At 41.5% G+C, this 288,358-nt stretch overlaps 1 pseudogene; it reads left to right on the top strand.

The window, feature by feature from the left end:
* Positions 1–77,520: 77,520 nt before the first annotated feature.
* LOC121459268 lies at positions 77,521–239,593 on the top strand (annotated as a pseudogene).
* The last annotated feature ends 48,765 nt before the right edge of the window (positions 239,594–288,358 follow it).

Raw genomic sequence — 288,358 nt, 5'->3', positions numbered from 1 at the left:
TTGTCCAAAATTTCTTTCAGGTCATTTTTATTAGGGGTCATTGTTATAGGATGAGCAGCTTTTCAGGGAAACATTCTCTCTTGGTTCCTCATTTTATTCTATTTCTGTGCTGAGATTTGTGAGTCTGAAATTTGTTTTGGCTTTTTTTTAGCTTGAATTTTCTTTCTTTTTGCTCAAGTCCCCTTTCTTCTTTCAATGAAGGTGCTAACAGTATTCAGGAGGGCAATAAGACATGGTGGAGTTGAACTGCTATTTTCCTCTGTTGGTCTCGTATTTAAGGATTCAGGTTCTGTACCACATTTTTCTCTTTATGTTAGCTCTTGTCTGGTGCCTTGGGCTGCTTGGGCCAGATGCCTGGAGCAAGGTTTCCCTAACTATGGACGGGTCCTGGAGCTCTGGGCCAAAAAAAACAGCTGGAGGGTCCCGGGTAGACAGCCAGAAGGATTTTTGGTCCTCTTGGCTAGAGGATGCCTGGAAAGCAGCTAGTAGGGCTTTGGCTGTAAAAGATGTTATTGAATATTTAGTTATTTTTGTATTCATGTGGAAAATCAGGCACATTTATGTGACAGTATGCCTGGATTCTCATTTATTCTCTTGATATCTATCTTCCTAACAGGCAACAGTTCAGTATTGATTATCCTAACTATACAATAAGTCCTTATTTAAAAACATGGTTTTATTTTATTGCATTTTATTCTTACTTTTCCAAATTATTTTAATTTAGTTCCTTTACCTTTCCATAAATGATTAATACAATACTTTCTATGCCTACCAAGAGCCCTGTTTATTTATTTGAGAACAACCAATCTCTTTTCCTTACCCTGTATTCACATAACAGGATTATTTCTCCATTTGTTTAGGAATCTGTTTCTCAAGGCTTCTTAAGTTGTCAGTAGCAAATCCTACTCATGTTGATTGGATTATACCTACACATTGTTTTTACTTTCAAACAATTTAAATGTTGTTTTACTTCAATTTTTTTTCTTTTTTAGAGACAGGGTTTTTCTGTATAATAGCCCTGGCTATTCTGGAACTCACTTTGTAGACCAGGCTGACCTTGAATTCACAGAGATCCTCAGCTTCTGCCTTCCAGTTGCTGGGATTAAAGGTGTGCACCACCATTACCCAAGTTACTTTAAATTTTATTACTCATGCATCCATTGTTAGCTTATAAAAAGTTAGTGTGTGTGTGTGTGTGTGTGTGTGTGTGTGTGTTGAAATTTTAGAGCTTATTCATTGACTCTCAGAGGGTTTTTTGTATCTATTTTATTTCCCTGGGCTTTTCTATTAAGACGATCACAATATCTATAAATAGTAATATTCTTTGGTCATTGTTGTTGCACTCTCTGGCACTCATTAATTTTTTTTCCTTACTTTTCTCCATAATGCCTAGTATTCTATTGAATAAGAACAGTAAAAGTTGACATCTTTTTCATTTGTTATCTTAGAAAAAGAGCTCATCACTAAACATCTCAACAGTTGCTGTGGATATTTTAGAGATTTTTCTATCAGTAGAAGGAGTTCTTTTACTTTTGTTTCTCTGTGAGTTCTATAATACATTGATATCAGTTTTTGTTAAGTAATTTTTTCAGTGATTTAAGTATGTGATTTTTTCCCTTTTTTTAGACTAAGCATGATACATTACATTAAGAATCAAATGTTAACTCCAATTGCATATTCTTAAACAAACTTGTCTTAGTTATGCATAATATAATTAGTATATAACAATTCAATAATGTTAATAGGTTCATGTTACATAATGCATACAATATTGAATTATATTCATATTTTGTTAACAACTTTAACATCCATGTTTTGGAGTACACAGCTCTTTTGTTTTTAGTTTTGTGCTGATTTTGTATGAATTTGGTTTGGGGGTAACTTTGGTTTAGAAAATTACTTGTTAAATGTTTCTTCCTTCCTGTTAGCTAGAAGAGATTATGTCCAATCCATATTCTTTAATCTTTCTGTAAATTCTCCAGGAATTGCTGAGAGTAGAAGTTTATCTTAGAGAATTCGAGCAAATGAAACCTCAAACCCCTTCTTTCCTACATAAAAGCTCCAGGATGTTTGGGAAAGAGTACATTCCCCTTGGAGACTGCACTCTCAGGCTGCTACCCATGTTTGTAACTTAATCTATGCCCAGTCCTTCATAGATTTCCTCTCTTCTATCAGTACATCAAGTGTCCCAGGTAATCCCCACTATCTGAGTCATGCAGAGGCTAGAATCAGCCAGTAGCCTGAGGCAACCTTTTCCTCTGAATGTCTAAACTCTTCTGAGTCCTTGATTTTGAAGAGTTTGAGACTGAGCTCTCAATCTCTCTCTCATTTTGTTTGATTTGGTTCAACTTGTCATCCATAATGAGTTTAGCTACTAGGAAACCTTTCTCTTCATATTTGCCATTCATAATTTCACTCTTTAAAGAAAGAAAATTCCTAAAGAGATAATGCTCAACTTCTTATAAACAATGAAGATTGAAAGAAAGATGAAAAATGTTTCCGTTTATGAAAGTAGACAGAAACACATCCACTGTGAAGCTCAAATTTCTCTGAATGGTGTCAATAGCTAACAGAATGTTTTACAAAATTATTGTACTAGTTCATCACAACTTATATTGTTTGCCACCCATGGGGCATATGTGTACCAGGATGGCTATGAATGTGGCTCAACAAAGTTTTAGATGACAATGTCATTTTGCAGTGTCAAAAGGATGGATGCTCTTGGTAGAGCTTTCACAACTTCAAGAATAATTACACATCTCTTTTCTAGGGCTTGTTTAATACATTTGGGCCTGCCATTCATATGTTTAATTATTGTGCACTCCAGAAGACATAGAACTAGTATCTATCAATGATAAGTAATAAAAGAATCTCTCAAATACATTTCTTGTGCACTCTTATGGCTATTAGGTCTTGGTACCTAGAAAAATTTGCCACGGAAATACTGAGTAGAGTTAAGCAATTAGACGCTGCCCAAAGGTTTTAACTTACTATTGAGCAGATGCCATTATTTGGTCATCTTTACTTACATCAGGGACCAACTTTATTTACCAGAAACTCCATGGGTTAGTGTTGCCTCTACCTACCAATAACCTTTTAACGGCCCAGATCTACTTTCTATTCCTTTTTGGAGAGCAAATCCTGCATGATTTGTTTAAGTATGGGCAAATAATGCTTTTGAATCTTTTTATTGAAAACCGAGCCTCTGTGTGTGTGTGTGTGTGTGTGTGTGTGTGTGTGTGTCTGCCAGTCTGTCTTCCACTCTCCTTCCTCCTACCTTTACTTCTCTTAGCTATACCTTCCTTCCTTGCAGTGTTTCCCACTCACGCACTGCTACATGCTTCTAGAATCCCTCCAACTGCTTTCATACCAACTCTCTCATCACACTGCCTTGTTGCTTTCTAAGTTGTCATTATCTGCTCTTGCTTTTGTTCTGCTCCAGTTTACCCAGAGTAAACCCTTGTCACTAAGTCTGTGATACCAACTCAAAATTTCTGAGTGCATCTGTTCTTCCCAGTTGTTTTTTTTTTTCCAGCCCTGTGCTAACACACTAGTAACTGGCCACAGGTGGCTACCAGGTCCTAGAAATGTATTAAGTGAAGCCAATGATCTCAAACTTCATTGGCACTGATGCCTTTATTTATTCAGGTTAAAACAGAACTGAAATTTAGTCTGGCTACTAGAAAGTGACTCCCTAAAGTAGCTGAGTGTGTGAATCTACCCTTTAAATGTAAGGTTTTATTTATTTAAGTACTTTTATTTTTTTAAAAAAAGCAGGCTATTTTTTCATTTTACATACATAATTCCAGTTTCCATTCCCTGCCCTCCTCCCATTCTCTCTACTCTCCCCCTTACTTCACCCTTCCATCCACTCCCCAGAGAAGATAAGGCATATTGCTTTGAGGCAGGACCAAGGCCCTCCCTACTATATCTAGGCTGAACAAGGTATTCCTCCAAAGAGAATGGGTTCCAAAACATCAGTACTAGCAGTAGAGATAAAACCTGGTGTCACTGTCAGTGGTCCCATAGTCTGTCCCACCCATACAACTGTCACCCACAATATGTGGGTCTAGTTTGGTCCTATACTGGCTCCTTCCCTTGTATGGCTAGAGTTGGTGAGTTCCCATTAGCTCAGATAAGTTGTTTCAATAAGTGTCCCCATCATGGTCTTGACCTCTTCGCTCATATTCTCACTCCTCCCACTCTTTGACTGCACTTTGGGAGCTCATCCCAGTGCTTCACTGAGGGTCTCTGCCTCTGTTTCCACCAGTTGCTGGATGAAGGTTCTATGGTGACATTTAACATAGTCATCAATCTGATTACAGGGCAAGGCCAGTTTGGACACCCTCTCCAGTATTGCTTAGGGTCTTAGTTGGGGTCATCCTGTGGATTCCTGGGAATTTCTCTAGAGCCAGGTTTCTTGCTAGCCCCATAATGGCTCCCTCAATTAAGGTATCTCTTTCCTTGTTCCCCATCTCTATCCTTCCCTTATCTTGAGTATCCAGTTCCCTTAAGTTCTCTTCCCCCCTTCCCTTCTCCCGTCCTCCTCTCCTTCTGCCTTCCCTTCTCCCCATACCCCCAAGTTTTCAATTTTCTGAAGAGATTATGTCTATTTCCACTTCCTAGAGGATCTGTATATGTTTCTCTTAGGGTTCACCTTGTTACTTAGTTTCCCTAGAATCATGAACTATAGGCTCAATATCCTTTGTTTATAGTTAGTATCTACTTATGAGTGAGGACAAACCATATTCATCTTTTTGGGTCTGGGTTACCTCAATCCGGATGGTATTTTCTGGTTCCATCCATTTGCATGCAAGTTTCAAGGTGTCATTGATTTTTCATTTTTATAGCTGAATAGTACTTTAATGTGTAAATGTGCCACATTTTCTTTATCCATTCTTCGGTTGAGGGGCATCTAGATTGTTTCCAGGTTCTGGCTACTACACATAATGCTACATAGTTGAACAAATATTCTTGTAGTATGATTGAGCATCCTTTGAGTATATACCCAAAAGTGGTATTACTGGGTCTTGAGGTAGGTTGATTCACAATTTTCTGAGAAACTACCATACTGATTTCCAGAGTGACTGTACAAGTTTGCATTCCCACCAACAATGGATGAGTGGTCCTCTTACTCTGTATCTTCTCCATCATAGGCTATTATTGGTGTTTTTGATATTAGCCATTCTGACTGATGTAAGATGGTATCTCAGAACCATTTTGATTTGCATTTCCCTGATGGATAAGGATGGAGAACATTTCCTTAAGTGTTTTTTGGCCATTTGAGATTCTTCTGTTGAGAATTATCTGTTTAGTTCTGTACCCCATTTTTTAATTGGATTATTTGGAATTTTGATGTCTATTTTCTTGAGTTCTTTATATATTTTGGAGATCAGTTCTCTGTCTGATGTGGGGTTGGTGAAGAACTTTTCCCAATCAGTAGGCTGCCTTTTTGTCTTATTGACTGTGCCCTTTGCTTTACAGAAGCTTCTCAGTTTCATGAGGTCACAATTATTTATTGTTGCCCTCAGTGTCTGTGCTCCTGGGGTTACATTTGGGAAGAAATCTCCTGTGCCCATGCATTGAAGGCTACTTCCCACTTTCTCTTCTAAGTGTAAGTTTTATGGCCTCTAGAGCATGATTCAAACATATGCCTGATGAGAATTCACCATCTAATTCTGATAAGACCCATACATGAGAATTCACCATCTAATTCTGTAAGACCCATACATGAGAATTCACCATCTAATTCTGATAAGACCCATACATGAGAATTCACCATCTAATTCTGATAAGACCCATACATGAGAATTCACCATCTAATTCTGATAAGACCCATACATGAGAATTCACCATCTAATTCTGTAAGACCCATACATGAGAATTCACCATCTAATTCTAATAAGACCCATACATAAACTGCAAACTGGATTTTGAAGACTTGGTGAAGAAAAGTAACACAATTGTTATCAATAGCTTTTTCAGGCTGTTTAGATCAGTGCACACCTGTCATAACTAGTACTTGTAGGCTTGAGGTAGATTCTTCTCCCTCACAGCAAGACCCCGTCTCAAAAACAAATAAATACAATGGCATATGGAAAATGAAAACTTCTATATGGGTTAATTTAACATATATTAAATGGCAGTCTTGATGTGCTCAGTTCAATAAAATACATCACTGTATTGCTCCATCTATTTCTTGTGACTTCTAAAATGTTTTAAATGGCATACAAGGGTCACCAGATATTTCTGCAGACCATCCTCTACCTGCCAGCCCTCTGTGACATGCTGCCAGGCTCTTGTCCTCGATCCGTGGGGTAAGGTGCTATAAGAAAGTCGAGTTTCACAACTCAAGGCCTCTAATGCAAAGCCATAACTCCCATCCACATGCAATGGAGACTCTGTTTTGGTAGACTGTTCTGTTATCTTCTTTACCTCCCAAGCCTTTCTTAATTTGCCCTCTTTAAACAAACAATAAAAGATAGATAGATAGATAGATAGATAGATAGATAGATAAAAAGAAAGAAAGAAAGAAAACTGGAACTGGTCAAATAGTCCTTTTAATTTAAGGATCTGCCCAGTAATGATCCCAAAAGAGCACCTGTGTCCTGGCCAGATGGCTTCTTGCCTTGAGCCATCTTCCTACCACCTAAGATATCTAGGATTCTTCCTAAGGAAACAATTTGAATAATAAATAAATAATAACGCTATTTAAAAGTGCTACTAAAGTTTTCATAAAGGGACAAAAAATAGAAAAATTCAAGCAATCAGCTCAACAGAAACCAACTCCCACACATGGGAGTACAGATTGAGTCCAGAAGCACTTGTCTCTGCGATGGGAAAAGAAATACAGCAAGACATTGTGAAACTCAATTAGATAACAGTGGAATGACACAATCTAAGAGGACTCTTCTAGCTCGGGCATTGCAATTACAGGCGTCAGCCTCTTGGAAAGTACTTGTCTTGGCCATACTGTCTCCCGAATTCTGTTCTGATTTCAGAAAAATATTGTAGATTTTTTTTAAAAAAATGAAATTAGGATGTAAATGTTAGCTCAAATTACACTTTTGTTGTCTTTCTACTTTCTTGATCTTAATGGTCTGGGCCTGTGGAGCTGTGATGTTCTCTCTCTCTGTCTGTCTGTCTCTGTCTCTCTCTCTCTTTCTCTCTCTCCTTCCTCTGCACATTCAGGTACCTTATTTAGCAATTCTAATTTCATTTAGATATTCAGCAATACAGTCTTTCCCGAACTAATAGCCTGTCCATTCTACCCAGTAGGCTATTTAAAACATTTGTTTAAAAGTCTTTGCAATGAACAATTCAACATCTGTGTCCCTTGACAACACAGCTGCACTCCCTTGCCCCACTCGGAGCTTATTTTTGCAATTTGCTGGTGCTTATTACCATACATATTTTTTTCTATCTTAAAACCAAGACCATGGTGATCTCATTCTAAATTTTACCAGGAACCAGTGTAACCTTCTCAACTTGCTGACTACAGTATTTCATACTTCTTTATGGGAAATTTTCCACAACTAGTCAGAGATACCTAATGGTGTCTCTGCTGCATAATGTTAGCTAGTGTTGGAAGACAAACGGTTTCTAAAACTCTTCAGTTGCTATGATCTTCTCCAAATAATAGTGATTTGGACCTCTTCTCTGGTTTTCCCTCTGAGAAGTGTTTTAGTAATAACTCTAAGAAGAGAAGAAGCCAGCATACAAATGGGTCTCCATCCTAGATGCTGTTCCAAGTGCACACTAGGGTCAGATCATCCTGGTTTTCACATCAGTTCTGAGCAAAAGGAAGTGAAATAAACTTCTGCTTTAGGGACTTGGACATCACCAACTTGTTTTTGGTTTTGTTTTTAGATCACAGATATTTATAGCTTGTTTTTACCATTTTGCCAAACCCAAGTACTCTTAAAACTAAGTTCAACTTGGTTTTTATGTAAAGGTGAAGCAGTGACTGTTGTTTGAGACAAAGATGGACCTGGAAATCTTAAGATAGGAATTTTTGCCAGAATCATAAACATCTGATAGAAATAATGGCTTTTTTATTTGTTTAAAAATTAAACTACCCACTAGACTACTTAAGTATTAATAAAAGTGATTTTGGAAGGATCGTGACTCTTTTCAGATAAACATCTAAAATTTTTTAAAGATTTTGGTCCAAAATTATTCAGCTTCAGAGTGAGGTTCTGACCTGATGAACCCTGGATTTCCTGTGCAGCTTCATCTTCATCTCCTGTTTACTTCCTGCATGGATTCTGCAAGGAATGCACCGTGCCTGTCTAGCATGCCTCTCATAGTCTGCATGGATTCTGCAAGGGATGCACCGTGACTGTCTAGCATGTCTCTCCTCTTGTTGCTCTCCATTCTCAATTCCTAGGGGGAAATGAAATAGCCCCAAATACTTTTAATCTGGAGATCTAGGGTTATTCAAATCCAAGTTGTGGTGTGTGCTTGTGTGTATGTGTGAACATATATGTGTATATTATATGGATCAATTAATATGTTAATATATTTCCCCAAAGTTTACATTTATTATTGACACACATATAGCTATGGCATATTTTTCAAGTGATAAATATGTAATGTTTTAATGTTTAATGGATTATTACTATACATATTAGTGAGTTTATAAATTTAAATGGGTGAGCCTTATATATAGTTTATGAAACATTATTACTAGATTTATTTATTTTCTGTAAAATACATCATATTTCGGGAAAAATAATGGGCAGATTTTTGCCCAGCTATTCTTATAGTTTTGTTAACAATACTTATCATGCAGGCTTTTACTATTCTCTGGTTGCCTATGTCAGAACTAGCTCTCAGAGCTTTCCAACTCAGAAAACACTCTGAATTTTGCCCATCACATGCGTGGCTGAATTTCTTCATTATAGAAGCCAGATGTCATAGCTAAAAACAAGAGCTGGCTATGAAAGAGTCAGAAAACACATGATCCCGATAACCAACTTAAAAAACAAAAAGGCATCATTCTCAGAAGTAGCAAAATGACTAGGGTATATGGCAGGAGAGGTACTGAATGTAGTTTTCATAGCGCTCTGTGGATCATGGAAAGTGAAGTGCTGAGACCTCCAACATTCTGGTGACATGCTTGTGTATAGCTTATGCATATGTTAATTCAAGTGTCACACTGCATAAGTATATGTGTATATATGTATATATATACATAATATATACACATAATATATACATACACACATATTTTTATGTATATATCAGTTATTATCAGTGACCACAGGTATGTGTGAAGCTTATGACCAGAAAACAGAGCTTCTGTGGTCTCAGCAATTTTAATTAGGCCCATATCAAGTAGTCGGTTGCACTTTTAGCTATGTGGGTTCCTTTGTCTACTTTTTTTTTTAACTTGAAGGAGAAAAACAAGCATTCCTCAACCCTTCTGAAGGTTTTTTTCTTTTTAATTTTTTATTGTTTGAGAATTTTATACATGCATATAACATTCTTTATCAAATTCTTTCTTCTAATCCCCCCCCTTCTATCTACTGCTTTCCCTTCCTACTTCATGCGGTCATGTTTTCAAACTCACTGAGGTCTCGGTGCAGCCTATCTGTGTGACTTAGAGCAGTCTATCAGTTCTTCTGCTCAATGAGCTCCTGTTACGTGCCTGCCACATGTGTGAACCACCCAAGAGTATCCACCTGTGACTTGACTCCTAGAACAGTAGGCTCTGCCTCGTAAAGACAGGACGTGCAGCTGCCTGAGATAAAAATACTGGTCGTGGATAATCCCTCAGGGAGCAATGCTGAAGACACTTGACTCGGGATGAAGGAAGACCATTCCAACACAAATCAGCCATGATGTGACCAAAGTCTAGATCAAGACCTCAGGAAAGAGAATTTCAGAGGGAAGGCTGAATGTTTAGGTAAAAGTCAGGCAATGGGGCTTCATGGGAAAAGAATCAAGAGCCGAAATTTAAGTTAAAATGGAAATATCAACTGCAGTCTTTGACGTACATGTGAGGCGCCAGAGTGTGGCTTCATCATCTCCAGTTGTAACCTCATTTCCTATGTATTCAGTGTCCTCTTCCTGCCTCTGTGAGCATCACACACACACACACACACACACACACACACACACACACACACACACAGTGTATATATATCCATGTTGTCAAATGCCAATACATAAAAATAAATGTTTTAAAAATTACAACGTGAAAAGACTGGTAGAGGAAGGTCATGAGTGTCAAACTGTGCATTAGTAAGTGTAGAGGGATGACATGAAGAATAAGTGCAGAATAATAATTAAAAACAGAAGGGATACAAACTAGACATTGTACACTGGTTTCCAGAGTCTGAGACTGTTCTGGGTCTCTGCCTCGTGGTAGGGGCTGAAGACAGGGTGTATGCATAGCAACCCAATACTTTGGCAGCAAGGTAAACAGCATTGAGGTATTTATAGAGAGAACACATGGTAAATTAAAGGAAAGATAAATATCAAGGCCTCGATCTGATATAGCTTTGATATTGCATCTCTGATTAACACAGACTTAAAACTATGCTTAAAACTGCGGGCACAATCTCCTCAGTGACAGGTCCCAGTTAGTTTGTCAAAATCACCCCAGGTGCACGTTTGTCTACCATGTTTTGAATGATATGGTGCAATGCCACTCTAAGGAGAGCCTCATAGTGCACTTATTGGTGATCCTTGTGGTAGAAGGAAAACCAACATAGTCACTAATTACAAGACAAATATTGTCGGTGATATCCTTGTCATCTCAGTTTATGACAACAGACATGGGGGACATACAGAAGTCAGGAAGGCCAGCAGCAGCAGCACTCACTCACTGATTATGGAGAAAAATATCATTTCTCTTGACTTCAGCAGAAAGACAGTGTTGCGGGAGCTCCTTCTGCTCCTTCAGTCAATAGCCGCTGAGATACCAGCCCATTGGGGCATGGTCTCTCTCCCTTTAAAAAAGCAGCCACTTCCCTCTGTGCTCTCTCTGGCTTCCGGCTCTGCTTCTAGCGAGTAGGCTCCATTCCTGATTGCTTAGAGGGCTGTTGTCTGGGACGGTGATCTGTAAGTTTTTCCCCTTTAAATAAATAGCTTCTCTATTGGTCATAATTCCAAACTGGTGTGGGATTGTTTGTGACTTTAAATAAATAGCTTCTCTATTGGCCATAATTCCAAACTGGTGTGGGATTGTTTGTGATTTACGCCCTCAAGACAGTATAATCTAGAGGTTCAAATTCTCCTAAGTTAAATTGCTCCACAACCATCTATTTCAGGTCAAATTCTTTGACTCCATAGTTTTAGTTGGAAGTTTTTTGAGTATTCCAATCCATACTTTTATATCTATAAAACCTGAGAGAGCTGCTGGGAAGAAGGACGAGTTGGAGTATACATGCAGGAGTCTTAGCATGTCACTTGTGACAGGCATGCATGTAAGCTTCTGTCTGAAGATGGGGTAAATCAGGGTTTGCAGGCCTTTCCTGTTCCCTGTGCAGGACAGGAAAAGAGGAGACAAAGACTTGGAACCCACTGACATGCACGTTCTATGGAACAGCATAAATCTCAATGCAGGCTTTGGAACCTGGAAGGTGACCAGAGGCTGCTCCTCTCCTTACTTATCTCTTTCACCATGGTGGTTTTCTGTTTCACTTCATGAGGTAAGTGTGAGAAATGAGGTAAAAAATACATGAGTCTTCTAACTACCAAAAAAAAAAAATATTCTTTGAATTTCCAAAGCAGTTGATTTTGTTGGAGTGTGTTCGAGTTTGTTTGCATGATCAGATTCTGGTCTTTATTTACTCTGTTCAGCATGGTCAATCTCTCCTAATGCAAACTAATCAGCTCTAAGTCCACATTTTTACCAAATGAAACATGTCTGCCCTAGGTATGAGTATGGTTTTAAGTATCTAATTTCGTGTGTGTGTGTGTGTGTGTGTGTGTGTGTGTGTAAGTGCTCACATAAGCACAATGTATTGGGTATGTGAGGTGTGATAAGTGTGATGCATATGATGTGTGTGATATGTATGGCATGTGATATATATTTATTTATGTGATATATTATGTGATATAAATATATATATATTTATATGTGATATATGTATCTCTTTGTGTGCAATTTGTTTGTGTAGTGAAGGTATGTGCTGTGGAATAATTCTGTACACGGTGAAAATGTGTTGCTCTCATTGTTAATAAAAAGCTGACTGGCCAATAGCCAGGCAAGAAGTGTAGGTGGGACAACCAAACTAAGGATGCTAAGGGAGGAAGGGGAGGGAGTCACAGGTGTCTGGGAGGTCGCAAGCAGAAGCTGGGAAAAGCAAGATGGAGGTGCCGTAGTGAGCAAAGGTACCAAGTCACATGGAAAAGGATAGATAAGAAATATGGGTTAAATTAAAATGTAAGAGTTAGCTAGTAATAAGTTTGATCTATTGACTAAGTATTTACAATTAATATTAAGTCTCTCTGATGGTTGTTTGGGAAGCAGCTGCTGAAACACAGAAAATCTTTAGTTACAGGTGTGCACACGCCACAGTCTGCAGACAGAGGGCAGCGTTCAGGAGTCGGTTCTCCCCTTCCACCATGGGTTCTGTAAATTGAAGGCAGGTCGTGTCATCAGACTTTTTCAGCAACCACCTTTACCCAACTGAACCATCTTGCTAGTCCCAGTCCTAATATCCGAGACATAAAGGAGTAACTCTGACTGGGCAAGCAGAAGGTATGGAAGTCCATGTGTGTGTATGACAGAACCCACTTGGAGACAATGATGGGACTTAAAAATCATTTGTAAAATTTTAAGGGTAATTTTTTAATATTTTTTCTTATAACTAATATCAAAGAGTTTGCAGAGGAATCATGGTTAATTATTCTATAAGATCTCCATAGAAGCAAACATGGTAATATTTATACCCTAAGACTACTTCCATTTGTAAAAATAAAGTATTTTCACTGCAGACACAAAGGAGCTAGGTAAAGTACAGCAATAGCTTCCCCTTAGGCCCTGTTTCCTGCGGTTTTGCTATCTGTAGGCAAAAAACCCAAGAAACAAGCTGTAGGTTGTAACTGTGTACTGTTGTGTGTGCTGGGGGACAGTCTGACGTGTTCCGTGATGTTTGTCTGGGAAAGGGAAGCCTTCCTCAGAGTGGGGGGGTCTGTGTGCTACTTCCTGCTAGTGACCTCATAGACATTGGTTGTTAGACTGGCTTCTACGACTTTGCAGTGTCCCTGCACCCTATATGATTCCAGTGGTCAGATCTACCAGAGAGAAGCTATAGAATGCTATCTTAAAGTGAAAAGGGCAAAAAAACTTTCTCAACTTCCTAAGGAAAAAAAAAACTGTTTTCTGAGGGTGAAAAGATCTACAGAAAAAATAAATTTGGTCTAGGAAATTAAGAAGAGGAAAAAAGTGTTTGGTACTCTCTCTGGGGTGCCTTGAAATGTGACCAAAATGACCGCTGGTGCACTAAATTCTTAGTTGTAGAGGGAAAGGTGTTAAGTTTGTGCATATATATGTATAAAAAAGTCAAAAGCTTTGGTACCATATGTGGTTTCCAGCATCCAGTAGGGGCTCTTGAAATGTGCCCACTACAAACAAGACTACTGTATCCATATAGTTTCTGAGGATGCTTGTGTTTTTAAAGAAAAAAAGATTTTATTATTATTGTCACTATTCTGAGAAATACTATTATTAATATTATTAATAGAAGAGATATTTTATATACAAAGGGAAAAGGGGGCATTTAAGGCAGGACTACCAGCTAATGATCTTTATTTAGCTTGCACAATGTCTGGCAAGATTGATCAAAAGCCAGGTTTGGATTACATGGAGAGAGATCTTGACACTGGACAAGTATTACATGGAAAGTTTGAAGTGGCAACTTTAATAAGACAAAGACTTCAAAATACAGACTGTGATTTTTGCCGTTGGCAACATAGGCTGGAAGCTAGAAAACAAAATAGCATGCCAGTTTTCTCTGATGTTATGTAAGTGGGTTAGTTTGTGAGATTAAACAAAATTCAGTTGCATGCTTGGAGTTAAAAGCAATGATGCGTCAGCTGGTTGAGGCGCAAACCTTTAATCCCTGCACTCAGGAGGCAGAGACAGGTGGATCTCTGTTAGTTTGAGGCCAGCCTGGTCTACAAGAGCTAATTCCAGAACAGGCTCCAAAGCTACAGAGAAACCCTGTCTCAAAAAAACAAAACAAAACAAAAAAAAGCAATAATGTGTATTATACATGGAATACTTTAAAACTTGAAAATATTAAAAGAGATACAGACAAAGTAAAAGGAGTAAAAGGGCTTTCCATTTAAATATTAGGAGGGACTAGAGAAATATCTCAGTATTAAGAGCACTGAATGCTCTTCCAGAGGATGGGGAATTGATTCCCAGCACCCACATGACAGCCTACTAGATAACCAACTGTAACTCCAGTCCTAGGAAATCTGATGTCCTCTTCTGGTCTCTGGGGGGTATCAGGCATTCATGTAGTGCACAGAAATATGTGTAGGCAAAAGACCCAGTCACATATAACTAACTAACTAAACCAGTAAATAAATAAATAAATAAAGCTGAATGAATGAATGAATGAATGAATGAGATTTTTAAGCTTGCTCTGTTATGCCCAGCTCTACTCCACACTCCAAGGAGACTGAGTGCAATCCGATGACCTGCCTGTCAAGGGAGCCCAGGGGAAAGTTGGCTTGAGACCTTGTTCAGATTCTAAGGCAGGCAGAACTGGAAAAATTAAACAAATATTTTAATAGGCCCGATATTTAAGAACAAAATTATACCTATTGCAAAGTTTTTTAAAAGTAAAAGTGAATGTTTATACCCAAAAGAGAAGTTATTGTAGATTACACAATTACTCAGGACATTGTAATTTTTGTTTTCTTGTTCTAAGATCATCGAATAAAACATTAATGATCTACAGGAAAAACAATACACCCTCCAGCTGGACAAGACAGTTTCACTCTATTATGAGATAATTGGATTTCTATGACTTTCTTTTTTAATCTGTTAAGTGACTGAACCAAAGAAAGCACACTTCACAGGAAGCTAAAATGATCACTTCTTCAGAACATCATGTGACCTCCCTGTAGGCTGTTGCTGTCCATTGCATGTGTCAATCAACCTCTCTTGCTTAGAAAGATGTACTGAAAGGACCAAGTAATGATCCCCTTGCATGTGCAGCATCTCCAAGAAAATAATAATTATCCTAAGAGTGTCTTTAAAAGGATAAATGATTCTGTGTTTGGAACACAGGGATCTGAAGATTTTTGGATGAATTGTTCTTCCTCATTCAGAAATAGGAACAGACTATAGAGGAGTGCAATGTCAAATAATTTTTATTGGTCAGGAATATCTTGCCAGTGTGGTGATCCTAACTTGTATTATTGTGGGCAACAATTTCCATAAATTTTCTGATGCCTTCTATTGAAACTCTCAGTAAGCATGTGTAGCTGTGTAGATCTCAGGATCTTGGAATAGCCAGAACCTGGAAACAACCTAGATGCCCTTCAATGGAAGAATGGATGAAGGAAGTGTGGAATATATACATATTAGAGTACTACTCAGTGGTAAAAAACAATGACATCTTGAATTTTTCATGCAAATGGATGGAAATAGAAAACACTATCCTAAGTGAGATAACCCAGACCCAAAAAGATGAACATGGGATGTACTCACTCATAATTGGTTTCTAGCCATAAATAAAGGACATTGAGCTTATAATTCATGATCCTAGAGAAGCTAAATAAATAGGTGAACCCACAGAAAGACATACAGTTATCCTCCTGGATATTGGAAGTAGACAAGATTGCCGGGCAAAAATTGGGAACTTGGGGGTGGGGTGGGATGTGGGTAAGGGGAAATGGGGAGAGAAAAGTGAGAAGGGGAGGATGGGGAGAACTTGGGGGAATGGGATGGTTGGGATAAAGGAAGTGTGGATATGGGAGCAGGGAAGTATATATCTTAATTAAGGGAGCCATTTTAGGGTTGGCAAGAGTCTTGATTCTAGAGAGATTCCCAGGTGTCCAGGGAGATGTCCCCAGCTAGTTCCTTGGGCAGCTGAGGAGAGGGAACCTGAACTTGCCCTATCCTATAGCCATACTGATGAATATCTTGCATATCACCATAGAACCTTCATCTGGCGATGGATGGAGATAGAGACAGATACCCAAATTGGAGCACCGGACTGAGCTCCCAAGGTCCAAATGAGGAGCAGAAGGAGGGAGAACACGAGTAAGGAAGTCAGGACCGTGAGGGGTGCACCCACCCACTGAGACAGGGGGCTGATGTGTTGGGATCTCACCAAGGCCAGCTGGACTGTGACTGAAAAAGCATGGGATAAAATCGGACTCTCTGAACATGGCGAACAACGAGGGCTGATGAGAAGCCAAGGACAATGGCACTGGGTTTTGATCCTACTGCATGTACTGGCTTTGTGGGAGCCTAGCCTGTTTGGATGCTCACCTTGCTAGACCTGGATGGAGGGAGGAGGACCTTGGACTTCCCACAGGGCAGGGAACCCTGACTGCTCTTTGGACTGGAGAAGAAGGGGGAGAGAAGTGGGGAGAGGGGGAGGGAAATGGGAGGCAGGAAGGAGACAGAATTTTTTTCAATAAGAATGAACACATAAATAAATACAAAGGATAATGCCATTATTTGATGAGAGCTGTTGATGCTCAAATAAGTGCAGTGACATTGATGATCTGTGGTGTCACTTTCTTGGCAGCTGCAGCACCAGCTCTCTTGACCCTCAAGGTATTGGGGTATGTATCTATGAAAGCTCATGATATAGAAACTTTTAAGAAAAGAGGGGTGAACATTTACTTCTAGCCCCACAAATACTCCAATAGTTAATTCAATTTCATCCCAGTTCAAAGACTCTGGCTATGGTGTTCACAGTGCCAGTGTCTTGCATACCAGTGGGCTGAAGGGATATTCTTGTATTCATAGGCAGATCCCCCAGTGAAATTCTAGATGCAGTGACATTTTGACTGTGGATTTCTGTACCAAGAAACTAACTGTGACTATCTACAGTAGAGAAAGAGGGAGCCACTAATCTCATAAACTTCTGCACACAATCCCTAAGAAATCCAATTTATTGTGTTGTTAGACAGAAATATAAAGCTGTACTCTTATATGATTACAAACACAAAATATTGGCAGAGAGAGGGATGGGGAGAGAGCAAATTCTTACACAGTCTGCCAAAGTCTTCGGGTCTAACAGATGGCGGTGTGGTGGTGTGAAATAAAACAGCCCTCACACGGAGTGGTACTATTAGGAGATGTGACCTTTTTGGAGTAGGTGTGGTCTTGACAGAGGAAGGGTGTCACTGTGGAGGTGGGCTTGGAGGTCTTCTATGCTCAAGCTATACAAATGTCACATTTTCTTCTGCTTCCCATGGATCAAGATGTAGAACTTTCAGCTCCTTCTCCATCACCATGTCTGCCTGCACACCACCATGTCCCACCATGATGATAATGGACTAAATGTCTGAAACTGTAAGCTAGCACCAATTAAATGCTTTCCTTTGTAGGAGTTGCTGTAGTCATGGTGTCTTTTCACAGCAATAGTAACCCTAACTGAGACAACCATTGATTCTGCTGCCCTTCTAGCTCTCTATTATAATAATAACAAACATGTAAAGTCACAGAGAAAATGGCCTAAGGCACTCATACAACCACAAATTAGTAGATTCAACACTTGCTTAGAGTTAGGCTCACTGTTAAACTCAGTGACACTGAACTGAGACTCTCAACAGCAAGAAAAGTGAAAAATAGAACTAAGGTAGACCAGACCTCTGCTGTCCCTCCAAAGGGTGTCCCTAGTGCAGAGTTACAGGGAAGAAAAGAAGACAGGAAGGGGGTAGGTGGGAGGAACAGAAGAAAGGAGGGAAGGAATGAAGGAAGAAGGGGAGAAAGAGCTCCAGGAACAGAAAACACGCAATTGAAATAGAGCTCCATATTTTGAAGCAATTGGAAATGAAACAATTGATGTATATGCTGTGAACCATTGGTTAATGAATAAAGCTGCTTTGGTCTACTGGAAAGGCAGAATAGAGCTAGGCAGGAAAACTAAACTGACTGCTGGGGAAAAGAAGGCAGAGTAAGAGAGACACCATATAGTCGCCGAAGGAGAAAGCTGCAAGCTGCTAGCCAGAACCTTACTAGTAAACCACAAGCCTCATGGTAAAATACAAAATAATGGAAATGAATTAATGTAAGATATAAGAGCTAGCTAGCAATATGCTTAAGTGATTGGCAAAGCAGTTTTGTAATCAATGCAGTTTTGGGGTGATTATTCAGGTCTGGGTGTCTGGGAAATGAACAAGCAGTCTCTGCCAACAAACAGTTCACCCCTTCCCCCCAAAACATGAATTCTTAAAATAAAGATTGAAAAAAAATCATTGACTTTTCACTCTATGACAACATACATTCTAGATAAACATCAGTGTATATTGGAAACCACCAGCAGGCAAATCTGCATGGATTCAGGCAACACCAAGGCTCACATTACAACTGAGGAGCTCATTAAACCAAAATTGTCATGTCCTGTGCCTTTACAGGAGTTACTGAATACAACAAGAACACCAATGGAAGTGTTTAATTTTAACTGTAAGAATAAGTGTCTTGACTGATTATAATCATAGCACTTAACTGTCTTAGGATGTTATATAGTTGTTATGACTGTTTTGGCCCAATGAACAATAAATTAAAACTTAATTAAGTCTTTGTCACTTTTAATGGCTTGCCAAAAGGAAGCTCACAAGTTCCTCAGTAAAAGTAATAAATGTGGTTCAATGTAAATTAAAACAGAGACTTCAGTGAGTGGGAGGTGTGTGAACTTGCTGCTTCTTCTCTAGCTAACCCGATTTGAACTCTTAATACACCTTCAGAGAATAAATTTTGCCTCAATGTAGATAAGCAATTTTAAATTCCTGTTACCGTCTACTATGGATTCCCATAACTCATTCCCATACTGACTGCATTTGCCACTCAAAGTTGCATAAATGATATAGAAAAGTGCTTCCTTTGGCCCACTACCCCAGAAGTTGTGGAGTATGGCACATGATCAGCATAGATTAAGCTAGGGTCTCCTGGTGGATGACATCACCATGGCAAGGTGTTTGAAAGAGGGAGAGATGCTGTGGGAAGACTGGAAATAGGAAACATGAGAGGGGCCAGAATGGCTGTGTTCATAGCAATCTCTCTTGGAGGAGCTCCTGACCCTAATCTCTTAAAAAGCCTTAATCTCTTCAAAAGATCATACTCACATAACTTTATTGCCTCTCAATTGGCCTCATGGCTTAAAGGTGCATCTTAAAGGTACCACCATATTACTCCCATTGCCACATAGGGGCTCAAACTTTCAGTGCTCAAACTTCTAGGTGACAACCTGTATCTAAACCACAGAACCATCCAATAATCAAACCAAACTACTTTCTGCTAACTACTAAGTTGACATGTCTGCCTCCAGATTTTCACAGAACCATCCAATAATCAAACCAAACTACTTTCTGCTAACTACTAAGTTGACATATCTGCCTCCAGATCTTCCAATTACTGTCTGATTTTTACCTCCAAAAGCTTACAGTTCATACCCAACCATCTATTCATGAGCCCACAGCCTGCCTTCTAAGTAGTCTTGGCCTACAGGATCTTATCCATGCTCTCCTTTTCCCAGAAGCACAGGTATTATTTTATACTAATGACATATTCCTTTGAGTTGATCACTCATTAAGGACAAGTCACTCAAGGTCCTTTAAAACCACAGTGGGCAAGGCCCACCAGCTCCAGTGAACTCTTTCCTCATATTTTATACATTTATATAAACCCATTTACTCTTTAACCTGCAAAGACAGATCTTGATTGGGGTACCCGGAAAAGGAGAGCCTGAAACTATCTTGTTGTAAGAGACAATTTTATTAGTGTCCTTGGGGACTCTCCCATGCAGACCTTAACAAGCTTGTCTTATGCTTTCTGGACTCTGCCCATATGGTGCCTGTAGGATTGCAACCTAGGAGAACATCCTTAGCTGCATGTCATGCATCATCAAGGGTGGCCTTGAGCTGGTGACTCTTCAAATTCAGTTGCCCATCCTTGTAGAATATTATGTCTTGACAGCGTTCAGCTGTTGAAATTTGATTACTAGCTTGATGATATTTGGAAGGGCAGCCTTTGGGTGATGATTATGTTGTAGGAGTGGTGCCATCCCAAATGACATTTGTATTCTTGTGAAAGGAACCCCAACAAGCTCCCTTTTCCCTTTGTTGTACAAGGACACAGTGAAGGCACAGCTTTCTAAGTGCTAGAATTTGAATCTACCCCACCACAATCCTAAACCTAAATTTCCACCTAGAGGGACTGTGAGAAGAAAATTTGTGTGTCTAAGTCATCTGGCTAAGGTAATTTTGTGTGTGTGTGTGTGTGTGTGTGTGTGTGTGTGTGAGAGAGAGAGAGAGAGAGAGAGAGAGAGAGAGAGAGAGAGAGAGAGAATTTATGTTTCTAAGCCCTCTGATTAAGGTGATGGAGTGTGTGTGTATGGTTTCCATGTATTAGATAAAATTGATACATTATCTTTCTTCTGATCCAAGGCCCTCTCTTTTTCATCATCTCCTGTATGTTTTAATGTATTTAAAAAACACTTCAAAATAAATATTAGCTCAAAATAGATGTGGATTTCAGAGTGCTGGGTGTTTGAGTTGAAGGAATAGTACTCCATAGTTTCCTGCATTTTGTTGGTTCCCTGTACTTTATGCTGTTTGGGAGATAAGCCCTTGCTTGAGGAAGTACATCCTGGGGTCAGGCTTTGAAGTTTCAAAGTCTCATACCTTTCCCAGTTCATTCTTCCTACTTCCTGTATGAAGCTCAAGATGTGAGGCATCACCTTCTGCTCCACCTGCCACTTCTACTGCTTTGTGCCAGACCTCCCTGCATTGCAAAATTTATATCCCTCCAGAACAGTAAGCGCCAATAAATCTTTACTTCCACATGTTTCCTTGATCCTGGTGTCTTATCACAGCAATAGGAAAGTAACTGATGTAATTGGTGAGCCCCATGTGTCTGGTCTTTATTGTGCAGTGTCTGGAATGATCCATCTCACTGATGATTCCCCAGTGTATCTTTACATCCGTTTCTCCTGAGTTGATTGGATTTTACACAGAGGCTACTACTTATAGACTACCCTGGACATTACTGGAAAATAAACAGATGCCAGAATCCTATGATGTCGACATATGATGCTTGGAATGGCTCCTCATTGTTCTTGAGGGCTTGTGAGCTTGTGGGTTATGCCCTAAGCTCATTCTTCTTGCTGGGACATGCTGATCCTGAGCTTGACCATGTGACATGGTTTGGCCAATACCCAGAGGACCTGAGGCAATTCTATGATTTGCTGCCTGTTTTTACAAAAGGAACATGTCGCTCAGAGAGCTGCTGTTTCAAGTGGTTGAGAGACAAGCAAAAACCCAGACCCATAATGAAGTGCAAAGACTCTCATGGGTGAGAACAAGTACTGTTGACCAGCTTGCTCTAAGTAAGAAAGAACTTGCTGTCTCCAGAAAGTAGTGGTTATTACATGACAATAACTTGGCCACAGATGACCAAAATTGTGCCTTTAAAACTGCTTCTGTTGTTTTAGGGAAGATCAAGAGTAAATGATATAGTCAACACGTTGTCTTCATCTTCTCTCATGAAATACTAGCTTTTCTGGTAATAATAAAAGCTGCAGCTTTTCTGTAGCCAATACTATATATGTTCCTTTGTCATGATTTCAAATATTTATTTTTATTATTTTTAATTAAGTATGTGTGTTTGTCTGTCTATGTGTCTCTGTATGTGTGTGCAGAAGTGAACATCAGAGTCCCAGGAGCTAGAGTTATAGGCAGCTGGGAACTGAACTCAGGACCTCTAGTAGAGCAACAAGGGCCATTACTGCTGAACCATCCTGCAACCGCCATTATCAACATTTAGGTATGGAGCCACCATTTCTTTGTAGAGTGTACCATACTTTCAACTTCCTGACACATCAGTTGTGGGCATCCTCACTCATTTTTTTTTTATTTCTATGTGGGTTTTATTTGCCCAAAGTAATTAACTCAAAGTCTATAAACATACTATCTAAAACCAAAACACCAATTTTTGAAATTCTCATTTTTTAAAGTTATTATAGTTATGTACAAAATTATAGCGTAGTCTAAATATTTCCTTGTTGATCATTAATTCTGTGTCTGAAGACTGTTCAGGTGGTCAGAATGGAGCCAGGGTGCCCCTCCCAGACTCACTATATAAGAGAAACTACTTCTCACTCACACGGCTGGCTGTGTTTTATGTAATCATTTACTCGCACATTTAATCTTGATACACACAGAGACTCTTGCACCTGATTTTGTTTTGTATTTGTTTGTTAGCTGTAAGATGAAATGTTATATGTGTAGTTGATTCAAACTTGTTTGAGGAATACTGATTTCTTGTCTTTAATATTTCTTTCTTTTTAGGGTAAACGTTTTTGCCACAACAGTCTATGAAAATTATCTATATTATTGAGTGAATGTCACCAAATATGTTGGTAACTATTTATTGCACATGATTTCTGTCTGCTTATTTTGACCATTCATGAAGCAGATTAGCTTGACTGCAGATGAAATCTGTCTTTTCCTACATTTCCTCCCACTAAAAAGGGCATCCCCCACACTGTGCTTATATCTTAATGTTTCTGTTCTCTGTTTAAAGATAGATATATTTATTTATTTATTATGTATATAAGTGTTTTTGCTGAATATATACAAATGCACCATGTGTGGGCCTAGTGCTCCAGAAGTCAAAAGAAGGCATTTGATCCTCTGAAACTAGAGTCATAGATGATTATGAGCCACCATGTGGGTGCTGGTGATGGAACCTGGGTTTTCCACAAGAGCAACAAGTGTTTTTAATTGCTATGCCATTATCTCCAGCCCCCTTTTGCTCCTTTTACATTTAAATAATGAATCAGTAATAATTCTTTGATATAAGGTATGGGATACTAATCCATCCAAGGCTTCACTCAAAAATGTTCATTATTTTTATGTATATGGTATGACCCTTCTTATGTTCCAAAAATGTTTTCGCATACATGAACAGATTTATTTAATAACAAACAGTTTTATTTAATGTTATCTTTTACATTTCTTCTTACTCTTTGTACAACTTTAGCACCTCACTGAAAATCTTTCATAGTGCTAGAAGGTATAAGGCATACTACTGGAGAAGACAATAACAATCAATATTATATCCATATGTGATCCCCGTGAGCTACAGAATGGTCAGCCTGGGAAGAGATGGCAGCTGGTACAATAGTGGCACAGATGTCATGAGAGAAACCAAGCACTTTCTGTTTGGATTTGAAGCCTGCTCCACAAGCTGGAATCCACAACTAGCACTGTTATCAGGGCTAAGAACCTGCCACTAGACAGGGCTTAGGCCTTACAGGAGAACTTTCTACTATTACTATGCTAAATTGATGTGATATTAAATTGACTCCTAATGACTTAATACCAACAGTGAATCTCTCAAACCTCTTCAAAGAAGATCCTTTTTGCAGTAGATGGTGATTAACATAGCACTTTTCTTAAATTCTTGTGTTTATAGTTTTCAACTGAAAAAAAATTTAAGTTCTTTAATGATAATAGATGACCTAAATTCTTTAATTTTAATTTTTTTTTAATTTTTTGTTTTTCAAGACAGAGTTTCTCAGTAGCTGTGGAATCAGTCCTGAAACTAGCTCTGAGAACCAAGCTAGCATAGAACTCACAGAGATCTGCCTGCCTCTGCCTCCGGAGTGCTGAGATTAAGGCGTGAACCACCACTGCCTGGCTGACTATTTAATTTGTATAGTTTCAGTACCACCTCAGATTTTGTTTATTAGTGGGGTTATTTTGCATTCCCCCTGGGATCTCTGTTTGTAGTGTAGGTAGTCCAGAACCAGAAGGGCCAAGCCGAGGCAGAACTGAGCCACCTTTTGCATGTGGGTGCCCCATTCTTTTTCCTCCCCTGGTCATATGGAGGATTCATTGCCTTTCCCTTGGATGCTGAGTCATAACTGTCAGTTCCTTGATCACCCATGGGACTTCTCCTTCTTTACCTTTTCTTTGAGCTCCTCTGGGCTCTCAATATCTAATGAGATTCTTCTCTCCGAGATGGTAGCCAACACTTCTGACCTTTTATTTACACATGGTCTTTGATAGTCTTGACCAGGGACCGGCATACCTATTTAAGACAGATGTCCCCTGTCTCCTCTTCAGAATAATCAACACTTTGAGGCTCCTCTAATCAGACTATAAGACTTAGTAATCTACCCCACTTGTAAGTTGTCCAAAGAGTCTCTGAGTTTGCCTTCCTTAAATCAAAGCAAAACACACACACACACACACACACACACACACACACACACACACCTTCTTTTTCTTTGCAAACAAAATGTATGCATCTATCTATTACAGAAGTTACTGGAAGAAGAAGTAGTCACTACCCTCATATTTCCCAGAACTTTTGCTATAGTATGCTCTTCTCTTTTGGATTTCACCCAGGTGTGCTGTGTTGCCTACCCTAGTCTGGTCTTGACTGGCTCTGACTGAGTGCTTCCAAGTTCTAGAATGGTAAGATGGGGATCTAGGCTCTCACTCAAATCTACTTGATTCCATTATCAGGGCATGTCTGCTATGCCGCTTGGCCTCATTTTTTCCAAGTCTCACAGAGGACTTTTTAAACATTTTTCAAGTGTGTAGTTGTTTTGTCAGCATGTATGTCTAGATACTACATGAGTACATTGCCCACAGAGGTTGGAAAAGGGCATCGGATCCCCTGGGATTGGAATTGCAGATAATTGTTAGTCTTCATGTGGGTGCTGGAAATTGAACCTGGGCTCTGGGGAAGAGCATCCAGTGCTCGGAACCTCAGAACCATCTCTCCAGCTTCTCATAGAGGATTTCGAAAGCTTTCTTCTCATAACATCTAGAAAGACATTAAAGACAGACATTATAAAAAAAATGTAGTATAAAAAATGTGTCTTTCTGACTTTGGAGAGTCCACTTCATCTTCTGAGCCTCAGTTTCCCTCCCTTCAAGATGGGATTTAGCAATTGCAACTTTGCAAAAAAAACAAGCAGAGCTGATGAAGATCAAAACACCCAGAAGAAAATGGAAATGCCCTGCTATCCAAAAGGCATTTGTGCAGCTGGATATCTAGGAACCATTTCATAAAATCCAGAAAGGCCTCAGGGAAATGCTAATAGCACACACCCTTCCCCAACCTCTGGGCCTATGTGTTGAAGTGTAGCCGTACAGAGTGACCTGTGCTTCCTAATTGTCTGTTGGTCCTATTAAACAGCACTGTACAATAACTTCATAAACATGGACCCATCCTTGATCAGTTTGGCTCTTGGTTTTGTTTCTTCTCTTCGGGATAGCTCATTCTCAGCCGCTCCCCATGCCCTCTGCTACTTTCCCGAGTTCTCTTTGTTCCGACTTTGGAATTTCACATTGCAAATATGTTGTCTTTCACAACAGACAATTGAGACGCATGCTGTTAAAAAGTAAATGTTTGGGAAGAACTCACTTGAGAAAATGGGCAGAGAGATTTGCGAATAGCATGAGGTTACACATTCGCCTAGAAAGGAGGAAGGGCAGGCCTGGGACACTGCAAGGGACATGGGAGGCAGCAGATGAAGCTTTGCCTCCCATGCAAGTTTCCATGACCTCTCCACACCCAATGGGGAGTGAAAAGCTTGCTTATCTGGGCTCCTTAGCTAAATAAAGATGACATAAGTGGAGTTGCACAGGGAGGCTGACATCCACCCAAGCACATTAGCTCATGTGACTTCAAAGTCTTTTCTCCCTGCCCTCAGGTCCCACCCAGATGCCACTTTGTCCAAGTCCCAGGATCTGCCACATTTATTTCCCTTCCTCATTCTACACTCCTTAGAGGAGTCGCGCCGGGTGCTGCCTGACGCTGGGAGTTGAAAGAAAGGACACACAGTGATTTATGAGTGTTGACTCTAGAACTTCGGGGTTGCAAATAGGCCATTGCAGGAAGTGGAGCCAGATTCTAGCAGAGCAGAATAATGACTTCCACAGATTCTCAGTAAAACCCCAGGCACACCGTAACCTGCCAGTACCTCACATTATCCTGACTCTTCTGAATACTTTGGTGCTGTAGCCACATATCCACTTTCTCCTCTCATCCAAGCTGTGGATGCTTAAATTCTGATGATGTTTGTTTTCATATCTCTCCATCCCTGTCTGCATCATTAGGCCCTCCAGTTTTTGCCCATAGTCCAGTGATCAACTCCCTATCTCAATCCTCCACAGAGTTATGTTTTCTTATGAGCCTTAGTCCCCATTGTCCAAGGCATGGACTCAGAGCAAGTATTTTCTCTCTCCACTAACCTTAAACCTTCTCTCTGGAGGTATCTGGTCCTTCACACAGGACAGGTGACTCCAGGTACCATTTCAGGAAGAAGGACTGAGATTTAAAAACACAGATCTTCTGGGTGTTGTAGTGCATTTTCATCCTGGTACTTGGGAAGCAAGTCAGGCCGATCATTGTGAATCCAGGGGCAGCCTGCTCTACATAGTAAATTTTAAGCTAGCCAGGGCTACATAATGGGTCACTGTTTCAAATGGGGAAAAAAAGACAGAATAGAAACAAAAACCAAACCCACAGATGTGATCCCATTTCCCTTCAAGAGTACTGTAAAGATTGGTTTAGCCCACCTATAAGACTAGAATTCTAGAATAGAGGAGCAGAAAGTAACTTGTGAGGATTTGTTCCTGCCACCCTACCTATAGTGGGCAGTGAAACTGGCCACATCAAGGCTGTGTCCACCTGGTCTTCCCATTTGAATTAGTACACACATGGAATAGAGCAGAGGATACAGTTCATAACTTAGAAAGAAACACTGGTGTAGAACTAGGCCTCCTTTGTTGTGGGAGGCCACTTGTTCATTCCTGGATGTCCAGACTTGAAATTAAATCACTGCTTGGCCTATTAGCTCTAGCTTCTTATTGGCTAGCTTTTACATTTTAACTTAACCCATTTCTATTAATCTGTGTATTGCCACATGGCTGTGGCTTACCAGCAAGTTTCCTACTTGTCTGTTCCCAGTGGCAGCTACATGGCACCTCACTGACTCTGCCTTTTTCCTCCCAGCATTCAGTTTAGTTTTCCCCACCTACATCTATTCTGCCCTGTCAGGCACAAGACAGCGCCTTTATTCATTAAGCAATAAAAGCAACACATATACAGAAGGACTTCCTACACCACTCCTCTCTTTCTCTTTCTAGCCTATCATGGCTATTATTCAATGTCAACTTAACCGGATTTAGAATCACACTGAGTACTAATAAAGGCATTTACAGAGAGGCTTAAGTCGGAACCAAAAAGACACCATGATTGTAGGAGTTCCTATATTCAATACTGAGAAAGTGGGCCATGCTTAAAACTCCAGCTCTCTCTGCTTCCCAACTGCAAATATAATGTGACTAGCCACCTCATGTCCCTGCCCCTCCGCCCTCACCACCAGCATGGTCTGTGCCCTCAAACTGTGAGGGAAAATAAGCTTTCTTCTTTAAGCTGTTTTGGGTAAGTATTTCTCACACCAATGGGAAAGGTAACTAATACAAAATATTGATGCCAAGGAGTAGGATTACTATTGGTGTGGTAAACCTCACAATGTGGAATTTTTTTAGAAGTACTTTATATTAACAATATGGAAAGATTTGGAGTTACCAGCAGAGAATCCCTGGAACACTATAAACATAAACTAATAGGCAATTCTGGTGGGAGTTTGGAAGATAGAAAGGTTAAGAAAAGAATGGACAGTGAAGGGCAGGCTCATGAGGTTTTAGAGGTGAACAAAGACTTTTGGGAATGGGATAAAAGTAATTCATGCCACATCCTGGAAAGGAATCCAGCTACATTCTGCCTATGTACTGAAAGTCTGAAGGAGGACTTTTCTAAAAATATTTTACTAATTTGTTTGGTGGAAACTAGTTCATGACAGAATTGCATTCAGGTTGTGGCATGGTTGCTGTTCACTGTTTTTACCCAGATTTATAGTGATCAAAAGCAGCAAATAGAAGAAAAATCATAAAAAAAGCTGACTTTGGAACAGGTCATGAGTCAGTTTAAAACTGTGGACAAGGAGAGAATAGACAAAGCATATTTGTTAAAGAGATTAACGCTTAATTATTAAGGACAAATTTTGCAGTCTACACTGGGATGATAGAAAAGGTAAGTAACTAACCACTGAAGCCTCTAGGTTAGAAAAATGCAAGTCCACAAAAAAGGCAGAGACACCCAAAGGGCTTTTTACTCAGAAAGAACTGCTTAGGCAAGTATTTTTTCAGACTCAGCTGCCCAGACACAGAGAGGCTGCTGCAACTGCTGCAAAAGGGGGCTGTGGAATATCTTGAGGTAGCAGTAGAGGTTAGCAGCATGATTCATGTGGTACTAGTTTCTCAGGTTTGTGTAATGCAAGGATGGAGGGCTATAAAAACTTGCAAAAAAAGGTTCCAGAAGTTCACTGAAGGCATGCATGACAGAGTCAGATTCCTAAAGGAAGCCATGAGAGGCCATTGTAGGAAGTTATAAACGTGAAACTGAGGGCACAATGGCCAACAGCAGAATGTTGGAGGTGCCAGACTTTGAGAGATCTGATGAGGAAAGTTACAGACACAGAACAAAGCTGCCCCAAGGTCGGGGAACAGGATTGCTGTTTCTAGAAAACAGCACAGGGAACATAAATAAGACTGTGGCTCTTCTCTCTAACTTGGCTGCAAAGAGCTGGGCTTCCTTCATGCCTAGATTCTTTTTCCAGTAAAAGTAATGCTGCACAATAGGAATTTGGGTAAGGAATGACCAATATGAAAGAGAATTGGAGAACCTGAACAATGAAGATAAAAATGTAAAAGTTATTTTAAATACTTCCCCAAATAAACAACAGCAAAATTGCCATAGTCCCAAGGTAGAAGAGCAAAGAGATAATAAAGAAATGCATTTATGGTATTTTCCAAGTTATTGTTCTTAGAGATTATAAAGACACACTTGATTTGAGAGCTGGGAAACTGGCTATATTATTTTGTTATTGTTGCTCTTGCTTTAAATAGCTTTTTTCCATTTATTTTACATACCAACCAGTTTTCCCTCCCTCCTTCCCTTCTGTCACCCCCCTCTTCCCATTTACCTCCACATCCCCATCCATTTAGAATGAGGAAGGCCTCCCATGGACTTGCACAAAGCATGACTCATCAAGTTGAGGCAGGACCAAGCTTCTCCCCTTACTTTGAGGCAGGGCCAGGTAATCCAGCATGGGGAATAGGTTACCAGAAGTCAGCTAAACACCAGGGAGAAATCCTGTTCTCACTGTGAGAAGCCTTGTCACACACATGCAGAAAGCCTAGGTAAGTCACGTTCAGGCTCCCTGACTGTTGGTTAGGAGTCCATGAGCTCCCTCTAGCTCAGGTCAGCTTTCTCTGTGGGTTCCCTCATCATGACTCCCCTCTCTTCTGCAAGACTCTCAGAGCTCAGCACAATGATTACCTGTGGATCATCGGTTACTGGAGAAAGTATCTCTGATGGTAATTAGGGAAGTCACCAATCTGCTTACAGTAGATGACCAGTTTAAGCATCCTCTCCACCACTGCTAGGAGTCTTAGTTGGGGTCATTCTTGTGGGCTTTTTTTTTGGGGGGGGGGTTCCTGGCACCTTATTTTCTCTATCCCCAAAATGCCCTCATCAAGACATCTTTTGTTATTCTCCCCTTTCATCCTGCCCCCACATGTTCCCCACACCTAGCCAGCCCAACCTGGTCTCTCGAGTTCCCATACCACAATCCTTGATGTAGGATTCTCCTCTGTATGCTGTGGAAACTTCTTCAGTCAATGGTCTTTGGGCCACTTTGGGTATGGTCGTGGGTACTATATATGCAGAGGTGGGGCGTGGGCAGTTCTGTTGGCTGCTTGATTTGGTTCCTGTTCCCTACTCATGCAGAGGACTACTGATCTGTGAGTATACCCCTAAATAAAGAGACCTTTATTATACTTCATTTTGAGTTAGTGTGGAATACTTTATTATAATTGACTATATCTGGTACCCAATTGGGGCAGCTACATCCACATAAAATCTGAGAGAGCTTAAAAAATAACTGTGTATATGTACTTTTGTTCTTGTTTAAGGTATTATGTTTGTGTAGCTCATTTAAAAATGTAATGTATAGTTAAGAAACACAGATTAATAATCCTTTATAATGTATTCATGTTAGTTAGGTTTTCTAGAAGTACAGAGATATATTTCAGATGGATAGATATTCTTTAAATCCTTCAAAGACTTACAGAATATAGCATTTAAAATATTTTAAGAACTTAGACTTTTCTTGACAGTGAGACATGTCTGCTTCTGGCAGCATCAATTACTTCAAGAGGATGATGGGCATTGAAGCCTGAGGCCCCTTATAGAGTTTGCTAGCCATTTGAGCAAGAAACTGCTCTTGCCTGGGTTGCTTGATAATATGCTGTATAAACCAGACATACAAGCCCCACAGAAAAATGACTGCTAAAGTTGCCTAAAGAAGGTGAGACCATCCTTCAGAGTTCCTGCTTCATGAAATAGTCTGCCAAACATTCTGTAAGACACAGAAAATATATTCAGGAAGTGGTCTCCTATGCCAATACACTAAAGGCTGCTTCCCACTTTCTCTTGTATCAAGATTGGTGTAACTGGGTTTATGTTGAGATCTTTGATTCACTTGGATTTGAGTTTTGTGCTTTGGGGGTAGATATAGATTTATTTGCACTCTTCTACATGTTGACATTCAGTTATGCCAGCACTATTTGTTAAAGGTGCTTTTTTTTCATTGTATTATTTTGACTTCTTTATCAAAAAACAGGTGTTCATAACCATGTGGATTTATGTCAGGATCTTCGATTCGATTCCATTGACCCACATGGCTCGTTTTATCTGGCTATACTCTTATTGGGCCTAATGGAGCATTGCAGATTCCTTGGCCTTCCTGAGTAAGAATTTGTGTTCCTGACAGATGATGACAAGTTTCCATCCTGTCAGTATGTCTCCATGACTTTTGTATGCAAATGCTCTGTAGGATGTGCTGTGGACACAACCAGACCACCCTCTGCTTTCTGTCTATGCAGGGCATGGTACCTCCAAGTCACAAGAGTAAGGTTTTCTAGGGCTTCCTCCTCTTACTTGTTTGAGAGGATTCAGTTTCATAAAATGTTTCTCTGTCTCACTTGAGGGTATCACATATGTATTCCTTCTGTTTTCTGCCATAGATGAGTTTTACTAATGAATTTGTAAATATTAAAACATTTATATCCATAAATACTAAACCTTATTGTGGGGATGAAGAAAATGCTCAGCAGTTAAGAACGCTTGTTCTTGCAGAGGGCCTGAGCTTTACTCCCAGCACCCACATGGTGGCTTACAACTATCTGCCCTCTCTGACCACCACAGGCATCAGGTACATATGTTGTACACAGATATACCTTCAGATAAAATACTCATACACATAAATAAGTAATAAATAAAAAGCAAATAAATAATCTTTTAAACATGCTCTTTTCTTTTAACTTTTACAGACATTCTAGGTGGTGTTTTAATGTTCACTTATATTATTTTCTTTTATATATTTTACTGTCAAGATTTATGTCCTTTCTCTTCCTTTTTCCTTTCCTAGACAGAGTCTCATTGTATAATCTTGGCTTCTAATGTAGACCAGGCTGGCCTTGAACTACAGAAATCTGCATGCCTCTGATGCCCTAGTGTTGGGATTAAAGGTGTGCACCACAACACAATACTTTTAAGAAACCAAAAATTGCCTCTTTCCTGTGTATTTATTCTCTATGCATCAGCAAATGATTAATGAACAATTGCGATATTTCAAATCCTGCCTTAAGGCAAGACAGCAGAAGCTGACTTTTGTCTTATAAGATTAACCTGGATTCTGTAATTATAATAAACCTTCTCTGGGTCAGGACAAGTCAGAAGGATTCTTAAGAAGTGTCTACCTAACCTGGATGGTGACATGCCCTTGGGCTAAAGGGGGATATGAGAATCAAATATGAGCACACTCTGAATGGTTGCCAGTGCGATTTCTGTTGGCTATGAAATGAGGTCTGAGAGAAATTTCTCATACACTTAGTTGGCAATAATAGTCTCACCATTCCCAAGAACTGCAGCAATGGAACACTTGCATAAAAGAATAGTTTGTGCTTTGGGATTTCATAAGTGAGATATCAATAACACACTGCAAGGAAGCCATCAAGGGCAGTTGGGTGTCAAAAGATGTTCTCCAAGGGGAAAGATTTGGGATTGACCTATAAGCAGGGGATAATGAACAGAGTTGATAATTATCAGCAGAGATATTGGCCCTCAGTCACCATGGGATGATTCCAGGACCCCTTCAAGAAATCAAAATCCAGAGATCCTTGAGATACTTGTACAAAATTGTATGACATTTGCATATTACATAACAGATATTGTGCATGTATTTTATACCGGCTCTATGTTATAGTACCTAATACTCTGTGACTGTTGTAATAGTGTTGATTTTTATAGTAATGATCAATAAGATCATCTGTGCATATTCAGTACAGAATCAATATTTTTCTGAGAACTTCTGACCCTCAACTGATTACAATCACAGACGTGTAACATGTGGGTATGAGCGTTTGCTGTATTTAGACACACTCAGTTCCATACAGTTACTACGGCCACCAAGTGTGTTAGTTACCATACAAAACACATGACCACAGAGACCCATAGAAAAAATGGATTGTGATGCCAAAGGGTTTAGAGTCCACCATGGTAGGAAGGCATGGCAGCAAGCAGCAGACAAGGTGGCAAAGGCTGGAAGAGGAGAGAGATCATATGTTTAACAGCACACACAAATCAGAGAGGTCAAACTGAAAGCAGGAGAGGCTATCCTATCTCAGAGCCCACCCCGTAGTGACATAACTCCTCCAGCAAATCTGCACCACCTGGCCCTTCCCAAACAGTGTCAGACACTGGAAGCTAATATTCAAATAGCTGAACCTATGGAGGACATTTCTCAATTAAACCATGACACCAAGGAATTGTTAACGGGAAGGCAGACAGTCACCAGCCCTGATTGTTCTTTCTAGTTCATAGGACAAAGTTCAAAAGGTGCCATCTAAGGGACCCTACTCCCAAGCTGCAAGTCAGTAAGGATGAAAAGGAAAGAATCTGGAAAGCACATGAAGGGGCTTTCATGGAGCAATGGCTGCTTCCGTCTCTGCTGTCCTCTGCAGGTGCTATCAGATGTGCTTATGAGAATTCACTATATTTGCCTTGAACTTCAGCTCTTTCCTGTCTCCCATTGTCCTCACCCCTTTTATTGAAGTTGAATAATATCCTTTTAGTTTGCTAATTGATTGTCTAGACTGCTTCTTCATCTCAACACTTAGTTTTCTTCAGTGAACAATTTTTCTTCTGATTTTCTAGGATTTCAAAGAATTCTGGTTGTTTTTTTTTCAATGTAAATGTCTGTTTACCATAGGGTTATATTTTGATTTTTTTAAAAAAAAAAAACATTATGCTGTTTAAAATCTTAATCACTGGTAAGAACAAAGGGACTGAGCAGTTAAGAATGCTTATTGCTATTCCAGAGATTTGAGTTTGTTTCCAGTATTTATGTGGGGCATCTCAGAATTGTCTAATGCACCCAATACCCTTTACAGGTCTCCCGGGTCATCTGCACATGTGTTGCATATAGACACACATATAAATAAGGGTTAACATCTTTAGAACTCTTCACTACTGAAAATGCTTCTTCAGAGCATTTTGTGGGTCATCAGTTGTAGGCCGAGTATTGTCGTAGTTGTTATTTGTTATTCGTGCCTTGCTCTTCATTAGTGTCCCTGCGTGTGTTCTAAGACTTTATTTTTTGATGAGAAGTTCCTAAACTTGAGAAGAATATTCTACTTTTCTCACTTGAGAGGAACAATGAGACTGTCTGAGTACTTTTGTCACTGAGTCTGCATCTGATGTCCCCCAGGTTGAGATGAGATATGTTGATGGCTGGGTTAGGTTGCATATTTTCCTATTTACAGATTATAAATTTGGACCCCTTCCCACTTTCTAATCAGAGCTTTAAAAAGAGCCATGAAGAGCTTAAGTTTTCTCTCTTTTTATTAAGCTGTCAGGTCAAGTTCATATGTTCTGGTGTCACTGGGAGCTCAGTTTTTATTGACCCCTCAGAAGCACATATGAAACCAGTTTTCTTCTTGGGATGACTCAAATCCTTTCTGGGTTAGCTCGGGTTCACCTGGATTTTGGTGTTTTTCTTGTCATTTCTATTGGTTGGGGAATTGCCATCTTCCTTCGGGGCCTGCTTATCCACCAGCTCATCTTTTGGCACCGTTAGCGTGTTGGCAGAACTCTGTCAAGGGAGTGGAATCACTGCCAATGTTCCCCTGGGGGCTGAGAGAGTAATAGAGTGGCCACCTTCCTGGGGGAGATCCTGTTTCCTTCCTCTCATTTGCTTCAAGCTGATGCTTCCAGTTTCTGAAAGTTCTGACCACCACACTGGGCACAACAGAATATGACCCAATTGTTTGCTGGGAATCTGCTCCCAGTTGACAGGAAGGTCCCACTTGACTGCACAGAGAGACCACTAGCCCCACCCTCCTGTCCAGAGAGATAGCTGTAAGAGTTAGTATTCTAGAGCTCTAATAAAACATCATGACTGAGACAACTTGAAGAAAGAAGATCTTATTTACGCTTATGAAGTCTGTCTAAAAGATAAGAATTCACCACCATCTCATCAGGAAAGCGTGGCAGGAGGCAAGCATGGTGGCTAGACCAGCAAGCTGAGCGTTCTCACTGACCTGGAAACCCTAAGAAAAGGAAGCTACTGGAAGTGCCATGGCATGGGTTTCTAAACTCTCAAAGCCTGTCTCTAGCAACATCCTTCCTCCAACTAGGCTGCACCTCCTAAACCTCTCCCAAATAACACCACCAAATAAGGATTGAATATTCAAACGCATCAGGGCTATTCTCATTTGACCACCATGACATTGTAGGGGGTTCTGAAGACCACAGTGCAGAAGGATAAGAGAGACCAAGATGAGTGAATGCATGGGGGGGGGGGATAGATTGGCTCCAGGCCAAAGTCCAATTAGAGAGGTCAGAGATGGTAAAGATAATCCAAGACATAAGACCTAAGGTCAACCAATGCCTCAACATCAGGATCACTACAATTTCAGTTATGGCACAGATACACAAAAGAACTTACATCACAAGACAGCTAGGAGATAGAAGCAGTGGGTCCACAGTTGAGAGTTCACTCGCCTGGGACTAAGCAAGACAATGCCAAGACAGCAGTACCTCCCCCCCCCCATTATCCCATCATCTGACCAGGAGGAGGCCTTGTGGTGGCCCAGCACTCAATGATGAAGGAAAGACTGGAGCCAAAGACCTTTGGTTTGATTTAGTCTGCCAGCCAGCTAGAATCAGCAGCAGCATCTAGGCAGCATGAGATTTTTTTCTTTAAAAAATAAAAAATGATCTAAAAAAAAAATTGTTTGGAGGATTAACCGTTTTTTGGTTTTTTTTAAAGATTTGTAGCTCTCAAAGTGCTTTTAAATGACTTTAAATTTAGCCAAGGTGTGATTTTAAAGAACATTTTAAGTTAGGAAGCTTGAATTTTTCAAAATAAAAACACTTAAACAACACTGTAAGCATCTGTCAGAAAAGGAGATCATCTGACTATCTAGAGAAAAGCAACACACAGGGGTGTGCATACACGGGCCGTGTATGGATGGTGTGCTCAAGCGATGGAGGCTGAATTCAGAAGGGAAGGCACGAAAATGCTTAGCAAGAGGAGACAGCATTGAGGTCAGGTAATATGGGGTTAATGCTCTCTTCCTGGAAGCTAAGACAAGCAGGGGGCTATGCCAATGACTGTCCCTGGGAATCTGTATGATGGAAGATGCGTCAGGCTGGCTGTGTGGGAAGCAAGACAGATTTAATTGAAGACATGTGCAAACCATCACATCTGCTTAGTCTTATACCAATGTTTTCCTAGGCATCCTCCAAACTAAACACACTAGAAAGATCCGAACCACTCTGAAATCTATATTCAGTGCCTACCAGAGTCTAGCAATTTTCCTTTAAAATGTCCGTCATACCCATCACACATATCCTGCTCATGAAAAAAAAATTAAAAAAAGAAAGGAATTGTTCTTCTAGCCAACAACAATAATACCATCTTCTGATGCTTCTGTCAGCGCCTTGGCTTCACTGGAGTTGAAGGAAAATACATGATTGTCCTGAAAGTGAGCGGGAGCAGCAGAGATGGTGAACCAGAGGCAGCACCTGTGTCCACGTCCACCAGCTCATGGTGACATCTGAGCTCAGCTGAAATAATACAGCTACAAGGGAGGTGTCTGGAGATGGGTGGCCTTCCGGTGACCTCTCTGGGGCAACAACTGTGTGTTTTGTGGCCCAACCGAGGAGACGAGCGGTGTGTACTTTATAAACTCCTAAAATCACTATGTTAATAAGGAGGAACGGACAAAAATTTCATCAAATTTCAATTAGTTTATTTAGCTCACATTTCCTGGATCACACTCAGCAATCAATAGTAGGAGTAGGGAAAGCAAGCAGGCTTGGCCTGCCCAACCAAAATATCAGCTCGAGTAGCAAGGACGCAATAGTGAATCATGTGGTACCTACTAAGGGATGAATCAGGTCTACTTGGAACACAGAAGAAAGAAAAGATGACTGTGGAGATGGGCCCCCAAGGGCTGCAGGGGAAAGACATAGCCTAGGATTATGTCTTGAAGATGATGTGGAGTTTTCCAGGAGATTATGGGCATTGCACACACAAAAGGAGGATAGAGACAATACAAAACTGGAAAGAGAGGGATGGGCTCTTAAGGATCTTATATATCAGCTAAATACTCAACCGAGTACTTCGACTAACAGAAAGTCATTCTCACAGGTTTGGAGGAAGCAATCTGTCAGCAGGGCTGTTCTTTCCATGATTCTGCAGGACCTTCCCCAGACCCCGTCCTTCAGTCCTGGTGGCTGCTGACACTCCGGATAAGCCACACTCTGGTCTCTGCTTTCTTTATCACCTGGTGTTCTCTGCATGTGCCACGGTCTGCCTTTCCTGCTCCTCCATTTCCAGGCCCATGTGTCTGGCCATTGGCTGTACTGCTCTTCATCCTGCACTTCAGCTTCCTATCATAGACTTTGCTCCCTCCCTCCTGGACCTGAGTTAGCTGGTGAAGGCCCAGCGCCAGTGCCCGGGGATGAAAACATGCCACCCTCATTAAAAACTAAACAGTTTTCAGTGCAACAAATGCTTAATAAAAGAGAAAATGAAAGCTAAATCAGACTTAAGACCTAAAAATGCTGGTGTTGGACTTCAAAGTAACCACCATGGGGCCCGATCACCAGCCAAGAAACCCCAACTGTATATGTGGGGACAATGAATGGAAATAGTCCAGGCCCTATTTCGATTTTCCTGTTTCTGAATATTGTCACCAGTTTACAGTGTTATTCCTTATTAATTGTCTGGGGAAAGTTACTATTTGTCATTAATGTGTACTTTAACAATCCCCAGGATTACTGTGTAAGTGAAGAAGAATGAACAACTTTCTCATTGGAAACTACAGATTCCTGCAGCTATGTGGTTAGCAGAACTGTTTCTGTAAGGGGAAAAAGGGAAAAAAAAACCTTTCCATATTTTGAGTACCTTGACAGGCATTCTGGGGAATCACTGTGTATGCAATGAGCTTAGTTCTTCCTTTGCCTGGGCCAGAATGTTGCTCGCGAAGCTTTGGTAGCTCTCGTGGAGTACACAAGGCTGATTATCAATGCTTTGTCAAAAATGCAAACTGGTACAGCCCCTTTGGATATCAGTATGACGATTTCTCAGAAAATAAGGAAACAACCTTCCTCAAGACCCAGCAATACCACTTTTGGGTATATATCCAAAGGATGCTCAATCTTAACACAAGGACATGTGCTCAACTATGTTCATGGCAGCATTGTCATAGCAAGAACCTGGAAACAACCTAAATGCCCCTCGACCAAAGAATGGATAAAGAAAATGTGGTACATTTACATAATGGAGTACTACACAGCAGAAAAAATAATGCCATCTTGAAATTTGCATGCCAATGGATGGATCAAAACACATCATATTGAGTGAGGTAACTCAGACCCAGAAAGACAAATATCATATGTACTCCCTCATAAGAGGCTTTTAGACATAAAGCAAAGAAAACCAGCCTACAAATCACAATCCCAGAGAACCTAGACAACAATGATGACCCTAAGAGAGACATACATACATGGATCTAATCTACGTGGAAAATTGAAAAATACAAGATCTCGTGAATAAAATGGGAGCATGGGGACCATGGGAGAGGGTTGAAGGGGAGGGGAGAGAAAGGGAGAAGAGCAGAAGAAAATGTATAGCTCAATAAAATCAATTAAAAAAATTAAAAAACAGAGTGTCCTGCAGTGAAGAAACTGGGGTCCTGACCTGTGACTCTTGGACACAGGACAGGTAGGACACTTTGTAAGTCTCAGTTTTGATGCAAGTTGGAAATTGAAATAAAATATCTTATTTGTATACTTCTTTTCAAACAAGAAGCTCTGAAAACAATGACAGACAAGTAATGTCCTTTCCTAGTTACATTTCATCCCACTTTATTGTATTTTATCTTTTTATTTGTATAATCATCCTCCCTGAAAGCCTTACAGTTTCTTATCTAGTCAAAGTAATTTTAAGATTCATATTAGGAGCAATGCAGCTATGAGTCAATAAATGATTAAAACATAAAACATTTGAAATAATTATTTTAAGTAGGAAATGATTATGAGATTCTTTTTCCAGGCTGATTTTGGCCACTGCTTCTCCAAGGAGACAGTTTTTTGGGATTTCTTTTCCTTAAAAATATTCTTTTCGGATTTCCTAAGTGTATAGAAGGAAACACGAAAATATCTTCTCCCCATTTCCCCGCTTCACCTACCGTGGAATCTCTCCCAAATATCCCCCTCCAAATAAATCGTATCACTTTACAAATCCTTGAAATAAATAAAAAACATCACACACCCAAGTTCTCCAAATCCAACGTCTATACATCCAGAACAGGTATTTGGAACCTGTTCTGGAACTTCAAGGTAAGCTCAATTCTTTCAATAGTGAATTCATCCCAGGTACCATCCGTCACCAAAACTGATTTGTTTAGTTTGTGTTTATCAATGTACTAAAACCTTACGGTGTGCTCTATAAATATGAATATTATTACATGTTAACCAGAAAACTTAAAGATGCCTAAGAAGGTGGAAATGATAACTAGACATTGATTGTTTAAATTAAGGCTGGGTACCACATACATTTGTATAATTACAGTAATAATATCAAATGGTTGAAGAACATTACTGATTGAATCAAGGGTCCTGTGAAGTGCTGCGGACTACTCAGGTCTCGAAGGGAGACTCGGGAAAGCCACCGAGATGAGCTGAAAGATTAGAGATGGATACAGAGTGGAGGCACAGGATACAGGTTACTGACTGCTCTTTTGCTCCTGGCAGCCCAGACCTGAATAATCACAAAGAAACTGTATTAATTACAGCACTGTTTGGCATATTAGCTCAGACTTCTTATTAGCTAATTCTTACATCTTATCTTAACCCATTTTTATTAATCTATGTGTCACCATGAGGCTGTGGCCTACCAGTAAGGTCTGACATCTTTCTCCTTGGGCAGTTACATGGTGTCTCTTTGACTCCGCCTACTCTCTTTATATATCTCTTCCAGCCTGGGTATATTCTGCCCTGCCATTTTTATGTGGATGTAGTTGCCCCATTTGTAAGCAGAGACTGCTTGTTCATTTCCGGGCCACCCAGACCTGAATAATCACACAGAAATTATATAAACATTACAATACTGTTTGGCCAATGGCTCAGGCATATTTCTAATAATTCTTATGTCTTAAATTAACACATTTCTATTAATCTATGTATCACCATGAGACTGTGGCCTTCTGGTAAGATTCTGGCCAGCATCTTTCTCTTTCAGCAGCTACATGAAATCTCTTTGGCTCTGTCTACTCTCTCTCTATATCTTTTCCAGCCTGGCTATATTCTGCCCTCCCATAGGCCAAAGCAGCTTTATTTAATAACCAATAAAATCAAACTATATGTAGGACATACCACATCATGAATGCATACATATGAGTGTACATATGTAAGTATCTATTGATTAGGTTGGATGTTGGTAAGATCCGTATCTATTTATTACTTCTAAAAACTAAGTCACTTCTGCTGTTAAATAGTTTTGCTTAACTGTAAAGCAGGACAGTGTTACAGCACATGTTGTCTGGGGAGCAGATACAGTACTTGAATTGTAATATACTCTGCCACAGGGTCGCAATCACAAAAACATTTCACCTTGCCCACTCCTAGTGACAACTGGATCCAGTCCTAAATTATCCACTGGTTGTGTCCCTTTTTTGTGTTTTATTAGAATTCTGTCTATAAGAAATTTCCTTGTTAGTAGCAGAAACTGCCTTCAATGGCACCCTGGCCACCAGCCCAGGCAACCTCATATTGGTCTTCCCTAGGTTTCTCTCCCATGATGTCATCTATGGCCTAGAGATTTGCTATTATGGTTAACTTAGACTGTCTTCCCTAAGTCCTAGCATGCCAGAATGAACAAAAGGAGCCGTATTATTTTTCTCTTTGGCCTGAAAGTACACAACTTAAGAAAATGGGTTGGACTCTGAGGTTTCTGACACAAAATTCCATCGAGCAGAGGTCAGGACTGTACCCACCTTGTAGCTCATGCAGTTGCCAAAAGCATTATTCACCTCGTTTTGGGTTCCAACGGCATTCAAACATAGGCTAGAAGGAGTTTCAACAAGTTAGAACTTCACAGCTTGGGCGATGTTGAAACACGTTCTTTTTCAAAAGCTAAGTTCATATTTTCTTGCCCAGAAGGGAAAGAGAAAAGAAAAAAAAAGAAAGAAAACAGCAAAAAGCAAACAAACAAAATATCCCCAAACCAAAACCTAGAGCATGGACTCAGCTTTCTAATTATCACGATCGGTGTGGATTTGCACAGGAATACAGTGTCGCCAGGCACGTTCTCGCCTGCATATGAAACATTGAACCTTCTGGAGTCAGGGTATTATTCATGCATCATACAACTCCTTAAACATCTTACAAGCTTATGCAGCATCCAGCGGGTTGCAGTTGAGTCAGTCAATGTTAGCCTGACTTGTTACCATGGCTAGATTAGGTCATGGGTTTGGCCTGCTAACTGTTTTTGAGGAATGCTTTGTAAGATTACACCAGGGTCTCTGAAGAGCATGGGCAGCCTTTTATACAGGAGAGAAAGATGCCTACAGCCCCAGGCTGGCTTTCCTAGTGGATTACACAGAACAAACTGAAACAGTCTAGAAACAAGAGCCGCAAAATGGGTTTCTTCCCAACACTTGCTGGAAAAGCCTTTTCCTTTCTATGTTCCACGTTCTACAGAGAACATGGCTGTCCACTCTCACCTCCAAAAGGAGACTTTAGGGACTGGAGTGCAATGGGGAGTCTTTTCTCCCCCTTGAAAGTTCTTGGAGCATAAACAGAGAACATCCCTCAGCCTAAAACCATGAGCATGTCTAACATAGAGCAGAAATCATCACAAACCTACCAAAAGCATGAGGCAACAAATCAAGCGTTATTTTACATCCTTTTGAGAAGGCATTTGCACATAACACTCCTATCTAGTCCAGACTGACAGTGCTGCTTACTCACGGCAGTCCCTTACGTACCTTACAATTACTTAATGCATGATGTAGCTCCCATTTGAAAGTGATGGCTAGGAGAGCAATGGCTGAGTTAACTAACTCACTTTAGCCACGTCATCACACGTATGCATATTCAAACACCATGTTGTACACTGGCTGTGTATATTTATATCAATTAGAATTAGGTCTTAATAAGATTGGAGGGTTTTGTTCCATTTGGGTCAAAAACAGGTTTCAGAGAAGAACACACACACACATCCTGAAATTCTATTATGCTTAGCAATACTGTGCTAGTTTATTTCAATTAGAATTGCAGTAGGATTGTTTCTCATTGTTTTCTAATAAATATTAATGACTTTATATCTTATTTTGTGGGTTAATGAATTTACTTGGAAATTGTCTACAGGGATGTATGCATCTAATTTTCTTAATAAATTTATTCTGTAATGGTAATAATACAATTTCTCAATAAGTTTGTTCTGTAATTATCACATTACTCCTATTGTGGATTATATATAGTATATATTTTGACAGAGACAATGGATAAAATGTGTAGCTATTAAGAAGACATTTGCTGTCCACAGAAAAGTTATAGAAACTGCTATTAAAACTCCCTGTGTTTGGTCCTGTCCTTTATCTCCAGTTTTCAGTCATCACATAAGCCTACAACCAGATGACGTCTATAAGTCAAGACAATAAGTCTACATTTTCCTGCTCTCTTAGGGTAAGCAGTACACAAAGACAATTCTAAGTCCTACCGATGTGAAAAATATAGGCAGTGTGGGGAAACAGAATGAATTGGCACTCCTCTCTTCCTCTAGTGAAAAGCAGAGGCAAGCAGGGAGTGCGGTAAAAGCAGCAGAAGCTGTACTAGTTAGTGTCACACGGGTGGATCTGAGTGAACTTGAATGTCTCCCACATTTGTCTGCAGTGAGGGATAGCTATTCAGTGTCCACTTGGCTGTTGTGGTGGTGTTAAATCCTCAACAGAAGCTGCACACACACACGTGTGTGTGTACTTATAAACACACACACACATACTTACACACACATGAACACACACTTACACACATGCACACACATGTATGCTTACACACACAAATGCACACATACTGAAATTAATAAATTATTTTACATGGCTAAGGTAATTCTTTCTAGCACCACAGAAGTGGTTCTGAGTGCCCTGTGTGGTGGTGAGGCAGAACCAATGCAAGTTGTGGAATGTGGTGAACTTGAGAAACCAGCCCAATTTACCTGAGTTCCTAAAACCATACTCGATGACTGAAGGAAAAAGTTGGAGGCAGCTACAGGGATATTCATCCACTAGAAGAAAATGCTTTATTTGATGTGCATGAGGGGGGATCAGATGACAGTGAGAGCAAGTTTCCCTCAACCAGGGTCATGAAAATATGATAAAGTTATGTTGTGTATTATAATCTCAGAATAACCACTAATAAACTCTTCAAAGTGCTTTACTCAGCGCATTATAAATTAGTTCAAATAAGATTCTGATATATGGATAAAACACCAAGAGGAAAGGAAGGAAAGGAGAAAGGAATGAAAAACTAAAAAATGGATGAGAAGCCGATGACTTAGTAATTTGTGCTCTTGTTTATTAATAAATGTGTACAGAACATTTGACATGGCTGTGATTTTTCCCGAATGACACAAGGCACAACATTAACATTGGGACAGTCTTTTTATTTTCTTCCCCACTGGAGTTTATGAGATAAACTACTTTGTGATGCTGTATGTCATGTGATTTACCATCCCATGTTATCCCAGTAGAATGCATGAAACATAATCAAAAGAGCTCTACACAGGCCTTGAGGAATTAGTAATTAAATGTACAGTAATGGCCAAAGAGGAAAGCCACAATTAAACTACCAAAATAAATGAACAGAGTTTTAAAAATGAAGGCATGTACCTCATATTTTTCAAAATAAGTAGCTTTTAAATGGCTAAATTAGAAAAGAAGGCTAAAATTTATGGTATAAATTTCTTTCTTAAAATGAAAATGTGAAGTAATGAATCACAAAATAAATAGAAGATAGGGATGGTCATTAAAAGTAGAAAAATAATACCAGGAAAACAATCTCTTATTGCCTAATCAGGCATATCTGAATTTGCTGCTCTATGTATCTTACTTGATGGATAACAAGTAATATAATTAAATAATATAATTGAAACATTTTTCTTTGATAGGAATAATAATATGAACAAAGTGGATGTACTTTTAGGCAGGCGGATGGAGACTGGGGGCATTAATCATTCTATATAGAATGGAAAATGAGACATAACAACAGACCATATGACCCTGAAATTATGTTATTACTATTAATTGTATGAGAATTGCTATATTATTGTGGAAACCAATCAATGCAGCAACTTAAATGAAATGAACACACATTTTGAAAGGTTCAATATCCAAAGAAGAATAAATGAAATCCAAGTAGCCCTGTATCTGTTAATGAAATCAAATATCTTCTGAAGCCTGTCTCAAATCCTGATCCAGTCTGAGTGGTCTCAGCCAAGAATTCTGTCAAATGTTTAAGAAAGAATAAATACTGTCAGGCACAAACTTTGAGAGCAGAAAAGGAACACTTTGCAACTAAATTTCAAGTGACTAGTGTTACTTGATAGCAAAAACAAGCACGATCCCATGATTTTGAAATGTATTTCTAATTATAGTTCTGTGGAGGTGGGCATAAAATCCTTTAAAATATAATCAATAGAATCCAGCAACCTATAAAACAAAAACACAGTATGATAAAAAAGGGTCAACTTAGAAATACAGGCATGATCATCTTGAAATTTCAAAACAGTTAACAGGCCTTTCCTATGAGGAGAGACAGGGATATAAGGAGACTCATATATTTTTCCGCCTTCCTCCACAGGTTACATCAGTGCAGTGCAATGTCACAGTAAGGAACATGACCTTGGTGTAATGTGTATACCATTCTTATTATCTTCAAGCCTAGAAATTAGCAGTTGACACAGAAAACCCATTTCTTCCTTTTCTGAGTTTTGATGTGAAAAAAGAAATCTGTAAGAATGTCTGGATGAAGATCAGCTGGTGTCATATCCTGCAATATTCAAGAAGTTACTAGTCATTTTACATATATCTCTTCATAGTGTCACACATCAATGTGTTTGTTAAAGAAAGGGAGTATAATCCACATTTTCAAAATCTATCACTTAATTTCCACAAAAATAAATAGTAATCCACTAAACAAAGATGTTTCTATTCTTGACTTATCTCTTAAAATCCTAGTGTGGAAAAGGCCATTTTATATGTGCAGTGGTCACCTGTGTGGCAGCATGTTTGTCTTCATCCAGATACACAAAAATTGCTGCTTCCTGTACTGTCCAGCTCAACAAAAATCCTAACATCATTCTCGAGACAGAGATAGGCACTTATTTATGGGCTTTTTATTAAGTTCTCATGGGAAGGCTGCGAGTCAAAAGCAAGATCATAAAAATGAGCTCATCACTCTTAAGAAGCAGATAACTCACTCAGATAAGACCTTCAATGTCTGTGCCTTCACTTTAAACTCAATTTGAACTGTGCCTGACCCCTGGGAGGCTTGGTCCCCACCCTGCCAGGCTTTCTCTTCTCTGTCCTCATACTTCCTGATAGGAACCAAGATGTCAACATGTCAGCATCTCTCTATCTTAAAACTGTATCCTTCACTGTCTCTTAAGCAAGATACAAACACAAAGAGAAGTCCTAACATACAGATGATTTCTATCAGTATTTTCTGAGATTTCACCTGAATCCCCACTCACTGAGTTTAAAGGTTTGTGCATTGAATATCTTTGAGTGTTTGGAGAAAAAGGATAAACCTTGGTGATATCATCTTGCTCTCAGTGAACAAGTTCCGGAAGACAACTGATATGCCTGCATATGATACACAGGGTTTCAGTAATACAGCCTTCACCTGTCCTTCCTGCCACATCGTGAGTAGGCCCTCCACCTCTGTGTAATAATATCAACCACATAAGTCCCCAGATAATAGCATCTCCTCAGAAACTGGCTTTTTCTAGTTTCAACTACTTTAGACACATGCTAAGAAAAAAAAAGGGGGGGTGTCCAGTTATGATTAAGAGAGGACACTACTGTGTAAGCCAGATCTGATGAGCGTGGGAGTCCACCCAGTGTTAAGATCTTCCCTTCTCATGTCCAAAGGCTCCACAGAGCAGGCTGGCCTCATGACTTATCCATGATGAGCCCTTCTCAGGAAATCTGTCAGTCATGTCTGGGGTTTTTGCAAAAAGCTTCAGCACTGTAGTTCTAAGTCCCAAAGATTCCTCGCAGAGTTTTGGGTGCATGGAGTCAAGTGTCTATACATGGAAGTCAAGAGAGCATGAATACAGATGTCTACAATGAAGAGAGGTCTCTGGGTGGAGCCAAGGGAGCGATGATCCATGGCCAGTTAGGATTCCATATTTGCTATTTAGAAACAATGGGAAATGAATACCAGATTTCCATAGTAAGTTTATCTGTGCACTATTCCTGTGTCTTCTGGTCACCTTTGCTAAATGGCAAACACCCACAGTATGCATTTTACATCCCATAGTATGAACTCTGTTAAAGTTAATTGTGCTGAAGTCAAACGTTCCCTTTCATTTGTAGTTACATTTCTGGAAAACAATGAATAGCTCTAAAATACGATGTCTGACTGGATATGCAATTTGTCTGCCCTAGGTAGCAGTACAAGGAAATGAACATAAGTAAGTGAACATAACTGAACATAAGAGGTAGGTAGAGAAAAAGAAACAGTGATATTGCCCTTCGGTGTGTACTCCCTAGCGCTGTTTTCCCTGGGTTTTCCAGTGGGAGTGAGACGGTATGTGCACTCCCTGGCTTCCTGCTCTGGAAAGCAGTCTTCAGAGCATCAGCCTTTGGCCATCAATTAACCAACTCCAAATGCACAGACTTCAGCACAAGCATCCAATACAAAACCTCTCTGGCAAAATGTAGAAACCTCGTGTTACTAGATCCCAACAAAGATGTCCTTCTCTCTGGAAGAGTCACTTATTTACTTGGCTCTTCTTTCACCCATAACCTTTCATTCCTTCTCTCTCTATGCACCAGCTTACCTTTCTAAAAAGGAAACAATGCTTAAATGTACTTCAAGAGCTCCTCACCTAAACAACAGTCCTTCACCTTCTAATCTTGCCTTGCCTTGTACTTTTTGTCAAGTTGGTTATTTGATCCATCACAGATAGATTTCAGTAGGTATATAGATATGTCTACTGAAAAACAACTTGAGAAAAGCAATAATAATTTCACATGCTTTCTCTTGGTTTCCAACAGCTTTCCTCGCAGTGAATTATATAAGAAACTGCTCCAATATGGAACATGCAAGTGGTTTGAGTATGGAAGAGAAGGAAACATGTAGGGCAGCCTGTCAGGACTTTGCTGAGGGTGCGGCAATCAGAGGCTCAGCACCTGAATGTGGTTATCTGGGTCGAGGGAGGTGATGTGCTTGTTGGCCAATCCCTACCTTTCTTGGCTGTCTAATGAGACAAGAATGTAGAGTATCGTCATGGAGCATTCCGAATCACTTCCTTATTGGTGATTAATCATTTGTCACAGCCTTCTTTGGTTTAATAAAGACTGGCACATTCATCACCATACACCTTGGGAAATGACAAATGCAGTTAAACTGCCTTCATAGCTGCTAACTTTGTGTATTTCTTTTTATTGTCATGTGTTTATTTTTCCCTCTGAATGAATTATGAGATCACAGAATGAGCATCATCTTGTCAGATGTAGCTATGTTTTCTGTAATCTCTTGAAAAATATTTTAATTGATTCCATCCATAGAATGTAAGAAATGCCTATTGGTATTGTGCAACAAAAGAGTGTCTCTATTTGTAGCTTCTAAGTAACATCTGCTACATAAAGCTATTAAAATCAGCTGCATATTTAGATTAAAGACAGAAATAGGTAGGAATATAATACAAACATATGTAGGTAAATGTATAAACAAATTCTTCCACATCTGAGGGAAAAATTAAAGCAGTTAAAGCTTAAGTAAGCAAAATAATTTTTAATGAAATTGTAGGGATTCAGTAATGAGACACAATATAAGCCAATGATGAAATCAGTCCACTTCTATCTTGGGCTTGAATGTCATTTTATAGTAAAGACAAATTAGGTTCATTCCTGTTTATGACTAAATCTATTTCTCAAGGATTGGGGTTATGCCCTACCCATAACCTTAACTAGAAGTGGTTCTGTCCTGTCTGTTCCAGGAAATGGAAACCATGCCTTTGTTTCCAAAGGTTGTTATGACTACCTGTTGTTATGACTACCATATTATGACCACCTTGCTATGCTGCTCCTGTAGCCCTGCTTATTTGTCTATCAAATGCCCCATTTGGAAATCTCCTATTCATGAACCATTAAAACCTTTATCTTACCCATGTCCAGTGCTTATGTCTTCAATTTCAACTTAGGGAGAGACAATCTGTGTACATGAATAAAAAAGCTTGCTTTAGTTAATTTCTTGCTTTAATTAACTTGACCATGATGATTTGTGTTGGTGATCTCTTTCCTCACATCTGTGGGACTAACATCAACGCAAAACACAAATCTCACCCCAAAGAAAGCAGAAATAGCTTATTCTGGAGCCAAATACAAGTGACCATGGCCTGGGAACACAAATGACTCTTATCCTTTGGGCTGGTGAAAACTAAGATTCTGTTACTACATTCCAACATGTTTTTATCTGCTAGTCAGGGGATATTTATTCTGATACAGAGAGGGGCAAAGAATGGCTTTTTAGTGGGCTAAAGCTAGCCCAAGAGAATTGCAATTAGGCTTTGAACCTGAATCGCCCCAACTTCTCACATGACTGATATTCTAATCAGTCAGTTGACCTTGGCAGATTCGGTTTCTTTTTAAGAGTTCTTATTCATATTTACCAAATTCTAGTCATTTGGCTTGTAGATGAAGGAAACAGAACCAGAAAAACAAAGAGAACTGCTTACCTTTGTGCCTGTAAATATAGTTGGCAGGAAGTTTAGAAACGTCTATTTTTAGACTCCTTGTTTAGTGTGAGTTGTATCTTTCAGTTTTTAATCTCTGTGCCTTACATCCATAGGGCATCCATTCTTATTGAAATAATTATCTTCCTTGTTTATATAAATGCTTTCTTCTATAAGAGAAAGGTGTGTGAATTTGTACCTATTATTTGTAACAAGAAATGCTTGCCGCAATGTCATGTTGACTTTGTTTCCTTTGTAGAAGCAGCATAAGCAGACATGACTTTTCCCACAATTCCAGTGGGGCAACTGTCTCAAACTGAGGAATCCAGGATGTGTTCACTTTGCCAGTGTTATAAATCATTATCTGAATGGAATCTAAGGAATGTGTGAAACCCTACAGCTGAGCAAATGAAGGGTAAGTATTTAAATGCTGGACTGCACATGATATGAGTTTTCCTGGGTACAGGTGGAGACAGAATGGTTCCAGAATTTTGATGGCCTTACCAAGTCCTTTCCTTTCATGCACCCTTGGCATCCTAGTTCCAGTGTTAGTGGTTGGCACACTTCAAACAGGAGTCTACTTGCTTGTTTATGGAAATCATCTTGATTATTCTATATTCCATCTTAATTATTATCATGTTCTGGGAATACAGCTCTCTGTTCCCACCTTTGAACATCAGGGTACATGAGCTCTGATGACTGTATTGGATATCTGTTTCTCATCCTACTAAGGATATTGCCAAGATAGTATGTGGTTTCAGTTATTAGATCTGGGCTTCGTCCATTGGACACACTCAGTAAAGTGTGGCTTTACTCTTAGTAAAATAAAATCTATTATTCTTACTCTTCCTGCCACTGTTGAGGAAAAGGTCTGCCATTTCTTCTTACTGGTGACTTCTTACTCTCTTCACAGCCTATACCAATAGATGCTTTTTAAAATGCAAGCAACTTAGATTCTGTTAGGTCTCAAAGAAACCTGAGAAAACAGATAACTGATAAGTGTTTATTAATATATCAAAATGGATGCTGGCCAGCTCTTCCAGCATCCCTTAGTACCTTTAGCTCCTCCCAGCACTCCTTATCCTGTTCCTATCCTAAATATATCCCTTCCAGGGGCTTTCACTCCCCTTCTCCCAGCAAGATCCCTATATAACTAAGCCATTTTGGCTATGCCAGTTTCTTGGTCTCCCTGTCTGGGTTGCCTTTCTTGGTCAGCAGCTCCTCTCTTGCTCTCTTTCCCCGTTTCTCCTCTCCTGGTCCAGTTTAGTCTGTTGACCGTGTTCACCCTGTACTCTTCAAAACCCAGAAGGGAGCTCCCTTCCAAGGGACTTGGACACTCTGAATCAAACTGATGATTTGATTCTCCTCAGGTATTGACAGATCATTAGTTTCTGCTGCTGGCTTTTATCACCCACCATATTTGATTCCAACCTTAAGATTAAAGAAAAAACACAAAAATGATTATTATGTAGCAGCTGTAAATCACTGGCAAGGGGTGTGTGAAGGAAGGGCTGTTGGCTATTCTCTGGTATATTCTCAACATTTAGGTGTTGAGAAACTGCTACTATTATTTTAAGAATGCCAGAGCTACCAGAAGTCTGAAGAGAGAGGTTAAGACAGGGTTATCATCATCTCAAGGCTCCAAGATCAGAAGAGGGTATCTCTGGATGCATGCCTCAGGCAAGTCCCTTAGGAAGCTTCAGAAGACTCCTTAGTAATGAAACATGTTGTGTTTTAGAAACTAGGAGTGAGAGCTGCTGAACAAGACTTCCCTGAGGCCTTAGTCATCAGAGACAGAAAAGGAAAGCCTTTGTGCAGTGGCATTTCATTAGTATTTTAATAACTAAAGCTTGCCTGAAGATCGGAGAGTAAAACAGCCCCACTGGTCAGCCTTACAGACCAGGCAGTGGTGACACACACCTTTATTCCCAGCAGCCATACTAGTTTGTCATAGATGCTAGGCAGTAGTGTTACATGCCTTTTAATCCAAGCCCTAGAGATGATTATAAGACGGGAGGAGGCAGTTCTCAGACAGAGTCTCCTTCTCAGGATTCCTGGAGGCAGGACTGCCATTTTAGATTGAAGTTGAAGTAAGAGCCAGTGGTTGACTGTTTTGCTTTTCTAATTGAATCCCAATATCTGTCTTTGGGTTTTTTATTAATCGTGCTACCATTTTGTCCATAGGAGTAACAACATTAATGAACGTGGACAATTGTACAGACCTTTCCAGCATTTTGTGAAAGCTCACCCATCAGTTTACTTGATGTCCAAGTGAGTCCCTTTCTTCAGGATGATTCTTCTTATTTTCCAATGGGGAAGTGATGGAAAAGCTCACACGACTTTCTCCGTACATAGTCAGCAGGGCTAGCAACTTAATGTCCCGGGACTGGAACATAGTGGAAACATGGAGGTCCTTGTTCATCAGTTGTTAGGACTGTGTCAGCAGACGCTGGACTGAGCTGGGATCCGGGTGATGGTCAGCTTCATATATGAGAAGCCAATCCCAATGCTTTAGTCTCTGCATAGCAGCCCACTGATTTTTCTCAGCTCTGGCCAAATCAGGGTGCAAAAGTGATATTTGGACTTAAATGTTCTGTGCCAATAGAGAAACTACAAATACTTGAGGCTCCCACAGCCAGTTGCTGCTAGGTGTACCTGGATTCTCTACACAATAGAAGGTGCAGGCTTACCCTGGGTTTATGAATCATTTTATGTTTGTTATTCAAAGGGCTGTATGCACACTGTGCCACGGACACCTGAATGTCACTGTTTGCTTAAGAAAAGCATAGCCTGCTCTTTTGTAGACACCTTCTATTTTCCCCTTCTGCTTCCTTACAGAGTTCACACCAACTTCCTCTTTATAAAAATGGGGAATTTACCAAATATGGTTTTGAAGGTCAAGCATGTGCTTATCACTCTGCAAATGAAATAAAATTGGAAATGGCTGAAATGTTTCAGTGTCCTGCAACTTGCCTGCTGAGGTCACAAGGCTAGCATTCCACCCAAATTCCATCCTAAATAGTTCAGATAGAGGAAGATAACTTAAGCCCATCCGTTCCTCAGTGTGATGGGGGCCTAATTCATTTCTAAGCATTTCGCATATAATATTAGTCTTGGTTCCAAAATAAAACCTTCCCTGAACAGCAGTGAGTCACGTAGTGGACTTTTGTTTCCCTAATTTTAGTTTGTCCATGTTTCTAAAGTCAAACAGGCATGTTTTCAGGCTTGGCTTTGATGACAAACTCAACTTTCAAGTGGTTATGAGCCCTGAATACACATGAGAATTGATCCCACCTTAGCTGTGTGTTCTGCAGCCCCACCCTACCTACAACTCATGCACTGGACATGTGGATCTTGTCTCGGGAAGAGTAGCTTCTACTAGTGTTCTTTTTGAGCCTGACATAATGGTCATTTCATGTGGTTAATTGGAGCTCTCCTCCTGTGTGTGAGTGGACTTGTGCCTGTCTCCCCAACCTCTTCCTATCGCTCCTCCTTCCATCAGCCTGCCCCATTCATCAATTATTTGTCTGTGTTTTATATGTCAATATCTAATAATAAGAAATTCTCTCTAATATAATGTGAGGGCTCACTGGGTTAGCATGAGGAGTGGAACTGCATGAGGCTGACCATAAACTCTATGGCTGAGAGGTCAGGAGTGAGCACAGGCTTCCAGTGGAGGAGAAAATGACTTGGACAAAGATGGATGGGCTCAGGGGAAAGTCCCAGGAAACCAGGGCTCAAGATGAGAATTCGAGGATGAATGGAGGTGTACAGAAGTATGGAGTGACTGAGAAATGGCGTGTGCGCGCGCACACACACAGAGCCAGGCAAACTGTGCCCACTGAGTTAGAAGAGGCAAGGGGGTCAGACAGCACCAAGCCTGTGTGTTCTTTCGAGGCTTTTAGACTTGACATTGAGTGATGGAGGAAGGTCATTGGTTAAATAAAAAGAAACTGCTTGGCTCTCATTGGTTAGAGATAGGTGGGAGGAGTAAACAGAACAGAACGCTGGGAGAAAGAGGAAGTGAGCTCAGACTCCACAGCTCTCCTCTCGGGAACAGACGCCTGAGAGAGACGCCATGCCCCGCTCCTGGGCAGACACATGCCACGAAGCAAGCCGCCAGGTTAGACATGCTGAACCTTTCCCGGTAAGACTGATGCTCACCGATTATTAGAGATGGGTTGATCGGGATAACAGAATTAGCCAGTAAGGGCTAGGGCTAAAGGGCCAAGCAGTGTTTAAATGAATACAGTTTGTGTGTTGTTATTACGGGGCATAAGCTAGCCGAGCAGGCGGCTAGGGTGCCAGAGATGCAGCCCCGCCGCCCAAATTACTACATATGGCACCCACGTGGACAACTGCTTCCACATTAAGCCTGAGACAGCTTGGGAAGTAATTCTAGAACAAAATGAAAGCATTGTGCCTGGTTTCTTGGTAGCAGCAATTTCTCGGGTCTACTCTGCTTGCCAGAGGCAAGCAAGCGCCTCATCTAAGAGAGGCTTCCTGACTCAGCTTTAGCTGCAAAGCCTGCAGCTCATTAAGAGGTCCTGCCACGAAACACTTAAACGGTGTTGACGAAAAGCTGAACGCATGCTTTTCGGTTTTCAGCCGTAGCAGGAAAAAAGCTGCGCCATTTAAAAATGCCGGCTTTCTGGGCTGTCCTGCCAGGGCAAACTCTGACTGTTTGAGGCAGGAGGGCCGGCTACCGTGAGAGGACTTGAGTGTTGTCTGTTGTAGCTCGCTGGCTGGCAGGGACCTTGAAATGCCATACAGTTGTGGCAGTAACAGTTTCCGCCACGAGGCTGGAAAGCTAAGGAATGGACTGGATCTAGCTGGCAAAGCCATGCCTTTAATCCTACTGATATTGCTTGGTAAATTAAAGACTCGTGTGGTCAGAAAAAGAGAGATATACAGTAAAGAGAGATTCAAAGACAAAGAAAATTTCTAAATGGTTTGAAGTGTGTTAAAAATATATGCAGACTAAAAGTTGAAGTTCTTTTTTTTTTTCTTTTTTGGTTTTTTCGAGACAGGGTTTCTCTGTGGTTTTGGAGCCTGTCCTGGAACTTGCTCTTGTAGACCAGGCTGGTCTCGAACTCACAGAGATCCGCCTGTCTCTGCCTCCCGAGTGCTGGGATTACAGGCGTGCGCCACCACCACCCGGCAAAGTTGAAGTTCTTAAAGTAAAAAACAAAAAAAGGAAGAGAGTTGTTGTGTGTGGTAGCACATGCCTTTAATCCCAGTGCCTAGAAGGCAGAGACAAACAGATCTCTGTGAGTTCAAGGTGTAGTAGTGTACACCTTTAATCCCGAATGCCTGGGAGGCAGAGACAGGCGGATCTCTGAGAGTTCAAAGACAGCCTGGTCTACAGAGTTACTTCAGGTCAAAGATACAGAGAACCTGTCTCAAAAAGCAAAAAGTTAAAAGTAAAAATAAACAAAATAGAGGTTAAAACAAAGCTGTACAAAGATAGAAAATACACAGAGAATCTTGATACTGTATGCTATTATGCTCTCTTTAAATTATTTGAATGCTGAGGAAGGAGCAACAGCTGCTAAAAGATATTTATTTATAAATACTGCTGAACTAATCCAACATAGATATTTTGAATTTGGATCAAAGGATATGATACTTTGGAAAGGAGTTTCTTATTTTGTTTTCACAGAGGATGAGATGCTGTTCATTTCTTCTATTCCGATTTGGTATGATGGACCACGCCCTCCTGAAGGGTTGTTGTGAACATCTTCAGAAAATTGCTTCGCTCAACTGCCAACTGAGATGAAACTAGCACACAGGTTATACCATGAAAGACCTAATTAATGACGCCCCCATTCAGCAGGTAGCAGTTGGGAGAGAAATAACTGTGCCCATATTCCCAAAAAATGTTTATAAATGTTCTTTTACATTTGAAGGGGGATATGATATAGATATGAATAATTTGCATTAGTATAGATTTTGCTTTATTGATAGAGATTTAAGGTAAATCTTGTTATATGTATATGTATTTCTGATCTTTATTAAGGTATTGGGATTGTGTAGTTGATTTAAAAATGTAATGTATATAGGTAGTTAATAGATAATCATAATAGTCAAGTTTGTAGTCATGTTAGTTAATATTTTCTAGATATATAGAGATATATTTTAGATAGACATTCTTCATGTCTTTCAAAAATTACAGAATAGGACATTTAATATTTTAATAACTGAGGACTTTTCATGACAATGAGACACTCTGCTCCTGGCAGCACCAATGTACTTCAAGAGGAAGATGGGCATCGAAGAGGCTCGTTATGGAGTTTGATAGCCATTTGGGCAAGAAACTGCTCTTGCCTGGACTATTGCATTAACTGGACACAGAGAACCCACAGAGAGAGGACTACTGAATTTGCCTAAGGTGAGATGATCTTTCGGGGTTTCTGATTCATGAAAGAGTCTGCGAGACATTCTGCAGGACACAACAGATAGTGACTGAACTGACTTTGAATTTTCCTGCTTTATGGAAATGTCTGCTGGATAGCATGGGCCTGAAGGCTGAAGATGGATGCCCCAACGGTACAGAGGAACTTTGGGTGACTGTCCAGGCAGCGAGATGTCTCTGTCATTTCTAGAGTTTTAAAGGTTGCTTTTTTCTTGTTTGCTTAGGTAGTATTGTATCTTTCTGGAGTCTTTGATGGAGTTAAGAATAATTAGTTATAGTTATAGTTTTCCTTAGTTATGATAAAGACTATTGTAACTTTTACTTGATAACTGTTTTGTTATATGTAATTTTGTTATGTTAAAGTTAAAGCCTTTTTTTTTTTTGTTTAAACCGAAAAAGGGGAAATGATGGAGGAAGGTCATTGGTTAAATAAAAAGAAACTGCTTGGCTCTCATTGGTTAGAGATAGGTGGGAGGAGTAAACAGAACAGAACGCTGGGAGGAAGAGGAAGTGAGCTCAGACTCCACAGCTCTCCTCTCGGGAGCAGACGCCTGAGAGAGATGCCATGCCCCGCTCCTGGGCAGACACACGCCATGAAGCAAGCCGCCAGGTTAGACATGCTGAACCTTTCCCGGTAAGACTGATGCTCACCGATTATTAGAGATGGGTTGATCGGGATAACAGAATTAGCCAGTAAGGGCTAGGGCTAAAGGGCCAAGCAGTGTTTAAATGAATACAGTTTGTGTGTTGTTATTACGGGGCATAAGCTAGCCGAGCAGGTGGCTGGGGTGCCAGGGATGCAGCCCCGCAGCCCAAATTACTACAATTGAGCATCTCTAGTGTGCTTACACAACATGAAAACGGAAGATCAACACTGAATTCTATAAACAATCTTTTGCAGGCAGAACAGAAGTGAGTTTGTCCAATAGGGTTACCAATGGAAAAGAGATATCAATATTCGAACACAGCCCTGATGCGAGGGGGTAGGGCTAGAAGCAAGGTGTACACTGAGAGAAGAGAGAGATCTGCAGAAACTGGATTCTGCTAGGAGATCGGAAATGGAAGTGTCAAGAGGCTGTATAGTTTCTGGCCCAGTCCATAGAATTAAACATGATTTATTTCACCAAAGTGAGGAAAAGAGGTGAAGTGGTGAATATTGTTTCATGGGTTGATTATAAGATCCCTGCTGATATGTAGTTTATAGTACAAATAATAAAAACCCAGGGACAGATATTGGTGTTTAAACTGAAGATCAGAAAAGCAAAACAGCCAACCACTAGAGAGACCCTTTACCTCTACGACATCTTCAGACCGGAAGGGTGAGATCCCATCTCCACGAATCCTCCCACTCCACACTTCAGTGAGTTCCTGTCTCTTCACCTTTATTCTCCTCTCTCCACCCAGCCATATCACTCCTGTCTCCACATCCCTAGTGTTGGGATTAAAGGTGTGTGACTCGCAAACACTGGGATTAAAGGTATGAGCTACCACCACCTGCATCTGTCTGCCTCTGTCTCCTGGGTTTAAAGGTATGTGCCCCCACTGCCTAGCATCTAGTGGCTTAGCTTTGTATTCTGACCCTCAGGCAAGCTTTATTTATTAAAATACAAATAAAATATCACTGCAGTAGTTAGAACTATCATGTCAACAGAAAATTGGAGGTGAGTCTAGAGATCAAAAGAAGAGAAACCATATATCCTGAGATAATTTACAGTGCATACATGTTACCCCAGAAGTATGGGGGTGACTGCAGAAACTGTGGGCATGAAATGAGATGATCAATACATGTAGTATTCATTCAGTGCCTTGGCCAACACTGAGTGTTACACACACATGCTCAACACAGTTACTCTTCGTTATGGAACCAATAGAATTTTTTTTTTCTTAAATCAGGGCAACTTTGGTACATGGAGGCTAAGCCACCTGCTCACTGCTCCTCACCAGGCAGTCTCCTATGTAAGACTAGCAACCTAGCCTGGAATCTGCATTTCCATTCCCTCAAGGAAGTATGAGGTTGCTTGCCTTGTGGGGGCTGTTCAACTAATATGTATGGAGCACATGAAGAAATGAATGAGCTTAAAGAAGAAATGAGACCCTCCCCTGAAAACCCAGCTCTGGAACACGCAAAGTAAAGGACATCGTGACAGTCTCTGATCAGAGTGACTTAGCCTCCCCTTCAGGATGTCTCATCTTTCAATAAATGTTGAAGTACCTCTGCTATGACTGAGATGACTGAAACAGCAGGCCATGATCAGATGAAGCCTGCCACCTTGCTGGTGATTGGTAGGCTCTTTTGCCAGATTTCCATCACTATCACAAATACCCTAGGCATTTTATGTCCGTTTATAGAAAGAAAAGGTTCTTTTGGCCCACAGGCTTGGAGGTGTTAGCCCATGAGGTTTGGCTCACAGTAGGATATTGGGCTAAGGAGACTGAGGTGAGAGGACCCAGGCACAATCACAGAGGTAAAGTAGGAGGTGAATCTGGGGTAGGAGGACCAAGCCCATGGATTCTCACAGAAGAAAGCTGACTCTGAGATCAAGACCTAACAGCACAGTGGCCTTGTTGTTCCTGGCTCTTGTTTTTATACTCTCTAGAGTGGAGCCCAATACATCCGTCCTTAAGAGCTGAGGTCTGATTCAGACTTCCCTGTGTCCTTACCCCTGAGTTTGTTTGCAGATTGTTTGCTGTTGTTTTTCACCAGGCAGTAGAAGCTATAGGACTATTATGGGTAGTGCCAAAGGTCCTTGCACCCTCAGCATTATTCATGGAGAAAGATCTAGATTAATTATAAGCCACAGCAGAGGGGCTGAGTGCAAGAGTCAAGGGAATAGTGTCAGAGGACAAGTTGGAAATCAGCTTTTGCCAGAACCTCACGGCCAGGACCTAGCAATGGGAAGAAGGCAGGTGACATTTTCTGTTGACATGTATTTTAGGTGATCTTAGGTGTTCACACATGACCCTTTCTTTGCTTCAAAAATTACTGGTTTTGTTTTGTTGTGGTTTTGTTCTCTTTTTGTTTTGTTTTTGGTGCCTAAGAAACCTTTACCTTTGCTTTCATGACTTGACTTGAAGAACTAGAACACTGACTAGGAATTTACTAGACTGACTTAGAGGCTGGGGTCCAGCTAGTCAAACAGTGAGTGTCTACCATTGGAAGCTCCAGTAATTCAGTAATTGTTCAGTCGATAAGGCTGGGTGTCTCAGCTGGTCATCAGTGTACCCGGAATCCTGAAGAAGTAGGTTCTAATGCCAGTGAAGGAATGCACTTGCCAGCAAGAGTAGGAGAGGTGGATAAAGTAAGAGAATGCATCCTTCTTCCACATCCTTACATAGACTGCCACCAGAGGGTGTGGCCCAGGTTAAAACTGCATCTTCCCACCACAAGAGATAAAGATTAAAGTGTGTCTCTTTCCACCTCAAAAGATGCAGATTAAAAATGTGTCTTCACACTACAAATGATTTAATTAAGAAAATATCCCTCCACAGGTGTGCCCAACTATGTCGGTTTTAGTAAATTTTCAATGTAGTCAAGTTAACAACCACAGAAGGCAAGGTAATAAAGAAAGGACAGACAGACAAACACAGATGGGGTAAATCTGAGATCAGGTGGGCTTCTCTAACTTCTACCCCACACCCTGGAACCTCAGCGTATTTATTATATACAGTACATGAATGAGGAGATTAATGAGTCTTGGTGGGAGGCCTCCATAGGTGAGCAATCTTAGGCGGTAAGTATCCAGAAGGAAGCTAGTCTTTGCATACACTATCAATCATAATTCATAAACACTTACACTTGGACTCCAGAGGACAGCTCTGCCACCCATCTTCCACCTGGCTCTTATAGATAATGGATTGCCCCCATGGCCATGCCCATGTCAAATAGACATTCCCTCAGGACTGCACTCGCGCACGGCTGCCTGCACGCCCTACAAGCTAATGTATGTGAATATTGTACAAATAGTTGTTTCGCCTCCATTTTCATAGATGATAGATTTCAGAAGACACCACTGCTGAAGCCAATTTGTTCTCGAAGTAAATAAGAACCAGCCATAAAACTATTCTGTCAAGCTGTCCCCTTTAAATTCTTCCTGGGAGCACATGCACAGGTATTTTCATAATGGCAGTGAGGTTGAGAGGCTATTGCCATGGCTGCCACCCCTGGGACTTGGAACATGTGCCGATGACTAGAGAGGGACTACACATGAAGAAAGCAATTGTCAGTTTCTTCAAAGCCATTAAAGAGTGCTGAGGATGGTGGCACAATCTTGAATCCCAGCACTAGGGAGGCAGAGGCGGGCAGATTTCTGTGAGTTCAAGTATACATAGTGCATACATACATAGTATGTCCCAGGAGAGCTTGGATTATACAATTAGATCCTAGAGAAAGAGAGAAAGAGAGAGAGGGAGGGAAGGAGGGAAGGGAGGAGGGAGGATGGGAAGAAGGAAACAAAAAGAAGGTTCCATCTTTGGAGCCCCCACCAAAAAAAATTTATTAATTTAACATCAGAGAATGTCTGGGCTGCAAAAAGCCAAGGGTGAGAGCAATACAACTTGATACTTGCCAAAGAAACAGGGAAACTGTGTTTCATTTCAAGTCACCGGATTGGATCAACATTCATTTTCCTGGCCCAGCCCCCTCCCTGCTTTTGAATTCTACCTTGAATGCTCATTCTTCTGTGGCTTTCCTCCTGCGAAGATTAAATGTTAAATTAGTGTATTTTCACTTGCTGATTTAGGATTATTCTGCTAATTTTCACTGTCATGGATCTAAATGATTATTAAAAGTGGGTTTATGTAATCAGTGCTATACGTCTACAAAGTATTATTGTTCAATATCTTGAGAGAACTTGTTCTGGAGAGGTCACCATGAGTAAGGAAGACACAGGCAAAACAAGACTGCAGGACTTCAGCATAGCCCCAAGGAAGAGGGCTAAGGAAAAAGCAGCCAAACCACCAGACTATCCCAAGCAAGGAACTCAGCGCCTCCCAGGATAAGCAGTGCCCATCTGGAAGTAGGAGACTGTTACAAGAAAGTATTTTAAGTGTTCTGAGAATGTAGTTGAGGTCACAAGCTTTGGCTACAACAAACAACATGAAGGATTTAAGGACTAGAAAGCAGCTGATCTACAGGGCCCAGGAAATAAAATGTCCATAATTACTAGTAACTGTTAACTAACTCTAATTCCATCTCATTTTCCCTTGATACAACACACATGTTTACTCTAAACCTAGGGGAAAGAACAGGGAGGCACAGGAAGAGGAGGACAGGGTGAGAGTCTAGAAATAAGGCCTGGAAGCTGGTGAAGGGGCACTCCCAGTGTGAGCCTGGTCTATACACACTGCAGCCAGTTCCCAGGCTGCCTGCTGAGGCGCAGATGGAGGACGGTGCAGAATTTACAAGGCCATTCAGAAGTTCTCAGAACTCCACAACCAGGAAGTTCCAGCACAAGGGCCTGATCCACTGTCTTTAACTGTTCACATTGCGTTATTTTCTGATGGTTTCCTGGAAGAACGGATACCATTTCTTAGGAAAGGACTGTAGGAATTTTGCTTGCCTTCAGCTCTGCCCAAGCAGGACATAGTGAGACAAGCTGCACCACCAGCATTGTCCAGGGATGGAAGAGAAAGAAGGCATGCAGAAGTGCAGGCACCCCTGAAACTGAATCTTGGGGACCTAGTTGCTCAGCGACAGGTTGTCCTAGGAGCTTAAGAGACTTGAGCCCCACAAGCCAATGTTTGCATCAATTTCCACATTCACTCAACCGAATTGAAGTCATGATTCAGGGTAAATGAATCCCATTGGTCCTACAACAACAACAACAACACAGGAAGGCGAGGATTGTGTGGGAGGCTAGATAAGCCCTGAAAGCTGTGGAAGCTCAGCAGTTAAGAACACTTGCTATTTGATTCCCAGCATCCCCATGACAGCTCACAGCTGCCTTAACTTCAGCTCCGAAGGGATGACACCCTCTTCTGACCTCCACAGGCACCTGTACTTCTGTGTACATGGGCTTGCGCATGCATGTGCATGTGTACACACAAATACACACATACAGAACACACACACAGGAAGAGAGAGAGAGAGAGAGAGAGAGAGAGAGAGAGAGAGAGAGAGATCTTAAAAGCAATTCAAACTCAGTCCACTAGGGGCTTTCCCTCTTTTCCATAGCAATGCTAATGTAGAGTCCAGGACTGGGATTCAGGAAGCCTGTTGGTCACAGCTGAAAGATAAAGGCTGAAAATTCATCCTAAGTGAGATTTGTGTGAGATTAAAGAAATTTTGACAGCTCCTTGTGCCAGAGGGGTACTTTAAGTCTAATTCAAGTCTGGGTCGCTGCAATAACATTCAACTGGTGGAAACAGAAAACTTTGAATTAGAGAAACATTGTCCCAGAATGTACACTTTCCTGACATGTGGAGTAGCTGTGAGTGCCAGAACAGCTAGGGTTTGAAACAGCTAAGTGCATAAAGTAGTTGGGTCTATGAGACCCAAAGAGTCTGACTCCAACAGATTCCACAGTGGGTACAGCTCAGAAAGCTGCCCATGAGGTATGACTGACTGCTACATCAAGTGTGAAAAGGTAAAGTGAATGGTGGGGCATGTATCCCCGGATGGCCACACCCTGTGCTGTCCTTCTGATTCAGTGACGACTACAGGAACCAGAGGATCTGGAAATCTCATACACTTTTGGCTAAATTAGAGCACTGTTTGTTTGCTGATGATCTGTCTGTATGGCCCTGTGGTCCTGTAGATGTTGATTCAAGACTAGGGACTTTTCCACTACGTAGGAAGATAAGATTCAGAAAAGTCCTGTTATGATGTGGATCCTGAATGCCTTTGAAGGCTTATGTTCCAGCCTAAGGCACTATTGAGAGCCCAGACACCTTTTTATCTCATTCTTTGCAACCTGGCTGCCATAAAATTAACAGGCCTCCCATGCCATACACCAGCTGTACTGGATTAGCTGCCCGTACTGGATTAACTGCCCGTATGGTCTCAGCTGTATACATTACAAAAGCAATGGTTCTATTTCCACAATAGAGTTTGATCCCTATTCCATTCTAAGGGAATCAATGTTAAGACCCATAACAAAACCCAAAGTTTGGCACAATGAAACAGAAAATATATACATATTCTGATGTGTGCTACTCAAGAGGCTGGACACGGCTGGATTTCAGTGTTCCACTGTTTTGTACTGGAATATTTGGTGAACTTTCTGAACCTTCTGTCTCTGGTAACCTGGGAGATCTTAAGGGCCTGGGAACCAAAGGGTGCTGGTTGATGTTGTTTATGGTGAGGCATTCAAAAAAAAGGAGATAAGAGTTGAGAAACAAATTGGCTGAAGGAATCAGAAAGGCCACACATTTCAGGCCCTCACAAGAGATAAGGAGAGCAATATCTCACCCCAAGGTCACCACTAATGTGAAGAAATGTTTTCTAAGTGCATTTCAGCCTTAGTATTGTAGCAAGAATCTAATGAATGCTATGCCTGTTATACCCAGCGTGAAAAAACTGAATGGATATCCATAAGAAAAATATAATTTAAAATGTAGTATTCAAGAATACGATATTTTGATTTTGTGCAATTGTTCAAGAAAAAGGTTCTAAATGCAGTTTTCTCTTAAGTCTAATAACTTCAGTTTAAGTTGTCAGAGAGCTGAAGGAAGATTAGCAATGACATTTGGTAACTTTGAAGCCTATCTCTCCAAGCAGTGAGTGGGTACAGCTTTAACATTAAAAGTCACAAAGGGAAAGGTCATGTGAATTATCTGGGACTAGTCTACTACCAGAAGCACAACACTTAAGGGAATCTTATCTATACAGGCATAAAGTGATATACAACCCCATTTTCGATGAGGGGGCAACTTAGAGCAGGGGATGCTCTCAGATTTCTGTGGTCCAGAAGGCAACACTAAGCATGGGTGATATAAGTAGAAGGAAGTTCTCCACACAGAAGAGCCAATTGCAAGAAAGTAAAGTGACCAAAGAGGCTCTGACAAGATATAAGGCCCAGAGAACGTCTCAGTTGTTTTTCTACTGCTGTGAAGAGACACCATGGCCAAGGCAACTTATACAACAAAGTATTTGTTTGGAGTTTATAGTTTCTGAGAGTTAAAGTATGTCATGCTGCAGAGCATGGAAGCACATAGGCAGGCAGGAATGGTGACGGAGCACTATGAAGCAGAGAGAGAGAACTGGGAATGGCATGGGCTTTGGAAGCCTCAAAATCAGCCCCCAGTGGCAAACCTCCTCCACAAGACCACACATTCCAATCCTCCCTAAACAGTTCCACCAACTGGGGAATAAAGGATTCAAACATATGGACCACTGGAGGCCATTCTTATCCAAACAACCACAGAGGATATATTCAGAACATTTTTTGGATACCAGGTAATAAGATTTCAAAACGTATACCCAGGGGAAATCCAGACTGCTCCTTTCCAGAATATCTCTGTGTGGCTTCCTTTCTTCTCTTCCACATAGGTTTACATTGAGCTTATTCCATCACTGTGATGTAGAAATGCATGGTAAGAACGTAGGAGAATTTGTCTTTTTCGTTCTCCTTCCATCTTCCATTTTCTCCAAGCAATCTTGTACCTTGAGTGCTATGTATTTTAGACAGGATTTGATTTAACTTGGAGGGAGAATGAATGTGGTTTTTTGGAATTATATATGTAGATGCGTTGGTGTCCCTTCCAGCTACACACCTAGGTTAGCATCTCCCATCTCATCTCTCCACAAAGGTAAACACATCGTGGCCCTATGTATTACTTTGATAAATGTACTTTTATAGGAAATGGTATGGATCATTATGGGTGGTAATATTTAAAAGCTGCTGTGTGTGTATGCATGTGTGTGTATGTATGTATGTATGTGTGTGTGTATAATTGATGAGTTATTTTTTCCTCTGATATGGCAGCCAGCTACTGTCCAAACAGTGAAGACTTTGCTGTTAAAATCTCAGAATACACAGGGCATGGATCAGAATGCTCAACTAACTTGAAATAGATGTGCAGTTTGTGGGAAAGCAAAACTGAGCTTCGTTGTTTCGATTTCTCCAGACTGGGGTCTGTTTGTTTCTGTAGCAACATTCATCCTTTCCAGGCTAGTAAAGTGCCTCTGTGGGGAAAGCAGCCTTGTGGGTTTTAAGGAAAACAAATGCACTTATGGTATTTAAATCAGGCAGAGTTTTGAAAATTGCAACTTAATGTTGCTCTTTTACTTTTATTAGATACTTATACACAAAATAACCTTAGAATAATTATTCCTTTGTCATTCCAAAGGAAGTGCCCCCTTGCATGTTAGGAAAGGACTTTTGCTTTCATCTACTTTTCACTCCGCGCATCATCTAGACAGTGTCCACCAAAGATGGATGAACGTAGTACTGCGCACGAACAACAGGCCGCTCTGGAGTGACAAGGGCTTTCATATAACAACAGGAGACTGATTAACTCAGGAAAGCCTGCACAACCTGCAAATGACACATATCAGCAACATACTCATCTTCACCTGAATGAACAAGAATCGTTAAAGCCAGCAGCAGAGACGGAGAGATGAGGAGTGAGAAACCCAGTCTTGGTCATCTTCCTAGAGAGAGTATCTTCTGTGCTCCCATTTGGTACTATTTACAATACTTAAAAAAAAATAATTCCTTGACTACACCTTGCGTGAACAAATCTCTTGGAAGAAGGACTCTGCACATCTTCCTGGCCTCCTTCACATCACTGAATCGTCTCTCGGCTAGATCCATCTAGCGACAAGAGGTGGCTAGAGTGGCAATGGCAACAGCAGCCCTAGCAGCAGTGGTAATGTATCAGTAGGGAATGTCCTGAGTTGGGATAGGAACAATAACAGCAGGAGCAGCAACATCGGCAGCACTGATGGGATTGAAGGGCAGGGAAGAGCGGCCATGACAACAGTGGTTGCAGCAACAGTGTCAGGGCAGGAGGTGTCTCTATTAGCAGCATCAGGAACAGTGGCTGTGTTATCAGAATGGGGCAATGGTAGTAAGAGTAGCAGCAGTCACATCATTTGCAATAACATTAGTATCATAATTATCACCAATATAGGATATGGAGTATTTTCTCTGAAGTTGTCAAATGCAAATGAACTAGACATTGTTGGTGTGTTTATTACCTGTATATATTGTATATAGTTATTGTACTTATTGTATATAGTTTTCTTATATTAGTTATAGCCTTATTTTATTTTAGACAAAAAAAGGAAATGTAGTGGCATTTCAATTTTATTCTAATAAATAAAATTTGCCTGAGGATCAGAAAAGTAAAGCAGCCACAGTGGCCAACCTTACAGACCAGAAAGCAATGACAGCAATGACACACACCCTTAATCCCAGTAGCCGCAATGACACACACTTTTAATCCCAGTAGCCACGCTAGTTTGCCATATCCCCACGAACTGATGGCAAGCATTCATAACCCACCAAATGACCCAAAACAATCTGTCCTACCTCTTGGGAATGTCGGTGTTGTGTTCTCTAGACTGTTCCCTGTTATCTGAGGGCAATGATATCCCCAGAGGACACTGATAAAATTGAGATAATGGTCAAGTAATGAGAAAACTAGCTATATCATTTGATGTTCAGCTTTTGTGTAATAGGAAAGCACAAGCCTTATCTAAAGTCCCAGATAGAATAGTCCGTGAGGCTGGAGCATCTTAACAAACAGCCTTGAAGTTGTTCTGAAAGCAGAACTCTGAAGAAACTGAAATGAGGCATTCTCAAAGAGTGGATCACCAATTTTCATTGGTGTCTGGTCCTCTTGCTCTTAAAACACATAAACTTTCAAAGGTAACATTCATATCTACCTTAACACAAGTATGGACTGTATGCTGTACACATGCCAGCCAAAAATGATTTTTCATCTTATGTTTGAGCAGGTAAAAGACATCTGTCAACTTTATCAGTTTGTTTAGACTCTATAACTAAACTTCTGTCCAATACCTTATGAAAGGATGGCATGTAATAAGTCATTAAGACTCTGTAGCCAGCAAGATTAATCATGACTCATACAGTCTCAGGGCTGTTCCCCTGTCAAGGGATCAGCACATATGTCACCTGTCATGGAGTTTTTCTGATTTATTTCATTAGGTCTTTAGCCAAGGTTTTCACAGGGTCTCCCCCAATCAAATTTGATCTCTATTAATTTGAAAGGAATTCACAGCCTTTTATTTTCTGTGGAAAGAAAAGCATGACTTTTCCCTCAACATACTACATTTACTGAATTCCACTCTGAAGCCAAGACATCCCTAAAGAATCTAGACTGGTTGAATTCAGCAGTAACTTCCACAATCCAGTGTCTCTCAATGACTGTCATTTGCTCATCAGCATTCAAATATTCGAAGTCAACAGAGCTCCATAAAGGATTCAGACTCCCTGTGTATTTTCCATCTTTATGTGGCTTATTCTAAATATTACTTCACTCTTTCTTTAAAGGCTTTACTTATTTATTTTTAAACTATTTATTTTTCCCACTACTGTCTATCCCCATTTTCTGAAGCATGATCAATAAAAACTCAGTGACTGATATTGGGGTTCAACCTGAAGACCAGACAAGCAAACAACCAGCCAATGGCTCTTACCACTACCTCAGTTTGAAATGGTGATCCTGCCTCCATGAATCTCAAAATATTTGATATTGTTATAGATTTTTGTATGTTGATAAAAATGTAATGTTATTTTTTGTTATATTGTATATGTTTCTTCTCTTGATTAAGGTATTGTACCTATGCAACTCATTTAAAAATGTAATGTAAAATTCTAGTCCTTGATAACTATTGTTACAAACTGTTTAGGATAATTAAAAATGAAGGTTAGTAGTTAGTCATCCAAAATAATCAAACTCCTAGTCATATTAGGTATATTTAGGTATATTTTCAAGTTTAAATAGGTATAGTTGAATAGATAGTTAATCTTCAAATACTTCAGAGATCTACAGAATATGACATTTAAAATATTTAATAACATATGGCTTTTCATGACAGAAAGATGCATCTCATCCTGGCCGTACCAATCTACTTCATAAAAGGATAATGAGCATCAAAGAACCTTCATATGGAGTTTGCATAATTGTGGCAAAGCTAGCCATTTGGACAAGAAACTACCCTTACCTTGACTGCTGACAGTATACTGTACAAACTGGACCAGCAGGACACAAAGGAAAAAAAACTACACAATTTTTCCAAGATAAGATTGGACAATCCTTCATTGCTTCACCAAGATAGGACAGATGATAGAATATTTTTTCTGAATTTTCCAAATGCAAATGGACTGGATATTGTTAATGAAATTCTTACTTGGTAACTGGTCTTATTGTATATAGTCTTACTATCTTAAAGCTAAAACTCTCCTTTATATTTAGAAGAAAGGAAAAATGTGTGTAATATTTGTTTAAATATGCTAAGATGTTTTGCATTTGTTTAACTATGTAAAGATGTGTTATATTTCTTTAACTATGTAAAGGTATATTGCTGTTTTTCCTTGCCTACCTAAGGCACCTGATTAGTCTAATAAAAATGAATGGCCAATAGCAAAGGAGGAGGTATAGGTGGGACTTCTGGGCAGGAAGAGTAAGTAGTAGTAGGAGTTTAGGTTTGAGGAAGAAAGAAAAGAAGATGCTAAGGAAACTCCAGGGACCAGACAGACAGACATAAATAAAGCAGGAAACTAAGGCATTCATAATGAAAGAAATGTAAAAAGCCTTGAGGCAAAAGCAGATTAAATTAAAAGAACTAGAGAAACACACCTAAGTTAAGGCCAAACATTCATAATTAATAAGTCATTTCCATATCTTTATTTGGGAGCTGGTTGGCAGCCCAAAGAAAATTCCAACTACAACCTTCAAAGTTATGCCCCAGACACCTATTTCCCCCATCAAGATGCAAATTTCTAAAATATTCTCTATCCCTAAAAGTAGTACCGCCAGCTGAACCAAGCATTCAATGTGGGAGCCAATGGGAGACATTTCACATTGCAAACAGAGTTGCTACAGTAACTGCTGTAACAGCAGCAGCAATACTAAGACAGTACTCAGCAGTGGTGGTATGAGTATTAACAGAACCACAAAAGCAGCAGTAATAGCAATTTGATGCATCTGAACCATGACATGGGATGATCTTCTGTATATATGTTGCTTTTATTGGTTGATGAATAAAGTTGTTTCAGCCAGTGGCTTAGCAGAGTAAAGTCAGGTGGGAAATCTGAACAGAGATATATAGAGATAGTAGGTGGAGTCAGGGAGATGCCACGTAGCTGCCAAAGGAGAAGGACACCTGCCTGAACCATACCAGTAGGCCACAACCTCAGGGCAATATACAGATTAATAGAAATGAGTTAGTTTGCCGAGCGGTGGTGGCGCACGCCTTTAATCCCAGCGCTTGGGAGGCAGAGGCAGGCGGATCTTTGTGAGTTTGAGACCAGCCTGGTCTACAAGAGCTAGTTCCAGGACAGGCTCCAAAACCACAGAGAAACCCTGTCTCGAAAAACCATAAAAAAAAAAAATACGAGTTAGTTTAAGTTGTAAGAGCTAGCTAGAAATATGACTAAGCTATTGGCCAAACAGTGTTGTAATTAATAGTTCATATGTGAGTATTCGGGTTCTACATGGCCAGGAACAAGGAAGCAGTATCTGTTTACAGAACCATGCGGTCACCAACATGATGTTCCCATACTGGCAAGTATGGCATGTTATAAGCACTTCAGTATTTTCCATGAATGAAGTCATTCTATTTTCATAAAAATGAGAGGACCTAGTATTCTACTACCATGACCATTTTGCAGAAGAGATACCACAGCTTACAAAGACTAAGCCCAGTGATCCAGAATTCTACTGTTTAGGCACGATCAGCTGAAATCCAAGAGAAGTTCCTGGAACTCATAGCATCCTGCCTCTGAAAGACACCGTAGGAAAGAAAAGCTCTAACACTGGCAACAAGAAACACCTTCCAGACCATTTCCAGGGACTTCCTACAAAGCCTCAGGTCTGATGGCAGGGCTTACCAGAGCAGGGACTTTTCCCAGAAGTCCAAGGTCACTCTATTGTGGTAGTTTTATGTTCAAGGACTGTGGTCCTCAAGGTGTACAGTACTAAGGAATCCGGGCTAGTGCAGTTCCCAAAGCATGATAGCATCCTCTGGAGCGCTTGATGGAGATCAGAGAGCAGGATGCCGTCTGGATTTGTGAGTCTTAGATGTTGAGCAAGTCTGGTAAGGGGCATTTCTGAGTTTCAGGGCATGCCTACACTACTGATCAGAAACACTGAGAACCACATCTCAGTTCTCCATAGATCAGGGGCTGACCCCCCTCCCCCATGGTATGACGTTCATGTTTCTTTACAGGAGACTGATGAGCTGGTTTGCCATGAGGGTGATATTCCCAGAGTTCAGATGCTCCTTGGCAGGTATACACCATGGCATGTGATGGGCCCTGTGAAAATGTGTCAGGGGCTCTAATGAGTCACTTTTGTTTGTTCTGAGTATCAGGAAGGAGGACATGGGGTTCTCTGTAAGATCCATGCATAAGGTATGTCCCCCCGTCCCTGCTTGTACACACGGACCATGTCAGGTTATTTGAACATGATTGAGAAACACTTAATTGAAAACAAAAGCTACCACACTGTCTCATGACCTTGACCTACCTTTACAACTGTGTCCCCCCTCTTCAATTCCTGACATTCCTTTGTTCTATAACAACACAGTAGCTAGCACTGATTGGGCCTTTACTCTGTCATAGTTGTCTCTTTCCTGTCAGCACAGAACAGCCCTCCCAGTCTCTGTCTTGGTCAATAGCCAGCAGCTCCAGAACATTGCGTTCAGTGTCCTCTCTGAGTTCTTACCCCACCACGTCCCTGTTTGCATGGCTGCATCCCTCAGGGGGTTGTGTGTTCCTGGAAATAGAAACTGGGTCATATTCTCTGAATCTTTAGCACAAAAGACAACACAAGTTGTCTTTCTATAAACATTTATTGAATTAATATTTTCCATATTTCTAATCTTTAAAAACAACAAACTCATGATCAATTGCTCTAAGCGTGGAGGGTTTCGGTTCTCCCCAATTGGCATGTGTTTTCCAGCCGTCAATCAAGACTGGTAGGAGGTTCGTCTTGGCTGTATTGGCAAGCAAGGAGGCCATTTCACATCTGATCTGAGGAATGCATGCTTCTGACATGCTTGTGGAGTCTAATCACTTCCTCTGGGAGCTTTCCCTCTTAGCTGTGCTGGTTCAAAGGAAGCACGACTAGGCCAAGGATTGACTGTACTATAGCAGCCGTCGCTGCTCTGCCGGAAGAGTGACTTACGGCTGCACAAGATGTGCTCGCATTGATTACTATCTCTGCAGAAGTACAGCTGCACACAAGTTAACAATGATGTTTCAAAGGTCTGGAAACAAAAACTAGAGTGAGTTTGAGTTACCGCTTCAAGGAACTGGCGTACTTTTCTCGCTGAAATCTAATGATTCCACAGCCAGGCTTGTTACTTTAAGCCTAGACTCTATTGTGAGCAAGTGACAGCATCTTCTAAGGCACACCAGAAGGCATAACTAATATAGCCTTTTTGAAATGGTTTCTGTAACCATGGTGCCTAAATAAAGCCCACAGTAGCAAGAAGGCCACGGCAGCTGGCTCAGATCTGTAGCTGTGAATGATAAGGAGGTGGAATGGAATCACGAAAGCTGCACACTATGGCTGTGACCATGAAGACACTAAGTTAGCCATGCTTCTCAGAAGACAGGGACCACACTTTCTAATGCCATTCTACGTTGTCCTTGTTCACTGCTATGTCGGAGTTAACTGTGATCCCTGAGATTTTGAGGGGACTCCACGTGTTGGCAGAACAGATGGGATGCGCACTACCTTTTGTATGAACCTCCAAGTATCCTCTAGGATCCCGTTCTCCCAGCCTCAACAGGCAGTTCACACATTACCATGGAATGCTGGTGCACACAGGCCTCCATCCACTAACACAGGCTGCTTGTCTCCATAAGCACCTAGACAACTGGGGTCTGTAGAAGGTACAGATGAGATATCTCTGTAGGCTCATCGGTCAGTTACGGCTGAGCCCACCTCTTTCTTTCACCATCTATACCTAATATCATCAGGATCTATTTTTAAATAATGCTTTTATTCTTCAAAATTTTCATATAGTTATACAATTTGTATCAACCATATCCATCACTTCTACCTCCCTCCAATTCCCTTGAGGTCCTGATTCATTCTTCCTCCCAACTTCCTGTCCTCTTTTTATTTACTTTTGGTTAATAACACTTTGAGTGTAATTAGTGCTAGTCATATGCACAAGCATGCAAGGCCATCAACTAGAGTGTGGGCAACCCACCAGCAACCACGTCATCAAAACAGAGGTACTCTTCTTCTCTCAGGAGCCATTAACTGCCAATAGCTTTTCTTACAGGGATGGAGCCTCAGGACCTTTCCCCATTCATGCGATAATTTTGACTGCTTGATCTTCTGCAGGTTTTGGGCCCACAAGAGCAGCTGTTGTGTGCAACTGCTCTATTATGTCATGAAGTCCGTATCCCATGACTCTTCTCGCCATTCTCCCAGATTTTGCATTCCTTCTGCATAGTTAGTTCCCTGATCCTTAAAAGGGGGACAGTAGATAGAACTAAGCACTCAGAGTTGCTGATACCCAGGAAATGAGAGCACACATATGCACACATGAGTATACACACACACAAACAGAGAGAGAGAGAGAGAGAGAGAGAGAGAGAGAGAGAGAGGGAGAGAGAGAGAGAGAGACAGAGAGAGAGAGAGAGAGAGAGAGAGAGAGAGAGAGAGAGACTTTGAGCCAGGTGCAAAGAATAAATGATATACATGCCTCCCTGGTTGGAAGGCCTCTGTCTTTCCTCCCACACGGTGTATCAGGGCATCCCCATTCACAAATTCCTCCACATGGTGCCTGACTCTTTATAGATTGGCACCTCCCCCTAGATGATGAGGTATTTATAGGCAGAATGTATGTCTTGTTTAACTTTTTTTTAGCTGCACTAATTAGGGCATTGTCTATCATACAGGAAGTTGGCAAATAGTCCCTAAGAGTGCAAAGGAAGGCACTCCAATAGCAGGGTGTTTCTGCCAAAGGCTGCATTACTTTGTGATGGTTCCTAGGCTTCTTCAGTCATCCTGGTTTGGAGTCACTGGAAATCGAGACATCTAGGGCTCTTGAATCTGTGGATCAGGGACCCTAATCTGCTCATGCTACAAAATTTGGGGACATTTTTTATTTAGTATGCATACTTTGTTACTCATTACATTAGGGAAATGTTTTCTTTGTTTGTGTTGAGACAAGGTTTCCTTTAGAAGCCCATGTCTAGTCTGTAACTCACTCTGCAGACCAGGTTGGCCTCAAACTTGGAGAAATCCACCTGCCTCTGCCTCCTGAGTTCTAGCATTAAAGGAGTCACCACTGCCTAGCACAATAGAGAATTCTTGAATGTTCCTGTTTTCCACTCACTCCTGCCCTTCTACTCTTCAAGACATTAATACTAAATAGACTTCTCCCCCATGATCGTATCTGCTACACATAACTTTTACATGTTTTCCATGTATGCAATATTTTGTATACATAAGATAGTATCTGGAATATCCCTCATTGCCCATATGTTGAAGGTTTGATCTACATAGTTCAACCTTTAGAAGTTGGGGCCTACATAGAAAGAGACAGATCCCTAGGGATGTTCTCCTGAAGATGTAATCAGAATCCTGGCACTTTCCCGTCTTCCTTTGCTTCCCTGCCACTTGGAGGTGAGCAACTTCTACTTACTCTGCACCCTTATCTTGATCTACTGTGCTGTGATAGGCCGATGGGCAGCAAGAACAAGTAACCAAGACATTTCTGACACCATGAGCCAAAGTTAACTTTTCGCTCTTTAAGTTGGTCATTTAAGACACTTTGGTATAGCAATAGAAAGCTGACTTGCACAATGTATAGAATTATGTATTTAATATGTATACAAGATAAAGTTGTATAACACAAAAATATGACACATATTTATAACAAAGCACATACACATATTTACACGTATATATAGTCACACAGTTATACTTTGCACACATATCAACATGTACATCTAGTAAGTAAATACTAGATGCATATGTACATATATAAATATACTTATATTTATATATGTATATTACAGATTTACATTCAGATGAAGAGTTTATATCAACTTTGAAAAGTTGCAATAAATAACAGATTCAGAAGTGTCTAAATTGCTAGACACTTTTGTAAAAACTCCATGATGATATCATGTTAATCTTCACTCTAAGAATGCAACTCACATAAAGACATATATTTTTCTATATTGACCTCAGCCACAGCTTTCTTTTCTATAAAAAGATGTATACCTCACTAATCTTGGAAAAGTGATATCACTATGAAAACTAATAGAATGTTCATCATTATCAAATTGACTAAATAATAATAAATATTTTTTCTATTGCTAAGTCCATATTCAATAAGATATCTACTTGTGTCTTTGTTCCTAACTTCTGTCTTGACTTCTTTTCTGCCAGGTCTGGTTGGGATTTATGTAAAAACAGTGATACCTTTACACAATAGTGGTGTCTTTGCTGAAATTGTCTGACCCATGTTCTAGTGATGTTGCAATCAGCCAGGAGGCTCCTGCAAGGAATGAGACTTGGCAATAAAAAGGAACACAGTGTTGAAATACACCCCATCTTTGACAGGACTCCTGGTACCATTGAATTTTTATCTACCATTTCCAAATGGTGTGATAAAGGTAGGACAGCCTGGTTCCTGGTGGCCAGGATTGGAGTGTGGGGTGAAGCCTCTCTTGAAATATGAAATGTTACAGTGGAGTGATTTTGATTTTGCAAATCCTGTTTTTGGTAATAATTTCTCAAAGATATTGATATGATAAAATGGCATATATCTCCCCCCCAAGCATTCATGTGTACACAGATGAGTGCACACATGACTGGCAAAACTCTGCAGAATCTGTGCTGTACCAGGCTTGATTTCAAGCACTGGCTCTTTACCACAGATGTATAAGATGGAGATGCTGAGGGTGTACTTACCATCACTTTTGCACCTCTTTCCAGAAACATTCTGTGTTTCTGTTACTATTTCCAACAGCCTTGTTACTCCATATTGGATATGGGTCAACAGCATGAAGGGTGTGTTACTGCACAGCCTTCACTATAATGACTCTGAGAAAAACAGAAAGATGAACACTCCTTGCACAGCAACCTCACTTATTTGGATGCCTAGGAAGTACCATTATTTGATTGACCCAAGGTGTCATTAGACATATAAAGAGGTGGCGGCTGAACTTCCTCCTTGATACCCCAGGGGAAAACTGTGTGCTCAGCAGGTGGGTGCTTAGAATCTTATATTCAACAAGGAAAGGCAAAGGACATCCATTTCTTCCTGTTGCTCAACCTGTTGGGATTAAAGCCCTTAATTAGTTAGACCAAAATGGTTCCATGTTTTAAAGACTTATAGAAGATCCCCATTGTCTCAGTGTGTGGGTGTACCCCTCACGGTCCTGAGTTCCTTGCCCGTGCTCCCTCTCCTTCTGCTCCTGATTTGGACCTTGAGATTTCTGTCCGGTGCTCCAATGTGGGTCTCTGTCTCTGTCTCCTTTCATCGCCTGATGAAGGTTAATATTCAGGAGGATGTCTATATGTTTGTCTTTCACCAAGTGGTCTGAAAAAGCATGGGATAAAACCGGACTTGCTGAACATAGCGGACAATGAGGACTATTGAGAACTCAAGAACAATGGCAATGGGTTTTTGACCCTACTGCACGTACTGGCTTTGTGGGAGCCTAGGCAGTTTGGATGCTCACCTTACTTGACCTGGATGGAGGTGGGCGGTCCTTGGACTTCCCACAGGTCAGGGAACCCTGATTGCTCTTAGAGCTGATGAGGGAGGGGGACTTGATCAGGGGAGGGGGAGGGAAATGGGAGGCGGTGGCGGGGAGGAGGCAGAAATCCTTAATAAATAAATAAATTTAAAAAAAAAGTAAAGACTTATAGAAGGACGGATTATGGCCAATCTGTCCTTTCTGAAGCTTAGTGTGGCAGGATTGTGATCTATATGTCAGGCACCATCCTCCTCACTGCTAGTGAATTCTAATGTGAGTCAAAGGCAAGACTCAGGTTCCTTAAAGTCTGCGCCTATCCTGTCAGAGCAGTAGACAGAAACTCAAAACACCCAGGAACAGGAAGATTGTCATTTTACATTTGCATGGTGTTTGGAACTAGATTTGACAGGATGGCTTAGATCTTGAAGTCAAAGGAAAAGTTTTCAGTGTCTTTTTCCCTATTTCCAGCTTGGATAACAGTGGTGCTGTTTTCCAAGGGGAAAGAATGCTTATTTAGGGGGAAGTTTAAGAATTTCACTGTGGGCTCTTTTTAAGACTTAATGTTCAGCAATTCAAAGGCATGCCCATCAGTAACTACAGCATAGCCCTTCATACACCGAGCCTCGTGTGTATCTTGATGACTCCATAGTTACACCACCCTTCATTCACTGGTCCTCTTGGTCATCCACAGTCAGTATCCACAGAGGAAATACAGGAGTGCAGCCTAGAGCCTGGAGCAGCTCCCAATGTGACTTCAAACGCATGTCCCCTTTCTTCTCATGACAGCCCTGGGAGTTAGACAGCAGACTCTTCACTTTCCAAATGTGGAAATGGAGCTGCAAACAAGGCTTCTTGCTAATTTCTATTCAACTGCCAAGTGCGCCAACATCAAAGCTAAGTACTAGCCTTGCTACCTCTGCCCCACAAGGGTAATAATTCCTGTGGGAACTGATCTCCTGTTTCCAAGTTCTGGCCCACTTTCAAGAGCCCCTGTGGTGGCTATTCAGATGTCGGTCTTTGGGCCTGATGAGCTCAGGAAAAATCAAGGAACACAGCCACACTAGGAAACCATTAGTGGGAATTGTGGACTAAATGATATTATCATGTGACAAAAATAGAAGGTGTTTATAAACTGTAAAGTGCCATCGAATATAAGGGAATGATTATTTCAAATTTCCAAGAGGGATGGAAACATTCTTTGAGAAAAGACATTTAATATTCTCAAATTGTCAACTTGACCTTTCTTTCAAATAATAAAAAAAAAAAGCTTTTATTTTCTTCTCTTCAAAGGAAAAATCACATGACCTTTCCATAAAAGCTCTGTAACATCTGAGTTGACAACTGTAAGTCATGTCCAGGACAGCTCTGGCCATGCTCTCGGCTGGTGCTGGGTGGATGCCAGAGGAAGTTAGGACAAATGAACATGTCCACACCAGCCCCTGAACATCATCTTCTGGATACTCAGAGCCTTTCAAAGAAACCATCACAATGTTGCACTGGGAGTGTAGGGCCTTTTGTATCTCAGTGATGTGGGCACGGGAGGAGGCTCCACAGCTGGCAATGGCATTGCAAGCAGGTGCTTTGCTTTATTCTGAAATGGAAGAACAATGGTACCTAGAGTTTGAGGCCATTGAAAGACATCTCTAGTTGTCTCCCTGGGGTGTCTTTGCATTGACCTACAGTAGGTCGTTTGTGCTGGGCTGACAATGGCCAAGGAGTTTTATAAGTTACTCCTCTTCTGTGGGGGGCTGTTACGGGAGGTCCTCCCACTCCTCCAACCTATCGCCGCTGAGATACCAGCCCATTGGGGGCCCAGGTCACAACAGACTGAGAAGGTGATTCTTGGAGGCTTCCAGGAGCTCCAGGAGAGAAAGAAGGAGATGTCTCTGTCTACACCAGTTTTCTGTAAAATTTAGAGAAGGCAAGGAATAGGAAGAAACCATCACACTTGACAGCAAGGAATGAACCCAGAGGAAATAATGGGAGTTTATAGGAATAGCTGCCCTGCCATCATAAAGTTTTCCCCCTCTCTACCTTTTTTTTTCAGCTCCACAGAGCAACACTTTTGACACCGGCACTGTGCAGAGAAAGCTACTTAGATAGAACAAGAGCTTGGTCCCCATAGGAAGTTGCCACTGGCGAGGCTAACGAGCCTCAGGCTAGTTCCACCATTAGTTATAACCCCACATTGCTGCTTTCCACACTGGCTCTCCACTATTCTGTCTTGGAAACAGGTAGGCTTGTCGGAGGATTCTCAAGTCTGCAAGAACAGGCCTGGATTCCCACCAACCTGGGCCACCCACCCTTCTCTTTGATTTTATAAAATGTAGCTCTAAGCAGGGTAAGCAGCACAGTCTTTCCAAAAAGGATTCAAATTCAGTCATCTGTGAGAGCCTTACCGGAGATGATGGACATTTCTGCTTTGAAAGACCCAGAGAAAGTGATGCATCTTTTTCAGCCTGAGAATAAGGCTGTGCCAGATGAACTGGACGGTAACCATGTGGTGTCTTCAAAGGAAAACAATGTGGTTAGTGAAATCTACACTCACAAGCATCTATACTGAATCATAATCAAGAAAATTACTTGCTTTCCCCCATTTGCTGATAATTTAGCTTTATGGAAGCTACAACTGACCACGGATACTTCTCAGTCATGTGAGGGCTTCCTAAGGTTGTGTTTGTTTGTTTCTTATGTTACACTCATTTTTCTTGTGAGCCAAATCCACTCATGTTTCAGTGAAACCCAGTCCATATGTTTCTAATTTATTTACACTTACTGTAATCCATCAAAGTGTTATTTAATAAGTTATTTAATGTCCAAAGAGCCTTCGTCACAAGAAGCTGTGTGTGTGTGTATTTCTTTCATCTTGTGGTTCAGGAAGCTTTGCTTTCAAACAAGGTTCTAAGTTTGGAAAAATGTGACCTTCCACTCCAATTCTGCCTGTAAATTGGGCTAAGAGGGGTGAACTTGAGCAATTCTTTGGTGAATCTAGCCAGTTTTTCTAAAAGAGGGGCATAAGGTCAACCCAGTGCCTCCCTACTCTGTAATGGGAGCGAGGAGACGGACTTGTTTAGGGGAGAAAAGACAATAACCTATGCTCTTATTTAAGAATCTCTGGTAAATATCAAGCAAATATTGAGTGACAGGCATTTGTGCAGACATTGACTTGTGAATATAATCAAAATACATAATCCAATTGCTAAGAAAGCTGTTTTATGTGCCTCTGTGCACATATGTGTTCTGCACATGAGTTCTGGTCCATGTGCACAATAAGGTATACACATGCACATCTGTGTACCCATGTATATCTTTATGTGTGTTCATATGTTTGTGCATGTACCTCAGGGTGTGCCTATATCTGTATGTACATCTGTGCACTTGTGCATGTGTGTATGTGTGTTTGTCTTGATTGTTTCTTGGCTCTTGACTAAGATCAAGTTTGTCTATGGTGTCCACACATGCGTATCAGTGTCTATGTGGCTGTGTTACAATCCATAGTCTATGTTCTGGATAAACAGAGTAATGGATTTCGGAGCAAAGCCCCAGCACTGTTTTTGCAGGTGCCTGCCAGGACCTCCAGCTGATTTTACCAATGCCTCCCTCTTCAAGCCCTGCACGGCTTCCTCTGGCCTGTGCTTGTAGCTCTTTCGAGTGAGAGTGGACTCTTCTTTGGAAGCAGAAACTCCTCGCTGCCATTCAGCAAGTCACCAGGAAGCAATTCCACACAATCACCTTTTTTGAAAAAAATGCACGGCCCACAGGGAAGACATTTTCACAAAGTGCCCCACACAGTTCCACTGTGACTTTCTTGGGCCACAATCCAGAACGAACAAGAAACCCCCGGCTTCTGGAGACTCCAGCTTGTACAGTCCAGTCTTAGAGTTTTATGCACGCTGTGTACTAATCCAATAAACATTTGTGGAGAGTCTGGGTTGTTGACCAGGTAGCAAAGTATATAAAAATAAAATGATCTGTTTTTTCCTGTAACTGAAGAGGGTTTATTCCTATAAAAAGCACAGTTTTGAAGAAGAAATGTTCCTACCAACCAATACAGAAAGTTCTGAGCAATTTTATACTCATTTTGTTTAGGCTTGATAACAACTCTTTGAAGCAATGCTGGGACCTGAAGTCCAGCCAGGCTAAATAGCTTGCCCCAAATCATGTAGATGTTTCCAAGAAAAGCCAAAAATTAGTCCCAGATCCCTTGCTCTGTGCTATCTCACTACTTGCAAATTTCATGAGATTACAGAGCAAAGGCAAATTAGAAGGGCCTCAGTTAGAGCTGTCAACTCCCAAAGTCCTTTGGGCCATCAAAAAGTGTCTGGAGCACAAGAAGTTCTTCCTCAAGCCTAAGCTATGGGACCATTCAGTGCTACGACTTTGCTCCTGCAGGCAGCTATGTTAACTTTGGGTAGGGCCAGGGAGCAGCCTGTCCAGTAAGCCTGACCTGGACCAGTCAAGCCTAGTGTTGGAGCCTGACTTGGCCAGGTAGAGTAACAGGGGACTCGCTATTCCCAGTAGTCAGGTTTTTGCAGCCATGGCAGATGTGTCTTTACATTTTGAGGGACATTCTCAGTCTTCTTCACAATGATGGCACTCACTTGTCTTCCCACCAACAGCATAGGTTCTACATTTTCACATCCTAGTTTTCAGAAAATAATAGGTACAGGAAAATATGACTATACATTGGAGTTCTTTATATACACAAACAGAAGGACATACATATATACATTAACATATATGCAGTAGGAATATGAAACTATATATGCATATATAAGCACTCTCTATATCATACATTTCTACCCTTTACAATGCCAATATATTGTTCAAGCCACAGAAAATCTTTATTAGCCAGCTGACAACTACACCAGGTGTTTGGGTCACAAATTGCAGTTCAGAGCCTTACTCATGTGAGCTTTTAAACACACAAACCGTATCTTGGGCTGACACACATCAGTTAGCAAAAGCAGTTAGACAGAAGCAGAACTACAGAACCAAAGGCAAGGTTAGTACATGTAGGACTTTCCTAGAACTGTGGACTTTGACAGATTAGGTCTTTGTTCTTGATTTGGCTAGTGTTGCTGCCTACATGCTGGGATTCAAGGCCTGAATGGTACTTCCATCACGGCAGCAGTGGTGCTAAGGTCTGGGGGCCTTTACAGGCATCTCTTCAAATGCTAACTTCCTTTCAAATAATGTCACAGATTCGGTAACTGTATTATGGTCTCTATGTGTACACACTTACTATGTAGGTACATACATATGTATACATATACATTCATAGCCACACACATGTTTCTGTATATATATATATATATGTTTGTATATATGTATGTGGACACACATATATGTATGTATACATATATAAATATATGTGCATGTATATATGTGTGTACAGAGAGAAAGAGAGCAGTAAGGATAATCAGTTCTATGGCAATTATAGAAGATGGTTTCCTAACAGAGTGATTATATTAATTCACTCAAACTGATAATTTTAAGTACTCATTTTCCATATAGACAAATATTCCCAAAATGGGAACAAATTCCAAAATTTAAAAAGTTAAGTGTTCTACAACAATACTCTTCAGAGCATTTTCTATTCCTACTTTTGAATGCATAAAGGATTGGGGCAGATCTTTTAAATTCTAGACCTTGTGGGACCTTGATCCAAACCAAAGAAATATGGCAAGATTCCAGGTGATGCTGTTTGGAGCAGAGATCAAACTGAGCTTGGAGGAGAGGTATATTCGTTTTCTTTCTGTTGCTGGGATAAACGGCATGGCCAAAAGCAGGAAAGGATTTCTTTCATCTCCCAGGTCACAGTCCATCACTGAGAAAAGTCAGAGACTGCAGTCAGGGAAGGACCCTGGAGACAGGAACTGAAACAGAGACCACAGAGTAGCAATACTTACAGCCTTGCTCCTCAAGACTTGTTCAGCCTGCTTTTTATACAACCAAGGTCCACCTGCCAAGAGTGATATCACCTCAAATGCCCTGGGCTCTCCCACATCCATCACCAACCAATCAAGAAAATGCCCCCAGAGTTGCCCAAGGGCCAATCCGATGGAAGCATTTTCTCAACTGAGCTACTCTTTTCCCTGATGATTCCAGCCTTTGCCAAGTTGACCAAAACCAAATAGAACAATAGGCCAATCAGCTTTTCAGCCCATTCAGTTCTCCAGGAGCCTGGGAACAGGTGTGGCCTCTCAGGTGTAGGAGGAATTGTGTGATAGTCCAGAGGTCATGAACTGTAAACAAGGACAGCAGATTAATCTATTGAATCGAGATACCAGGTGCTGTTGTTTAACATTCTTTGACTGATCGATAAAAAGCTAGTCTCCTGAAGATTTATGTTGAAGTGTTTTTTGCACTATGATTGCAAAGGTTCATCCCACAGGAAGGCCTTTGTGAATTAGTTTTAGGGATATCTAGAAGGATGTGCCTAGTCTATGTTCCAATGGAAAGAATAAATAAATAACTTACAACCTTAGTAGAAATGAAAGAAAGAGATAAACATCCCATTTATTTTCTAAAGATTGTTCAAAATTCCCTAATTGTAATGAAAATCTTAAACATTGATCCAAAATGATAGGTCAGGTATTACTTGCATTAATGATGGTTTTCTAGGTGGGTTGTCTGAACATCAGTTATTGGTTTTCTAATATAAACAAACAAAACAACTTTAAACAGTCTAGGGCAGATGTGAACCAGATGTATAAAGAGGCAGAAACTTTGCTGAATGAGCCAATGCTTTGCTCTAGAAGAGGGTTCCCATGGCGGTTGAGAAGTATGGTGCCCTAGAACTCACTCGGCCATTTCCTTGTTTATTCAAAACCCTAAGATCTTACCCTGTCTCTCTTCTCTTGGTGAGAAATCTATTCCCCAAAGTTAAGAGGAGGTAGCAAGAGTGGGAACGGATTGTCCTAATATTCACCTGGGAGACGCCATCAGCATAGAGAACTACACAATTCACATTCATGGAAATGGAACTGGGCATCACTGTGCTCAGTGAGGACTAGGGAATGCAGTCTAGGAGGTAGCTGCAGAGACATCCTCCTAAAATTGTTTTCTCTTATTTTTCAGATTATAACATGATTACATGATTTCCTCTTTCCCTTTCTTCCCTCCAAACCCTTCCCACATACCCATCCTTTCTCGCTTTCAAATTCATGGCCTGGCTTAATAGGACTCCAAGATGCTAAGAGTAGTGTCAATGTGATATTGAGTCTCGAGTCCCCTCACACAAAAATTCTTCCACTACCTATGTTGTCTGCTGAAAGCTACACATTCTCTTCTCTAAGTTATCAGTTGCAATACCCCATGCAGGGCACTCGGTGGGAACCAGGGAAATCATGGACACACTTATTATATATACCACTGTAGTAAACTGGTCTTCTCAACTATGAGGTTAATTACCTTTTAACAAGTCACACCGGGGGCTGCAGAGACAGCTCAGCAGTTAAGAGCACTTGTTCTTACAGAGGATCCTGGTTCTGTTTCCAGTACTGATGTGGTAGCTCACAGCCATCCGTAACTCCAGTTCCATGGTGTATGATGCCTTCTTCTGACCTCGTCATGGAACAGGCATGCACGTGTACACATACATATATGCAGGCAAAAGAAACATGCACACAAAATGAAATAAATATAAAACTATAAACAAACTAATCAATCAATAAAAGTCACAAAGCAAGACCGTTCAGTAGCATAAGCCTGACGAAGGGCTCCTGGGAAGCTCAGGGTCCAGAGACACGCCGCCGTTCTTAGACTAGAGCCATCACAAAACCTCAGAATACGAAGAAGAAAAACTGCAACATCGGGGCTGAATGGATGACACGGAAGAGTGAGAGAGCAGTTCCCCAGTAAACTTGTCCACAGCAGCAAGCAGTTGTTGGTTCCTAGCTCTGTTGTCATGGCCGCTTCACTTCCCTCGTAGACTACTTTTCCAAACTCGGGCTTGCCAAGTAGCTCAAATCAAGCAAGTTACAAAATAATGTTTTCTGTGAACAAGAATACACTATTATTTTCTGTGTATTGGACTTTTGTGGAGGTCTCTCAATGGTCCTGGGACTTGAGCAGAGTGGTTGGAATCCCTCTGTCTTGTGTCATTTACTTCTGACTAAACCCATTGTCTTTCTAAATGTCATTAACTAGATCAACACCCTGCCTTTTGCTCTGGAGGATTCTGAAGTTTCATTCTGCTGTCTCTCGCACGTGGTGACGGCTTTGTTTAACATAGAAGAGAGTGTGGTATTTGAATTCAAAGAGACTTGTCTTCCCTTACTTACAGCCACCTCTCATGGGAAGTGGAGTGGCTTGCTTTTGTTTATGCCCTCATTTGTGTTCCCTGTCGACTCACTGGCCCCTTCTAGTCTATGCTCGAACAAGCCTTCATGTGTGAATCTGTCTACTGGTTCACCAAACTGAGTTAAAACACAAGAGCCCTCAGCTGCACAGCTGCCAGAAGTGTGTGTCTTTCAAGCGCACATCACTTTGTGAAACAGGTCCAATGCCCTTAATTATTTATTGACTCCTTTGGGGTGGTTGATGGTTTCTCTTTTATCAGTAAATATTGCTTCCTTAAATCCTGGAAGTTTGGCTGTTTAATATCCACTTTTTGCTGCAGGGTCTGAGTCCTGACATGAGGGAGCAACTTTGGTATCCAGCTCAGGCCCCACATTTCCGATAAGAGGCTCTGCTCACTGCACTCCACGCTTACCTCTGTCTTTCGTTTTCCCAGAAAGCAGGCCCAGGTGTGTTTCACAGACCAGCTACGAGAGGACCACTGCTCTGAGCCTTTTCAACTCCTTCTCATCCAAATCACCTGATGGACGCCTGCACATCGCTCCTGTCACAGTTTGTTTCCATCTTTTGGGGAGAGATTCAATTTCTCCCAAGGTGTGAAGTCCATCAGGGCCTTGCATGCACCCCTGTGATGAGGAAACCAGGTGTTACTGGATCGCTGAGTCCTCCTGAATCAGCTTCCATGTTATACTGAGACCCTGCTGTGCAGTTTCTCCTATTTATTCAGCCTCCTACTCACCTCGCATTCACTGTCAAGTTCATTTTATTCTATTTCATCATGAAACACAGAGAAGGAGAGAGAGAGAAAGACAGAGAGGAACACATATAATATCTACATCTTACTCCATTCCATCCTTCTTTGATATATAGCACAGACTAAATATCTACATGGAACAAAAATATATATGTCATGGTTCCGAAGACTGAATGGCTAATGTCAAAGTTCCAGTGGGCTCTATTGTCCAGTGATGTGTGCACCCTGTTTGAAGATGTCACCTGATGCCACATACTCTGGAGGGAAGAAAGCTGAGTCCTCATAGAGCACAAGACAAAGAGGATGAACTCCCTCTGCCAAGCCCTTTAGTAAGGACACCTATTCCCATCATAAAGTGTTCCTAACCTAAAAGCCCCCTTAAGGCGCCATATCTATTTTATGACACAATTCTTTATTGATTCTTTGGGAATTTTACATCTTGCATTTCAATCCTATAAACCTCCCAGGCCCTCTATATCCACCCCTCACCCTTGTAGGGTCCCTCAAAAAAGACCTCCCCCTAAATTAATTAAAAATAAAACAAAATAACACAAACCACCTTGCTTCTCTGCGAGTGAGACCTGAGTGTTGGCTGTCATGTCCTTGTGAGGCTGTTAGGCAATCTGTGAAACCCATTCCTGGTGACAGGTAGTACCAGATTCCTTAGGAAAAGTGAGAGTATGCAGAATGGAACCCTCAGCACTGCGGAGAATCACGTGACAATTCATGTTCCCATCCCCTAGGAGATAAGCTCAGAACCATTCACATCATCCAAATATTAGCAATGCCATCACTAGATCTCCACCAAAGATTTCCGCAGATATCCTGATGTTCCTCCTCAAGCTGTCGTTCCACAGGACCAGTCCCTTCACATGCTCCAGCAGGACCTGGATGGGGTAAATGTGAGGATGGGCCAGCACAAGGCCCAGGATGTGGGAATGGGTGGGAACTGAGATGGTTGATCTGGACCACTGGGACCAGCCCCCTCAGGTAAGGGGCTGGTTCTTCTTGACCCATGCCACTGGAGCCAGCTCTCCCACTCCTGGAGTGAGGTGGGACCAGCTCTATGGCTGCAGTGTCCAGTGAAGGGTGGGGCCAGATCTCCCAGAGCCAATGAGGGAGTGGTGACTCAGCCAATCCTCGGATTTCAACAGGCGTGGTTCCGATGATTCCTTGTGGTAACAGGGGCCATGGACAACAACACAGACCACAGCTGCAGCAGGACCACTTGGCATATTAATCTCTATAAAGACATCCTCCCACTGTTAATGGTTTCCTGCTTAATTTTTTGTGGTGTCGTTTGATGTACTTTGTTTTCAATTTGATACACTTAAGATGGTATTTTTCATTATGATATTTTTATCTTGTGGACAAAGTTTTTCTTTGAAGTCATGAAAAAAATTTCCCTACATATTACTCATGGATTAAATCTTTATATGTGGAAGGAAAGACTTTGAGACATTTAGGAGATGTGTTTTTATTTTTGAATCAGTATGACCTATTCTAGCGATGGTGTTTCTTGCTCACTTCAATAACGCCAAGCCTTCTCTCTCAGGATGGAATCTCTGTTTCTTGTGGATTTTACGGACCTATGTGTAATTTTGGATTCTCTATTCTGCTTTGAGTGGCTCTTTTTTCATTTTTGCCATTGTATTATAGAAAACAACTCCCTACCCCTTGTTGTTATTTAGAACCCCATTTAAAGCCTGAATACCTTATCTAGTCATACAAAACACCTTAAGGATTTGAGAGGAGTCACCACGAATCTACAAATGTCTCCTTTTCTCCATCACTAAATTTTCATAAGACTATGCACCCCTTTGCTTTCATTAATACTACTTTACTTTCTTTCATAATATTTTAATTTTATCCATATACTTTGTACTGGTATTTACTGAATATTCTTATGAATTTTAGACTATTATAATCTTAAGTAAGACTCTAACATAATTTAACAGTCACATTTTAAATTCATTCTATTAGTCTTGCTGGTGTTGAAAAATGGTTTTCTCCCATATCATTTTCAAACCACAAAAAGTCTTTGGACTTTTATAGGAAGCTACATTGCAATAACCCCAGCTTGCTCAAGACATGATACTTTTTGGATTCATCGCTGAATCTGGAATTCTAATGTTCTGTTTAGAGTTTTTGACTGTATGTTCTACCTACTTAAGCTATTTGCAAACTTTATTCATCTTTAAAACATCAAAACTTTGCACAAAGCAAGTGGATTCCAGACATTTCTATTCCATACGCTTTGGTTTCACAGTTTCAAAAGAAAGCAAATGCAATGTTTTGGTCAACAAATTTTAGTGTGAGTTAAACTATATATTCTCATATACTTGAAGTACAATACAGTAGTGAAGCTTTCTCAATAACCTAAACATCCCAGAATATTTAAGGGTTGGTCTGTTTCACGAGAGATTTCTCTCTGAAGACCATTCTCAGCTGTCTTGTTTTGTTTGAGATCCATTTAAGACAGAAAACTCTTCTTCCCCCACCTTGTAAAAAAAAAAGAAGAAGAAAAGAAAAAAATACTAGTGTGGAACTGTTTTGCTTCAACTCTAAAGTTTGATGTCATTTTTTTATTGTTTTTATTAAGCTATATATTTTTCATTCCCCTCTCTTCCTGCTCCCTCCCTTTCTACCACTTCTCATGATCCCCACGCTCCCAATTTACTTAGATCTTATCTTTTTCTACTTCCCATATAGATTAGATCCATGTATGTCTCTCTTAGGGCCCTCATTGTTGTCTAGGTTCTCTGGGATTGTGAATTGTAGGCTGGTTTTCCTTTGCTTTATGTCTAAAAGCCACTTATGAGTGAGTACATATGATATTTGTCTTTCTGGATCTAGTTTATCTCAATCAATAAGATGTTTTCTAGATCCATCCATATGCCTACAATAAACACAAGACAGCTAAAACAATCCTGTATAAAAAAGAAACTTCTGTAGGCTTCACAATCCCTGACTTAAAACACTACTACAGAGCTACAGTAGTGAAAACAGCCTTGCATTTGCATAAGAACAGACAGGAGGACTAACAGAACTTTATCCAAGATTGGGAAGTCAATCCACACACTACGGAACACCTGAATTTTTCTTTTTTCTTTTTTTTTCTTTCGTTTTTTATTTTATTGAGCTATACATTTTTCTCTGCTCCCCTCATTGACTCTCCCATCCCCTTCAACCTCTCCCATGGTCCCTGTGCTCTCAATTTACTCAGGAGATCTTGTCTTTTTCTACTTTCCATGTAGATTAGACCCATGTATGTCTTTATTAGAGTCCTCATTGTTCTCTAGGTTCTCTGGGATTGTGAATTGTAGGCTGATTTTTTTTGTTTTATATTTAAAAACCACTTATGAGTGAGTACATATGATAATTGTCTTTCTGGGTCTGAGTTACCCCACTCCATCCATTTGCCTGCAAACTTCAAGATGTCATAATTTTTTTCTGTTGTGTAGTACTCCATTGAGTAAATGTACCATATTTTCCTTATCCATTCTTCAGTTGAGAGGTATTTAGGTTGTTTCCAAGTTCTGGTTACGACAAACAAAGCTGCTATAGACATAGTTAAGCACATGTCCTTGTGGCACAATTGAGTATCTTTTGGATATATACCCAAAAGTGGTATTGCTGGGTCTTGAGAAAGGTTGTTTCCTAATTTTCTGAGAAATTGCCATAATAATATCCAAAGGGGCTTTACCAGATTTCACTCCCATCAGCAATGCAGGAGTGTTCCCTTTACCCCACATCCTCTCCAGCATAAGTTGTCATCAGTGTTTTTGATCTTGGCCATTCTTACAGGTGTAAGATGGAATCTCAGAGTTGTTTTGATTTGCATTTCTCTCATGACTAAGAATGTTGAACATTTCCTTAAGTGTCTTTCAGCCATTTTAGATTCCGCTGTTGAGAGTTCTCTGTTTAGGTCTAGACTCCATTTCTTTATTGGACTATTTGTTCTTTTGATGACCAATTTCTTGAGTTCTTTGTATATTTTGGAGATCAGTCCTCTGTCTGATGTAGGGTTGGTGAAGATCTTTTTCAATTCTGTATGATGCTGTTTTGTCTTGTTGACCATGTCCTTTGCTTTACAGAAGCTTTTCAGTTTCAGAAGGTCCCATTTATTAATTGTTTCTCTCAGTGTCTGTGCTACTGAGGTTATATTTAGGTTGTGGTCTCCTGTGCCAATGTGGTCAAGTGTACTTTCCAATTTCTCTTCTATGAGTTCAGTGTGGCTATCTTTATGTTGAGGTCTTTGATCCATTTGGACTTGAGTTTTGTGCATGAAACACATGATTTTTGACAAAAATCAAAATATATAAAATGGACAAATGCATATTCAACAAATGGTGTGGCATAACTGGATATCAACATGCAGAAGAATGAAAATAGATCCATCTCTCTCGCCATGCACAAAACTCAAGTCCAAATAGATCAAAGACCTCAACATAAAACCACCCACACTGAACCTCATAGAAGAGAAAGTGGGAAGTACACTTGAACATGTTGACACAAGAAGCAGTTTCCTAAATATAACCCCAGTAGCACAGACACTGAGAGCAACAATTAATAAACGGGACCTCCTGAAACTGGGAAGCTTCTGTAAAGCAAAGGCCACAGGCAACAAGCCAAAATGGCAACCTACAGAGTGGAAAAGGATCTTCACCAACCCCACATCAGACAGAGGGCTAATCTTTAAAATCTACAAAGAACTCAAGAAATTTATCATCAAAAGAAAAAATAATCCAATAAAAATGGGTTAGAGACCTAAACAGAGATATCTCAACAAATAAATCTAAAATAGCTGAAAGACACTTAAGGAAATGCTCAGCATCCTTAGTCATCAGAGAAATGCAAATCAAAACAACTATGAGATTCCATCTTACAACTGTCAGAATGGTCAAGATCAAAAACACTGATTGATGACAGCTTATGCTGAAGAGGATGTGGGGTAAAGGGAACACTCCTCCATTGCTGGTGACAAAGAAAACTGGTACAGTAATTTTGGAATCAGTATGGCAATTTCTCAGAAAATTAGGAAACAACCTTCCTCAAGACTCAGCACTACCACTTTTAAGTATATACCAAGCAACTTCTACAACTCACAAATACCTTCAGTAATGTAGCAGGATACAAGATTAACTCAAAAAAAAAAAAAGCAGTAGCCCTCCTATATACATATGATAAATGGGCTGAGAAAGAAATCAGAGAAACATCACCCTTCACAATAGCCACAAATAAGATAAAATATCTTGGAATAGCTCTAACCAAACAAGTAGAAGACCTGTATGACAAGAACTTTAAATCTTTGAAGAAAGAAATTAAAGATGACGCCAGAAAATGGAAAGATCTCCCACACTCTTGGGTAGGAAGAATTAACATAGAAAAAATGGCAATCTTAACAAAAGCAATCTACAGACACAATGCAATGCCCATCAAAACCCCAGCACAATTCTTCAGAGACCTTGAAAGCACAATACTCAACTTCATATGGAAAAGCAAAACCCCAGCAGCTTTATACTTTGGCCTATCTTTTCTCTCAGCATATTGAATACATTTCCCAGTCTTCTGTGTTCTGTTGGGTGTGGGAGGAACTCTGCTGCTGATATGAATTGAGTTTGTTCATATTGTTCTCCTCTTCCTCTCTGTCTTGCTTTGTTCCTTACATATTCTGTCTTACTTATTCTGTCTTTCATTAAAAACATTGAATAACTTCTTACTAAATCATGATTATTTTTTCAGTCATATTTTTTTAATTTTTTTGTTCATTTTGGTTTGTTGATATAGGGTTTCTCTGTGTAAGAGCCCTGACTGTCCTGGAACTCACTCTGTAGACCAGTCTGGCCTTGAACTCACAGGGGTACAACTGTCCCTGCCTCTTGAGTGCTGGAATTAAAGGCATGTGTCACCACCACCAGGCTTTCATATCTTTTTAAATTAAAAAATAATTCTTTTTTTTATTGAGAAAAGGAGAAAAAAAAACAAACAAGTTTCCACCTCCTCCCAGCCTCCCATTTCCCTCCCCCTCCTCCCACCCTACGCCCCCTCCTCCCACCCTTCTCCCCCTCCCCCCACTCCTTTCCCCCTCCCTCTCCAGTCCACAATATATTCTTATCTTAAACGTTATTAGTTCTTGATATATTTTAATCTGCTGTTCTAAGTTTTCAGCCCCTAATATCAATAACTTTCATTTCATTTCTACAAGTTTTGGTCTTTTTCTCTTTATTTGGCTTGACATTCATTCAGATAATTCAAAGCTCACTAATGCTTCTTTTAAATTACTGAACGGACTTTGTAAGACTTCTGTGTCAGATATTCCAATACCAGGATGCTTTGAACATCTGGCTCCTCTTTTTCTTTTCTAGACACTGAAGCTTATTCGTGGCTTCTTGCTGCCTCATATCCTATGAAGCCTTTCTTTTTGGTTTGTGAGTTCATTTTTCCCTCTTGCTGTTGGAATTTTATTGCTGGCAATTGTTCTGGTCTTTTACCTCTCTTCCTCTCTTGGACATTTTCTCGGGCTCCGACTTGTCACCAGGCTTTGGATGACTGCCAGGTCACTTCTCAGCTTGGGATTTTGTTTGTTTGTTTGAGGAAGATAGTATAGCATCATGTCCAAAGCACAGCAAGGGCAGGGTTCACAGCACCAATTCTCAGGGAAGTCTTGTTTATTTTTTTTTCCTAACGAAAGGCTGGGCTGGGAACATCCACTAGCTTCACCCCACCTTCGGCAGTGGCTCTCTGTCCCGTGGGCCGACTCTGACCTTCTGAGTGACCCAGACTTAGTTCACAGGAGGGTGTCTTCTCCCACATCCTCCCTGCACTGGTCTTGTCCCCGCTGTCTGACTCATGATTACATATACTTCTTAACAACTATCTTGAATTGGTTTTTGGAAGATTTTTGTCTTTGTGTGCAATTTTCCCTGGGAATTTTAAAGAAAACACGAGGGAACCTCCTTGACATATAAGATGGGAAAGATGCAGGAGAAATTACAATTCATTTTAATTAACTATGAATTAACAGTATATTTGGATAGTCTCCGTATCTTAGCTTTCAGATGGGATAGGCACATTATAGGGGCATGGAAGTTCTTGCCAGACTATTGGGTTCCTCATTGCTCAGCTCTTGGGCCCCCACTCTCCTCATTTGGTGACATCAGGGAAGGATTTCTCTGAGTAAACGTTCTCACATCTACTGATGTTGGAGGGCTGCTCTTTCTTTTGTTTTATTTGGTGTGTGAGGTCCTTCTGTCTGTGTGTTGTTTTTATTGGTTAATGAATAAAGAACTGCTTTTAGCCTATGGCAGGGAAGAACAGAACTAGGCAGGAAAAACTGGACTGAATGCTGGGAGAAGGATGGCAGAGAGAGAGGGAGACACTATGGAGCTGCAAAAACTTTGCTGGTAGACCATGACATCATGGTGATATACAGATTAAAAGAAATGGTTTAAATTAAGATGTAAAAATTACAAAGGGCCAAGCAGTGTTTTAATTAATACACTTTTGTGTGATTATTTCGATTCTGGGCGGCCAGGATGAACAAGCAGCTCACTCTAACATTTATTGTTATTTTCTTCTTTTCTGGTGTAATTTCCAGAGTAAAATGAACACATAAACATATACTCACAGTACAGCTTGGGAGAAACACAGCTCTGCTGAAAGGCGCCTCTGGAATGGAGCTGATTGTGGGCACTTCCTCAAACCCTCCAGGGGAGGCAGAACACTGAATTCAGGGCTCTTCAGCAGCACCCTCAGGAGAACTTCCTCTCACTCTGCTTTGACATGGGGAAGCGATGTCCCAAAGGGCCCATTTTCTCCTGTGCCCCTTAATGTGCTTACTCCATCTCAAAGCTTGGACCCAGAGACATCAGAAAATACTGCTCATCCATAATCACTTAAAAGAAACTGCACGTTCTCCTGCATTTTCCCCATCTTATATGTCAATGAGGTTAACTCACATTTTCTTTAAAAATTCCCATGCAAAACTGCACACAAAGACAAAGTCTTCCAAAATCAACTTCAAAGCTTGGCTGGGAGAGTGAGAAGTGTGTTTTTGCACACTGGCTGTGCAGCTTGCTCTCGGACGTGCACTTCAGGAAGTTATGCAGTGCCTGTGTACTCAAACCCTAGAAAAAGAGACTGCAAGCATTGTGTTCCAGAGTAGGCAAAGTTCTTTAGCCTAAAAAGCTCATTTCAAACAAACATCTTTATCATACATTTCACCATGTTTTAAAAAAAGCACTAAATCATTTAGAATGTTTAAAATGAGATAAGCCCCAACACACACATGCAATACACCACAAACGCACACACATTCATATATAATATATATATATTATATATATCACACACAAGCACATTCACAACCTTCAATATATACATATATACCACAAACACACACACACACCTTCATATATATCCATATACACTACAAACACACACTCACATATATACACTACAAACAAACACACCTTTACAGATACACCATAAGCACAAACACACACATATATACATATACACTACAAACACACACAATGCACATATACATTCATAAGTGTATATACACTATATACACTCATGTTCGCACACACATACACACACACACTTACGCACACTTCCACACCACATAATGAGGCAGAGAAAGAAGATGCAGCTACTCTTCTTCCTTACTCCTCATTTCCTCTGTCAGATGAAGAGAGAAGTCCTCAAATTGAAACTGTTTCAAATGTTCTTGGAATTATAAACTTAGAAGCATATTGGTAAGACTTAGGGAGGAATGCCCCCCCCCCCAGGTGGATCAAGACTCCCTCTTTCTCTGCTCTTCACAGCTACTCCCCAGCTCCCACCGCTGAGCTGACCCGCTAGGCAGACAACCTGGTGTCAACCAAGTAGGCCAATTTCACCTGATTCTATAACACAGATAATACAGATATCTGCTTTAGTGTCTGCACTGTGGAAGCTCTTGTTTCACACAGGATAAAGGTATCAAGTAAAGAGACCAAAGTCACGATCCCAGAGAGTGCTTGGGTTTGTATCCTGAACAATGGCCACAGAAGAAAGTCAAGTGACTCATGATATTTATTCCACAAAATAAAAGCTTTCAACTTCATTACTATGTTGTTAATACAGTATGTTCAGGCTCCCCCTAAAGCACTGAGATGTTCAGATGCCATCTTGAAGCATAGATACTGGAAGGAAAGGCATCACTGTAATGTATATGAAGGGACATGAGAAAAACAACTGGGCCCGAATGGAGTGTGTGGTTGCTGGATCATAACAGCACAATAGAGACAAGTGTTTCCCATGCTGTTAAATGGTTCTTTACTCATAAAACCCAACAGGTGTTTCCCAAGGCATCTCGGTACAACTGGTCCAACACAATGCAAATAAGGCTTTACGTGCTATGTGATAGCCCCAGACGTCAAGATGGGCTAGATATTCACTTTCAAGAGCAACACGTGTTAATTAAATATTCAAGGCTGCAACGCTGTGCTGCTTCTGGAAGATCTTGCTTAAGCACACCATTTTCCTCAGATTGCAATAGTGTTTCAATCCACAGGCACTCTGGCCAAAGTCAGAAGCAGACAACAGGTGGTGGTTGATCTTGGTCACAGTATCAGCACCGTGGCAGGCCATTGGAATCTCTTCTCTGAGGGCACAGCTTTTTAACAAAGAGAATGTCCAGAGCATTACCACGGCCTGCAGCTGTCTCAAACATGAACTGTCCATTGCATCGTCTCACTGTCTGAACAAGAGGATTGAGGAAAGTGGCCTTGGAAAGCTGTGAGACTGAGGCAGTGTGACGGCTGAGCCAGTGAACTGCTGCTGAGTGTATGGAATGAGACTTGAAGAACGAGTCTTAATGCAGATCTGACAATTAAAGTCTCTCTCTCTCTCTCTCTCTCTCTCTCCCTTTCTCATGAATACATGCATGCATGCACTCATACACACACACATAAGCACACATACACATAGCAGGAGAACTTGGTAATTAGCAGGCTACAACATAGAAGCCATTTTCTTCCTTCCCTGTAGAGCCCTTGCTCTGTTCTAGGGTCTGAGACTCTTGGTATCTGCATTTCTCCCTTAATATCTTCTTATTTGGCTTTGATTAAGGGGCTGAGGGATTTGAGAACAACCTCAGCGTCTTTATGTCTCCATCTTATGTAACCTTCCTGGCAAGCTGGCTCAATCTGGCCTTTCCAGGTTGGAGTTCTCTTCTCACCTCTGTGACAACATCCTGTTTTCTCATGGCAACACTTTGGATAAAGTGTTCCATATACCTTTTATAGACATCTGCTGTATATTTTTGTTTCTGAATGGTGCTGATGTGTATCTTTCAGGTTTCTCCAGAGAAACAGAACAATAGGATGGAGCTGTATACACACACACACACCCCACACATATATGTATATAGACAGCTGGTCCTCTTCTCCCATGGATTTTATATTTGTGGATTCCACAAACAATAGATCAAAAATGCTTGTAAAACATGTTTCTATACTAAACAGGCACATAATTTTTTCTTGTTCCTATTCAATGCACAATACTCTATGACAACCACTTACCCAACACATTGTGGTAGTCATTCCAAGTCAGTTAGAGCTGATTTATAGTGTATTGGCTATCTCCAAAGAATCTGCAAACATAGCAGTACTTCACACAAGGACCCAAGCATCTGTGCAGAGGATTACCCATAGAGGGAGGTCTTGGAAACAGATGGAGAATACTGAGAGACAACTCTATATGAACAGGGAAAAATAAATTGATTGACTTTGTAGGGTCGGCTCATAGGACTTTGGGTGATAGCAAGTCTGAAATCTATGGTTCTGGTCAGCAAGAAGGAAACAGGGGCAGGATATCTTGAAAACTGAGACAGAGTTGCTACTTCTCCAGAAAAGCTTGGGTTTTGCTCTGCAAAACTGCAATTGAATAGATGACATGTGTAGACATTGTGGTGGGTCCTCTCCCAACTTGGAGTCAAATGAAGATGAATGAGACTGTTAATAACATCCATTCATTCTATTTACTGAACCTTATGGACTAAAGTTTGTTTCTCCGTAAAGTTGATACATAATATTAATCCTTGTGGAATGGATGCTCCATACTATCCCAGGTACATGGTAGCTACTCAAGAAAGGTATATTATACAAATTGGCCAAGTTTTGTAGATGTTATTGTCCCCATGCTCAAGCCACATTTTTTTTTTGTCAATGCTGGTGTCTTTAACACGGCTTGTGTTTGAGCTACCCAGAAAGGCAGATCCTAACTTTCCCAGAAAATCTGAACCTAGGAGAGTTGGTACCCCAAGAGGCCTGGATGCCTACATCCAGACATTTTGGCATATGCCGTAAATGAGCTCTGAGCTGCAGCAGGACAGCTACATGGAAAGTCTATAACAGCGGAGATCTTGGTGCTCATGGTAACTTTTGATGGCTGTGGCCTGTCCCTGGCTCTCCTGTGCTTTCAGCAAGTGAGTCTGTGGTGGGATTAGGCTACTTCAAAGAACATGATATTGCCAGCTTAGAATACATGGTTCCTCGGATGCATCTCTCCTGCCACCCCAGCCTACTACTGAGCTGTTTTGCTTGCACATATGCAGTGAGGCATGAGGCACTTGCTGTCTCGTGTTTCCAGCAGACTCATGGTCATGTACGTCTTCCTCCCAGCACAGCACCCTCGTGTCAGTCAGCGATTCTGGACTGTGGTGGTCTGGACTTGAATTCAGATCCTTTCTCAAGCTGCCTTATTTTGGAGACATGGGACCTCCTCTTCCCAGTCTGAATAGAAAAAAATGACTCTTGAACCTGACTAGGATCCTTTCTCAGCCTCCAGGCCAAAGTTTCAGTGGATACTTCAGGTACAGAAACCCACCGGAGGCTAGCACTCAGTTGCAGAGCAAACACAGGTCTTAAGTTCCTGGACTAAAGCATCAAGACCTTCCCTTCTCCTTCCTTAGACGTATTTGGCCACACAGGAGTTATTGCTGTGGAGTCTTCTCTCCTGAATAAAGGAGAACAGGTGTTGTGAAGCCTGAGAGGGAACAACGCTGCCTTCCAGCTGGTCCACACAGGTTTCCGTCTTGTCAAATCTGGCCTTAGCAAGCTCCACTCCATACATACACAGCACCATAGTCTCTAGAGACTCTTGTTTTGTGGGCTGGCCCTACCCCATGATTTGCTCTTATATGTAACTAGAAGTAGTTATCTGTTGCCTCCAAGTACAGAAGAAATAGAGGATAGATAAATAAAATGAAGACACTACTTAGATCAGGCTCAAGATTTAACCCTGTAAATGGAGGGAAACTTCTGATTTTCTGCTGGTCTTTCATTCTTACATTCAAATGTATTAGTCTTTTCAAGTTAAGCTCGATAGATAGATAGATAGATAGATAGATAGATAGATAGATAGATAGATAGATAGATATAGTTAGGGCTAATTAGGTAGATAGATATGCAAATATCTAAAGTGTATAGTATAAAATGCTTCATTGTAGAATATTCTTATAACTATAAATGCCAATTCCCATATAACATGGAAAAATAAGTCAACTCACTTTTACATCACAAGTAAACATTGGAAGGAACTGTTGCTTACTGTGTCTAAATGGAAGGGCTTGTCGATCCTGGGAGAAGAAGAAGGAAGCCAAATATAAATGCTTGGTAGTAGATGAGCTGTGATTGAGAGGAGGTGATTAAGGTCACTTCTGGATAGTCCTAGAGGGATGGTCTTTAGGAAGTAATATTGTGATTAATGCATTGCCTGAAGATGTCTGAGCACCTGTGTAAACTGAAGCCAAGGGGAGACAACCGGCTATCAAAGCAAAAGTGACCCAAAAGCTCCTGATTCACCATCAGCTGAGGTCTCAGCAGAGATCCTAGGATATTTTTATCAAAGTCAGAGTAGAAGAAGGTAGAAGCCTGGCTTCTTCCCCTTTGCCAATTGTGTTTGTCTTAGTTAGGGTTTCTATTGTTGCACAGAAACACCATGACCAAAAAGCAAGTTGGGAAGAAAGGACTTATTGACTTACACATCCACTTTGCTGTTCACCACTGAAGGGAGTCATGACAGGAACTGAAGCAGGGCAGGATCTTGGAGGCAGAAAGCTGATGCAGAGGCCGCAGAAGGGAAGCTGTTTACTGGCTTGCCTTTCCTGGCTTGCTCAGTCCACGTTTTTATAGAACCCAGGACCGGCAGTCCAGGGAGGGCGCCCCCTACTGGGTCCTCCCACATTGATCACTAAATGAGAAAATACCTTGCAGCTGGACCGCAAGGAGGCATTTCCTCAGCTGAGGCTCCTTCCTCTGATGACTCTATAGCTTGTGTCAAGATGTCACACAAAACCAGCCAGTACAGTGTTGACGTGTGTCAGGTAAATCTTGCAGCTTTCAAATGGAGGCTACAGCAAAGCACCCACAAAAGACATGAAAGGACAAGGGTATTGTGGTGGCTAGCTTTGATTGTTAACTTGATACAATCTGCGATCAAACTGGGCAAAAGAATTTCAATGAGGCATTTTTGATTGGCATGTAGGCATATCTGCGGGAGACTGTCTTAAGTCAATTCATGTTCAAAGTCACAGCCCAGTGTGGGTGGCACCAATCCCTAGGCAATAAATCCTAGATTGTACAATAATGGGAAAATGCACAGTAGAATCAGCAAGCAAATGAGCATAGGTACATTCATTTCTTGACTGTGGATGTGATGCGGTCAGCTCTTTGAAGTTCCTGGCTTGACTTCCCATCAATGACAGACTGCAAGCTGGAACTGTAGTTGAAATAAGCCCTTTCTTGCCTTCGCTGTCCTTTGTCAGGATATTAGGTCACAGCCTTGGAAACAAAACTAGAACAAAAATTGGTACTGAGGAAGTGGAGTAATTGCTAAAACGTAAGTTGACTTGTGGCTTTAAGCCTACAGGAAGTAATTTGTTAGAGATGTGGGGAAGCATTTGACACTTTTAGATTAGAAAATCTACTGCATGTGGTGGATAGAGCTTAGTGGACCATTACTTGGAGCCTTCAAAGACAGTAATACAGAGAGAAATGTGGACAGTTGAGGCCCACCTCGTAAGATTTTTAGATAGGAACAGGGACTCTTATAGGAACATGCACTATTCATATGATATTTCAACTAAAATGTGTGCGCTTGTCAGCCTGGGGCTGTAGAAGCAGCTGTGGTTGTCAAGTGGATCATTACTACTGAAATGAAATCTCCCATGATGCATTGGGGCAGCTGGAAATTGTTTGCTGAGGCCAGCATACAAGAGCTGATACATGGAACATCCATGCTGCCCTGACAAGTTGAAGCACCTTGTTTACATACTCTGAAGCATCTCTTCAGTAGGTAGTATGTCCACCTGTATGATAATCAGACATGTTCTTTCTCCCCACCTTCAGGCAGGATGAGCCAATTTGGTGCTTGGGTGTTGCGTGTGGACAGAGCCACTTCTCTCTGTGTGCTACATTCATGGGAGTTAAAGAATAACAGTTGCCATTACCTGGGCAACTCTCACACTGGGCATGAATCTTAGGCACATGACTGAACCACACAGTTGATGGGCTGTTGCAAAATATGCCTTTTACTTTGTAATGAAGATCACCATTGTGTCATGTCAATCTTAGATGTGCGTGTAAAGATCTGAATGTGTGTGTGTGAAGGTTTATATAAGCACTCTTCCATGCAACAGAAGGGCAACATTCTTTTTTTTTTTTTTTTTTTTTTTTTTGGTTTTTCGAGACAGGGTTTCTCTGTGGCTTTGGAGCCTGTCCTGGAACTAGCTCTTGTAGACCAGGCTGGTGTCTCGAACTCACAGAGATCCGCCTGCCTCTTCCTCCTGAGTGCTGGGATTAAAGGCATGCGCCACCACCGCCCGGCTAAGGGCAACATTCTTGACACTGAAGGAAGTGCACACTGTTAGGGATAAACGAATAAAATCACAGGAAACAAAAGATACAGAAACATGTATATACACAGGTAAACTATGTTTCCTGTGTCTGGTGGATCCTCGTCTATGGGGGTGGTACTGGAAAGTACATGATTGCTCCCTTTGGAAAATGAAATATTTTTATCAGATGGAGGTATGAAGAAAGTGAAGAGAGCAGTGTGCCATGAATCTGCCCCTTGTAAGCACAGAGCAGAAAGACTCCAGCCTGAGGAAGATAAGGGAACCATGCGCACTGCAGGGTCTCTAGGAAGCCCTATGGTCTGCAGCATGTAATGCCCCTTTCCTAGGGTGATATGAGCATATTTCCTATTTTAACATCATCCTACAAGGCTTTAGTTTGCAATTTATTAGCCTTTAATTTTAATCCAAATCCCTTATCTCCATGGTGTCTCTTGATTAGGAGTTTCTTAGATCTCTTATTGATCCTTCTCTGAATATGGTCAGTTTGTGGTACATTAAACCTTGTGCATCAGCACAATTATTTTTTCTATAGATTTCCATTTGTAATAAAATTGTATGGTTAATGATGCACACGCTGTCCAAGAAAAGAAGTGCAATGATAACTAAGTACATTGAAGAGATGCTGGGCCTCCATCACGTGCACCTGACCCAAAAGACCAAGTTTGCTCTTGCTAGATCATCACTGTACACAAATGTGTGGAAAGCATCACAATTTAAAATAAAAACAATAATAGCTTTTTTCTTAGGAGTTAACCTTCCAATATTTTTTTTTTTCATTTCAAGCTCCTTGAGTTGTATCTATGTGTACTGAGATGAGCATTCCTTATTTGGAAATTCTGTCTCTGGACATACTTCCTGAAGGTTCATGAGGCTATTCAGAAATCCCATGACCAGCCATGCCCTAAAGGGGCTGATGCCTTCGTGACTTTCTCGAGGCCAGTGGCTTCCCAGCTAGTTTGTCTCACCCCCCAGCACATGCATAGTTTGCTCCTGAGCTCAGGGCTCCAGGAGCAATGAGTGGTAGAGTTAGCTTCAAAGTTGTAATCAGGACTTTTAGAAAGAAAAACACAATAGACATGTCAAGTGAAGTTCTGATGTGAAAATTGCTGTAATTATTAGGGATAACTGAATTTGAATTGGCAAGTCCTCAAGAATAGCTCATTCTTGGCTCGGTTTCTCCCCTGCCTTGAATCTGAGACTCTCGGGAGTGCAGAATGGCAAGTCTACACGTCGGAGGCAGGGGCATTTTTTGTTCATTTGTTTGTTTGTTTTAGAGTGAAGGCATCATCCAAGCTGTTAGCACAGAAGAGAAGACATTTAGGATTACAACTAATGAGACATGGATACAGCTTGGTTTGTGTTATGTACAGTAGGAGATATCTGGGCTTGATGTCCTTCCTGCTCACCTTCTTTTCCATGATTACAGAGCATTGCTCTCCTCAGTGGTGCCTGGGACCTTGTGACACAGTTATAGTTATAGTTAAGTTATAGCTGCACTATAACTTTTTGTTTCTTTGCTAACAGAATTAAAATGAATGGAGCCTTCCTCCATGCTCTGCGTTCTATCTTCTGCACACCCCTCTTGACTTTGTCAGGGGAACATTCATGGACACCATTCTGCAACCCCCCATACTGTTCATAAACACTATTAAGAATGGGGACGCCAAGCCCACTATGGTATGCAGAGATTTCTATTGAAGAGATGAAAGAAGGAATGAGAAAAATCTGAAAAGGGAGATAGAAAGTTCTGGAAAGGGGCAGATGCTCCAGGGAAAGTGTTCAGGCTGCTGGACATGAGAGAGAAGCACACCCTAAAAAGAATGAGGAGCTTGCATCAGCAGAAGTTGTGGAGACCCAGTTCTCTACAAATGGACAGACACGTTTGTAAATATTGGATCCCAGTCTAATCAACGCTCGCTTCAGCGTGTATTTTATCACGCAAAGTTAAGTGACTGTTCTGGAGTCTGTTAAAGACAACTATCACTCTTGATTCTTATGACCACAGTAGAAAATGAAGAAGAAACACAGAATGCACAATCAACAATTCGACGCCAGAAACAGTGAACTTCACTATGTGTAAAATTCAAACTCCACTACTGAAAGGAAGGGAAAAAGAAACTGAGAAAAGTAAAGAAAATCTGACTTGGGTTTGCTGTGGAGAGGACATAGGCATCATCTGGTGCTTCTAAAAGGACCCAAGAGGAGGATCAGCAAACACGCCAACTGCTGGCTTACTTGCTAATTCCATATGTGTATTTGGTTTATTTATTTGTATCGATTCTATGTGGATTTCACATCATATACCCCTTTCCCACTTATCTCCCCATCCCCTCATATCTTTCCCTGCCCTTGCAACCCTCCCCAAAACAAAACAAAATTTAAAAGAAAGCCCCCAAACCAAACCAAACAACCAAACAAACAATACAATACAGTAACTACCTAATAAATAAATAGGAGAAGACTCTTAAAAGAAGCATACAGTATGGGAGAGCACAGAAGGCTCTTCCAAACAGTTGACTTGCTCAGGCAGAGTGAGCCTCAGGCCATCAGGCAAATAAAGAGCCAAGGCAGTTTTCCTTAAAGAAGCCACGGGTTCCAGCATGTTCTCTAATGGGCCATATCTTGGCTCTGGCCAATGGGAGAGCTACTGGTTTCTAAGAAGGTGAGAGAAGGTCAGTGGAAGGCAACTGATCTGAGACCTCCCTATCTTACTGCCTTAGAAGGACCTCCGGTGTTCCTCTAGGTCTTCCAACGCTGTGTCTTAAATGGCAGAGCCTCCTTGGTGGATCTGAATAGGCTGACCCATCCTATATACTCTAGAAACTTCTCTTGAGAGCCTACATGGAAAACACTGAACAGAAGTTACTGGAAGAGTCCAGGTACGCGATCCCAAAGGGACAGGTCTGGAAGCCTCTCTCCCTGAACCAAAAATGCCATGAGATGTGAGATGCCAAGAGATTTCACTGAAAGGGAGCTGACCGCGTCCAGAGGGAAGTCTGCCCACCCATGGCCTAGATGAAAGTGCACATATGCTTTAGAGCAGAGCTTCTCCAGTGGTGATGGAGACCCTCTGAGGGTCCAACAACCCTTTCATTCCATTTACATCATGGGTTCATACTTTTTCAAGATATTTACATCATCATTCGTGACAGTAGCAAAATTACAATTGTGAAATAATAACAAAACTAATTTTGTGGCTGGGGGTCTTCACAACATGAGGAACTGTATTAAAGAGCTGCAGCATTAGGAAAGTTGAGAATCACTGCTTTAGAGCCACTGGTCTCTGGTCTGGTTAGCCATGCTGTGGTCACAGGTCAAGAAACAATTTGTGCTTTCCTTTCACCAATTAACAAGTTAAGATGGAGCGCTGTAACAGAAAGGAGTACTCGGATCAACCCAGTTGGAATACAAACTCCATTTTTTGACTTTCGGCTCAAAATCGAATCGAGGCCTTACTTCAGCATCTAAACTGTGAAGACCATGATGTGATCCAAGCCCTCTCAACGAGGACTCACAGCTGGGGGCAGTGATTGCACCATACTGACTTGAGGCCAACCGTGGACTCCAGAGGGGTGTACACCGAGGGCAGGCAGACCAGTAGCTTTCCTCAGGTCAGGGAAGATGGCCTTTGTCACCATGTCTGCTGAGACCACAGCTAAAGTGCCAGCAAGTTGTGCTAAGGCAAGATGAGCACACAGCTAGGAATAGCTCCTAGCTAATGCCTGGCTCTGGGCAGGGGAAGGAAAAGCACTGTGGAATACACCCAAATGGAGTGCTAAAGGTTAAATGCAAAATACTTTTGCTGTTTTTTAAAGCATTTAATGGACATTAACTAAGGATTTCAATTGCATTTTAATAAATAAAGACTGCCTGAAGAGCTGAGAGGAAAACTGTCATGCTGGTCAGCCTTACAGACCAGCCTTTAATCCCAGTAGCCATAATGACATGCATCGTTAATCCCAGTAGCCACACTAGTTGCTATAGAAATTGGGTGATGCAGGCCTTTAATCCCAGTGGTGCATGCCCTTAATCCCAGGCCTAGAGAGGAAAATAAGATGGGGGGAGGGGGTCAGGGAGGGGGACAGCTGGAAAGACAGCTCTCAGACACAGTCTCATTCTCAGATTTCTGGAGGCAGGATCGCCATTTCTGACTGAGGTTGAGGTAAGAGCCAGTGGCTGGCTGTTTTGCTTTTCGGATCTTCAGGTGGAACCCCGATTTCGGACCCTGAGGTTTTATTAATCGTACATCAAAGGAACAAATAGGAACCACATACAAGGGCTCGGCTTTAATGAGCCTTGGCCTCTGAAAGGAAGGGAGAAAATGAAAAGGATAAACAAATGTGTTGTATTATTATTTGAGAATTGGCAAGACCCAGAGGTCAAGAGACACTGACATTGATAAGTTTGTCACTCACAGTAACAAGATAGTGCCACGTGGGAGGCACCAGGGCCTATCAGAAGGCAGGGAGACCTCAGGAAAACATTAACAGGGGGCCATTGCTGTTCTTCTGTAGAAAAGAATGGGTGAGGCAGGGGTAACAAATTTGGGCATTGCTAGTTTTGGTAAATAGAGATTCTTTGAGGATATATTGTATTGTCTGGCACCAGGCCACAGGTGGTTAGGGTGGCTGAGAGTGGCCGAGTCACAGAGGAGGTAAGGGGCATGGCCTGGTAGGTCCCCACCTGAAAAGGACCATTCAAGACAAATCTTTTACTGTCTCTAGAACTGGCTACCACCAGGTAGAATGGTCTTAGAAGTTAATGAAGCCCATGGCAGTAACACTGTCTGAACGTCTTCTGGCCAGACAAGAGAACCAGCGTCGAAATGGCTGCTTGGTTGGGAGGCGGCCCCAGAACTGTGGAGGAATGTGCAAACTTGAGCTGTCAGTAGTAAGGAGGGGAGCAGGAACTTTAAAATTGGGCATGGGGTTTGAAGGAAGACTGTGGGGCCTGCTGGATGTCTGGGGGTGTGAGGAAAAGTTAGTACAGGAAACTAAATAATAAGGACAGATCAAGGAGAGGCGGTGCGCACCCGCCTGCTTCCCTGAGAACTGGGATAATGATCAATAAAGTATCGTTCTGACCCACAGGGAGTGCACGGGTGACTGGCCTGCTTACGTCAGGGCTGCGGGGCTGCGTGCTGGTTCTCAGGATTGAGACTTCAGGGTGACATCAGGATTCGTACAATGAGCCGGAAAAGACGTGCAAGGCAGGAAGTGGCAGGGCTGTGAGTAAACTGTCGAGTTATTCTGAGGTCTTGCTTACATTTCCCCCCTGAAAAGGCCTGTTCCCAGGAACACACCAGTACTCTGGCAAAGATGCCAGGATTGGCTGCAGAGCCATAAATGCATTTTACTCTGTCCCTGAGCCCAAGACATGCAGGAAGACCTTTCTCCCACAGAAGCCTCTTGTGCCAACAGACCAACCTTTGAGCTAGGTCGTCAGAGTTGTGAGAAGCAGCAGGCTTCAGGCAAAGGTAATTTGTGGGTTTCCCTTCAATGACACCCCACATTGTGAGCAACCTAAAAGGCCACTGAATAAGGCAGATGCTCCTTGGCGCTCCATGGAGTTCAAGGCCTAAGACTATGTTTCTGAGCACACTGCTGTCATGTACTAGAGCCACTATGCGTGACAGGACTGACAGGCAGGGCCACTCAGTGTGGAAAAGGAAGAGGAGGGGCTGACCTCTTGCCTCCTCATTCTCTGCCACGCTAGATAAACCACATTCTAGCCCAAAGCGATTGTTTCTGAACTGACTCTTTACTATGAAAAAAACCAAGGCCAGGGCTCAGATGAGGAAAAAACCAACAACAAGCCCCAAACTACTCCTCTTTGCTACAGGGCCTGGGCCCAAAAGGATCTATGGCAGGAGGAAGAGATGCTGGCATTTCAATGTTTATGTGAGTGACTTGTTAATGCGCACATCTAAATGCACAAAGTCCACATAAATGTCATTGTATGTCATCCACTATGTGCACAAACAATAAATTCAAAGGATCTGCCAAAAGTATGCATGAAGTACATGATACAAGTTTATTTGTGTGGGAAGAGAGATTTATGATGTAAGTGGTGTGCATGTGTGTAGTGTGTAACATGCCTGCTATTTGGGAGTGATATCTCTATACACATCTGTTTTGTGGGTAGAGAACAAAACTTACTGTGTGTGGAATTTGTGGATGGGGCATTTAATATGTGGCGTATGGAGTTTGTAGTGCATAGTGTCTGTGGGTGTGGCATGTGCTGTCAAAGGTGCAATGTGGTGTGTCAGGCTTGTGGCTGTGGGTGTGGTATGTGTGTGGTGGGTATTGCGTGGTGCGTGGGGTTTGCTGGTGGGTATTGTGCTTGTCGTGTGTAGTATCTGTGGTGTGGGACCTGTTGATGTGTTAGCTAGTGTCTGATGTGTGAATTTTGTTCCCAGTGTCTCAGCCTCAGGATCTCAGAACAACATCACCAGAAGGCCTGGTTCAGTGAGCTCCCTCATCCTGAAGTCCTGCTGTTCCTGACTATGGACTCTGTAATCTCCTGCCCTCACCCATGTTCCTACCTTCTTCCCACTCCTTAGCTGTGGGCCAACACGGGTCACAGTGACTTCCTGGAGACCCCTGTGCTGTCCACAATGGACTAGATTAGAAAGGTCACCCCTTGACAGTGACCTGCAGCCATGCAGGAACCTCTTGGCTGCCTCATGGATGTCTGCAGCCAGACCAGTCTAAAATCTGGGACCACAGCCAGTGTTAAAGACTCGGGGACTTTTTGAATCAATGAGATTTTTTCCTCCCCTTACGCTGTAGAAAAAGCTTCTCTTCTGCTTTTTGTGTGACCTCAACATCCAAGACACCCACAAATTACATATCCCTGCCTCCAAATAGTGCCTAAAGCTTTGACTTCCTCCTCACCTTCGTCTCAATGTGCATCATTGTGTTCTTCAAAAAAAAAACAAATAAACAGCAAAACAGCTCTAAAGAGCCCTTAGAGCTTTATGAAAATACAAAAACAAAGTTAACAAACACAGTAACAAAGACTCTCACACTAGCTAGGACCTCAAATGACAATAGCAGGAAACTAGCCAATCACTCACTTCACAGCTCTGGAAGGAGGGTCAGGGTACCTGCTCAGAGACACACATCTTCCCTGTAAGCCCAAGGCCCTAACTAAGGCTGTGAAACACTGCGAAAAACACGGTGTGCCCTGCCTTTGCTTCTTCCTGAGTGTATCCATCACGGCTGCTCCCATCCTCTGCTTACTTAAGATCCAGCTTCTTCAGCCTCCCAACACGAACCAGATACATGTGACCTTCTAGGGAGCTACAAGTCTTCAGCATTAGACGGGAAAGGCTGAGACACCCAGCAGCAGTTACAGGATTATGTTTCAGGCATTCAGACTACCATGTTCCTGAACCCAGTCTATGAACTATGAATGAACTGGATCACAGGAGCCCTCTGGACACAAATGGCCCTCTCTGAGTTGAAGTGTCTGAACTGTCTAAGAAGGTATTATCCCTCCAATTCAAATGAAAAACACAGGAAAACATACAAACAAACAAACAAACAAACAAAAAAACCAGATCAACTTTGGGGTCAGCACAACTTAAAAGACATACTCCTCATGTTGGAGGTAGCTTTGAGGATGAATACATTTAGGATGGCCTCAGAACCTGTGTGGAGGCCTGATCACTACTGGACTGTAACTTAGCACTACCTAGTGTGCCCTCAGGGCAAAAGCTACAGATTTGAATGTTCCTAAAATTCAGTGTTTTCTTCATTCACATTGCAGAATGCAAAGGAAGGGGAAGTTAATAAGCAGTGTAGCTAGAAGACTGTTTTCCTAGAACTGTCTGTCATCTCTGGCTCCAGGGTATTTGGATAAAGGAAGGTCAGTGTTCCTGCCTCATCCCATGTGTGATTTGTGAAGCTGAGAAGGTGTGTGGAGCACATATGGCCACCAGAAGCAACACTGTTGTACCCATGAGGCCCAAGTGGCAGAGAGAAAGGCTGCTCCAGGTGGACTCAACCCTGGCTTGGTGACTTGTCCTGTGGTACATGAGGAGCTTCTGCCTCTCCAGGAACCTTCCCCAAGTGTGGCAACATAGCCCAAAGTCCCCAGTGGCATTCCAGGGACAGAGGAGGCAAAGCATGGGCCATCTGTCCTTCAAGACAGAAAGATCTCCACCAGTACCTGTCTCCAGAGTGGACACATTTCTATAAAGTAAGGAATCTCACTACTTAATCCCCTGTCAACTCCAGTGAGTGTTGTCCATATACTTCTGGGTTTGGAACCTTTCACTGGAAAGCGGACAACTTACCAGGAACCACACTCTTAAAGTTGGACTCTCACTCCCTCAGAAGCCATCAGCAGTCAATAGCTCCTGAGTTAGGGGCAGGGACTCATGAACCCCTCCCCCTCTGCTCTACAATGCTGACTGGCTTAACCTTGTGCAGGTATTGCACAGTCAACCATAGTGGTGCTGAGTTCATGAGTATAGTAGTCCTAATAAGTCCAAAAGACAGTGTTTCACTTCAGTTCTCCCCAACCTCTGGCTCTTACAATCTTTCTTCCTCCTCTTCCTCAATGGCTCCTGAGTCATAGAAATAAATAGCTTTTAAAAATAAAGCAAAGTCTTTAAAGATAAAGTAAAAGTAATATAAAAAGCTACTTAAAGATGGAAAATACACAGAAGTCTGGATTATGCAAACTATTCTGTTTTCTTTGAACTTTTTGGCTGTGAATGAACTTATTACTAAGAGACATTTCATTGTATGGACTGCCAAGCTAAGCCAACATGTAATATTTTAAAGGTATCTTGACTTCAAAATTTGAGTCTAAGGATATGTTACATTGAAAAATAGGTTCTGCTTTTGTTACTGCATAGGATGGGAACCTATGGATCCCATCAAGGCTAATGTAGTTTGATGGAACAAGACCCCCTGAAAGGTCTCTATAGACCCTAAAAATACTTTGCTCAACAAACATGAGGAAGCAGTATGGAGAAAACAGTGCCAAATTTCCAAAATTTTTGTTTATAAGGTGTATTTTCTTTCTAAAAGGATGATTATAAATGGTTTAATGGGCACAGTCAATTTCTAAAAAAAAATTGGGGGATATGATAACGAGATAAATACTTTGCAATTGTATGGACTTCAGTTTATTGATACAAATTTAAGGTCAATTTTGTTACACTGTGTTTATGTATTTCTGTTCTTGTTTAAGGTATTGTGTTTGTGAAGCTCATTAAAAATGTAATGTATAATTAAAAAGTATAGATTATTTGATAATCACTTATAATAGTCAAACTTATAGTCATGTTGGTTAGGTTTTCTAGATATGCAGAGATTTATTTCAGTTAGATAAATAATCTTCAGTACTTCAAATACCTAAAGAATATGACATTTAAAAGGTTTTAAGAACTTAGACTTTCTTGATAGAGAGACATGTCTGCTCCTGGCAGCACCAAGTGCTTCGGAGAAGTTGATAGGCATTGAAGCAACTCATTATGGAATTTGCCTTCAATTGGACAAGGCTAGCCACTTGGACAAGAAACTGTTCTTGCTTGGACTGCTTGAAGGTATGATGTATAAACTGGGCATGCAGGACCCACAGAAAAATGACTGCTGAACTTGTCTAAAGAAGGTGGAGATGGTCCTTCAGGGTTCCTGCTCAATGAAAGACTCTATTAGACATTCTGCAGGGCACAGAAGAAAGTGACTGACAAACTGCCAATACAGGTGAACCAGTCTTTCAAATTTCCTGCTCCATGGAAAAGTCTGCCAGATACTAATGGCTTGTAGGCTGAAGACAGATAGATGTTCCAATGTTACAGGAAAACTTCGGGCGACTGTCCAGGCAGCAAGATAGCTCTGTCATTTCTAAAGTTTTAGAAGTTGATTATAATGCACTTCCTTTTTACTTCTAGAATATTATATCCTTCTGGGATCTTTGATGGGGTTGAAGACAGATAGTTATAGTTTTCCTTAGTTATGATAAAAGATAAATTAGATATGAATCTTTAGACTCACAAAGAAATATTGCAACTGAAATTCTTGCTTGATACCTCTTTTGTTATATGTAATTTTACTATGTTAAAGTTAAAAACTTTCCCTTTTATTTAGACAGAAAAGGGGAGATAATGTGGGATTCCCCTCTGTATGCTGTGAATATGCTTTGTTACCATTGGTTAATGAAGAAGTTTCTTTGACCTGTGGCAGAGCAGAATATGGCAAGGCAGGAAGCAGTTCCTTCAGAATACAGCACAGCGCCGCCTCTTCAATCACACCATGTGCCCTGCTCTTAGTGCAGTCGTGAGTCTCAGAGGCAAAGGACACTGGATCCTGAGGAGAAACAGTGTTGTGTAAAATGGAAACCGACTCAGGTGAAGTCCCCATTCCTCCTCATTCAATGCAGGACTAACTCTCTGAGGTAGAAGGCCACAGACTAACACCACTGGGGAAGACAGGTGTCTATCCCTGGGTGCTGCTAGAACTGGAGAAATTTCATCAGGAAAGAAAAAAGGAAGAAAGGGAGAGGAGGGAGGGAGGGAGGGAGCAAGGGAAGGAGGGAGGGAAAGAGGGATGGAAGAAAGGAAGGAAGGAAGGAAGGAAGGAAGGAAGACAAAACCCCAAAACAAAAGCCACGAATCAGAATCTAGGAATCTACGGACTTAGAGCTTCTGACTTGACTAATGTCTCCACACATATCCCACCACACGTTAGAAATCCCTATTACTTCCCTGTCCATGCCCTATGAATGTTAGCTGCATGGGTGAGCATCTGCCTTACCGTCATAGCTGAGCTCATTGCAGCAGTTCATGCAATTGGTGTTCAGAAGCCTCAGCTCACACATGTCAGAAGAGGCCTCCCTCATGGTACTCCTAAGTGGTTTTAAGGATATTTAAATGAAAGACGTGCAAGTCACAATCAAGGCAGAAAGCACCACCAATTGTCAATATTACACAGAAAATGAGGATCTTGTATGTAAGGCAAAATTAAGGAAATATCATATTAAGAAAGCAAGAAAGAAAACATTAGCCATGAATGCCCACAACTTGACTGGTCCTTAGATAATCTTCTAGAGGCCACAGATTTGAATGGGTTGGATTTCAAGCTAAAGATGTTGAAAATCTATTCAGTGACATTATAGCAGGGATTTCCAAAATCCATTAAAAGATAGGGATGCATAGTTATTGGAGACATGTGGAATTATTAAAGGGCTGGAAAGAGAATACCTACATTGAATAAAGTTAAAATGCTAAAACTACATAATGGTAAATAATATCGAAAATACAAAAATAAAACCCTGCCAACTTATATATAAAACCAAAATTATCCAAATAGCAATGAGACTTCTCAACAGAAACCATGAAAGCCACAAAATCATGGGGTAATACACTCAGAGCTCTGAGAACAAGTAAGTGTCAATCAAGATTAGTATATATACTGCAAAGCTATCTTTAAAATTTGAAACTGAGAAACAAAGACCTTATACAAAAACATATACAAACTTACACAGCTTGTGACTAGTAGGACAGAACTGCAGAATGCACTTTGGTTCCACACGCAGATGATGAAGAAGAAAGGCAGTCATAAATATGAGGGATCAAGAGGCATGTGTTTCATTAGAGTGATACATAAATGGGAAACAGGAAAGAGGCAAGCATGCTCAGCTCAGTAATCCTGCAATCTCCCAAGAGAAATATCAGAACAAACAATAAGTAGCAAAACTAATCAGGGCTGTTAACAACATATCCCAGCAATCAGCAGTATCGCTCAATAACCCCAAATGTAGATAGTCTAAACTCTTAATTAAAAGGCAAGGACTGGGAAATTGCATCAAAACAAAAAGACCCAGCTCTTTGTTGTCTCAAAGCAGTAAAGACACACAGTGTGGAGTTATAGGATGGAGGATGAATTGTGTGCCAAGAAAGCTAAAGCAGAATGCAAGCAGGAGTAACAATTCTTTTGCTGATAAATCAGACTTAAGCCAAAAATAAGGAGAACAGATAAAGAAGGCACTACCTGCCAATAAAAGCAAACAATATACAAACAACATATGACAATAGAAAGCATTTATGGACCAAACACTGATAGACCAAATTCAATAAAGCCCATCAGACATACCGGGACAGATAGGTCCCAGCACGATACTGAGTGACTTCCTTAGTCTCCACATTCCTGGTGGGACCCAGAGAAATTCTGACAAACCCACTATGGAATCAGATATATGAGACACAGTTTCCGAAACCGTCATTTTTACTATACTTCTGTGAGGACCCACAGCCCAGGATAATGTTAGGGACCAATGAAATATGACCATTTTCTTTACTTATGTTCAAAGTCCTGCAAAAACCAACTGGGACTCTAAATATCAATCACCTTGAAAGGTAAGAGACCTATGAACCATGACTATATCACTTACCCATCTCCATGACCCTGTGAATACCCACAGGTACTCTGACTGGCCACATGTGAGGAAAGAGACCCATAACCACAAGTGAGCAATCAAGCCCTGGGCTGTATAGATGAAGTGATGAACTTCAAACAAACTAATACCAATGTTCCTTACATTATCCTACAAAATAGCAAACAGAAATACACTACTAAAATCATCTTATAATTCCACTATTGCTAATACTAGGCTATTTTCAGTACTGTAGCTCTGTAGTAGAGTTTGAAGTCAGGGATTGTGATGCCCCCAGAAGTTCCTTTATTGCACAAGATCGTTTTGGCTAACCTGGGTTTTTTGCTTTTCCATATGAAGTTGAATATTGTTCTTTCAAGGTCTTTAAAGAAATTTGCTGGGTATTTTGATGGGCATTGCGTTGAATCTGTAGATTGCTTATGGTAAGATTGTCATTTTTACTATGCTAATTCTACCTAACCAAGACCTTGGAAGATCTTTCCATGTTCTGATGTCTTCTTCAATTTCTTTCTTTAAAGACTTAAAGTTATTACCATACAGGTCTTCCACTTGTTTGGTTAGAGTTACTCTGAGATATTTTGTGCTATGTGTTGCTATTGTGAAGGGTAATGTTTCTCTGATTTCTTTCTCAACCCATTTATCATCTGTATAAAGGAGGGCTACTGATATTTTTATTAATCTTGTATCCTGCTACACTACTGAAAGTATTTATGAGTTGTAGAAGTTCCTCAGTAGAATTTTGGGGGGTAATTTATGTAAACTATCATATCATATGCAAATAGTGAGAGTTTGACTTCTTCCTTTCCAATTTGTATCTCCTTGATCTCCTTTTGTTGTCTTATGGTTCTAGATAGAACCTCAAGTACTGTATTGAGTAGATATGGAGAGAGTGGACAACATTGTCTTGTTCCTTACTTCAGTGGGATCATTTTGAGTTTCTCTCTATTTAGTTTGATGTTGGCTGTTGGCTTTATGTATATTGCCTTTACTATTTTTAGGTATTTTTCTTGTATCCCTGCTCTCTCCAAAATCTTAATCATGAAGGGATGTTGTATTTTGTTGAGGCGTTTTCAGAATTTAATGAGATGATCATACTTTTTTTTTTCCAGTTTGTTTGTATGGTGAATTACATTGACAGATTTTTGTATGTTGAATCATCCCTGCATCTTTGGGATGAAGACTACTTGGTCATGGTGGATGATTTTTTTGATATGTTCTTGGATTTAGCTTGCCAGTATTTTATTGAGTATTTTTCATCAACGTTCATGAATGAGATTGGTCTGTAATTCTCTTATTTAGTAATGTCTTTGTGTGGTTTTATTATCAGGATAATTGTAACCTCATAAAAAGAATTTGTCAATGTTTCTTCTGTTTCTATTGTGTGGAACAATTTGAGGAGTATTGATGTTAGTTCTTCTTTGAAAATCTTGTAAAATTCTGCGCTGAGACCATCTGGTCCTGCCTTTTTTATGGTTGGGAGACTTTTGATGACTATTTCTATTTCTTAGCACTTTTAGGTCTATTTAATTTGCTTATCTTGTTTTGATTTAATTTTGGGAAGTGATATTTATCCAGAAAATTATCCATTTCCTTTAAGTTTTCCAATCTTGTGGAGTACAGGTTTTTGAAGTATGATTTGATGATTCTCAGAATACATTTTCAAAACTCAAAAATATTAAACACAACAAATAATTCATGAATTGGGGCCAGTAAACTGGACAGTTCTCAAAGGAAGAGGAAATGATCAAAAAATGTCAAGAGAGTTCAGCACCTTTAGCCATCCAAGAAATGCAAATCAAATCTGTATTAAATTTCATCTCACTCAAGATACAATGACTAACACCAAGAAAATACCACCAAATGCTGGCAAAGATGTGAGAAACAAACATACGGTGTTAGATGGAAGGCAATCCAGTGCCCTTAGAAAACTCACTATAGAAGTTCCTCAAAAATACAAAAATAGAACTACCCTATGACTCAGCCCTACCACAGCTAAATATATTCCCTCAAAGAATCTATGGGCATTTATAGCTGAGCTACCTGAACACACATGTTTATTACAACACTTCTTACAATAGACAAAATAATCAAGAATGCTCATCAAAAGACAAACAAAAACTATTTAGTATATATGTACACACACAATAGTTGAGTGCTATTTAGCTGAATATATAACAGATTATAACTATGACAACTGGAGATCATAGTGAGAAATGAAATAAGTCAGACTCACAAATGCTATGTGTTGTGTCAAATGTGGAAACAATTAGGCATAAAAAACAGACTTGAAAGCTGAAAAGACTGTCTGGAATGAGTGAGGTGGGAGGAGGAGGGCAACAGAAGAAGAAATTGGGTGAGAAGGAGATCACAATGCCTCATATGCAGATATGAGAATAGTATACAAATATGAGAATACAGCCAATCATTTGATACTATACATAGATATCACTGATCTTTAAAACTGATGACACAAAGAAAAACTTACATTTCTGTTAGGAAACTAACCATACAATTAATTGACTAAGAAACTTTTCTCTAGCTAATTCTATATTTTTCCCCAGGAAGAAGCAGTTGCCCTCTGTTTAGGTATGTTAACAGCGAGTGGGGTAGAAAGGAACCCTGTAGGAAATGCTGGAGTCCCTTTGAGCTATGAACAAAGCATGACCATTCTCACACAGCTCAGCGACATGGAGTGGACCCCCACCCACCACACTGCTGAAGGTGTTAGGACTTTGGAGGAGAAGGCAGGAACTTGTGTAGAGAGAGGAAAAGCTGCCATCGACACTCTAAGAGGATTGGTGGGTAAAAGGCACTGCCCAGCAGCCAGTGCAGTAGGTAAAGCTATACTGAGCCCAGCCATGCCCATTCTCTAATGCCCTAGGCATTTGTTTTGGTGCCAGCAGACCACAGTGGTCCAAATTCAAGCCAGACTTGCCAGCTCCCAGGTGCCTCTCTTGAATTGCAGGCTAATTTCACTTTGCAGCTCTTACTGGAAACACCAGTTTTGACAATAACAAAAACAAAAGCGCAGGGTTCACTCAAGCTTTTGTTCTGTGGAGTTCATGACTACCCCAGAAGTTTACCTCAGAGGCAAGGTCATTACTGATATGAAATTGAGAGGCACAAATTTGAGGAAAACAGAGCATTTAGCCATTACCCCACTGAAGCATTATTTACACAGACATGGGCAGCCCTCCGGTGAATACACTGTGTGTGGAAAACAAGAGTGCAATTTCAATGTCCCAGGAGTCACACGAAACCAAGTATGTTTTAGGGTCAGAGAAAAGCCGCTCTCTAGGAAGTCAACATTATGAAGCAGGGCAGAAGTCAATGGCAGCAGGAAGGCTGTCAGAGCTCTTGTTTTCTCCAGTTCTTTCCTCTTAGAAGGTAGAAGCACCTCAGGAATTAAGGTGTTTGTGTACTTCAAAGGGGGAAGGGCAAAAACCCTGAGAAGGTGTATACACTTGGGCCGGCTCATGCTTCAGCATAGAGATGGAATACCACGAGAAATTATTTTGGGGGGTTGACTCCTGAGCTACACGTTCAGGAAGTGAAGACGGTGCCCAGCCTTACAGTAGTTTAAGTTAGAAGGTATCACTGTCTAACAATGAGGAAGGCATTACTCTGCCCTCACATTTGCAATTGATGATGGCTTCAGCTCAATAAGATTGAAATAGTTAATGTCAAGAAACAGATCAGTCATAGGCTGTCACTAATTTTAGTAGATATTGACTAGATAGGTCGATAGTATGGTTTACAAAATGCCAGATATCAAAAGTTGAAAAAATTGCTTTGCTTCACACACTGAATATGAAGTTAATTGTCACTGAGTGTGTGAGTTATACAGCCCTAGTCCTTCTCATGGAGGGTGTCACCCCCTATAAAAATTCCAAGAGCTTCAAAGACTGAGCAGGCAATATTGAGGGATATATATGTATATACATATATGCATACAAGAATGGTGGATAAGGGAGGCCCTAAATCTGAAGGAAAGTGGGGGGCAGTATATAGAAAGAAAGAAAAGGGAGAGATCTAATTATATTATAATCTCAAAATTTTTTTTTAAAAAACTAAAAAAAAATTTAAAGCTCTGTCATTCCAAGATGACAGATTTTTATCCTCACCGTCAGAGGTAAGCTGTGGTCACTACTATTTTGAGAAGCCTTCTTTAGGGCTGAGACACACGGGTGAGTGTCTATGACCCATGTTGTATAGGTGATCATGGGGCCCCATCAGCTGAACAGCATGCCCACTAACTTTCATTGTAGCTGCAGTTTATCTGTATGACTTGCAACACAAAGATTTGCTTACCCTTCATCTCTAATGACTGTTTCTACGTTCACCTTCTCAAGGAACCTTGAACATCTACTGTAAATGCTATAGGTCATTAGAGGTACCTCTCTTCCTACCCAGTAGCTCAGGAAGCCATTTCCCCAGGTCAAAGACACCCAGAAGGCAGGTTCCAGTCACAAACCCAGAGCATGCCACACTGCAGCTCCTCTTTCAGAACTAAGATAGGCTCAAGGGAGGCACCCATTCAGCCCGTTTGTCTCCTGGGCGCTGGCTCTGTCTTGTATTCCAAACGCAGCTGAGTTGCAGTACAATGGTGAGTGGGGGTGACATCCTTTCCTTTGACTGATTTTCTGTGTTGCTTTCATTTTCCCAGGGGTGGGATGAAGTATTCTTTGGTTTTGCAATATATGTGAAACAATCTTAGACCAGAAAAGGAATGGGTTTCTATGTGATCATGAAGAATGTCTGGCTAATGAAGGGGACACTGTGATTGCTAATGTTACATCCAACTTAACTGTGCTATGATACACTGAAACCTTTTTCAAATGTATGTGGGGGTGTGTCTATGAGAGTGTGTCTGAATGAAGTCAATGTTTGTATCAGTAGATTACTGCTAGGCAGCCATTTCCACTGAAATGGAAACAAACTCGGCAAGCTGGTGAAATTTATAAGGCCCAGGAAGATGGCACAATTTACAAGACACTCATAACTCAGTTTAAAAGACTTCAAAGCCCCTTTCCCAATGTTATACCACTGAGCAATTGCCAGAGGAGAGGATACTCTATGGTGGAGTTGCCTGCAATCTGAGCAGGAAACTGCAGGAATGTGGCTTTTATGGGTTGTTTTGGTAAAAACAGATGCCTCTGAACCACCTATGCCCCTGCAAGCAATTCTTCAGCCATACTTCTGTTAATAACCCCGATAAACTGGGCAGCTGACAAACCTAAACTTTTGTGTGCTTCTTTGATTTGCTGTTGATGCCCTAACTGGAGTAAACAGACACTTTCTTACTTATTCACATCTCCCAGGAAGAGTCATATAACACACAGAAAACCCAGCAGGGCCTGAATGGACCACAGAAGGGCTGGAGAGGAAGGGTTGTATGATCCTTCCAATGGGTAATAAGACATGGGACTGGGACTTGTTTGTCTAAGGCTAGAGCATCATTGGGGATAATCCCAGGATGGTGTCTTTCTCTATGTGGTCTCCTTAATGAATGAGCCCACCATCTGAGCATGGAAATGCTCCCCTCATGACTGATGGGCTATAAACTAGACTGCAATCCCGTAATGTGGTATGGAAGGGCAGCATTGGAAGCAGGATGCAGCAGCCACTGGAGCACCTTTGCTGGGGTCAGTAAGGTATGGAACTGAGGTATTTACTCCCAGAGTGATTTTTTCCCATGTAAGGAAGTAATTGCATAGGACTGACAGACACCATTCTGTGCATCTGCCTCTGATCCCCGGGAAAGTAAAGGGAAGGAAGGATGAGGTGAAGGCTTTGCTTTCTGTTTCTTTCAGGGCATGGTGGAGAGGAGAAATTTGATCTCTTCCCAAAACGGTTCCCAGAAATCCAAAACTCTAATATACTCTGATAATTTCAGGATACTCTACATGTGAACAGCTTGACTTGGAGAATGAAGCTATGGGACATGGGAACAGATGATGATAAGACTGAATACTGTATAAACAGGAAACTAAGGATGTAACTAAAACCCCATTCCATGTTTCCTTATGACAAAGGCTGCAGAATCGGAGGCATTATGGGAATCACATTAGTGGGCCATATGAGCAATGAAACTACTAGCATTATCAGCCATGAAAGAGGTGGTTTGATCCCCAGTTCACTGGTCCAGATAGCACTGTGTTAACAGGACACATAAGAGATTAATATAGTAGGAATCTTGGGCTATTATATGGCTATGACTTTTACAAAGTAGAAGAGACTCAGGGAGATCTGAGTGATTTGGAATGGCATATAAATCAAGTTTTAAGGTGATAGAAACTAGATTTCAGTGCTGGGGAGACCAAGGCAAGTGAATCCCTGAGACATACTGCCCTTCTTAGCAAGTCCCAACCCACTCCCAGCCATCAAGGTGGATTTGCATGAAACTGTAGAGGCAGAAGCGTCACAATGCAATGGTGGCACTGAACCTTCCAAGGCACAGGAAGAAGCCATGGTCATATGGATGTGTTTCTGAAAAGTCCAAAGGTTTCTTTTATGGTGATAAGAATATAGCATCCGTGTGTTTTGTCTGAAGGGCACAGACCTTTAGAAAATGCATATAGCTATGAGGATGTTTTGTGTTGTATATACATCCTAATAGGCAAGGTGAGAAATACCATATTTCAAAAATGTCTGATTGTCCCAGTGAGGGAATATGCAGCCATGGTCCTTGGATAGCCAAGTAAGCTGGAAACATGAGTGTTCACTGCTTCATGCAATTTAAGAAGAATTTTGGCTGCTAGGACCCAGATAGGCCACCCACCCATGGATCTTCCCCTCACTCTTTTGGCACACCCTCTGACACCATCCCCAATTCCTTCTCCTCTCCTCAGCTCCATATACCAGCCCACAAACCAGGCAAAGACTCCCTGCTTGACCAGAACTTACCCTGTAAACCAGAAGTCCAGCCCCAATGCGGGTGGAGACTTTCTGCTCAGCCACAGGCCATACCAGTCAAAAGATCAGAGAGGAAACAGAAACCAAGGAACACCACCCAACAAAGAAAAACTCAGAAGTTGGCACCTAGACCTATAATCACCCAAAATCCAGATAGGTGCCTAGATACTATCATAAGAACACAATCAGCGACAACCAAGGCAATATGTCACCACTAGAGTTCAGCTACCCTGCTATATCACATCTGAATACCCCAACAGAACTGAAACACAGAAAAAAGACACTATAATGACAACATGGCAATTCTACCAGACCTTTTTTTTTCTTTTTCTTTTTTTTTTTTTTGAGACAGGGTTTCTCTGTGTAGCCTTGGATGCCCTGGAACTTGCCAGCAGATCAGGCCAGGGTGGCATGGTGACTCTGAGGGTACGGTAGTGACATATGCACATTGGTAGTAACAGACAACTCTCCAGTTGGACTCGAGACCTATCTGCTCAACAAGAGGGAAACCATTACTGGCCTCAGAAACTGAGATAACTACTTAGAGGTAGTGAAGTCATAGTTATTGGAGGAGAATCTATAACCACTAATTTACTAAACAAGCATCATCCGCAACAACAGTCTACAAACATCTCTCCTTATGTCCACAGATAAGTGTAATTCTCACTACTTATCTTCTTTTCAACAGAGAGCACTGCAGAAAACCACAGCCTGTCAAAACGCAGAATTTTGGAGCCCAGTTTTTTGCTTCATCTTCTTAAGATTTTATCTTCTGTCCTCTCTTTCATTCTGTTCCCATAGATTTTTTTATTTTTACCAGAATTTTAATTGAATAATTTCTACAGGCTTATGTGTGTAACAGAGGGAGAGACATGGGGGAGAATGACTAAAACCTTCTGGTGGATTATTTTTCCACACAGTGATATATGGACTATAATATTAATGTAAGTTTTAATTGTTTCTACTTCCTCAGATTAATCATGCCTGAAATAAAGCAAAAGCTTCTTTTTTTTATCTAATACTATTTTTAGACAGTCACTCTTTATTATTATTTTTATTGAGTTTTCAATATTACTTTCTTTTGGATTTCTTCCTATTTGATCAGATTGCATCAATTACAATATTTTCACAACAAAAAAAGGAAAAAAGAAAAAGACATTAAAACAAAGTTTATGGAAATGATGAATAGTCTTAAAGAGGAAAAAATCCCTTAAAGAAATCAAGGAAAAGGCAAACAAAAAATTAGAGGAAATGAATAAATGCCTTTAAAAGAGCCAAGAAAAAACAAACAGCTGAAGAAAACAAACAAAATTCTTCAGCTCTCAAATGGAAATAGAAGCAATAAAGAAAATACAAATTGAGGGAATTGTGGAAATAAAAAAAAATCTATGTAAGTAACTACAGAGGCAAGCTTCAACAGAACACAAGAGGTGGTAGAAAGAATCTCAGACATTAAAGATATGATAGAAGAAATATGCACACTTGTGAAAGAAAATGTAAAATCTGAAAAATTCCTGGTGCAAACCATCCAGGAAATCTGGGATGCCAAGAAAAGACCAAGTCTAAAAACAACAGGAATAGAAGGAGAAATATCCCAGCTCAAAAACCTAGGAAATATTTTCCAAAAATTATCATAGAAGAAAATTTTCCTAACTTAAAGAAGAAGATGCTTATAAAGGTACAAAAATCATAAAGAACACCAGATAGACCAGAAAATAAAGTTCCCTTCCCACATACTAACTAAAACACTAAGTGTACAGAACTAAGAAAGAATTTTAAAAGCTGCAAAGAGAAAGAGTGAGTAATATATAGAGATCTATTAGAATTACACCAAACTTCCCAATGGAGACTCTAAAAGCCAGGCAGACCTAGACAGACCTCCTCTAGACCCTAAGAGACCACAGTGGCCGATCCAAACTATCCATCTTTCAATCACCACAAATGGAGAAAACAAGATATTCCATGACAAAGTCAAATTTAAACAACACATATCTACCTACTGTCCTGCAGAAGGCACTGGAGGAAAACTCCAACCCAAGGAGATTAACTACAGCCACGAAAACACAGGAAATAATCTCACACCAGAAAAATTAAAAGGAGGGAAGTACACACACGAACACACACACATGCACTCACACATGCATGTACATACCACCACCACCACCACCATTACTAACAACAAAATAGCAGAAATTAACAATCATTGGTCATCAATATCTCTCAATATCAATTGTCTCAATTCCTCAATGAAAAGTCACAGACTAACAGATGGATATAAAACAGAACCCATCTTTCTGTTGCATACAAGCAACATACCTCAACATCAAAGATAGACAATATCTCAGTTTAGGGGCTTGGAAGAAGATTTCCCAAGCAAATATATCTATTCTAACATCTAACAAAATAGACTTCAAACCAGATTGGAAAGAACACTATAGACTCATCAAAGGAAAATTCCAACAAGATAACATTTCAGTTCTTAACATCTATTCCCCAAATGCGAGGGCACCCACATTTGTATAAAAAAAAAAAAAAAAAAGAAGAAGAAGGAAGAGGAAGAGGAGGGAAAGAAGGAAGGAAGGAAGGCAAAACAAAAAAAAATACTAAAGCTTATATCACACATTGATAGTAGGAGACTTCAGTACTCCACTCTTACCAACTGAAAGTCATCCAGACAAAAACTAAAACAGAGAATACTGGAGCTAATCGATATTATAAATCAAATGGACTTAACAGATATCTATGGAACATTTCACCCAAACACAAAAGAATATACCTTCTTATCAGAACTTCACATGACCTTCTACAAAATTGACACCGTACTTAGCCACAAAGCAAGTCTCAACAGATAGAAGAAAATTGAAATAATTCCCTGCATCCCATCAATGGATTAGAGATGGATTTCAACAACAACAGAAAGCCTGCAAATTCATGGAAACTAAGTTACTATGCTGAATGGAAACTCAGTCAAGTCAGAAATAAAAAAGAAATTAAAGATTTTCTGGAATTTAATGAAAATGAATATACAATATACCCAAACTTATAGGACACGTGAATGGGGCACTAAAAGGAAAGTTCACAGCACTAAACTCCTACATTAAAAAAAAAAAATCTTGGAGCGATCTCATCCTAGCAACTCAATAGAACTCCTGAAAGTTCCAGAATAAAAAGAAGTAAGTATACCCAAAAGGAGTAGAGAGCAGAAAGTAATCAAACTGAGGGCTAAAGTCAATAAAATAGAAGTAAGGAGAAAAATACAAAGAATCAATGAAACAAAGAAAAGGTTCTTTGAGAAAATCAACAAAATAGACAAACCCAAATCCAAACGTATAAAAGACACAAAGAAATATTCAAACTAACAAAATCAGAAGGGAAAGGGAGCACATAACAACAGACACTAAAGTAATCCAAAAAGTCATTGTCATATTTTAAAAACCTGTACTCCATAAAAGAAGAAAATCAAAAAGAAATGTACATTTTTTGGGGGTTGATACCATTTACCAAGGTTAAATGTAAAAGTACAATGAAGTATTACTCAGCAGTTAAAATAAAAGAAAGATGTCATGAAATTTGCAGGGAAATGTTTGGAATGAGGAAAATTCATCCTGAGTGAAGTAACCCAGAGCAAGAAAGAAAAACATGCTATGTGCTCACTCATAAGTGGATATTAGCTGTAAAGTAAAGGATAATCTTGCTACAATCCACAGAACTAGAGAGGCTAGGTAACAAGAAGGGATCTGGGGCAGCACATGAATCTCCCGAGGAAGGGGAAATAGAATAGATTTTGAGGGTAGACTGGTTGTGGGTGAGGATGGGCATAGGAGGGATTAGATGGGAGTGATGAAGGGCAAGATTACTGGAATAAAGGGACTTATAGGAAGACTTAAAGGATGATGTGGAAACCTAGTGCAGTGGAAACTCCCTGGAATCTAGGAGAGTGACCCTAGAGAGGACTTCTAGTGATGGAGGATACGGACCCTGAACATCCATCTTCTGTGACTAAGCAAGGTTCTAGGTGTGGAACTGTCACACCAATCCAGACACACAACCTTCGACCTACAGTCTATCCTGCCTGTGAGATATGATGGGACAATGGTGGAGCAGAACTTGTGGGAGTGGCCAACCAATGACTGGTCTGATTTGGAACCCACACCATGAGAGGGAGCCCATGCCTGACACTACCTGGATGACCTCGACACAGGGGAGGCTGGATAAGCCAGAGGCCTAGGGAAGAACCAAACATGATTGACTAATTTTTTAAATCAATGAAATGATCCCTACTGATGTTCTTCTATATTCATAGATCAATGCCTATCCCAGTTGTCATCAGAGAAACTCCCTCAGGGCAATTGATGGGAACAGATGCAAAGACCCATAACCAAACATTAGATGGAGAGACAGCCAAGGTTGGAGTCTCCATTTGGTCCCTCCCCTCGGGGAACCCTGTAGAAAAGGTGAAGTAGTGGGGGGTCATGGGGGCTTACAGAGTCTGAAGAGGCAACTGAAGAACCTGCATGGGTCTGTGCTAGGTCCTCTGCATATATGTTATGTTCTTTGCTTGGTGTTTTAGGGGGACTCCTGATAATGGGAGTGTCTCTGACTCTTTTGTGTGCTCTTGGGGTCCTTTCCTTCTACTGGCTTGCCTCGCACAGATTTGATATGTTGGTTTGTGCCCGGTCTTATCACATCATGTTGTGCTGGGTTTGGTTGATCTCCCTAAAAGGCCTACTCTTTTCTGGAAGGTGTGTGTGTGTGTGTGTGTGTGTGTGTGTGTGTGTGTCTGACGGAGGGGGCTAGGAGTGGAGCAATGGAAATCTGCTTTCAGAATGTATTGTATGAGAGAAGAATAAATAAACATTTAAAAAGACACATAATGCAAAGATTTTTTAAAAGGATGATTCAATTGCATGATAGATTTTTAATATAACAAAGATTCTCCATTGAACTTTAATAGGTCTGCAAATAAAATTATAAAAGAAGGTATTCTAGGGCTAAGCACCTGCTGCGACATCATGAGGACTAAAGTTCACGTCCTAGAGCCCATGGCCTGCAAATTCTTGTGACTTTGGTTCTGCGGTATTCAACAATCTTTTCTGCCTTTCTACATGGACACAAGTGCAAATATCTACACAGGTACACACATGTGCACACACATAAAAAATTAAACATATTTTTGAAAGAAAGAAAAGACATTCCAGTATTGTATCAAAAAGCAAATTTTGATACAAATGTTCTTAAGTCTACCATTTGTGATGTTTGTCATTTTGTTAAAATTGCAGTTTGTCAGGATACAATCTACAGCCCAGGAGAAGCTAAGTAATAAGAAGAACCCTAATAGAGATGCATGGATTGCCCTGGAAGGGTAAATAGATGAGATCTCCTGGGTAGATTGGGGGCAGAGGACAGGGCAGAGGGGAGGCCTTGTGAACACAAGGCACTGGAATGGTTGAGCTGGGGGAGTGACAGAGAGGGAGAGCAATGAAAGAAAGCTATCTTGATAAAGAGGGCCATTATAGGATTAGGTAGAAACCTGGTACTAGGGAAATTCTCAGGAATCCACAAGAATGACTCCAGTTAAGACCCATAGTAAGTGGAGCGGATGCCTCAACCAGCCTTCTCCTATAACCAGACTGGCAACTACACTAATTGTCATCATAGAACTTTGATACAGAAACTGATAGAAGCAGATGCAGAGATCCACAGTTAAGCACTGGACTGAGCTCCAGGAGTCCAGTCAAAGAGAGGGAGGGATTATTTGAGCAAGGGGATAGGGGCTAAGATCATGACAGAGAACCGCACAGAGAGAGCTGACCCAAGCTCCTGAGAGTTCATGGACTCCAGACCAACAACCAGGAAGCCTGTATGGGACCAACATAGGCCTTCTACTTGTGGGTTAGAGTTGTGTGGTTTGGTCTGTTTATGGGTCTCCTTGCAGTGGAACCAAGATCAGTCCCTGGTGCATGAGCTAGCTTTTTGGAACCCATTCCCTATGGTGGGATTCCTTGCTCAGTCTTGATGTAGGGGGAGGAGCTTGGTCCTGTGTCAGCTTGATATACTATGTTTGTTGACTTCCTATGGAAGGCCTTACCATTTATTTATTTATTTATTTATTTTTGAGGAGTAGATGGAAGCAGAGCTAGAAAGGAAGTGGGAGAGGGAACAGGAGGAGAGGAGTGAGGGGAAACTGCGGGTGATATGTAAAATGAATAAAAGGTCTAAAATTAAAAAAAAATTAAAAACTGTAGTTTGTGGCATCATTTTCTTTATTATTATAAAATACTGACTTTTACATTGATCTTTATGTTTGTCATTTTATAGTCTTTTCCTTTTTTTTTCTTGTTGTTCAAGACACGGTTTCTCTGTGTAACAGCCCTAGCTGTCCTAGAGCCTGCTCTGTAGACCAGGCTGGCCTCGAACTCATAGGGACCCACCTGCCTCTGCCTTCTGAGTTCTGGGATTCGTGTTCATCACCACCACCTGGTTTATAGTCTTTTCTTTATGAGTGACTCCAAACTGAGAAAGCTTCAGACTCTCATTGGCCTCTGTTCTCAATCCATCTCTCTCTAGATAGGAAATGGAACAGTTATGCAAACTATATTGGACACCAATACGTGATGTAATGTGATATCATTCAGCCATCAAAAGGAAGGGACTACCATCACTTGGCACAATACATATGAATGTTAAACATTTACTAAATAAATAAAACAGATGGAGAAAAACAAATGCTGTTTGCTTCCACTTATATGTTGGATCTTAAAAAAAGAAGAAAAGTTAAAGCAGAGAGTGCTGGAGGACAGGAAATGGGGAGGGAGACACTGGTGCGTTGATAAGATGAGCAAATAAAGGTGACTTAGTGGACATCGAGGGACAATTCGTCAGACTGGTTTCTATTTATGTAAAGATACAGTGATGAAGTAGCCATCAAATACCCATTAACACACCACAGACACACAGAATCATAGAGGCGACAGAGTTATGCATTGAGGTAGGCTGCTGGATGTCCCAGGGTCCAAGCCACAGCATTTGTAGGCCATTGCTACTGGATTGTGAACCCTGGTCCTCATGATATTTCAGTGTAATTATAAACCATATTAACTCATGATGTGTTTTAAAATGTAAACATGACTTGGCTGGTTATACTGTGTTTGATACATAGCAAATTAATATGAGTGACGATCTACTTTTCTAGAGTATTAATTATCTCTGGCATATGTTAAATTCTCTTTAGATTTTAGTTGACTGAGATTTGGCCTTCACTGCGCCAACTTCTCTTCTTTAGCACTAAGGTACCTCTTGATGGCTCTGCTCTCTTTCCCACAAAAGAGGTGGAACTGAATTGAAATAAAGGGTTTTTTTCTTTGAGTATTAAAAATCATAAGTCTTTTCAATATTGTTAACAGTAAAACTTGTCTAACCAAACTTGCAAGATGTCGCCTCCAGCAAACGCTCCAAATGTCTCCTGGCATAACACCCTCAACTGACAGAGGACTGACTTCTCGCTGAGGGAGGAGGGAGAATGGCTGGGGTCTCCCAGAGAGGGCTGCTAAGCTCTCAGGAGCTAGCCTGTTCTCACATCTGCCTTTCCTCCCTGCAATCCTCTCCTGGACGTGACCCTCACAACTTTTTTAAAACAATATCTGGTCTGGCAAACATGCTCATCATTATGGTAATTACAGAGGAAACCAAACAAATCATCCCCTTATTTGGCATACCTCAAACAAAGATAGCGTCATCGCTTTGCCAGAACACCCATTAGATCATGCGACTCCAACCAGCTTCTCAGATCAAGTTGGCAAAGTCAAATATTTACTTACTTTCCCATCCAACCCTTTTACTCCCACCCTGTTTACGGGCTTGGTGGTGCAGTGGCTCCAACAATTTAATGGGAAGACTAAATGGAGGGTGACCTAGCTTTCTTTTGCCTTTGGGATTACAAATGTCCAAAGTTAAATAAGTTAAAAATCTCCCTGACTTTGCTCCAGTAATCCCCAGCACTTCCAAAGTGATCCTCCCATGACAGGTAATTCAAATGGCAACTTCAAATTTCTTTATTCAAAATTATAATGTCATGGACCTTCTAGAAGGTTCTGGAGAATGGGGGTTCAGGTGGGAGAGAGACTCTTTCAGGGTCATTGCAAAGCAGAGACAGAGACCACAAGCTAATTTATTCTGCAGTGTACCCATCTGTGAGTGCTCCCTGCCTGGTTCCTCCTGGGCATTGTATCTCTGGACCAATTCCTATTCCCTGACCTCTGCTCCCTAATGGAGACCATCCACGGAGCCCCAAAGTCCTGAGACTGCCCAGCCTGGTATGCAACCCAGCTTCCAGGTGGACACAAACCCAATTAGCTGCAGAAAGACTCATGTCCACTGATGCACAGGAGAGCAACACTGTCTTTTCTCAAGGCTCCTTTTCTAATTATGAGCATGGAGAAGCAGGACGGCTGAGTAGTGCTGAATCAGCAGCTCGTACCCTGAAGCCCGTAAAGGACCTATCAAGTCAGCATCTAGCACCTTGGTATTAGAGCTGCAGGGAGCCTGTGTGGGTTCAGTCCTTGCTAGAAAATTCTACAGGTTCTCACAGTCCCACCTGCTGAAAGGAAATCTCTCTCCCGCAGTTGTTTCTGAAAGACTTCCAGACGTCCTTCCCATGGTCCCTGGACCATGTGTTATAGGGACACATCTCCTGCCATTTGCTCTGTTATGAGCACACTATTCCCTAAAGCTCACTGGAGCCCACACTGGGTGATTCAGGACAGGAATGGGAGTCAGTTTCAAGGCTCCCCTCGCCGCAGAGCCGTGGCATCTTCAGCTGGAAGCTCATCCATACTGAACTTCAACGTTGAGCTCTTTCACAAGTGGTGAGGTTTTGTCTGGGAAAATCCCAAGCAGTATGAGAAGGAAGAGGTAAGCGGAGTCTGTTTCGCCATGGGTCCTGTGGTTTTCTCTATATCTGCCTTTGATTTACTCAGTGATTCGAAAAGATACCTTAAGCCTCGCTGCTGTGGGTCCATTCTGTCTTCCTCTCTCTCACCTGCCAGGTACTCACTCACTTCCTCCTTCCTCAGCAGAAAACTGGAGGTTTCGCTGACAAACCATTAAGAGGTATGGGTTGCTGCATGCCATTTCAGTCAGCTCTACCACAGCAAGGCTGTGAGAATGATGTTTGAAACTGTCTTTGAATTGTAGCTAGCCATTCCAAGAAAAATACGCGTATGCAAAATAAATGCCGGCGGGGTAGATTTTATCCAGTAACGACTGCTGAGAATTAACGGCTCTAAATGAAATCACCAAACAGGGTGAAGGGCAAAGAAAGTGCGTGCACAGCAGATCAATCCTTTCTTTGGGTCTCGGTTGACACACAACAGCGGCATGTATTTGCAGCTCAGCATGCCGCGGTTTGGAGACAGGTATTCACTACGGAATGGTCTCATGGGGATAATTAGTCGTCTGTCATTTCCTACACATCTTAATTTTATAAGAACGTTAGAAATTCTCTCCACTGGCTATTTTGAAATCCCAAGTCATGATAATTATTTTTAACTATTTGTCACCGTACAATATAATCTTGGCTATGGGATAGTTGTAGGTCCTGGGTCAGCACTATGCTAGAGAGTCTTTGTCTTTCTTCTGTAGAATTTAGAACTTAACAGGGCAGAGTCTGAGGAAATGCCCATTGCAAAGCCTCTCAGCAGATGAACTTACCCACAGATAGCATCTGGAAGTAGCTGGGCTAGAAATAAGTGAGAGGAACTGGGGGCTGGGGAATGGAATGAGCCACTGAGCTCACGTAGGAACAAACATCTGGGGCTCAGAGAAGCGCTGGCTGTGGGATTTTCTAGACCACTTCCTTGTCAGGAGTTGGAGTAAACTGTCACGTGCTGAAGCTAGTGAGGGCCATAAGAGGTCCTGCACACGGTCATCAGTACCACGACTACTGAGGCTGGAAGCAAAAAAGAGAGAACCCTGACACAGTGAGCGCATCCTCAAAGATGTTATCCCAAAGAAAACTCCACACTGGTACCTTCTGGAGCAGGAAGTGCCTCCCACAGGTCACGTTACTCAAGTGGAAAGCCCACTGTTGACCATTAACAAAGAACACAAGACCATGGCGAGTACACAGAGCACTGGACACACCTTAGAAAACACACATGGGGCTACAGAAATGAAAGATGACTGCATGGCACATTGGTCATCTTGATGGAGCTCAGCCGAGGGCCCTTCATGTGGGACAGGAGAAACAAGCACAAGGGAAGCTGTGTCGTGTTGAGGGTCAGGGGCACAACAATGTCTCATTCAGAAACATGTGCAAATGAGATGGACAGTTTCACACCATGAAAATAACTAGGATGGAGTCTCGGACAGTGGCCAGCTATGTGGGAGAGTCACCGCAAGGGCTTCATAGACACCACCAGCCCTCAGGAACAACACTAGTCTTTGAACTGTGCATATAGGCTGCACCCTCCAATTTAGTCTAACGACGGTTGTTACTGCGGTGCTGGGGACAGAATCCAGGGCTCTGCTGTGCTACACAGGCCCTCTCCCACTGCTCCATACCCCTGTCAACACATTCTTCCCTGCAACATACCAAAACCAGGAAGGGGATAATTGCTCCCCACCACAGGCACCCAGGAGCACTTCCTAGGATGTTAAGAAATTAGGAGGCTCTATGTCCTTAGTACTGGGTACTCCATTTTTAAACAAGCTCTGAAAAGAGAAAGAAATATTGGATTTTAAAATGAAAATGTCTGAGAGTGAGCAAGGTGGAGACTCATGGCCCTCCTTTATATCACAGATGCGGCTGCTCAAGCTGGAAAATGCCTCCCTCCCCCACCTTCCAGGCAGCACTGGAAGTCTTGGGATTGCAGTCCTTGCTGTGAAGAGTCAGGTACTATAAGTAAACCTGAATCTAGAGTAGATTTTCTGTTGTTCTTGGGATCAGACTTAGGACACCAAATTTTAGCCCAGATCTTTATTTCTCTGTTTCTATCTTTGTCTCTATGTCTCTGTCTCTCTCTCTCTCACCACCAGCCCATATCTTTCTCTCTCCGTCCTCACAATCTCATTAAGTTGCCCAGGCTGGCCTGGAATTCACTCTAGGCCAGACAGGCCTCAACCTTCTGGTTTTTTTATCTCTGATTTGAAGGATTCCTGTCCTATGCCATTAAAACCTCCATGGATGCCTCAGGTGTTTCTTTGATTCCATCTCGTTCTAAAGATCACATTCTGCCCCATTATTCAAAATGGGTACAGCCATCCTTCCACGATGACATACTCAGTGCTCATAAACCCCAGGAGAGGTGAATTTTTGCAAACACAAAACAACAAACCAGCTTCAAACATTTTATTGTCCGTAAGTTGAGCGGAGTAAAGTCCTCAGCCTATCTGATCAGTAACGTCCTTGATATTTGCCCTGACTGAAAGTCACATATCTTTCTGTTTGGCCCAGATTTGGCCACCGCATCCAACATTCTCTCTGTCACCTACCTCCGTGTTGGAGAAGAAAAAAACATGCAGTTGCTAAAGTTTGCTTTGTGCCTTCAAACCATATCTCCATGATACTCAGATTAAAAGAGAAAAGACAAAGGTGAAAAATTCACCCTGTGTGGCTTGTGAAAAAGAACTGCCTGGGACAAAACTTCCCAAAGTAACCTGGGACAGATCAGCAAATGCCAGCTGGATTAATCGGTCCCTACTGTTGACTGCTCTTCATCTAATTCTCAGAAGCCACCCATGGCCTTCATTGCTTTTTCCTCAGATTGCAAAAATCAGGACAATGGATTGGATTTGTCCTTACAAAGTTGAATGCTAAAGGCAGCCCTCTTAAAGGCTCCAACTCTTGGTTCCATAAACAGCCACCCTTCCATGGGGACATGAGTCTGCCTATAGTTGTGACCCCAGCGAGACCAAGAAACTGGCATTTGGAGACCCCTTACCCTGACTTAGGAGGCCCGGGTCACAAGGTTGCCAGGATGGCCAGTTTGAGTTTCAGATAGGTAACAAGTAAGGTGAGTCTCCCTGTGGCAAAGTATGTTACATTAGGAATACTTTGCTGAGTATGTCTAATTTAACTGAATCTCAAATTTTATTAGATATCTGTTTCAGCTTGCTGATTCTGATACAGCAAACTGTATCATCCACAGTTATTGCTAAGATTAGCAGAATACATTTCTGGCCACATTTGGTTTGTTGTTTGAGAACCTCATCCATGCATATAATGTGTTTTGATCGAATTCCCCACCCCCTTTAATATCTCTTCTATTACTAACACTAACTTCCTATCCTAACTTCATGATTTTTATTTTTGTAACATCTATCAGGATTAATCCATGGAGGTAAGTGGATCTCAAGACCCTGTACCTGGACATCGCCATCAACCTTTATAGGCTACAACAAGACAAATAGCTCTAGATCAGTGTAGCCACTATGCATTGCATTTCTTTCTGGAGAGTAATGACCTCTCTTTTCATACATCTTGGCAGTTTTTCCCTTTGGTCCTGTACCCAACAGAACTTCAGATGCAGGAATCGGCCACTTAAATCACCTTAATTTGAAACACTAAACACAGGTTCTACTAAATCTAGAATAAAAGAACAAACTTAGAAGAACTACAGCAGAAAGTCTAGAATCCATCTTCAGCTGTAGGAATTAACTTTATTACTTTGTTAAAATTACTCTTTAAGTTTTCATATTTTCACCAATAACTTCATGTGAACATCTCTCTTCCTCTCTCCTGACACTGACTTTTTATTAAAAAATTCAGAACTTCTGTGAGAAAATATGTGGCTCCACAGATGTAAGGTACATTTCCAAAGCAAGAGCTTTGGAAAAAGGGATATTAATAATGAGTTCTACCCCATTTATTCTGCAATCGAGAGCCTTGTTAGGTCCTTCTCATAATAGTTTTCATTTATATGATGCTTTGGCCATTTTTAGTATGCACACAAATTGATTAAAATCATTGCCTTAAAATTATGATTGCTGTCACCTTGCAAAATTATAAATGGCATGTACCTATTCTTCAAAGAATAGCCACATGAGGGATTCTCCTGTGGTGACATTATACCATTTTGAGGAAGCAACATGAATAACTTAATAATTTTTAAAAGGTATCTTTTGTTGCCATACTCCTTCTGGGTCATTATCAAATATCCAGACTGCAGGCTACTGAGGCACACTAATGTTTTTCCTGTACTTCCAGTCTGTCCATGATCTTGGAGTGTCTCCAGCTATTTAGGCATACAAATATTATGAGATGTTTTTGTTTATATCATTGCCTGTTTTCTATACTCCCTATGTGGTTGGTAGAGAACAGTGTGTTACAAGAGAGGTAATGTGTCTATTAGTGCCAGTATGGGCTCAGGGTCGGGGTTCTGTTTGTTTTCCATTCTTAGCTTCTGTGGTCATTAATTTGTTTAACTTAGCAGGATCTAAAATCACCTAGGAGATAAATCTTGAGGCACTCTTGTGAGAAATTGAAATTGTCTGGCTTGGTACACACCTGTGAGGAATTACCTTGATGAGGTTCACTGAGCTAGGAAGACCCACTTTAATTGTAAGCAGATTCCTTTTAAGTTCTGGAGCCCAGACTGAATAAAAAGAAAGTGAGTTGAGAAATTCCAATCCCATTGAAAACTACACACACACACACATATAGACACACAGGCACAACTGGGAAGTGTGGCTAATTCACTGGAAACAGAAATAAATGGATAGGAACTTCCCCTTATGACGGCCATGTGTGGAGTTAATAGCTACATATCAACTATTTCAAATATTTGCAAAAAAAAAAAAAAACCTACAGGAGACTATTAACCAACTCATAATGGAAATCAGGAGAATTGCATAGGAACTCGTGACAGTAGGATTAAAGGGATATTCTGAAAGCACACAAAGTAAAATTCATGAGCTCAAAAGTTCAATAACAAAAATCCGACAGCATATTTGAATGGCCACATGAACACACACACACACACAGGAATAAGCAAACAGAGCTCTGTGGGAAAACCACGGATTCTCTTACCAGACAAACTACCATTCTGATCATTGTGCTGTTTTCCAGAACACATTTACCTCATAATCTGAAGGACTAAGTGCAACTTCAGGTTCTCCCCAGTATTTCGCTGGAGTCTAAAGACAGAAGTACTATCAGATGCTCTCCATTCATTTAATCGGAGCCCTTCAGTGAGGGAAACAGATCAAAATACTGCCTTCAAAATGCCGAAGAAGACAAGTCACTAACATGCAAATGCATTGCTGCCAGTCTGCAAGAACAATGGCTATGAATGAGACTCTCACAGTCTCTGCTCTGGATTATTTCTTGCCTAGCAACTCAACTCCACCAAACATAGGGCAGATGCAAACCAGAACTGCTAAGAGATGAGCACCTCACTGTGATCAGAACTCTTAGAAAGAAGACCAAGGGACTGGAAACTGACAGGTCACTGAATCCCGGCAATCTGTCAACTCTCATCCCAATGCAAAAATTACAAATGCATGCCACCGTGCCTAGTCTTATGTGAATGTTGAAATTCAAACTCATGTTCTCATGCCTGTGTGGCAGGCATACTGAACCACTGCCACAGTCCCTGGTCATGATCTTAATAGACAGAGTCCATTAGCATTTAGAATAGATAGATTCACAGCTAAACCTACCACTGACATCAATCACATCTGCTTGTGGGACGCTAAATTCTTTGTTTTTAAGTTGGGTGCAAAGCAAGGGTTGCTATTCAGCATGACACAGAAAACCCTCCTGAGTGTGACAAGAAAGCAAATGATAATAAAGCACACACATATTATGATGGCAAGAGATCTCCATTACTTGGAGATTTTTCATAAAAGATACCCAAAGAATCAACTACAATCTTGGAATTAATAATAAGCAATGTTAATAAGATCTTAGGATTCAAAAGTCAGTGCTTTACAATGATTATTGTAAATAATAAAGATTAAAACATCTGCACAATCTGGAAACATAACAAAAACTTATGAAAGAAGAAAATCAAAGTATCGGAAGGACTTTTCCATGTTAGATAGGAAGACTCACATTGAGATGTCAGTTCTTCCCATTTGGTCTATAGACTCAGGGCAGATCCTGTCAAAATCCAAAAGAAAAAAAAGTGAATACATACATGTACATTTGTGTGTAAAAAAAGATTCCAAAGCTAATACTATAGAAAGGAAAATGCCTAGAGTAGCCATTATATTCCCGAGGTACAAAACAAGAAGCCTGACATTCCTGTTCTTTGAGACCAACACCAGAATAACAGTAAATAAAACAGGGTGGTGTTGGACAAAGGTGAATAAAAGATTAACAGAACCAAATAGAAAGTCTGAAAAGAACCTCCTTACCCCCACACCAGGACAGCAGATCTTTAATAAAAGAGAAAAGGGCATCTTTTCAGCAGTTCTAGAAAAACTGCCATTCACTGATAGAGCATAAATCTCAATGTGTGCTTTATACCTTTAGCAACTTCTTAAGAACACATTTAAAATGATAATAATTTTAGAATGCAATGTAGGAAAAAACAGGTAACGATGTTTTGAGACAAGTTTGATTAAACACAGTACCTAAAGCATTGAAAGACCCTACAGACCCCCTCCTCAAAACCCGCAGCTAGCATGCTCCCGGGGGAATGTCCTGTTTGCTTAAAAAAAAAAAATTCTCCGGATCAGCAGCCAGCCTGCTCTCGTAAGAACATCCCATGTGCTTGAGAGAGCAGGATGTCTATGAGATAGGAAGACTGCAAGGCAGGTTATCGATAAGATAGGACATCAACAAAGCAGGTTGACTGCAAAACAGGATCCATGCTGAGAGAGGAAACCATTCATGCCCCCCGCCTCATTCTGATAACCACTTTTGCTTCTGTAAACTTGCTTTTTGCTCTTCCCTATAAAAAGCCCGCTCTCCAGTTGGCAGGCGCGCAAGTCTTCCAAGATATTTTGCCGCCTGCAGGTACCTGTGTCTACTCAATAAACCTCTTGCTAATTGCATCCTGTATTTTGGTCTCGGAGTGTCCTGGTTCTGGGGTCTTCATCATCGGAGGAAAGGTCCTCTCTGAGGGTCTTTCAGCATGATGTCTGAAAGAAAAAAAATGGAAAAAATGGATAAGCTTATCTAAATTAAAAGTAAAAAAAATCTCAGCATTGATGTTGTCAAGGCAAGGAAAAGAAGAGCTACACACTAAGGAGTAAGTATCTCAAAAGATGGGTATGAAGGCACAAAGCGTACACCTCAACTCTTCTTTTCCCATAAAAATCAGCTTTAAGTTCTCTTTTTAAGAATATATTTTATTTATTCCTTGACACTTTCACATGAGTACACAGCAAATCATCATCACATCCATCATTAAGCCGCCTTCTTCTGCCCCAAGACACCCCTAAGACATCCCTGTCGCACCTTTATGTTGTCTTCTCCCTGCCTAATTCATTCATCCCAGAGTCTAATTACTGTTTCCCGTTAGAGTGCCAGCTGACCTACTGGCTTCATCTTGTACAGGTGTTATGTAGGTAACCTCAACGTCAGTTAGGTCATGAGTAATGCAATTTACTAAGCATTCAGCACACTTATTCTCCACATTCTGACCGGTGATGAGTCTCTGCATTAACTACTGACCACAGAGCTCTTAAATCTTAATGGTGAGGAGACAACCCAATAAAAAAGGGAAAATATATGACCAGGCATGTTAACCAAGAGAGTTTTACTAACAGCAATTATGCTTATGAAAAAATGCCCAGAATCATATGTCATTAGAAAGATGCACTGGTAGAATGAGCTGCAAGTTATGTTTATCATGAGGAAACTGTACTCACTAATTAGAATGACAAAATTGCCAACAGAGACTTGCTGCTAGTGAAGCCACTATAAAGGGTGATGTGAAAGTTTCTCACAATCTGCTAAGACCAGCTTGGGGGCAAGACGGAAATCTTGCTGGTGAGAAAGAGTCCAGCATAAAGTATGAAGTATATACTATGAAGTATATGATTCTGACTCTATCACAATTTGTAGAGGAACTACCATGGGCTCAGTAAATGATCCGTGGTTGCCCTGTGCAAGGAGGAAGTTGAATAAGCAGAGAGCGGATTTTATTTTAAATGACACTGCTGTGCCAAATTCATGCTATGAAACACTGGTCATACCTTTCAGTCCTTTGTAAGAGAAAGACCAAGCGCTATGTAAATTGTGCACTGTAGCTAACCAAGGGGCACCAACGGTGGTGTACAGATTGAGGAAACCTCCTACATTAAAAGCGATGGTTAATTTTAGGTCAGTCTGAGAGAGGTACCTGCTGGCCAGGCGCTGGTGGAACTTTATTCTGTCTAGGTCCCTGGAGGTATTTCTAGACCAAAACATCTGTATTGAGAGACTAGATAACGCATTATGACCTCCCTCATTTGCTCCACTGACGCCCTAAATAGAAGGAACAGAAAACACCTCCTGTTTTCCAGCTCATGAGCTGGGCACTGGTGTTTACCCTGTCTTAGGGCTTGAATCTGCTGGATTCAAACCAGAGCACTTCATCTACACTACTTTGTCTCCAGGACTTCAGCTGAATATTTTGGTATGTTTCAGCCTCCACAAACATGTGAGCTAATGTATCATCACAAATCCATGTCTCCCTCTATCTCTTCAATTCTCTCCTTCATTTCTCTTTCTTTTCTTCTATTTCTTTCCTTATACACATGCACACACACAAATTTACTTTCCTGAGAACCCCTGACTACTTCATAAACGTAAACTATAGATAGAGAAACTTTCCATAGAGGACGGAGGTTTCTTTGGGGGGGAACCCTGAGCTTTCTGCACAAATTATCTTTAAATATAGAATGTACATTCTTAACTCTAGAGAGAATCTTAGCATTTTCAAATATAGTAGCAATAAATAAATAGCAACTGTAAGAAAAATTATAATGATGTTGATATCTACCACTTACAAAGCTTTTGATATAGAAAAATAACGTTTAAATGTGAAAACGGACAAAACATATGTATTTATCTGTATGTATAACTTAGAGCAATGGGCTAAGGTAATATGGATGGCTTGCTATTAAGATACATGGAAGTAATTCTTAAACTAAGACAGAAAATAATTTATGGATAAGCATGAGATAAGAACCCCATTTTATTTTCCTCAGGTTAACTGTAAGTTCCTTTCTGCCTTAAGAATTATTTCTAGTTGAGTTTGAGGCCACCCTGGTCTACAGTGTGAGTTCCAGAACAGCCAGGACTTCACAGAGAAACCCTGTCTCAAAAAAAAAAAAAAAAGAAAAGAAAAAGAAAACAAAAACCAGGAAGTGAGGGCCAAACTTAAACCTCTAAAGCCCTGTTCTCGAACCACACCGAAAGAAGGGAGAACCTAAGGAAGCTGTGTGCCTGCCCCTAGCTGCACTAAAGTTTGGCTAAGCATTTGCTCCACTTAGAAATAGTTCTTGCTGGAAGTCCGTCACCCAGAGGCCCGCTATCCCAACAGCTGGACAACAGCAAAGATTCCCAACATTCAGATACTGTTTGCCTCCATGTTTTCTGTTACCACTATGTGTTTAATTTGGTCTGGACGCAAACTGATCCTGAATCCATCAGCAATAAATGGCCAAGGAGGAAATTCCCGGCCTTGTGAATGCTAGGCTTGTGCTGTGCGAGTGTGAGCATTCCATGGCTACTGACACAGGTGGCCTGCAAGTGGTTCTGTCACCCTGCAAGCCTTCTACTTGCATGGAGCTGGAAATGCTACAAACGTCTGTATTCCTGTTTTGTATGTGCTTAGAATAGAGTGGGAGCTTAGAATGGAGCAGGAGATGAAGATCAAAGGCTTGATATAAGATGCAGTTTTGAGGAAAACAGCCTTTAAGCTGAGAAAGGAAGGGCACAACCTAGCACTTACTGCTGAAAGAGCTCCCAGATGTGGCTGATGCTCAGAGAATCATTGAGGCCAGAGCAACTTGCCCAGGAGTGTCAGAGGCCAGAGAGCGCCTTGAGTAGCTATGGATCACCGCCACCACCACCACCACTACCACCACCACAGAAAGTGACAACAGCAGCTGCTTCCAGCAGTGGCTCCCAGAAGCTAACATAGGAAATTCCTCTGGGAAAGAACACCTGTGTCCCAGCCAGCATCCACTGCCATTCATGATATAAGATACCCCCGTTACAACAACTGCAACCTCAGCCCTGCCCACATCTAGAGAAGAGATCACTAGAGACTCTGCTCTGCCTGCACCTGAAGGAGTGTTCAACAGAGTTACAGCGCCCAACTACACCAAGTGGAGGTAGAGGGATTCCCTGAACCACAGGTTCCACCTATAGCTATTAGAGGAAGAGATGGGGAGAGGCGGTGGTGGCACACGCCTTTAATCCCAGCACTCGGGAGGCAGAGGCAGGTGGATCTCTGTGAGTTCGAGACCAGCCTGGTCTACAAGAGCTAGTTCCAGGACAGGCTCCAAAACAACAGAGAAACCCTGTCTCGAAACCCCCCCCCCAAAAAAATGAAAAAGGTAAGAATGCACTCAACATCCTTAAGAGCAACACGGCACTGCCAGAAACTAGTGGCTCCACAACAGGAAGACCTGAACAGCCAACGCCCAACGTAGATGAAAAGAAGAAATGACCTTAAATAACTTTATGAAGATGAGTGAGAACCTTAAGGAAGAAACGAAAAATTCCCTTAAAGAAGTGGAGGAGAGAACAAGCAAAAAAAATGGAAAAAAGCAACAAATCCCTTAGAGAAAACCAAGAAAAAGCATGTTGATATCTAGTTATGACAGCACCATTTGTTAAATATGCTTTCTTTTTTCCATTTTATATTTTTTGCTTCTTTGTCAAAAATCAGGTGCTTGTAGGTGTGTAGGTTAATATCTGGGTCTTTGATTCAGTTCCATTGGTTTGTTTTTATGCCAATGCCAGGCTGTTCTCAGTACTGTAGCTCTGTAGTAGAGTTTTAAGTCAGAGATTGTGATACCTCCAGAAGTTCCTTTTTGGACAGGATTGTTTGGCTATCTTCGGTTTTTTTTGCTTTTCCATATGAAATTGAGGATGGCTCTTTCAAGGACTGTGAAGAATTTTGCTGGGGTTTTAATGGGCATTGTATTGACTCTGGAGATTTCTTTTGGTAGATTCTACCTACCCAAGAGCTTGGGAGATCTTTCCATTTTCTGGTTTCTTCTTCAATTTCTTTCTTCAAAGATTTAAATTTCTTGGCATACATATCTTCCACTTGTTTGGTTAGAGTTATGTTCACAATCCCACATCAGACATAAGACTGATCTCCAAAATATACAAAGAACTCAAGAAATTGGTCATCAAAACAACAAATAAAAAAAAATGGAGCACAGACCTAAACAGAAAACTCTCAACAGAGGAATCTAAAATGGCTGAAAGACACTTAAGGAAATGCTCAACATCCTTACCCATCACAGAAATGCAAATCAAAACAACTCTGAGATTCTATCTTACACCTGTAAGAATGGCCAAGAACAAAAACACTAATGACAACTTATGCTGCAAAGGATGTAGGGTAAAGGGAAAACTCCTGCATTGCTGGTGGGAGTGAAAGCTGGTACAGCCCCTTTGGATATCAGTATGGCTATTTCTCAGAAAATTAGGAAACAACCTTCCTCAAGACCCAGCAGTATCACTTTTGGGTATATATGCAAAGGATGATCAATTGTACCACAAGGATATGTGCTCAACTATGTTCATAGCAGCATTATTTGTCATAGCCAAAACCTGGAAACAACCTAAATGCCCCTCGACCGAAGAATGGTTAAGAAAAGTGTGGTATATTTACACAATGGAGTACTACACAGCAGAAAAATATTAATGACATCTTGAAATTTGGATGAAATTTGGCAAATGGATGTATCTAGAAAACATCATATTGAGTGAGGTAACCCAGACCCAGAAAAACAAATATCATATGTACTCCCTCATAAGTGGCTTTTAGAGCAAAGAAAACCAGCCTACAAATCACAATCCCAGAGAATCTAGACAACATTAAAGACCCTAAGAGAGACATACATGGATCTAATCTACATGGGAAGTAGAAAAAGACAAGATCTCCTGAGTAAATTGGGAGCATAGGGACCAGTTCATAAGAGTGAACTGAAGTCGAGGAGAAAGGAAGGGAAGCAGAGAAAATGTATAGCTCAATAAAATCAATTTTAAAAAAATCTTTCAATCACCATATGTGGGGAAAAAACAGGATATTCCATGAGAAAACAATACCTATCTATAAATCCAGCCCTACAGAAAGTATTAGAAGAAAAAATCCAAACCGTGAAAGTCAACTAATTAACAAAAACACAGTCAATAGATGATCTCAGAATAGCAAATCCCAAAGAAGGAAAACACACATGCAATGCCACCAACAACAACAAAAACAAAAATAACTAGTAATCAGTGGTCATTAATATCACTTAATAGCAATGGACTCAATTTGTCTATAAAAAGACACAGGCTAACAGATTGGATACAAGAAGAGAATTCATTCTTCTGCAGTGTACAAGAATTCTCAAAGACAGACATTACCTCAAAGTAAAGGGTTGGGAAAATTTTTTCTAATCAAGTAAACCTAAGAAACAAGCTGGTATAGTTATGCTAATATCTAATAAAATAGGCTTCAAACGAAAATCTACCAAAAGAAATAAAGAAGGTCATTTCAAATTCATCATAGGAAAAATCCATCAAGAGGAAAACTCAATACTGAACATCTATGCCCCAAATACAAGAGCACCCATATTTGTAAAAGAAATATTACTAAAGCTTAAATCACACATTAAGCCACACACTAATAGTGGGAGACTCCAGCACCCTACTCTCACCACTGGACAGAAATACCAGACAGAAACTTAACGGAGAAATAAGGAACAGATATGACTCAAATGGACGTGACAGACATCTACAGAACATTCCATCCAAACAGAAAGGAACATACTTTCTTCTTAGCACCTTATGGAACCTTCTCAAAAACTGATCACATACTTGACAACAAAGAAAACCACAACAGATACAAAAAGATTGGAATAACCCTGTGTATTTTATTGGATAACCACAACTTAAAGTCAGAATTCAATAGCAACACTAATTGCAGAAAGCACACAAACACATGGAAACTGAACAATGCTCAACTGAATCACCACTGGGTCAAAGAAGAAATAAAGAAAGAAACTAAAGACTTCCTAAAATTCAATGAAAATGACGACAAAACACACCCAAACTTATGGAACACAATGAAAGCAGTGTTGAGAGGAAAGTTCATAGCACTAAATGCCTACAAAAAGAAGCTGGAAAATTCCCACACTAGTGAATTAATAGAACACCTGAAAGCTCTAGAACAAAAAGAAACAAACTCACCCAGAAGAAGTAGATGGGAAGAAAAAATCAAATTGAAGGCTGAAATCAACAAAATAGAAACAAAGAAAACAATACAAAGAATCAAAGAGACAAAAAGTTGGTTCTTCCAGAAAATCAACAAGATTGACAAACCTTTATCCAAACTAACCAAAAGGCAGAAAGAGAATGTACAAATTAACAAAATCAGAAATGAAAAAGGGGGCATAACAACATAACAACAGACACTGAAGAAATCCAGAGAATCATCAGGTCATACTTCAAGGAACTATACTCTACAAAATTGAAAAATTTAAAGTAAGTCAACAATCTTCTGGATAGTATGTGGTAAGTAGTACCACATACTAAAATTATGTTGTTATGTTATTTTAACCTATAGTCCTATAATTTTGGCAGATCTTCCCATGGAAGAGCCTTCATTGTGAACAATGGAATCATCCCAAACATATTATAAATACAGGTTGACAACTTTGGACTTACTGAAAACTCTATATGTATAAAAGAACATTTATGCATCCATTTCAGCAACCTTCATTAAAAATTAATATGGTGGTTCTGTTTCATATCATTATACGAGTCAAACTTCTTGTTCACCTAGGAATTTCACTTATTTTGGTATATTATCATTGATTTTACATTGCAAAAAATTGTGGAAATAGAATTACCCTGGAGTGCTAATTAAATAGATTGGTAAGGAAGGTGTTTCCAGGTATGATATGTAAGAAGAGAAATGAATGGAGAGAACATCAGGGCTGCCTTGAGGGAAAAGGTATAAATCAGAGTAAGATGGAGACCAGCGATGAAAGAAACAGCCAAGGACCTAGAAAAAGCACCCTACTGGAACATGAACATCAAAAGGAATTGTTCCCAGTGGCCGGGACTGCGACAGAGGTTCCTTCATGACCTCATATATAATGAACCTTAAGTAAGGGTTCACACAGATGTATAAAAGAAGCAAACTAATTTTATATTGTAGTAAAGTGATGAATAGTGCAGACTGAAGAGAGACACTGTCAAGACGATGGTGGATCACAGGAGTGAGAGTCCTCCAGGACCCCAGGCTACAGCCTGGGTATCTTGTCATTGGGCCTCAGGAAAGGGGAATCTCGCTTTGAAGAGAAATAGTTTGGGTGATTCTCCATGTTGATAGATGGGGCTACATAATCATCTCTCTACTGTGTGCATCCCTTTCTGTGATATCTCTGACTTTTCTCACTAGCCCATCCAATTGCACACAGCGACAGCATGGAAGTAGCCTCAACTCTACTAGAAGACACAGAGCATGTGTCCCAACCAGTTCAGGCAAGATAAACTCTTTTATTTTTATACCTGAATATGTTGAGGATATACTTGAAGAGATGCTGTCTAAATTTGATAGTTACTAGAGGTAGGGGGAACTCATACCATTGTTCAGAGATAGAAATAATTATATCCTGATGCAGGTGTTTGGGCAGAGAGGGTTCTGAAGTGGCTAGGTACACTGTTTGAGGCAGGGTATATGCATAGTACAGGAAGCTGAAGGATCTTGGCTGCCAAGTGCATTATTACAAACAGGAAGAAGAAGGAGGAGGAGGAGGAGGAGGAGGAAGAGGAGGAGGAGAAGAAGAACAAGAAGAAGAAGAGGAGGAGGAGGAGGAGGAGGAGGAGGAGGAGGAGGAGGAGAAGAAGAAGAAGAAGAAGAAGAAGAAGAAGAAGAAGAAGAAGAAGAAGAAGAACTGCGCATATAACCCCAAACCAGGATGCTAAAATATCTTTTAAAATTACTTACGTCAGAATAAGCTTGAAATATATGCATTATGGAATTATCAGAGGAATAAAGAAGAGCATGTTTCATTAGAAAAAATAGATACTGAACTATAAAACTTGACTGTGAGATTTGAAAGAAGAAACAGCAGATTACAGGAAGTTTAGGATGAAAATTATAACAAAAAATCAGAAATTAGAAAAAATGCAAGACACAATAAGCTCTTGGGAAAGCACTGCAAGACATACATAAAAAAAAACAAGGAAAAAATGCCAATTTAAAGTAACAAAGAAAAAGAATGTGGAAATAAAGACTGGGTGAGATCAGTGAAAATTCCCTCCTCAAATACTGAAGAATAGAATTTAGACAAAATAGAAACAAGCTTTTGCTTAATTTTAGAAAGTTATCAAAGATGAGCAAATTTTGAATTTGTAACAACCTAAGTCCTTGCTAATAAATAAATGCTGGAATTTTTGGTAAGACTTCTTTCCTGTTCGGTAACGTATAAGGTCTCAAGTAACTCAAGAAAGTGCTATCTTACGATTATCATTTTTCCAAATACATTGCTTGTGCTCTCCCTCCTCTAGCAGAAATATTAAGAAAGGTATCCATGCCCAGGAAAGGAGGTGCAAATGTGCCCAGAAAGACGGAAGCTGAACTGAAACAAAAAATAATCGTGAACTATCACAAATCCACTTTCCACTGAAAGTAGAGACTTTCCAAGTTGGATTTAAGACTGTATTATGGGAATCAAAGCCAAGTCCGAAATGGTCCCTAAGACAGCCCACCAAATTCAATGATGCCCTCCAGCAATCAGCCGCTCAACCTATCCACCATGGTGGAAGCCACAGCTCTCCTCAGTCAGGCTGCATGACAGATGACTGCAACTTGGGCACTCTTCACATAATCATCTCCCTGTGGGGACTTTGCCCCTACAGCTGAGATCTCTTTGGTGTCCATGTGATAAAACTGTTCTCTAGAGTCTCTACAAGCTTTAGAGGATGCTGTCTTGTTCAGGGATGGAAGGACAGCTGGCATGTGGGGAAGAGTGAGAAGATGAAAATCACCCCACCGAACAGGCTTCCTAGGGGGATAATTACAGAAAGACATCTCTCTGCCTCTATTATCCTTTCTAGATTTGATAATTCTATGTGCCTGAATGTTTGCCTGCAGCCATGTATTACACCATGCTCATGCCGGCTACCAGCAGAGTTCAGAAGAAGATCCCCTGGAATTAAAGCTACTGGTGGTTGTGAACCACTGTGTGAGTTCTGGGAATTGAATACAAGCCCTCTGCAAGAGCAGCACACACTCTGAACTGCTGAGCCATCCATCTCTAGAAGCCCAGAAACCACTGCTCTACTAGAAAATATAGTATATTCTAAGGGGCATACAGATATTCACACATAAAAGGATTGCACATCAATAGGATTTGCACATAAACAGAAACTTAATAGCTTTATAGACAGAGATATTGAAAAAGAACATTCTAGAAATGTGGGGCAAAATGATAATTCATTTGGTATACTGGGTGACAAGAAAGGGACTCACTCCTTTATTTTAGTGCTGTATATCTGCAGGTGTTCTTAGTGGGCATGGACTGCCAGGTGGGTGTTCTAGATGGTCAAGGATGGCTAGGAAATCAGGACAGGTACCAAGATTTCCAAAACCTTTAACGTTCTTATCCTGGATGCAGAAACCTACAAAGGGGCTGACCTCCTGGGTCAGGAAGAAGGTAAAGGCTGTTTAGCACTGCCTCCATTCTTCCCAGAGCAAGGCTGTTCTCTGTCCATGGCTGTCAGCCACCTTCAAGACATAAGTGAACCCTCTCCCCAGTATGGAGTCAGCAAGCATAACCTTAAAATAATTTCATCAGCAAGTGGCTCTGGCAGATCATGAGTCTCGGGACTCATCAGAATCTCTGTAGGCGCCATCAGGTGTGAGGGTGTCCAAGGGTTTTCTTGGGTCACATGAATTCCACAGATGTGTCTGCTAAAATGCTGCTCTGTCTTGGATATCAGGAATTGTGTCCAATGGGACAAGGTGCACCACAGTGTGCTTTGTGGTCCAAGTCTGTTTTCCTTCCTCAAGCTGCAATTTGATGACATCATTTTGTTAAAACTAAATTTGCCTGAGTAAAATGAAGACGTAATCGTCGACATTCAACTTCAATCGTGATGACTAATCAAGAATTGCTGGTAGAACTTCCAGCCAGTTATATTCACATGAACACAGGCACATGCATGCTCTTCCTTGCTTCCTCTCTTCTCTATCATACAATGTGTTACTGTTAGTAATAGGCAGGGGTTTTTACTATAATGAGCAATGAGTTTGCTACCTAGAGGAAAATATGCTAAATTTCATTATCTGTGTCTCAGAGATAGGCAAGGACAGTCTCTCTGGAGTGCCTGGCTACGTGCTCACTGTGGGTTCCCTTCATTTCCTCACCTCTTGGGGTTGTTCATGGGTCAAGACAGCACAGGGATGATGAGGAAGAAACATGGACCCCACTGCTTCCTGAAGAACTGCCCTGCCTCTTCTACAGTTTACATGAACTCTGGAGCTTGGATCATGGACCAAAGAGAGAAGAATTATATGTTGGACAGCTCTGCATTTTCTTACAATGTTGTATTTATTTCGTTAGGGAGAGCTCATTTTCTTAAGCAACTTCAACTGAGCATCAAGAACAACCTAACCCTTAGGTTCTTCTCCTCCAGGCTTTTGCGTTGGGAAGCTCAAAGTTTCATAGTATTTTTGTTTAGTCTCAAAGACTTTGCATTTTGTATACCAATTTTAGAGGAAAATTACAGTCCACGTTGGTTGACGCTTAATTTGTACCAGGCCTGTGTCTCTAACCCTCCCACCAATTTCTGGAGCTTGGGGATGGGATTATCATCAGCACCAGTACAGATATGGAAACACACACCTAGCAAGTTCTCTAAGGCTATACTGCCAGTAAGGGACATCTACTTCTGATGGTCCTGTCGGCTACCCTTCCTCTGCTCCATTGCAGTCAAGTAACTCTTATATTTAAATTTCTTATGTACATATCTACTAAAATTAATGCACAAAGTAATTGCTAGCAAAAATTAAAATCCCAATTTCTGCAACTTAGACCCTGCTGTGTCTCCATCTCATAACTCACCAGCAGAGACAACAGTCCTACAATGAGGTTGAGCAGAGACCAGGCGATTAGCAGGTAAGTAATCTCTGGGCCAGCAATCATAGTATAGCCTGGGTCCTGCGAGTGAGGCCAACCACAAAGGAAGAAATGGTGAGATTTACAGTGTGTGCAAATCACTTCAGTTACTTATATTTGTGGCCCCAAAATGGCAGTAAGTTGGTCTAACTCATCATCACACTGAGCAAGTGATGGTGAGCTGAGTCTGAGTTGGTCCAAGGCAGTCTTAGTTATATAGAGGGTTGTTGTGCCCTGGGGAGAGGACATGGTAGGTGCCTTAGGACAGGGTAGGCGCCTTCTCTTAGAAGCAAAGACATACTCAAGAATTCTCCCTTCCCAGTCCCATCCAAAGAAGGGGCCTTCATACACACACCACCTCTTCTGGAGGATGTTGCTGGGGAAGCTAATTGTCAGCAACTACTACAGCAGGGGGATTCTATTTACATACCAGTGAGCACTGAACTGAAGATGCCTCTTTGACTTGATAAAACCAGCTCTGGTTGGTTCCCACAGACTTTTCTGTAGATGTGCCCCAGGCTAAGATTTATATTGTTTTATCACTGAGAAAGATAAGAAAACTGACTGGGGGGGGAGGGGGGGGAGCTTGTTCAAATTTTCACTTTGCAGGTGACATCAAAAGAAAGAGCAAGATTAATTCCTATCAAAGTGTGAATTGCCTTAGGAAACAAGGCTCCCTGGGGAGTGAGGATGCCCACAGTGCCCTGCAAAATACAGACAAGAGTTGTGCATTGATAATTCACAATTGTGAAGAATTACAAAGCAAGCAAACAAGCAAGAGGATTGTGTTCCTAAATAAAACATTTGTTGAGGGTGGAATGCAACTGGCTGTATACAAGCCCAGCCCTTGAGGAGCTTGGTGATTAGCTGTGGTTGTAAACAGAGGGGGCTGTTCAGTGATCTGAAACTGGGAGCTTTATCTTGCTTGCTAGTCACTGATGTTGACTGACCCAAGCAAGCAGCCATCAACTTTCATTAAAAGACTTGGTATTTTCAGTATAGCATCTTAAGCCTGTCTGCATGACTTTTGCTTTGCCAGATGTCTATAGCATTAAGGCTTAGCATCAGATCCTAATGATGTTCACATTTATCACAAGATGTATCACTTTTATCACAAGATACATCACTTTTATCATAAGATGACATGAATGAGTTCTTCAACGTACCAAAGTTTGTTGTATATAATATGCCCCAATATTGAGATAATAGTTAAGCTAAATCTGTTTCTGGTGTGTCTTTTATTATTTATGGGTATACATGTGTGTCTGTGTATGAATACTCTGTGTGTGTGTCGTATGCTGTATGCATGTGTGCGTGCGTACGTGTGTGTGTGTATGTGTGTGTGTGTGTGTGTGTGTGTGTGTGTGTGTTGTAGGGAGGGGCAGACAGGTTAGGGTGCTGTGTTAAATCCCCTGGAACTAGGATTACAGATCTGGGAACTGAACTCAAATCTTCTGGGAGAGCAGCAAGGGATCTTAGCTACTGGACTATCTCTTGGCTCTTAAGCGAAATTCTCAAGGAAGTTTTTAAAGGGGACTGTTTGTCAAAGAATGAGTGGAAAATAATTCCAGCAAGGAGAGGGCTCATTCCTGAGACGGAAACTGTCCATGGGCTTTCATAATGCCAGTCTTAGGACCCATAGAGTCCAAACCCCAGCATTCTGTCTGACTTCACTTTCCATGATGATACTTGCAAAAATCTACTACCACATATTAGACATCCCCATTAATTACAACTTTGTCACTGAATTTAGGTGCAGACTAAGAAACTTCCTAGGTGTTAGGAATATTTCTAAAACGAGCCTTTCCACCAACGCAAATAATCCCAATCAGACCAAATTAAAGGATATCCAGGTTTAATTGGACACCTATGCTCTCATATTGCCGGGGAGGAAGTATGGAAAGCCAACACGACCACCGAAGAGGAAGAGGGAAGACTTCATGTTTATTTTCTGGGGAGCAGTTTAAATAGCCCGTGGGACTGATCTTGACCTTTCCTAGGGGGAGAAGTCAAGCTTTAATGGGAGGGGGCTTCCAAAGATAGAGGCTGGGGGCTGGAATTACATTCCAGACTCTTTGTATAAGGGGTGACAGGAAGCTGAGGTGAAACTTATGACCAACATTTTAAGCTCTCTTTAGATAAAGGGGTGTTGACTCAAGTCTGGCTACTTCCTGTGACGGCATGTGGCAACATGGTGAAGGGGAGAGCTGGGTGTTGGTGGGTTCATACTCAGGAACAGGTGTGGCTAGAGAATCATCCTGTTTACTGCCATCCTGGAGATGCCAGGTATCTGTTTCTTGAGGGAGATGAGAAGGCAGACTAGGAGAAAAAAAATATTGTAGGAGGAGGGCCCGCTTGTTTTTCCTGGCCACCCAGAACAGAAATAATCACACAAGAACTATATTAATTAAATCACTGCTTAACCCATTAGCTCTACCTTCTTATTGGCCAACTCTTACATTTTAATTTTACCCATTTATATTAATCTGTGTATCACCATGTGGCAGTGGCTTACTAGCAAAGATTCGACATGTCTGACTCTAGCAGTGGCTCCATAGTGTCTCATCTCTGCCTTCCCTCTCCCAGCATTCACTCCAGTTTTCCCCACCTACTTAAGTTCTGCCCTATCAACAGGCCAAGGCAGTTTCTTTATTCATTAACCAATAAAAACAACACATAGACATACCAAGATATTGTTATTACCCATCTTGTTTGTATCACCAAAGATGAGTGTGCCAGGATGAGGAGCAGATAGGCCCTTCATTGTTGCATCTTGGAAAACTGGAGGGTGGAAGGTCCTGATGCTGGACAGACCAAGTGTCCTGAGTAGGTGCCTGCTTGAGCCTGGAGAGATGGTACCAGCATGGGTGTCGCAAGAGCTTGGCAGCCAAGGGGGTGGTGAGGATTACCATGTGAGGTCCTTTCCATTGAGGTTTAAAAGACCTAGGAGCTAGATCTTTGAGGAGTACTCTGCCCCCTAGGAAGAGTGGGGCAGGTTTAGGGGCATTAATGTCCACTAGTATGGGGGCAGGGAGAAGGGACCTCAGAAGGGAGAGATAGGGTAGGTACCCCACCAGTGGAGGAATTTGGACTGGGAGGTGATGGTTGAGGAGAAAGGGGCTGCCATAAAGGAGCTTGAAAGGGATCAAGCCCAAAGGATAACATGGGATGGCTCTGAGACTAGTAAAGGCAATGGGGATAAGGGAGGAACAAGATAATCTGAGTTCAATGAAGAGCTTGATTAGCTGTTGTTTGATGAGTCCATTGGCCCTTTCCACCTTTCCTGAGGATTGTGGATGGTAGGGGATGTAAAATTTGCAGGAGATGTTGAAAGCTTCTGACACAAGCTCCATGACCCTGGAAGTGAAGGCTGGCTTATTGTGTGTCTGAATGGTCCATGGGACATCAAACTGAAGAATGATGTGGTCCAGGAGTAGCTGAGCTACCACATCTGCCATTTCCCTGGAGGCTGGAAATGCTCCTATCCATCCTGTAAAAGTGTTCACAAGTGTTAAGAGATAACGGAGTTTTTTTATCAGTAGGCATATGGGTGAAATCAACCTGCCAATCTTCACCCTGTTGGTGTCCACAAAGCTGATGTAGAGACTGATGTATGTGAAGATCCACCTGTGCATTAGACTGGGCATGCATCTGGCAGAGGAGTGAACCTGTGAAATACAATCTTGGAGATGGGTAGGGTCAAAGAGGGGCTCCAAAGCTTTGGGGCCTATGTGTAAGGTCTGGTGGATGTCTGAAATAATTGACAGTGCCTGGTCTTGAGGAAAGATGAGATGGTTATTTAAATAGAACCATCCAACCTTTGTTCTTGTGGCCCCCTTGTTTATGAGCTCGTCCCTATCTTTTGATTGGTAACAGGACTGATAGGAGGGAGTCAAGAACAAAATATGTCCTGTGGAATCAGAGGAGCTGGAGGCCAGCCCCTGGGCCACTGACCACATTAGAAGCAGCCTGCCTGCGAGGCTGACTTAGGCTAAGCTTCAGTGGGACAGGACCCCGTGGTTGACTTCCCTTGTTCCCCTTCTGTGGGTCGCGGTGGCATCAGGGCAGCTGCTAGGGCTTGAGCTTAGAGTGTTGCCACCTGTTGCAGCCTCATCTGTCAGGAAAACTCAGCTGCTTCTTCTCGGGCATTAAAAACTTTAAAGGTGGCTGGGACCGGGACCAAATCTGAATCGGGAGGGCAACCAGGAGGGTGGTAGTTCCTTTGTCTCAATAGCCTGCCTGCAGCAAGCAAGGTAGGCCCTTTGTTTACGAGCTACCCAAGCAGCACCGAGATCCGATCTGGGCACCAGGAGAGCCATCACTGGGGAGTGACATCACTGGGAAGGTACATCAGTGGGCAAGGAGACCTGATCCTATAAAAGAAGATCCATAGGGGACCATTTGGAGGAAGAGATGGGTAGGCGCTAATGCAAGAATTCACCCAACAATCTGAAAAACAACATGAAACCACCAGAACCCAGCGACCTCACAACAGGAGGACATGAACACCTTAATCAAGAAGAAGTAGAAAAAATTGGCTTTATGAAAGTGATAGAGGCCCTTAAACAGCATGTAAAAAACATGCTTATAGAAATGGATGAGAAGTATAACAAAGTTTGAAGAATTGAATAAATAAGTAAATGATACCCTAGGAAACCAAGGAAAAACAATCAAGCAGATAATGGAAACAGTTCAAGACTTGAAAACTGAAATGGAGGCAAAGAAGAAAACACAAACAGAGGGCCAGCTGGACATGGAAAATCTAGGTAAACGAATCGAGACTACAGAAACAAGCATAACAAGCAGAATACAAGAGATAGAAGAAAGAATCTCAGATTCTGAAGATAACATAGAGAAAATAAATGCACTGATCAAAGAAAACAGCAAGTCCAACAAACTCTCATCACAAAACATTCAGGAAATATGGGACACAATAAAAAGACCAAACCTAAGAATAATTGGAGTAGAAGAAGGAGAAGAAGTGCAGCTCAACAGTCCAGAAAATATATTTAATAAAATTATAGAAGAAAACTTTCCCAACCTAAAGAAAGATGTACCTATGAAGGTTCAAGAAGCATACAGAACACCGAATAGGCTGGATCAAAACAAAAACATCACCTCGCCATATAATAATCAAAACACAAAGCATACAGAATAAAGAAAGAATATTAAGAGCCGCAAAGGAAAAAGGCCAAGTTACTTATAAAGGTAAACCTATCAGACTTACACCTGACTTCTCTATGGAAACCATGAAAGCCAGAAGATCCTGGATAGATGTACTGCAAAAACTAAGAGACCGTGGATGCAAGCCCAGACTACTATACCCAGCCAAGCTTTCGTTCACTATAAATGGAGAAAACAAAAATTTCCAGGATAAAAACAAATTTAAACAATACGTAGCCACAAATCCAGCCTTACAGAAAGTAATAGAAGGAAAATCACTAACCAAGGAGTCCAACAATGACCACAACAACTCAGACATCTAGAGACCCTTCACCAGAGCAACTCAAAGAAGGGAAACACACAAACTCTACTACTAAAAAAGTGACCGGAGTTAACAACCACTGGTCATTAATATCACTTAATGTCAATGGGTTCAACTCACCTATAAAAAGGCACAGGCTAAAAGATTGGATACGAAAACAGGATCCAACATTCTGCTGTTTACAAGAAACACACCTCAACCACAAAGACAGGTACCTACTCAGAGTAAAGGGCTGGGAAAAGGCTTATCAAGCAAATGGACCTAAGAAACAAGCAGGTGTGGCCATACTAATTTCTAACAAATTTGACTTCAAACTTAAATTAATCAGAAGAGATGGAGAGGGACATTTTATACTCATAACAGGAACAATTCATCAGGATGAAGTCTCAATCCTGAATATCGATGCCCCTAATATCAAAGCACCCATGTACGTAAAAGAAACATTACTAAAACTCAAGGCAGCCATCAAACCGCACACCCTAATAGTAGGAGACTTCAACACTCCTCTCTCACCAATGGACAGGTCAATCAGACAGAAACCTAACAGAGAAATTAGAGAATTAATGGAGGTAATGAATCAATTGGACTTAACAGACATCTATAGAATATTCCACCCAAATAGGAAAGAATATACTTTCTTCTCTGCAGCTCATGGAACCTTCTCGAAAATTGACCACATACTAGGTAACAAAGCAAACTTCCACAGTTACAAAAAAATATTAGTAACCACATGTGTCTTATCAGATCACCATGGATTAAAGTTAGAATTCAACTACAATGCTACCCCCAGAAAGCCTACAAACTCATAGAGACTGAACAGTCAACTACTGAACCATACCTGGATTAAGGAAGAAATAAAGAAAGAAATTAAAGTCTTTCTTGAATTCAATGAAAATAAAGAAACAACATACTCAAACTTATGGGACACTATGAAAGCAGTCCTAAGAGGAAAGTTCATAGCACTAAGTGCCCACTTAAAGAAAACAGAGAAAGCACATATTGAAGACTTAACAGCCCACCTGAAAGCTCTAGAAAAAAAAAAGAAGCAGACTCACCTAGGAGGAGTAGAAGACTGGAAATAATCAAACTGAGGGCTGAAATCAACAAAATAGAAACACAGAAAACAATCCAAAGAATCAATAAAACAAAAAGCTGGTTCCTGGAGAAAATCAACCAGATTGATAAAGCCCTATCCAAACTAATCAAACGGCAGAGAGAGAATATGCAAATTAATAAGATCAGAAATGAAAAGGGGGACATAACCACAGACACAGAGGAAATTCAGAGAATCATTAGATCTTACTACAAAAGCCTGTATGCCACAAAACTGGAAAATGTAAAAGAAATGGACACTTTTTTAGGTAAATACTATATACCAAAGTTAAACCAGGACCAGGTGAACAATCTAAATAGACCAGTTAGTCACGAAGAATTAGAATCTATTATCAAAATCCTCCCTACCAAATAAAGCCCAGGACCAGATGGTTTCAATGCGGAATTCTACCAGAACTTCCAAGAAGACCTAATACCTATACTCCTTAATGTATTTCACAGTATAGAAACAGACGAGTCATTACCAAATTCCTTTTATGAAGCTACAGTTACTCTGATACCAAAGCCACACAAAGACTCAACCAGGAAAGAAAATTACAGGCCAATCTCACTCATAAACATCGATGCAAAAATCCTCAACGAAATACTGGCAAACCGAATCCAAGAACACATTAAAAAAATTATCCATTATGATCAAGTAGGCTTCATCCCAGAGATGGAGGGCTGGTTCAACATACGAAAATCTATCAATGTAATCCATCATATAAATAAACTGAAAGAAACAAACCATATGACCATTTCATTAGGTTCTGAAAAAGCATTTGACAAAATTCAACATCCCTTTATAATAAATGTATTGGAGAGATTAGGGATACAAGGGTCATATCTAAATATAATAAAAGCTATATACAGCAAGCCAACAGCTAACATCAAATTAAACGGAGAGAAACTCAAAGCCATCCCACTAAATTCAGGAACACGACAAGGCTGTCCACTCTCACCATACCTCTACAATATAGTGCTTGAAGATGTAGCAATAGCAATAAGACAACATAATGGGATCAAGAGGATTTGAATTGGAAAGGAAGAAGTTAAACTTTCATTATTTGCAGATGATATGATAGTGTACATACGCGACCCCCAAAACTCCACCAAAGAACTTATACAGCTGATAAACACCTTTAGTAATGTGGCAGGATACAAGATCAACTCCAAAAAATCAGTCGCCCTCTTAAACACAAAGGATATGGAAGCAGAGAGGGAAATCAGAGAAACTTCACCTTTCACAATAGCCACAAACAACATAAAATATCTTGGGGTAACTCTAACCAAGGAAGTGAAAGATCTATTTGACAAGAACTTTAAGTCATTGAAGAAAGAAATTGAAGAGGATACCAGAAAATGGAAGGACCTCCCTTGCTCTTGGATTGGGAGGATCAACATAGTAAAAATTGCAATTCTACCAAAGGCAATTTATAGATTCAATGCAATCCCCATCAAAATCCCATCAAAATTCTTCACAGATCTGGAGAGGACAATAATCAACTTTATATGGAAAAACAAAAAACCCAGGATAGCCAAAACAATCCTATACAATAAAGGATCTTCTGAAGGCATTACCATCCCTGACTTCAAACTCTATTACAGAACTACAGTAATGAAAACAGTGTGGTACTGGCATAAAAACAGAGAAGTCGACCAATGGAATCGTATAGAAGACCTGGATTTTAACCCACAAACCTATGAACACCTCATTTTCGATAAAGGAGCTAACAGTATACAATGGAAGAAAGAAAGCATCTTCAACAAATGGTGCTGGCACAACTGGATGTCAACCTGTAGAAGAATGAAAATAGACCCATATCTATCACCATGCACAAAACTCAAGTCCAAATGGATTAAAGACCTCAATATCAGTCTGAACACACTGAACCTGATAAAAGAGAAAGTGGGAAGTACCCTACAACAGATGGGCACAGGCGATCGCTTCCTACGTATAACCCCAGCAGCACAGACATTAAGGGCAACATTGAATAAATGGGACCTACTAAAACTAAGAAGCTTCTGTAAAACAAAGGACACTGTCACTAGGACAAAAAGGCAACCTACTGACTGGGAGAAGATCTTCACCAACCCTGCAACAGACAAAGGTCTGGTCTCCAAAATATATAGAGAACTCAAGAAACTAGACTTTAAAATGCTAATTAACCCAATTAAAAAATGGGGCACTGAACTGAACAGAGAATTCTCAACAGAAGAAGTTCAAATGGCCAAAAGATACTTAAGATCATGCTCAACCTCCTTAGCAATCAGGGAAATGCAAATCAAAACAACTTTGAGATATCATCTTACACCTGTCAGAATGGCTAAAGTCAAAAACACCAAGGATAGCCTTTGCTGGAGAGGCTGTGGAGGAAGGGGTACCCTCATCCATTGCTGGTGGGAATGCAATCTTGTGTAACCACTTTGGAAATCAGTGTTTCAATTTCTCAGGAAATTCGGGATCAACCTACCCCTGGACCCAGCCATACCACTCTTGGGAATATACCCAAGAGATGCCCTATCATATGACAAAAGCATTTGTTCAACTATGTTCATAGCAGTATTATTTGTAATAGCCAGAACCTAGAAACAACCTACATGCCCTTCAATGGAAGAATGGATGAAGAAAGTGTGGAATATATACACATTAGAGTACTACGCTGCGGTAAAAAACAATGACTTCTCGAATTTTGCATGCAAATGGATGGAAATAGAAAACACTATCCTGTTGAGGTAAGCCAGACCCAAAAAGATGAACATGGGATGTACTCACTCATAATTGGTTTCTAGCTATAAATAAGGGTCACAGAGTCTACAATTGGTGAACCTAAAGAAGCTAAATAAGAAGGTGAACCCAAGGAAAAACATATAGTTATCCTCTTGGCTATGGGAAGTAGACAAAACTGCCAGGGAGAAAATTGGGATCTTGGGTGTGGAGTGGGAGGAGGGTAAGGGGAGATGGGGGGAGAAAAGTGAGAAGGGGAGGAGGGGGGAACTTGGGGAAACAGGAGGATTGGGATAAAGGAAGGTTGGATAGGAAAGCAGGGAAGCACAATTCTTAGTTAAGGGAGCCACCTTAGGGTTGACAAGAGACTTGAACCTAGAGTGGCTCCCAGGGGCCCAAGGTAATGTCCCCAGTTAGTTCCTTGGGCAGTTGAAGAGAGGGAACCTGAAATGACCCTATCCTATAGCAATATTGACGAATATCTTGTATATCACCATAGAACCTTCACCTGGTGATAGATGGAGATAGAGACAGAGACCCACACTGGAGCACTGGACTGAGCTCCCAAGGTCCCAATGAGGAGCAGAAGGAGGGAGAAGATGAGCAAGGAAGTCAGGACCACGAGGGGTGCACCCACCCACTGAGACAGTGCAGCTGATCTAGTGGGAGCTCACCAAGGCCAGCTGGACTGTGACTGAAAAAGCATGGGATAAAACCGGACTCTCTGAACATGGCGCACAATGAGGGCTGATGAGAAGCCAAGGGCAATGGCATGGGGTTTTGATCCTACTACATGTTCTGGCTTTGTGGGAGCCTAGCCAATTTGGATGTTCACCTTCCTTGACATGGACGGAGGGGGGAGGACCTTGGACTTTCCACAGGGCAGGGAACCCTGACTGCTGTTTGGACTGGAGAGGAAGGGGGAGAGGAGTGGGGGGAGGGAGAGAAGGGTGGGAGGAGGGGGAGGGAAATGGGAGGCTGGGAGGAGGCGGAAACTATTTTTCTTTTTTTTCCTTTTCTCAATTAAAAAAAAAAAACTTTAAAGGCCATTTTTACCAATTCCTGTATGGGGGTTTGGGGACCTTCCTCTGCCCTTTTTAACTTTTTTTTTAATATCTGGTGTTGATTGAGAAATAAAATGTGTAGCCAGGACCATGGGTCCTGCTGGGGAGGCTGGGTCCAGTCTAGTATATTGAACCATGGTCTCTTAAAATAAGTTTTAAAAAATGGCTGGGTTTTTATCAGCTAGCTGTGTGATCTCTCCAAGTTTGACAAAATTAACTACTATTTCTGAGACCATCTCCATACCCTGAAGGAGGCAACAAACCATGATGTCCCGCCTCTGTCAGCCATTCTGGCCAGGTTGATAATCCCAGTATGGTTCTGTGGCTGGCACAGCTACTTCCCCCACTGGGACTGTAACAACTATTAGGTAAGTTTGATCTGCAGACTCTCTAGCTGCTGCCTGAATTCTACTTCACTCTTCGGGAATGAGAGTGGAACCCTGGATAACATAGAAATCGTGCCAGTTTAGATCGTAGGCCTGGGACAGATAGAGAAACTCCTTAATATAAACAGAAGGATTACAGGGAAGGAACCCAATGGCTTTTCTTTTTGAGAGCAATCTGGAAGGGAGAAGGGAACATGGACTTTAATAATGCCATTGGCTACTGCTACCTCCTAGAGAGGGCAGAGAAGGGCAGGGTTATGGTGAGATCTGGTATGGGGGAAGACAGGGAAAGATTGGAAAGGGTTAGTCCAGTGTGTAGAGGGGGTCCAAGAAGTGGGTTGAAGCATGGGGGGTAGAAAGATGCAATAGGAGGGAGGGGAGGAGGAGGAAGGTGGGTGGGGAGAAAGTTGACCTTGAATTTCTGGTTTGGCTGGGGAGAGAGTAGATAGGGGTGGGTAAAGGGAGGAATGTGGAGAATGTTGTTTTCCAGAGGGGGTTGGGTAGCAAGGGTTCAAGGGAGTGGGGGAGGGGCCCGTGCCTCTGGATGCCTGGTCATTGGATCCCAAGTTCCAGATAGCTGGGAATCTAGAGGCACCGTGACCTTAGTGACTAAAACCTGTGCTGCAAGACACTGGCTATTGAGGGAGGGGTGAGAGCATAGTGTCCAGAAACCATGGCCATTTGAGAATCCTGTCCATTTATCGCCAAGGCGGCAACAATTTCTAGGTTCTAGAGGATAGAAAACTCAAGAGTTCCCTCTGGTGGCCATCACATCCCATTGTCAAGGTCATATTGAGGCCAAATCTTAGTGCTTAGAGAAACTAGACATTTGGGACAGATTGTATCTGACAGTCCCAATTTATAAGGATTTTATAGAAGGCAGCCAAGGGGCGATAACAGATCTGGTTTCTAATTGCAGGAACCCAATTGTAAGCCTATGTCCAATTGTGGGGCTCAAGTCTATCACAGTGTATCCACTAGTTCAACCTTTGAGCCAAAAACAGTGTTGTGAAGAGTGAGTGGTAGGCATCCCGGGCCATGCAATTTCACCTCAGCTAAGCCTGGCTCAGCTGCTTTTATTGGACTTTTGCGGTGTGATCGCAACTTCAATGGAAAGCCCAAAAATCAACAAAAGTAAACACGAATGGGTCCCCCAAACCCTAGTAGCATAAGCAAAAAAAAAAAAAAAAAAAAAAAAAAAAAAAAAAAGTCTATTTAGCCTGGCAGAAGACACACACAATAAGGGTGTTTTCTAACATGTGTCTTTGAGACCGTGGGAAAAAACTGTCTCCCAGCGGGACCTCCAAAATGTTAGGAATATTCCGAAAGATGAGCCTCCCGTCAATGCAAATAATCCCAATCAGACCAAATTAAAAGATATCCGGGTTTAATTAGATGCCTGTTCTCTTGGGTGGCCCAAGGGAGGGGGAACAGAAAGCCGACACAACCACCAAAGAGGAAGAGGGAAGACCAGAGTCAAGGTTTGATGGATTCAGAGGAAGAAACTTCCAAAGATTGAGACCAGAGGCTAGGATTACACTAGAAACATAGGACATTGAACCTATTGATAAAGTCTAAGAGTCTTTATCAAGCTTGTTTTCCCCATCAGTTAAGGAAATAAAAGGCACGAAATAGCTCAAGTACCACAGGTGGCAGGGGAGAAATCCCAAACAGCTTCAGACAGCATCAGCCCTTGGAGAAAAGCATTTATCAGGAGTGAGGAAGCACATGCATGCAGAAGATACACAGAACAAAAGCCCTTTGTGAAGCAGCAGGGGGGACTCTGAAAGCTGAAGAATCCAGGCTCTTCTCAAGGCTTGGCACTTTTAATTTCAGGTTGCTCAGTTTGAAGAGCAATAGGATTGTTGATTGGCCAGCAACTGTCCTGTACCATATCCTGATCTGGCCTTGAGCTTGTCAAGCCAGTCCATCAGCAAGGGGCCTGCTGATGTGAGACTAATGCCTACCATGACCTTTGTTTTAAGCTGCCAGGTTTTTGTCTCAAGTCTGGAGAATGAGGAAGAAGCCTGCCAGCTTGCAAGTTTGCCACCTTTAGTATCTAGCCAGGGAGTCTGCCTAGCTCTCAGTCTCTTATTCTCTCTCAGCAGTCTTCCTAACTGCTGTTATCATCTTGTGAGCTCCAACTGCTCTTGGCTGCTTCAACTGAGGAAGGATTGATAAGGGGTGGTGCAACAGTAAAAAGAGCTTGGGTCTAAGAAGCCAGTATAAAAGTGTAAAACCTAGCCAAAGGCAATGATGAGAGCATAAGACAGCCATTTAATGATAGTGTGTATCTTTGAAGTTTGTCATACGAGTGAAATAACATCCATAACATATAAAAAGTGAGACTGTTAATAGTTTTACAATTCTTACAGAGTGCCATTATAAAACTAATTGGGGCAGTTTTTTCCTTATTAGAGGAAGAGAAAAGGCAAGAAAACCATCTAAAGAATCCTTGGTTGGTTTTGTCATAGGTATCAATGAGATTGATAATTTCTCTGATATCACTGTCTACTGTAAAGTATACATCATGGAGGAGGCCATTTTTCTGGTTTAAGACTTCAAAGAGCAATCATCTGCCACCGAGTTTCTTTTACTATAACCTCATGACAAGACAAGGTTAATGAGGAACATCCTTTGACATCATGGTTGACATATTTAATATTATAGTTGGTTAGACTGTAGAAGCCAGACATGATAAGCTAAATAGAAACAGACCACCCAAAGGAAGTTCTTTACTTCCAACCATTATCACCTGCCAGAGTAGGACTCAATGGAGGCCTGAGTCTCAGTAGTTATCCTGAGCCAATACATGGTTGCAGGAAGAACCACAAACTGAGATTACCTGAGTACCATCCAAAGGAAATTGTAGTGATGCGGCGAGCAGGCCTGCTTTTCATCCCGCCCGGCTCCCACATGGCTAGCTTAGCTCGAAATAACAACACACAAACTGTATTCATTTAAACACTACCTGGCCCATTAGCTCTATTCTCTTACTGGCTAACTCTCACATCTTGATTATCCCATTTCTATTAATGTGTGTAGCACCACGAGGTGGTGGCTTACCGGGAAAGATTCAGCTTGTCTGACCTGGCGGCTGGCTCCATGGCGTCTGCCTCACTTCCCTTCTTCCCAGCATTCTGTTCCTTTTTGGAACCATTTGCAGCATCTACATTAATCTGATCCATTTTGTTTTAGTGATCATGGAGTCAGACAGGTCTGATGCAAAAGTCATTAAGTTCTCAATCCTCCACCTGAAGAAAGAATGAAAAGAAGAAAGGGAGGACAACTTTCTCTCCAAATTTATTTTCAGAATCAAGTGTAATTTAAAATACAAGTAAACATCTTAGGGTTCCCACTGTAAAGTCTCTCGCAAGGTTTTAGATATTCTTTCTTCCCTATCAGTTTCTTTGACCTGGTTGATTTAATCCTAAATATACAAAATGATATTTCTTCTGTTGTCTCAGGAGAATGAAGATGATTCAGTATATTGAAGAGAATATACCAGGGTCACACTTCTTGGGACTTTTTATGGGGTAAATTATGTCCATCATGGCTTTATTTGCAGTTAGTACTGAGTCTCAGTGAAAGAAACAAAATTAATATTATTCATGGAGAACCTTCAGGGAGGGGCTCCCTACCCTCTGAGAGACATACATGTAGATTTTTATAGAAAAGATCCAGGGACATGCTAGAAAAATACAAAAGTTTTTTACTTCAGCAATACAGATGAAGAGAATACTTACAAGGTATCTTTGAAAAGATATGAGAATCAAAACTCTCACATGGAACTTATAAGACATTGAGATATGAATGATTTCAACTCTACTTCTTATCCCTTACTAGGACCCACCATGGAATGGAAACTGAGAGAGCTCGTGCTGGTTCCACAGGCATTCATCCAGGGGAGCAAAGAAGCCCGGCTGATCAGGTACCAGAAAGGTGAACTTCTGTTGAGGGGAGAAAGGGTAAAGGAATGAAGCAAAAATCCTTTATCCGGAACTAGCACATTTGTTATTGCGAGGAGGGATGCTATTCATTTTGTTTCTCATTTCTGTCTCCTCCGTCCTCAGAAGGTTTGGCTCTAAGGTTACAACATCCTGGAGCAGGCTATCAGTTTTTCAGGCCTCGGGGTTATACTGCTTTTTCCCCCACATAACCGCAATTGCTTGAAAGTCTGGTGAGCTTTGGCAGGCAGCCAGCAGTCAGCAACTGAGTAAAAATTTTCTAAGAAATGTATCCTCTGTGCTTGCTGCTTGCTGGTTCTAAGAGCTCTGAGGCCAAGGTTATATATAAAATAACAACTCTCAAGCTCCTCCTGGACCTTGGTGGCAACTTCTTATCCTCAGACGTGGCACGGGAATAATTCTGGGTGAAGAAATTAGGCTGCTGATTCTATCCATGAACTATTAGTTGAACCTAGGGCCACATGACTTCCATACTGCTGCAGATTTGAGTCTTCCACTGCCGGTAGCAATGTTCAAGGCCACGTTCGTGGGTTTATTTTATGTTCTGTTATGTATTGATATGTCCTGATCATTCTTTCCTATTAGTCTCCAATTCTTGAGGAAACTCAAATTATTCATGGACAGACAAAGGTTCAAAGTGACTAAACAATGGCATATGAATGATGTGACTTTAACTCTGAGTCTGAGTTGTTAAAAATTAAGTGTTCCCACAGCGTGCCTTCAGCAACTCGGCACCAGCAGCTTGTGGATTGCCATTGTGCAGCATGAGCACCCTTCATAAGGCCCCTCTGGACATAATGGCACATGTTCTCTTTCTTGTTCTCTCTGTCTCCTGGTTTCTCTCTCTCTCTCTCCCTCTCCCTCTCCCTCATCCCCACTCCAAGATGGCTTTTGCTCCCCTCCCAATAAACCTCTTACATGTTATCTGTTGCCTGGTGTGGTCTATGGTCTATGCAGCCCATACCTTGGCCTAGACCCACCAAGACACTCCGCTGCTAAGTTTTAACCTTAGTCCAGCAGCATAGTCCTAACGAGAGTCCCCTTTTAAGTTAAATGTCTGCATACTGAAGTGGTTTCCTAGAAAGCAGGAGTCTATGCAGAGTTAATAGGAACTTATCCCAATGCCTTGCTTTTGTCTGCACAAAGCCCATCATTTGACAGGATTCTCTGTGGACTAAGCTTCCAAGGTACAGGAAACATCTCATTGTCTGGCGACTATATTGAGAAATATGAAGAACTTAGCGTTTTGTCATTTGTTTTTAGGTTTTGTTTTCTTTATAAGTAGTCCACGTTGGTCTCACAATACTGAACTGGATTCATGCCCCACACGAGTCCCCTGAGTAACTGGACTGTTTGAGTGTGGCTCTGTACCCAGCTATGATTTATTCTTAATATCCCTTCCTAATTCTTTACCTCTCATTGAATCTCCAGTTTTTATTTTGTTCATTCTGAAGGTTATGTATTGGACTAACAGAATCTAGGAATCGATTTCAGATCAACAGTTTTTTTTTTTTTCTTTCTCTTTTTGTTTCTGCTCTTCGTGACAGGGTTTCTCTGTGTATCTTTGGTGCCTGTCTTGGAACTAGCTCTTGTAGGCCTGGCTGGCCTTGAACTCACAGAGATCGGCCTAACTCTGTACTGGGATTAAAGGTGTGTGCCACCACTGCCAGCTCAGAGCAACAGTTTTAAGTACACACAACAAAACACACAACACTATTAAATTAATGGGAAAATATCTGCCATTTAGTTGAGGAAGAGTCACAGATATTTTTTTTAAGAATTGAAATGCTTAAACTTCACTTAGAAATTAGTGAGAGTTTTGATGCCCTTTTTCCACATCTCATTTTAGAGCCATAAAACCTTCTTGTCCAAGGAATTATTCTTACCAGCTCTGAGCTGGAAGTCCCCGATTAGCAACAGAAAGGTCAAATATTAAGAAGAAAGCAAAGTCACCAAAAGGTTCATTCTGCCCTGCTGTTGACAAATCTGCTCATTTTGCTCCCATCTGGGCTTTGACAACCATTGCAAGGAACAGAAAGAGCAGACTCGACAGAGAGAAATCAGAGCTAACTTGTCATAAGAAGGCCCACTAAGGTGCAGCGTTGATCAAAAGGAAGTGGTGCTCAGGGGAGCATTTTCTCAAAGGGTTAGAAGAACCACTGGCTATTTGAATTTCAATGTCTTATTCTAAGAAGCCTCACTGTGGGTTGGAAAGGGCAAAACTGCCTCCCAGAAAGAGATATTATTTTTACCAAGCCCATCAGCAAATTTCTCGAGCATTTTTTTTTTCAGGATTCTCTATCCTCTCTGGAAATGGGTGTGACCAACATCATGAGGAAAAGATAGAATGATTTCATTCTTCAGAAGTGGGAGTCTTTGCTCTCTCTTCAAAGAACCCAAATCCCTAGCAGGAGAACCTGACTTTAGATACAGGGGCCATAATTTTACTGGTAAGCAGTTATGTGGGCACAAGTGACTAAACCCACAGAAGCAAGTGTGTGTGTGTGTGTGTGTGTGTGTGTGTGTGTGTGTGTGTATAGGCCTATAAAAACAATAATAGATATATTATTGGATAGTGAGATGGTAGTAGATCCTAGTGAGATACTATTACACATATTTCAGCATAGATATGTACATTTTGCACTAGTAGCCTATTTCTTAATATCTGGCCTATTCTCCCCCTCTCAGTTACCATAGACTGTCTACATCCCAGGAATCTCCACACTCTGTGTTTGTCATCCATGACCTGAGTCAGCATGGAAACGTGGATCCTGAGAGCGCAGGACCCAGACCTCATACTTAGTTTCTTGGCTGACTGGGCCTAGGGCCACCTGTTCTTCCTCCTTAGATTTTCTCAGTGTCATCAGCCACCTGCTGTTTGGGAGTATCTGAAGCATGGACTCTTCTGATTGGTGGGAGCTTCAGGTCACCACGCCTCTAGAAGATGTCTTTTAATAATTTCTTCAGAAAATATGTCCCTTTCAACCATTAGTTGTCTGAGAACCTGGGCTCCGGAAGCTCTATTAAGGCTAGGCCACCTGTCCATGGCATGATAATTAAAGAGAAACATAATAGGGAAAAGCCAAGAAAGACTATGTATCCAATGTGACTTAGTTATGAGAAGGAACAAAGAGACTGACGGATAGCTCAAATCCACCTTCACATGAAGTTTAGACTTAAAAGGAAGGCTAGAGATATGCATAACTAACTAGTTCCAACCACGGTGTGATTCTACCCATCACTGACCCGTGACTGATTCCCTCGGGCAGTGGTTCTCAACCTTCCTGATGCTGTGGCTGCAGAGATGGCTTAGCAGCTAAGAGCGCAGGCTGCTCCCCCAGAGGTCTTGAATCCAATTCCCAGCAACAACATGGTAGCTCTCTAACTCTGTGATCCTTTAAAACAACTCCTCAAGTTATGGGACCCCCAACCATAAAATTATTTTCATTGCTACTTCATAACTGCCATTTTGCTGCTGTTATGAATCATAATGTAAATATTTTTGGAGATAGAGGCTTGCCAAAGGGGCCATGACTTGCGGGTTGGGAACCGCTGTCCTAGATGGTGGTCTCAGTTGTCAGAACCACATTAAATCTCTTCCTGGGAGATGATTTCCTTTTGCCTAGCAACAAGTTCGGTCCTTTTCTTCTAATTCCTAGAGAAATTACAATGTCTTGGGCCCACTGTCTAAATAGTCTGAGAGACAAGAGGCACAAGCAGTCTCTTTAGAATGTCTGTATTCCTGCCAAGATGGTAACAGCCACAGGTACAGGGGAAGGAAGTTCTTTACACCCAATAAAAAGAAAGAGATCAGAAATTTTACATTTAAAAATATCCCTTACTCTACACGTCCACATGCTGTCTTAGTTTTGATACCTAATTTTACTCAATATTTGCCTTATGACTACTCAGCCTCTCTTTAAAATATTAAGGATAGCCTACCAACTCATTAAACATCCCCCCCCCCCCCATTTTCCTCTCTTTGCTTTCTTTGAATTCTCTGGATGCTTTATTAAACTAATATTTTGTTTTCATAAATTATTATAATATTTGCTTTCAGATAAGACTCACTCTATGAACTAAAACATAATATAGTTATGTAGGTGCAGATGAATTTAGTGATTTAACTCTTGAATAAAAATAATTGAAACCAGTTCTGGTTTTGTCCAGGTCAAAAGTGCTCAGGTGATAGTAGGATCTCTGTAGAAAGACTGTTATCACATTGGCATGTTTGGACATATCTTTGTTGCTCTTCTCTTTGACCAAGAAGGTATTGCTTATAGAGAAGAATAGCATTTGGTGTATTGTTGGGCCTAGATAGAGGTCTTGGGACAGAGGGTAAATTATTGATCCATTCAACTATTCCTTACATAAACTCCTATACCACGCTTGTTCACATCCATGAAATGCTGTATTACATAACAAATGAAAGCTCCTTTCGACGTGTCCCTAAGACACAGAGGTTAAAGACATGGACATTATGTGGTCACGGGAACAAAAAGGAAAGTCTCCACTTAGCTGGACCTCATGACTGAACTTGAGGCACCTGTATTGCTCTTGTTACTGATCATATCACTTCTCATTTCTCTTAAGTTTTCTCTAACCTGGCTAGAAAAATGTGCCATAAGTCAATACGGAGTTTGCAATAGGTGTGCGATTTTTTGATTAATTGAGACTTTTCTGATTCCAGAGCCATCAAAATGAGATAAAAATCCTAGAAGAAGAAGGTGGACTAGGCAAACAGAGCCTGTAATAATTTCATCCACCCAAGGCTAAGATGCATAGTTCTTGTTTGTATGAAATACATTTAGTGAGACATATCAAAACAATAAGTGGCTAGCATTTAAAGGGTTTGCAGCCAAAAGTAAAAGGCTACTTCACTCATGTGCCATTCTTACGTTTCATATGAATGCTAGCAATTTGCAATATAAATATGAACATAGGGTTATATGTTAAACATGTTTTTACATAAACGTGATTTTACTACTATGTCATTTCCTTTTGTACGTAATGTACCTTGAACTCATTTCCATAATATTATAGATTCTTTGATACATTTTAGCGTTGTATTTAAGCATATGGATGATTCTTTTTTTATGTAACCTAGCCCTTGTTGATTGACATTTAGCTTATTTTCAGTTTAACATTCATTCCTTTAATTGTATGATCTTTGTTATTTTCACTTTTATGTTAATAATCTCTGTGTCTCTTTCCCTGGCCATGTTTCACGTGTTCCTAGATTCATGTATTTGAGAGCAGTGCTGAGGACTCTTCTGGTACCAAACATGTCCCAGCCTGGGCATTGCAGAAAACCTTCACCAATGTGTGTTTCTACACTGGTGGACTTCAGCAAACCAAACCAGGAAAAACAACTGTAACTGGTCTTCTCAGGGGGGATTCAGAAAGAAGACATTTCACTGGTGGTGATCTCTTGCTTAGACAAAGAAGGTGTTTGAGAAAAATGTAGAAAATGCGAAGAAGACTCTAATAAAGAGACGACTCCTGCCACACACACACACACACACACACACACACACACACACACACACACCAAAATAAGTAATTAATAAAATGTTTAAAAATTAGAACTTTATTTTGAGACAGGATCTTGACAAGTTGCCATGTCCAGCCTGTCAGTGCAATTTCCATGCCCCAGCCTCCCAGGGAGCTGGGATGATAGATGCATGTCACAAATCCCCATTACGTTATTCTTCTAGAAGATACTCTGAAGGGATTCAATTCTTAATTCCCCTGTTGAAATTGCATGGCAGTCCAACTGATTTTGTGTATTGACTTTGTATCCTGAAGCTTTGCTCGGCTCATGTACAACTAACTAACTATTTTTAGTGGGTTCCCCATAAGATATCATATCCTCTCCAAAACCAAATAATTTTTTCTCTTGCAAAATGTCTGCATTTTGATTTTCTTGCCCGAGTGACTGGCTACGTATTCCAGTCAGGTACTGACTAGAAGAGCTGAGCAGATTTCCTTTTGTTCTCTTTTTGATCTCAAGGGAAGCATCCAGTTCATATCACAAGTGGATTTTAGCTATGAATTCCTTTTACAATGCTGTTATCTGGTTAAAGAGTTTCAGTTCTGCCCACAAATAAGTGGTCTTACTCTCTTAAAAGACTGGTGAATTTTAGATAAAAGCCTTTCCTTGTCTATTGAGGTGATGTGATTTTTGTCCTACCCTTACAGTGTTCTGCAGTAACTCACATATTAACGAGGAAAGTCTTCTTATGGCACACAATCCTTTCTGTGCAATCCTTTATTTTGTTAAGGATGTTTGTGACTATGTCCATAACATATTGATTTGTAAGATTCCTTGTAGGATGTCTTGTTGTTCTGTATTGGTTTGAGTCAATAGTGGGGTCATATTTGCCCCTTCTGCTGAGAAGGGCATTACTACTCCTCATCTATTTTGTGTATATATGTAGACTTGTGTTTGTGTGTGTGCATGTACATGTGTGCACAGGCACACATGTGTATATATGGAGGACATAAATCCATGTCAGGTATCTTTCTACAGCTGTCTTCCATCTTATTTTGTGAGACAGAATCTCTTATTGTATCTGCTCACCTACTCAACTAGCAAGCCCCAGACATTCCCTTGTCTCCACCTCTGCAGTGCTTGGATTATAATGTACATTGCTAGCTGACTTTCATGTGGGAATAGGGATTAAATTCAGATCTACATGCTTGTGTGCAGAGTACTTTATTGACTGAGCCATCATCCTAACTCTTTTAATGTAGAATCACCAACCCAATAATATATAGCTATAGATATTCAGAATCAATCCACAAAAGCATATATACATATTTTTCATATGTTTACCCACATACACACATCTAAATCATGGTAATTTTTAGCTCACAAAAGCCAATTTTTCTTGACTGATATAAATACAGCTGCACTAAAGCAATCTGATTTTTCAACATTTTCTGAAAGAATGTAGTGAGAAACAGAAGCTGGGCGATCCCTATAGAACTGAAGATAGAGATAATTTGAAACTAGTGGTCTCACTGGAATTGTGTCCTTTGTAACATCCTGGAGGAAACACAGAAAATCCAGTTGAGAATAATGATTCTGAGAAAAAGTAGAGAGCATTCACAAGGAAGGGATCTCCACTTAAAATTATCAAGGGGATTTCTCCTGCCATCAGTCCTGTAAAGACCAATTTTATAAAGCTGTTATTGGATTAAGTGCTGCCATAGCAAATATAGACACTGATTCTAGGTATTTAACTAATTTTGCAATTTTAAGTATAAAAATTGATGATTGGAAAAACGGTGCTTCTGAGGAAATACGGTGAGGGGACAAAATGGACGGTACTCTGGTTCTCCCTGAAAGGCTGGGTGCATAGCTATGAAATCAGAACCTTAGGAGAGAGAGAAGCAGGAACAGGGTGGTAATACACAGCTAAACCCACTGTAGAGCAGTCAAGTGTTGCTGAGTCAGCGATGCTGTTGTATGTAAGGCTGGGAGGCTGGGGAAACCGGAATCAAGCACATGCGCTTGGCCAATGAGGAGCTTCGGAGGCTTATGTGGTGTAAGTCTAAATCTAACCTACCTAGACTTGCCTATCTGTATGGACGTAAGTAGTGAGGGAAATGGCTCTACGGTCTAGACCAAGCACCAGTTCCAAGGATCTAACTGCATTTCCTTTATCAAATCCATCTGGGAGATCCCTGAAGTACCTTCATCCTTTCTCCTGCAGCTTGACATCAGTTCCCTGTTCTCTTTCTGTCTAAACAGCCCATGAATGGGATTGACCACCAGGAACAAAACACAGCCAATTCCCACTATAGCAAACAATAAGTTACAGGGACATTTTGAAGCAGCAGGCTTCGTGCACGTGTGATGAAATTGGCGCCACCATTCTGGGCAAGCCCAGGTATAAATGTACGCAGGAACACAGTATAAAAATGCTTCTGGTGGAGCCAGCCCTGTGAGAAAGTTGCTGAGCTCACCGGCAGACCGCTTAGTGCAAAACTTTGAGAAACACCATTATTTTAAAGAATGCTGAAGTAAAATAAGCCAGAAAAGGACAAGTGGCTTTTGTCATGACAATTTCCACAATGACATTCAGCCAGAACCTGCTATGGGCCGGCCTCACACAGAATACCGGGGGCATAAAGATCATCCACAGAGGAGACGAGGTCTGGGGTGTCTTCATCATCCTGATAATTTATCCCCTGAAGGTGGGCTTTTTACTCCGCTGGGTTTGTGAGGCTATGTCAGACTCTGTGGGACCTTAGCTTTTGACATTGGAATTCTTCTCCCTGCTGTGGGTTTATTTCGAGGGAATTTCAGGTAAGTCATGTCTCTTCACAATGACTTCAGAGTCGAGTCATGAAAGCGCACACAGAGCCAGTATGGATCTACAATGTATTTTCTATTTCCACAGTGTGACTTTGGAATCCCAGAGCTAGAATGGAAAGGCGGCATTCCTCATTCTTCACTTGTTTATGTAAAAAAAAAAAAACACCAAACTTTAAAGATAAGATGTCTCCATTTTCCTATTTAGCTAAAGTAAAAATATGTTAAGCTCACCAGGCACTGTAGCACGTGCCTTTAATGCCAGCCCTTGGGAGACAGGCAGCTAGACTTCTAGCTAGTTCTGGGCCTATCGCAGCAACATGGTGAGACCTTATTTCAAAAGCAAAACCAGACAGAATACACTGCAACAACCAAAAGCAAATAGCGAGAAAAAAAGGCATACCAGGAAATTTAAGGCTTCCAGGAAGGAAGCTGAGACTGTTAATAGTTTTTATGAATGTTGCCCTTACCTTTCCCATTTAAATGTGAAGTCACATTTCCCATGAAAACGTGAAGTCATACTCTGTTTCTCCTGAACATCTGGAAATGCAGCATCTCCACATCCTGCTGTGAGGCCAACAGTCAGTATCGAAGTGCTATTGCTTACTATGTCTCTGATATATTGAGCTGGGAAATTTATACATGTATCATGAAGGACCCTGGGACGAAGCACGCAACCCACCCGATCTTAGAGACCTGAGAGACTACTGAGCCACAGCACTATTGTGCTTCAGCCTGTTAACGAAAGTGTGGCTTTCCAGGCAAGTCACACTGAAACCATGTCTTTCTAGTCACACTGAAGGGACACCTGTCATACCATTTACTGTTCGCTTCGGTTTCTTTTTGTAAGAATTACACAGCCTGTACCTGTCTCCCTTTAAGACCTAACTCAGACCTGTGGTTTCATGATGAAACTTTTTCTAACTTGAAGGCGGTGAGACTGCAATCCAATCCAGCGTATGGGAGGGAACAATGAATGGTGAGCTGATAGACATCTTTCCTGAGCCTGTTTGTCTCACCCCATGTTCCCTCCTGATGCTTCGAGCTCCAGTCTTTCCTTGCTTCCTTCCTCTAGGAAGAGCTTTTGTAGTCTGTGTTTCCAGGTCTGTCTGTGAACACAGAGCTCCTGGACTTTCTTCTTATCAGAGGCTGGTAGCATTTCTCTTTCCTTCCTGAAGAACTCTGCTGGCATGAGCTGCAGCGGTTTTCACTCACGGACTGAGGGATGCTTCGTTCTGTTTCTTCCTCCTTTTCAGTGGAGCGTCTCACATCCTGCCAATTGGTCTTCCCTGGCAGGTAACCTGTCTACCCTTCAATTGTTGCTTTTGTCTGGTGTGTGTGTGTGTGTGTGTGTGTGTGTGTGTGTGTGTAGTATTACAATTTGAATTATAACATACCTAGTATGTGTGTGTGTGTGGGGGGGGTTTACTTAACATTTTTTGGATTTGCAAAATCTGGACACTTTTTAGTTATTAATTAGGTTATCCCAAAGTCTCACAGCCGCACCCTCTGTTTCCTCTCCTTTCTCCACGTTAGTTGTAAGAAGATTTGCCTCAAATCCCTAAGGTTCTTTCTTTCTATTTTCTCTGTTGTTTGACAGAATTCAAATTGTTTGTCTTCAATCCACTTAATTTCTCCTTTTCATCTCTCATTTACTGTTGGACTCATTCAGTGGCAGCTACTCCCCCCACCCCCATTCCTTGTTATTTCATTTCTCACGTATCTAATTTCATTTGGTTCTTTTTTCACATGATTGCTTTTCTGGTTGATCATTTCTTTTTCGGCATTTGTTACTCAAAGGTTTTCATAAATTTTTTTTGTAGCTACTTTAAAGCATTTGTTGGACAGCTTTTACAACTACAACATACTGAGTTTATCACCCCTCAAATCTACAATCTATGTACCTTCAATGAGGAATGTTAAAAAAAGTTTGAATACTGAACACAATACATAGGAATGTTTATATATTCAGCTGAAGGACATATAAAAAACCAGACAGATAAAATTATCAATTTTTAAAACTCAAAGTAGCAAAAAAATTAATCTGATGGATTAAATGAATAATCTACACACACAAAAAAAATGTGTACCTAACTGTCCATGGAAGCTTCTGTCCCACGTGGTCCCACAGCCATTCAGTCCCAAATAAATACACAGACGCTTATATTAATTATAACTGTTTGACCTATTGTTCAGGTTTATTACTATCTATCTCTTGCAACCTAAATTATCCCATAATCTTGTCTCTGTTTAGTCACATGGCTTGGTACCTTTGGTTACGGCATTCTCATCTTGCTTCCTCTGTTTCTGGATGACAGTCAAGTCTCTCTGCCTTTCCTCTTCCCTGAATTCTCCTAATCTGGTCGCCCTGCCTATACTTCCTGCCTGGCTACCGGCCAATCAGCATTTTATTAAACTAAAATGAGGGACAAATCACTACAGTTTGCAAGAGCTTTATCCCAAGACCTTCTTGCAGCATTTTCTGAGGAAGAGGATAGGCAATGGCCGGAGGTTGACAGACTGAACTGTCCCAGAAGCAGAGCAATAAGTGCATTGTGGAAACACTGCTGCTGGCCAGCAAATCTGAGCGAGGGTTACTGCATGCAGGAGGTAAAAAAATCACTCTAAACAATGATGCACAGCTTGCAACCAAGAGCAGGAAACAGGCTGAAGCTCACAACTCAGCCCAAGGGAAAAAGGGAAGGGTGTTTTCAAGGACTCTGTGCGTTTCTCTCTTCATCCTGAAGCATGGTTTAAGGCATCATGAATGTTTGTTCCTGGATAATTTTGAAAACCATAATCTATGCTCCTGAAGTCATCAGTAACATCTAAGAAAGAACAGCAGGCAAATACGGGTCAGGGCAAACCCAACAGAACAAAGCAAGGGAGTACGAACATTGCAGCCCCTCGGGAATTCTGTTAGCCTTGCTGTGGTCTCAGTGTGGCCTCAAGAACATCACACTAACCACTGGCCTCTGGCTCCCTCGGGGTTGAGAATTCCAAACAGATATGTGGATCATCACAGCTTGTAGATAGACCTTTGAACTGGTAACTTTGCTTTTCCTTTTGTCATGTTAACTGAGAGATCTCAAAGCTTGTTGACTAGTTTATGGGTCAAGTTTAATGATACCCCTGAGCTCATTCAAATCCTGGTGATGAATAATGAGATACAGTGGACCCAATGCACACGGGTGGCATCCATGTTTGAGACAATGCATCAAAATCCATGTGTTCCTTCCTCTTCCCATGCCTGACCTAGAAAAGAGAAGAGCACCACCCTGGGCAAAAGCCATTGGGTTTTACTGAGTATAAAAAGCTGTGAACTGAGTCTAGATCTGGAGCCAACAAGTGTGTGATAGCAAAATGTTTTCCGTGAGCCTGGGAGTCAGGGCCTTAGCAACATGCCAAAGGCAATGAAGCTGGTCTCCCGAGGCCAGAGCTAAGTACTCTTATGCAACTTTACTCTTCTCACGCTTTCATCCAGCTCCCCAAAAGGACCTCAGTAAAAGTCGGTCACTCTGGAGCATTCTTCCCTAAAGAGGACAGGAAGTCAAGGTGGCCATCTTTTGACCCAGGGAAAAACTTTTCTCCTTGCAAGTAGCTATTCAAATAGGGTGGGCTTCCGGCAACTATCAAAACTGGGGATGCAGGGCTTGCCAAAGATTCTGTCAACCAAAGTTTTTGTTGTGTTTTGTTTCCTTCCTGGTTAGGTCAAGGTCAAGGTGACTTAGTGTTAACAACTGTGGCTTTCTGCAATCCCACCTTCCCCAATTGCACACCATTTGAGAGAAACAGTTCCCGAAAGATCTAAACCACATTGTGAGTCCTCATGCCAAGTGCAAAACAACATTCCCCAGGTTTCACTGAAACTAGGAACCCATCCTGTCCTTATCTTTGTCTTGTAAATATCATTAGAGTCCTCCTAAATTCCCAGCGTAGAGTTCGTCTCAAAGAGCGTCTAGCTGGACTCAGGCTATTTGTATACAATTTTGTATGGTTTCCGTGGAGTCACTGAATAAAACTCAGATTGTTGTGGTTTTAAGGATTAAATGTCAAATCTGCCTTTCTGAATTTGCGTGTAAAATGTATGCTTGCATGACGTTCTTTCCTGCTTGAGAAAGCTTTGAATTTCCACACCCAGCCTTGGATTTGGAAAGCTAGCATTTCTCTCAATAATGACAGTACTAATCATATGGGATTGGAAGTACTGTGCTGGCCTTATATACAAGGAAGAGGAAAATCAAAGAGCTTGGAGTTAGAAGAATGTGGTCTCCTACTCCCCTCAGACTCTAAGCAAAGGAAACCGAGGAGTGCAGCTTGCCCAAAACCCCAGTGGTTCTCTTTGATGTCTTCACAACCTCACCTAGTCCAGCTCCCAACCTCTGCTGTAGGTTTCCCAGCCTCCCGCTCAGGGCCCCTGTCTTGGGGCTTCTGCCTGCTTTTGCCTTCTGAGCCGCATTTGTTCCAAAAGATTTTAGAGTCTCTCTCAAATGTCTTCTGCAGTGTCAACTTAAGGACCCCTCTAGCCACAAGGAACACAAAAGCATCTGCTGTCCCTCCATGGTAGACTGCTTCTCTTTAAGCCAAAGTACCTTGAAGTACATTTTTTTTCATTCAAAGAAATTGTCTGCCTCTCTCTGTCCATTGTCAACTGTCTAACGTACAGCAATCGCTCCATAAATGCTGTACAAGTGCCGCACACATGAGTGTGACAGAATTGCCAGCATTGAGGATTCTGAATCTGAGTGTCATCATCTCTCACACCAGCACTGGGAGTTTACTGGAATTCCCACCCAAATCCGAATACATAATGGCTTACCTAAGAGTTATGCAGATGACCTGAGCTAATCACATGGAGGAATCTTGGGTCTTGGATGGGATGCAACCATCAGGGTCCTTTACTTCTTTATGGATAAATCTGTCCGTCTTAATGAAAAACTCAAATCTGGCAGTGAAAGAGGGAGACATACTTCTTCGGGAAAACGGTATTTTTAATCTGGTTGATCCATGGTCACCCAAACTTGAAGCCTCTGTCTGCATGACAACTTCCACCTTGACTTCCTACCCAGTGGCTTCTGCAGTGTGTCTGAGTCACACCTGGGCTGTGGCCAGAACCTGCCACTGTGTTTACACCTGTGCAAACTGCCTCTCTTTCTAGCTGAAGGGCACACAGGTTCTACTGGTTTTCCATCTGCTTTCTGCCCAGTGCTACCCTAAGACATCTTCACCATCCCTGCCATTTTCACAATGTGAGTCTCTCATGGCCCTTCTTGGCTCACAGTGATGCGCTTGGCGACGCCCCTGGCTGCTTGAGTGACCCTGAAATGCCCTTTCTCTCACAGTGCTCTCATGCTAAGAGACAGAAAAGTGCCTGCAGACTTGTTATCTCCAGAGTTCTCAGATAACCACTCTTAAGCCATTCTACTGCAAGTTTTCTCATCTTAAATCTTAGCTATGACATAATACTTTGTTCATGATTTACCGGAAGGGGAGAAGGTATCACAGAATGATGAGAAGGGCTGGCAATAAAGTTCAAACGTCTCAGCGTAACCGTTTCTTTGATTTTCCAATTTGACCAGAGCAGCCTTCCTTCCGGGTGAGCTTTCCCACGCACACAGCGCCCACTCCCTACACACCGCACAATGTGAACTGCCTACTCCCACAACAGGTTGTTCTCAGTTTACACCCGACATTTACTCGGTACTAGTCAGGTGCTTGCGCTTAGCTGAGGATGCGCCTGGAGATACGGCCAAGTGCTTGGTCCCTGGACCTGACCTCACGCAGGATGAAGGGGCTCCATCTGGTGCCCCAGGGGGTTATGTCCATGACCCCTCAGCACTCATCACACACTTCAGCCATGGCGCGTGCTCTATTAAGAGCTAGAGACCTGTGTTTCCATTTCCTCAAATCCATGCTTTACCCAAGTCCTGACCCCAAATTATACTTAGAAGTATTCTCCTAAGGATTGCAGCTGCTAGAGGATTGGTAACGTATTCCAAACAGAATTATTATTATGTTTTAGATATATTGACTTTGGCTTAAGTAGTCAAATGTTTCAGAGAGTGCATATCTCCCTCAGTGGGCAGAAGTAGAGGAAAGAAGGGGCAGGGCTTGGGCCCCTACTGAGTGGGTATTATAGACAGCCTGAGCCCAGAGATTAGGAAGGTCAGTTCTACCACCAAGGAACACAGGCCTTTTTTAGTGAGAAAGATGAATGAATTGCTCATGGCACAAAGGAAGTCATACCTTGTAGTGGAGGCAGTGACAGGGGGTTAGGTAGCCTGCTATCAACTTCATTGATAACAAGTAGACCAATCAGGAGAGAGACAGGAGAAGAGGAGTGTGAGGGCAGGGGTCTGCCTGCAGAGCTGGCTGGTCCTCTGGCTGCACTCGCCTGCAGCCTGGTACAATGTGTGGGACACAGTGTGGCATATATTGTTGCTACATGGCTGGGCTTTGAAACACAAACTCCAGCTCTACAGAAGGAGTCTATCAGGGGGAACTGTGGGGGACCTGGGCAGCAGGGGAAAGTTGAGCAGTATTCCTGAAGGTTGTGGCTGAGGGTGCTGTGGGAACTATCCCTTCACGTCAAAATCTTCAGGGCTGCAGCGGAGTCAGGCTGCTGAACTGCTGTGTACCATCCTTTAGCCATGGAGAAGTTTCAGAAAGATTACTCTCCAATGGAGTCTTGGTCTTTATTCAGGGTCTTGAAGAACAGAAAGACACCCAGGAGCAATATATCAATAAAAGTTCATGGGTCCCTCCTACTCCCTAGAACATGCCCCAGAATATGGCCACCTACCTGCTGTGTCTCTGTGAGGTAGCTCTCTCAGAAGGCCCAAAGCCTCAGAATTATGCTATCCAGAAAGTCGATATAAGTTTTCCTCCCATATTGATGAGATCCACTTGGAGATCCACAGTGAAGAGGGTTGGCTACTGCAGAATAATGGACATAAATACATCTGACAGTGTTGCAGTCCTGGGAGGAAGGCAAAGGCATGAATGGAAAGCCGTCATTTGATGTCAGTCTGGGCCTTTATCACGCAAGCAAGTTATCTAGAGGAGGCTTCACTCAGCCGGATGCCATACCATCCTTGTTGAGCTGAAGTTGTCTGCAGTATGTCCCAGGAGCTCACAGAAGATCGTGGAAAAGACTGGAGCCGAATGCGGAGCCCTGGGTTAGAAGCAAAGTTTTGCTCACACGTACTGTCTGCAAATGTCTATTCCTCGGCTCACCCCACAGCAAGCAGTTCTCAGGAGACTTCTTTCCTGAACCGGCCACTGGGTCCTGGGGCTACCTAAGTGGAGAAGACATGCCTGTGTCTCTGGGAGCTCCTGGAACACTCAAAGATACCAGAAACGAGGGGAAAGGCTATCCAGTTCCCTCAGCTCCACGACTGTTTCTCCTCTGCTCCACAGCAGCCTGGCCCACAGCTGAGCAGCCAGACAGCTGCGTCTCTGAGACCTCAGACAGCAGCATGTTTTCCCGTGATTCCCTCCTGAGCACCAGTCTAACCCAGACTCCCTGCTTCTTAACAGAGAGGCTCTAGCCTGTCGGTCTTCCTCTGTCCTGTCCCTTGTTTTGGGTACTCCTTTACTTTCAAATCTGTAGAAAAAGTGGACTCTCTCTTGCCCGCTTGGGAAAATCCACCATCTTAAGTATCTGATGAGCTGTCTACCAGTCCAGTACTAATTTGTACTCTTGAATAGAGAATAAACTTACTGTGGCTGCTCTCGATTTTGAGAAGCATCCGAGTCTGCCATTTTCCTCGGTCTATCCTAATCTGCCTTCCCAATAGATGCGGATGTGTGTCATTTCTGCACCTCCCCCAGTCCACGCTCATCAGCTACCGTCATGCTTTCTCCTCCTCTACAGCTCAGTGAGGTAGAATTGATAAATAAAAAAATGTTTACATTTAAACAGTGATTATTTGATAATATACATACACCGTAAAATGATTTTCACAATCAAGTCAATTTAGATATACATGACAACATATGTGTGTTTGGATATGGTGAATACACTAAGATACGTTCTTAGCAAATTTCAAGTATATGAAGTAACCACTGTCACCATGATGCACAGGAGACCTCAAGAACTTGCCCATTTTATAACTTAAATATTATACTTTCGTTGACTATTTTTCCATTTCCCATACCCCTTTTTCTTCTCTCTCCTCCTATGAGGATGATGTTTATGTTCTACATGTTAGAAGAATCATTTAACTGTTTGACGCTCCATGCCTGGCTGATTTAGTTTAGCATATATCTTTCTGGCTTATTTAGCCACATTATTGAACATGGCAGAAGAACAGTATTCCTAGGACTGAGTGCGTATGTGTGTGCTGTGTGTGCGCTTGAGTGCTGACATACACCCTGCTCATTAGTGCACCACTTTGAATGTCCACTTACTCACTCACCACAGTCACTAAGGTCACAGGTTCCTAAGGCCAATATGGAGTCTCAGCTTAAGATGAAAGTCGTTCATCATAATACTCTACAACGTATCCTTATACCCATAGATGACTGTTGCTCTCATCTCTTCATTGAAGAAGCTTCTCTTACAACAAACAGAAAACCATGACTGGGCATGGCTGGTACCCCCATAATCAATGGATTCCCCCATAATCTAGTGAACACATCTGCATTGTAGAACACTGTAGAAGACTGAAGGACCCAGAGGACCACAAAGAGAATGTGTCTCCTAGAAATGCCTAAACAGGACCTGAACAATGACACCATCACGAGACTTGTTAAGGCAGAAAATGGAAAAATCACCAGAGATTCCCCCCTCTAGACAAAGAACAAATAATGACCACTGAGGGGGAGTTAGCCCTTTCTGGGGATGGACTTTTTGTTGTTATTGTTGTTTTTTGTTTTTTTGACACAGGATTTCTCTGTAGCTTTGGAGCTTGTCCTGGAACTAATTCTTGTAGACCAATCTGGCATCGAACTCACAAAGATCTGCCTGCCTCTGCCTCCCAAGTGCTGGGATTAAAAGTGTGTACCATCACCACCTGGTGAGAAGGACTTTCTAATTGACTATCCAATGCAAAATAGTTAGCCATGAAATCATGAACACATAAACAGCAAAACAGACTCAGAAGGTTGTATTTAGCTATTTGTACATCTCTCTTTGTCTTTCTCTCTATCCCTTCCTCGTGTGTGTGTGTGTGTGTATGTATGTATGTGTGAGAGAGAAACAATAGCAATTAAAGAAAAGAAGTCATCACTTTGAGAAGGAGTGAAGGGAAGATGTGGGATGAGGGAGTAATGGGAAGGGGGAAAAGAAATAATTATTTATATTTTAATTAAAACATATTTTTACAATTAAATTAAGAAGTAAATATCTAAAAAATAAAAGTCATCCACTGGAGAGAGATATGCATATGAGTAAAGGGCATTGCCTACAGTGGACTTTGTGCCAAAGAGAAATCTTGCATGCCAGTGTGAACTGAGGAGAAATCCTGAATGCCAGTGTGAACTGAGGAGAAATACTGAATGCCAGTGTGAACTGAGGAGAAATCCTGAATGCCAGTGTGAACTGAGAAGTCCTGATGCCCCCTTCTTCTGGAGAGGCAGCTTCTGCCTCTCTCTCTTCTCTCCTCCTCTTCTCCTCCCCCCTTCACTTTCTCTTCCCCTCCATAACCCACTAAATAAACTCTATACCCCATCTCTCTCTGCATGGTGTATCTATTTGTCTCTCAGTGCTGTGGTCTCCTACCTGTTGCTGCTGCTGCCGTCAAGACCCTGGGTGACCTACTGCTGCCCCTTGTGGGATCAGTCCCCTACCATATCTTTATAAATGATAACAGAAACTCTGCCTTAGGAAGAGGACAATGGATGGTACTACAATTTAAAAATAATACTCCCAAGTTAGAGTTCTGGGCTAGGTATACAGATCGATAGGGAGTCCTTTACTATAGTTAGAAAGACTCTAATATCAGGCAGGGCCTGGGCTCATATCCCCCATTTTTCTACATCACACATTTTCTCTAGATTTCAGTCTTCTCACATAAAATATGGACTGCTTGGAATGTTTACAAATTTAAATATGGCATTAAATAAAAAAATAACAGAAAGAATAGAATGAGGATAAGGCACAACCCTGAGGCTGGCACTGTGACTTCCTTGCATGTTTGTGATGTGTTTCTGACTTTTCAGTTCAGATGAGAGGACCATGGATGACAAGGTTTGATGGTCAACATTGTGTGCTAGAGGACTAAACTGAGGTGGAAATCAAGATCACTGTCCAGATCAATGGGGACAGTTGAAAGCTGTAATGGCACTAAGGGGGGCAAGGAGGCCAACTTTGGATAGCTGTTCTTGGCCTCCCAGGCCCTGCCCTGATGCCTTCTGATGGGATTTGTGCAATAACCCTGACAAGCCAGGGAGGAGGAGGAGGACCTGGCGCTCTTCTCCCCCTCCCTCCTTCGTCTTGGACTAGTCAATGGAGACTGTGGCGGGAACATGAAAAGGAATTGCAACAATTCTTCCTCTTTTGAAGTTTTGTTTTTCTTTCCCTCCTTTGAAACATCGTTTTGTGTCCAGCTGTTCCACGAGTTTGTGCTCGCAGTAGGACCTTGAATCAACCCCACAGCCTCTCACTCTGAGGCTGATGGAGGTGATTTGGGAGGCAATGACTTTAGTTTTCTCACCATGAAAGGCAATGCTGATATAAAGCTTGTTCTCGGTTGTTACAAGGAACAAATTAAATACCTACGGAACTCATTACTCAGGTTATGATCTCAGCACTATTTCCTAAATTCTACTTTCTTTCCTGCATGTGGCTGATGCCATAATCTAACTTCACACTTCCTAGGGAACAGATGGACAATAACCACTTCTTCAAGGGCGAGAACGACACCAAAGAAACATACACAAACAACACAAACAAAGGAAGACGCTCCCTCATTAAGACACCCACTAGATGGAAAGGTTAAGTCAGCATATAGGACATGAATAAGAAGACTGTGCAAAGTCAGCCAAATGACAGGACTGTAAAACATGGAGTAGAAGACCCGTGTCACTCCTGAAAGCGACATCCTCAGAAGCAGCTGCAGTGTGTGCCGGGAGGAAAGATGGCGAGCACCGGAAGATCAGGTTTAGGAAGCCTTCACCGAGTTAAATCAAACTGCACTAATATAAAACAGTAACAGAAAACTCAAACTTAGAGGAAGTCTGCTCTTCAGTTACTACTTTCACTTCAGCCAGAAGTCAGGGTCAATCACTGTCCCACAAGCTGGACAGGGTGACCTTACGGTCCAGAAGAGCAGGGACACGGATCTCAGGTTCTCACTTCAGGAGGCCTTACACCTCAACTCCTCTCAGGACAAACAGTTGTAGCACACAAAACCTGGCACAGCCAGCGCCAACACTGCTTGTACTAGATCCTTCATTTTCAGAAGACCTACTGGTTTCGATGTAATCATCAAAGGCAAATAGGAAAAAAAAAAACCCTAATATTATTTCATAGTTTAAGGGGAAATTAAGGGACATCTGGAATTAACTTGGAGTGGGAAAGATGCTGACCTCATGGACAAAGCAGAGGAAGAATGCAATAGCAGGCAGAGCTGAGCACTGGGGAGGGACCGAGGACACAGGCACTAAGGCTTCCTCTGAAAAACCAAACCTTTCTTCTTGCTATGCTCATGACATGCTCAGATACACTTTAATTCCAGAGGGAAATGGGCTGGTATGAAAGTTAAGAATTAGTTGACTAGGCCTGGAGCCTTGGTTTTCACTAAAACAAAGTATTTGGAGAGGGAAAAAAAGTGACTTCATTTGTGGCCCTACATTCAAAGGTGGTAGGTAAAATACAAGATGCCAGATATCAAACAAGCATCAAATTATGTGTCAGCATAATGAAATAATAATATATAAAACCAGAACACTCTTAATTAACTAAAAAATTGTTTGAATTTAAAATACAGATACATCACTTTCTGTCTTCCTCCCTCCAAGCCCTTCCATGTACAATCCCAATTGCTTTCTCTCTCATGACCTTTTTGCTCAGTTGTTGATACATGCATACATATATATTCTCATGCATTGATTAGGACACACATACACACACACACATACACACTTATGATGGGCATTCACACTCGCAGATCTTCCTGAGAAAGCCCTTAATAGACCTTGCTCTGTCATCCATCTCTAGCAAGCAAACCAGCCGTGCTGGTGCAATGTTGGTAGGTTTTATTATTGAAATTTCTTGTTTTATTTCATTTTATATTATGGCAGAAATTGATCCAAATCAAATGTTCAAGACAATGGGACTATGAAGCTATACCAACATGATCCTTATTTTTTTTTAATTTATTTGTTTATTATTTAAGATTTCTGCCTCCTCCCCGCCACCGCCTCCCATTTCCCTCCCCCTCCCCCAATCAACTCCCCCTCTCTCATCAGCCCGAAGAGCAGATCGGGTTCCAAGGACCACCCACCTCCTTCCAGGTGTAGTTAGTTCATTTTTCTCCTCATTTTGATTGGCTGTGGTTTTCTGCAATGGTCGTATAAGACATCTGTAGCCTAGGTGATACAAGTTCAATTAGGTGTCTTGTATATGTCTTTGAATAACTGGAATCCTTGTTTGAGGTTCTCATATTTAACAATAGTGATAGAAATACTGACACATGTAGATGAACTTTTCTTTTGGACCACCAACTCACAAAAATCACACGGGGACTTATTAGTCACGATGAAAACTCAGCCAAAAGTTTATTTCTAGCTGGCTTCTCTAACTTAAATTAATGTATTCCTATTAATTTCCATAGTTCCACAAGGCTCATGGCTTGCTATCTCATCTCCTGCATGTCTTACTTGCTCTCTACCTCTTAGTGACTCCCTTACGACTCTGCCCTTCTTCCTAGCAGTCTCTCTGTCCCAAAAGTCCTGCCTAGCTACTGGTTGTTCAGCTTTTTATTAAACCAATCCGAGTGACACATGCTCACAGTGCATAAAAAGATCATTCCACAACAGACACATCTGTGTATGGTCTAATAGATAGCAGAGGGACTGACTTCTAGAACATACTCCAGATAGTAACTATGAACATGTCTGTGTTTTAATTTAAGAATAAGGGTCATGCTGGTACACCTTCATAGTCCCATTGCCTTGCACATCTGATTTGGATTGATTTCTGCTATAATATAAAAAGAAATAAAAATGAAAAATTTCAATAATAAAACCTACCAACAGGGACCTAGTTTATAAGTATTCATACCCCTGAATGAAGGCAGATTCCTCTATATTGGCCCTGCTGCACCAGCATGGCTGGTTTGCTTGCTAGAGACGGACGACAGAGCAAGCTCTATCAAGGGCTTCCTCAGGAAGATCTGCAAGTGTGAATGCCCCTCATAGCTAGCCACACACCAAAATGAAGAGTCCGCAGGTCTGACAGTGGCTATCTTAGGGTGTGCTTCCCTCCAGACACTGGGCTCAGACATATTTGCCCTCAGGATGCCTTTTATTGAAAGATGACATTTTAGTGGAATTGCATGTGATGGACTGAGTGCCATGTCCTCCAGGCTCATCAGTCTAAACACACGTGGTTGGAAGGTGCCTGCCCCTTAAAGGCTAAATCACACTCTACTGTATGTGCATGCTCTAGTACAGGGTTTCTGCTGTGTGTCTATTGCTTTCCTGTTTGTTTGCTTGGAAACAATCTCCCTATGTTGATTGTAATGATCTCAAACTTGAGATTCTCCTGACTCAGCCTCCAGAGCGCTGGGATTATAGTCATGTACCAGCCTGTATATAGATCGTTATCTCTAATCTATCCACCTACAGATGGGCATATCTTGGCTATTGTTAAGTAATATTGTACACACATTTGTAGATAATCTCACGGTCCTGATTTCAATATGCTGGACAGATCATACTGAAGCTCAGTGGGCATGCTGAAGTCAGTTCATTCTAGAAGCCAGGCACACAACACAGTGCCATGAGCTTGTGATGCAGTATGCTATGCTTAAAACATAAGAAGGGGTCTCGTGTTGAGTGTTTTGCTGCAATAATAAACAAACAAACAAAAGATTACAGAGAGAGGTGCTGCCTTCATTGTGGTGATAGTATCACAAAGAGACACATCAGAATAAAACCAATAATTATATACTATTTCATTAAATTGCATCAAAAAATTTTGCTTAAAAAATCTTAAGCTATTCAAAAGCATTTAATTTAGGATGTTTGCCTTAAATAACAGTGCCTCTTTATCTAAGCTGACTCCTCAGGTGGCAGGAAGGAGGGGATGTTCTTATGGCTTATTTCCCAAAATGTCCTTGGGAAAGGCAGATTCCTGGCATGGTATCTGATGCTGACGGTTTTGTTTTGTTTTTTCTGTGTGCTGATTTCTGGTAGCTGATTACCACAATGAATAAGCCTCAAAGCTTCCTCTGGATGAGGTGTGTACATGCTTCAAACAGAACAGAAAAGACAGAGAGGAGGGACTAATAAATGAAATTACATGAATTTGCACAAATATGAAAATACATCATCATGAATGATAGAACTTAGCCCATGATCGTGTCAAGTTTTGCCCTACATTTTGGAGGGCAAAATTCATTATTTGCTAGAAACCAGGAAGAGAAATGGCATTAAAGTCTAGTCATATCATCTGTATAATCTGAACTTTCAAGTTTAATGACAACAAACACAGTCCAGGAAGAGAAATGTACTTATTCCAGGACGTGTGGGCAGTTGTTAAAAAGCTCACCTTGGAATCAATTCCCTGAACCTCAGACCTGGGCAATCCCAACCTTTGGCTTTTCCTTGCTGAGATCCAGCTTACCCAGCATTATTTCCCTATAGGCATAGCTCTCAGGGTGAAGAGAGAAAACGCTATGGATCACATCAGCCAGATTGTCCTGTTGGGTTTGTTCTGGTTTCAGCTCAATCATGCAGTTCTTATATGTGGCTTCTTCTCATCTCTACTGGGAAAAAAATCAAAATCATAGTAGATGTGATATAGAGCTAACTGAATATTCCTAGCATTTCCCTTCAGTGCTAGAAACTAGAAGAGCGAATCTTTGGGGATGACAGTCCCAAAACATCATCAATTTTCTCTTCTCCCCGATTAATAAACAACCAAGTTAAAACTGCAAGGACTACATTTGAATTTATTCAAAAGCAGCTTACCTTTCTTTCATGATTTTGCCTTCCCTTCCCAGAATCACCACGCCCCTTCTGTGATGTTGAGGGTGTGGCTGGTGTGCAGTGGGAAGGAGGGAAATGTTCACACATGGCTGCTATCAGTTGTGTAAAGTCTCACTCTCACTGGTGAGATCTGAGCGTATATCAGCTCTTGGCTGACCACGGTCAGACGTTCACAAAGAATGATAGGAGACGGGTGGAAGGGGATCAAGCTTTGTAGCTTGTGCCTAAAAGAATAGACCCGAAAAACCTGTCAGCCGTCTCTGAGGCTCCCCGCGCCAGGCACATTCATGAAATTTAATTCACCTGCAATTCTTCCAAAGTGATGATAACCAGTATTATACTCCCTGCCCCCGCTTGTATGCAAGCCATTCCACACTGAACTTTTGTGTCTGGCCCCACTGTAGCTCTCCAAGTTCACATATCCGACTTCCCTGTTGGAAGTCTTTCCTGAAGCCTTGCCAAGGACAACGAGTCCCGAACTGAGTCCATAGTCTCTCTTCCCCATCCTAACCGGATCCCCTCCATCCCACCAAACTTAAACCATTCCAGGCCGACCTAAGAAGAATGAGCCACAGCCTCCAGCAGAAGTTGGCTCCATTTGAGGGCACCCAGTACCTCCTTTCAAACTCCTGACCCCCTGTCCCAAGAAGCTACACTTACAAGCCACATGGCCCTGCTCCAAAGAACCAAACGTCACACAGAATTCAAGAACTCTGTTGCTTGCTTAATAATGGACATATAATAATTTTCCACCAAGCAGCATTTGGGTTGTCTCCCAGTTTTCCTTTTACAGTTAGCGTTGCATTTCACATTCGTGCTGCTATGAGCATGGAATTTAATGAAGGGTGTTTCTATTTGCCCTTTACTAAAGACCACCTTCCTCTGTTCCCTCATCTTGTCCCTCATGCCTCTATGGGACACTGACTGCTACACCCACTGCCCGATTAGATGATGCATAAATTCTAAGCCCGACAGAACTGGTTTAGAAGGAATTCTAAGAGTTTCAGTACAATTGATCTGCACTGACAGATGAAGGCAGATATCTGACTAACCAACACCAGTTGCTCCAAGGGAATATCTCGATAGTGTCCTGGCTAGAGGACGCCATCAAAGTAAGGTTCTGCTTCCCAGGATAACTATTCCAAACTGGAACTATTAAGAGATGAGACATTGCCAGGAACTCAGCATTTCTTTTTCTTTTCCATCTGTTTTATGTATATCATGACTGTATATATCCGTGAGGGAGAAAGAAAAGACAAATATTTGGGCCTTCAAATTACAGTGAGCTTGGAAGTAATTTTGGTGGGTGTATGCAACTTAAACCCCTCAGCCTCACAACGTACATAGACCACTGTTCATAGTGGGAATCCCCCCAAGCATGAAAAACTTTTATTTATCTTTAAATTGTGATCAATATTCATATTTGAAGTGGTTTTCTGGCCTTTCTTGATGATAATTTGTGTTGTGAGTTAAAATGGTACTGAAGTTTGGATATTACAATATATCTTAGTCACGGCATTGCTCAATAGCTAGACTTTTTTAAAATGAATGACAAAATTCTCATTTATTAGTATTTTTATTAGTCTATTATATACCTAAGCATATACTGCTGAAGTTCACCTGTGGCAGAAGTAGCCTTTATAATTAGCATTGAACAAAGAAGAAAACATTTAGCAATGGAATCTTCAAATGTACCAAGCATGTTGCAAAGGATTTGATTATTTTCAGTTTTTTTCCCCTCCTAACTTTTTAGCAGCAAAATAAATGTGGATGAACTTCAGAAGCCTGAGGCAACATCGATTGTTTCACAAGAAAATCTGTGTGCACAGCATTCCCCTGGGCCACACCATGTGTAAATAATAACACACAGCTATGTTTAGGCATTGAAATGCTTCCATGTGTAACAGTGCTGGGGGGCTTCCTCTGAAAGTGGAACACTGGGCATGGCATCTTTTCCTCCCCAAAACTGTTCCAGGTGCCAGGGACAGAGTTTTAAAGTTAAATCATTGAACATGTGCAAGAAAAAAAAAATCTTGTTGAGAAAGACAAAACTTTGAGATGAATTTTCTGTCTTCTTCAGATAGACTTTTCTAGGATTCAGGCCCTACCCTTGCTTGGCAATGGGCTTGCAAAGGCAACACAAGCCAAATAAATGCATGAAGGTATTTCCCTGAGGCCTCCAGAAAAGCCTTTCTTTGTTTTCCATCCCTTTAGCCCTGCTGCCTTCCATTAGTCCTGCTCCTGCTCCTCTCTCTCTTCTCACTCCCCCTTTCCTCTTTTTTCTTTCTGCCTTTCCTTCTTCTTCTTTCTTACCCTCCCCTCTTTCTATCCCCATCATTCTGTCTTTCTGTGTGTCAGCTCTATGTGTTTGTATAAAATCATTAGTTCTCTCTCTCTCTCTCTCTCTCTCTCTCTTTCTCTGTGTGTGTGTGTGTGCGTGTGCGTCTGTTCCTCTCTCTCTGCCTCTACTGTTAAACAAAGTTGTGAGACTAAATATAAAAATGAAAGATGTCTTAACATATATAAAATTAGAATTCTGACCTACAGTCTTTGACAGCCAGCCCTGGAAGTTGGTCCGTTCTCTGCAGCATCCTGTATAGGATGCCTGTCAGTCTTGTAGGAAGTGAGAACCATATTTCCAACAACCCATGCAATAAGAAAAGTATTCCTGGATAGCTCAGTAGTTAATAGCCCTGGCAGGTTCAGAGGACTGGGGCGTGGTTCCCAGCACCCAAATGTTAGGTCCTTACTGTCTGTAATTCCAGCTTCAGAAGTTTCAACACATTCACACATGCAGGCAAAACACTAATGCACATAAAACACAAATAAATACAGATAATTAAAAGAAAAAGAGTGTGGTGGCACATGCCTTTAATCTCAGCACTCAGGAGGCAGAGGCAGACAGATCTCTGTGAGTTCAAGGCCAGCCTGGTCTACATAAAACAAACAGCATTTTTACACAGAGAAGTATTCCTTTATATAAAATAATTTAAAAATTAAAAAAAATAAAAATAAACTGGCCCCAAATAACCAGGTTTCCATTAGTAACTAATACCTCCCCTAACTTAAGTCCCTGACTCTAATTTAGAACCAGAAAGAACCAAATAGGCACTTGTAAGGAATTCATTTCCTGAATGCAGGAGCTCTGGCTTCCTAAGGTCTAGCCCCCGCTGGCCTCTAGTACCTGAAGCTCCTTCAGGGGATGGACTCCCTTGGGAGTCCCAGGTTCTTTAGTGAAGGAGGCAAACCCATTGCTGAGTCAGGCATGCATAGAGATGAAAATGTTTTGCCTGCTCTCCTCTTCAATCTCCCTTTACTCCCACTAAATAAAGTAGCTGGCCTCTCCAGTCAGGGCTTTAGAGTGGCCCGGAGAGAATCTAAATGGAGTTCTGACTGGGGGGAACCTGGATTTGTCTACTTCACGTCCTGACTGGTAGTCTCAAATGTACTGTCGTCAGTTAAGCTCATCTGCCTTTTGATCTTCTCACAACTACTTCTCAAAGACTCCTGATGGATAAGATACTTTCAATTGGACTTTGAGCTAACTCAGAGCGCGGGAGGACTGCGAGAGTAGGGAATACCCAACAATGTGAGACAAGAAAGTAAAGTATTAAAGCTCCGGGTCGTGAACCAGACAGTACCAACACGCTACAGAATGCAGCGGCAAAACTTTCAAGTGTGAACTACACCACTCTAGGCAAACAGGCAACGGTTAGGCACCTACTAGTTAAAAGATGGGTCCTGGGATTCAAGGCAGGGAAGCAGGACAGTCGTGGAGATGGAGCTCATTCGAAATATATGCATGCAGGGCAGGATGCTTCTACTAATAACACGGCTGGGGCAACCCTCAATGCCATCCTCAGGGTGGGTTAACTTACAGTCTTTGCTGGAACAGGCTGCCATGGCTGTCTGAAAGCACCAAGGTGCAACCAGAATAAAACTTCAAAGGAAGACGGAGATGGAAGCAGGCTTTGGGGCTGATAGGTCCCCAGGAAAGAGGTGTGTTGGAGGTCAGAAGGACTAGAACTTGAGGAGCAGCTAAGAAGAGACCTGAGACAACCAACTGAGCCTTACTAAAAACTTGTTCATTACACCACCCTCCAGACGACCAGACAATCCGGCTCTCAGAAGATAAAGTTCAGAAATAACCTGCAGTTTCCTTTCTGTTGCTATGGTAAAAAATCACTATGAGCAAGAGCCGCTTTGGAGGAAAGGGTTTATTTGACTTAGACTTCCAAGTCATAGTCTTTCACCGAGTGCAGTCTGGACAGAAACTCAAGAAGGGACCTGAGCAGAAACAATGGAGGAATGTTACTTCCTGGCTCAGCCACAGGCTCCTATTTTACGAGCTTTCATATGTAATCCATGATGGCCTGTTAGGTATGGCACTACCCACAATGGGTTGGGTCCTCCTGAGCCAATTAATCACGACAATCCCCACAGATGTACCCCAGGCCAAACTGATCCAGGCCATTCCTCAGATAAGGCTTTTCTTCTCAGGTGACCCTAGGTTGTGTCAAGTTGACGGTCAAAACTAGGTAGGACACATCTTAACTCCAGACTTTTTCCTCTTCAGTATCCTGTAATAGATATTGTAAAAAAAAAAAAAAAAAAGTCTGGTGAAGCTAATTCCAGCGGACAAATAGCAACAACTTGTTACTAAGAAACAGAGCTTTCCAGAGTCAAAAGAAAGGGTAGACAAGATTTCCAGAGGACTAGAAGGAAATAGTCAGCCTTTTAATGACACAAGCTTCCAAGCCTCAGATCACCTCCAGTCTAGTACCATTGTCCACCCAATGAACAAGAGTCTGGCTGCTATGTCATAGTTCAGGAGGCCTCTGGATAGTGGACACAGGGGTGATCTTGCAGGTGTGTAAGTCACAGCTTAGTGGAGATTCTCAGAGCCAGGTGAACTGGGAGACCAGGTTTTCCCAAGGCACCAACTCTGGACCTGGAACCTGGTAGCTGTTAATAACCATAGGTTTATTATTTTTTCATGTTCTGTTAGGTGCAGGCAGTACTGACACTCCAACCTGGTCCCTCAATACTAACTCACACTGGGTTTCTCAGGGTGGATTTTACAATGAGAGGTTTGGGACTGGTGAGATACAGTACAGGACCAAAGTCTATGGTGTCTATGGATGTAGTAACTAGAGGAAACTTCAGGATGGTCCATTAGTCTGGAAAAAAACATGGGTGGGTATTTTTAGCATTAATCATGCATGCTGCAAGGCCCTTTTGTGAGAGCGGCTCCCTATTCTAAGAGTCTCATTCATACCTTCCCATGAACATGACCGGCAGTGTGCAGTCATTTTTGCTTGGATATTCTCCAAAGACTGAGGTAAAGGACAGTTATAAAAAATCTCACAACACATTAGGAGGGAAAATTTCTGAACACTAATGGAAAATATGTCTTGATCTTAAATAAGAGCTGTTCTTTTATCTTTTAGAAACAGTATTAGACAGATGTAAGTGCCGAAACCACTGAAGTCATTTTGTTTGTTTGTTTGTTTGTTGTTCCCAGCCACACTGAAGCCAACAAAGAGAAAGTCAGTTGTTAGTGCTCAAAAGGCAGACATAGCCATTGGACTGAGGAAGCTACCCTAGACTTGGGAAATCCACTATAGGAATCAACGAGGTTCACCACCATCAACACAGTTTGCTTAGGATCTCCTAGTCCTTCCAACTCGGATCTTCAAAAATTTCAGAGTCAAGCATTTTGTCATTCCATGTTCTCTTGGTAGGTCTTACATCCTCTGAAGAGCATTTCATTGATTCATTTATGTTCTACACATTGTGGAGCAATGAAGCACAGACCGTTGCATTTGATTACTAGGTCAGGTGACAGTGTTTGTTTGGAGATACAAATAAATTTGTAGAATGTTTTAAGCTGTAATGAGATGATATTAGGGGATAATTACTTGATCATCTAAGTATGACTTGCTGGTATTTTTTCTAATACAATGATCCCACTTATGACTCAAGCACACAGGGCCATATGGGGTTAATGGATGAAAGACAGTAGTGAGCAGGCATTAACCATCTGCACTTTTGCCTTACACCCCAGGCACTGCTGAGATTTCGTTCATAGTGAGGCTCAGAGCAACTTTAAGGATCTAAGGTCAGACAAACCACAGGAAGTGCAAGATTACACTTGGGTCATCTCGGCGTTACCAAAAAATGTCGTTTCCTTTAAAGCCAGCATAATGCTCGTATTATTTGTCCTTAAGTAAAATTTGACTACAACATGGGGAAAAAAATCTCTGACACTCTGAAGGAAGAGAATTCAGAAGATATTTATGAATAGAGATGCTGCCATGAATTATATATCTCAGTATTTTAGATAAAAAGGTCAGTTTTCAACTCTAATGTTCCTTTCCCAATAGTCTGATCATTCCCTTTTGTGACACAAAAATGTCCCCTTGTTGCCCTCATTGCTTTCTGGCTATCATACAGTGAAGTGTTAGTGACCACTATTTTTGTGACATGAGACATTTCTACTTTTAGAAGACAGTGAAAGAAGCTGGATACCAAGGAGAGCAGTACTCTGCCCATCACCAAAGAGGTCAACATAACAAAGACATCCAAACTGAAATGTATACCATTGACTCAATAGTGGTGCTGACACCTCCCACTCATCATCAGTAGCTGTTGGCTAGCTAGATGGCATGTCCCTTGCATAGATACTTAAGAGGCTAAGGCATGAGGATCCTTTGAGCCCCGGAATTCCAGATCAGGTAGACCGCATAGGAAGCCCTGTCTCAAAGAAAACACACCTTTAAAATAATAAATGTATTTGAGAAGAGTTTCAGACTTGCAGGAACCTTTGAGAAGATTGTTCACAACTTTTAGATTCACCTCTAAGCACAGTTTTCTCTACCATGCATGTCTTGTATTTAAATGACACTTTTATTGCAATTAATAAGTTGATATGGATGTACTATTGTGTGCTAAAGTTGCTACTGAATTCCTTGGTTTTTACCTAATATCTTCTTTCTGATCCACCATCTCATACAAGGTCCTGAGTTATCTATCATAATAATGCTTGTTTAGGCTCCTTTTGGCTCTGACAATATCTCAAACTCTTTATTTTGATAACCTTCAAACCTTCACATCAAAGGGACACACTGGGCAATTACGTCACATGAGAAACTTCTGACAATATTCATGTGATATCTTTATCATATTGGAACTAAGGTATTGAGTTTTGAGGAAGGAGGCCATAGAGATAAATTTCCACCCCCATCATGATGAATCAAGCACGCAGTCTCTACCTGAGGGTTGTTCCTGTCCTTGATCACCTGGACGATACGGTGTTTTCAGATTTCTTCCTCACGAAAAGTTACTTTTTGATTTTCTCTTGGCAAAGTCATTAAGTCAGCCCTCATTTAAAATGTGAGGATTTATGCTTCTCTTTCTTGGTGGTGATATCCATATATAATGTATAATGTCTATAAATTACACACGGTTCTTTATGGAAGAATAGTTTCTTTTCCTCTGCTAGTCACCTTTCTGCCCATTATGGCAAAGACCAGAGGTAATGAATTATGAGGAAGAAAGATGTATGCTGACTCTTGGTTTAAAGGTTTCAGCTTATGGTCAATCTCCTGTAACTTTCAAATTTTGGGAAGCCATGGTACAGAGCAGTGGTTTTCAACTTTCCCAATGGTACAGCTCTTTAATACAGTTCCTCATGCCATGGTGACCTCCAATCATAAAATTATTTTGTTGCTACTTCATAACTGTAATTTTGCTGCTGTTATGAATCATAATGTAAATATCTGATATGGAGACTATCTGATATGTGAGTCTCTACTTGCACCACAGAATAGCAACCAAACATTTGACACATGGGCCTATGAAGAAATTTAGTATCCTAACAAAAATGTCCTCTGTAAATATCTCTCTTAGACTTAGTTCTTGAAGAAGTTATTATTAATTCATTTGTGTTTATTTTTATAATTGGAGTTATAAAATACTACATTTTTGTGGCCAAATTGCTCCAAGTTTGGTCAGTTGGAAGTTCCTTTGCCAACTTCTGTGCCCATCTATCACGCTGCTGTTGACGGGGAATATGTTTTTGTTAGTCTGCTTTTGATAGCTTCCTCACTTCCTGGCACTACAGACTGCTCCAGAATCACCGTCTCTATTTCCTGTCTGAGTTCCAGCATTCCAGAATTCAGAATCCAAGATCAAATTTAAGGCTCCAGGTGTGCTTCTTGCTGCTATAACCTTATCACTTCCAGACATTCACATCTGAGAGATTGAAAAAAAATGCCTATGTATAGATTACTGTGTACATGTATAGATATGTGTGTATTTATAGTTATTTCTATATGTAAATACCTGTATCTAGCCAGGCATGTGTTTAAACCAGAACAAGGATTATTCGAGCTACATCTGCTTAGAGTCTGTACATTGTCTTCTAAGTCCATTTGTCTGCCACAGGCAGCATCCGCCTCCTCACTGCTTGGTTCCAGGCCACATGTACAAGAGTTCCAGAAGCAGCAGCTCTAACATGGACTTAATACTAGTTCTCTCAGGGTTTGTGAATGGTTTTGTTTTTCCATGTGGGGAAAGATGCCATTTATGTACAAAGTGTGTTAGGACAGCAGCCCTTCTCACACAAGCACACACTTACACGTTTATTCAAGGCCATTGAGTGACACTGCAGGTCATTAGATGACTGTCTTTCCACGTGTTTACTTGGTGGTTGTACATGTTCATTGGTGAGGTTCGCTTTCAGATCTCTGCCCAATTTTTAAAATTATTTTTGTTTTTCTATTATTGAATTTTACGACTGTTAATACATTTTCTTTATAATTCTTTGACAGTATGTGTGTACACCCACAAGTGTTTATGTGTGTAGATGCTACTATACACATGTAAAAGTCAGAAGACAGCTTAAAGAAGCTGATTCCCTCCATTCACCGTGTGAGTTCTAGATTTAAACTTAGATCATCAGGTTTGGTGGTGCATGCCTTTACCTTCTGAGCAGCTCACAAGCCCTTATTTACTGTCCTATTATCCAACATGGTTTATTTTTATTTTATCAACAGTGTATTTTTTTAGAGATAGAATTTCATTTTTACCTAAGTTGCTGAAATCAATCAAACTGATACTTCTTTTGGGTTCAATTATTGATTTCATTTCTTTAACAGATACTGGCATATTTACGCTATCTATTTCTGTAAGTGAATTTTGGAGTTTGTGCCTTTGGTCTATTTCATGTAAAATCTCACAATTATGCTTCTTTATGATACCTGTGATGTCTATAAGAACAGGAGTGATGACTTTCTTTTTCATTTTCCTGATGGTAATTTGGGTTTTCTAGGCTAGTTGGACTACACGGCTAACCATTCTCATAATCATTTCTAAGAATTCTGATTTCCAGTTTCCCTAATTGATAAACTCTCTTTAGCTTCACTGACTTGAGCTGACTTTCCTTATTTATCTCCTTCTCCTTGTCTTAGGTTGGAATTGCTGTTATTCACTTAGTTTCCAAGATTAGAGCATTAGTCATAGCTCTTTCTTCTTTTCTAATATGGTTTAATTTATGATTCATAAGCTGTAAGTACTCAGCTTCTAGTCATTGCATTTGCCGCATTCAACCAATGTGGATAAGTTGTATTTTTACTTTCAGCTAGTTCAAAACATGTTTGCTTGTTGAGATTTTTTTTGACTCAAGTCATTTGGCGACAAGCATTTCACTCTCTAAGTATTTGCTTGTTTCTAGTCACCTTCATGGAATGGGTTCCTAGTTAGTTTCATTGGGATCTAAGGATCTGCCTGTTGATCTCTGCCTTCCATGTTGTAAAGGTTTGCTAATGCTCCAGAGCATTTCTGTTTAAGGATCATGTCACATGATGAGATTAATAAAACAGGAGTTAGCTGTTGTTACATGAAGTTTTCTAGCAAATGTCCAAACTGACTCTGTTCCTACAGTTTATGGCCATAAGGACCTTTCAAACATTGACATCAATTTTTGTGTCACATAGTCTGACATCAATTCCAAAGGTGAAGATTTAGTTAACTAACCATAAATATTTTGTTTTTAATATAATGCAATATTTTCATAATATAAACTTAAAGATATATATATATGTATATATGCTGAGAATTTTCTAGCCTTTGAAGAATATATCCATTTATAATACTGTCACAACCTCTTTGTCACTAGTCATTGTCCTTGTTCTGAAGGGAATGGAAGGAAACACCCTATAGTCTTATGACCAAATTTCAGCTTTGTTTGCTCAAGTCCCTAGGATACACTATCACTAGTCTTCTTTACTTTGGATTTTTCTTGCCTTGCATGAAATAGAAAAGCAGGACTCCCGAGAAAGCCTCTTTTACAGTGCTTCTTCTGGAGCTCAATTCTGCCTTACAGTCGCTTGTTGTAGGAGACCACATGTTTGTTACCAGCAGCTCAGCCCCAAAATAACCACACAGAAACTGTATTAATTAAATCATTGCTTGGACTCTTAGCTCTAGCTTCTTATTGGCTAGCTCTTGCATCTTAATTTAACCTATTTCTATTCATCTGTATATCACCACATTTCTGTGGTTTACCAGCAAGGTTCTGTCTGGCATCTGTCTCTGGCAAGGCTACATGGCATCTCTCTGACTCCACCTTCTTTCTCCTAGCATTCAGTTTAGTTTTCCCTGCCTAGCTCTGTTCTACCCTCAAAGCAGGTTCTTTATTCATTAACCAATAAAAGCAACACATATACAGATGGACTTCCCACACCAGTCATGTGCTGGCCTATTTCATAGGTATGTCACCAGGACTCTGTCAGGTGTGTGTGTACATGTGAGTGTGGAGGTGTGTGGGTGTGTGAGTGTGTGGGTGTGATTTTGTTGCCTCTGCACCATAGAAGCAGTGGGATTCTTAAAGAAAACCATGAGAGTGTGAGGGAACACTAAGACTGTGCCTCCAGGATTTTTTGACTCTAGAACCACAGTACCACCAACCTCCAAGAAACAGTTGATGGCACCATTTACAGTCTGTGGGCCTGGGTATTTCCAGGTTAACTGGTTCTGGGCGTGACTCTCTCTTCACCTGTCTCTGCAGAGTTCAAAGCCACAATGCAGCCTAGGGCCAAGATCATTGATTCCACACTACTGACTTTCCTTCTTTCGTGTCTTTCCCCGTGGGTAAGGCGAGGGGATAGAACTTGTAGGTTCTCTGTACATTGGGGCTTGTCACCCCTTAATCACTTCATTTGACCATTCTTGCTCTTTATTGCAGGAGTTGTTACTGAACTCTTGAGTCTCTCCATAGCATTGTGCATTCAGTGGACAGCTGTCAACTCGACTTCCTCCTGAGTGGGACAGAGAGCACTGTAGACTGAACTTAACCAAGCGAGCCATAAAACACTAAGAATTAAATAGTTTGCTTTATGCTGCATATGGTTTCTTTTCAAGATCCAATTCTAATATAAAAATAAAATCTGAAGTATGCTGTATTTCAACTGAATTGAAAGCTACTACATTATTAGATATTCTCAGCATTAAAGCCACATTAACTGCTCTTAACTGAATGAATATTAAGGCCGCTCTTTTCAAAAAAATTTATTAATTTTCCGTAGCTGATGTCATCACACAACAATAACAGGTACAAGGGAGAAATCAATTTGGAGGGAGATTTAAAATTGTTTTCCATAGTTTGGGTTTTTTTCCCATAGGAGAATAAGCAACAGTTAGGTGAGAAAAAAATGCAAATAAAAAGCCAAACTAAACCCCATGATTACCAAGTCGAACAGAGTTGTGTGAAGAAAGGTGAAAGTGCACATAACTGCACAATCTGAGGCCACAACCATGTGTTATCCCAACCAGTCCAGAGACCCTGAGCATGAATCCCACAGAGAAAATGCCTGCCACAGTCTTAACCCCTCAACACATACTTCAAATTGTTGACTATAAAGGAAGCAACAATAAATAATAATAAATTTAGCTCAGGAAGTGCGACCAGCCTCCACACAAAGGCATGGTTGGCTCTTAGAAGTTTTCTTGTTCTCCCTGAATTTAAGCCCCTGACATACAGCACAAAAAGGCCAAGTTGGGGCAGTGGCGGTGGGGGGGTGGGGGTTGTACCCATGGGATACAACAACTCAGTCACAAAACACACGGTGACATGCCCGTGTGGCTGGAGGAGGCCACCAGCCCTAAGTGAAGAGCTACAGGCCATTAGGCAATTAATGATGGCTGAGGGAGAAAAAAATCAATCTTCTCCAGGGAGAAGCCCCCTACATGGTTATCCAGTGGTTAGCCAAGTGCTCCATCTTAAAAACAAATACACATAAGTAACACTAAGTGGATGCAGCAAGCTGTATTTGTACATTTATTTACATACACCTATACATATGTATCATGTATGAGAGAGAGTGTATTTATGAATTTGAGGAGGCACTGAACAAATACATTGATTATATTAAATTTTTGAAATTAATTTCATCTTTAAAAAGAAACAACTACTTTGTTTGCAAACTTCTTTGTAACTCCTAAAACATGACTCACAGTTGAAAATGTCTACAGTATAAATTTTAAGTAGCAAAAGAACATCACATAGAGAAAAACTGGCTTTTAATAGGGTGATAAACTTCGGGGGAGAATGAGAATTAACACAGTGTTTGGCAATCACCACTAAATTTAGAAGTAAACCTTTCCTAAGACCGAGGAACTCCACTTCCAGTAGGCATGTGCCCAAGAGAAACAACACATCACATCTGCACCAAGAGACACGTAAACGAATGTTAATTAAAGTGCTATTTGTAAGAGCCCAACCTCAGAAACAACCCAGATGTCTACAACATTTACAGGCAGTGAGTGCATTGTGGCGTACTCAGACAAAGGGAGAGTCCCCGGCACTGAATGAGGGAACAAACTGCTTGGATGTGGGATAATTTAGATGGGACTCATCAGCACAATATTAAATAAAAGAACACACACATAAAATAACACATCCTTTGTTATTCAAGTGGAATAAAGTTCCATATAAGCAAAACTGAGCTTCAGGGATGGGATCATCAAGGGGAGGAGTCACCGAGGCTCCCGAAGGATTTGATCCCAAACGCGAGTCAGGGCTGGTTTTGTGTGATGCGCTATTGATCTATACAATCAGGGTCAGTTGAATGGGGGGGGGGGTGTTTTACTTTTCATTTTCCCTGTCTGGGCTTCACTTCACAATAACAAAAAGTCTTTTTTTTTTTTGTGGTTTCTTTTATGAAAACTAAAGTAAATAGTTTGGAGGAAGGTGGCAAGGAAAAGCCACAAAATTAAAGATGTTGGGTACCGAAATGGGGACAGGGGCACAGATGACAGGGCTAGGCATGCTAAGAGATGGTACACTCATTGCTGGGGTTTATAAGCCTTATGGGAAAAGCAGAAGAAAGATGGAAAAGGTTTTGACACAGTGCTATGGGGCTGCTTAGAAACAGGTTCCTGGGGGCTTTGAACACACTGTAGATGTGGCAGAAAACAACGTCCTATGACAGAAAGCCAATCATAGCAGCAGGCTTGCTCACCTCTCTCTGAAGGATGCCTTCCATCAAAACTGTGGCCAAAGGACCAAGAGTACCCTGGGATGAAATCCCAAGAGGCCAACCTCTTAGGGTCCCACACTCAGCTGTGCAGGAACACCACACACAGAAGAATCCCGGTCCTTGCCTACAGCTTTCCTGGAACTCAGGGGCCCAGGCTTCCAGAGTTCCTGCTGCCTATCTGTCTGTCAGCAGCCATCCTGCTTCTGTTACTAGTGTGTGAGCTTCTGTGTCTCCCCTGGCTCAGCCAAGGAGGCATCCAGGTGCCGCACAGATATATAGGGTTCGCTCACCAATAACATGTGATGTATGTGAGATTAAATAAAGCAGCGGCTGCAAAGACAGGATGCGATGGAAGTGACTCAAAATCTCATTCTGAAAAAGCAGAGTATGTGCGGCTTTCCGCACCGAGCAGGGCAGCGACGACCTGCCAAAGTGAGGCTGAAGCAGAGACCTTCTCTAAAACCAATGAACAAAATACGTATAAATGCCACAAAGCTTCCATGTGTAAGGTAATCGTAAACCAATGGGAAACCAGGCAAGTTTCTGCTTAGACAGCCCTCATCTTTTCGCGTTATTTTCAACCATGTGTTTACATGGAATGTCATAGGTCATGGATGTGATCAGAGGTAGGCTGGGAGTAAAGGAGGCGTTTAAGTTTTATTATTATTTAATAGACAATATTTGTCCCTATTTCTGGGCTGTTGGGTACTTTGTATAATTCACTACACACATCTAGTGTGTGATGAGAAAAGGAGTGATTGGCATCTCCGTAGCCTGAAATACTGCCATTTTTGTCATTATTTTGAATGATAAAAGTTGGTTTCCACTGAAGATGCCTTACTGTGCAGAGCATCAGAAGGCCCCTGCTGTTGTAGGCGCCTGCTGTCCTCCCTCTCTGTCCTCCTTCCTTTGCCCCCTCTTCTAGTGACCTGCATATTACTCTCTTCTATGTAAATCACTGTCATCCTTTATATCCAAAGAGGGCCGCATGAGCATCTATGTCGCGTCTTTTGCTTGTTACACTTAGCATACTCTCCTCTAGTTTCACCCAGGTTGCCATAACTGGCAAATAATACTCCATTGTGTACACATATCACATTTTTATTATATTTATTCAACACCTTGGTTGAATCCATAGTTTCATTATTGTGAAACAGTCTTATACTCAACTAAGCGTGAAGACCTCTAATTTCAGTTCTTTCAGATCTGTACCTGTGGTAGGTTTTCTGGTACCTTTATTTGTTTCAATTGTGTTGAACCTCCAGACCCTTTCCATGTGTTCCACGTTCACCATGGTGCCAACAGTGTGTGAGAACTACAGTGGAACATGTTCATTATATTTGTGTGTGTGTGTGTGTGTGTGTGTGTGTGTCTGTGTGTCTGTGTCTGTGTGTCTGTGTGTGTGTCTGTGTGTCTGTGTGTGTGTTTGTGTGTCTGTGTGTGTGTCTGTGTGTCCGTGTATGTACAGGTGCAGGACTGCACATGCCATGAGTGTGCCAGTGTCTGTGGAAGTCAGAAAATATTGTCAGATCCCTGAAAGCTGCACTCCCAGGTGGTTGAGTGGCCTGAAATGGGTGCTGGGAATGGAATTTGCGCCAGTACTCTTAACATCTGAGTCAGCTCATGGCCATGTCCCAAACCACCATGAACATTTCTTTCTCTTTTTCTTAAGTTTTTATGGCATGCATTTTGCTTATGTTTTTTTTTTCTCCAAACTCCTCACAGAGCCCTCCCATCTCTCTGCTCACCCTGCAACTCTGGGTTCTCTCTCTCTTTTCCTCTCCCTCCCTCTCTCCTTATCCATCTCCTTCTCTCTTACTCTCCCTTTCTCTCCAAAAACAAAAAGCAAAAGAAAAAAAACCCACAAATATGAAAATTAAAACAAAAAAACAAAAGATGAATAAGACAAAAAAAAATCTCCCAAAACAAAGCAAAATGAAACCAAAGGTCCAAAAAATATCAGAGTTCATTTGTATTGGTCAGCATCTCCTGGGTGAGTTCACTTGTATTTGTCAGCTTCTTCTGGGGGAAGTTCACTTGTATTAGCCAGCTTCTCTTGGGTGAGTTCACTTATATTGATCAGCTTCTCCTGGGCGAGTTCACTTGTATTGGTCAGCTAGTCCTGGACATGCAGCCTGCACTGATGTGTGCTTGGTAGATCCAGTGATACTTGGTTGTAGAAAAATAATTTTTCTTAAGGATATTGGTTGTTATGTTATCTAGAAATGGAAGTACCTTCTGAGACTGCAAAAGCCATGGGCAGCATGTGCGCTTCACAGTCCACACTAGGTCTGGCACACCACCACAAACACCAAGAGACCTTTGTCTTGTTGGAAAAAAAATAGTGAGATTTTCAAGGCTCCAGAAGCGGCCTTTGCTTTCAACTGCTTTAGCATGAAGTCTATCATTTAGTTTAGAAAAATCACACTTTCCCTGTGACAAACAGGAAGAGAGGGAATAATACTAACAAATACTCTTGTTCTGAGGTGTGTGTGTGTGTGTGTGTGTGTGTGTGTGAGAGAGAGAGAGAGAGAGAGAGAGAGAGAGAGAGAGAGAGAGAGCATGTGTGTGTATGGTATGATTATGCTTATGTGTGAATGTGGTGTAAGTGTGTGCATATGTGTGAGCAATGTGTGTGGTGTGAGTTTATGTATTGAGCATATGTGTGTGTGTGTGGTATGAGTGTGTGTTTGTATGAGTGTGGTGTGACAGTATGTGCATATGTGTGAGCATGTATGTGTGAGCATTGAGTGTGTTGTAGAATGAGTGTGTGTGGTGTGAATATATGTATGTGAGTGTATGTGTGAATTTATGTATGTGAGCAAAAGTGTGTGAGTGTGGCTGAATGTGTAAGTGTATGTGTATGAGCATGTGTGTGTGTATGGCATGAGTGTGTGTTGAAATAGATCACTTGTTTGTTTCCCAGCTGCCTGGCAGCTCAGCCCCAAAATAATCATACAGAAACCATATTATTTAAATCACTGCTTGGCCCATTAGCTCTAGTTTCTTACTTGCTAACTCTTACATCTCCATTAATGGAGATGCTAACCCATCTCCATTAACTGGTGCATCACCATGAGGTCGTGCCCTACCAGCAAAGTTTCAGCATGTCTGTGTCCAGTGGCTCCATGGCTTCTCCCTGACTCCGTCTCCTTTCCTTCAGCATTCAGTTTAGTTTTTCCTGCCTATCTACCCTATCAGGCCAAACCAGCTTCTTGATTAACCAATGGTATTCACAGCATACAGAGGGAAATCCCACATCATATGTGTGAGATGTAAGTGTGATTATGTCAGTGAGGTATGGTATGGTATGAGTGTGTGTGTATGTGTGTGTTAGGAAGTCTCCTCTCAGCAAAGGGTGATAAAAGATCTGAAATTCTGCCGGCTTTATGTTCACTGGTTCTAACACATACATGTTTGACAGAAATCACATGGAGAGTTATACATTAAGTTTTTAAATATATGCTTCCTTTTGTCATTAGATTAACAAAAAACAGCAACAGATACCCTCTAATTATCTCTTTTCTTTTTAACTCATTCAGGCACAGCACAACAAAACTAACAAAAATGAAGAGAGAAATGCAGTTCAGCAGACACTTGAGCTGATGATTTGTTCACACTTCTCTCGGTCCTGGTACTCTTCCTGCAACAGGAAAGGTTTTACCCCTGCCTGATGCTGCGTTTCGACACTAGCAGTGCCTTGGAAGCACCCACAGCATCCTGTGCTCAATGCTGTGTCTTGAAGGCACACAAAGCTGTGCTGTCATCGCTCTGCCCCACAACCACTCAGGCCTGCGTTGTTAATGAGCTGCTTACACACACTGTCCCGGTCTTATTTTTTCCTTTTTCCACTGAAGAGGAAGAATCGATTTAAAGCAAATAAAATAGAACAATTTGTCCTGTCTGTGTTAAGTACTGGGCATCTGCCTGTGCAGGCACCCAGCCCTACCACGGAGCATCCTTTATTTTCTGTAAGCAACAACTGGACATTATTAAGTGGGGATGTTTACGACAGGGCAAGAAGTCTCGTAATTTTCATCTCTCTTTGTGCTGCCCTTTTTGATGGTCCTTGGCAACTCTCTTCTCAAAGTCTGGGTATTATGTTTTCCCCTGAAGTTGCTCATAGTTTTCTCAGAGGTTATTTTTAATGTGTCAAGCCAAAGCCATCTCCAGAAATCAGTGGATTCAAGAAATATAATTTCACACATCATTTGTTCACCTCAGATGAACTAATTTTATCGAATTGTGAAGATCTGATTGTACCTCTAGCTCGATTCGAAGGGCAATGAATATCGGCAAAGAACTGGAGATGTGTTAAGCCCTGAAAATCTACGATCTCATCTGGGAACCTGTAGAAAATGTGATCATCCATACAACAAGAACAGCAAAAAGAGGAAGGATCTCTGGATGTCTGGGTGTGAGGCTGTTGGGATTGCAAAGATATGTGACATCTTTGTGTGAAATGTTCAGTCCTGATGATAGACAGCATGAATTTCTGAATGTTGACAATGCAACATAGGGCTACACAGAAAGAAAGGAAGAAAGAAGGACAGAAAGAGAGAGGAAAGAAAGAGACAGAAAGAAAGAAAGAAAGAAAGAGAGAGAGAGAGAGAGGAAAGAAAGAGGGTAGAGAGATGGGGAAAGAGGGAAGAAGAAAGAAATAAAATGTAAACTTAGTGAGTCATTTTCAATTCTTCTTTGGAATGACAAAAATGTATTAGAGTGGTAGATTTCAGCTTTAGTATAAATATGGAATAGATTTGCATTTTGTAGTTGTGCAGTGAGACCCTGAGCTCAGGAAAGGCATGCCAAGTACCTGAATAGAAATAACAAGGTGGTCATGAGAAACTAAATGGAGTGGACAGCAAACTTAGGACCTGGTCTTTGTGGATATGAACTCAGGGAGGCAGGAGGAGGGCCTAGCACGTAAATTAAGATGCCTGAGCAGATTCACTGTTGCAGGGCTGACCCTGGGAAATGCACAGTGCCATAACCCCAGGAGAGACTCACCCCAGTGCAGCAATTGAGCTATATGGTGAAGAGTTTCAGCCAAGACACAGATCTTAATCTCCAATACCAATCCTGCTGCCATGCCAAGTTTGGAAGAATCAAAGTTAATAGCCTGAAGTGCTTTACAGGCATGCAGGGCATGGCTCTTCCTGTCACTCATCTTCTCCTATGCCTATGCCCTGCCCTGTGCTGTAGGTACCACTGGCCAGGCCCATCCTCTGAGGAACTTCTCTGATGAGCCTCAGATATCAAAGGACTGAAACCAGACCTGGTTCAGATGTAAAACTCCAGGCAATAAGGTGCACACATGCACCAAGTTCTCCCTCCCCCAGCCTTGTTTATTATATAAGGACCCGTAGGACTTAGCTGTCTGCCAATAAAGGAAAGAACCAAGCCCTGAAATATCTACCATATGAGATAAAAAGTCCCTCCCAAGTAGACCAGCAGGCAAAACAGTTTTTGTTCTTTCCAAAGACAGACCTACAAATCTTTGTGCTCTCTTAATGTTATTATCTCATAAATAGTTGATTCCATCAATGGTTTCTGCGTTACACTGTGTGTAAGACAGGATGGGATAAAACTCAGTTTACCCTCAGAACTTTTGAGAATAATTAAGAAAATTTATTGTCATTTTATTTCTTTTCCCTTTTCCTTGTACACTAAAGTTATTATTTTGGAGTGTGTGTGTGTGTGTGTGTGTGTGTGTGTTTTCAAGGTACTAAAAGGTCTGATTAAAGCACTGCATTGTCTTATAAATTAAGAAAATCTTAAAGCCTGTTAAAACGCCATTTTAAGTCTATAAAATCTTACAATGTTACTTGTTTATATAAAACAACATTCACTGGAGTCATAAAACCAGAGTTTCATGAAAGCTGCGAAACTTAGCATTGGCCACATAGATTTGACAAGGATTTCCTTCTAAAACATGCCTGTGGGGAAACGTAAATGTTTTCCATTTAAAATGATAATTAAGGCTAAGATACAAAAATGTAAAATAAAATAAAAAGACAGAAATGTTTTGTGCTAATTGAATATCTCTGAATAATGTACATTTAAAATCTTTTTAGTGGAAGAATTACTATCGGTATGTTTTCTCAGATAACCCCACAGAACGAAGTCACATGTGGAAATGGGGAGCCCTAGACAGCCTGTCTATTTTACTTAAAAGTTTCAACCAGCAGAAAGTAGGCACATACTGGCCCTGGGCTTGCATCCCAGGTTCAAAGGTTGTGAGCAACCAGATATTTCTTTCCCACTAAAGAAAAAGCAACCACAGAGTGTTGTTGCCAAACTGAAGATGCTTAAAAAGGATAACGGACAGTTTTCTATGGGTCCCTTTCTGAGTCAGCTGAAGTTATTAAGTAGGACAGCAAGAATGGCATCCACGCTAACGGACAGGACCTGTGACGAGCTAGAGCAGGAGTCAGAAACAAGTGGGGTGACAGGTACCCAAAGAAAAAGAGAACCCTCCGTGTGCAGTCAACAATGAATGAGGAGAGTAGGAGAAGAGAAGTGTGTCCATCTCTGGGAGTCAGAAATGGGTAACTGAGGAGTATTGGGTGTGTAACACGGAGGGCCTGATTTGTTAGGGTTTCTGTCCTGCCCAGTACCCCACAGCTGGCAAGGTCCCAAAGAAAATCACACAAAGAAAATCACATGGAGAGTCTACATTAGGTTATAAACTGATTGGCCCATTAGTTCACTCTTTATATTAGCTCTTATAACATATATTACCCTATTATCTTTAACTATGTTAGCCACATGGCTCAGTACCTTTCTCATCCGGGTCTGTTACATCTTGCTTCTCGGTGGTCTGGGCAGGAATGGGAGGAATGGGCTGCCTTCTTTCTAGAATTTTCCTGTTCTCATAGCCCTGCCTCTACTACTTCCTGTCTGGTTGGCCCGCCTATACTTCCTGCCTGGCCAATCAGCGTTTATTTAAAACATGATTGACAGAATACAGACAATTCTCCTGCACCATGGGTGGGCACCTATTCAGCTGTGCCAGAACTGATGAGACGGAGCAGACGCCATAACAGATCATTTGGTCTTCTCTCAGAGATCAGGCCTCAGTTTTGGTTTCCTGAGACTGAGTAAGCAGCTTCTGAGGGAGCCATGAACAATCAATCTCCAACACCTTCTACCAAAGACATGGAGGCCTAGTACATGACACACGAAGCCAGGCCAGACCTGAGCCACAGTCAGGCCTGCCCCTAAAAGGAAAAACTGTAACCTTAACCAGCCCTTGCTAGCCCTAGCCAATCAGAATGTACTAATATGGCTGCCACTTGCTTAAGCCAGTCATAGCTAAAATGAGCTAACTGCTCTAGAAACTCCCCTTAGCTGTGCTTAAAAGAAGCCTACAGCTTCTCTGGGGGTCATTTCCATTCTGCCTTTATGTGGGATGGATGGCTCCAGCATGCTGGAATAATAAACACTCTTACTGATTGCATACCTGGCACGGTGGTCTTTTGTGGAACCTCTCCAGGACCCTAACAAGAGCCAACCAAAGCAGAGGTTAGTATGGATGTTTCCCTATTGCAAGGGTCCCATTGTAAGTATCAGAGCACTAGTGCAGCAAAGAAGGTATTTGTGCAGAGTCATGGCTAGATATTTGCATTAGACACAAAAGATGTCAGGAATGGGTCTACTCAGGTGATGGGAATAGCCTCTTCTAAGAAGTGTGCTAGAGAAATGAAACAACCATCATTGTGAAGAACCAGTGTTGCATGTACCATTGTTGCCTAAGCAGAACTAGAAAGCTGTGATTGGCTTGTGGGTCAACATCTCAGAGGACCAGCAGAAATAAGTGACCATCCATTACTTGGAACATTCTAGCATACGATGTCATCAGTTAAGTGGTGTTAAGAGTAGCATGCCTATAAAGTACTTTAAAATATTTGCTCACAATAGCAATGAGAAATAATGAGTGCATTGAATAAAAATCATGTCTGGTACAGACTATGAGAACCCAAGAAGACAGTGAGTGACAACCAACAGGTCCACAGAGCAGGTCCAGAGCAGAGAATCACAGTCCAGTAGGGTGAAGAGGCCATCCTCAAATATGGACAGTCTAGATTTTGAGCCTAAAACAGGCTGTGGAAGGAACTCACCCTGGGAGATAGTATGATCTATGGTGGTAGTGCTAAAATAGGATTCCAGGGATATTGGCAATGGCTGTGGTCCAGGCACTAGAGTTCTATCAAAATCTAAAGGGTATCCTTATGAAGCCAGCTCTAGAGTTCTACCCATGTACCTGTTCAGGAGTACACACACTCAGTGGGAGAACCAAGGAAGGCTAGTCATGCTTGGCCAGTGGGCTAGTCAGGCTTTGTCATGTTTTGTTAAGGACGATCCTGGGTGAAGTGGCCATTCTTTAAGGGGACCCCTATGTTCAGAGCATGAAAGAAGTGAGACACCTCTCCTTTGCAGGATTTGTACCCATGAGAAGACATATTAGTTACAAAAAAAAAAAAAGAGGTTTGATTGAGTAACCAAGCAGAGTCAAAGAGAGGGGAATTGGAATTAGTTGCTATTGGTGTGAGAAGCAAGACAATTAAGCTTAAGACTCACACTTTGAGGTTGAAGTAGAACATGCCTCCATATATATGGTATATTCCGGAATAAAAAAGTTCATTGCCTATGTGTTCATAGGTGTTCATTTCCTGCTTTGTCCACGAGGAGAAACATGGGAAGAAGATGCTCTCAATAGCAGTGAACACAAGCAGCATTTAGATTTTAGCTTCTAACTACTACTTCCACTCAACATAGACTGGTGATCCTGGAAAGCTGGTCTGGTCCAGGGAAAGTGAGATAAAAATAAGCCTGAGGCTGATGCTGTACCGAGGAGGAGACAGTGTTTAAGCATTGAAAATCACCATGAGATTGAGCTGAGAGCGTTGCCATTTTGAAACAGAGACAGTTGAGATTAAGATAATGGCGCTAATAATGGTAGTAGTGACTCAATGAGCAGACTAGAGAGCCATACATTTATACAAGTGGAAACAAGGGAGTGAACAGAGGAACTGAGTGTTCATTGAGGGATACTTGCACAAGTGCAAAGGAAACTTGCCTCCGCTCCCCTATTGGGCCCCCCAAAATTCTTGTCAGTCATAAAGAGAAATTGGCTGAAAACCTGACATATGCAAATTTAACAAAGTTAACCTCACCAGTATAGCAAGACTGATACAAGGACCCACAGGCCACCTGACGTGAAGAGAAGGCAGTATCAAGTTTTAGTCAGCTCTACCAACAAAACGCAAGCTGAATCAGGTCTTAAAGAATGCCCTCAAGTGACAGGCTACAAAGTAACATGCTGTAATCTTCAAATCTGTAAAGGTGACAGAGAGCAAAGACAAAGGGATAAGCAGACTCTGGTTCTGGGTTCCACATGCAGGGGCAAGTGGTCAAAACACAGTTGGGATGCGATCATTACGAGAGATGCAATGTGTGACGTCAGTTTTATCATTTTGACAGTGCTGTTCCCCATACATGCAAGAAAGTTAACTTTTGTAGAAAGCATGTGCTATGGCATTTTGAGTGTCAGTCACTTATTTTGTAGGAAATACACACTCAAGTGGTGAGAAACTTGTTTTTTTACATGGTTTAGGAAAAAATTACTTTGCATGGTTTTGCAATATTTATGTAATTTTGAGATGGTTTCAAAACAAGGAAATTCAGATGGATTGAAAGTGACAAAAAGCCAGGACTAAAAGAACACATACTGTCATACTATATTTAACTGGAGTTCTAGAAAAGGCAAGGCTCTTCCATGGTAATACAAAGCAGATCACTGGTGCTGGTGGGGCCACTGCAAACAGTGGCCTCGGAAGGGACAGGAGGAAATTCCAGCTGGGTGGAGATGTTCTGATTAAGTGTAGATTTAAGGCCTAGATACTTTTCAAAATTGTACAGATAAAAATATGATAAAAAGAAAACATAGCATGAGCATAGCTTTTCATTAAAATATTTTAATGTTTAAATTATGTGCAAGCAGTTTCAACACTGATTAAATTAAGAGATTTCCAGACCCACTACTGTACGGTGCAGTAGAATTCACTTAAGAAATAAAGGTCCACAGGGGCTGGAGAGACAACCAGTGCCTAAGCCCACCGGCTGCTCTTTGAGAGGATCCAGTTACAGTTCCCAAAACCACATGGTGGCTCACCAGCAGCTGTAAACTCTAGTTTGGGGGATCTGTTGCCCTCTTCTAGCTTCCATAGGCACAAGATACACACACGGCGCACAGTCACACATGCAGTCCAAAACACCCACATGCATTTTAAAAAATAAATAATAAAGGCACAGGCTAAGTGAAATATATAGATGTGTGTCATGAGTGTTGTGAACATACAGGGTGAAGTAGGCTGATATTACTAGGGATAAATAAGGAAGACATAAAATACTAAAAAGAGTTAGTTGGTCATGAATGTGCAGATATTGTAAAATATGTGTACCTGACAGCGTGGCCTGGAAACGTGCGCCACCCAAAGGAAACACAAACGAATCCACAATTCTAGTTATAATTCTAACACTTTCAGTAAATGGACAAAAATCAATGTAGTGAGAGAGTAAACGGGAGCCTACGACAGAAGAATACAGAAGAAATGCGCAAGCCAATGCCCAGCTTGCACCAGCTGCCACTTAGAGCAGCAGGGCAGATGCCATCAGAGGGCAGAGCACTCATACTTGTACACAAGGGCCACCAAGACAGCCCTTACTCTGAGCCACAAACTGGATGTTTACAACAAAGCAGTCTGAAATAGGTCTAGATTATTTTAAGGATAAATAGAAATGAATAATGGAATATTTCAGAAAATCATATTATAACCCACAACTAGGAGAAATTAAGGGGAAACCAGAGCAATGAGTTCTGTCCATGGGTTGGAGGCTAGGTTTTCACACCAGCCTTTCCAATTGATATCTAGACTTATTACATTTTTGAATATTATCTATCCCAGGAAAGATTGGGGGAAAGTAATGAATTCATGACAAAATTTATTGGAAGTCTTAAAGAAACTAAAGTTTGAAAGAATAAAGAGAAAAACTCATTCCACTTTGTTCAGTTTATTGTGTTTCAAATGGGTTGGGGCACTCCTGTGTCTTACAAATGATAGAAACCATGGTTTTGGGGTGTTGGAGAAAGGAGGGACGCAAATAATTAGAACTCCTAGCGAAACAGTGGGGTAGATTTTTAACAGAATGGGAGAGGCTTCTTGGAGCAAGTACAATAGGGGCAAACAGTGTCAGAAACGCCCAATGCTTAAAAACTGAGCCATCATCTGGAAAAACAAATCAGCTGGTGAAAGCACTGACCTCAGACCTTACCTTCAGCTTCAGTATTGTCTGAGAACAGATCTGAGGCCTCAGCGTTAAACCTGAAACTACAAAGCGCTTAGAAAGTGTGGGTTAGACTAAGATTTTAAGATACGAGATGAAGATTACAATGAACAGAATGAAAATATTGACTTCAAGCGCAGTGTGTTACACGCGCACACACCTCGACTCCATAGCCAGCCTCGTAAGTAAACACCACCAGCAAAACTTGCTTCCAGGTTTTATCTGAGCTGTGCACTGCAAGTGTCAGGGATAAGGGATCCACCAGCAAAACCCTTCTTCCATGTTCTAGCTGAACTGTGCACTGGGAATGTCAGGGATAAGGGATCCAGCAGACACAGCTTAGCCATCCTTTCTTGTCAAGGTTCTCACCTTTATCTAAATGTGGCTGTAAAACTAGCAGGCCATACGGTGAGGAGGCCTGGTGTGCACTGCCCTCTCCTTTTCTGCTCAAGCCTGGGTGAGAATTTGGAGAAAGCAGAGATGTAACCAGTGGATGAAACAGGACCAATCAGGATGATGTGTCCTCACGCCCGCGCCTCCTCGACAGGGAACTCAGAGCACACACTACGGAGACCACCACTTAGAAAGGTTTCTGGGTGTTAATGTGCAGTAATAAAAAGGGACCCCAAACTACACCTGTGACATATGGGCATTCATGACCTAAGAGCTTTCATGACCAGCCTGCAGACTCTTCGGAGTCACAAGCGTACCAAAATAAAGATACCTGAACACTGAGCGCTCATCAGCAGCTGTCAGGAGCTGTTGCTGAACAGCAAACCTCATCTCTGTTCTGCTGAACCCCGAGATTGATTGGTCAAAATTAAGTCTTGAAAGAATCATTAAAAGGATTTTTCCCCTACTGACAGAGTTTCTGGACAGCTAAGGGTGTTGGTGAGGGACAAGTTATGGCTACACAGGCGCAGCCAAACACACGAATTAACAGTAGAGGTGATGATGATGAAGTGGTCCAGCATGTGAGGCTCGCAGGCTGTGTTTGGTTGGTCACTTGCAGCTTGGGATATGGCTAAATTCACCTTCAGATGAGATTGGGCATTATCTTACACTATTAACAACTTTTTAGAAACTTCAAAAAATAATTTTTAGTATGCTAGCACAAGGCGTTCTCTTTTCCTAAAGAAAGAGACTTTATGGTCTGGCTACCCAACACGAGGGTAAGTCTCTAGAATTACTGCAACTTTTCTTGTCTCAGAAAAGTCTTAGAACACAAAGCACTGGGTGAGAAAATGACCCGGCTGTACTGAGCACAACTGTCCCTCATCGCTCACCCTGCAAGTCCTGATCACTTTCAGCTGGGTGTTTGCCTGTGCACCTAGTTCAGACCTGGATTCACATGCTTTTGTGTGAACAGGCCTTGCAGTGTAGTTGAGCAAGTAGAACATTGCCGTGTTCTTTGTTCGTGCTGGGGCCAACTTTGGAGACTGTCTCCCAAAATGGCTGATCAGTTCCCACTGCTCCTACCCATGGGCAGGAGTTTCTGGTCTTCGGTCTTGTGGCCAGAATTTAGGATTTCCTGTTTGCTTGTTTTTATTTTAGTCCTTCCAAAGGGTGTGATGTGAGTCTTCTTGTTTTGAATGTGGACTCTGCCAGCGTCCAGCTGTGGTTCGTCACCTTTTCATGTCCCACTTACCCGCCGCATGTCTTTTGTTTCAACTAATATTTCTTTGGCGTGACAGGTATTGTTACACAGTTTGTGTTGAAATGAATGTTCAAGTGGGTACAACAATTACTTCAGATACAATAGAGCTTAATTTGGGATGAAATGACTTGGCTTATGAGCTATAGAAAGCCTTGTATCTATTAATAACACTTCTGTGTTTAATATTAATAAAAAGAAATGAAAATAATTTTTCTTATTTTTTTTAATTTAAACTTGTGATTTTGTTGACATTTTCATACACGCTTGTATTTGCACAATTGCTATCATTCCTTCCTTTTTCTCAAACTCTTCCCTTTCCTCAACTACCTCTACCCACTCTACTCAAAATCATGACCACTTTGTATTTGTCATTCTGGGATGGGGTTACTTCATTCTGTATATAATTTCTAGCTCCATCCATTCACCTGAAAACTTTTAAGAGAAGTGTCAACTCAGTATTTGCACTGGTTGTTCTTCCAAAGGCCTTGGGTTCAACTCCTAGCACCCATCTGTAACCCTGATTCCAGGGGATCCAGTGTCTCCTTCTGGCCTCACACCTGTATTGCACACAGCACAGATGATGCATACACATACACGCATGCACACACACATACACATAAGTAAGAACAAACAAACAAATAAATAAATAAAAAGCAAAATCTTTCAAAAGACTGTCTTGCACAGAATGTATTTTAAAATTTAGTACATTCAGCTTCACTTTGTTTTCACAAACCACACTTTTGCTATCATACCTAAAATTTTCTTATCGTACCCTATAGGTCATTTAGGCCTTAATATTCATTTTCAACACTTAATAATCTTTTTTATTCTAGCAGTTTTATAAGTTTATGAATCAATAAGAGTTAAATTTTGGTAAGACCTGTACTTAGATTCTTTTCAGTTCGTTGTGTGTAAATTTCTAGCTATTTCCAGAAATTTTCTTCCCTTGAGTTTTGTATTTTGTCAAATAATAGTCAGTCATATTTGTGTTTTCCACTTCTGGATTGTCTTCACACTATATTATTGATCTCATTGACTGTGTTCTACCACCAATGAGTTCTGTCTTCATTACTGGGTGCGGGATTGCTATGTCCACACTGTCCTGCTGAGAAAGGCATTGGTGCATCCTCAGCAATCCGAGAACCCTGCTCACAAGAATGTACTTGGGACTTGAATAGAATTAATCATGCTTTATGTTAGGTAAGCACACTGGAAAGTTTGTGACCTCACTAGTTCATTAGTCACAAAGGTTATATAAGCTAGTTATGGAAACATCAACCACAAAATGCATAAAAACCAAGTGGAAAAAGTCTTTAATCTCATTATTTAGTGTGATAGCTGTTGAGATCACTGCATGTATCTGTTTTTAACTTTTGAAAACAAATGGCCGGTAGCTGTAGGAAAACAAGATCAACAATATTAATCATCACATAGAATGCAAACCAAAATCACAATCACCTTACCTCGGTGAGAATAAATATGAGAAAACAGAAAAGGGATACACTTGCAGATGATTGCTCTGTCTTTGCATCCAACCAAAGGTCCCACTGTAGTCTATAAAATCCATTCTTGAAATTATGAGACAAGAATTCGAAAGTCACTAGTTCAGACAACTTGGGTGGCCACCAGATTTTCCTGTATCTTAACCTCCTCCTACCTAAGCTCATAAAGAACTGAGGAAGTTTCTATTGCTCTCAAAGGCAACCCCACGACGGCCTGTATCAAAAGTTACAAAAGATTCAGTGATATAGGAATAATTGTTACTGGAGATCTACTGTGCAGTTCTGTGCATATAGGTAGTGATAATAAGGTGTCTTCTTGAAAATGGCTCAGAGATTGAAAGTACACAAACACACACAAAATATGCTTTGTGCAATGAAGGCCTTAGTGTTTACAGCTCATAGACAGTACGAATTGGCATTCAGGTATATGAATCAAACCCTATAACTATTGCCATTGTGAGTTATCCATATAAAGTTTGTATAAATTAACTTGCGATTTGATCTCTTGAATTGCAACATATAAAGTCCCAAAGCATGATAGATAGTCACTTTCTACCACAAAGAGGCAAATGGCTCATATAGTCCTTTTTACTAAACACAGCAGGCAGATTCTGCATTTTGAGCCTATCAGCCATAAAATCAGATAAGGAAATGTGGAATACATGTTGATAACTGAATGAAGAAGGAAGCACAATGAAATGAGGAGCATATGCTTCAGAGTGAATCAGACTGCACAGACATTTTGACTCCTTCATGTTTCAGTTGTATTACACTGACCAAGCTCATAATTTCTGCACATATGAAAGACACTTGCATCTGTCTGTCCATCTGCCTGCCTGCCCATCCATCCATCCATCCATCCATCCATCCATCCATCCTCTATCTATCTATCTATCTACCTATCTCTATCTCTATCTCTCTCTCTGACATACACATACATACACACTCTCACACACTCATATAGCACACATTCATCTCTTTGGGTATTCTACAAACTAAATAAAAAAACCCAATCTGTAAATTGTATTCAGTAGCAGCAAAATTGAAAAGCCTAAACTGGCATTCCCTTGTAATCAGATTGATGACTACCTTAAATGCCATCATAGAACCTTCACCCAGCAACTGATAGAAGCAGATACAGAGATCGATAGCAAAACACTGGGCTGAGCTTCCAGAGACCAGTCCAAGAGAGGGAGGAGCAATAACATGAGCAAAAAGGTCAAGACCATGATAGTGAAGCCCACAGAAATAGCTAACCTGAGCTAGTGGGAGCTCACTTACTCTGGACTAATAGTGGGAGAACCAGCATAGGCCCAATCTAGGCCCATTGAATGTGGCAGACAGTTGTGAGGCTTGGGTAGTCTGTGGGGCCGCTGGCAGTGGAACCAGGATTTATCCCTAGTTGCTTGTACTGGCATCTAGGAGCACATTCTCTTTGAAGGGATAACTTGCTCAGCCTAGATATAGTGGGGAGGGCCTTGGTCTTGCCTCAAAGTGGAGTGTCAGACTTTGTTAACTCCCCATGGGAAGCCTTACTCTTTCTGATGAACGGATGGAGGAAGTAGAAGAAGAGGTAGGGTAGGGTGGGAGGGAGGAAGTGGGAATGGGGATAGTTATATAAAATGAGAAAATATTATACTAAAAATATCTTAATAAAAAATAAAGAAAAAGAAAAAAGAAACTATTATACTTAGAATCTTGAGTAATGCAGAGTGAACATGGTTGACCCTGGGCAGGTGCATGGTTGGCTCTGGATTTGTGCTTAGTTGACAGATCGTTCTTAAAACACACACACACACACACACAAATGGCCAAGAAATATATTCCTACCAGTGTTCAACATCCTTAGTCATTGAGAAAACGCAAATAGAAAGCACGTTAAGATCCAATCTCACCCTAGTCAGAAGGGCTATTATCATCGGAACCGAGGATAACAAATGCTGGGCTAGGGTGCGGGAAAGGGGACCTTTTCCACCATCGGTGGGAGTGTAGCTCTACAGCCTTTATGAAATCAATAAAGAAAATGCTCAGCAATTCTCAAAAAACTACTTGTGAGTCAACCATACCATCCCTGGGCATATACTGCAGTGTCTCCATGTCTTACTACAGAGACACTTATGCATCTGTGTTTATTTTTGCTCTAGAGCAAGGAAGTGGAACTGACCTGGATGTTCATCAACAGATGACTGGACACATATGGCACACATGCATGATGGAATTGATTCAACTATAAAGACATATGGAATTATGATCTTGAAGGAAAGTGAATGGATCTGGAAATTGCGATGTTAAACAATGTGGCCCAGACTCAGGAATACAAAGCTTGCCTATTCTCGCTCATGCACAGATTGTAGTTGTTACTGTGAGTGTGTGCACATGCTATTAGACTAGTAAGTAATCACAAGAAGGACAAAGGAAGGATTTGTTAGGCAAAACTGGGAAGACAAGAGAACACATAGGACATGAAAACAGAAGGAAGGCTATCGGGAATGGATGGTGGGGACGAGGCAGAAATCCTTAATAAATAAATAAATTTAAAAAAAAATAAAATAATTTTACATCTATAAAAAAAGGGTGGGGGCATAAAGAAAAACACATGCAAAAGAGTGCTGTTATAGATAAGACAGGGATACAGGGAAGGCACATGAGAATATCAGACCTCAGGGAGCGAGCCCCACACCAGTGTCTCGGTGGGAGGTGCAGCTGGTTTCTTAGCCAGCTCACATGCCCAAAGCACAGCTTCAGGCCTTGGAGCTGCCTCTGACGCTTGCTGAGAGAGTTGGCAAAGCTATTTTTCCATGCTTTGTTTTAGCTTCCTTGTTTGAAAATGCACCAGCCAACCAACATAAAAATAGTACTTGTCTCATAGCAAACCAGAGGGTGTTGCTAAAGTTTAGAGCACAGGGCTGCTGAGAGTAAATTGTGCTGACAACCTTGACCGTCACCTACAGGTGTGAAAAGTGCCAAGCAGCATGGCGCTGGATGCGCTACTTGGGAGAAGAATGGGCTAAAGAAAGAGGGGAGAGTGGTGGAAAGGAGGCAGATGGGAGGGAAAGTACAGGCCTGGAGGGGTGGGTAAGGAAGGGGGAGGAGAAAGACACAGACTGAGAGGAAGCAGGGAGACAATGCTCCGTGCACAACAGTAAAGCTTATTGCTGAATGTGTCATGGGCCCAACTAAGGAGTTAGGGCAATTACTTGTGCATATGAGTATGTATGTATGTGTGCATGCTTGTGCGTATGTGTGTGTGGTTTAGATGCTAAGAAGTCGAACACAGAGCTTTGTAAATGCTAAGCCTATGCCACCTCCTTTACAGTGTATTTTAGAGGGAAGTCACTTGTGCACAGCCTGCACGTAGGGAGCAGAGAGTATACTTGCCCCTGAGGCTGGAATATATACACGTAGACCTCAGAAATCTTCTAAATACGCTACTGGTCGTTTATCTCCAACTGGTTTCCTTCTTCAACCACCTTGAACTGAGGAATTATTTGACATGTTTTATCTTTTGGTTATAGCAATACCACCTTACTTGCTTGCCGAAGTGTTTTATGAACTTGCGGGTCCTGTCTGCTGGTTCCATGTGACACACCCGAGTCAAGACAAGGCCATTGTATTTTGGAGCATGGCTTTCCCTTCTGTCCACACACACTACTTCTGCTCTGGCTTTCGTACAGACTTGCTCCCTGAGTTCTGGAGTTGATTATTCCTCTCGGCAAGCACCCCATTCTGCACTGGAGAAGAACAGTACAAGAATCGAGATGAGGGACTATGGGAATCTTAATTCCTATGAAAACACACCTGCATACATTTTCTGATGCACATATCTTTCTATACATTAGGTTAAGCAGTGTCCCTGGGGTTATGAACAGCTCTAATTCATTGTCACAGTAAACAGTAGCTTCCTCTGCTGACGAGTGGGCAAAGTCCTTCTCCAGGCTAACTCCCAAAAGTTGCAGTGTGTTTACCAGGACCCATGCCCAAAGGCCTTGAGATTGCTGAACTCTGGACCCCTGAGATACATTTTTGTTATCCATATGCCAGAGCTGGGGTGGGGGGATTCTCTTTAGTCCCCAAGTTATCCAGATCAAGACCCTTTCCCCACTCCCCCTCATCAGAAAGATTCTTACAGGCAGTTCTTTTTAAGAATTATAATTCCATTAGGTTATCTTATCTACAATCCCTTCTGAGATCCACCAAATTCCTAAATGTATTGCTTTCTCTGAGCTGTAAAGTTCTGTGGATATTGGCAAATGTGTCATGTCATATAACATGTTTGTCATGTCACAAACAATAGATCCAACATCCCACAACACTAAAAACAAACAAACAACAATGAAAAAAAACCTTGTCCTGTACTTCCCTGGGACCTCCAGGGATGATTGCATTGATAATATTGTCTTAGCTTTGCTTCCTGCCAGTGTGCTGTATAATAGAAACCATGTGTCATTTAGCTTTCTGGAACTGCCTGTTTTTTCCTTAAAAGTAAATGTTTAAGCTTTATCCATGATGGTTTGTGGTTTCACAATTTCCCAGGATCACTTGAAAGAATACTGTAAAGTTTGGACATACCTCTGTTTCTTGATCCACTCACCTAAAGATCAGCTTATTGGCTATTTTCTCCATGGAATAATCACATGAGCACACTCTGTTTGCAGGTAAGGTCTCTCGGTAGTAGAGTTAAATCCCTAGGAACACAAAGATCGTCCAAATGCCGTGAATGTGACCAACTCTGAAAGAACAGCCAAGCTGTCTGCCAAAGCGACTGGACATCCAGCAGTTCCAGCAGAAATAACTAATATCAAAAGTTTGGGTACTTTTTTCTCATTCCAATAGGTATTGACAAAGTTCATATTGTTTTAATTTGGAATTTCCTAATGGCAAATGGAAAAACCATGCTTTTGCCATCTGCATGGCTTTCTTGTGATATCTGCTCGGGCACTTCGCCAGGCTTTACCTCATCCTTTGTATTGTTTTGGTTCTAAGGTCTCTTTGTATAGTAGAGCTGCCAGCCCTTTACAGGGTATTTTGTATAGTACATTGTCTGTCAGTCCTTTACAAGGTATTTTGTGTAGTACACTGTCAGTCCTTTATAAGGTATGTGTTTTACAAAGATCTTTTTCTAATCTATTTTTTAATTCTCTTAACAGTTCCCATTGAAGAGCAGGGTTTTTTAAAATTTTATTTTAACAGAACCAAGTTTATACCCCCACTTCCTTCACCACTGTGTGTGTGTGATTTATCATTCAGTGTTCCTTGTAAAACTCAAGATAACCCATATTTTCTAGACTATTTTTTGTTTGTGTTTTAGGGTAAGGATTATGATCTATATGAAGGTTGTTGCTGCTATTAAGCTTTTAAGACTCATGTTTAGGTTTACTTTGTTTCCTTTTTCAGTATAACTAATGTTTTTAGCATGATTTGGCTGAGGAAGTGGCTTATTTTCCATTGACTTGCTTTGACTCCTTATTCGAGACCAGGTATTCCACTGGTGTATTCTTGGGCTCTCCATTCCATTGAGATGATCTGTGTTTCTTTTGTCACCATGGCATTTTGTCATGGCAGTTTGGCCCTCTGACTTTTTATCTTTCAGTATTATATTGTTATTTTCCCTTGCCCCATGAACTTAAAATTGCTATTGATTATTATATGCTGTCAATAGCTACAGAATTGATTGACTTTCTCTGTATAGATTTGGTGAGTATTTTGCTAGACCCACATCAACATATTTGGCCTTCTTAGGGCTTTTGTGAATGCTGTGATTTCTTATTTAGCATTCTGTGAACAGAGCTCCTCTTGGATAGCCCGTAGGATGACTGTGGATTGGCCAAGCTGATGGCTGGTGCTCCTCAGGCTGGACCCACCATTACTGATACTCTGCCTATCCCTGCTTGTCTTAATTGCTCCAAGGAGTCCTCAGTTGCAAATGCTACATTCTTTCACTTGCTTTGCAGCCTGTCAGGATTTTGCGTTGGTTTGGTTTTGCCCTCTGCTGTGCTCAGGTTCTTGGTTTTCAGGACTGATGGAATCTGGGGTATGCTTAGATAATTGCTCCATACTTATACCAGATAATTTCTTGTCTGTTTATAGGAAACGAGCTGTGGGCCGTAAACCCTTCTCTTCCTGACTTCAAACTTATCAGTACTTTTGTATTTAAAATAACCCTTTTTCCCACGCGTGCAATCTTCATACCCATTCCTTTCTCTTTTAGCCTTCCATTTAGATTACCTGCAGTATGATTGGCGTGACTGGAACAAGTGGAGAGCATCTTTAAAACTGGCAATGTTAACCTCTTGCCCTTTTCCTTTATTTCTTTTTCCTCTTTGTCAATCTTCCATCTTTGGTTTTAAGAAGTTTGTGATTTCATTTTTCTCTTCTAGTTGCCACTGAAGTTATTCTAACACTTTTTTTTGAGTCTGTAATATAGATTTGCAAATAATCTCGACTGACTTTCACAGATGGCCCCACCAGCTCTGGGTAACAGGCTTGCTTTCCCTGTGGGTTCACAGTTCTTCACCGCTGTTCCCGACAGAGCACTGACCTTCAGATGACTTGTCCTTATGCCATAACATGCACAATATTCTTATTGTTACCTCTGAGCAATAATTTACCCAATTAAGATTATCGTTAAAAATTCCAACAATAATAATAATAACAATAACAACAACAACAACAACAATTAGTTGGTTTTGAGACAGAGTTTCTCTGTATAGCCCTGGCTATTCTGGAACTTGTTCTGTGGACCAGCTGGACTCAAACACGGGGATTTGCTAGCTTCTGCCTCTCAAGTCCTGGGATTAAAGGCATATGCCACCACCCCTGGTAATGCCAATCTTCTTGAATGTGGGTCCTTACTAATTTTTACCAGATTGTTAGCTATTGGGAGGAGGGTCTTCACACTTCTTCTCTCACCATTCCAGGAATACCATGTCGAAACCACATATTTCACTTTTGCTGATTAGCCACCATCTTTCCCTAGAAATGCTAGCTCATTTCAATGGCATGGCTAGCTTAACTTAACATTGTATATTTAAAGCATTAAAAGGTAGGGCTTTCTCTTTGTATTTTTAAACTGCATTGGTTATTAGCCAATTGTCTTTAACGTATTGTAAATGTGAATTACAAAAAAATAGGAATTTCTTTTTTAGTGATGAATGACTACAGAATCCTTATAAATCTTCTCACAGAAAAACTGGAAAAGCTGTTCTTTAAATGTTTTTACAGGTAATGTTAGCTGACAAAATAATGAAGATCTATCAGGTAAAGACACAGATAAAAGCCAAAAAAAAAAATCCCAGAGAGCTTCCCCAATTCTTCACTTTCACTAGGGACAGGTCAACTCCTCAGAGGATGAGTCGGCTGCTAAGTGCCCCCTGAGAAGGACACCCCAATTCTGAAGTCCATGGTTGACTGTGGTAGGGTGCATGGTTTTCCTTTAGCTGGAATTCTTAACCATTGTCTACCATAGGGAGGGACAAGATACAGCTGTGAAGGTCAATGACTTTGCACATCAGCTGAGGTCTCTGAGAAGGATGTGGGGACCAACGGGTCTTCCAGGGATGGATAAAGCAGCTGGAGGTACAGCACTAGGCCAGCAGAGTCAGAGATTGTGGGGAGTCCTTGGGACTTTGCAGGCCCCATGTGAAGAAGGAAGTCGAGTCACGCTTAGTGGGCAAATAATGCCCAATCATAAATACTGCTGCCCCTTCTTTGGTCATTAGTGCTTCCTATATAGAATGAACTATAGTAGATCCTGGCACAAAGTGTATGTTACCCAAGTACTGGCCGTAGTTTTTTTTTTTTTTTAACTTTTAGGGTCTTCTTGTCTTTCCAGCTGCCTATGATCTTACTATAGTTGCTTTTTCCATAGAGATTAGTAGGCAATGGAGTGATAAAGAAACTGAATCTTTTTGCCCACTGGGTATTCTGAAATGTGCGTAGATAAGCCCTGGAAAGGATTGGGCCTGACTGAATTACTCACTCATTTGATTTCATTCTCCTACTCACAGGTACAAGAACCTCTGATGAAACGGCAGGAATTCTAGTATGCAGGAAAGAATCTTGCTGGGAAGGAATGACAAAGGTGTAGTGGGGTGACGAACATTGGTTCTGTTGCCTATTTGTTCTGAATGGTTTATTAACCTTCAATAGCTGTCACACAGCCCAGACTTGGACACTTCGTGTGACAGGTATTCCCTTCTCTTAAGAAGCCATCCACATTGATATCATCACCTCATTCTAGAAGTGTAGAGTCTACCTCATGGTAAGGAGCCTTGGGGTTGTCACCATGAGCTCTTTTGAGGGACTCTGCTCCCCAGCCTAAGCTTATACAGTCTGCAAGTCAGACCTCTATCTCATGATCTCTTGCTTGCCTATGACGTCAATATGCTTAGTCAGCAATGGGCCTCCAGGGAGATACGTTTCCCTGAGTGTGTGTCCCTAGATGGTTCTCACTGCTTAACCCCAGGCCTTTGAGGCACCTCAGGATCAGGCAGAGCGCTTACTTTGATGGGCCAAACTTAGTTCTAGTTTTGTGTTGCCCTAGTTATGAATCTCTCTGCGGTCTACCCTCCTCCACAGCCTGCGGCACCTCAGTAAGCAAACAACTGTCTCCCCCAGGAAGACTCGACACCACGATGTCTTTGTGACGGCCCTGGAAACAAGGCCAGCTTCTGCTCTTGAGGCCATTGTTGTTATTTCCCTTCCTCTGCGAGTTTTAATTTTTTTCCCACATTGCCCATTTTCCTGTGGTTCTTCCCACCCCACATCCTCAATATGCCCTAACTCAACCCAGCACACGTCTCCCTGGGGACATCTGGCTGCTCTGCAGAGCAGGCTGCTGGGTTTGGTGCCTCACTTTTCCCAAATGCACAGCAGTGTGTCCAATTGGCATTTCCCCTTTACTCACAATGTCTTCATCATTTTTTCCACATGCCACACCCACCAGCAGGCTGGAATGTATATATCTTGGGGCACTCAGCATTGTAAACCTCTAGGCCTGTGGCAGTTCAGTGTTTATACTCGCTTGGAAAGAATCCCATTTATTTAATGAAAAAACTATAAGCCCATGAGTAGACCATAAACCGCATTCCCCATCCCATCATGCCTTTTGAGAAAATACTGTATTGACACAAATGCCAAACTTAGAGACTGGTACCTTAGGTAGAAATAAATTTTTATTTTACTTTATTTTGTTTTTGTCTAAAAAGTCAGAACAAGCCCTAATTTCATGGTCACTAGTATGGTTTTATTTTCTACTTAAAGAAGTCCAGATTTTCTTGGGTATTTTTATAATATACAAAACTCAAATTTTCACAAATAACCCTGTTACTAAACAAAGATTGTCATGATTTGCTTTTAAGGCATTTCCTACATGTATTAATTTCTTTTATTAAAAAAATCACACACACATTAAAGAAAAGCACACATTTATTTCACATGAATTAAAGTATTAAAAGAAATGTGTGCAGTATAACAAAGAAGCTACGATAACACCCTCAATCTCTTAGCCAAGAATGCGGCTGGGAGCAAGGTCTCCATGGTGGGGACAAGAAAGCCCAACTCACTGAAAGCCAGTGTGTGTGTGTGTGTGTGTGTTCCATAAGGCTTAGTTCAATATCCTTTTTAAAAGATCTACATTATACCTGTCCTTTGTTGTTAGAAAGATAAAGAGAGTAACTCCGTAGCAGTAGATGGGAAGTCTAAAAGTAGCATCCACAAGGGGGTGGAGGGGACCAAAGAGCAGAGAGCAGCCAAGAACGTGGGCGAGAAGCTCCAGTGGAGGCGAAAGGGTGGACCAAGCACACTGTGACCAAGTGCACACCGCATCATGTTTGGGAAGCCAGGGCTACTCAGCACAGCCTGAGGATACAAAAGAGGAAAAAGCAAGGGTGGTCAAGGCAGTAAGTATCCTACGATTGAAGGTGGGACTTCCATGTGCACAACGAGTTGTAAAGTGAGAGGAGCTTCTCCAGTTACCCTACTTCTCATCTGGGTTCCTATACTTACAGGCATTTTTTATCTTCCTCATTCCTCCTCCTCTTCTCCCTCTATTTCCCTCCTCTCTTCCTCCTTCCTTTTCTTCCCTTTCTTTTACCTTTAAAATGTTTGGCCCAGGGATAACCCAGGGGAAGCAAGCTACACGATAGTGGGAGCTAACATCAACACCTCCCCATACCTTGTCTTTTCCTACATTCTCTAGGCTCAGAGACTGGCTCTCCAGCATGGCCAGCATTTCCTAGCCTGACCAGGATTATTTTACTTTGACTAAAGGTCTTTCAGTACACTGTAATGCTCCAGAGAGCACACACGAATTCCATTTTGGTGTCCTGAGGAAGTGCTGATCTGATCAAGTCATAGGGATGGTAGTTTCCTGAGGTCTTTTGCACAGAAAAACCTTCAATCAATTGACACTGTGTGGTCTGGGCTGCATGCTTTAGATATTGGTTGTGTCATTCCTGTCATGGACTAAGGGAGCCCTGCTTGTCTCCTGTGTCACCAGCTTCTCCGTCCCTGGCCCTCCACTTGGAAAGGTAGCTTCAGAGTAATGAAAATAGATCCATTTTCCCAGGAGAAGAATCTGAATATCAAAACTCTTGTGATGATGGCTGCTGTTCTCTCTCTCTCTCTCTCTCTCTCTCTCTCTCTCTCTCTCTCCCTCTCCCTCCCTCCCTCTCTCCCTCTCTTCCTCCCCCATCCCACCATTTCAAGACAGTTTTCCAACATGCATTTTCCCCAAGGATTTCTGGATAGTGGCTTTGAAATGCAGCCAGTGGCGCATCTCACACCCAGCAATGGCCCAGGACGCTTCCTGACTTCTTAAAACATTAAATGCTCCCTGACCTTATACATGTGCGGCTAGGTAAAATCTGAGGGTGACTGTAGTGTGTCCAAGGATATGCGACCCCAGTGATTAGCTAGAGAGACAGAGGTGGAAATCAAAGAAAAGACAAGAGGGAAGGCCATCGGGGGGAAAAAGGGAAAGTTAGAAGCTGGGGAGACAACAGTGTGAATGAAGGTCAAGGTAGCCAGTGAAGTCACAATTGCTAGGAAGAAAGCTGCCACCATGCTGTTGCCTGGTAAGGCGGCCTAAGGAAGAACACCCTGTTCTCTGGTGTAGTCAGACTTCCTGGGCAAGAGTTTGGAGTGTCTTTCTAATCACAGAGATGACCTATCATTCCATTCCCGTTAACCAAATCAGGAGAGCTCTCTCGCGGCTTCCACTTGGCTCCTTCACAACAGATTCTGACAGCTCTCAATCTTCATCTCAAGACAACCACGAGTGAATGTTAATTAATGGAAATAACGCTTCAGAAAGGTCATGGGCAATTAAGGCTACTCACGGTGCTGTCGAGCAGAGAAGGCTGGCACAATCGGCTGAAGCTGGGGTGTGCTAATATTAAAGATGAAACCAGGTTGGGGTGTGCTAATATTAAACATGAGACCATGTTGGGACAGCTGGGAGTGCAGGGTGACCGTAGCATTTGATCAGGAAGGCTCAGCTGGGCTCCCTAGAGTTTCTGGTCCCTATACAAAGCTGGAGCATCTGGGTGACATTTGGGCCTGGCTGTGTGCTCATTGAACAGATCTGCCCTATCCATCCAGATTGGCTTATAAGCATGGCAGGTTCTCGGAGGCCCACACCCTACTTGAGTCACACATGGGCACCAGAAAAGGGCACCATGGGATGCACTCCGAGGGCAACTCTGCCCCATTGGCCCGGCGTCTATGAATAGCTGAGCACACAAGGAAAAGCGTCTATTTTTCAGAAATGACCGTTGGTGGCAAGCAGGAAACATCTGTCTATAGCTTTAACTATTAGGTGATGAGGTCCCAGAACCTGTGGCCTTAGAAACAGATTCAGGCAGAGCATCACAGAGGCATCCCCTCTGAGCACACCTGGTGGTTTAGCCACACAGCACAAGCCTGCATGGTGTGCAGAGGCTGGTACTGCACGGGGCTGGAAGAAACATCAGACGAGGGATCTCTCTTAGATCTCTCCCTAAGCTAAAAATGTCCTTAATATGTATAAGTTTACACCTAGACACAGATAGGCAGCCCATGATGTCCCTCAGGTACTGTCGGGAACTGACTTGATCTTCACAACCTAGACAGTAAGGATGACTGTGCCTATGTCCATCTTTAACGAGATGTAGGTGTTGGAGAACTCATTTTGCTCGGCACGCCAAAGGAAAATGTGCTGCCCTAGACTCCTGCTGCTCAACACTGTGCCAGTGAGCATGCAGACTGCATGGGGAACGCAGGCTGCATGGGGAATGCAGGCTGCCTGCGCTGTAATGGTTCCTAACAGTAGGACTTATCCCCTGCCTGGGGAAGCTGAGGGCATTGCTGATGTGTTCTGGTTTTATTTATCTACTCATTCATTCATTTATAAAAATGGGCTTTTAGAAAGAATCTTTCCAAAAAAGGAAAAGGAAAAATCTTCAGTTAGGCTGTCAGCTTAGGATTCATACACGCATAAGAAGAAAGAGAGAAGCATACACATATATGTAATGATACTTTGTTTGTGCTATAACATATAAAGCTTGGCCGAGAATCAGAGTGTGGAGCAAGCCACTATTAGCCAGGCAGTGGTGGCACACACTTTTAAACCCAGCACTCAGGAGGCAGAGGCAGATAGATCTCTGTGAGTTCAAGGCCTCCCTGTGGTACATGAGACTGATTCTGTCTCATCCCGCCTTATATTCCTCTCTAGTGTTGGGATTAAAGATTTGCACCACCACCACGTGTCCTTTATGGCTAACTAGTGTGACTGCTGGGATTAAAGGTGTGTGCAGCTGACTAATGCAGCTAGCTTTGCACTCTGATCTTCAGGTAAGCTTTATTCCTTAGACCATAAACCTATAGACTCTCTCTCTCTCTCTCTCTCTCTCTCTCTCTCTCTCTTTCTCTCTCTCTCTCTCTCTCTCTCTCACACACACACACACACACACACACACACTCACATGCACACACTCTTGCAGAAGTATTCATAATCTTTCCACTCACGCCTTTTTATAAAAGAAAAGGGGAAGGCAGCTAGGGGAGTTGCTTACCTGGTGTCCTGTTTACCTAGTGTGTGTGAAAGCCTAGAATTGATCCCCAGTACCACATACAAACAGGCAACTATGGCAGTACACCACTACAATCCCAGCACTCAGGAGGTGGAAGCAGGAGAATCAGAAGTTCCAAATCTTTCTTGGTTACTGTACTGGCTGGTTTGGGGTATCAACTTGACATAAGCTAGAGTCATCAGAGAAGAAGGAGACTTAGTTGAAGAAATACCTCCATGATATCCAGCTGTAAGGCATTTGTTCAATTAGTGATCAATGGTGGGGGACCCAGCCCATGGTGAGTGGTGCCATCCCTGGTCTGGTGGTCCTGGGTTCTATAAGAAAGCAGGCTGAGCAAGCCATGGAAAGCAAGCCAGTAAGCAGCACCCCTCTATAGCCTCTGCATCTGCTCCTGCTTCCAGCATCCTGCCCTTTTTGAGTTTTTGTCTGGACTTCCTTCAGTGATAAATAGCAATGTAGAAGTGTAAGCCAAATAGACCCTTTTCCCCCCGACTTGCTTTTGGGTCCTGGTGCTTCATCACAGCAATAGAAACCCTAACTAAGAGAGTTGCATAGTGAATTAAATTCAACCTGGGCGCATCAGCCCTTATCAGAAAGGAGAGGGGAGAGAGTCATACCCACTAGGTTTTGGCATAACCAAGTCTGTTCAGTGGTGTATTTCCGATGGTGCAAGCGCTTTGTGGGACAGTCTAGAGCCTGAGTCTGCCACAAGATCCCATGACTACAACACAGAGGATTACAATGGATTCCTCATTCCCTGTACTTTTTCCACTTCACATGAACTCTATGTGCCTCAGCGGATAAAGACACTCAGGACCTGGGAATTCAAGCAAAGTCTGCAGAATCAAGAAGTAACTGAAGAGAATTTGCAATAGGGACTGGCATAAAGATAATGTATATTAATAGTAGCATCAAGACTACAGTCTCAGTCAGCCCCGATTGTGTCATGGGGGATGCACTGTTCTAAAAATGCCATTGGTAAGACAAGTTTACTAAGGCCAGTGTCTTCTCGGCAACAAAAGTGGGGATACGGATGCCATGAACATGATGGTTTGAGGAGCATCTGCCATTGTATTGTTTGCCCCAAAAGCACACCACTGTGAGTGACTGACAGTGGGATGTGAAATAAGGGGAATGCCATCCTAAGAAGACCTGGAGTGATGGGGGAGGGGCTGATGGTGGGAAAGATACCCAGATAGACTGCAAGCAACATGCTAATGCTGATGCCGCAGGCAGGCAGCGTTGGCTGAATCCCAGCTGGCACTGGGACTGCTTACACAGAGCATATCTAGGAGGTGACCTAAGGAACTAGTGAGGAAACTGCAGGCTCACTCTTTACTTCTGTTCCTTCTGAGGCAGGGGCTACTCTTAAGGGGACTAAAATGTGACATTACTGGGCTCCTCTGACATCATCTGTTATATGATTCTCCAAAAATATAAAAAGGCGTGTTTGATAAAAAACCATAATCTGTACAAAAAAAGCTTTCATACACTTAAGGAAACTGGGTAATGATACTATAGAAGGTAGATTTCTGTTCCTGGAAGATGATGTTGGCATACTTTTATTCTTCCTTCAGAGTAGAGTTAAAATGTCATGAGTTTCTCTCTCCCACCCCCCGCGCGTGCGCGCGTGTGTGTGTGTGTGTGTGTGCGCGCATGCGTGTATGTGTCTTTGTCCTGAAGATTTAAAAAAAATCTATTATAAGTTACCTACCAGAAGCCCATTTTAAGGATTAAGACCCAAATTAAAGGTTAAGAGATAAAGAGGGAACTTTATTCATTTACTGTTTGTTTTGAAATTAAATAAGGAAAGTCAGTCATGGGATTCTGCAAAGGATGCTGTTTGAAGTAGTCATATAGAGCTCTTTTTCTACAGTGAACAGTGCAGGTGAACTGGGAAGAAAAACTGCTTATAACACAGTCACTCTTGGAGATGCATCTAAAAAATCCATGAAACCCACTTTTCTCAATTAGTGTTCTATTGCTGTGATTAGATACTGTAAACAGGTTTGGCTATCCTGCAGACATTTCTAAATAATCACTCAGAGGCTTAATATTAATTACAGAACGTTTGGCCTATAGTTCAGGCTTATTACTAACTAGCTCTTACATTTAAATTAACCCATTTCTATTAATCTATGCATCACCACATGACCATGGCATTACCAGTCTGCTGGCATCTTGCTTCTTGGGCAGATGGCTGTTGTCTCCCTCAACTCCACTCTTCTTTCTCCTTGCATTTAGTTTGACTTTTCTGCCTAACTATATTCTGCTTTGCTATAGACCAAAGTGGTTTTTACTCTCAACCAATGAGAGCAACATATATCCAGAGTGTACAGAAGGGTTATCCCACAGGAAGATACCATGACCACAGCAACCCTTATAAAAGAAAGCATTTATCTGGGGCTTACTTACAGTTTCAAAAGTCTCATCATGGTGGATGCAAGGCAGCATTCAGGCAGACATGGTGCGGGACAGTAGTTGAGAGTTCTACATCCAGATCTGTAGGCAACAGGAAGAGAGAGACTCTGGGCTTAGACTAGGATTTCTGAAACCTCCAAACCCACCCCAAATGGCATGCTTTTTCCAACAAGACCATACCTCTTCATCCTTTCAAACAGTGCCACTCCCAGGTATTCAAATCTATGTGCCTGTAGGGGCCATTTTCTCTAAAATCCCTACATCCTCTTACTACTCAACCATTTGCTTTTCCAAAGTTTACATTGGCTTCTTTCCACTCTGACAATAGCATGTTCCTATGCAACAAGAAATGAAGGTCTACTGTTCATAAAGCCTTAGTGTTAGCTGTATTGTTTATCTAACTTTCCTTATGGAGTAAAATAAATAATTTTTTAAAAAAAGAAAGAACTTAGCTTAAAGGAGCACTACAGCAATGTTAGCTCCTGTGCTTCAATATTAATTAAGACATGTGGCACTAATATATACAGGCATTTCAAAGGAAAATGAAGGACTTTCATTCATTCAAAAGACCTTAAAAAGTCATTACACAACAATAAAAGCTGGCATTTTTCCAAGAAGATTCAGCGTTTCCTAACACATACACACATGGTGTCAAAACATCAGGCAAAAACCGAGCAGACTACAGAAGAGATAGATAAACCATTGTTATAGCAGGGACTTCAAAGTCTCTGTCCTAAATTAAACTAATCAGACATCTGCATTGGTAAATCAATAGACATGTATATCAGCAGACAAATCTGGGCACAGACCCTTCAACTCCCACAAAAAAAAAAATAGCTCAAACTGACTACAGTGCAAAATGCAAAAAACAATTTGAATCTTTTGGAAGATACAGGGCTGGAAAATGAGTTTTGAGTGAAACGTGAAAACACATAATTCATGAAAGAAAAAACAATAATCAGAATCTTATGAAAATCAGATACGAGTCAGGCATGATGGTACAAACCTAAAGTCCCAGCACTCAGGAAGCAGAGGTAGCGTGATCCGGAGTCCTAGGCTGTCCTGACCTGTACCGTGACACTCTGCTCTTGAAGAATCAAGGGAAGAGAAGTTTGAACAAGAAGTTTCGGTTGTCCTAAAAAGAGATAAAATGTTTTTTTTTGTTTGTTTTTAATAAGGCATAAACTGAGAAAATTTACCAGATTTGTCTGATAAAAGATTGCAAACAAAACACACAAAGATTCTTTAAAAGTAACACAATAATAAAATAAGAAAGCAATTTAAATGTGAGCAAAGCTCTCAGTAGCAATTTCAGAATACAGGATACACTGGAGGCAGCTAAGCATATAGAAGGAGGTATAACAGCATCCATCATAACAGGACAGCCAATTAACATGAGAAATGCCACTATGCAGCCATCAGAGCTGCTTAAGCCAGACTCTGATAACACCAAACGCTATGAGCATGCTGAGTCTCAGTTCTTTCTCTCATCTCCCAGCTCAGGACTTCAGAACTTAGGCTTGTCCCTCGTGACAGACTTGACTAGTGTCATAACATAGTGATTAGACACAGGGCTTCTATGCAATTATTCAACTGATCTAAATTACATATCCTTTCAAACACTTGAGTCTAGCTAGGTTCAAGTCCCTAGTGACTGGAAGCAACCTAGTTTCATTCAGTAGACAAAACCTTATCTCCCCATACAAAACAATGTTATTGAATAACAAAAACTATTTTCAGGCATATGCTATGAAATGAAAAAGTTCCGAAAAGGGTGGGTGTCGTACAATTCCAAAGGCACGACATTCTGAAAGCCTGTAACTGCAGAGCAGTGAGAGATCAGCGCTGTCCAGACGTTTGTGGATGTGTCAGGGATGTGGGTGTGTCCCGAAACACAGGGGATGCTGAGATGTTCAGATCACACTGTTCTGTACGAGACTGTAACTGCCAGCATGTGAGACCTCGGCTCTCTAACACTAATCACTGCTCTTTATGGTTCCTTCTAGAGAACTTGGCTGGCTTTTGTCCATGGTTCTTGGAAAGCAACCTCCAGTTCCTTGGAGTCTACTGAGTTTGTCATTCAACTCTGGTGATGCCTGGTTTCCTTCTAATGAAGAGCCTTGGTGTAGGCTCCAGAGACGTGGAGTGTGGGAGCCTGGTTATGTCAAAAAGCTCCACAAAGGGGTCAGAAGGTTAGGATACTTGGCTTCATTTTAAGCTCAGGAAAGGGAGGGAAGTGAAGGCTGAGTTCAATCTCCTGTTCTGAGACGAGAGTCAGTTATTCCTAGGACCTGACACTTTGAGCCAAACCTCTGTATTATAAACCCTAAGAAAAGTCACTGGTTGATGACTAACATCAGCATACCAAAAGGCGGTTGCCTCTGAGGTAGGAGGCTTCATATTTAAAATCTATCAGATGTTACTCTGCCTCTTCCATTGGCTGCTCCCAGTTTGATGGCTTTTTAACGCCCGTGTAACTGAGCGATTTCTTGAGTTCTGTGAGTCGTTCTAGCAAGTCACTAAACGTGTGGAGTTACTGGGTCCCTTTGTATCAGAAGTAAGATGGCCTTAATACTCCATGCTTGAAGACGGTATGTGAAGTGAGTGGAGTCTTGAAGGAGGTTGTACATTTCACTTGTGGAGACTGACCTAACTCCAGGTAGTTAGTAGATCGCCATATAATACTTAACAAGAATGAGCCAAAATGATACCTTGCCTACACAATCTTCATTCCATATCCTCCATCAAACCAGAAGACAAATGAGATAAATTCCAACAGAGACCCACTCTGCAAAATTCCTGATCGGTCCTCTTCAGGTTTATGAGTCATGAGAAACAAGGGAGATCACAGCCAATAAAAGCCTAAAGAGTCACGATGAACTGTGTATAACGTGGATTTCTGGTGGGATCTGGAGCAGATGGAGGACACCGTGGTGGACTTTAATTAGCAATAATGCCTTGGTTTTTGTTAATGTGTCAGCTTATTCACGTGACAAATGTTTCATGCTAACATAAATGCTAATGAGAAGCAAACTTAATCCAAGGAACAGGAGAGTGCTCTCTGCTGCCCCCATAGCTTTTCCATCCAGCAGAAACTAGTCTAGACAGTTGCCAAACACAAGCTGCAGACAGGGAGAATAACTTAGCAAGCCATATACCTGGCTAACTTCTTCTATTTAAGATCTAGAAAGAACCCTCAGATTTTCACAGTGCAAAGGTAAGCAAGCAGGCAGCCCGACTTGAAACTGCAAGCCGGGTGAGCAAGCTTGTGACTCAGAGAACAAATGACTGCAAAGAAGACCGTTGACAATAGAGCCAGTTCTCCAGGACACCATAGTGAGAGCCAAGAGTCACATGACACATGAGTTCCTTGCTATGATATTTGTAAAAGGCAAAGCTGAGGCAATGGGAATGGGTTTGAGATGGATGTGGGAAGGGCGCAACAAGATTAAGGAGCAGAAGTGTGTGTGTCTGCAGTCTGGAGCAGCCTGTGTCTCACATGTGACTCAATGACATGGAACCACACACGGAAGTATCATGAAAGAAAGTGAGTGAGGGATACATCTGTTCTCTCTCTCTCTCTCTCTCTCTCTCTCTCTCTCTCTCTGTGTGTGTGTGTGTGTGTGCGTGCGTGTGTGCGTGTGTGTGTGTGTGTGTGTGTGTGTGTGACAGAGCTAGAGAGCTATTTAATGTATAAGGATCAAAAAATAAAAAAAGCAACTGAATGTGTACAGGAGGGGATGATTTAAGCAATGATAAACCAAAATGGCTGTAAGCAATTAAAATGTATCGAAAAAGTGAGCGTACATGAACCTATAAAGACAGAGAATAAAGTGAGGAACCCACTGGGCAGCACTGAGAGTCACTAGGAAACCCAGCAACAGAAGGAGAAGGGCATGCACGTCTTTTATTTTCTTCTGATGTAAATTGTATTCCAGACAGAAACAAGACATTTCTATAGACGATTCTATCACAACACAAAGGGAGCAAGGAAGCCATCATTGTGCATGCTCAAATGAAATAACTTAGCCAATTGATAATCTTAGTACCGGAAACAGAGCAACCAGGACTCGGGAAATAGAAGCAAATGAACAAGTAATAGACACTGGTGGAAAAGATGTGGAGCCTCCCACTGAGTCAGTGGTGGGAATTCTTCAACACTTTATTGGCAAGCAGGAACAGAGGAAACAAATCAATATTTTGAAGGCCCAGGAAAACATGGGTTCAAAGGAATTGTGGTGGTGTAATCACATTTGTGAGGTGTGCTCATGATTACCTGGGTAAAGGTATTTTCTTCTGTTTTACAAATGCATGTTCAAGTCCGTGTAGGTAAAAGTGACTCCTCACTGACAAAGCAGGTTGTCAAGTGATTTAAAAATATGATGAGTTAATGATGAGATTACTATTGAGATTTCCAATACAGTGAACATATTAGATTAAACTACTCATCAGTAAGAACTTTTAAAGCCTTTGACACATATATATGTCAAGATGTTTAATCTTGTCAGCATGACGGAATCTAAAATCACCACGGAAATAAATCTCTTGGTGTGTCTCTGAGAAATTAAATTGTGTGGGTTAATTGAGATGTGAAGTCCTGCCCTAAACATAGGCGGTGCGGGACTGAATGAACAGGACCTGAGCATCAGCATTCGTCTCCCCTATTCCTGGCTGGGGACACAATGTGACCAGCTGCTTTCTACTTCGGCAGCCATGCTACTCTTAAACTCCTAAAGGCTTCAGTGAGAAACTCTTTTTTCACAATAAACCCTTCCACCCACAAGTTAGTTTTGCCAAGTATTTTGTCCTAGTGACTAGTAGCTAACACATCTCACTCTCCCTCATACCCTCCCCATCATTGCCTCGTCTTGCTCCTATAATTCCCTTTGTCCCTCTAGGTAGTCATCGTGTTTGTTTGTGTGTGTGTGTGTGTGTGTGTATAATTTTATGTACCTATACAGAATCCTGGGCCTGGAAAATTAGCTTACAGGTAAAGAATACCAGCTACTTTTGTAGGGAACTGAAGTCTGGTTCCCAGCATTCATTTCATGCAGGTCACAACAAGCTTTGCAACTCTAGCTCTAAGGGATCGAATGCCCTCTTCTTGCTCGTGTGGACACTGTACACATATATGCATATACTCACACAGGTGCACACATGCTCCTAAGTTAAAATAAAAACTGAAACTTGAAATCTAGGAATCACAAAGAGAAACCATATATGTTTCTCCCTAAGATTTCTCCGGACTCACTTAAATGATTATCTCCAGTTGTCTCCATTGTCCTGCAAACAACATAACTTTATTTCTTCTTAGGGCTGAAAAAAGTTCCATTGCGTATATAGCATCTATAGTTCAAATACTTAGTTGTGTGATTGGTTAAAAATAGTCAAATTAAACTAATGTTTTAATGAGGTGTTTGTGGGTACTTTTCTGTCATTCATTTGTCTGTTTGGTAAGCCATTATGTACTCTGGTTTTGGCCTCATCTAGTGACTAGAGTTGCTTTTAAAACTGAGTGCTAGATTTGTCTTAAATATTTAAAACATATGCTTTGCGTTAGCTGTAAATACGTGCATAAAAATAGTTAAAAATGATTGGTCCCTTTTGCCACTTTTATGGTCAAAACATGTGTTGTGAATTACAAGGTATTAATACCTAAGCATCTCTATAAAAGTTTTTTCCCATAAACAAAGCCCAAGTGAATGCAGAAGGCTCTCTAGGAGTTCTTGCTGCTGATGTTAGGCCCCTTGTTGTAGAAAGATGTTGTCTTTGTGATACTAGAAAGAAAGAATCAAGGTAAAGATTTGACCAAGAAGAGGTTTGAGCTGGGGAGATAGCCCAGTGCGTATAAGGCTTCCTGAGCCAGCATGAGTACCCAAGTTTACTCCCAATAGTCAGGTAGAAAGCTCACTGTGGTAGTGTAACCCCAGCACTAGGAGGTGGAGACAAGAGGATCCTGGGGTCTCACTGGTCAGTCAGTCTAGCTAATCCACTAGCTCTAAGTTCAGTGAGAGGCCCTGTATGAAACAAGGAAAAGAGACAGTAGTCAAGTTATCCAACATCAACAATGGGCCTTCACATCCATCCAAATGCAGATAATTGCATACACCATACAATACACACACACACACACACACACACACACACACACACACACGTTATTTAGCTCATAGTTCTGAGGCTCGAAGGCATGGCCCTAGCCTCAACTCTGCTCTGAACAGGAACCTATGGTGGATATCATCACAGTAGTGGGAGTAGTGGGAGTGCATGTGGGAGGAAAGGTTCATACAGTAAAACAGGATGTGGGGGCAGGACACTCTTGTTCTTCAATAATAACGACTCCTAAGGACACCGTGTCCCATCAGAACTTCCCTTAGCAGGGACACCATTCCCTGCTAGGTCCCATTTTTAAAGACTTAACACTGTAACCCCAACACACAGGAGAACAAGATCCCAATGTTGAGAATTTGAAGCGTGAATCATCCCTTCACCATAGCAGCATCCCAGGCAGTGTATTTGACTCAAGTGACATAATACAAGGGGACCGTGTCATTGTTACATAGCCACATCTATTCTATTTCACCTTGACCCTTCTTTGGCCTTGAATCTTTGGCAGACCTAAAAGCAAACTGTCTCCAGTTAATACCTTACTGCCTGTGAAATCCTGCCACCCAATCTCTTCTAGAGAAGAAGCAGCTTGATGGTGAAGAGAAGCTCAGGAACTCCAAATGGGTCTGTTTCGATCCCAGCCTCAAATCAGTAAGCCGGTGCTTACTGACCAAGGGAATCTAAATCCCAATGCATCAACCTAAAAGCGCAGTAAGCCCTCCATTCATGCTTTTTCTAGGCCAATGTCCCTTTAAATGTCTTAAAACTCTACCAAAAAGCAAACTCTAAGACGTGTCCAAGGAGAGATGTCAGTTAGAATTGTCTTACAGCGTGGATTTCCGTGTGGCTTATTACAAACCTGGGTGAAAGATGAGGGCATACTCTGAAGGGATGGGGCCCTCTCGGGGAGGGGGGGGGACTGATTGTGAGGGCACCATGTCTCAGTGTACTCAAGAATAAGCTGTTCCTATGACTGTGTTACCTTTATTGGTTATTGGTTACCCGAACAGCTTTCAATCTAGGTTGTAACCTGAGCCTCAACTGAAACTATTTAATCAAATTGTTGGAATATTCTAGAACTACTCCTAGCTCAAGTGACCTAAGAAACAAAAATCAAAACCATGGTGGGCATAGAGAACTCAGATCAGAGGAGATCTGTGTTCTTGGCTGCTACACCCTGACCGAAGAGAATCCTGGGTGCTGCCGAGGGGACACTGAGTTTCAAGAAGATCTTTGCATGTACCAGGCCTTGTTGTAAGGATGGTTGAATTCGTCTCTACAAGTCCAAAGATAGGACAAGCTCTTCCAACCTGGACATTGAGAGAAGAAGCTGTTGCAGATGGCAAGATTCATACCTCTAGACACAGATCCCACATTGCTATGTGCAGACCAGGGACATCTCACACTTTAGCTTTCTAGAGATAGCAGGGGCAGAAGGCTGGCTGATGAGTTCCTTGACATAAATGACATAGGAGCAAGAGCTCCCCATGGCTCAGATGTTCAACAAAGCCTTCAGTCAGGCAGAATCTGAAACTGATGCGGTAGTTCCCTAGCTAAGCATCAAAGGCTTGGATGCTGGGGGATATGAAACTCAGTCAGCTTCGATCACATTAACAGCTTAGAGATGCTTGTTTATATAGAACACTTGTGGAAAACAGTCCACATCATTGGGATCCCAGAATGTAGATTCCGTCACTCTGTTACCATCGTCAAGAACCAGCTCCAGGTCTGCTATGGGCTTGCTTATTAAAGATCCAGGCAGGACCCAACTGACAATGACTCGGCAAAATGGGAAGCTACATCCCCACCGGAGCATGGCATCTTTGTGATTTGGTTGTCAGGGTCTGCTGTACCTCACACTGCCTATCACAACCCAAATCATTGTGGTCATGTAAATATGTGTGCACACACTCATGCAGGTATCTATCTATATGTATATATGTGTGTGCATATAAATATCCACAGAGAGAGAGAGATAGAGGGAGGAGGGAGGGAGAGAGGGAGGGAGGGAGGGAGGGAGGGAGGGAGGGAGGAAGGGAGCAGGTCTCTAATTGAGTTTGAGCATCTGGGCTGTCCTCTCTGTATCCTTTGGGAGTGCTACAAGAAGCACAGCTTCTGTCCATGTTCTTCGGATATTCATGTAGAACTGTACACCTGGACTGAGCTTGGCCTTGTCTTTGTCCCATCTTACTCATAAAGCAGGACTGCAAGGCAAAGTACAGGGCACTATATTTGAAGAATGGAAAAAATAATTATGTATTTACGAAATATTACATAGGACTTACCTTACCTGGAAAGGAAGGCATTTCTCTGATTGGGCCCCAGTCTGTGGTTATCAGAGCAGATAGAGGTGTCTACCATGGTGACTATCTAAAGCTTTTCTGGGACCAGTTGGCGCCCTCCAGATTACTGGGCAAGTTAGAGAAATTCAAAACAGATGTGCCCCCAAATGTGACACTGCTTGCTTGTAATTACAATGATCCTTAAAGACTCTTTATTGAGCCTCAAATTGAAGTTTAGTGAACAATTGCCCCCAAAATGTGGGGTTTCCCACGCTACATGTCACAAGAAAAACTGAATTCAAGCTGAGTCCCTCAGGCCTGTTGCCATGACTACAACATCCTGCAATTAGATGACATGATTGTTGCTGTATTTATCTTAAGGAAGTTTATAACCTCTTGGAAGGAAATTGTAAACTTCCTTTTTATTCAGTCTTACTTGAAATAAGCAAATCCTTCAGAGCCTGGTTTACACTGAAGAGAAAGTCGCTGTCTTCGAAGCAGAGAGCTGCAGTTATTCCTCACTGAGCTCCTCCTGTATAGAGCATCCACAACCCCAGCCTCACCCCTTCCCCACTCATTTCCTGCTTTGCATGGGAGAGCACTGACGCCTGTTAATTTCATTATACTCCACATTGCATCGAAAAGAATAAGCTAAGATGGTTTTAATTCTGTCATAATGACCTCCTTCTTTCTTCTTGGTCACTTTTACTCTATTGGTTTGTTGCTGTTTTCTAGTTTCTGTTCCATTTTCTATTTCATGGACTGACCAGGTAGTGGGAACACATTGAGTTTAGTGATCCATTCAGCACTACAATTCCAGCAACAAGAAACCAATGATATTCTTTCTTTTCATGCTAAGTGGTGTGTGTGTGTGTGTGTGTGTGTGTGTGTGTGTGTTCCTATCAAGTGGTTAACATGTTCAGTGGAAATTATGCCCTGGGTATTGTGTTTCAGTTCTTGGGTAGAATTGGCATTCAACCTTAAGCTCTCCAATGAAAAAACTACACTGAGGTCAATTTCATAGTTGGGAGAACCAACTTTTAGATCCTTACTCAAACACTTTTAGATCCTCACAGTATTGCAAGTGTCCCTTATGTATGATGAAAATATAAATGCCAAAATGTGAGTCAAATGGCTTTTTAGGGCTGGTTCTAAATTGCACCAATGCTCGACTCCTGACACAGAAGTATCAGTCACACTGAATTGTGTCAAATGTGACAAGCATCCAGCCGCTGACATAGGAAGATGCATGAACATCTCCAAGTGCCACTCAGCACTTCACTGCCCTGCCACGCAGGCTCACATCGCATTTATAAAATGAGTTTCAGAAACCAATGTTATTTTTCTGGAACACTAATAAAAATCTACATGAAGAGGAGATTTGTGGCCAAAGGATATCCTCCATGAAAACAGGATAAACACATTTCGATGTTCCGAGAATTTCAGCTTTTTCTTCTGAGCACAGTAACACTGTATAACAAGTAATCCCAAGCAGGAATGTAAACAAACCCTCTGATCTACTCATGGATCCATGGCCTAAGGACATGAACACAGCAGACCAGCAGGCACATTGACCTTCGATGCCCCATGCAGCAGGATGGGGTGATGAGGCAGACCCTGGTGAAAAGACCCTAAGTGAGAGAGGGAATCAATGACTGGGAGTTAAGGCTCTCTATGTGAGGTGCCAAGGCTGAGAGGAATTAAAGACAGGAATTATCACTGGAAGAACCTACTCCTGTGTTCTCTAAGAGGTTGGCTTTTCAGACAAGGGTGTCTTAAACCCCTCAGACACAAGTGTCTTCTGCATCACTGAACGTCTTCCAAAGCACCCAAGACTCAACTTCAAGCACAAGTTTTCAATGACATAGTCATACATTGGCTTGATTTCAGAATGTAAACTCCATTTTGTCCACATCCCACAGATAAGTTGGCACAGCCATGGCACAATCCACCCAGAGTTCAGGCAGTGGCATAAGCCTCCTCTCCACTGGGGGGAGAATTTTCATGCCACAGAAAACCAGAGGGAGAGATGCTGTCATTAGGCCCATCTTCAGATGTGACAAAAGAACCCACAAAATATAAATAGCCATTTTTCCTTACTGTGCTTGTTATAGGCTTGTGTGCCATCTAACAAAATGCATCCTTCACAGTCAAGATAAAGCTGAATATCTCCTTCCCTGCCACTGGCTGTCAGAAACTCACCGAAGTGAACAGTGAGCACAAGATCCCTACGTTCTATGAGAAGCACATGACCACAGAAGTAGGTGCTGATGTTCTGCGTGAAGAGTGGAAGGATTATGTGGTCCTAATCAGTGGTGGGAATAACAAACATGGTTTCCCATGAAGCAAGGTGTTTGGATGCATGGCAGAGTGTGCTTGCTGTTTAGTGAGGGTCATTCTTGTTATAGACCAAGGATAACTGGATAGAGAAAGAGCACAGATGATTGTGGATGCATTGTGGATGCCAATCTGAGTGTTCTCAATTCTCAATTGTTTAAAGAAAGGGGAGGTGGGGGAGAGAATGATATTCCTGGACCGACAGATACTACTGTACCTCGTCAGCTAGGAGCTAAAAGAGCTAGAAGAATCTTAAAGTTTTATAATCTCTCTAAAGAAGATAATGTCCACCAATACATCAGAAAGCCCATAAGAAGACAAGGGGTCCAGGATCAATGCACCCAAGACAAAGCATCATGTTTTTCCATGTGTCCTGTGGCACAAGCGCTGATGTCTTGTTCTGAAGAAACAATGTACTAAGAAAAACAAGGAGCAGGCTGCAGAAGATGCTGAACTTTTGGTCAAGAGAATGAAGAAAGTCAAAGAAAAGTGCCAAGAACATAGTGCCAAGAAATGTAGGCTGTCCTCACTAAGAGCTTCTATGTCTAAATCTGAATCTAGTCAAAAATACGTCTCTAAAAGTAACAAATAAACAATCATACCTTGAAGAAAGCATCCTTCACACATGTGTCCTGAGGACAGAGACCGGGGCATTATGTCCTAATAGGCTGACAATGTCGAGACACAAGGGAGTTTACATTACCAACCTAGATTCTGCTTTCAAGGCTCAAAACACAATTGCTGTGTTGTCTTAGTCAGGATTACTGTTGCTGTGACAAAACACTGTGATCAAAAGCAACTTGGGGAGAAGGGGGTGTATTCAGCTTATACTTCCCCATTGTAGTCTATAATCAGAGGAAGTCAGGGCAGGAACTCAAGCAAGGCAGGAACCTGTAGGTAGGAGCTGATGCAGAGGCCATGGGAAAATACTGCTTACTGGTTTGCTTTTAGTAAGTTGTTAGCCCAGTTTCCTATATAACCCAGGACTACCAGTCCAGGGATGGCACCAACCAAAATATGCTGAGTGCTCCCCTGTCCAGTCTCTAAGAAAATACCTGGTACGCTTGCCTGCCTATGGTCAGCCTTATGGAGGAAGACTTTTCTCAGTTGAAGTTCCCTCCTCTCAGAAGACTCCAATTTGAACCAAGCTGACATACAACTAGCCAGGACACATCTTTTATGAGACTGTGTTTCTGAAATAGACTTCAGGATAATTTGTGGAAGAAAAATAGAGTCCATCTTTTCACTTTCTCTCCTTTCTCCTGTGCTGGCAACCTCCCAGGGGAGAACTTCAAGTCTGCAGACCCCATGTCTCGCCTCTTATCAGAACTGAAAGTCATTGAGGTTGCCAGTCGACCATTTTTGCGCCATAGGGATGTCCTCTACATGATTCCTGGTGATAATACAATTTTAGAGTAATTATCTTGGTGGGATGTGATCTCTTCCATTTTAAATTACTACCGTGATAAAAGTAAAATGCACCATTATAATCATGTTTAAGAAAATACTGTGTTATGTGTCTTCATAACGATGTGCGACCACCACTCTGATCAGTCATGCCCTTTCTTTCTCTTTCCAACTTGAAACTAAATAAGAACCTCACCATTCTTCCTGGTACTTGTGCGGATATCACTAGGCCAGCAATCTGTGAAAGTAGCCTTATATAGTGTATAGCTCTGTCTGTGACTGTCTGGTTTTGCTTGGAATAATTTTCTCACACAACCTGTGGTGCAACAGAAGCACTATTTGCTTCCAGTTCAATGCTGGACACCATTCTGCTGTGTGTCAGGGCCACATCGTATCTGTTCACCTTCCCATCAGTAACTTGGGTTATTTCCAGCTTTGGGACATTGTGATGTTGCCATGATGTTGCCAAAACTATGGTGCATAAATCATTTCTTAGGACCTTTCTTTTGGTATATTAGGGTATACCTTGAAGTGGAATTTCCATGGAACTTACTAATTCTATTTTTGTTGCTTGAGAAATTACAACACTGTTTTCTATAATAACTGCACTTCTAGACATTTCCATAAGCAAAGTGCAAGTGTTTTCGTACATCTTTTCCAACCTTTGTCATTCTTTCTGATCGCTTTTTTCCCCATCATTCATCTCAGTGGGTACAAAACAATATCTTATTTCAGTTCCAATGTGCCTTGTCCTAGCAACTGTGATGTGCAGACACACACTCTTCTTCCTGTACTGGGCACTCATTTGTCTTCTTTGGCAAAATGTATTGCCCAGCTCTTTGTGCCCATTTCTTAGTGATGCTGAGTTTTAGGAGGTGTTTGTGCGTTCTGAATTTCAAATCTGTCACATCTGCCACTTACAAGTATTTCTCCCATTCATTCTGTTGAATGAATTTTTGGGCACACTGAAGTTTTTAGTTTGGATTGTAACTGGAAGTTTCTCTCCCACCCACCAGTTCCCGAAAAACCAATCATAGGCTTAATATTAATTACAAACTGTTTGGCCTATTTGCAGGCTTATTATTAACAAGCTCTTACAACCTATTTCTATGCGATCTGGTGCCCTCTGGAGGAAGAGACCTGGTCAGGTGTCCTCATCAACTTAGACCATGAAATCCAATATAGACAAGTTCAACAGAACCACCATATACAGACTGTCCAAGCATGCTTCAGTGGCCATTAGTCTATATTTTACCTGAGCACTGGAATTCAGCCTTGTGTCACCAAGCTCACCTCCATTTGCATCTCATAGATTGCGTGAGTCCAGGATAGATACTCAGGGGACCCAACTCACTTGTAGACAAAGAGTGTTACATGTATTATCAAAAAGTTGTTCATCTCTGAAACACATAATTAACTTCTGGGTGATAGTATGTCATAATCTCACCTAGTGTGATAACAGATATCCTGAACACTGTAGAACACATACTGAGGCTTTCCCCAGAAGAGGTGCTCTTGAGAGAGGATAACTCTTCTTGATAGTTATTTCACAACTTGATCACCATAATGTAAAATGCACAGTACTTATAAGAGGAAAAGTCAAAGTGTCTTATATAATAATAAGTATATGATACATAGATAACAAAAGAACAAGAAGAGCCAACAAAGATATTTGCCTCATGTATAGTTTACAGGTTGGTGATAAAGGTGTGTTTATAACAACATAAGGCAAGACACTCATGACTATACTTCTCATTTCTACAAGTCTGCAGCCAAGTTGAGCAGCTGCCTTTCTGTACTATACTCTTTTGCAGTTCTGTATGCCTTTGAGAATTCCTTCAGCCAGAAGACAACTTAGATCTTCATTTATAAAGGGACTGGTCAACTGTAGTCCTTTCTGAATGGACTTGTAGTTTTCTACTTTCCTTAACCTAGGGATAAGAAAATAATAAGGGCCTCCCAAAGGGATCATCTGAACACCCAGGCATGTTCTTCTTTGGCTTCTTTGTGAAGTGGCAGTCCTGTTTCTCAGTGGCAGCCTAGATCCATTACCCCAGCCAGAACCAGTATAACTTCCAGGAACTTTAGGACTTCAGAGTGGTAGAATGGCCATTTTAACACTTAATTCAAAAGAATATATTGCATCTCCTAGGAAGAGAATTCTTCTCTGGGGAACTGAAACCTGTATGTTATCATAGTTTCGAGTCATGGGAACATGGTAGGCAGAGTTTACTAGGGTAAATTACAGGTGACGGTGAGTAGGCCCCTCCTATTCCCAACTCTCGGTTCTTGAACTCCTGGGCGTTGGTGTACTGGCTGGTTTTGTGTGTCAACTTCACACAAGTTAGAGCCATCAAAGAAAAGAGCCTCAGTTAAGGAAATGCCTCGATGAGATCCAGCTGCAAGGCATTTTTTAATGGATTAATTCATGATCCATGGGGAAGGGCCCAGTCTATGATAGGTAGTGTCATCCCCAGGATGCTGATCCTGGCTCATATAAGAAGGTGGACTGAGCGAATTAGGGGAAACAAGCCAGTAAGCAGTCCCCTTCCATGGCTTCTGCATCAACTTCTGCCTCCGGGATTCTGTCCTGTTTGAGTTCCTGTCCTGACTTTCTTCAGTGATGAACAACAATTCTGAAATGTAAACCAAATAAACCCTCTCCTCCCTCAACTTGCCTTTTGGTCGTGCTGTTTCATCACAGCAATAGAAACCCTAACTAAGACACTTGGCTTTGGGAGAAACAGCATCATAAACCGAATGCTGAATTAGAGTATATACACCAGCTGCAAAGTCTTGTCCACCTTTGCAAAGTATTTCTGCCTAGTTGGTGCTGGCTATTCTACTGTTCTAGTATACCAGCTGCCTTGGAGTGGTGGAGAGCATGGTAAGACTTGTGAATTCAAAGGGTAGGCATCCACCGTGACATTTCAGTGCTGTGAAGTGAGCTCCTTGCTCATAAACAGTGCTATATAAAATGCCATTCCCAGTTACAAAATACTGTTAAGCTCGTGTACTAGATTTGTGAAAAGTATTGCATATCCAATATATCTGTAATTGAAGAACAAAACACTGTCCCCTTCATGATGGAGGTTTCCCAGTATAATCAAACCTGCTACCAGCTGGCTGGCTAAGCACCCTAGAGAATGAAGCACCAAAGTTCATTATTCATCTCAACTTCTCATACACTGGATACTCAGTGATGTCTATAGCCAACTTGGTCTCAATGACTGGAAGTCCATTTGCTGAGTCCATGCATACGTACCAAGCCAAGGTCACCTGATATGACCCTGAGGAATTAAACCTGGATGGTTGGGAGGGTCACAGAAAGACTGGGTCTGTGAAAATTTTATTGAGAGCAGTCAAACTTTTTATGCCTTTATCAGAAACAGAATACAATGGCGATTGCCGGGATCAATACAATTATAGTCTCCGGAATACAATGATGTTTGCAAACTTGACAGGGTACACAAAATTAATATCTAAGAGCAATTGTCCTGTCCAGCTTCCACGTTTCCTTGAATTCTAAGGGAGTATACAGAGAAATGCAAAGTGGCCTGAATACTTCACTGCATGAGGGAGAGTGTTGGTCTCTCAGGAACTGGAAGGCACATTGTGTCCTAGGAGCCATGGACTCTAGCCTGAAAAGACTATGATGTATGCCTCTCAAGACTGCTAGGCTAGACCAAATCCATGTATAACTTCCACCCCTGCCACCATAACTACTGTGTTCATGAGCCCATCAAGTGCTTCCAGAGATGGTTGTTCAGACCGACTCCATATATAATTTCCATCCCTGCCACCATAACTGCTGTGTTATTAGCCCATGGAGTGGTTCCAGAGATAGTTGGGGAATGAAATTAACTCCTCTGGAGAATGGGTCATCCTATCAACTTGATGATTAAAACACCTCTTTTTCCATGGGGGAAATGTAGTAATCATATAATGGGAATCAGAAGAAGATTTAACTCTAGCAAGAAATATACCAGACTTGATACAAATCTCAACTTATACTTGAGAAAATGAATTGTTTTAATTTCCAAATTTTCAATTTCCCAGAAGCGGAAAATAAGCCTTATGAATCTTCAGTGCACAGAAGACCTGAGCTGTAAGGTGGAGACCTGGCTTCCTATGGACTCAATCATTTTGGTCCTCCTTGGCAAGTCATCACCACTCCTAACTGTAGTTTCCTTCTGTCAAGCCAAGACTTTGGGCTTTAGCTACCTGTTGCTTGTTTCATCTTGAATATAATACACATCTACTCCCTAGCTACTTTTTAACACTTCTTAAAGGATTACAACTCTCTATTATGAATATAAACAAAGCAATATACCTGTTTTCTTAGAAAATCTCATAGGTCTACAGATTGGTTATTATAGACTTAGAATATGGATCCTATTCAGATTCTGAAAAAAAATAAATGGATTTAAGTTTCCCCCTTTTCCCCCCAGTGTACAGGAAAAATCATAAATGGAGAAAAATAGGTTTGTCTAGAAATGTTTTCATTCCATTTTCACTAAAGAACAACAAACAGACAAGCAAGAAAGCAAACAAACAAACAAATAAATGAAGCTGGTCTTCATACTGCTCTCCAAAGCTATGGCAGAAAGCTCATCTCATAAGCATCACACAGTGCTGGATGTCCGGAAGCCCTCGGTTCCTGTAAATCCCTCCAGAGGACTCAACCTTGTCATGCCTCTCCTTTCTGAATGTCTCAGGAAGCTGGGCATGCCCAATCCCATCCTGAATGACCAAGAACATGGATGGGGAGTTGGCCATAAAATCTTTCCAGAGAACAATGTCAACAAATAATTCATCTCCCCTTTAGGAAAAGCAGATTTCTATTGATAGGACCACCACACTTTCAGAAAGAAGACAGTGCCTGCAGGTTGGCACGGTTACAATATACATTCTCAGGAAGGTTTGTGGTTCTTATACTGTGCTAGGAAGTAGCTCCTTGCTGTGTTCAACCGGTTTTCACTGAACGGCTTCTGATCGTCTGCCCTTCTGTGAGGTGCTATGGATTCAAAGTCCACTAATTTCATAGTTTCTTCCTTTGGAGAAGTCTTGGCTTCTTGAATGACTTGACATTTAAATAGGTCACAATACACCCTCATAAAGATGAGCATCATTTGCTTCTGCAGTTTGTTAGCAGTTTGGAAGTCAGGGGGCCATAACTGAAATAAGAAAAATCTCATCTCTGGCTTCATCCACTGTGACTCTAGTATATCTAATATCTAGGTCCTAGGTTTCCAAGCTTTGTAAGAGTTATAAGTGGGCTTCCCTGAGGACCTGATAACCTGTCCCGATCACCGTGTGCTGATCCTGTGTGTCTGGCATGTCTCTGCTTTTTTCTGACATGGCCACAATTTCCTACAACAGCACCAGACCACCACATCTCTGACTGGCTCACCATAGTCCTTTTCATAGATGCACATAGACATTCTGACAAGAGCCAAGCACTAGTGAGTCCAGCATATGGTCTTGAATAAAAATGAGGATATGACTGCTTGTAGGTGTGGTTAAGAAGGTTTTGATTGTAGATATGAGGGAGAGTGCAGCCAGGATATCTGGATGGGTCGAGACTGCACAGGGCCAGCAGAATAGACTTGGTCATGAGAGGAGCAGTGCAGTGGGGGAAGAGTAAGAGAGGAATAGGAAAGAGATGGTGGCAACAAAGAGCAATAGGGAAAAGAGAACCAAGAGAATAACAAAACACACATAGCCAAAATGGCTGAGTTATTTAGTAATGGCAGAAGGGGAGTGGAGCTCATGGGCTGGAGAATTTAGATTAGGGGGCAGGCATGAGAGCCAGGATGCTGCTGTAACAGGTAGGAACTGAGGGATCCTGGAGGTTAGCATAGACCTAGATATACTAATTTGCAACCACAGGCATAAGTTAATGGAAGAGCCAAATTATCCCTTTAGTCAGAGGTCAGGGAAATTATTCCTCTTAGCACGTAGGAACCACATTCTTGTAAGGACCGAAAGACCAGTTCCCAGCCCCTTTCCAGAGTTCCAAAGAACAGAAATGCTTCTCAGGAGTGGGGAAAATAAAAGATTTTAGGGTGGGCAAGAGATTTGACCCTAGAGGGGCTCCCAAGTGCCCAAGATGAGGTTCCCAGTTAGTTCCTTGGGCAGCTGAGGATTGGGAACCTGAAATGACCCTATCCTAGAGCAATACTGACGAATATCTTGCATATCATCATAGAACCTTCATCTGGTGATGGATAGAGATAGAGACAGAGACCCACACATGAGCACTGGACTGAACTCCCAAGGTCCCAATGAGGAGCAGAAGGAGGGAGAACATGAGCAAAGAAGTCGGGACCACGAGGCGTGCACCCACCCACTGAGACAGTGGAGCTGATCTACTGGGAGCTCACCAAGGCCAGCTGGACTGTGACCGAAAAAGCATGGGATAAAACCGGACTCTCTGAACATGGCGAACAATGAGGGCTGATGAGACGCCAAGGACAATGGCATGGGGTTTTGTTCCTACTTAATGTGCTGGCTTTGTGGAAGCCTAGCCAGTTTGGATGTTCACCTTCCCAGATATGGACGGAGGGGGGAGGACCTAGGACTTACCACAGGGCAGGGAACCCGGACTGCTCTGTGGACTGGAGAGGGAGGGGGAGAGGAGTGGGGGGAGGGGGAGAAGGGTGGGAGGAGGGGGAGAATGGTGGGAGGAGGGGGAGGGAAATGGGAGGCTGGGAGGAGGTGGAAACTTGTTTTTTGTTTATGTTTTTTTTCTTCTTTTCTTAATAAAAAAAAGATTTCTATAGCAATTTCACTCACTCGATCTGAGGGTCATTTTCTTTATTTCTTCTTTAATTATAATTCTCTTGTCCAATTTGTTTATAATTCTCTACCTTCTAATTTTTTAGTTCCAATTCTGTAATTCTAAATCTTTGGTTTCAAGTCTCTGTTTGAATTCTTTGTTCCAATCCTATTTTTCCTCTTCATTCTTTATTCGCCTACATTCTTCACTCTCTCATTCCTTATTCTTCTCCATTTTTATTTCTTCTACATTCTTGTTTCTTCTGCTTTTCCAAATTCAAACACACACACACACACACACACACACACACACACTCATTAGCAACTTATTGGTAATTAAAAAACTACAAAGCAAATTCCTAAGAATACAGGAATTCTTTGATGATAGGTTGCAAAACTTATCAGCTAATTTGCAGCTGATCTCAGCAGCAGCAGTGAAGGTTCCTTCCATCTCTTAAAGGGACCACTACAGTTTACAAAGGGAGGAAAGTAATTCATTGACAGATCCAAGAAAAAGGGAAAGAATACAAGTACTATTTTACATTCTTAATTGTGCTTAATAATATCCGTACATGGTTAGTTGGTTAAGAGCCTTTTCTTATCACCTGAATCTCAGGGCTTTTAGATTCTACTGAATCTAAAGCCTTACATCATATACTTACATCAAAGAGGCATTAATTGCTATTTTGAGTCAGAGGAGGGAGGAGCCAATGAAGGAAGTTTAGGATAACATAGATCGCTATTGATCTCTTGAAGGACTATGATATAACAAAGACAGATACCTGTACTATCACCCTAGTTTGCCTTAAATCTTCTGAAGGGCTTAGATTCTACAAGGCCAGACACCTGCAATTTCATAAGCAAAATCTGTGAAAGTTCTGTTTGTGGTCTGTCCAGGATACATATCTGACCAAATTACTCTCTCCAGGCTAACAATAGAGAACAGACTTCTAAGTTTCTCACTGTAATGTGGAGAGCTTGTTTTACTTTCCAGAATAACATAGTGTAGAGGGAAGTCAAGTTCCTGACCATCCACAGGTATATATGCGCCCTGTAGATGGAATATTTTCACAAGATTAACACACAAGCAGTGGGGAAGTAATAAAATGACTCATGAGAGAAATTATAGACAGACACAACAGTTGTCTACAGCCAATGAGCCTATAGCCTGACTAAGTGGGGCTCCCCAGCAGGGAATCACTTATCTGGTAGGTTGGCCTGTTGAACACTAGTTGTCACCTGTTGTATATGCCCATGGCCTCTGACACCTTCTTCAATCCCTGGGGGAGTTCTGACCTTTGTCTAAATGGCAGACTTTGGGAAAAGGAATTTCTTGTGACCTAACAGCTCTAATTCTGGATCTAGAAGAAGCAGAGGTTCTCTGAGGTGACCTGGGTCTTTGGGCAGATCTGTCACTTAGGCCTCCATCTTGTACAGTGTCTCTTCTATTGCTATAACATAACAACTGAGATTAGTTATAATGATATATAATAATTATAGTAAGTTATCATGCTAGATTACAATATATTTTATTCTATTTCTGAGACTATAATGCTAGAAGTTCATTTGGATATGATTCTGAAGATTAGGAAAACCATGCCATCTGCATCTGCTTGGCATTTCATGGGGGCTTCTTGCCATACTGTGACATGTCAGAGGATATCACAAGACAACAGTGGACCAATGTACTGGCTTTGACCTCTGCTCTTCTTGCACTGATAACATCACATGGGTCTTGGTCTCACAGGTTTCTGTGTGATTCTAACCACTTTCCAAAGGCGCTTCTCCAAATACTATTAACATATAAATTTGGTGATTTATCTCACAGCACTTTAGCACACATTCAAGATACAGTAGCAGATAGGTTATTAAGCTATTCTGACAAAGAGATACAGCTGTGGCCTGCAGGTGAGCAAGGATAGGGAAGACTGCTGGGTCCTGGGTTGTTTACATCTGAACTGCGTGGATGCTTCCTAAGCCTTCTGTTTTCTAGAACACGTTTCCATCTGTGCTTGGCCTCTGCTTCCTTTCCAGCCTGCTTGGGGCTCTTTCCTTTGCTGTCATCACATAGTCTGATGGGGGTAATGTTAGTGAATTGTACTCTGCAAAACTGCCCGACATGGGCATGTCTCCAAAGTCTAACCCTAGAACCCTTTGGATGAGTTTATAATACTCATTTTAGGATTGTGGTGTGGGGAAGCAAGAACATATAACCAGATACTTTACTTTTAGGGGAAAAAATTATGAAGACCTCATTTGGATTTTCTATCTAAAGGGGGTGTCATTGGAAAGACTAAAACATGGCCATTGTGTCTTGTGATGAAAGAATTAGCTCCATCCTTCACAAGCAAACAAGGCAATCAGGAGAAGCATGCTATAGGCCACTTACACCCCAGAGGGGGCTGACTCCGTCATGAAAAGCCGGTCTCTGGGAAGAAGGCTTTCTGTGCCAGGAGCCCCAGTAAACTCATTCTCCTCCCCTGCACGCCACCCAGCCACATCCTTCACATTGAGAGCTCTGTCGCCCATGTGGCGGCGGGGCCACCTGCTCCTCTCCCAGCTCTGCCCCACCAGTCCTCTCATTGTCCCTCTCCACAGAGCACTGAGCATCCCTTTTAGCTGTGCCGTTCTCCTCCCCAGCAGCCAATACATCTTACTGTCCATGAAGCTTTTCAGACCTTTGGAAGAGCCCCTGCCACCGACCACACAGACTGCCCAGTGCTTTCTGTCTATGGGCTCCCCTTTGTACCATCTCTCATTGTTTTAGGCTCTTCCACCTTTAACTTGTCCCCCTCCCTTCTACTGCCTCAGCTCTCCCTCCTGTTCCTCTCCTCTTATCCTCAACTAATTGTTGATTTCAAGGTCCCTTCCCTATTCCCATGCCTGCCCAGGTACTCACTTTTCCCTAGCCACAAAGGCCACCACCCTTCACCATTTTGTAAGTCACCTGGTTAGAAGTTGTCAAATGCATGTGTAGTGCCCTGAGTTTGATGAAGCCATTGCCTTTAGACCCTCGTCTAAGCATCAAAACCAGAGGCTGGTGAGCTCACCCAAGTTTCATTCTGCACTAGAGGCTCTGCATTTCTGGGAGTTTGTTACCCTGACAGTGGAGGCAGCAGGTATAGTTCACCACAGGAAGACAGGCCCCTTCTTCCTCCAGTGTGGTTCATCACAGACCACCCAAGGATACCGCTGCTTTCTGTGTGCTTTGATTCCCCACCCCTGCCCCGTGGATCTCCGCATCCAAACACCATTGCTCTTTACCTTGCTCTGTCCTTGGTCCACACCACTTTCTTTTCTTTTGCTATATTTTCCTCCTTGCATCACACAAGAAGGGAAAAGGTGAATTTTTTATTCTTACTGTTCTCATTCTCAGCCACAGCGCATGCTCGGTGTTCCTGGTTTTTGCGGTAGGGACCACCCTGCGCACTGTGGGATGTTTACCAGCAGCCCGGTTTCTACTCACTAGCTGTCTGGAGGAACTGGGACAGGAAGCAGAGAACCTCAGATGCGGACACAGGAAGTAGAGGATGTGGGATAAGAGGGTGAGAGGTTGGTTCCAGGATCGGAAAATGGACGCATTTTTATTTTTATTTTCGGAGGGAAAGGACCAAAGAAGATTTGGAGGAAGAAAGTGGCTGAGGCAGGTGGGCAGGAAGGATTGGGACTATGCACTTCAGGATTTCCATGGCTGGAGAAAGGCTATGATCCTTTTCTGGCATTTGGGGAAAAAAATGGGTGTAGAAAGTAGGGGTGGTGGCTGGAGAGATGGCATAGCAGTTTAGAGCCCTTGCTGCTCTTACAGAGGACCTAGTTCACAGCCCCCATGGCAGGAGGCAACACTACATGTAACTCTGGTTCCAGGAGCTTTGTCACCCTCTGGGCACATGACTTCCTGCATGCATGTGATTCACATAAACTCACATATATGCATTTAAATTTTTTAAAAAGAAACCTCTCTCTCTCTGTCTGTCTCTCTCTCTGTCTCTCTCTGTCTCTCTGTCTCTCTGTCTCTCTCTCTCTCTGTGTGTGTGTGTGTGTGTGTGTGTGTGTGTGTGTGTGTAGAATCTGACAGTACTGAAAAGCACTGACAGACCTTGATTTTGATTCGTTTTTTTTGTGGGATTCCCAACGACCTTCCCTGTGTTAAGGGGCGAAAACAGGCTTAGAGCCTCAGTTTAAGGAAGGCAGTGTAATGTCACGGTTTGGGAAAACGAGAGACCATGAGGAAGTGGGAACCAGGAATCCTGGGAGGGCTCCCAGAAGGATTCCAAGGTGTTTTAGAAGACGTGGGGTGACTCTTCTTCCTAGATGCTTTACTTAGGGACCCTCATATGGTCCCATCTGGCCCCCATCTTCTGTACTGTCTCCTGTTAAATCATCAGTACAGAGAAAAACAGATCACTGTATGTTCCTTTTGACTTCACAGAAGTGAAGGAGAAACAGTCAGGAGCAGAGGCAGCCTGTTTTGTTCTTACAGCCACTGGAATTATGAAGTGTCGATTGCCGTTGGGCCTATTTCAGCAGAAGGGCTTACAAAGGAAAGACGAAATTTCCTCATGTGCCTAATTTTATTCTTTGAAATTGGAAGCACACACACAGCGACAGAGAAGGTGACGGCTGCAGCTCTGCCCTCAGCTGCACAGATCTGTCCCCTTCTGTGCTGTTGGTGGGGTAGGCCGTACCAAGATCTAGTTCCATAGGCTAATTTTATGATTTGTATTTTATAGATGGAAAAATAAAAGGAAATGGGACTCAGAGAAATTCTCTGATTTCGTCAGAGTTCTCCATCTGGTGAGAAGCAGGCATTTGCTCTGTCTTTAGAGAGACTGCATCGATCTTGATCAAATAAAGAAAAGTCTAAGGAAACTGAGACACTAAACTTCCCTGGAGATGCCTGTCTCCCACCCTCCCAAAGCACCGTTTTGCCTCCCCAGTAACTGAACGCTCCCACAGGCTAAAGCCTTCTTGACGTTAGCTGTAGGAACACAGAATGTTCTCCGACTGCAGGCTGAGGATTCCTGTAATGTTTCATAACTCACAACCAAAATGTGCTTTTTGTTTTTTCTATATTTCTGCCTGGATGATCCCTTGGGAATGCCTAGAAACAAGAGAACAGACCACCCCAAATATTAGAGTTCTACAAATAAAACCTCCAAAAAACCCAAGAAACAACATGTACCAAAACTTCACCAAAATAGACGAGACACAAACTAGAAAAACAATGAATGGGGCATGTTAATTTGGCTTGCAAGTAACTCCTAATTCTGTACATTTTGCTTATGAATTCTTAGCCACTTCAGACAAACCAATAACCTAAGACGAGGGCATTTCAAGGCAGAAGCAAACTCACAGACATATCCCAAATCTTTGAATAAATACTACTCTCTGTAGATGACAATGATTCATGCCTATTTGCTCCCAACTAGAAACCAGAGTAGTCTATGAACTGAAAAGTGACCTCTTTTCAGTCGCTGACTTTTATTGAGTTTATCTCACGTGTCTATGTGGTTGGCCTTGGGAGAACAGGATGGATTAGGCATAGGAATCCCGTGGGAGGGATTCCAACACACAACTACATCATCATATATATGGCACAGGCCACCACAGAGGTAGAGCTCATGGGATGGCAAAATGTCACATGAGGATAATGTGTCAAGGAAGACTTGTGTGTAGGGATAATGCCACTGAGCCCTAGTTTTTCTAGTCTCGTTCAGCTGCAGATTCAAAGGACTCAGCCCACAGACCCAGGGCAAATGGCTCTTCATGGTAAAGAACTCTCCCTGGGTCGCTGTCCCAGATAATATCTGTGATCAGGTGCAGGCAGTGCCAGTCAGAAGAACAGATCGGTGAACTCAAGCAGAGACACACTGCTGAAACAGAGGCAACCCCAGACACCAGAACTCCAGAGAGGTGGCCTATCTCCAGACCTCCTCCATTCTCCTTCTGCCCCCCAATATCCCCACTCCCCTCCTCTTCACCTTATCCCATCCCCCATCTGAGGCAGAGACACCCTGCAGAACCAAAGGGCAAGCTAGCCACCATAAGTACAGCCCCAACAGGAACTGAGATTCCCTGCAAGAACAGAGGTCACATCAGCTGCCAAAACTTCAGGCCACAAAGACCAGAAGACCACAGAAGAAACAAGGAACAAAACACCCATCCAACCAAGACAAACTCAGAAATTGGCACACAGGCCTCAACAGAGACTTTAAAAGCTAGAAGGTCTTGGACAGATGTCCTTCAGACTCTCAGAGACCACAGATGCCAGTCCAGACCACTCTTCCCAGCAAAACTTTAAAGCACCATAGATGGAGAAAAAAATATTCCATGACAAAGTCAAACTTAAGCAATATCTATCCACAAATTCATCCCTGCAGAAAGTACTAGAAGGAAAACTCCAACCCAAGGAGAACAACAACACTCATGAAAACACAGGAAATAAATAATCTCACACCAGAAAAACCAAAAGAAGGGAAACACACATACACACACATACACACACACACACACACTATAACTACAACCACTACCACCACTACCACCACCAACAACAAAATAAGAGGTATTAACAATCATTGATCATTAATATCTCACAATATTAATGAAATCAATTCTCCAATAAAAATAAACAGGTTAACAGAATGGATATGAAAATAGGATCCATCCTCCTGCTGCATAAAAGGAACATATCTCAACATCAAAACAGACTTTACCTCAGAGTACAGTGTTGGCATAAGATTTTCCAAGCAAAAGAACCCAAGAAGCAAACTGGTATAGCTATTCTAATATCTAACAAAGTAGACTTAAAGCCAAAATTATTTCAAAGAGATGGGGAAGAACATTTCATACTCATCAATGGGAAAATCCACCAAGATGACATTTCAGTTCTGAACATCTATGTCACAAATGCAAGTACACCCACATTTGTAAAAGAAACATTACTTAAGCTTAAATCACACATCAACCCTCACACACTATAGTGGAAGACCTTAATACCCCACTCTCATCAAGGGATAGGACATCTAAACAAAAACTAAACAGAAATACTGGAGCTAACAGACATTATTAACCAATCAGACCTAACCGATATCTACAGAACATTTTATCAGCACCTCATGGAACTTTCTCCAAAACTGACCACATACTTGGTTACAAAGCAAGTCTCAATAGATATAAGAAAATGGAAATGACCACCTGTATCCATCAGATCACCACAGACTGAAGCCGGATTTCAACAACAGAAGCAACAGAAAGCCTGCAAACTCATGGAAACTGAACAGCTCTCTATTGAATAAAAATTGAGTCAGAAAAGAAATAAAGAAATTAAAGACTTTTTAGAACTTAAAGAAAATGAATACACAACATATCCAAACCTATAGGACACAATGAAAGTGGTACTGAGATGACTCATTTGGCCAGACTACAGCTTTCACTACAAGATTCTCTCTGTCTCTCTGTCTCTCTCTCCCCTCTTCCTCCACTCCTCCCTTCCCCCTCCCACCCTCCCCCCTTTCTTTCTGGTTTCTTTGTTTTGTTTGGTTTTTGGTTTTTCTTTTAAATTTGGTTTTGTTGTGGGGAGAGGTTGTAAGGGCAGATGCAAGGGTACAGGGAGAAAAGTGGGATCAAAATACATGATGTGAAATCCACAAAGAATCAATAAAAGTTAAAAGCAGAAATAAACAAAAACAAAAACCATACTGCATTGGCACAAAAACAGACAGGCTATTCAATATAATCAAATCAAAGACCCAAAAGTCAATCCACATACCTATGAACACCTGATTTTTGATAAAGAACAAAGAAATATACAATGGAAAAATAAAGCATCTTCAATGAATGGTGCTGGTTTAACTGGATGTCCACACATAGAAGACACAAATAAATCCTTATCTATTACCCTGCACAAAACTCTATTCCAAGTAGATCAAACACCTCAACATAAAACCAGATATACTGAACCTGATAGAAGAAAAAGTGAGGAATAGCTTTGAACACACTGGTACAGGAGACAACTTCCTAAACAGAATACCAATAGCTCAGGCACTAAGATCGGCAATTAATAAAATGGGACCTCGTAAAACTGAAAAGCGTCTGTAAGGCAAAGGATGCTGTCAATAGGACAAGAAGGTAATGCAGAGAATGGGAAAAGATCTTTACCAACTCCACATCTGATAGAGACTAATATGCAAAGTATATAAAGAACTCAAGAAACTAGGTATCAATAAGCTAAATAATCTAATTTTAAAAATAGGGTACAGATCTAAAAAGAGAATCTCCAATGGTCAAGAAGCACTTCAAAGAAATGTTCAACATCCTTAGCCATCAGGGCAATGCGAATTAAAACAACTCAGATTTTATCTTACACCTGTCAGAATGGCTAAGAAAAAAACACAAGTAACACCTCATGCAAGGGAGAATGTGGAGCAAGAGGAACACTTCTCCATTGCTGGTGGGAGTGAGTGAAAATTATACAGTCACTTTGGAAATCAATATGGCAGTTTCTCAGAAAATTGGGAATCAATCTACCTCAGGACTCAGCTATACCACTCATGGGTATATGCCCAATGGATTCTCAATCCTACTATCATAAGGACACATGCTCAATGATGTTCATAAGAGCTTTATTCATAATAGCCAGAAACTGGAAACAACTTATATGTCTCTCAACCAAAGAATGGACAAAGAAAATGTGGTACCAGTACCAAACAGTGCTTGCATAACTGAATATCAACATATAGAAGAATGAACATAGATCCATATCTAATACCATGCACAAAACTCAAGTCCAAATGGATATAAAACCTCAACATAAAACCAACCACACTGAAACTCATAGAAGAGAAAGTGGGTAGTAGCCTTGAAAGTATTGGTACAGGAGACCACTTTCTAAATATAATCTCAATAGCAAGACAACGACAGCAATAATTAATAAATGGAACCTCCTGAAACTGAGAAACTTCTATAAAGCAAAGGACATAGTCAACAAGACAAAATGGTAGCCTACAGAATGGGAAAAGATCTTCACCAACCCCACATCAGACATAGGACTAAGCTTCAAATTATACAAAGAACTCAAGAAACTCGGCATCAAGTGAACAAATAATTCAGTTTAAAAAATGGGGTATAGACCTAAACAGAGAACTCTCAACAGACTCAAAGGGTTGAAAGACACTTAAGGAATTGCTCAACATCCTTAACCATCAGAGAAATGCAAATCAAAACAACTCTGAGATTCCATCTTACAACTGTCAGAATGGCCAAGATCAAAAACACTGATGATAGCTTATGCAGAATAGGATGTGGGGTAAGGGGAACACTCCTGCATTGCTGGTAGGAGTGCAAACTGGGGTAGATTTTACTGATGAACTGAGAGTGGGTGGAGATGCGATCGGTAGAGATTAGGTATGTAGAGGGCAGGGGGGCTAATGGAGGCAGAGAGTACTGGGAGAGATGACTGGAATCGGGGTGCATTTTGGGGGTTAGGTAGAAATCTTTTAAGGGAAACTCCCTAGAATCTATGAGAGTGATACTAAAGAAAACTCATAGTAATGAGGGTACGGAGCCTGAGCAGGCAATCTTCTGTAGTCAGTCAAGGTTTCCAGTGTGGGACTGGGGTGCCAACAAAGCCTTCGACCTACTACTTTCCCTGCCTGCAAAATGTGCTGGGGTAAATGGGATGCCCAGCTTGTGGGAGTGACCAACAGATGACTAGCTTAATGTGAGACCCATGCCATGCAAGGGTGAGAGCGAGCCCATGCCTGATAGTGTCTGGATGGCCAAGAGCCAGAGGCTAGATAGTCCAGAGACCTAGAATGGAACCAAACGTGACTGGAAAAAAATATCAATGAAATGACTCCTAATGGTACTCTGCTCTTCTCAAATACCAGAGCCTGTTATAATCTCATCAAAGAGGCTCCATCCCTCCATACAGGAGCAAATGTGGAGGCCCACAGGCAAACATTAGGTGGATTTCAGGGAATCCCAAGGAAGAGGAGGAGGAAGGATCACAGGAGCCAGAAGTGTGGAGGACACCACTAGAACATGGCCCATAGAATCAACTAACCAGGTCCATGGGGGCTCACAGAGACTGAAGCCACAATCAGGGAGCCTGGGTGACTCCGATTCAGGTCCTCTGCATATGTGTTATGGTTATGTAGCTTGCTGTCTTGTAGACTGCTAAAAGTGGGAGCAGGGGCTGTCTCTGACTCTTTACCTGCTTTTGGGTTGCCTTTCCTTCCACTGGGTTGCCTGGTTCAGCTTGGATATGAAGGTAAGTGACTAGTCTTATTGTAACTTGATATGCCACATTTGATATCCCTGGGAGACCTGCTTGTTTCTGAAGGGAAACAGAGGATACATGGATCTGGGGGAGAAGGGAGGTGAGAAGGGTATGACTGAGAAGAAAGGAAGGAGGGGAAACTATGTTAGGGACATAATATATGAGGAGAAGAAAGAATTCATGCAATCATCGGCACTCTCCCACAATGGTGCTTGGTGCAAATGAAGAGACTCTGTGACAGTCTTTTGAAGATGTCTTTTTTTCACTTGTATATTTGTGATTCCTTCATTCCAATGAGGTCGTTCTTTCCTTTACATGAATATGACACAACATGCCCATCTAATGACCTAAAGCGAAGCTTGAGTTCTTTTGAGTAGTACTCCATGCACACTCTTGCGTGCACCTCTTGCTCATGTTTTTACACATTCTTAGTAGCTAATATCTAGAGTAGAAATGCTGAGAATGGTATACATGTCCCACTTTGCTTTCTGTTACTGTGATGAACACCATGACCCAAAGCCACTTGGGATCCAAAGGGCCCATGTCATCTTATACTGCCAAGTCACAATCCACCATTGAGGACAGCAAACGCAGAAGCTCAGGGCAGAAGTCATGGAGGGATGCTGTTTACTAGCTGATTCACAGGTTTGTACCCAGCCAAGTGTTCCGAACAGTGCTGACCCACCTACCAGATGTTCTGATGCCCTCTTAGACATGGGTACAGTCAAACCTGGTCCAAGTCATTCTTTTATGGAGGCTGTTTTCTCATATGAATGGAATTGTGTCTGTTTTCACTTAGCGTAATCATTTCAAGGTCCCGTATAATGAACGTATTTTGAACCCTCATTCTTTTACTTATGAGTAATATTTCATGACCCTCACTTGTCTTATCAATTTAGGGACTTGACACTAGCTAGAGTTAGCTGGGAAGAGAAAACCTCTTGAGAAAATGCTTACTTCAGGTTTGCCTATAGGCAAGTCTGTAAAGGCGTTCTCTTGATCAATGATGAATGTAGAGAAGTGTCATTCATGGGCATATGATCCTAAATCGTAGAAGAAAGCCACAGCAAGCAAGCCAGTGGATGGCACTCCTCCATGGCCTCCATTTCAGTTCCTGCCTCCAAGAACCTGCATTCAGGTACTGTCTTAAATTCCTTCAGTGATGGACTGTGACCTGGAACTGGAAGCCAAATGAACCCTTTCCTTCCCCAAGTTGCTTTTGGCCATAATCGTTTATCACAGCAACAGAACAAAGGCTAAAACAGGAATATTGTTGTTATGAATACATGGTTTTAGACTGTACTTAGCTCCAAGAGGTAAAACTGTTCCTAAGGTCACTGTTATAGAAATCTGCCTTCCATTTTCAAAAGGGCTGGAACACTTTACAACCTATATGTGGGGCGACAAGGCTCAGATTTCTCATCAGCACACTGTGTGGTAACTTTTCCATTATACCCACAGCACCACCAGCAAAGAATCAACCGCCTTTTCATTTCCGTTTGCGCACAAGCAGCCGAAGTGCACTCTTCCTTGTGTTTGGTGAACACACATGTATATTGCAAATACAGAAATACATATGCAACTCCTTACCCATTTTTGATTGAATTAGCTCTGTATTGCAAAGCTGTCAGTGGTCTTTGGGTAGCTCTAAGTCCTTTGTCTGGTCAAGGAAATGATTCAGAGAGATTTTGCATTGCCCATCATTGTCATCATCATTTATTTCTCTTTTGTTATTATTTCATATTGTGTTAATTTCTGTACTCAGGTGTTTTTAATTTTGGGCTTCTCCTCCTCCTCCTTCTCATTGTTCTTCATCATCATCATCTTCTTCTTCTTCTGTGTCTTCTTCTTTATTGAACTTTATATTACTTGTCTGATTTTGTGGTCTAGATCCTTACACCACAGATTTTAAGTCTTTCTTCACTGCAATGTATGCATTGATGCTGTGCATGTGCTTCTTCAGTGGCCTTTGGGACATTCTACAAGTTTTAAAGTGTCATTCAAATTTCATTCCATTTAAAATGTTTCAGTTTATCATTGACTTTCCTTTTCTCCTTTGGCCCTTTGCTTCCTTTAGAGTTAAGGTGAGGACATAGTGGCGCTCTTGGTAATTTCTTCTCAGATCCATGTTAGGCATTTTGCATGTTTCCAACACTTTGAATTGACACATCTGCCTATAGGTGCAAGTTAATTCCTGGAAACTCTGGGCGGGAAGGGCCTCTGTGTGCTGGCCCAACAACCCAGACATGGGGATAACTAAAAGGCTAAGAACGTCTTGGTGAATGCTCAGGAAACCTCTGTTCTGAAACAAGAAGCCACTGGAAGGATCATTGGCTTTTGTTGGGGTCCAAGGAACTCCCCAGCTGGCTGTAACTAGGTCTGTTAGCCTGAAAAGCACTGAACCTGTTTGTCCTTGAAAAGTCACACTGGAATGGTGACTCACTCAGAGTTAACCAGAATGACTATTTCACCTACAGGGACTGATTTGTCAAGAAACACAATGCTTAGCACAGAAAACAGTTTAGAAATGGAAATCTATACTGACATAATATAACCGATGACTCTTGAAGAGAGCAAGCTATTGCTATTGTTCTTAGTTGGCTTCCAGAACTTGACGATAGGACCCTGTTACTGAGGATACCACACACAGAGAAATAGAGCTGGTACTGTTCGGGAATCCTTCTTCTATTGGCTAGCTCTCATAGTACCAGAACTGAGTAGGTAGGTAGACAGGAACCTATGGACTTTGGGGGCTATAGCAATGACGTGCCTGGAAAGATGTGCGCATTGATGCAGTAATGACACAAGTGTCTGAGGGATAACTAGTGACTCTCCACTTGTACTGAAGGCCACTCAATAAGAGGGCACTTAGGCCTGGTATTGTGACCTGATCAGGAACCCATGATCAGAGAGTTCACAGACCCAAGAGGAGAACCAACTACTAGTCTTTTGCTAAATAGATATGACATCAACTGCCTTCTAAATTATTTATCCCTAGACCCATAAATGGGAACATCACTTAGTCCTCTTCAGAGAGCGTTTATTTATTTTTCATTTGTTTATTATTATGATTATGATTATGATTTTGATTATTTGGCAGTGGATAGAAGTCAAACCACAAATGGCCAAAATGCAGAGAATAAACAACTGTGGAGTGCTCTGGCGGGGCAGAACAAGGGGCCTGCTTCTTATACTACAGATTGGTGCTCCAACATGGTAACTAACTCCACATAAAACCTAAGAGGGTTTAAAAAGGAATTCCAGATACACACACACACACACACACACACACACACACAAAACAGAGTTTAACACAGCTTTTTGCTGTTTGTAACGTGTAATAGAGAGATTTCCTGATTCAGCAATAGCAGCAGAAAAAAAGCCTTGCCATTTTAAAACAAGGCTTCCTGGGCCCTGCCGCTGGTGCAATCTCCAGCAATGGAGCATTTGTGGGCTCAGATGTTTGTGTGCCCACTCAGGGTTGGGAATAAAGTAGCTGAGACCATGCCCATGGCTCAGCTCTTCCTGCCTGAGTAGGCAGCCGGATCAGGTCTACTAGAAAGCAGCGGTTTTGAAAGACCAATTTCTGGGCTGTGATGCCAGTGCAACCTCTGGCTCCTGTGGGAGACAAAGCATTTGAATGGGATTTTGTGAGTAAAATGCTATGGCTTGCTTGATGGCAATGTGGACCATTGTGTGCCTGGAACTGCGCACTGCTCAAGGGCACCAAATGGCTCTGAGGCAGGAGCGGCTCTACCTTGCCAATCTGTGCTGATCTCAGGCAGGAGCTATCATAATTATCATAATAACAGCACAGTTAAGGTTTAGAGTGGGCAGGAAACAGGCGGTACCATATTACCTCTACATGGTGCAACTTAAGTTTTTAAGAAGTGCTTAGCATTTTAAGAAGTACTCCTGGATAGTAAAGAATTACAGATTCACAATAAGACAGATTCAGACATAAAAGACCTCTAAATGGGTCATAGTGTTAGTTAGACATATGTAGGCTTGGGAGAGAGAAGAAAAAGAATATAGAGAATAAAGTTAATGCCTTAAAAAAGGGTAAAGTCTTTAAAGAGACAGAGTACAGATAGTCATAAATTAAAAGAAGTAAAGAAAAATAAGCCACGTAAAAATGGAAAATTCACAGAGAGCCTGGATTCTGTGTATTTTCTTTGAATTTTTTGACTGTGAAGGAGCTAACTACAGAGAGACATTGCATTATCTGGTCTGATAAGCTAATCCAACATGTATATTATAAAGCTATCTTGACTTCAGAATTTGGGTCTAAGGATATGATGCTTTGGAAAAGAGGTTCTTCTTTTGTTTTCACAGATGATGAGACCCTATGGATTGTATTTAGACCAATATGATATGATAGGCCACACCCTCCTGAAAGGTTACTGTGAATACCCTCAAAAATTATTTTGCTCAACTGCTGATTGAGAGGAACCTAGCAAACAGGTTATATCATAAAAGACCTGATTAACAGTGCCCCCATACAGCACGAAGCACTTTGGAGAGAAATAACTACGTCCATATTCCCAAATATTGTTTATAAATGTTCTTTTACATTTAAAGGGGGACATGATATAGATATGAATAATTTGCATTGGTATAAATTTTGCCTTATTGATAGAAATTTCAGATCAATTTTGTTATATGTATATGTATTTCTGATCTTGACTAAGGTATTGTGATTGTGTAGTTCATTTAAAAATGTAATGTATAATTAGGAAATATAGGTTGTTATTGGATAATCATCAATAGTAGTCAAGCTTGTAGTCATGTTAGTTAGATTTTCTAGATATATAGAAATATATTTCAGTTAGATAGGCATTCTTCATATCTTTCTAAGACTACAGAATTTGGCATTTAAAATGTTTTAGTAACTTAGGGTTTTTCATGACAATGAGACACATCTGCTCCTGGCAGCACCAGCTACTTCAAGAGGAGGATGGGCATCGAAGAGGCTCCTTACAGAGTTGGTTAGCCATTTGGGCAAAAAACTGCTCTTGCCTGGACTGTTACATAAACTGGACATGAAGAACCCACAGAGAGAGGACTGCTGAAATTGCCTAAAGGTGTGATGATCCTTTGGGGTTCTCAATTCATGAAAGAGTCTACGAGACATTCTGCAGGATATAAAAGAAAGTGACTGAACTGTCTTTGAAATTTCCTGCTTCATGGAAATGTCTGCTGGATACTATGGGCCTGTAGGCTGAAGATGGATGCCCCAACAGTACAAAAGAACTTTGTGTGCCTGTCCAGGCAGCGAGATGTCTCTGTCATTTCTAGAGTTTTGGAAGTTGCTTACAATGTACTTCCTGTTTACTTAGGTAATATTATATCCTTCTGAAGTCTTTGATGGAGTTGAAGAATAGATAGTTATAATTTTCCATTGTTGTGATAAAAGATAAAGTAGATATAAGTATTGTAATTGCAATTCTTGCTTGATGATTGTTTTGTTATATGTAATTTTACTATGTTAAAGTGAAAGCCTTTCTTTTTTTGTTTAAGCAGAAAAGGGGAAATGGTGTAAGAGGGTATTTTTTCTATGTGTTGCTTTCATTGGTTGAATAAAGAAAACTGCCTTGGCCTTTTGATAGGGCAGCCCTTAGATGGGCATGGTAGACAGAACAGAATTCTGGGAGGAAGAAGGCAGTGTGGCAGATTCCATGGCCCTCCTCTCCGAGAAGGATGCTGGTTAGACTCATGCCAGTAAGTCACAGTTAAGTGGCAATACAGATTATTAGAAATGGGTTAAACTAATATGTGAGAGTTAGCCAATAAGAGGCTAGAAATAATGGGCCAGGCAGTGTTTAAATGAATACAGTTTCTGTGTAATATTTCAGGTGTAAACTAGACAGGCAGCCGGGAGCCGGGCAGGATGCAGCCTGCTGCTCTTCCTAATACAACAGTGCTCATCCCCAAAAGGGATATCTATGTCACACCCCATCCTCAAGGCTCAGGGAACATCAGGAAAGTAGAAGCAGAAGGCTTGTAAATGCCAGAGCACTGGGAAGACAGCTATAAATTAGTGTTTTCCAGCTATGACAGGAAAGTTGCTTTCATTAACTCTCACCAGCATGGGTCAGGCAAGGAGTCCCAAGGCCTCTCTACTAGTTGAGGAGATGTTGGGGGAGGAAGAGTCAGTTTTGTCTGGTGATGTGGCCTCTTGTATGTTGCTCTTGCCCAAGTGCACAACCCTCCACCCAAACACATATGGCAGCATATTAATTGGACTCAGTGAGTTTTATATTTAGAGAGGAGGACAAGGAGACAGAATACATAGTGAGACAGAAGTGAAAGGAGACCCAAAAGGAGCTGGAGAGGAGTGGAGAGTATATGTGATCAAAATACATTATGTTTACATATAAGGTTATCAAAAGAGTAACTTTTAGAAAAGCATAGTATAGGGATGTGTTTTATAATTGAAGCCTTTAAAACACTTGCTTAGAGATTACTCATGTAGAAAGTCATTTTCAAAAAATAAAAAGATTCATGATGAAACATTATTTCACCTTTAAGACAAAAGAGTCTTTACTACAATGTGGATAAGCATAGGACATTTTGTTAAGTGAAACAAACCAAGCACAACAAATTAAACATTGTGGTATCATCTCATGTGTGAAATCTAAAATGTCATTTTAATGGGGGGATGGGAAGCAAATGGCTACCAGAGGCTAGGACTGGGGTTGAAAATTTGGAAGGTCTTGGGAACTATTGGGCAGGAAAAATTTTTCTGTTAAATAGAAGTAATTTGGTTCAGAAGACAACACAGTATGGTGACTACGGTTAGAAGCAGATGTTGTATTGAAAATTATGAAAGAATGGAGGTCAAGTCATTCTTACTGCAAGAAAGAAGTATGCAAATACAGCAAAGGTCTTCTTCTGCATTAAAATGATTCATTTGCATAATACTCTGCTACTTTTTCTCCAGTAATTATGGTTTTATAGCAGTCTAGTCATTGGGCAGCTCTTAAATTCCTGGGCACTTGAGAGTAACTTAAGAAAAGCAGTAGAATCAGTAGGCTATGCCCTTTATTCAGAACAAAGTGGGTTTGTGTTATGATGTGCTTATTTGAAGGGGCAGCCATCTTTTCTTGACGAAAGCTAATTCACTCCAAGTTAGAATCAAGCATCTTCACAGTACACATGGAGTCCAGGTGTGTGCTGAACATGTACTGCTCTTTCAAGGGACCTGGTTAGAGTCTCAGCACCCACAGCAGGTGACTCACACCTGCCTCTAACTCTAGCCAGATGGGATCTGACAGCCTCTTCTGGACTCCACTAGCACCCACACATCTGTGCACAGACACCCTCGCACATAAGAAAGATGGGATAAACTTCCCAGAACAACCTTATTGATTCTGTGCGGACATGGACAGAGTAACAGAGCACTCCAGGCCTTCTCCCTTTGACCTTCTGGGTTGGTGGCAAACATGACCTTCTCAGCCCTGTAAAAGCCTTTTGTTCTGGTTTGGGTTTGTTTGAAAAAAGGGCATAGATTACTGACTAAGCCTCTCTCTCCTCCCATTTTATATTCCCTCACCTGGATTTGTTTCTGCATTGATTTTGTACAGCCCAGGGTGGCCTTGAACTCAAATCCATCTGACTCTGTCTCCCAAATCCTGGGACTAAGGGTGTGTGTCACTATTGTCTGACCTCTAAGGGCTTTAGCTTTGCCTCTGGTCTTCAGGCAAGACTGATTAATCAAAATACAAATAATGTACCCCTACACAAGATTCTTACTCTGAAAGAGATACTGACTTTCAAATATTAAAACAATAAATTTTGTAATATTTATGGTTTAAGCACCCAGTTTTACATAGGCTAAAGTGTATAAAATAGAAATATTTGCATTTTTGATAGAAAATAAAATTCTATCAGTGTTTGCATGGTTTAATTATTTTCTAATATTTAAATAGAACATTGAGATGGTTAAAGCATGGATCCCCCGTCAGATGAGGTGACAGGGATTTCAACTCAGCAAGCAATGCTAAACTGTTTTGAACTGTTTACTGTTACTATTAGTAATGTTATTTCTGACTGATAACACTTAATTTTTGTAATTTGTAAATTTTGAAAATTCTGACTGCACAGATACACATGAACATTCATGATATTAGATACTGAAAGAGATGCTAATCTGATGCATATCTGTCCTTCTGGTAGCAATTTAATGTTGCTATTATATTTTCAAAGGAACAACAATAAAAATTAAAATCTTCCTTTCCAGCATTCATTCCCTAGATGACTATACATGCCTTCTGCTTCCATAGCTTACTGCTTAGGAATCTTCCTTAAAGGCATAATACAGAGAAGACATGACCTAAACGACTTAAACATCAACAAAAAAGAAAGAAAAAGAAAAAAGAAAGAAAGAAGGAAGGAAAAAAGGAAATAAAGAACGAACGAACGAAAGAAAGAAAGAAACAGGGAGAGAGAGAAAGAGAGAAAGAGAAAGAAAGAAGTAAAACATGGCTTATATTTTGCAGGGACATTCAGGGTCCAGGGAGTTTCTAATGTAACTTCTACTCTCTTGATTATTATATTCATTGTAACTTGAAAGTTGAATTGCTGTGTCTACAGCTCAAAAACATAAAACACGCACACGCACACACACACACACACACACACACACACACAAACACAAACAGAAAGACAAGAAAGATATGTGTATTAAGAGAGCAGTAGGGTGTGCCCTGTTATGACTTTCTACACTGATCATGAACGTGTTATAATGTGTCTTGTTCTGCTTTGAACAAAATTCCACTGTGGAAACAAGCCAAAGCATAGCCCATTGCGGTCTGTGCTATCTTTGTGGAACCTGCCTCCAGGCCCAGGATGACAACCCACAGGGCAGAAAGCTCACAGCACAGCCGGTGACTTGACAGAGGGGGTGGACCATTTCCCTTTGAACCGGTCCAATTTCTTGGGTCAACTGACTTAATTAAAGCTTGCTTCTCTCAAATTACGTGTGCAGAAATCCACAAAATTTACAATGCAAGCCAGGAAATTGATTCAAAAACAGATTGTTATGGTAGGAGCCAATAAAAGTTCCTGTCCGAGCAACGTTTAAATGTTAAGGAAGCAAAGCCTCGGAGTCTGAAAAAAGACAGGCCTGTTTTACTAGAATGTGTGAGGGATGCTAACCTACCTTTATTTCAAGTACTAGTATGTTGTAGATAGTGTGACAGCTAGAACTATGTCTGGCTTTAATTCCAGGCCACTAAAGTAAAATCAGAAGCCCAAAGTCTCTGCCTTGAAGAGCACATTGAAAGTTCACTGTTCACGGAGGAGAGAGTGCACAATTTATCTTGGCTGTTCCACTGTATCAAAATGACTGTTCTGTTTTCTCTGCTCCTAAAGCCCTGTTTCATTTTCAGGAGTGACTTTGGATGGATTTCCCTGCTGCGGTTCTCCTTGCTGTGGGTTATTCAGAGTTCAAGTTCAGAAGGTTGACCATTCCCGTCCCACAGAAAGGCGCTCAGCATATTGCAGCCAGCAGCTCTCCAAGCTCCAAGGAAGCAGGTGTCCAGTGCGTTCGCTCAGCGACTACAGCTTCCCCCACTCACGAACTGGAAACCAGCAAGGCAGAGCAGGGGCGTGAGAAATGTTAAAGAACACTCATCAGGTGCTCCAGGAACTTGGGGCCGGAAGAAGACATGGAACACCCCAGCCAAAGTTCCACCGCCTGCACTCACTCACCGGTAAGCTGTGTGTTCCACCCCGAATAGTCTAAGTTGCTGACTGCCTGTCATTTTCAGAGATCCGTTCACCCTTTGGAATCCTTGCACTCTGCTTGTGGAGATGTGAAGCAACCTAACCACTCTGGAAGTCAGAATGGGAATACTTCAGGAAATCTAGACCAGGCCTATGATGGGACCTGAGGGTGCTTCCCCTCAGGAGTCTGAGTGTCCACAGCAGAGTTGGCAGGCACATTGGTAGCTTTCATGGCACTCTTCACAGCAGCCGGGAGTGGAAGCAACCTAGGTGTCCAATAGGAGAGGAATGGACGGAGAAACATGTGACGTGTGTATACACGCATGGAATTCAGAATGAATTTATGCCGCTTGTAGGAAAAGTGGATACAACTGTAGGCAATCACATTAAATGAAACCAATGAGGTCAGAATGGCAAAGATTGCATTTTCTCCCCCTTGTGGTTTCTAGATTCTGTAGGGTTACATAAAATTGTGTCTGTAGAGTTATCTAGGGGATGGGGAAATGATTAATGAGTTTTGGGAGGGGTTGGAAAGGGGAGACCTCTGGGGTGCAGGGGAATATGAGTGAAATACATTGCATCCCTGTATGAAAAATGTCCCAATGATACATAGTACCATGCACAAGGAACTAAACTTTAAAATAGCAAGCTCATCTTCATATGGAGCTATATTGTCCGTAAAATGAGGCACTACCCTATGCCTTTTGCGACTCTACAGTGGAAATCAAGTCAAGAACTTGAAGTTAAGCTGTGGACAGACTCCGATTCTCACCTTTGGCATTGTAGTTGGGCCATATAGACGTGATCCTGCCTTTCTGGCTGCCTGGCTGTGCCCGTCATAGTTCCATGCCACTTGATGGAAGAGGCTACCGGTGAGTGATGAGATCAGATGGCCCTGTCCTTCCAGGCACTCCAGATGGCCCGTGGCCTGGTGGCAGGCTGCTGTGTACAAAGAGAGTGACTGGAAGCCAGAGGGCAGGAGCCCAGAGATGGTCAGTGTCCCAGCGGCTGCAGTAACCACCACATTGATCTTTTCTGATCAGACTTGTGCTGAAAGGACCTACCTGCCTCCCCTGGCCGTTTTGTGAGCTTCTTGGCATGCTAATTCATCAAGTACCTTTGCCTGTTCACTGTGTATGAAATCACATTCTAACAAATATTCTACACAATTAATTGTTATTGAGTGATAATTCCTGTAATATAGCATCCACCTTTTTTACATTGGTTTACTCATTTGGTGTTTGTATGTACATGCCAGGGTGCCCACGTGGAGGACAACTGTGGGAGTCGGTTCCCTCCTTCCACCGTGTCCATTCCAGGAACTGCGATCAGTCCCTCCTTGTCCGCCCATTTCCAGGTTTGTTACTGCATCATCTCCTTGCTGGTGTTGCTTTGTTTACCAGCCTGAATCTGTCCAGGTTTTCATGCTTTGTCATGTGTGGCCGCTGTAGTCTCTGTGCAGTTAGCTTAGTTGTGTTATAATTGGGAATAGATTTTCTAAATAATGTATCTTCAGATAGTCTGGGCATGCTGTAACATGTCTTCAGCCATAGATTTTCTAAATAATGTATCTTCATATAGTCTGTGCATGCTGTAACATGTCTTCAGCCATAGATTTTCTAAACGACTCAAAGTAACCTATCTATCTTCCAGCTAGTCTGTTCATGTCATAACATGCCTTCTGTCCTCAGAAGGCTCTTGAGCACACTCTCAGTTTGAACACATAAAGTTTATGAAAAGTCTTGGGATTGGCGAGAAGCGAGAGTCTAAGGGTTTTTTTTTTCTTTTCTTTATAAAGATAAGCTCTTGCTATGTTGCTCAAGCTATCTTCAAACTCCTGTGCTGTAATGGCGTAAACGAATGCAGACAGATTGTAACAATATATATATAGTTTTAATGTAGAAATAGACTTACAGAACCACCATTCCCGCGGAGACCAGGAAAGCAGAAGAGACAGCTCGGAACACACTCGCCAAATTTATAGGCAGACATTAGCCCGAGGCGAACACGCCCCCCAAGGGGCGGGACTTATCCCTACATCTCCCCTTTTTGTCTAAATAAGACAGAACTAAACCAAATACAACTACATACAATAACAACAAATAATAAATATAACAAACAATATTGAGAACAAAAGCTTTGCTAAACATTCTATCTCAAGGAGTCCAAATAATGTAAAGAGTAACTACAATTATATAATCTTCAACTCCATCAAAGATCTGAGAAGGGAATAAACACTACTCAACAAACGAGATATATCCAAAATGTGCAACAATTGACAGAGACAACTGACTACCTGGGCAATCACCCAAAGTCTCGTTTGCAACGTGGAGTCAACCAATTTTGGCTAAGGCCTAACATAACTGACATACCATTATTAAAGGCAAGGAACTTTTCAAAACTATCTTACCCAGTCTTGGCAGGATATGACAGTCCTGTTTTATCCATTGATGCATGCTCTGTATCTCTGTCAGTGGTTGAGGTATGGGCATTTCTTTGCCCAAAGGCCAGTACTGCCAAAAAGAAAGGCTCCAGATGGAGTGTCTTTGGTGCTCAACATTCTCTCGGGAATAGAGCGGTGTTGCCAGGAGCAATTGTGTCTCACAATCACGAAACTCTGAGTTAGATTAAAGGCCATTTTCTACAGCTCTTTGAAGAGGTTGAAGATTATCTATCTATACTGAGTATAATCTCTATATATCTAAAGAACCTGATTAGTCTAATTATAAATGACAAACTTAGATGACTATTTATCTATATAATTCTCAATATCTATCTAACTTAAAGACTAAGACAATAAACAACTGTGTAACAAATGAGGATAATGACCTCCAAATATAAACACTGTACAAATATACATTGCAATATGGTAAATATATATCAATACACAAACATTATATAAGTATCTTAATCAGAGGTAGAAATGTACATTGCAATATGGTAAATATATACAATATATATATCAATACAATATATGTCAATACATAAAAATGTTTTAAACAGAGATAGAAACATGCATGCATACAATAGTCAATATAATTTAACTTTGTTTCAATATACAAGAATTGATACCAATATATTTGTCTAAAAGCAGTAACTCACAATTATAAATCTATTATCCCATCATTCCCTCTTTTTTTTTCAAAATAATCCATGAGCTTAGAAAGTTCCTCCCCCAACCTCCCAACCCCTAAATGATGTCCCTAAACCCAGGGGTAAACTTTACTGGGAGAGGGGACGTCGTCCTCTAGAATTACTTCCAGCTGTCATGGGGGCGACGTTCTTTCTGGGGGATCCTGTGAAAGTAAAATGATGGTTAAATTTCAAGATCAATGTCTTTTAAAATTGCAAATAGTCTCTGAGTATTTTGTGGAGGTCTGGCCAGAATGTTGTACAAGATGTGCACCATTTCAGCTAACCAAGTTGGGATCGTCTTGTGCAGCTGGTATCCAAAACAGGTCTTGTAGTAGCGCTATCAGTATCATGACGTCATATCAACCAGGTAGAGTTGTTGTTGTGGGGCCACATCTTCTTCCTGGAAACTTCAAATGTCACTTCAGGAAAAACTCATTGTTCATTGTAAAAAACTTAAACATTAATCATATAGACATATACAGACATACATATATATATTCAATGAAAGGCATGATAGATATATTCAATGAAAAGTATGATAGATATGAAGAAAAGTAAAGATGTTTTCTAAACTCATATTTCTTTCTGTCCCATATCATGGCTCTTGACATGAGACAGAAACTCCAGAAACTCTGGGTTTTTCTCTTACTAACAGGCTTGGAATTGGAGAGGGACTGAGCCAGAGTCCAACTTCAAAACCAGCTCTATATATTTATAAAGAAATGTTTAATAAAACATATATATATATATAAATTAATACTTACAAAATGTGTCCATCCATCAGTAATTAAATATTCAGGGTCCCTTAATTTCTTTGAAGATGAGTATTTTCCTGTGGAGATAAGAAAAGAACCCTGCCTCCAACCTATCTGTATTTCTTACCATCAGTATGTTTGCCATCCTTATGAAAGAATTGTTATTTATCTTTTCCAAGTGACTTCTCTTCTTCAAACCGAACCTTTATTAATTTTGATGGTATCCACAATTTTTCCTCACCTGTGGAGATAAGAGCAAAACCCCTTCCCCAATGTAGCATATCTCCTGGCTTCCATTGTGAGGTCAGCACATCCTTGAAATAAACTGGTTGATTTAGTTCAGTAGACTTTTCCATTATCCAATGTCTTTCTGCAGCTGTTGATCCCTTCTCATTAGCGTTGAGACAGAATTATAATTCTGGACAGAATTATATGGACTTTGTTCCACCTTACCCAAGTCTTCTGATTTGTAACCTGCCTTCCATGATTTATTGGCATCAGTATAGAATATACGGGCTCCAGTTATTGGAGCATCACGGACGATTCGAGGAAGAATCCAAGAGGTTCTCTTTATGAAGTTAAGCTTCTTGCTTTTTGGATAGTTGTTATTAATGTCTCCAAAAAAATTAGCACAAGCTCTTTGCCATGGTTCATTATCTTCCCATAATTTCTTTAGTTCATCAGCAGTGAAAGGCACTATAATTTCTGCTGGGTCTATGCCTGCTAGTTGACGAAGTCTCAGCTTGCCTTTTATAATTAACTCAGAGACTTTTTCCACATAAGTTTTCAGTTTCTTACTTGGTTTATGTGGTAAAAAGATCCATTCCAAAATAATATCATCTCTCTGCATTAAAATTCCTGTAGGAGAAATTTTTGATGGTAGTATGACGAGAATACAATCGAGCTCTGGATTCACCCTGTCCACATGTGCCTGTTGTAATTTTTCCTCAATCATTGTCAGTTCCTTTTCTGCTTCAGCTGTTAATTCTCTGGGACTGTTTAAATCTTTATCACCAGCCAAGGTTTTGTTCAAATGAATTATTAGATCAGGTGTTATCCCAATAGCTGGTCGTAGACTGGAAATGTCTCCTAACAGTCTTTGAAAGTCATTAAGAGTCCTTAGGCGATCACTCCAACTTTGTGCCTTTTGTGTTTTAATTTTTTGCAAATCTATTCTATAACCTAAATAATTGACAGAATCTCTCTTCTGAATCTTTTCAGGAGCTATTTGCAATCCCCATTTAGGTAAAAGTATCTTTATTTCTTCAAACAGTCTGTTCAAGGTATCCATGTTTGAATCAGATAACAAAATGTCGTCCATGTAATGGTATACTATAGATTTGGGAAATTTCTTGCGTATTATTTGCAATGGTTGGTTCACAAAATATTGGCACAGGGAGGGGCTATTTAACATACCCTGGGGGAGAACGGTCCAGTTGTACCTCCTCGAAGGTTGAGAATTGTTATAAGTAGGCACTGTGAAGGCAAATTTTTCTCTATCTTCTTTTTGAAAAGGTATAGTGAAAAAACAATCCTTTAAATCAATAACTATGAGAGGCCATCCTTTTGGTAATAAAGAATGCAAAGGAATTCCAGATTGCAGAGGGCCCATAGGTTGAATAACCTTGTTGATGTCCCTGAGATCTGTCACTATTCTCCATTTACCTGATTTTTTCTTAACCACAAATACAGGAGAATTCCAAGGGCTGGTAGATTCTTCTATATGTCCAGCATCTAATTGTTCTTGTACCAGCTGTTCTAAAGCCTGTAACTTTTCCTCAGCTAAAGGCCATTGCTTTGTCCATATTGGTTTATCAGTCAACCATTTTAGAGGCAAGGTTGTTGGTATCTCTGAAGGGACATCAATTGCTTGTTCTTGTACAGCCTGAATGGCCGGTTTTCTCCGTTTGTAATATCTTTTAATATTATTCTCAGAAAAATAGGCTCTAGATTTAGCAGGAATGTTAATTTGGGTATTCCATTGTTGTAATAGATCACGACCCCATAAATTCATTGCAATATTGGCTACATATGGCTTTAATTTTCCTATTTGTCCCTCTGGCCCTATACATTCAACCCATCTCATGCTCTGCCTTACTCGAGATAGGGTTCCAATTCCCAGGAGCTGAACATTTACATTCTGAAGAGGCCAATATGGATGCCAAGATTCTGGGGTAATGATACTTACATCAGCACCTGTGTCCAGCAGGCCAGTAATAAAAATGCCATTTACACACACTCTCAGTTTATGTCTTTGATCATTTATAGAAGTTTGTCAAAACACACGTAACTTATCTTTCTGATCATTATTGCTTGTAACAGTAGGCATGGGGCTTCCTAATTGTCCTGATGAGGCACGTTCTCTGCAGAAACTGGATATGACTGAACCATGTTTGCCATGGGGGCCTGTGAGGCCCCCCCTCTCACGTTTCCCGACTGTATCAGGTTGCCTTGTCTATCTCTTGTAGACCTGTATTCATTCGTCCAATGTCTGCCTTTTCCACATCTTCTACATAAACCTGAAGGCTGATTCCTCCTATTTCTGTTATTTCTAGAAGATGCATTATTATTATTATTTCTGAAAGATGCATTATTATTATTATTATTATTATTATTATTATTATTTCTGAAAATCCGTTGTCTACAATTCCTTTTCATATGACCCATTTTGCCACAATTAAAACATTTGGTATTCTGCTGTCTCCTTTTACCATTGGAAATTGCTTCTTCTATCCATGCTTCAGTGCCATAATCAAATGTATCAACATTGAGTGTATGCAAGACCCATTCTTCCAAAGGTGCTGATCTGAGCTTTAAAGGGCCCAAAATCCTTTTGCATTCCACATTTGCATTTTCATAAGCCAAAGACTCAATCATTATACGTCTTGCTTCTGGGTCATATATCCCTATTTGTACAGCCTTAGTTAATCTTTGTAGAAAGTCACTAAAGGGTTCTCTCTGACCCTTTTTAACTTTGACAAATGATTCCATTCTCTGTCCTGGGTCTTGTACCCTGTCCCAAGCCCTTAAGGCTGCTGTAGTACACATGGAGAGTGTGTTTTCATCCAAATTAGCTTGTTCCTGAGGATCGGAAAAGAGCCCTTCACCTAGAATTTGATCTAGGGAAATGTCAATTCCCTTCGCTTTTTCCTGCTGTTCTAAGAGTCTAGCCTCTTGCCTGAATAAGCATTTCCATTTCAATTGCGTTCCACTCTCAAGTACAGCAGAGCTCAGCTGGAGCCAGTCCGAGGGGGTTGCTCTGCTTGTTGTGGCCCAAGATCTTAGCATCTCTTTAACAAAAGAGGCTTGCATCCCAAAAGTCATGACAGCCTGTTTTATTTCCTTGAGATCATTCATACGGACAGGCTCCCATGTATCCTCCTTGATGACCCTAAGGTTTTTGGAACCAATCACCTTCTCTGTTGTTATTACTGGAAAGGCAGGTAGAGCTGTAGGTAGAGCTTTGTGGAAATTGTCCCGGAGAGACTTACCCACAGATGTAGTTAAAATTTGCCTTTCTACCCTTTGCTCTTCTTCATCAGAATTTAGCAATTCCTCAATCTTTTCAATTCTATTCACCATTGCCTTCTGTAATGTCTGAATCTCCTGTCCAGAATTATGTTCCAAAGCCTTCATTGAGGATTCTAAAGTATGAAGTTTGTCCATTAGAGATAACATCTCATCTTTGGACATAATTTTTATGGCATAAACCGTGCCTTCTTGTATTGACAATCTTTCCGCCAATCTGTCATAAGCTTTAGACAAAATCGGATTGTCACATTCAGCAGTTTTGATTCTCTCAGTTAATGTTTCATTTCCTACAGAAAGGGACTGAATCTTATGGTCCAGATCAGCTGTTCCCTCTTCCATAGTAATGAATTTCTCCTTAATATCAGCCACTAATGTTTCAGTTCCTACTGAAAGGGACTGAACATTACTATGCAGATCAGCTGTTCCCTCTTCCATAGTAATGAATTTCTCCTTAACATCAGCCTGTACCTTTTCTAAATTTTGCTCAGTTAAATGAGTCATGTTAAACAAAGATCTGTTCTCTTCCTGGAGAACTTCAAACTGATTCTTGAGAAGATTGTTATCAGCCTGGAGAACTTCAAACTGATTCTCGAGAAGATTGTTATCAGTCTGGAGAATTTCAAACTGATTCTTGAGAAGATTGTTATCAGCCTGGAGAACTTCAAACTGATTCTTGAGAAGATTGTTATCATTCTCAATTGTTTTTAAGCGTTCAATCTCTGCCTTAAGAATCCTGGATTCCTCTCGTAAAGACTTTATCATATTTCTACTATCAAACCATTTGGTCCCAATGAAAACTACGAATCCCAGAAGGATCCATAGATGTGGGGTGATAGACACCTCTTGTAAAATCTCCCACATGGTACAATTAAAAAAACTGTTAAATTCTTGAACAGTAATGTGTTCAGACATTTTATTTATAAAAGAAAAATTTTTTACCTGCAATGATCGGTTCCTGTCAGTGGTGGTCTCTGTGTTTTTGGAGCCTGTCCTAGAACTAGCTCTTGTAGACCAGGCTGGCCTCGAACTCACAGAGATCCGCCTGTCTCTGCCTCCCAAATGCTGGGATTAAAGGCGTGCACCACCACGGCCTGGCCGGCCTCAGACTCACAGAGATCCACCTGCCCTTGCCTCCCAAGTGTTGGTATCAAAAGCATGCGCCACCACTGCCAGGCCAAGTCACTCAGACCAAATCTGACGCTGTGGCAGGTTTTGTTGCAAAACCGCAGGTACTTGAGCTTCTGCTAATTCAGGCAGTGGGGTTCCGCTGCAAAACTTAGCCAAGGCAGGCAAAATGGGCCTGTGTCGCCAAGTATGTCTCGGACTCGGCACTGGGGCCGGAGTCACGAACTGAAAAACAGCACCCGGGAGGGTGCTGTGTTAGCTAGTGGGCTACCCGCTTGAGTCGGGGGCAAAATAGCCGACGTTGGATGCCAAAATGTAACGGCGTAAACAAATGCAGACAGATTGTAACAATATATATATAGTTTTAATGTAGAAATAGACTTACAGAACCACCGTTCCTGCGGAGACCAGGAAAGCAGAAGAGACAGCTCGGAGCACGCTCGCCAAATTTATAGGCAGACATTAGGCCGAGGCGAACACACCCTCCTAAGGGGCGGGACTTATCTTATCACTGTGCTCCAGTGATCAGCCTTCTGTGTAGTAGGGGCTAAAAACACGTGCCCCTCTGTCTGGCTCTGGTCTTTACAATGAGACTTCCTCAACCCCATATAAACAGGGTCAAGCTTTGCAAAGTGTATGTGAACCTCTTGTGCCTTGGACTTTTGCCCACAGCTGCCAGTGGTACCTCAAGGGGACAGAATCTCTATATCCTAGGAAGAAACATGTTTTCAGGCAATAAATTCAAATCAAGACAAGCCCTGTCCAGAGAGTTCGAAGGTATAGCCAGACAAGTCCAAAACTGACCATTGCCTTCAGATGGGGCTTTGGGGAGCACAGGGCTATTGTGTTCTGTCTAATGGATGCGAAGTTGCTCATTTCCAAAACCACTTTGGAGATGGAGCTCTTGTAGTTGTTCCAATGGAGCTTGGAGACAAAAGAGCAAGCAGACCAAGTCACTGCCCTGCAATAGCAACGGGTTGGGTGCAGCTTAAGCGCTATCCTGCTTGTCTGGCACACCCACGGCTGTGGGTTCAGCCCTCATCACTGCTGGAGGTGAGGCTGAAACTCAGTATCCCTGCCTCTTCAGATTTTGGGGAAAAAAAATTCAAAATCTTCAGTTCGGAAAAAAATATTTGACTTTATTTTCTTTCTTACTTTCTTTCTTACTTTGTTGTTATCTCTGCAATATTCACATCAAAGCGAGGGTTTGAGGTCCTGTCTCAGCAGTTCTGCAAGAGCTTGCACGGTGCTTCTCAATCTGTCGTCTTCACAAGTAAGAATTCTGCCTGAAATGCCTCAGATTGATACAAAAATTCAGCAAATGAGTTAGTTCTCAGGAACTATTTTGAGGGAAAAGTTTAGCAATATGGCAAACTCCTCAAATTAATGCAAAAACTTTAAAGAAGCTTTTTACTTGTATTATAATCAGATGGCATTAAAGAACATTTGGCATCGGGCATGGGGCATGGTTGCGCACACCTTTATTCCCAATGCTCAAGAGGCAGAGGCAGGCAGATCTCTAAGTTTGAGGATAGCCTGGTTGGTCTACAGGGAGAGTTCCAGAACAGTCAGGGCTTCACAGAGAAACCCTCTGTCCAAAACAAAGGAGAAGGAGGAGAAGGAGCTTATATATGTTCATGTATAAAATGAGATAAAGTTATTAGATCGAATTATGTTATTGCATGTGTGCATCCCAGGTTCTAATACTTAGTACTATGAAAACAAAAGAGAAATGAAATAGAGAATACAGGTATTATCATTTGCTATTAGACCAACTCCCCCTTGCTAAGGAGCTGTTAGTTACCCATAAACATTGTTTCAACCTCTAGAGCACTTGCTATCATTCTTATACTGGGTGAATCATGAATTTGTTATATTTGAAATTGAAAGATGGTTTAATAAATATTTAAGTTGAGTTGACCAACTTTACCTTCATTGTGGATTTTATGTACCCTGACTTACTTCCCTGATTGTGTCTCAAGAGCTTAATGGTTTCTGACTAACCAGCAGTGTTAAAATAGCTCCTGGATATACATACAGCATAACATGTTAAGTAAGAGCAGGCCCCATTCACTATCTACAAGACTCTGTAGCTTATTTTTGTGTAGTAGTAAGTTTCTCAATTTTGAACTTCAAATGTTTAAAAACACACTGAAAGTCTCTTTAAAGACACAGCTTAGGAAAATTACAGGAGTCAGAGAGGAAATTGAAAAGCCTTCCGTGGAACAGTGGAAGTGCAGAGAGGACACCGAGACCCAGAACAGGGACAGGCACAGTGTACGTGCACAGAGACCGAGAACGGGGACAACTAGAACAGAACCTAGCGCAGGATATGGTCAACACCGTCAGTGAAACAGGATGACTGGGACTGTCTCAGAGTGAAGTCCAGCAGATTGAAGAGTGAAGAATGGCCTCCCTGTGGAAGTAGAGGCAGAACTCAGAGCTGTGCTTGCTCGGAGGATACTGGGAGTATGGTAAGCAAAGCCTTCCCTGTCCTGCCCTCATAGGGAAGGGACAGAGTGACGGTGGATTCTGGCAACTCTTCTCTTTTCTTAGCCACAATGTGACTAATAATATTCTTAATCCAAGTCTTACTTCTTGTTGGAGTTATAGCCACAGTTCTTCCTCTGTTTTCTTTTTCTCTTATCTTAGGGGGCATAGGACTTGCTACACACTCTTTTTTTTTCCCTCCAAAACACAGCTGAAACTCGGTCCCCAGTGTGATGGCATTGGGGGGAATCTCTAAGCGTCCTTATGACAAAGTTGGAGTCCTCAGAAAGGGACACTGTCCCTGTACAAGAGACAGGAAGCTGCTTTGTTCTTTCTAGCCTGTGACAGCAATGAGATTGTGTCATCCTGAGCCAGGACGCCAGTTCTTCTCAGCCCCTAAATCTACAGGCAGCTAGAACTTTAACTCCCTAGTATTCAGGACTGCATAAACACATTTGTTACTTATGAGTCACCTCGTCTGAATGGGCTAAGAGACTCCTTTCCCCAAACACAAGTTATTAATCAGCCCCAGAGCATGCTTAGTGGGTGAAGGAAGGGTTAAAATTATAGAAAATCATGAGATTATTTGAGAACCATGTGCTAGATGCCTCTGCAGGATTGTTGCCTCTAGGTCATACGTTAGAGTGCTATGAGAAAATAGCCATGGGCTGACTTGGATGGCAGTCATAATTTGGAATTTAATATTCTTCCCATCCATACCATAATCTCTGCACTCTTCCAATTTTTTCTTGACTATTTTGCTTCTACATGTAACTTTTGCTATTCATTTCCATGTTTATTTACCACCATTCTCTTGAGTCCTTGGCACACTTTCTTAGTTCTCACAATCCCAATAGCTCTCCCATAAATTCCTGATTGTAGCCATTTAGTTTTAATTTCAAACTTCTTGGCAACTCAATTGAAAGTTTATTGGTTTACTTAATAAATAGCTCTGGTTTATCTCTTACTTGCTAGGGTGTGCCCACAGAGCTATAATTTTGCATAAAGGTTTGTCTAGTGGGTTAATGTAAAATAAAAGATGGTCTTATCGCCACATATCTAAGATCAACATGAGTCCAAGCAGACATCCATAGTCTTTTCTTCCACACATCTGGAGAGACATCTCTGAAATAAGCAACATTTCCAAAAGGTTAACCCTTAATTTAAAAAATACAAACTGAAGGAAAATCACAGTATCTTTTGTAACTATTAAATGAGTAAATAGAGACCTGTTGAGAATGCAGGAAAATTGCTGAACTTAACTCCTAAGAGAACAAAACCTCTGGAGAGCACTGAGAGCTTCCATCTGTGTTAACTCCAGGTGTTCATGGCAACTGCAGCATTCCAGCCCGTTCCATGATGAACACAGAAACCTCCTCTCTAACCAGTTTATCCAATGGTAATTCCACAGGATCAGTCATCAGTCAACATCTAAAGATTATCCACTAGCATTATTAGTGTAATCGAAACAATACCTATCAGTGAACCAGGTTCTTTTCAGATGCAGTACGTAAAAGAATTAAACATTAATCAGAATCAGACATAAAATCAAGACTAATCAAACATCTTTCTTATTTAATTAAAAATAAATAATTTCTTATTTATTTAAAATAAACTGTTATTAAACTAAGTTTTGAGAACTTGAAACATCAATGGAAAAAAGTGCCATGGTCTTATACGTTAGGCTGGTAATCGACAACATGTTCACAGATTTTCTGTCTTTTTTCCCCTTTTTATTTCTCTTTTTTGGGTCTGTCAGTTTATTTGTTTGAGACTGGGTCTCAATATATGTCCCAGTCTGGTCTCAAACTTGAAGCAATCCTCCTGCTTAAATCAGCCTCTTAAATTCTACAGCTACAAGTGTGAGCCCCTAACCCCAGCAATCTCATAGATTTTTCAACAATAAAACTTACCATTTGTTTTGTTCCAACAGTCATTGCTATAGAGTTTTCATCCATCTGCTTGGTTTCTTGCCATCAGGAAGACCAAATTTCCTATGCTTGAGACTGGTTTTGGTCTGATCTGGGGATGTGGGTAATCAAAGATGGGGTCTAAACACTGAAAGAGAGAGGCTATCTCTGGACAAGGGGCCTTTGTTCTTAAAAAATGGAAACTATTTATATGGAAATGTATAAGCATCTATAGAAGATTCTCCAGGAGACACCAATTGGTGTCCTATAATCAAACCAACTCTGGGACCATTTGTCTAAAGATAGTGGGAGGAATCCTGACTCTTCTCTTTCATTCCACTGATGGTGTAAGAGGGGCATCAGTAGATCAGTCTCCAGCAAAATGGGATTATTTATCATTGCTGGGCGCAGCTCTTGTGCACGCACCATGCCAAGTTATTAGTCACTCTGTACTTGGGGTCGACAGTACAAAGCATGTTGTCTTGAACGTTTATCTTATGGACTTTCAATTATTCTCCATCTTTCCATATTACATAGACCTTCCTCATATTGTTGACATTTCTAGCTGAAACAAAATTTCTCTTTTGAACTGTGTATTACACATACTAAAACCCTTGAAGCCTATAGAACGGTTAGAGTGTCTTTGGCATCCTGATGAGACGGCATTTGGGTGTGGCTTTTAGATCATACATTTTGACACCATAAGAGGTTACACAGGAAATGTAGGGAGTCAAAAATAATTGACCACAACAACAAAAAAAAAAAGGTTTTGATTATTAAATGACCAAAACCATAGTGGTTTAGGTATGAAAAATAAACACAATGTTTTACTACCATCAGTCTTTAGACTATAATTATCAAATCAGTATATCTTTAGATTGGATAGTATTAGAGTATTTTAATTTACAAATTGCTGTTTTGAGTTGCTGACTTGAGTTTCATTTTTTAAATGTTGAAAGCTTTTTGAGTTGAGGGTAGGACCAAATTCTTAATATTACCTGAAATGGCCCTAATTATATATCTATCATTTTGCATACTTATGATAGATGACAGTCTCAGCTCTAAGAACTATAGATCAAGATATTGATCAGTTTGGGAAAACATGAAGATACTCTGTGTCCTATAATATTAAATACTCAATGAAAATTCAATTATTTTTATGAAAACCAACAAATGCATCTGTCCCGTTACTATGCAAATTTGCTTTCATCTTTAATAAATGATAAAATCATATATATGCCTTTCAACTGCACTGAAATAAATTTAGGGTTTTTAATCAATAAAAGCATTGGATTGGCAATGCTTTATATGCTTATATGCTCAAAGTCTAAAACAAATTACTTGGAATAAAAGGACTTTTGAGTGGTTAAAAAAAAACAACCACTAAGCTATTTTGTCTTAGCTATCATGGGTTAACTTTCTGAGCAGCTGGCCACCATGAGCACCAAGGCTTAATTAGAAGGTTAAGATTTTCAATCCCATTCCTAATCCCTGGAACCAGACCACACTTAGAGACTGAGTTCAATCGTTAAGGACCAAAACCAGTTTCGTCAACCATGCCTGTATAATGTATTAATGGATTCTCCATAGGGAACCCACTAAGACAGAGTTCCCATGAGTTTTGAAACCTTTAGCTTTCGTTTAGCCCATACATGTAGGGAAGCAGGGCAGCAGTGGGCATGGGATGGGAACTCTGGCCCCCTTCCCGTTGAATGCTTATAGATGTTAAACATCAGTTGTGTCTTCAGCAGTAATAGCCTTTCAGATGAACTGGCAAACACGAGGGAAAGGATCCTAGGTGTCTGTAACAACTATGTAGCCAGTTAATCTAGCATGGGGTGGAGGTTAAAGGGTGCTCCATCTGTAACTAGTTCTTCATAAATTCTGCAAACTCGAACATGACTGGAGTCTGAAGTAGGGTGGTATGGGAAACCCTTCTGTATATGTGTTGCTTTTATTGGTTAATGAATAAAAAAGCTGTTTTGGTCTGTGATAGGACAGAAAAGAGCTAGGTGGGGAAGACTGAACTAAATGCTGGAAGGAAGAAGACAGAATCAGGGAGAAGCCATGTAGCCACTGCTAGAGACAGACATGACAGAACCCTGCCAGTAAGCCACAGCCATGTGGTGATACACAGATTAATAAAGATTTGTTAATTTAGGATGTAAGAGCTAGCCAATAAGAAGCTAGAGTTAATAGGCCAAACAGTGATTTAATTAATACAGATTTCTGTGTTGTTATTTTCAGAGTCTTGGCAGCCAGGAAACAAACAAGCAGCCTCCCCCAACAGTAGGACAGTCTCATAGGTCTGAGGCCTTCGGGTAGACAATGTCAATGTAGAACAGTAAAGAGGGTACCAACCGGCTCTGCCTAGAGAATCTGCTGAAGCATTGCTTGGAAGGTGTTCCAAAAAGGCCTCAACCATATCTAGTGTCAGAAGTGAATGTTGTATGAACAGGAAGTGGGGAAAACCATGTTTTATTCTCCCAGGTGTTCCAGACAGTGTTATAAACGATCACTTTGGGCTTTGGAGCTCATTGTTGCAACAGCTAAACCCAAAGCCCTGGAGTGAACTTGACCCAGTTCAGCTACTCTGCCCCCTCCCCCACTCTCTCTGACTTCTTTACTTGCGGACTGCTCTAAAAGCACACCAAGCAGGCAATTAAGCAGGGGAGATTTAACAACGAAAATTGGTTGCACAGATGTTGGAGGGATGAATGAGAAGACAGCAAAGCCCGGAGGCATTGCAGAAACCCCGAGCACAGGAAGCAGCCGCCCCCTCAGCCTGACACCCAGAGGAAGACAGGATGCTGGGATCCTGTGTTGTCAGCCATTCAGTCGTCAGCTTCCAATAATTACTATGTGTCTGCAAGGTCTTCCCACGGGGTGAGCTGCTGGGATAGAAACTGGGGGGCGATCCTTTACATGACCGGTAAAGGGTCATGTTCAAGCCTCTAGAACAAAGACAACAATTAAGAAACATTCCAAATTCATTCCCTCACAGTTGTGTGGCACGGGAGTTTTCGGAGGGAAGCTCCGGAGACCCCAGGTAGACTTTTCTACCTCTCCGCTTTGGATAAATGAAGCATTAGGCAGCCAGGTAGAGAGAAGACTGGATAGAGGGGGCCTGAGCTCATCGTAGCAGAATGTAGAGAAACTCAGCAAGAATCATTTATTCTCTTTGCTCCTCTTGCTTGTAGCATATCTTCCTCCCTGGGAGAGGAGCAAGACCCTTCTGGGATGAGAATTAATTCCTCGAGAGTGAACTAATTCACACGAAAGTGGAGAAAGGTTGGTGGGGTAATACGGTTTCTGGTGGAGTCGCCTTGAGGAACAGAAACTGTAGTGTGTTCAGTTTACCTCAGACGAGAATGTGAGACACGGGCCACGAAAGCACCGGAGTGCAGAGGAATTTCACTCCTGAGGCTCTTGTTCTGGGAAGGACCTCACTTCCTGAGCTCCAGCCAACCCTGTCATCTAAATGTACACAACTGAAGCTTGGGATCAGAGAGTAAGGGGGTGGCTCATCTGTCTGCAAAAGGCAGGTGAGCAAGCAAGAGCCTGGCAAGCAGTGCCAACCAAGGGAAGGGGAGGTGATCACTAGGGTCTGTGGGAAGGCCATGCAGGAGGGTGATTCCATTGGGCAAGGCAGAGAACACAACAGAAGATCTGGCCTGCAGTGACGATGCAGTCTCTTGTGTGTGTGACAATCACTGCCCTTCCTATGTTGCTCCCAATCAAGAACAAGAAGTTAGAGGGAAAAAAAAGTCAAGGAATACTACCTGGGAGCCATTATAGGCTGGCTGGTCATAACACTAGCCAAATACAGACAAATATAAAGACTGGGGCCTGGCTATTACTCCAGGTCTCTGAATGACTATAGGAATAGCATGCAAACATGATAGCTTCAGCCTAATTTCCCAGGGCTTGCCTGTTCCAGACAAGAACAGGCTCCCTACCTCAAATCAGTATGGCCTCAAGGCTGACCTTTAGGCTGCCAGCTGCGTCCAGGTCTCTGAGCCTGCTGCAGCCTTCCCGGGTTGCCAATGAGAACTCTGCATCAGGAGCACTTCTGGCCCAGGAGCCTTTGTAGCATAGAACCAGAACCTGCAAACCTTCTTCCCAGGATCCTTTCTGTCTTTCTGTCCCCTGTACCAGATGTCTGTGTCTGGTTATTGAAACAGTGCTACTCAGAGCTAGACTGCAGGAATTTTCTTTGTGTGGGCTAGGGGCTCCTGGGAGCATGAGAGGAGTCTCTCTCTTTCTTGTTTCCTCATCTGCAGGAGAGAAATAGTTGGCAGCACCTCTCCCTCAAGAGCTGGAGTGAAGACCTTAGAACACCTGCACACGCTGCAAGCACCACACAAGTGTTTGAACAAGGAGACCGGATTTGGGGGGAGGGGGTAAAAAATGAAAGGAGAAAGGGAAAAGGGGAGACTGAGGAAGGAAGGCAGAAGAGGACAGAGGATAATTTTCAATTTACTTACTTTAAATATATTTTTTTCTGCTGGTTAATTTTTGGTCAGCTAAAGTCATCTGGGAAAGGACCCTTAATTGAGAAAATGCCTCCATCAAACTGACCCATAGGCAAGTCTATGGGAACATTTTTCTGATTAATGATTGATGTGGGAAGACCAAGCCCACTGTGGGTGGTATTACCCCCTGGGCAGGTGAAAAAGCAAGATGCTGAGCAAACCATGAGAAACAAGCCTGTAAGCAAAGTTCCTTCTGTTCTCTGCTCCAGTTCCTGCCTCCAGGTTCCTGCCTCGAATCCCTGCTCTGACTTCTTCCTTCATGATGGAACATAGGCTAAAAGATGAAATGAATCCATGTTCTTCTCCAAGTTACTTTTGATCATGGTGTTTACCACAGTAATAGAAAATAAACTAAGACCCCAGCACACACACACACACACACACACACACACACACACACACAGATATACACACACAAACTGAGTTTGATATTTCAAAGATTATTCTTTAAGAACTGCTAGATAAAAGTATTTAGTTGGGCTTTAAATGTATGAATGTTTATAAAAGGTTAACCTAAGAAAAGCAACATAAACTTGAAAAAGAAAATGTAGATAGAAAAGCATCAATTAAACACTAAAAGACTTAGAATTGAGGTATGACATTCTTCAATCTCAATGTCTTCCCTTATTTCAATGACAATGGCAAAATCATTTGTTAGATATTATCTTCCTCTTTCCGGGGAGGAGGACTCACAGGCTGAATTGGCCTTCCAAAGTAATTTTGTCAAAAACTGAAACTTTAGAGAGACAGAGACGGAGTAAAAACCCAGTGGAGTCTCTGGAGTGCTCCTCCTGCGATACACATCTCTGCCCTCTTTCATCTACAAAGCTGCTGTGCTTGGACACTCCCCCTCCCAGGTTTGAGATCACAGGCAGCGTTTTAACAGGATTATCAGTCTTCTCATCATAAAGAAAAACGCTCAGAAGGATGATGCATTATTAAAACCTCCAGGGAAGACTCAGACTCCTCCTTTCCGTCAGGCTTGAAACTAAGTGCCCTGAGCTCTCTCAACCACCTCCCATTTCTTCATTCTTCCCCCTCACTCCCCGTACAGTTTCAGCAAGGCATGAACCCAAAAGGGCCAAGAATAAAGTAACGTTCTGTCTCCTCAACCGCTGCGCATGCCCTGTTTAATCGTGATGTTTCTCTCTTGCTTGGTCCCGCACAAAACACACGCACGCGCGCGCGCACACACACACACACACACACACACACACATGACTTCATTTCCTTCAGTCACATAGGCCTGCAGGAGAAAGATCACAGGCTACTTGGGCTCTTCTTGGCACTCCTGAGCTCGGTCTCCTGGGGCTGGAGAATCTGATTCTCAACAGGAGTGAGAAATGATTGGAAAAAGTTGATGATAGAGGAAAAATGAGAACTCAAAATCGAGCCCCATTTATTTCCATAGTTTAAATAATTCTTATGGTCCTTTTCAGCTGGTACCCAGTTTGCATGATTGGCTTTCATTTCAGAAGTAGAATGAACTTTGCCTGCTGCCTTTCATTTTGAACCAAATCAGGAGAAAACCTGAGCCCAAGGGGAAAGTCTAGGAATGGCTTATCATTGCCACACATTGGAGACATCAAAATCTTCCAGATCAAATGTCTCCTGACAGCTGAGATGACGAAACAGATAGAGAAGCTGCCCCAGCTGCCCCAGCTGCCCCAGCTGCCTCAGGCTAGACAAGATTCACTCTAAGTCCTCCGTCACCTAGGCGTGCCTCCTCCCCCTACCAAGGGCAGTGCCAAAGGCGAGCATATTGACAAAGGGCCTCACTCCTGAGAATGTGTGCGCTGGCCTCCATTCCTATGGGCAGGTCTCATTTTCAAACAGAGACAGATGGACGTAACACTGAGGAACTCCTGGTTAGCCATCATTTAGAATCGTCTACTCTTTGCTGTGTAAGAGAGGGTGGGTGAGGTTCTGTGTGGGCCTCTATGCACCTGGGAAGTTTCACCGAGACAGAGCAGGAGGTGCGGAACTGCATAGGGATTGTGCTGAATTTTGCCGGCCTAGCATGGAAATGACACGGCCCATTGTCTCCAGGTAGGATGAAGTAAAATGGACATGGCTGCTGAGATCCTGCTGCTCAAGCCCCTGTTGCATTCAGAACCTGAGATATCCTTCCCATTTCTAACTCTTTCTACACACACACACACACACACACACACACACACACACACATATTTCTACAACTACATGTGGTGGCTTTTTGTCATCATTATCGTTGTTTGAATTTGTCTGCTTGTTTTTATCCTGGCTTTTCTCAGTGTCTTTGTACTGGGTTGAATAATGTCCTTCTCTAATGATGCCAACACACTAATAACCAGAGCACATAAATGTGAAACATGGCATGAAACCTGTGTGATTCAGTTAAGGACCCGAAAACTTGGAGGTTACACACATTTTCTAAGAGTGTTTATGCAAATCCATGGGCCCCGAGAAACTGTCTGCAGCTCTGGGAGGCAGAAAGATTGAGGTGAAATAGAAGTTAGAAGGATCCTGGGTGTGAGAGGGCTTGGCTGTCCAGTGTCTATTCTGAGCTTGAAGGAACAAGGCCGGAAGCGTAGAGAACACACATGGCATCCAGAAGCTAGACCCAAGTTCTATTGACAGCCTGTAAGGAACCGGAACTCAATCTTGTAACCACAAGGCACTGAAATTTGCCAATTTGCTTGAGCCTGGAGACAGTCTCCTTGCCAGAGACATCAAGGACAGTAACAACTTTGGTCCAGTGTGTGGTCCCAAGCAGCAAGCCCCAGTTGAGCCGCCCTGCCACTGGCTTCAGACTCACACAGATCAGATGTGAGGGTAAGTGACTTTTGTCTGAAGCAGCTAAGTGTGTGCTAAATTCTTAAGGGCAGTCATGGAAATGCCCACATTGCAGGAAGTGCAAATCTGTGTTGTGTCAGGGCCTGGGCACTCAGCTTTTCAGAGGTATCTCTCACTCTGTGGAGACGATGACTTGGTCGGAGTAGTAGCATTCACTGCCTCATAACCAGCCATCGGTCGGGGAGAAGGAATCCAAGGAGCAAGAACCACAGTTTCAGAGGTAGCCACACATCCCAAAACTGACCTTTAGGGACCCACTCTCTAAATGGCTGGGTGACAAGAACTGGCGACTGTAAGGAAGGAAATGTAGCATAATCACAGCTTTTGGGAACACAGCAGAAGCTGATGCTGGTACTGTCCCCTTGAGATAGTGGATTATAATGAGGAGCTCTCAAGTCCATGACTGGGCTCTGGGCTTGGGAGAAAGCATTGGCCGTAAACAATACAGTATGTGGAGAGTTAAACATGATGGGACCTTAAGTGGAGGGAAAGGAGGGGCTCCCCTCTGAAACCTGGAGAGGATCTTCATCAAGACTGAGAATAAATGAGAATTGACTTCATTCAATACAGCATGCAAGGACAAGGAGTATGAAGGAGCCAGGCATCAAAAATGGAGAGTTGTCAGTCACAACCCTTCCTGGAGGTGTGGCCTGACTCAGGCTCTGCACGTATCTGCATTCTCACACCTGCACGTGCAAACACATGTCATATATATATATATATATATATATATATATATATATATGCACATACACAAAGATAAGTACCAAGAAAATAAAGTGAAAAAAACTAAAAGGAAGGGCTGAGACCCCAGGAGCTAATTCTAGCCTAAAGGTACAGGTCCATGTTTTCCCAGAGAGCGGCCAGCCACAGGGTAGAGCCATCAAGTCCCCATCATGTGTTTATATCTTTGAGCAATCACTCTGACATACTCTCAAATCCATGGTGACTCCATCACAATGTTTACTCAAGTGCCCACATCCTTCCCAAGAAAACCACTTACACAGAAACCAACAAAGAAGCCAAAGAACATAAATTGCCAAAAAACACCATGAAAGTTAGTGAAGAGTTCCCAGTCTCTCTAACTAGTCCGGGCATCCATTCTTTGCACACTCGTTTGAGCAGAAGAGTCTGAACGATGTTGGGCTGGGATCTACACATGGCTATTGCCGCATTCCTAGACCCTTTAAAAAAAAGTTTTCCCATGTATTTATTTACTGTGAGTGTGAGTGTGTGTGTGTGTGTGTGTGTGTGTGTGTGTGTGTGTGTGTAGGTGCTCTCTCACATGTGAACATACATGCTTTTACCTTTGGAACCATCTTGCCAGCCCCCTTCTTCCTTTATGGAAAGGTAGAAGGATGTCGGGATACTGAAGTGACCTTTCATAGCCAAGCTAATGGTGAGCACAGAACTTGGAATGGTGGATTTGTCCCATTACAATTCTTTCAGCACAAGAAATCCAAGAACTAAACCAGTGGTTTATATCATATTATAAAGCTCCAGAGTGCCCCTGCTGGTTAAAATAAATGCATGTGTATCTCGACTTACCATGAACTGTATCCCAATAAAAAACCTCACAAACTGAACTGGTGATATGGCCTACTGGTTAGACATGTACCTCACAAGGTCTGGAGTTTAGATCCTCAGAACTCACACAAATACCAGGAGCA

This window comes from Microtus oregoni, unplaced genomic scaffold (genome assembly GCF_018167655.1).
Source record: "Microtus oregoni isolate MIOR12 unplaced genomic scaffold, Mior012 000019F_ref0000042, whole genome shotgun sequence".
Classification (NCBI taxonomy): domain Eukaryota; kingdom Metazoa; phylum Chordata; class Mammalia; order Rodentia; family Cricetidae; genus Microtus; species Microtus oregoni.
The sequence above is the reverse complement of the archived record's forward strand: the minus strand, read 5'-3'. Positions and strand labels throughout refer to the sequence as shown.